This window comes from Aquila chrysaetos, chromosome 9 (genome assembly GCF_900496995.4).
Source record: "Aquila chrysaetos chrysaetos chromosome 9, bAquChr1.4, whole genome shotgun sequence".
NCBI classification, from domain to species: domain Eukaryota; kingdom Metazoa; phylum Chordata; class Aves; order Accipitriformes; family Accipitridae; genus Aquila; species Aquila chrysaetos.
In genome coordinates, this window is record NC_044012.1 from 8,278,167 (window position 1) to 8,566,524 (window position 288,358).

Below are 288,358 nucleotides of genomic sequence, written 5' to 3' on the forward strand. Positions count from 1 at the left end.
CAATGTATATAGTATGACATAAGTCCTATCCTGTAATGATCATCTGAGTGCTAAGCAGTATAAAATGTTAACATAGTCTACTTAGAAATAATGTATTTTGTATTGTGCATGTCTCTTTAAAATTCCTTTTTTTTTCTTCTTTAAAAATATATATCTAGTTCATTCTGATATTTTGGTTCCTAAAAACTTCTAAATATAATTTTTCCTTTAAAAATAGACACAACAGAAAAAACTGTTTAAATGGGGATAAATATAAAATAGGATAGAACACATTTTGATTGAACAATATGACATACAATGCAATTATTATGTAATTTATTAAGGTATTCTGGGAGGAGGGGAAAGGTTTTTCTGCTCAAAACATTTCCCTTTCGTACTTCCCTAAACTGTGTTTTGATTTTTCTCTTGAATGTTTTTGTGGTTAAGATACCAAACCAAGCTATTCATTATTCATCCACATCTAGATCTGGATGCTCTGGATGCAAGCTGGGACCCCCAGTTTAAACAGATCTTAATTGTTCTATACTTTCCATTATTGATCAGTTGCATTTGTTACGTTTTGAAGAGTCACTGTTAACTTTTACATGCCCCACGTCTCATTTTGTGTAGTTAAACATGGGCTCTAAATGAGCGCTTCCATTTGTGGCATCTGTTGTTTCCCTCTCCAGCCACCCTGTATGTCCCTCCTGCTGGGAGAACCTGAGCTGACACAGTTGCTGCTGGCAGTGTCACTGTCTGCTTTTCATCCAGAAAAATGAGTTCTGTGTCTTAAACACCCTAAAGGAGGCTGAATTGGATGCTTTATGTCATTCTGCATTTTACTCAAGCAGCAAAGGTTACTCCTTCTCTATTCCCTTTCATACTAGCGAGCGTATTACTCAATAGCAGTATTTCAGAAAGGCTCTTATGGGAAATGGGGTGAATGAGATCAATGCAAAATTGCAAAACCGTGTGATGCAGCATTCCAGAAGCATTGATTTTACTAGGAAAACTGTATGCTGAGTTACGTGTCATTTTCAGCATCAAGGACCCTCTTTCCTGTTGTAAAATTTCTCATTTTCAAGGATGTAATATAAAAAGGGCTTCTGGATGCATTTCATTCGGGTATATAAGAAAACAAGGCATATTTAAGCATAGATCTCAGCAAAACAATGATTACCTGTATTTCTTGGAGACAAGCAAACCTTTATTGTGGTCAGACACTACTGACAAAAACCAGAGTATCGGAGATTTTTTGGTTGTGCTCCTTCACGCACAGTGTGAATCTGAGGATCCATGGATCCACTTGAATTTTAAAAGCATCTTTGCTTTACGTAAGAAATCAGTGAGCTGTCTGACCATGATTTGTTCAACAGTATGTGCTCTCATTGGGTATACTTCCCACCTCCTTGGAGTCTGTGAAAGAATAGCAGTGATCACTGTATTAAGCACTTAGTAATAGAAGCTTAATAAATTACTTCCTATCAGGTGAGCTGCCATAATAGAACAGTTCATGTGTGTACTCTAGCCTGCTCCCCTCCCCAGGTAAAATGCAATAGTCTGTTACTCTGAGCTTTTCCCTAAGTTGTATAGCTCAGAAGCAGGGAAGGCTATTAGTGAGCACACGAGCCATTACTAACAGCTATGAGATTCAGTTGGTGCACAGTAACTTCTTAGACCAGTGTAGTTCAGTTAAATGTGTGAGCCCCATGTCTAGTTTTGGAAATCTCTGTCTTATTTTGGAAACCTACTTCCCCCTCAATAAAAAAAACTCCAAACAACCCAAAACAGATTAAAGAAACTTTCAAGTTTCTCAAACCTATTAAATGCTGTTGTTCTCAATTTATTCAAATTAATGTGAGGCAGCTTGGCACATTTAAAGGGCATAAAATGAGGTTGGAGGTTTGAGCTCTGATACACTTGACATACTTTGTTATGATAGGGAGGTTTTGCTTCATAGAAGTTTAATTGCCCCTCATGCAACAGTGAGGATAGACTTTCTAGGTCAAGGTCAAGATTCATAGGTACCAAATCAAAGAGCCTTTCTCTGAATTAGTTCTTGCCCTAAAGACAATAAAATACATTTCTGGACCCCACATGGGAATGCTACTTGCAAAGACCAGATTCTATTTTCTCCATTACTACTAAAGAACAAAACTGTTCCAGCACAAAATGCTCATTTTTAATTTCATGACAAGTTTAAATTGTGGTATGAAAGAATACAAGATTGATAATCAGTGGTAACTCTTTATATCCAGTTCTCAGAACACAGTGGAGTGCAGGAGGTCTGTTTTGAATTACTTCCCATATTTTAGGGAATCTGAATCTACATTTTTCCTCCCTCCCAGGAAAGTGTCCTAACCATAGGATTAGATTGTAAAGGAGTGCATCTGCTCCCTAATTAGTATGTTATGCAAAATAAACTGCTTCCCTAAAAAAACCTGAGAAAAACATTCTCTCACAGGGTGCAACATACAGTGGTGATGAAGCACCCTCCAGAAAGACAGATAAGGATTTGAATTTGAATTTCAATTCCCTGGATAGAAGAAGCTGTGAACTGAAGTACCCTACCTCTTCAGTGAGTAGTTTAGCTACTGAGATAAATGAGGGTAGAAGAGGAAACATCTACTTTTTAGCTATCTGTCTAAAAGAAGGAAATTGTCCTTATTTTTTCAAAAGAAACCCTGAATGAAGGTTAGCATTTCCCCCTACCTTAAGTCTACAGAAGGAAGTGTTATTTAAGACATACGTGATCCTTCAGGTTTCCAAATGGGTACTTTAAATGGCCCTCTATCCATGCTTGCTTTTGGACTCCAGTTCTTTATTCCTACCATAAAAGCAAGACTGAAAAGCAAAAAGCAAAAGAAAAATATTATAAGATTTCTTTGTTCATAATTCTTCATGAAAAAAGTTTGCATTTGACCAATACTAATATGGAATATGGTTAGCTGTCTGAAAAGAAGGCAGCTCAAAGTCCTTTGAACATTACGTACTAGCTACTGCCATTGAAAGTACAGACATGCTGGCTGATTCAGGAAGAAAGTTCATTTTCCATGTTAGTGTCTAAATTCTAAAATTGTATAAATTTTGATGTTGCCCTGCCCCTGCACAGAGTCCCAGTTCCAGGGTCACTACGCATTTGGGATTACCCATATAAGACTACGTAGTGTATTTATTCATCGTGTTTTCTCTTGCACAGCAAATTTGTATGACACTTAAGACCAAACAAGATTTTTTTCTTCTCTCAATACAATTCCTTAAAATATCAGCATTCACAATATTCATTATTTATTATATTTGTGTAAAATATTGTATCATTATTGTCACAGAACAAAAATATCAACTAAAGTAATTGCATAACCTTTGAATAAACACAAGGCTTGCTGTTTTCTCATATCATTTAATATTACTAACTGTTCATTCTCCTTAGCTAGAAGCAGAAGGTAAATGCTTCTAAAGTCCTAATACAATCTTACTGAAAAAAAGCACTTCCTCTCAGGTTGATGATACCGTGTTAATTTTCCCTAAAAAAGACATGTAAGTATATAAAAAGAAACTTGTATTTTGGCTGGATTTGCCAAAAGAGTTTTCCTGAAAAAATCTAAGAGACTGTCTCCTTTCTAAGTACCCTTAGTGCTCATGAAAAGGTAGTGGGGTGTACAGAGCTGGAGCTGGAAGTCATCCATCATGTCTGGAAGGTCACTGCATTCCTACTGACCTCAGCACTTGTGACTCAGTTCCACACTGAAACGTAAAGGATAAGAGACAAATGCATTCCCTCACTGGTGGCTGAACTAGTTACTTGCTGGAAAAACCACCCCCACCCCCAAACAAATCACACTACTTCGTTTTTTTTTTCAAAGCACCATGTAAATACCACTTAGAAATATTACTAACACTAACCTTATTCCTTTGTTACAGATGGAGAATCTTAGGCATTTTATGGAAATAGCACAGCTGTGACTTGCCATCAGTTCAGCCAGCAGTCAAGCAAAGAATGGAGCTCAGTTCTTCAAAGTTTGTCCAGTCATGTATCTGCTAGATTGCTTTACCTCTGAGCGAGAAGCCTGTCTTGATTTTCTTACTAATATATGGCCTGAGACCAACTAGCAACTGCAACAGTTTCCAGCAGGTAATTTTCTGAGCAGATTAGAGTCAATGACTTACAAATGAGAACTTTTTTATTCCATAGTAGAGCAAAAGGCATTATTTCCTGGGAACTGCAATCTGCCCATTTATCTATTTAGTGTGTTTACTTGGATTTTGTATTTAGATAGAAAAGGCATTTCAATTTTATGGCGTATCTGTGGCATGTTATGTTGAACTCTCAAAAAGTATTTAATCATTTACTAGTCATGCTTTGTGTCTGGTTAAAGATGACAAGTTGTAATAGGTTAAAATTAAAGGACAGAAGTTAATATTGGTAAGTTTCTTGGCACCATAAGGTCTCTACCTATTGAAGAAACATTCTGAATATTCAGTGGAATCTCAATAACTTGCCCTGATGGTTGGAAGATTCACAGAAAATTTGAGTTCGAAATATTACTGAGAAAAAGTGTCTACCTGGGAAGAAATTTTTGAAGGTACAAACTGGGAGACTGGTATCTCTTTTCTTCTTCTTTTTCCCATTGTCTTCATGGACAGATAATCTCAAATGGACTTTGTATGACAGCGTTTCACCTATAATGATTATTACTTGACATATGCCATGAAACTAACTAAGTCTGTACTAGGCTTTTTTATTTTGCTGAGAGGTGGGTAAGCACAGACTTTCTGTGTGCATGTTCACAGGGATTAAGCAAAAATAATAATAGCAGGCTTCGTTTCAGTGTTTTAGTAAATGCTGTACAGCAGCTACTGGAATACTCAAATTAGACCAGATGTCATAATGCCAAACTCTCATCCCAGCAGAGTACCACATTAAAAAAATTGTTACTTTTGTTTTTAATTTACTACTCTATGGATGAGAGAAGTCCCATCTGCTTACTTTATTTTTAAATGAAAACATAAATGTTGTCCTGTGGTGACATTAGGCTAGATATTACATAGAGCCAGAGACCCCAAGCAGCTAAAATTTACATCTAACAAATATGTTTTCTTACATACAACCATCTGCATGATAAAAGCAATGAATAAGTTTGGGAAGCTAGTGTAAACAGGATTCAAAGTGTGACCCATTTTTGTGCCACTGTGGGAATAAGAGTTACAGAATTTCAGGAAAGTCGGAACCATAATTTCTCCTATGGGGGAAGTCTGGTCACACGGGATAAAGGGAAAATCAACTGCTGGAAAGATTAGATCTGAAGACAGTAGCAATTCAGCACAGCTAAAAGCATACAGCTTTTGAAGGATTTCTCAGGACTTCAGAACCACCTCTAAAATCTTAAGCCTGTCTCTGATTCTATGTCAGTGGGAGTTCTGGTTTCACAACCCACTTGTAAAAGAGTAGCTGAACACAACAGAGAAGTGAAGAAATGTAGTCTTTTCAGTTTGAAAGGAAAGGGGAAAAGATGATGGGGATATTAGAATGTCTTTCCCTCACAAGCACAGTTCTTTGATTGCCTGTTGAAGAAAATAAAAACAAGCATGTCAGAATGTTTTTCTGGGATTACTATTAATGAAAGTATCAATTTTTTTTCCGTGGGGAGGTAGTCCAGCACGGACAGTTTTGATAACTTGCAAATCACTTGTTTAACTTTTCAGAAGAATTTGTTCATGACTCAAAGAGTAAAATTTCAGACAATTTGCTTTTTGCCTTTTTTTCCCACTGGAGCTACCTTTCTAACAATGCACTTTACGGTTTCAAGCCTACAACTTCCTTCAAATCAAGCCTGATGAGATCTGGTGTAAGAACTGGCATTAGTGGCAAATTCTGCCTGAGTAGGAGCTCCAGGAGTTGAATTGCGCTGTCTCCCCTTACAGTTTCAGTGTTTTATTTGCCAGTGATAATTGATACATTTGCTAGGATAAACAGTGGCTGTTTTGTGGTCTAAGATTCTTGGATGCTGGTGTTTTCTTCTATTTAGATTAACTGTCAGACTCAACTGAAGGTGTTCAATAATATTCTTTCTTTTCCAACCTATAATTAAATTAAAATCAGCTCGCACTTTCTAGGTGTGTTGTGTCATAGAATCATGGAATCATTTAGGTTGGAAAAGACCTCTAAGATCATTGAGTCCAAACACCTAACACTGCCAAGTCCACCACTAAACCATGTCCCTGAGCACCACATCTACATGTCTTTAAATACCTCCAGGGTGGTTTCAGGTCTGTAGAGACCCTGCATGTCAAATGCTTCTGGTTTTCCATCCATATACAAACTTCACCATGCATATATGTCAAAAGCCTCATTTTATAGTCCTCATTGGTTCCAAATTTTCCATCCCAACTGGTGGGAGCTGTCTGCATTCCAAGCGTTCGGCTCTGGGTAGGTGCCGTCAGAGATTGTGTGCAAGGCCTGAGATACGGGGGCTGCAGCAGTTGCCTGAACCGGGCTCTGGCAGAAGCCATCCCACTGTTGTCCCACAAGCGGGTTCAGTACCCGGTGTGCAATAAGCCAATCTTACGAACAGAGCCGAGATAATTTGTTTATTTCATGTCTGTGCAGAGATGGGTGCCAGGAGGTAACTCCACAAAGCCAGCACACCACACCAAAGAAAAACAATGTATTTTATCTGTTACATGATTAGTAAAAACCCACCTAAATTCATATTCATTGGTTAGTAGTCATCATCTCATGTACTATTGGCCAGTTATATTTAAATTAGCCTCGCTTGCTATGTAAACTAGCGTGGGGGGGCAAGTTCTTCCAGCCTGGAATTGAGTCGGAGGTCACGATCTCCCCCTGCCACCTTTACCTTTCCCTTAGTTCGTGCTTCTTTGGCAATCATCCGGCCTTCCGCACCTTCTGGGGCAGGATGTTTCCTTTTATCAGTCTTTAGTTCCCTCTTCAAGGGCATAGGGGTTAGCAAAGCATGCATAGTTTATACAAAGTAATCAGGCTTGCATAGTGAAGCTATCCAGTAATGGTCCTCCTTGAAGGACAATGTATCATGTTTAACCTTAAATTGAGCAGTATCACCAGGGCTAGGCCATAACTCAAACATATGACTACACTGCCTCTGTCAGCCTGCTGTACAGCTGCCCACCCAGGGAGACTGATGAAGAGCAGAGTAAGATTCATCACCTACTGAGCTGATGGTTGGCTATCATGGAAATGTTTAAAAGCAGAAAAAAGACGACTGTAGTATAAACTATTGGATTAAGCAAGGCATGGGAGTCTAGTTAAGTGGATTCTGACACATTTCATTCAGGAGTGCAGACAAGAATTTAGGTATAAATCCCTCTTTTAATTTGCCTTTGGAACTGAGTATTTAATGAATGACTTGAGAAGGGACTGACTGCTGCCACATTTGAAGATATCACACATTTGGGCTGAAAACTAATAACATCTGATAGACTGAACTATTTTGTAAAATCTTGTATTTAGTATGTAAAATGGAAAACAAGGGCAAGATCAACAATCAAATCCCAGCAAGAGGAAGGACCTGTTGAAAAAGGAGGATGATATCCTGAAAGTAGAGCTCTCTAATTATGTTCTACTGCTCAGGCATTGTGGCCAGGCTAGAACAAGCCATATAGGAAGACTTGGGAGTTCAGGAGACATAGCACAGTTCCAAAGCGTTCAAATGATAACTAACTAAGGAATAAATTAACAAGTAATTTCTTCAACCTCCATCAGTACTTTTACAACATTCCCTCTATGTATGAAACAGCAATTTACATAAAGAAGCACAGAAAAGCAAAAAACATAGCTAATGAACTTACTACTTCTACAGTTTGGGGGGAAGAAAAAGAGAATTATCATCTTTCTTCACATAGTTAAGTAAAAGGAAGGGGCTGATGCCTTTGCAAGATAAAGATAAATATTTAAAATAGAAAATGCTTGATGGGTCCTAGGTTTCAGCTCTTGATGGGTGACTGTACTCTCTAAAGCACTTCTGAAATGCAGGTTTCTCATTTGAAAGGGTTCTTCAAGGTTCCTACTGTAGAGAAAAATAAGAAAAGATAATTATTTACTTCCACTCTGAATTATTTTTAAAGCATTCTGACTTTTCAGAGTGTGAGAGCGCAACTGCCAGTCACACTATTTTTATCAGACCCGATATGAATGGAAGCCTTTTTGTCTTCAGTGAGCTTTTAGCAAATGCCCAGAGATTAGGAATCAGGAATTTGCAACATATAATCTGGCTGTGACTAGTTCCGGCTGTGGCTTTAGCAGGTCTTCTCGACCTTCTGATTCAGTAAAATTAATAGGGATTCTGCTATTTACCTTCTGGGCATATTGTAAAAATTAACTCTTTGATGCCCCTTGTAGATGGACAGAACTGTAACTGCTGATTATTAATATCCTTAGATTCAGCAAATATTCCAAGACTCCTTTTCATGGAGCTATTGATATCAAGGCCAGGAGGGCCTTGATCTTGTCTTTGATTAGTTCAATTAGTCTGTTTCCTCTTATATCATTTTTAGACCTTTTAATTGCAGTTATAAATTTTTGTGAAACACAACAGTTAGAGATGCTTACTGAAACATTATAAAATAATGTTAATTAGGATACATGCATACGTTTACATATATATGTATGTACATATGGGTAAATGAGTGAAATCACTAGTTTAGTGATTTAGCAATAAATTAGTGAAAACACTAGTATTTTTTTGTGATTGGTAGTCTGCATTGCAAAAAAAAGGTTAAAGGACTTGGCAGAAGTCTTTCCATTTCCTTTGTCCTTGGAGATTGTCATAATGCAGCTCTGTGCATTTTCAGCTAGACTTTGCCAGATGTCTACTTCTTGCATATATTTGGAAGAAGTTAAGCTTAATTTAATTGTGCCCCAATTCAAGAGAGTATCCCTATGCTGGCACGTTGATTAAGCATGGTGGTAGTTTTAATTATCTTCTTATCTCTCACTGGAGTGCAGTTAGTGGAGCTGATGAAATTAACCCCATAGATAAATACCCTTTTTAAACTGGGGCCTCAGACAAGGATAAAGCTTTCTTTTCAACATCAAAAATTAGCCTTCACCTGTCTGAAGCCATTTCTTCTCCACTTCTCTATCCATCTGCGGATCACTTCCTCAAGAGAGCCTGACATTACAGTTGAATCACCTTTATTACTGGCTTTTTTTTTCCCCTGATAGTTTTGCACTTGCCTGTGATTCATTGCTGTCTTTTACCTCTGACAATGCTAAGTTGGCTGCTCATGCCTTTTTTTTTTTTTCTTTTTTTTTTTTGCCAGCTGTTCCCCTCTCCACATGACTAATTCTATTGTGTGGGTTAAACAGAAATGGCACAAGACCAGCATTTAAAGGATGCAAGTTAGTGCACTGAAGATTTGAGGAGATACAGTGTCAGTTTTACATGTCACATTCCTGGTAAAATCATAGCGATGCAGAGCGCTAACATTTCATTTAAGAATCAAACACATTAAGATACCATTTTCAAGTGTTGCGTTTAAGTGCCTTGTAACACATTTAATTTTCTTTCTGAAAATACCCTGTCAGAAGCCTGTAGGAGAAACAGCAGCATAATTTAAATGTCACTTTGCTTCCCAATAATGAATTTCATATTCAGTCACTCTACTCCAGTGACAAAGCTCGTATCTCTGCTAGCACGTTTCTGGTCATTTGACACTGTTTTCAGTTGGGTGTGCACAGGAGCTTGAGTGCACTTTTGTATACTTAATCGTCCGGGTTTTACTTAGCACAAAAGAACCGTAACTTGGACAGAAGAGCAAAGAGGGACTCCATAAATGAGAAGGTCATTCACAAAACAAAGGCAAAAGGTACTTACTGTAACGGAGTTGTAACATCCCACTATGCAGCATCTGAACTTTTCTTAAGTTTTATGAGTATCAAGCCATTTGCAGACTTTCTGTGCATCTCAGATTATTAATAAATACAACAGAATTCCTGCTTGCCTTCTTATAAATACACACACTCAGCATTCAGCTGCAGAGATGTTCAACTTGCCCTGGATCGCCAACCTGGCAAAACATCTGAGAACAGTTCAATTTAAGGTGGTACAAAAAATAGCCCCTGATATATATGTGTGTGTGTGTATATATATATATATATGCATATATTTACACAGTTCCATATGCCCTGCGAGACAGAAAGCTGGCTGTGGTGGTCCAGCAGCATAATCCTGACTCATTTTCTTACAAAGCTATCAAATGGACACAAGAAAGCTCAGCTTGTTCACATCCAAGAACAGTGTGGGGGAGAGCAAGATACTCTGTGTACATTTGTAGGACTTGAAACTGCTCATTTCACTGCAAAACACTATAAAAATTATTCACTTTAATCCAAACTATAATTCAGGCATACCTAGGCTGACACACAGCCCCTGCTTAAACAGTAAAAGGAAACAATGTCTACCAGCTAAGAGGGGTGAGTAAAGGAGAGTATTTCCTCCAGTGGCAATTTAGGCAGGCAGAGTATCACTACTGACAGCACAATCTCACCTCTGGGATCAAACTTACAGTCCTGCCCAGCACTGAAACTGCCACATGAATTTCCTGAGTTCCTCCATTTTGCATCTCATTTGCAGAAAACTACCTCCAGTTATACAAAGATACAAACATACTCTGAGAGGCTGCATCAGCCCTATGAGAGATTTGTTATAGTTATTGATTCCTTGTTACAATTTCTGCAGCCCCTGAGATATCCTTTGAGAGCTAACATTAGAGTACTGGCCAGGCCAAATCTTGCTTCACTTATAGGAGCTGATGCGTTTACATCTTAAGGGAATATTGATCTACTGCAAATAATCTTTTTTTGTTTCAAGCAAGCTGAAACTCCAGAGGAGAGAGACAGGACAGCAAAGCCCTTTGGCAGTGCTTATGAAAAGCATCAGAATAAAATAATATTGCTTTGAAAACTTGCAAAGTGAATCCAAAACTTCATGGCAAATGTGATATGGATGGGAAGCTCACACATGAAGAACGCAACTTACATATGGCACCTCTTCTTAAGTGAGCTTCAGCAGTGTCTGGCACAACTAACCCTTTAAAATATCGTTGCTGTTTATTTGTTTACAAAGGACTTAAGAGGCTGGAAAAGAAAGGGAAGATGCTAAAGGATAAATCCACTAAAAAGCATCTTCCCTTCTTGCTGGTAAAGAATTCAGAACAGGTGTTGTCAGCCTGTTACTGTTGCTGTCAGCCAATATCAAAAGCAGTTGGCAATGCTCTCATCATGCAAAAATTCCAATCAGATTTCTCAGTATATTCTAATTACTGTAGTGACACTTATTGTGAGCCTGACTACCTTATCACAGCAGACAAGTCTGCCGTCTATTTAGGGTTTATTGGCTCTTAAATTTCTGCTTCCTCTAATTGCACATCTATCTTACCAAACAAATTTAGAAGTCCACATTTATTCTTCACCACCTCATGCTTTAATCCTCTGCACATTAAAGGTTATGCTGTCATCTCTCACCTACATTGTGATTATGTCCACCCAGCTTCACGCAAAACTTGCTTTTTCTTTCTGCACACATTATCACTTTCCCATGGGATTCATCCAAATAATGGCTTGCTCTGCTGATGGTACCCATATACAGGTAGTTATCGGGAACTCTAGCACAGAAATGTCACTTCTAAATCCCTGTTTCTTTGCTATTGTGCCCCATATGAAAAAGAAGGTTTTTCATATAAAACAGCTAAGGATTGTACATGCTTTTCCACCCTGAAGGTCTTAATTTCATTCATGTCTATCAAAAGCAACTGGCAATAGCTTTGCAAAGATGCCGCCAAGAGCTAACTGTGGCACAGTTAATTGACGCATGTTACTTCCCTCAGAAACACTGAACTTATCACTTATTTTCCTGATCTGGACCTGTTTCAAATAAGCTGGAGAGCAATACAAACTTCTCTTTTGATTTCAGCAGATATTGGATCATATTCCTAAAATGCATTTTAGTACTACTGAGAAACAAGCATTTATATACAGCAAGGTATGCATAAAAGCAAATTACATTTTGCTTTCACAAGCACAGTGGTCAAGATGAGTAAATGAATAAATTTAGGAAACTATAAAAAGAGGGAGTGTATTGCTGTAATTTCCATTCCTCATTTTGCTGTGCCCCAGTTGAATTTTACTCCAAATATTTTTGACTTTTGCTGATCAGGCCATGGATTACCTTTCCTGTGAACCTCTGTGCTCACGTGGTCCAATCGATGCAGAACTGCTCTCTGCAACAGTACCTAACTTAACACAAACATCCTTTTCACACTATGAACCTGAAATCTGGAAGTTTTTCCCATTGTATGGTCATGATAGAAATCTGACACTCTGGTAGACATTGTATCTCACGCTTTAGCTAATCTCAGTTTCATGAAGTTAACCATGTATACTGATTTTGGTAAGTACAGACGCAGTTAAATTCTCTTAGTGTTAAACTGTGTGCTGGTTTTGGCTGGGACAGAGTTAATTTTCTTCACAGTAGCTGGTATGGGGCTATGTTTTGGATTTGTGCTGAAAACAGTGTTGATAGTTCAGAGATGTTTTCGTTACTGCTGAGCAGTGCTCGCCCAGAGCCAGGGCCTTTGCTGCTTCTCAGCCCACCCCACCAGCGAGGAGGCTGGGGGGGCACAAGGAGTTGGGGGGGGACACAGCCGGGACAGCTGACCCCAACTGACCCAAGGGATATCCCAGACCGTATGACGTCACGCTCAGCACATAAAGCTGGGGGAAGCAGAAGGAAGGGGGGACGTTGGGAGTGATGGCGTTTGTCTTCCCAAGTCACCGTTAGGCGTGATGGAGCCCTGCTGTCCTGGAGATGGCTGAACACCCGCCTGCCTGTGGGAAGTGGGGAATGAATTCCTTGTTTTGCTTTGCTTGCGTGTGGGGCTTTTGCTTCACCTATTACCACAAGTTTTCTCACTTTTACTCTTCTGATTCTCTCCCCCCTCCCATCGGTGGGGGGAATGAGCAAGCGGTTGTGTGCTGCTTGGTTGCTGGCTGGGGTTAAACCACAACAAACGGAGTTTCAGAATGCCTTGAAAGTTACCATAAAGACACTATGAAATTATGGGAGTTCCAGAACTGCAGTTGTGCATCAAGAAAACACACCCCAAAAAACCCAGCTTTTGAAAATATCTGAGAGCAACAGGATCATTGATTTTTGTCCTCCATAAGTAGAGCACTCTTCCAGAGTATGAAACCTCTAGTTGCAAATTCCAGTAACTTAAACATGAGATTCACTATAAGCAAACAAAGGTTGAATCATTGTCATCATCCAAGCTAAGAAAACTGCAAAAACTGAGAAAACAAACAGTATGAGGGGTTTATAAATTTATCTTCACAAATATAATTTACATTATTATTATGCTTATAGGGAAAAAAATTTTGCTCCCACTCTGATTTTAAAGTTTAGCTTACTCCTTCAGTCAATTTTCTGTTATATAATTAAACATTTATACTTTTTTTAAAAAGAAACTGGTAAGTTGCACATCCTTCCTTTTTCCTAGAGATAAAAGTAAATCCACAGTCATAATGTATGATCACTTTTGAAGGAGAAGAACTTATGTTTTGGACCACAGATGGAGAAAGTATTAATTGCTTAAAGATAATTTACACAGTTAGAACATTGTATCCCTTTTCTCACTCTTTATTCTCAAATTAAACTGTTCTGTCACAACATTTATTTAAAATATCTTCCGCTTATGATATCTGTTTGTGCCATTGAGTGAAGTCTCTTTGTATGAATGTTTTTCTATATGCTCAGCTACTCTCTTTCATCTTATGCTGACTTAATGACAGCCCCAACACTAATATTACAGTTGAGGTCACTGGCCAATGATTTTACTACGTATTATGATAGAGGCTGAAACAAGTAGACAGTGCAGGCCACATCCCATGTACCACCAGATCTGCACAATAAATTGATATAGAAATATATGAGACATCATGTAGTTTCTGTGCTCTGGGATCATGTAACCATGAGTTCAAAAGGGAGTAGTAATTCATCTAATTATTACTACTATTTGAGATAGGGAAGCAGAGGGAAAGAAACTGCAAATTCTTTAAAACACATATTGTAAGTTGCAGTTGAATCACTAAATTTAGGCTTGAGACTTCTTGGTTGGTAATAATATCAGTGCTGATCATCACTCAAGTTGCTATTTTATTTTTGATTTTTACGATTTTTCTCCCATGTCAATTTTTAATTTATTTGTCGTGATGGCCAAACAACTACAGTTCTAGCTGTGGAAAGTGCCATGCATCCACTTAAACTGGGGGACCTAAGACTGCTTTCCAGAACAAAGTTAACCAGGCCTGGCTGCATCCTGACTGTGTTGAAATCAGACCCAGGCACATCACTCTGGCCTAGCTGCCACTGGCAAGAAAGCCTCAGGCAGATGAGGAGGAGCTCCAGCAGATCTCTTGTTTTGGATGACTGGTAGCCACAACTGTAACATGCATTTTGGAGCACACTGTCCTGCAATTTAGGCACAAATACTAAGTGCCAAATAGAATTTTGAATCAATCCTCTGCCAATTAAGAGTAAGATTAAGTTCAAAAATGAGTGCTATCAAACATATTACACTTTGGAAGAAAGACAATTTTCCATAGTGGAAGTAAGACTACACTGCTGTCTATTACCAACTTTATTTTTAGATGTCCAGACTGAATTTAATTGAAGCTATCTAAGCTCTCAAAGCAAAGAAATCAGAGGAGGTTTTTTTATAGATTCATACACAAAAGTACAATTGCTCCCCTGGAGCAGTTTTTTTTTTAATTTTTTTCATCTTTAGGCTTACCCAGCTCTTTAAATCATTCCAGGCTGGTTTCTCTTCAATTGTTACTCATTTTGATGTTGCCTCTGAACTGAACACTGGATTCTGGTGATCATCAGCATGGAGTGCTATTGTTATACACTTGGACAGAGACTGGACTTCCTGCTGGAAGAATGGCCATGACAGTTACGCATGCTGATCCAAAACATATTCACAGGTACATACGACACACAATAGCTCAAGAAAAAAAAAAAAAAGACCTCTTTAGGTACATAAAGAAGTGATGTCTAAACAATTAGCATGTCACAAAAGAGGCCAGCTATTTAAATGATTACATTATACAGGGAACAAATAGGAGTATCTCTTCTGCATACAAGGACTTTTCATTTACAGCTTTAGCATTACTTTTTTTTATGCTGCTTTGGCCACTTAAACAGCTGCTTTTTTTCCTTTTTTTTTTTTTTTTTTTTAAAGTTGACTACATTTTATACTCTCCACAGCTTTTATATGGTTGTATAATGCTTTTTCTTTTTAATTTATTTTGTTACCTATGTGGGTAAAATTAATAGTGAATGCTGACTTATTTCATAAACTTTATTAAGCCTTTGGGGAAACTTCAGTGTGCTCATATGGAGAGGCAATATAGAGTGTATCCACTGTATCATGACACAGAAATTACAATTCTAAGCTAGAAATAAATGACATTCCAGAAAAAGCAGAAGGAACAACATTTAAGGAGTTAATAATGAACCACTTGTCTTCATTTTCAGATCCTTTAATCCTGCTATTGTGCAGTTTTCACACAGTGCTAAATTGAATTACTGCATCATTTTTTACAATTTCTTCATACAGTTGACCCAGTTTATAGCAGGTTTGAAAGCATTATCATTGCTTAAGGTTGAAAGATGCTGCAGTGTATTGCATTAAAAGTCAATCAGCGCAGAAGTATTTTGATGTAATTTTGCTTTTGGATATAGAAGAACAGATACCCAAATGAAGGATGGTATTTCATTTTGTCATAACACTGTCACATAATACAGCATGCCTTTTTTATACAATATGTATAGTCTCATTTTATTATATTTCTTTCTCTATGTTTCTGGTTCTAATAAAGTGAATCCTCAGTTTATGCCTTCCAATGTTTTTATTAACTTGTGCAAGAAGAAAATTGAAAAAAGTTCTAATGTATAGCTTTTTACTATTGTGTAGCAGATATATTTAGTTGGATACCACTAAAAAAAAAAAAAAAAAAAGAATGCAGTGTTTCTAAACATTATGCCACTTCTAAAATGCTCCACGTGAGAAATTCTCTATCAGAAATCTTCCTATTCTGAAGGGCAGTGCTTTCTACAGCTTTTTTAGCACATAAACATGGTGCTGAGTTTAAAAGACATTTTAAGCAATGTGGTTTAGGTAAAGCATTTCATTCTCTCAAGGTCATTCTTTATGCTTCAGGTGTTAATTTGTGTTGTTCTTGAAGTATTCGTATTATTGATAGTAGAGTCCTTAGTATATGTTATATTGAAATATTGCTAATGTATGAACTGTAACATTACATTTTTAATCTAATCAATCAAATGGCATGCATATGCAGTAGATGCTTGGCTTTTACTAAGATTAATTACCATGTGCTGTGAAAACGAACTCTGTAAGGTGAAATATTGCATGCGCACAGACACACACAATGAGAAGAAAAGAAAAGAAAGCAAATTGTGCAAAGGGATGAGCACTGTAATAAGTTAATGACTACTTCTGTCATTCAAAACATATGCATAGCCTTTAAGACAACACAAAACAAAGATTAAACGCATGTTAAATCAACTATCTATTAAAGCATTTAGAGCTTTTCTCCAGATTCTACACGAAAATTATGCAATCTGTTGCAAAACTAAACACTTGTCTCCCAGATGGTGCTCAGAGTCTGTCTGAGCAAACACCCCTTCCATGCTCTGTGTAACAAATTGTGCATATTTTTTGTTTGCTGTGCTTCTTTTTATGCATTTGAGGACATTTACACTGTACATGGTACGTAAAGATGACTACATTTGCATTGTAAAACCCAGTGATGTTGTATTTATATACCTGATTGCAGCCATGAAGTGGAAGATACTTCATCATGGAAAATGGCAATATCTCCCTTTTCACTGGCTAGAAGTTACAAACTTATTATGCTTACTGCTGGTACTGATCTGGGTTGTAATTCTCACAGGTCATTGACAGTGGCCCATTAAATAATAAGTAGCTAATTGCTTTTTTTGAACTGTGCTGCAAAGTTAAGCTTCTATGACAGTGTTTTGAGGGAGTGTTTTACCATGCCAAATAATAGTTATGATTGAAATGGGAATAAGATTAAAGCTGCACTAATACTTTTATAATGTTATTAAAAGGTACATTATTCATGCACTAGAAACATAGGGATTACCCTCCTGGCTGAGACTATGGTCTAGCTAAAAACCTATGAGAAGATACTAAAGCATGAGAAAGTCATCTGCAATTGATGAGGCTGCTATTCAGGTTTTTTTGTTCTTGCCACATGTTTTTTAGTATTTCCTCTGCCTTGGTTTCAACTTGTAAAATGGAGATAATAGTAGTTCCCTATTTGACAAGAGTGAAGTGAAAATTAGTACACTGCTGTTAGTGAACTACTCAAATATGTGGTAGGGGACTAAGTATGTACCTGAGATTAGCAGATATTCCTTTAGTGGAGAAGCCCAGTCTGATTATCATTTCTAAACAGTTTCTCCAACCTTACCCTGCAGACACAGCAAAGTATTTCTTTTGAGATTTAGTCAGCTATCTGGTTTACAAAAACCCAAAACTATAGGAAGAATATTCATTTAGTCTTAGTATCACTAGACGTCATGTGTAAGACTCCATGTTTGAAAAGGCAAAGGTACTCACATGCATAAACTGAATGTAAAGCTTAAGCAATGAGGGAACTCGAAATACATTTCTCTGATGAAGTACTCTGCAATATGTCTTCCTTTTTTACGTTGTTCATTGTTTCAGCTTCTGTCACAGAAGAAGCATGTGTATTAAGTGAAAGGAGAACTAAAAAATTAAAGTAAAATAATATCTTTTTAGTTCATTTCTGTAACTTTTTAATAGAGACGTAATTGTCTCCATTAATCAGCATAACTTTTGTTAAATCCATGGGGCTTTAGAGACACTTTAAAATAACTTCATATTTTGGAAGGATGAAAATAATAAAGTTCAAAAGTTGGATGCATGGAAATTAGATACATAATACAGCAAAACTGCAGGGGAAGAATTTAGCTGGCAAGTCCTCCAAAGCATAATTTTTCGTGTCTTCAAAATGCCAAGGGAGACAACCAGCACGCCAGATAGTAAGACTCCATATGATGCATCAGAGCAGGGTCAACCTGAATTTTAGATTAGGGCTTTGTCTATTCAGATCTCAGTATCATCAAGGATAGTCATTCCACAATCTCTCTGGACAATCTGGTCTAATGTGTTAATCAGCTGCACTGTGGGGAAACTTTCCTTTTATGTATGGAATTTCTCTTGCTACATCTGGTATCTGTTGCTTCTTGCCCTTTTGCTGTACATTTTGAGAAGAATATGGATCCATCTTCTCGATAGCTCCCCTCTAGGTAGTTGAATACAGCAGTTAGATCCACCCTTAGCCATCTCTTCTCCACAACGCACAAACTGCTTCCCTTCAGCCTGTCCTTAAATGTCAGGTGCCCCAGCTCCCAAACCATGTTGTAGCTTTCTCCTAGACTTGCTGCAGTGTTCTCTCTCTTGTCCATGGGGTGCAAGAGTGGACATAGTTCTCCCAATAATGCTTCATCAGTACTGCATAGAGAAGCGCAACCACTTCCCTGGCTATGTTCTTAGCAGCAGCGCTGTGCTCCTAATTGCAGCCCATACGCAGTCAGGTGTTGCTGCCACAACGATGCAGTGCTGAGTCACGATGGCCCTTTTGTCCACCAGGACCTCAATTCCTTTTCTGCAAGCTGCTTTCTAGCTAGTCAGCCCCTTTCCTCTATCATTGATTTTCTGTCCCAAGCTCAGAACTACGCTTTTGCTCACTTGGTTTTTTGTCAGCTCTCCAGCCTGGTAACACCTCTCCGAATAGCAGCTTTGCTCCCCGGGGTAGCGTGTAAACTGGTCCATGCAATTTGGTGTTACCCATGAACTTGCTGAGCGTGTAGTCCATGCCATTGCCCAGGTTGCTCATAAAAATAGTAAAAAAGTATCAGCCCCAGTATCAACCTCCAGCATACATCTCTTACAGCTGGTTGGTATTTGGACTTTGAACCACTGACACACCACCTTGGAACCACTGTCTCTTTGAATCCAGCAGTGCAGTCAGCTTTCACCCTTGCAGCTGTCCTATCCAGTTCGTACCTTCCCAGTTTGGCTACAAAGATATTAAAGGACACTTCTGACAACCTGGCTGAAGTCTAGGTTAAGAGACATCCACTGCTCTGCCCTAAGCCACAAAGCCAGTCATTTCATTATGGGAAGCAATCAGGTTGGTCGTGCACGGTTTGGCCCTGCTAAGTCCCCACCGGCTGATACCAATCACCTGGTCCTTCAGGTGCCTGGAAATGCTTTCCAGGAGGCCTTGCTTGGGACTGAATTGAGTCTTTATGGCCAGCAGTTCCTAAGACCCTCCTCATCTTTTTTGAAGATGCTTTCTCTAGTCCCTGATTGTCACGACTTTTCAAAGATGACAGCAGCCTTCCAATCACATCAGCATCTTTGGATGCATCTTGTCCAGCACCATGGACTGGGAGGCTTTCAAACGAGACTGGACAAGGCCCTGAGCAACCCACTCTTGTTGACTCTGCTTTGAGGGGGGGAGGCCAGACTAGAGGCTCCCTTCATACTCAACTGTTCTATGATTCTGTGTTTATGTCCATCTTATTTAAGTAGTCCCTAACTTTCTATTAAATCCACACTGTGCTTGTGTAAGTACATTTTGCATTGCAAAGCAGATTGTCCAGTTCCCGAATAGAGCAGTCTAACACTTCATAATCTGTGCAATACGATATGCCTGTTTTAAATTTATGAAGCTGTAAACCAATTTCCTGTACACCTCTTTTTTCATTCCTATTTATCCTCCTTTTAAAATGACTGCACTGCCTTGCTCTCTTTCTCTTGTCCTTGTCTTGTAAGATGGAAAAAGAGATTGGCGGGGTGGGGGGGGAAGGAGAGGAGGAAAAAAAAAAAACACAACAAAAAACCAGCAGCTCATAGAAAAAAATGATACTTGGGGAGAATCCAAGATCAACAGACCAGCAAGCCCACTCATTGTTCTTTATCGTTTTGGCTCTCTTCCAGCCCCTCTAGGTTTCTCTCTCTTTCCAAACTGCTTTCTGCATTCTCACATATGTTATAGAAAGTACGATGATTTCAGAGAACTGCTTTAATTTTATAACAGCTTGATCTGCAAAAGAAGTTGTCCAGCTTTTAAAGGAGGAGATGAGGGGAGCTTGTTGCTCTGGCTCTCCTTAACGTATGTGTGTAAACTTGATTATTCTTAGCAGAAGATCCATATGTATATAGTATCACTGAAGGAGAATGGATGCCTTTTGCATATAATTAGTGGGCATAATTATCTGTAAAACTGTTTGGTTTTGGATTGCTCTGGCAGTACAATAAATATTTCAAATCCAGCACACATCAGACCTGCCAACATCTTTACAGTGAGAAGCACAACAGTTCAGCTTTGCATTTTGTCACAAAAATGATCCATTTTTCTAATGCAGCAGAAAGACAGGAGGGTGATGGTATTAGAAGGCATTGATGAGAATGATTCTTAGCTGTATTTTGAATAGATTCTTTCCAAATGTAATAAATTTTGAAAATTACTGATAGGATCTGCAGAGTTACTAGAATACTTCAACCCTTCTGATCTATGGGGCTATAGGTTGGAAACAAGTTCATAACTTAAGAGCTTAAGCCATAAAAGCTTAATTGATGTAATCGTTATTGGAATATTCTCCAAGTTTAAAACAAAAAGGCCAAACTCTATCTTTGACACTACAGCTATCCAAGCATCTACCATCACCCCCTTGCGCAGCACTACTTGCTGTGTATCCGGTAGAAACAAGAAGCTACATAGTTTGGCACAGACCGTGCTCTGCCAGGGCTTCCTTTCACGCCTCTGGATGTGGAATGAATGTACAAGGACATGTTCAAGGGGAAGCTGCAGTCAGTCTGCAACTACTCAGGTCCACTAGTCAAGCTGGAGTGATAGGGACATCACAGGAAACATTAGCACAGTTGTGAGAACAGCATGAGAGCATCCTCATCCCATTTAGAGGGAGCCTGAAAAGGACTGGCTCTTGCTCCTGCTGCTTTACCTGCTCCTGAGCGATTCCTACAGAATTTCCAGAATTACAGTCTGGTTTCACAGAAATCACATTTCGGAGCTGGAAAAAGGCCTGGGCATCACAGGCTTACACCTGAGTGTCTCTCATTATCAAAGAACTGTAAGCAACCAATGAATGCAGGTCAGGACCTCCGGGTGAACTGGGTACCATTTCATACATGTTTTTTTTTTCCTTACAAAATGTGAGAGTGACGGCAAATTCGGTGGTGATGGGATGGGGGTGGGGGGAGCAGCCTTACAGTAATGTTGCCTGGGATCAGGCTCTGAGAGAATGCAAACATATACTATGGCGTGAATATATAGAATAATGGATTTTTCAAGACTAACTGTTCTTTTCCTTTCTGCTTTCATAGTTAAGCTGAGGGAAACTGGTGATTCAAACAAAAACTGCATAATCCAAGAGATTACTTAAGTGTTTAAAGATAGATGGAAATGTGTACATTCAAAAATATTTGAAAAATCTGAATGTTCAAACTTTTCTGGATATTGTACTTCAAATTATTAAACATTTTTTTTTCTTCTTATTGGTAACATTTTTCACACATGTAAATGTGAGAGATAAGCCCTGGTTGTTCTTAATGTGTTGCAAGTGAAGAGGGAAGGTTGTTAGCAAACCCTGATTGTGGTCTACAAATCCAGCACTGTATTCCAGGGACTATGAACAGGGGAAAAAAAAAAAATCATACTGAGACTGAGACAGGCTGATTTAGACCAGCTCCAAGCAGAGACAAACCAACTCAGCTGAGTGTATCACTACACCAGCTAAATAAATAGGTAATGTTTAAAGCTCCTGTACATCCCAGCTAACCCCATGCTTACTCTTTTAGGAGTTTTCCATCTGTAGATGCAAGAAGCTTTCATAGAGACATGTATTTAAATTCTCAGTTTGACTCCTACTTTTCATTGCTTTTACTGCATTCCTAATAACAACAACAATCAGATAAAGTTGCTCATTTGACTTTCAGAGTCAGTGCTCAGTAGGGCTGGAAATGTGCAGGTTTTGGATGCAGTCTGCCTTTCAATGCCAGAAAGTGCCTGTCACCCTTATCAATTAAGTATGACATTTACTCACTTCATTGGTTCTAACCATGCCCACCATGATCTCTGTGGCGTATAAATATTGCCATTTACAGATGGGTGAAGAACAGATTTACAGTTTTAAGACTTATATCAGTTGCAGTTGCTCAGCAAAAATTCTGGCTTTGGGGGTGTGTGTATTTTGGGGTTGCTTATTTGTTCTGTGAAAAAAAAAGAAAATCTGTCTGCTGACCAGTTCTGGTACACAGTTACAGAGCTGTGCAAGTAAGTCTAGCAAAAATGAGAATCAATTGACCTGACACATTCTACAAGCTCTGGTCAGGTGTTTCTGTGGCAGGTGACTAAAGAAAGTTTCCCCTATTGTGCGTCTTTGTTTCTTACTAATGCTGTGATAATTTGGTTACACAAATGTATAAATTTATATACATACATATATCAAATCCAGTGGAAGGAAGAGGTATTTGTAAAAGTAAACTAACAATATGTTGTCTTGCTCGTTAGCCAAGTGGATCATAATTTGCCATGCCTTTGAATGGTGTGAATTACAAAGAGGCCACCATGTGCTTGGAATTCTGCTGGCAGATCGGTAGCTAAAGTAAAAGAGAAAATAAAATGTGAAACAAGTAGCTCGAGGGACTTTCAAAAGGGAGGGATTTGTAAAGCCTGATTGCTAGTACAGATAGCTACATGTGATAAGCCTAGTTTTATGTCTCTATTTACATATTAATTGTAATTCATCTATGGCATAATTAAAGAGGCTCAATATAGGGTTTTATCCAAACATCAGTTGCATCAACAATAAGCTGGAGACTTTTGAGGATTGGCACTGGGTTCACTTAAAATGCTGTGATGGCACTGATTGCTTGGGTTTTGTGACAGGTAACTTTCTTGTTTAAGGACTTTTGCTACACCTTTTCAGAGATTCATTTACAGAGATTTATTAAATGGAAATGCCAATTTAAATGAGCACAAAATGAACAACCTAGAATACCACATTATTATTACTATTTGTACTACTTCTGCAATTACTATCAAGCAAACGTAACGCCACAAATATGTCTCCTGAAGAGCTAGATGTGTAAAAGAAGACAAGCATATAATGGAAGGAAAGGGTGGCAAAGAGAGACAGACCATAACTCATAAAAGCTGTTAGGTATATGTTTTATTTCAGGCATGTAAGTAATTTCATTGGCTTCAGTCAGATTTCTGGAGTAGATCCACAGAGCAAAACTATATAAATACTGTTTCTTACCCAGTCATTAATAGTCACGGAAGAAATGACTAAGATTTGAAGGAGAACAAAAGGAAACTATGTAAGCAGGACACCAGAGAAGGCAAAAAAGGCATTTAAGGGAAAGGCGAATGGCATGGTCAGTGGGGCAGACAATGTGATATGAGTCAGGCAGAAAGGGCATGCTGAGACACCAAAGAGGACAAAAAAGGATTGACCTCTACTTTAGCAACATCATGCAAATTACAAATGATAGCAATTGTGTCCATGATACAAGGAACCTGTCAGAACCTGACGGTTCTGATCCCACACACGTTTGCACATGCCCATGCCCTTTTACATTTCATATGGAATTTATTCTGGCTATTTCTAATTTCTTAAAAAAATCATGGGTCTGTTCTTAGCCAAATCTCAAACCTCTTTCTGTAGTCCATCTGCTTCAGACATTTATGAATAGAACAGAATAGACTAGAACAGAACAGAACAGAATAGAAGAATGATCAGTCTGTGATCTATGATGTTTATCTTAGCAATAGATGAAGACATCTTTTCTTTCGATGGATTTAAGAGGCTACTATGGTTTATGATAGTCAGTATGAATTCCCTTAATTAGTATTCCAAAAAGACATTTAGAATCAGTTCCACACACAAAATCAAACCTGAATGCTCTGGGGAGGGGTAAGCTTAGCAGAAGTAGAGTATCCATGAGTTACTATGGCCTTTTCCCATTCTCAACTCACTCCATGTTTCAGGAATATAATCTGGGATACTACACTTCAGACTTTTTTTTTCCTCCTGCTCTCATGTCATTATCTTTCTCTAGATGTACACAGTTGGATGTCTTTCTTGGTCCTTTAGTCAATGAGACATTAAGTGTTTCTAAACATTAGTCTCTTTCTCACACTCACACACTGTTGCACACTAATCATCCAAATTTTGTTGTCAGTTCCTGGTTCAGCAGTAATAAATATATAAATTAGAAATTCTGTTATTATTTACAAAATCAGCAATATGTATACAAGAGTCTGTGTGTATGAACAGATGGACGCATGTTATATCCAGAGGTGGTATAAATTCAAAGCTTCCATATCTGTGGTTTTTGGTTTTGGGGGTTTTTTTTTTAGCAAAAAAATTGAGCTATGTATTATAAAATACTGGTACAGTAACAAAGGTTCAATAATTAATATAAAAAAATCTATTCAGAAGCATACAGTGATTTACATTCAAACCCTGATTATTTAAAAATTAATAGAAAATATTAACATGTTAATAATTGAAATCACAGGAATGTATAATGAGATTGCATAGTACAGTATATTAACCATTATCTGCAGCTTGATAGGAAAATGTTTAACCTCAGAATAAATAGGATGTGCATTCTGTAAGCCCCTAAGGCTTTGTGACTATTAAGCCAATGTGATCCTTGAAAACACATACATGTGTACATCTTGTGGAATCAGAAGTACAACATGTACTCTCACGGCATTTTTCTTTGTCTGAGAATAGTCCTTTTATTGGTAAATCTGGAAGGGAAAAATGAAAGCACTGAAGAGTGACTTCACTACAAAAGAATGCAATAAAATTAGCACTACACGAATGTCATTTTTCTGAATTTTTCATTGCTTCATGTACTGTTTCCTTTATCTTTCAAGAAATTTTGGTGTATCAGCTCAGCAAGCTGGCAGCAGAAACAACATAATGACTTTTTTTGGTCAAGTGGTTTATGACTTCACACCTATACTGAGAGTTTTAACCTCCATCCCTATTTATATTTGTCCTCTATTTCTTCAATTCAAATGTCCTTTCAGAGAAGATTGGTTTCATGCAGAGGGAAGACAAAAATCAGAACCCTTACCTCACATGCAATAAATTCATCATATTTATTCGTGTCCAATACTGGTGAGTTAGAGAAAAAAATCTCAGATTCTAGTACCTAACATTTAATTCATATTCTTCTTAGAGCTAAAACTATAAAAAGGAGCTGAGGGGAAGAAGGGGATGCTTTTTTTTTTTTTTTTTTCCCTTCCAGTCTGTATGTTATTCAGAGCTACAAACATTGAAATATTCATATTAGAAAGGTTACTAAATTGCTGTGGCCCAGAATCATGAGAAAATGTCTGACAGCATGATGATAAAGGATCTGTTGCGACGGTGCAGCAGACAATTGGTGCTACTAGTGTTTAAACAGGGAATCTAGTAAAAAAAAAAAGTAACCCACTTTCTTAGGTATAGACACTGTCCAGTCATGGACACGATGGGTTTGGAGCTTCCGTTTATTGCTGCAAACTGAAATGAGGGGAGGTGGATTGCAGCAAAGCCTTCTGAACAATTGGTAAAGATGCATAAATTACTGTGAAATGCAAGTCAAAAGAAATTGGCATTCAGGAAGGCCAGACAGCACAGACAGTGCATTATCCCTTTAACCACATAACTGACTCAGACACAACTGCTTGATCAATCTGGAGGCAGATGCTATAGCTAGAAAACTATTTTAACAGCTTGGCATCTGGGTGCTGTGATTTCTCAAAGAAAGAGGACTGGTGCAATCCGATGAGGTGAACTGCAGCCTGCTGTGGACTTCAGGTTATAATTAGATATACTATATTCATAGGAAAAAGCAGGTAAAGGAACAAATGTGATTAGAAAATGCAACTTACGTTTTTCAATTGCAAATAAGTTGCGCGGCATAGAAAGTTAATAGTGTAGTGAGTTTTGCCCATTAACCCCCTAGTAGAAGTTTTAATAGAAAGCCCTGACTCACCCAAGAATTTCTCAAGCATGTGAGCTCAAAGAAGTCCTACAGCCAAAGGCAGCACTCCTGTGCCTTGTTGAAACAGAGACTGTAACTGTACCTCACATTAAGAATATTAAGTAATAATAATAATGCCATGTTATCTGGCTTATTTTAATAACGTGATCTCATCTTTCCCATGCATAGCAATGTCTGCACATGCTTTTCAAGTTCTGAGCAAGCTACATAGGGGAAAATACAGGGCAAAGTTGGTGTATAGACCACAAGTGATATAAATCCTTTATGGGTTCAGTACGGATTTATTCTTGTTGAAGGTCTGACCCTGTTATGAAAGATTTACATGGAGAAGTAAGTCAAGTATAATCATTTTCAATGATTTGAAATTCCACAGCCTACGTAAAATACTTGTTTATTGCTTTGTGGATGTTTATGTGAGAAAATAATAGATTTTTTCCTGAAATATTAATGTGGAACAATAGAAAGGGGTGAAAATATACCTGTTTCATGCTGTTATATGTTAAAATTAAATGCTGCATAAAATGCCAGAGTCTTTTGTCAGTGCTGGAAACAAAATACCTCTGCCCTTTATTCCCCCCAGCTCCCATCTCAACAGCACAGTGGGTTTTGGAGTAATATAAGGCCACTGTTGTATGCAGCTCAGTATCTTGCCTTCTGAAAGGACCAAGGAATTCTTGGTGTTGCAGAGAATCTGATTCCTCCTACATGTGAATCCCTCTTAATTTCTGATAAACATTGCTAAAATTACCATACTCTTCTAAATTATGTTGACTGCTGTATTTCTCTGTTGTGCCAAACTCATTTTTCTGCTTTTAGATGAAAGCAGACTAGATTTTGCTGTCATTAGACATCAGTGGCATTACTTAAGACTTAGAGACTTTTCTTTCATCCTGTTACACCTAATGTGTTTCAGTGTGTATGTGACCAGAGGAAAAACACCACAAGCTGAAGCTGTTTAAAGAACCTGCCAGTGTAAGAAAAAAGTAACTGATGTTCTTCAGTCCCTGCACTTCAGTAAAAGTGGAATGCTGTTAAATCATAAAATGGCTGAGCTGGGCCATTTAGTTTACTAAAGGTGCATATTCTCCTTTCCCTTTCCTCTGTCAATTGACTAAAGCTACCTACTAGTTGTAAGTACTTTTTCCTGTTAGTGGCCTCTGGACTTTCTCTTTTCAATGTTTTTTATTTGTTGAGGCGGTTTTCCTGAAAGTCAGGGAGCGTAAGGAGGCATGCTCTCCTCTCATTTGCATCCTCACTGTCTGAGGATATATACTTCCTAGAACCCCTATTCCATCAAAAAAAGGAATCATTAGCCTAAAAGGGTTTCAAATAAACCCTTAAAGTAACAGGGTAAAAATAAGCCAGTTAGAGGTCGCAATGTAAGGAAAAAAACATTTTAGTATAAAGGAAAAGTACAATAGCCCCTGCACCTACATGAAGGATCAAGCAGTCATATGAGATGGCTGGAAACCCCCAGAAGGATGTGGGGGAAGAGGGAGAGAGATGTGTACCCCTCCCTACTTAGGGTAGTTGAATGTGGAAACAAGATGCTGCATGGGTAACTGAAGGCAGGTACTAAAGGTTCTCTGTACTTAGCTATATGCTAACCAAAGTGAGGACTGAAGATAACTGGATGTGTGTGACTGTAGTTAATCTGATACAATCAGATCAGAGATATAGCTGAAGTATTTCCAAATGGCACAGCACAAGCACAAGGACATTGGAGTCTTAAAAAGCCAGACATTCCAGGAATTCAAACTTAAAGACAATTGACTGGAATCAGCTATTATGCAGGAAGACTATGGTGGAGAAGTAAATGATATTTAAAGGGCAGGTGGTAAAGAAGTATCACTAAAGTGGAATCTGAATTCCAGTAATAAACCTGAAACTAGTGTGATTATTAATAATCAGAAAAATAAGAAAGAACAGGTATACAAACAACTGGAAAGATAGATTGATGGCTATGTGATTTTTTGTAAGTTAAATCATGTAGAAAAAATTATTAGGGAGAATAGCATCACATAGCCAAGCTGCATCATACATCCATAGCAAGACTAAAAGAGTTGTATAAAACATTTGCACACAGTAGGACAACACGATGGGAAAAAAGGTCAAGGAAAATTAGTCATGATTCTATAATACAAAGGGCTAAGTTTTATTGTAAGAGATGGTCTTGAAATTGAAACCTAGATTACATCGCTACCTGAACTTTAAAGCAAAGATTGTTGTTCAGGTTTTTAGGACAGGGACTGTCATTACAAACACGCACAGGCATGACAATGATGCCTTTTTTTTTTTTTTTTCTTTACTGAATACAGAAGGCTAAATAAATTAAATGCCAACTCAGATCTAATTCTGAATTTTGCAAGAAAGCAAAAATAGGGGATGTAATGATCCAAATGGTGGTGGTCAAAACTGGGGTCCAAATGCTGCTGCATTTATTTACTGGTAAGTTAATAACAGAATAGGGGTTGGTGTACACCAGTCAATTTATATATACTTGTATTTTCAAAAACCACAAAACTGGCCTACCCATTTAATTGCACTGTTTTAATTAAAACCAGCATATAAACATGTACTCCTTTGCAAATCCCTATAAAAACACCCTCAGATTTAATTGCTTATCTTATATCAGATTATTGCCAGGTTTTGATAAGTTGGTATAGATGGATCTAGTAGCATTTACAGAGAGATTATAGTGATTCAGTTAATGCAGCAAAGCCAGTGTATGCTTAAACACTTATATGTGTATTCATCAATGTATGTGTGTATATATCAATGTGTAGTGACCTTACTGTATGAGACACTTCATAGTGTTAGTTATGATTTTACTATGAAATACTCCCTGTCATAATTTTTCAGTGTTTAGAAATCTTTTGTTTGATAAAAACAGCCAAAAAAGAGACAAATATTTTTTGTCAAAAATTCACTGTGGTCTTCTATTAGCTATCAAATAATTTTGATTGTCAACCATTTCACCATGTTTCTAAATTAGAAAAAGAAACATTAAAATATTCTTTAGCATTTTCCTTGTTTTTTTTTCTTTCAAGCAGAACTTAACACCAGGTTTTCAAGGCAAAGATGGCTCACATTTGAAAGAATTGCTATTCCAAATGTTTCAGATAGGAACATGACCACCTTTCAGTCTTGTGATTCAGAATCTTTGATTTTTTTCCCATCTCATTGTTTCAATTATATTGAATTATGGACGTAATGTCCTTAATGCAGATATGCTCCAAGTATCTTGATCCTCCACCCCTTCTCATCTGGAAAATGACTAGTAATTATAAGAAGCTGTGGGCTTAGTTTTAGTCCCTTACCTTGATCCATGAAGACCTGAATTATGGAAAATTCCAAACCTTGGTGCTCCAAAAATTAACTTTTTCTCAAGTGCCTACATCAAAATTACAGAAACTGAAGGATCCATGGGAATTAGTTACTTCTGAAATGGCAGCCTTCCTCTTGTGTCTGAAAAACTGTATTTCTACTGATAATCACAGACATTAGCCAACCAGCACATATGCCAGCAATAACAGTTCAGTATTAATGAAGTGTCTTTTTTTCTGCTGGTAATGAAAATCATTCTTGGCATTAAAACTCTGCCTTACATTGTGAAAGTAAATAGAAGACGAACAGAAATGGCATTTATTCATTAAAATTGCAAAATAGCAATTAAATCTTCTCCTCCTCTCTTTCTGAATAATCCATTCCAAAGTATCTAAGTAACAGGTAGTGGGAAACAGTTATGGGTAAGGCTGATCAGATGATAACAACTCCATTTTGTGTCAGCCTCTGAGTTTTTGAAACTTGCTTATATTTGAGCGTGGTCATTTTCAAAAACCAAACCCCTTCAAACAACTCCATACTGAAGAAAAATCTGGAGAAGGCAGGAAGTCACACCACGGATGGATTGAAGGCTCTGCATCTTGGCAGCCAAATTGGGACCCCACAGCATTCGACCCAAGTTTAAATGGTTATTCTGTCAGAGAGGAAGGGGCTTTTCATCTCAGGCATTACAAATCAAGACAAATACTGAGCTAGTGATCTGCCCACCTAGACAACGGATCTCTGTTCCAAACCCAAACTATTCCTCAACAGAAATTTTAAAGAAACCGGGAGGTCTCCAGGAAACATTTCAACCAGTCAGAAGTCAGCATGCGCTCTGAGCAACCGGGGGCTGATAAAGTAGAATAGTTTGCCAACAGTCCTCATCCACCTAATGTTTAATGTTACTGTAACACTTCAGCTAGAAGTGCTTGTCAATGGGAGTTAAGTATCATCATCCTCATAACACAATACAGAACATAAGTGCAAAAAAGTAAAGGCATTTTTGAGATCACTCAGCTCCTATAAAGCTCTGCCAGGACACAGACTCGTTGGAGTGAATGTTTCATTAGCAACATCTGTTCTTTTTGACATGCTATTTTCTACAGTTCCTTCCACTTTTCTCATAGTGACATGGATCTGGCACAGCCACTTTGGTCTGCACTTTAAACCTTCCCTGTACTAAGGAATGTCTTTTTTATTCCCTAATAGATGTTCAGATGGTAAAAGGTGCATACAGGACAACAGCAACAAATTGGTTCCCGTAAGAAACTGCCGGTATCCTGCAGTGATTCTGTCTGAGCTGGATGAATTAAAAAGCCCAATGTGATATTCCTCTGTCTCTTCCCCCACCATCATTTGCTATCATTCCATATGTTCCATTCTCTTCAGAAAAGGTAAATGTCAGCCTAAAATGATTAAGAATTTATCTCCTTTCTGGGAAAGACAGGCGCACCTGAAGAAGTTGAGGAGCTCACAATGTGGCAAGGATTATTTATCTCATTATTCATGTATCAAATATACAACAGGTTAAAGCAAAGGCTTGAATGACAGATCACAGGTGAAGAGTTAAGTGGGATACTAACAGAATTAAATGTATTACCTATTTATACAAAGTCAGCTTCCAGTGCAGTTGCATGGGCAACAACATTAAAAAACACCCAAGCAAACAGCAGAACTGAAGGATATTACTGTTGCCCAGTAAATCATTATAAGCTACACTAGTCATAACATCCCGAAGTCTTTCTGCCATGTGATATTTTACCTGAATAATAACTCCGAGATTGGTTTAATAGTTTATTTCTGAAACACTAATTTAATTAAAATTCTAGGAGCTCTACTGCAGTAATGCAGTGTGGATTTATACCTACATTCTGCCTGGGGTCTCAGTGAAATTGCATCAGACTTACCATGTGTGGCAATCTAAATCTACAAATTTAAATGCTGGATAAGGAATACTGAAGCTACTTGCCTCACCAATTTTTCATCACATCAATCCAAATATTGCATGATAGCATCAGCCTTTTGAAATGGGAGATCTGAAAACTTCAATTTTGTCTTTTAAACAAGAAATTTGTTAAGAGCCACTGCTCCTCAGATAATGCTTTGATTTTGATTTCTTCCTTTCGTTTCTTTTTCTAGTTAAATAAATTTTACTGAGAAATTCCCAGTCAGGGATAGACCAATGACTGCTGCCTCTAATGTCCATTTTCTCAGTGTTGAAGCATACCGAATAGCACTGCAGATGTGTATTGAAGGTATATGAAGTCAGGGAATTAGCAGTTTCAATGAAGAGCACTGCAACAACAGAGAAAGCCATTATAATGCTTAAATGGGAGCCGGGGCACTGTTTTTCTAAAGACACAGATGCATGCTGAACATAGAATTCAGAAGACATGCCTATGAGCAGCTACCTGAAAACCCTGACTTTGTGTCGTATTTATTAGTGGGTGTTAAATGATGGTAAGGCAAGGAAGAGCTATCTTTGCCTTTCTTGGCACCCATAAAGGCTCAGCAGCAGCACTCATCTGTATTAATGGCCAATACAAAACCTACTGAATTACCCAGAGCCTTGGGATCAGGCCCTGGTATTAAAAGTGCTTTATATTTTTGAAATCACTAGTTAATAAATAAGGGGCCAGCAGATGCTACAAGAAAACAAAGCAGTATAGTTCCTGGGATTTATTGACCAATAAAACTTGTTGTTATTGTGAACTGCAAATGGTTTCCTCTGTGCAGCTCTTTACATCAGTTTTTAACAGCTCCTATAGAGAAGAAATCCTTTTTCATTACATTATTAGTGTACCTGGGCCCAGATAAATGGACAGAGAAATGTGGTACAATCAGGGAACATTTAAAACAATAAGCCCCAGAGAGCAAAAGAAAGAGTGCACAAGGAAGTGCAAACAAACAAAAGACAGTCAACAGTCTGATCAGAAGAGAAAATTTGGCACTTGTTACAGAAACAAACCTCAAAAGCTTTTTCAGCCTTATATTTGGCTGCTAGTGAATAAGATAAACAGGCTGGTGGGAGGTGAGCTGAGGGAATACAATGTGAATCAAAGCAGGCGGTGTTACTGCTTTGCGAGGCAATGGTTAGACTTCAGGTAGAGTAGTACATCTAGCATTTGTCATTCTTTCTTAGATAAGATATAATTCCTCTTGAAGGAATGTAGAACTGAGTAACTTAAATGATGCCAAACTTCAAAGATTTAAAATGTGAAGTAGGATTGAGAAAAGTTAATGCATAGCCAGCCTGATAAAAATAAAGATGATAAATTTCTCTTCAGATTGCAAGAGATTTAAGAATTAGAATTGCGTCTCAGTCATTTTTCCTACTTTGTTTTTCTCATTGTTCTTATTGTCACATTAAATAATGCCACTCTGGGCAAATGGCACAGTGGCAAAAGTTCTGGAGGTGTGATCTTGCATAGTAAAAATGTATACAAAACAGTCATCACACATTCACCAGCACTTCCGATATGTGTAAAATATTCTTACCCAAAATTGGGATTAAAAGGCAAAATTCGGTTCCCAATCTGAAAAAAAGCCAGAAGAGGAGAACTGAAACATTGTTTCAATTATTTCAAGAATGTATTGGGTTGTTTTGTCTTTTAAATATTTCACCTGTATGTTATTTATATTTCAAAACAAAGCGCATTTTGTTTTCATTAGAAAATGTTGACACATCAGCAGCTTGAAACCATTTTTTTCAGTATTTTACCTGAAGCAAGAAAGTTCACAAATGCTGTTTTTTCCTAAGCGTTAACATTTTCCAAGGGAGAAAAAAATTCTCAAAAGGTCTATTTCAGAGCCATCCTATGCAGCCTGACACAGCTTGATCCAAAGGCCACTGAAGTTAATGAAATGACTTTTGTTGTTTTCAGTAGGCTTTGGGTCAAGCCATTTAATGACCAGAAAGGGACTGAAAGTCCTAATGTAGTACCGTACGCTGAAAACTGACTACTAGCAAAAAAGGAGTAGAGATGCTCCGTAACTTGGAACATCACTGATCTGTTAGCACAGTGCAAAAGCAGGTTTGCAAAATTAAAGCATGGATGATAAGAGTTCAGCAATTGCTTCTGAGCTACATGTTCCAATCTAACAAAACCCGTATAAGAAGAGAATCGTTGCAATTCTGCTGATGCGCCCGGGCAGAGCTTCACAGCCTCTAGGCAGAATATTACTGTGCTGCTGAATGGTACCCAAGCAGAAAAAGGTGGTGGGGGGAGGGAAGGGAGAGGGGGAGAGAGGGCCTACAGGATGAGGGTTATGATTAGAATATATGTGAATGAGAAGACTTAGAAATCTTGACTAATTAAGCACTTGGCATCTCTTGTGTGACACTTTTAAATTATAGCATGGAAATGTTTTGAGACAATTTGTCTCCTCATACCTTAAAACATGGGGAACGCTCAAAGGAAGTAGCAGCTAAACATCTGGTTTCACATCCCTGCATGTCCTGAGACAAAAATCACACTGAATAGGTTCAGCAAATACCCAATTCCTAGTCAATTAGCCTAGAACTACGGCTGTGTGAAAATTCACTAGTGAAAATTCAGTAACTGGTGAAAACTGCCTGGTTTCTAATTTTGTCACAGGTCTGACACTTAGGCCAGACCTGTCAGTGAAGCTTAGATCAATTTTCAGCTATGCATGGAAACCAAATAAAATCAGGAAACATTGTTGTGGTGATTTTCAGAGCTTTGTGCTTTGTAATTCCATGTATTAGATTGTCAGCTGGTAGAAAACTGTATAGCTTCACTGAGCTTGGTGAAATGATTCTAATTTACACCAGGTGAAAGCCAGGCCTGGAATGTATAAGCCTACATGAGCAAAACCAAAAGGGTTTTATAACCCAGATTTTGCAAAACGAACAGAAGACCTCCTGCCCTGCACAAAGAACTTTAGATTTGAATGATCACATGCAAAGTAAATATAGCTGGCTGCACAACAACTGAAGCCTGTAATTTTGGCTTGCCAAACTCGGAAGGCTTAAAGACCTGTGAAAGGAATCACTCCTAATAATTCCTACAATAGGTCCAACTCATATTTAGAATAAAATTAGCACTGGGAGAAAGGCAAGCAAAAACCGGCTGTGGCTCATTCGTTACTTGTATTCATAGAATTATTAAAGCATAAAAAAGGGAAAAAAACATTCAGCTATCAACAGACCAATGGGGAATTCTTATCATCTTACTAGAGGCCAATACCTCAAGAATAGCAGGATTTAGGGAATAATGAGGGCTTTTTAAAATTGAAAATTGCATGTCTGGTAAGCAGACGGTTTTCAAGACAATGAATAAAGGCAGCTGGAGGATGTTACAAGACTGTACGATCTATGCTACAGTGCACAGATTGAACAAAGCAAAAAATAATAAAATGAAAGACGATAGCCAAATTAGCATATGTGAGGGCCAGCTACATCTAGCTGGTGCGTATACACAGGGTCAGAAAAAGGCACAAAGGTGCTTCATCCTTTTTGTTCCCTGCATCTTCCAAACACAATTGATTTCAGAATGCTTTACTGCCAATTTTGTTTGGCGTGCCATTTTCCAAAGAGAAAGGGAAGGATCTTTCCAGTCACGAAAAACAAGAGCCCAGCTATGTCATCCTCAGTGGGAAATTGTAATGCCCACTTTCTCCCCACATGCTCAGTAAGAGACCTCCTGCCTCTCTCTGAGCATCCCTCTGGCTGCTACCGCTCCACATTGTCACTTCTCACGTCACAGTATGACTTCAACTGAGAATTTCAGAATGTATGATGGAAATTGACTCTGCTGACTTTTAAGTTTCCATGTTAGCAAAATTCATGCACAAAACTGTTTTGTGTTAGACCCGCAGTCACAGACTGCATGAGGCGATTTTCATGCATGCGCCTGCATGGGAAAATGCTTGTATTATGAAAATCAAAGCCCCAGGTGGCAGATTCTCAAAAGCCTATGCAATGAGTGAAATGCATAAAAGAATACATGTAATAGGGACTATGTATATCGGAGTGATATGCCAAATATATAGGCCTTTTGAAAACCTGGTTTCATGTGTCAAAATTCAATCTCTTTTAATCTACCTTTAAAAAATGGTTGGATTCCTAAAATTAGACTTAGAAGCCTGTGATTTCTGGCTGGAGAGGCAGCAGCATTCTACCAGCAATTGAGTCAATTCTAGTTAAGAGTCATGACTGTTTGCATAAACAGAAATGACAGTTTATAGGTAAATCCTACCCAGTGTGGAGTCCATTCATTTTAAATGTTATGCTCAAAAGGCCACAGCAGCACAATAATGTGAAGGCAGGCATGAAGCCTCCAATAAAACTGCACCCACTGGGTCAGTGCCATTGCATAGCATGCTCTGGATATTTACAGAATGATTATACACTGGGTGGTCAATCAAAGCTCAGTCTGTCTGTCATAAATATTAGACCTAAAGGCCACAGGTGTGGATTTTACAGAACTGTTTCTTGTCTCCACTCTCATAGGACAGAATACCTATGTACCTTCATAAAGAATTTGCTCTCGTTCATTCAAGCCTTTCTTAAAGTGACTCTTCTGCACACTGCATCTAGTATGTTAGTTTATTAAGGATACTCCCCTGATGCTCATACCTCCTGGCAGAACCGTACAGTCATTTTTTTCATCTCTCCTGTGGTCATGCAGACAACGAACTAGGAAGTCTGTTGCTTACAATTTTCCACTTACATCGTCTTATCAGTTGATGGCAGATGGTTTGGGGGAATCTTGGGGAGAAAAGAGGCACTGCTAATGTCACCGCCATATCTTGAACTTTAGTCTTTCCCACTGCATGTTATTTGTTAGCAAAACATGGACAACAGAGCAACAGAGCAGCCTCTCTGAACAGTGAGAGCAGCTTTTGTCACCAAGAGAGACAAACCACAAATAACTCTGTTCCGTGTATCAGATGGGAAAAAAACCAACAGCCACTCAGCAACCCAGAAACACTCCATTAGAGCAGTTCTGCAGATGTCAGGTGTTAAATGCTTTGTGGTACACAAAACGCAATTACAGAATTTCAGTGTAAAATAACGGTTTTACAGAAAGGGGTCGAAAAAACAAAAAGGAAGAAGAGCAGAAAAGTTGTGGGATAAGGAAACACAGGGAGCAGAGCATGCACAGGATCTCCACGCAACAGGCAGCACTCCTACAGGTAAAACAACAGTAAGAGGCATAACTATAACACAGCATGGCTGCAAAGATAGCCAGCGCAGAGAATCATAGGCAAGCATCAACCTGTGCTGGTCCATCTACTGTTTTGCCTCTGCGGTAGAATAGTGCACTGAGTCTATCTTCAGCCTTGGAAACCACTCAGCTGTGTTAGTGCAGAGCTCTCCCAGATCGCTGAAGAATTAAGCATCAGATACATCGAGCAACATAGATACGGTATCAGATGGATGCTGCTGTAGTCTTCCAGGGTTTGAGCAGTACCACATACATACGATGAAGCCCACTGCCATACAGGTATACCAGTTCAGCTCTAAGCAGGGGATTATGGTAATAAAGTTTTGCAGATTATGGCCAAATCTAGTTTTTTTCTTTGTGAGTAGCTTTTTTTGTTGTCGTTGGTTGGATTTTTGACACACAACAACAACTTAAGCAAAGCACATTAATGGCAAGGAACTGCCTCAAACAATATATCTTATCTGTGCTACAAAAAATTCTGAACTTAATTGCAATATTTTTGTGTTCCCCTGTGATTTAAATTCCATCCTAATAGTTTAAGAATGATGCGAAAGGCTTCACAAACCTAGGGGTTTTGCATAATTCTTGAGCATATTTAGACCACATCTCTAAAGCAAGCAAAGTCATACTTAAGTATGTAGGAGTACAACTGAATTGCACTGGCCTCCCAGCAGAGAACTTGAAAGAGACACAAGTGGCATTATCATTAAGATACAGAACTCTGCTATGCATTCAATCCAATTTTATAAACTCAGACTGCTCCTCTCAGAATTATTTTAGCCCAGGCAAAATCAACACTATTCACAATAACAACTCATGGTTTCACATGTGCACAGGACAGGCTACTTTTGCTTTACTCTATATTACATAGGGCTTTGAATTCTTTCCTGTGGATCTTGGGGGAATTTGTCCTGACTGGAGTTAAATGAACTGCATTAGCCTCTATCCTAAGCGGAAAGTGGTTGTGCAGGAAAATAATGAATTTTAGTTTGTAAATTCTCCTGGCCCAGCCCCTGCCAAAACCCTGTAGTTTGTGTTTTAGGCAAGACTGGATTTAGCAAGGTTTGGACTCACTGAACAGCCTGCCCAAAAAACATGTCCAGGCAATCCAAACCATTTTCTAAGTATCACTGGAGGGCTGCAGGGATTCTTTGCAGTGTTGTGGCACGACACCAGCACCAATCCTACATGCTCATTTTCCTATTTGAGGACTGCAGCTGAGTTTTCCCTGTGACATTCAGGAAACAAATCATAGCCTGTGAGGTTTTGTACTGGAACAAAAGACTATTTTCGCATAGAATTAGCCAATTGTCAAATTTTACCTAGAGGCTCAGAGGAGATTTTTTACATGACCAGGAGGAGATTATTATTGCAGTCAATTTTTTCATGAAATTGTGAAACACGCATCATCAATATTTAATGTGAATAAAAATATAGCTGTTTTATACTAAAATTCACATATACAAATTAGCACTAAAGGAGACTCTTCTGCCTCCTGAAGGATTTTAAAAACACAGTATCAGAGTACTAGTCACTTCTGCTAAGGGTTTTAAAATTGGAAGTAAATATTTATTGCAGAATACTAATAATCTGTTTACACATAGTAAATGTTTCAAAGAACTGTCAGATGCTTCTCTTTCTCTCCAGAAAAGAAGGCATTTTCTGTCCATAAATAAAGATGCAAAAGGTATTGCCAAAAATTGGGAGTGCATTGCTACAACGATTAGGCCTATTACTGTTAAAAATGGGACAAATCTTGCATTCCTTACAAAAAAAAAAAACCAACCAAAAAAACCTCACAGAAGTGAATGCATGCCCATTTACCAGATCTTAAGTATTATCCAGGACACGAGAGGCACTGGAAACAGTACCGGAGACAGCATAAGCTTACACTACTCACTGACAATCAGCTGGGCAGGACAGTCTGACACCTGCATGAAAGACTGCTAAAGCCAGAGATGATACGAGATTAATTCAGTGTGTTTGGGATATTCTAGATTCAGAAAATTCACTGTTAGTCAAAACCACAAGGGGTCAACTATTTTATTTCAGAGCAGGAAAGAAAGAATAGTGTTCTGAAGTTGTTGCTTCTGTGACAGGATCAATGTATGCTCTTCGCTTCCTTCTCCTGCTTTTCCATTAGTTCAGGAGATAGTGAGGAAGATAAAATAAGGCTGGAGCAAAAATTATTTTAATTTTTCTGGTGCAGCCAAGACAACATGGTACAAAGCCCTACTTCAACTGTCAAAGAGAGTGTGTAGGATGCTACCACTGTTATTAGATCTTTTGCCTCAGCAGCAAGGAAAAGTTCTTTATCCAGCTACTACCTGACTTCACCTGACAGCATGGATTACAGATTTTTGATAGAAATGGAAAGATCCTATCATGGCCATTCTCCTAGGGAATCTGCCCTAAGAAGTTCCCAAATCTCTTGTTTTTACTATAAATTTGTGTGCATTATCATTTATATCACAGTGAAATAAAGCACATATGCAAAACCTACTTTCTCCTTTTTCATGATATATATTGTAGCCTCTTTCAGTTACTCCCCAAATTAAAAGAATAGTCCCAAAATTAAAAGAATAGTCCACCTTGTCCTATTGATACTCAGCATCTATTGATATATTTGCGAAGGAAAAATTTTACCAGAAAATGCTACTCTCTTACCTGGCTGACACTGATGATGAAACTTAGAGCTCAGAAAAGGTTTTTGTCAATGTATTTATGAACACAAAGATAGGCAGAGGATGTCTCTAATGCTTTACGATGCATTCACTTAATGGCAATTTTAGCTTTTATTGGTTAACTTTTAATAGAGTTATTCTCACAACCTATACACAGGAGCAAGGTAAGAATCAGATCCTAACCATTAAACAAATACATTTAAAAACAGGACTCAGTCTTGGCTGAAGACAAGGCTCATAACTGAAGTTTTGCTGGTTAGTATTTGCCATAGTTTGGTGATGATGAATTACAGGTCGAGGAAGGCGATTATTCTCCTCTCTTCAGCACTAGTGAGACCACATCTGGAGAGTTCTGTCCAGTGCTGGGCTCCCTAGTAAAAGAAAGACAGGGACATACCGGAGCGAGTCCAGCAAAGGTCCACAAAGATGATAAGGGCTTGGAGCATCTGACATACAAGGAGAGGCTGGCAGGGCTGGGATTGCTTAGCCTGGAGAAGAGACAGTTCAGGGCGATCTTATCAACGCATATCGATTTCTGATGGGAGGGAGTAAGGAAGATAGAACCAGACTCTTCCCAGCAGTGCGCAGTGACAGGACAAGAGGCAACGGGCACAAGCTGACACACGGGAAATGCCATTTCAATGTATGAAAAAACTTTCCTGTCAGGATGGTCAAACACTGGACCAGGTTGCCCAGGGAGACTGTAGTGTCTTGGAGCTGTTCAGAATCCGACTGGACATGGCCTGAGCAACTTGCTTTGAGCAGAGTTGGGCAAATGATCTCCAGAGCTCCCTTCCAACTTCAACTATTCTGTGATTTTGTGAATATGAGGAAAAGAGACTCTTTTCTATACCATCAGGAAATGCAAGATATTAATACTACTCCACATGCTCATAATGTTTGGGTTTTTTTCATCATCTCAAATCAGAATATAAACAAAGTTATGAAATATTTCATTTCAATCATCAAAATGTTTCAGACTAACAAAATATGCCGCATTGTACTCTTACAGAACATGATATATTGATCTTACTAAATATTTCAATACATTCTCACTGAAAACTCTGATGAAAGTAGCATGTGCCATGCAACATTTTTATTTATTATCTGCCTATATAAACCTTTCCATTGGAAATTGTTCAGCTTGTTCTTAAAGCCTGGTTCAGGCCGCTCATTTTCAAACCCTAGAGTCATGGCATGTCACTGATATTCCTGCATATTTTTGCCCATAAATACCTTATAACTAATCACACTTATCACTAACATACGAAATACATACAATATACACAAAAGGCCCGATCTGGAGCATAGGAAGATTGCTATACACAGCAATGCATTCAAGCTTTAAAACACTTCCCAGTTTGCAAGTAGTTTTATTTGTTTTCTCTTTTTGCCATTGTTTTCATTTTTTGTGGTTTTTTTTTTTTTTTCCATTATTTTATCTTGGAGATACATACTTCCTCTTTCAAAAAAGAAAGAATAAAAGAGAGGAGAAATTGCTAGCAGAAGCAAAATAAAATGGGTAGCACAGCACGTAGCATAGGTCTCTTAGGTAAGTATGCTTTCTTAACTAAATCTTTTTTCTCTGCAGCTTCCAGTACCAAGGGAAAGAACCCTGGACCAGTTTTGCAACAGCATTTCTGAGTATTGTCCAACTGCAGCATTATGCTGGAAAGGTTTGTTGCAAGCTGCCAAATTAGGCACCATGCTAATTACCTGAACCAAAGACTCTGAAGAATAGCTTCTGGGTAATGGAATTTGATAATACATGCTGTTCCTTTCATGCCGTGTGATACAGTATTATCCTAGAACTGTTGGAACACTGGTAACAACTCCATGAAGCCTTCCTTCCATGTGCAGATCAGCCATGTCAACATGCAGAGCAATGCCCATTCAGTGCATACTTTCCTTTCCTTTCCTCTTATAGAATTTCTTGCTTCAAATAGCCTGCAGTAAAGCTTGGTTTTATTTGTCTTTCTCAATTATCATAGAACACTGCATGCAATAATCCTTTTACACATTCTTTTAATTAGGTTGTAAAATGTGACCGGTTCCTTTCGGAAATGTATATTTATCCAATTAAGAAATATATAACTAGTAGTATTTATCATTAATTATTATTTCACAGATACAAGGTAGGCATTTGCATTTTATTACATGCCATCAATGTCAAGAAAATGCGGAGTCAAGTTCATCTCCCTGCAATTACTAAAGTTGCACCTAGCCTAAAATTTGACTCACACCAGGCACCCACAATTAAATAAATGTATGTTAAATGGTACTAGGTGAGTGCGTGACAAATTCTTCAGCACATGTTTAGACTGCGACACTGTTACAGGAAAATATCATCAAATGCATCATAAATAATGTTATTGTGACTCTGGTGACTATGTACAGCAGTGCTCATTTCCCACTTCATTCTACATCTAATGTGCAATCTTATATTTCTAAGATCATAGTTAGACTAAAGCTGGACATACAAGTTTTCCGTTGAACAATATCAGCTAGGAGTATTTTTGTAGCAGCAAACGCCCTGGGGTTGACACAGGCGCACTGAGAAAAAACATAGCTTATTTCATTCAGGGAAGTGGCATAAGCAATTCTGACAAAAGCACTCTTTTACTGTTATAAGTTGCACCCAGACCAGGAGGATTTTCAGGTAGAGTAGCCTGTCTTTTTGGTGAATGTCTGAATGACTGGGATTCAGTGAATTCCATCTGCTGGTTTAATCATCAATTTTCCCAGTAAAGACCAGGTACTGACAGGGGACATGATAAGAACACTGATTTATTGCTCCCCTCTGCAGCTCTACCAATATATATAGCAGCAAACCTTTGCTATAAGGACTAGCTGAAAGGACTGAATAAACCCAGTCTTACTAAATTAAGGCCTTGTCTACACAAAACAGTTCAATTTCTTTAATTATATCTTAAACTGTATTGATAAAAATGTTCCTTTGCTGTTATAATATACTCTCAAGTATTTAATATGCTGAGCTGGTCTGAGACACCTTCACGGTGGTATAACTAGAAACATACTAAAGGAAAAATTATATGATTACATTATATAAGTAAGTGGACTACACTAAATTAAGGTCTTGCAGTGGAAGTTTATCAGTTAAACAGTGAAGAGAAAATATCTGCAGAAGATAATGCAAATAGACAAAAATTAATTTCTGATATCCAAGAGGGAGAGACAGGTAGGAGACCAGGTACTACAACACATAGAAGCTAACATAGTTTTTACTTCCTAAACAATGGAGCACCATGTGCAAAGCATTCTCTGGTTTGGAAGACAGACAAACCCACAAAAGCACTGGAAGATTTGCATCTTGGTCCTTGGAAAGCAAAGAAACCATCCAACAGTATGCTTTTTAGGCTCAGATCCTAGGCAGTGACAGTCAGAGCAGTCTTAAACTCAGCTTCTTAACAGAGATAGACAAGAAGAGAAAAAGAAGATTGGCAGGGTAAACTATGGCTGCTGTAGGTTGCAAGATAATATAGTGAAAGATGGAATATGTAACATAACTCTGTTCTCTCACTGTAATTTACCAAAACAGGCTATGCAGCTTGCTCAAGAACTCAGTCAGGTGCCAGATGATAATAATAAATTTGTAACAGACATGCAAAATCTTTTTTCTCTTTTCACATGGTTAATTAGAAGTACTTCATTTTAAGAATGTGGTTTATCAACCTCTTTCAGAAAAAATACAGTCAAAACTACAGGGCAAAAAGACTGTCATGAGACGTGAGGTTTTGTATGCCAGTCTGGACACAGTCCTATTGGTAACTCAAAGAATCATGATTTCCCTCCAAGACTCGGTATTTGAGATTCATGGATTCAGGGGAAACAGAAATGGGACCAAACGCTGACCCTTCCTCCCTAATTATGACATTTTTACTCTATCATAAATCAAAATGAAATTAATAGAAACAATTTTTGATATCATGGCTATTTACCATAAACATTAATCACAGACAACAGGGGCTCTAAAGAGAAGGAATTTAGTTGACGTAAGTGTCCCGATTTATACTAAGTAAGAGTCTACACTTATCCGATACTTGCTCTTACAGTGGTATTAACAGTACTCTTGCAAAATAAAGCAATACACGAGTTAGACTGTATTTGAAAATGTGCTCCTAGAGAATATAACGTGATAAAATTCTTGGATAGCTCCTCAGCTGGCAGAACCCCATTGGAGTCCTGCCATTTACACCAACTGAGGATATGGCTGATTACCAAATTTTTGCCCTAGGCAATGAAAAGTGTGTTTTGCAATGTGTCAACTACACTCCACATGCAAGCAGAGATCCATAATCATTAATGAATCCTGTACACACTGGCAGAAATGATTAGTGGCTAAACTACTGAATGGAGCTCTACACCAGAACTCAGACAAGGGTGGTAGGATCTCATCTTGTTAGTCGACTTCAGTGAACTTCTGACTTCGGTGGCAGTTTAGCAATGTTCATGTTAGTAACAACCTCCTGAGTCACCACAGGATCCCTTTGCACTAGTGAACAATATTCATAGATTATTCAGTATCATGATACTTTCAAATAAATTATTGGACACTTCATTTTTACTATTTACCCAGTGCTAATAACATAGCCATGACTTGGCATTAGATCTAATGTTTAACAACAGGGATTCAATAAAAGAATTGTATCCAATTTGGACTCCGAAGTTGAAAAGTTAAATCAATGTAGTTCTAAGAAAATATGTCCCGATGACAATGCAATAAACATAACAAAAAAACCTTGGGAAGGGAAATGAATCTTAAAAGGCTACTGAACTAACAGAAGTGAATGGCAGGATTTGGTTAGAGATGGGAAATAGCACAAATATTTGAAAAAATGCCCTAACTAAAACCACATGTATTGTCTTAAAACTTTGGAAAATGTGGTTTAGCTGCTGCTGCTGATAAATGCAGAATAGAAGGGTAAAAAGGAGACATTTCCTGTGCTGGCTTATAAGAACAGTAATATCAGTACTTGTAGTTTACATCTAAAAGGCATTTTCCAGCCACTTTCCACTTAAGCCAGAGCTTCTCCTTGCCTGCAACCTAGACCAAGTTTTAGCCTCTTTGCAAAAATTCTCATTCTCTACTTTGGGTTCATTTCTATTAAAAGAAACCCAAACCCACACAACTCTTTCTGAGGCTATATTTGGGGAAAATAGATATTGCCATGACCACACCTCCATACACCTCCCCACCTCCAATAAATCTTGAAAACAAAATACATGTCTCAGGAAAGCAAAGGGGATTGATCCCTTCCCCTTTCTTCCCTGAACAGTAAGGAAGTGACTCTCTCCTGAGAGACAGCATCAGGCTTGAGGTGCCGTGTTTGAGATTCAGACTCCTACCTTGGCTCCTACGATGGGAGATAAGCAGAATTTAGGCACCTATGTTAAAAAAGAATCAGCAGGATTAGCAACAGCCACCTAAACCTAGAGGGTATCTAAAACACAGGAGATGATAGTTCTCTGGCCCAAAACCTTCGAGCTCGAACATGTACAGACCAAAATGTCCTGATATGGGAAAGAGAGTGCCTAACTCAGCCTAAGCAACTTTGTGAATTAGACATTCATTTCTGCCTGTGTTTTTGGAAAACCCAATTAATTAAGCATAGTATATGTACACTTAACATGCAGAGACTGTGATTCCTGAAAAAGGGAGCCACCAAGCAGCCAGAACTGAAAAAACACAAGGGCTCATTAAAAGCATTACTATACTGTTTATTGGCCCAGGTATTGAAAAAAGTTGGTATCCTGTTTTTCAGACTGTTTTATTCATTATAATAGATTCAAATACTCCATAGTACTGACTAGCCTAATATCCTTTGACTTTCTGGCTGCACAGTGGTCCAGTTTCAAAAAGAATATTTTAGATTCTGGTAGTTAGTGTCTCCTAGGTATCTATTACTTCCTTTATTCTTTCACTCCCTCCTTCCCCCATCTCCCTACTGCAACCTTTCCCCAATGCTCCTAAGTGCACAACTGAGTCTCAGGACCTTAGAGCTAGATCTTCAAAGAGTAGGAGCAAGGGTTAGAAAGAGTGCACAAGACAAGCAGCATGAGAGTAATATCCCTCTCCTCAGCTGTTTCAGCTAATTTGCAGAGCTTTCCCTTGTCTCAGTGTGCAGCATGTCTGAAATGCATTCCCAGGCATCAAAGCTTTATCTCCTGATACGGAATTTAATCCCCTGAATTTATCTATGAATTCTACTCCTAAATTATAGGTGATCTAGCCTGTGCATCACAGTGAAGTCTCTTTTTTTTGGTCAGACCATTGGGGCCTAAAATATAAGCCTTACAGTGCGTAAGTTGGGGGGTCTATCTTTCACCAGATTCATGCCGTCCTCAGGTGGTTTGGCATATGGTTGATAATGTTCCTAATGCCAACAAAATAAAAAAAAATAAGTAGCAATAAAGGTCTCTAAAGATTTGGACTTTGGACTAGTCAATGGTGAATGGAGCCTCTCAAAACCCATTAACTTAAGTAATGTGAGTCTCCGTGCCACATTCCACCACATGTAACGCTACCTACCTCACCAGCTATCAGACATGTGCAAAAGGAAATGGTGAAAGACTGTAAAGTGCTTGGGTACATCTCAAAGCAAACTGGAAGTGTATATGCTGTGGAGATATTTATTTTCTCTTTCTCCACTATTTTAAGAAAAAGAATACAGCTATTAAAACTTCTCTCTCTTCTGTATCTGAGGTAAAAAGTTATCAGTGGCTTTCTACCTTTCATTAAATTTTCAATATTATTTTTTAACTACTATAGCTGTAGCTAGTGACAAAGTTTCCATGAAGAAATGATGGTGCAGACTGAGATGCTGGCACAACTCTGATGAGACTGGGGATGCCAAACTTACTCTATAAGCAAAATACTTGCAGGGTTTTCTATTCTCAAGTTTATCCCACAACCACTGCAGTGTATTTCACCATTCACACTGAATTTAATTCTATCCTACTTTGAGCTAAGACTTTTCTTTAAGTTTTAATGCCCCATCAATATTTATTATCAATGAAGAAAAAACCTTCAAGAAGAATGGGCACCACAATAAGAATTACACAGAGGAAAGCATGCTAAAACTTATCAAGAGTATTACTGCATACAATCATCAAAGAACTGAGGACCATGACCCTACTTGTCAAATAAGCAACAGCTTAGGTCTGTTTGTACTTGAATGAGAAATCTCTGCTATCTCTGATAACACAGTCTGAGGTTCTGAAAAGCATAGCGTTGCTGGTACACAAAATAGTGCTCTTCCTTTTCATTCATATCTAAATCAGTGTTACATGGGTCTTAACACAGGTATCAGAAGCAAAGTGGTTTAGTGAAGTGATCCTTTTGCTGACAGCTGAAAACTTCTAAGTGCTATTCTTAGAAATGCGTTATATCAATGTGTGCTTTTAGGCAAATCACCAATCCAAACCACATCACTCTCCTTATTTGCAAAGCTGAGAAATAAAGATACTTTCATATTTTTGCAGTGTTCTTTGAAATCTATGCCTTGAAAGGTTCATAAGAACATTTGATATTAATGATTGCTATTGTTACTTAAGTCATAGGAAAACTGAGAACAGCTACTAGTTAATATTTAAAAGGTAGTATGAATTGTGTTTATCTCCAGGGCATGAGTTAAAGGGTGTCTTTGACCTCCTCTCATCACTTGTTATGGAGCAGAATATTTCAAATAAAATGTGGCAGATAGTAGTTGTGTCTTGGGCATTTTCCAGTATAAATACTTGCATTTTGCCTACTTAAAATTCAGTGAATTGTGTGTTATTCTTCAGTACGTGGTCCATATTATTGTGGGATGTTATTGAAAAATGCCTACAATTGCTATTCTTAATATCTGTTATTTAAATTTGATGGTGGTGTATTGTCGAATTCTACTGTCAGTACCCATGCACACCCAGGAACGTCATGCAAGCGCAAGAAAATCAGTGGAGTCTCCTGGTTGTAATCAAAGTCACAATTTGTTAAATTGAAATTGAACTCTATGATCTTCCCAGATGAAAAAAAGCTATAAAAGGGGGAAGGCAGCACAGTCAGTAATAACATGTGCTGAAGGCTAAGCTGTTACCATGAGGCCCCTTGGACATGCACCTAGTGCAACACTGCAAAACTGAGACGTTTCTGAAAACCTCAGCCGGGCCTTTTTCACAAGCCAATACTGGACTTAGCTATGGACAGACAGAGCTTAAAGCAGAAATTCGTCAAGGGACCATACAGTAGCCTTCGGTTTATGACAACAGTCATACATTTAGCATACAACTTCCTATGAGTTCACCACATAGGTGCTGGGTGCTAGTTATGGAGCTGCCACAGAGATATGCTTTTTGTTCTGGCTCATTGTGACTGGCTTACAGACATTTGTAGTTAAAAGTACTGGACCAGTCTTACTACAGCCTAAGAGCCAGCTTTAATAAACTAGCATTCAACATGCTGACAGTTTAGCTTACATTGGCTTGGACAATAGGCAGCACTTGTGTGGATATCATTATATAATGACTCTTCTTAAAAAAATAAGTATTGTCTGATCATCTTTGAGAACTATGATTTTAGTAATAACATCATATACTGCCTTTAAAAGGGAATGTTCAGAGATAAGCAGGATTTACCCACTTATTTTGCCTTTGCAGTGCGGAGGATGCAATGGAAGCAATATAAGCTGCAGAGAGATGTGTTTTATCACACGGGAAGCCATCAAGAAACTCTTCTAGAAGAAGAGACCATATGCGGACGACGACAGCTTGATGTATGAGTCACAGTGCTGAAATCAACTCTTGGATTCAACAGTGCCATTTGAAGGGACAAAACCATTATTTTCTTTAGCCATTCAAGCAAGGGAAACATACTAACTCAATTGCCAGCACAGCTACCAGAAGGAAATTGTATATTCCTTTTAGTATTCAAGACATTGCTCTATTGCCTTATTCATATGAAATTCAGCATCTCTTTTGAAAACAGCAAAACAATGACTTTGTCTCCATTTTAATTTGGAAGGAGTCCAAATTAAGCTATTATAGGAGATAAATGATATCATGAGAGCTGCATGTAATTTACTGTAAAAAATGAACAAGCAAAATGACCTCTCAAACGTTTGCATTTTTCTTTTTTGAACTTACTGAAATTTTAATGTTCTAGGTAGTGAAGTCAAGTTTCATATTCAGCTTTCCTGTTAATGTCAACATGCACATGACAGGTTCCAACTAAGCAGAAAAATAGGACATTAGGATGCCAACCTAGCGTTCCATTATTATCAAGAATAAATGAACTCAACTTTCACAGAGGTTCTATATTAACTGTTTCCAGAATACACTCCTATGTACAATACTGTCTCAGAGGAGTTTGTCTGACTGGCAAATATTAGATGTTCTAGCAGCGAAAAGAAACTCTGAGAGCCTTTATTATTCTGAGGCTATAATTGTGAACAAAAATATACTGGAAGCACTGGTGAAAACACGAGCTCCTGGACCCTGTGATCACAAACCTTTTGAGCAGTAAAGTCTGCCGGCTCATAGCAAAGGTCATCTTCAGTTTTGCAGCTTCAGGCTTTTAATCCTAAGTAAGCCAATCAGATCCATATTAAGTGGTGAACATATTATGTTAATGAGCATAATTATGCTAATGAACATTCCTTCAAGGAATCTTCATTCTTGATTCATTAGTTAGATATTATCATCTGAAACCGATGGAAGATGTTTTGAAAAACTCAATTAACCCCTTTGGGGCAATCACAGACCTCAACAGATTGCCTTTCAACACTAACTCTCCTATTTATTCCCAGACTTGCACCTGTCTATGGTCATCATTTCACTGGGAGTTCTCTGCCTTTTTCAAATTCTTAATTTTCTTTCTGACAGGGACTTCAACCCTGCCTGGAAAAAAACCCCAGAGCCAACCACCCACAGAAAAACCCTATAATCATGTTTTATTTCTGAAGCCCTCTGTATTTCTTTGCAAGACCTAATATCTTGATTCTGTGGCTGGTGTTGGTTCTGCAGACTGTCCCAGCAGTATCATCTCCTGAACAAGAATGGGAAAACACTAAAACAGCAGAAAAGTTGTCAGAGTCTGCCTGCACAGGACTGAAGTAATGTGACTAGCCAAGGACTAGCCTAGGACTGGCACTGTCCTAGCCAGTATATATTCTGTAGTAAAAGGAGTACTTGCTACATATGGTACTCACTGTTTTCTATCATATAGCTCCTGTTTTGCGTCCCTGATCTGACATGATTACATGCATTTCTAACGTTACGCTTTTCTCCAATGTGTTAAGGCACACCCAGTATCATGCACAAAACACAAGTTTTTAAAGGCCAGCAAGCTATTTGGCCAGATGCATTTGAGGCATTTAAATATTATTCCATCCATGTGCTGGTATTAATAGCGCCTACATGTCTAAAATTTGTATCACTGGATATAAAACATCATCACTCCAGTAAATTCAAGGCCGTATCGTTTCAGCTCAGCAGCTGGGAATACAGGATTTAAAAAGATACACTTAAGATACACTTTTCTAATGATGAAATACAGGAATATATCTGTTGATGGTTGTATGTTCTCCACAATAAGCCTCTCTGTGCTGTAAGGTTAGTCTAGTTTACATTCCATAATCAGCAGTGCCCCACCAGTGGGTTTTTAATATGCTTTATTAGCTTAATAAGCCTGAACATTGCACTTGCATGTAGAAAGGCCAGGGGATTGTCAGCCCTGGATCCAGCTGCAGTGAGAACAGAGCTTTGCAGCCCTGAAGCGCTGACTGTAGGAGGGAGTGCACACCTTGAATCTGATGGGGCTAATGGGCCTGAGAAGCTACAGGTCTTGTAACTCTCCTCTCACCATTGTGTCATTACTTCACTCCCTCAAAACTGAAAAATAAAACATGTGAAGCACTCTGCAGTGACCTGCGTAATCCCACAGAGGTCACAGCAGAGACTGATTTATGATGATTGACAACTGCCGATGATTATGAAAATTGGTAGCCAGTATAGCATATATTACTCATGCCTGCAGGACAGGGCACAGAGAAATCATTTTCCCTTTTAGTATTCCTAAAGGTTTACTGTTCTTAGCTTTATTCAAAGAAACTTGAGGCCCTGGGAAAACGATGCAGCATATATAAACAGGGCAAACATTATGTCAAGCTATTTTAAAAATGTCAGTCTGTTAGTTGATGTAAGGTTCTGACTTAATATGTAAGAGAAAACGAATGAGTCTGAAGATCTCTCTTTAGTAGTTTAGAAAATGGGATAGGAGATTGCTTTAAACAAGGTCATAAAGACCTCTCAACCTTTCCTTTTTTTTTTTTTGCAAATACATTGACTGGCTTGATGGTGCACCACAGACAAATATCTACATGCTTCACATAATGAAACAGTGTCATTATGTTATCTGGACAAACTCCCAGTGTAATTGCAACCAAAGTAAAACACCTCTGAGACTGCGAAGAAGTGTCAAAACAAGAAATAGAATAGCATAGACCTGAGATGTTTTCCATTTGCAGACCTTCATATAGGTGTCTTTTTTCATACTTTTAGCCATATATTGGAAAGCATAATTTGATGATAGACGTGAAACTGTGTATTAGTTTTTATTTTGACAAATTCATTAAACATCACATAGCTTGAAAAATGAAGCAGGAGGCACTAAGCCAGCCTGGGAAGATTGTACTTCATAAACTGAATTGCTCACATGGGCAACATTTTGGTGGAAGTTATAGATTTTCTAGCATATCCCTGATAGATAGCACTAATATAACTTCAATAAAAACTCCGGATATGTCAATATAAAATTTTTTCTAGCATCGAAAGATGTAAGATACTTCAGCTAATAAATTGGAAGACTCCCTATTCCTTACGGTACGCTAACTTAGACTTCGGATTATAGCAAGTATTGAAACCATCTAAGGTACAGCAGGCAGCCGTAGGTATGCTGCTTATAAAAGTTGCACTAAATTAAGTTATCAATGTACTACAGGCAATAATTGGAATTTAAGATCAAGAACAAGCATTACTGTAAAATGTTAGCATTCTTCTATTTTTAACTGTTAGATAACATATGATTTTTCAAAATTGACAGATGAATGAAAAAGATAAACAGTATTTGCTCCATACAATTGATATTCTTTCTCTTTGTTCCTATCATATGACCTTTCACTCGCCTCCCTAAGATTTACTGACTTTTTTTAAATTGCTACCACTTCCAAATTGATTTGGTATGAGGAGTGCAAACAGGTATCTTATTCTGAAAGAAGAACAGATAAAGGACTTAGAAGACTGCCAGTGCATGAGGACAAGATAGTGTGTATATATACACACACATATATATACACATATATGTGCACATGTGTATGCACACAAACATAAACATACAGCATTAGATTTTGTCAAAGTTTAAAGTATACACCTGTTTCTGTGTCTTACAAACAATGACCTACCACAAGAGGATGCACACTCACATAGTGTGACTGGAAATAGCTGCCTGGTTGTGTTTGTACATTCAATTACCAGTGACTGTAAACAGAAAGATGACAGGGAAATTCACAAACGTTTGAATAACGACAGTTTTTAAAACTGAAAGAAGATATTGTGGAAGAAGGTTACCAAGTTTGAAGTAGGATGCTGGCGGGAATTTGAGACACTACTTGGGCTTAGCTAAGAAAATTCTTCAATTTTTGGTACAAAAATTTATTGTGGACAGGATGAAATTGGCAGCATGTACCATACTTAGATGGCCATAGGCGGCTTCCTCAGGCATACTAACCATTCGATACTTTTGCAAGGCTCAACAGAGCCAACGTTATAAATAGATTGTGCGGACTTTGTGATTATACAGTACTTTCAAAATAATTACTGCATTATAAACCAAAAACTATGTTACAATGTGTCTAAATAAGTTACGTTAATGCACTTTTAGTACTACAGAGGTAAGAATTCAAAAGTCGGTGCCTCTGAACAAGGCATGAGCAATGTGATGCAGTTCCTTAATTGTATGATCTCAGGTTAATAAAAAGCACTTTACAGGCCCAAACCACTGCAGTGCATCTGACTGAGAGAAAACAGTGTTCATTGCTAGCTTTCATATTCTTGAGTCATAGATTCCTATATTTAAATATTAGCACCAACACAATGCAGGGTGGTGGTTTTTTTTTTTCTATCACAGGCACTTTTTTGTACTTCTTCTACCTGGTGTTTGCCTCTACTCCAGCACAGTAACATGATAATATATCAGGAAAGATTTTTTCATTTGAGTTAAGAACAGAGGAAAATACATTAAATCTCTTCAACTGGTGAAATCACCAAATTTTCGGTGATCTGCAGGCAGCTGTTCTGCCTTCAGTGAAGGTAGATGCTCCATTTTCGTATGAGAAGTGTTTCTCAGAATACCATTTATCCTTACTCAGGAGCCTTAATATTCAGGTTTCTGAATACTAACAGGTAACATTAAACTGGTCGATAGGATCTGAAGATGTATCAACACCTAGTATGGATATACATCCATATACAACTTGCATGCAACTTCTGGCATCAGAGTCTGTTCTCTAAGAAAGATGTACTACTGGCAGCGTTCAGCTTCGGCTAAGTACTTCCAAGTACAGAGTACTCGGAAGAAAGAGATGCAGCTTCAGAGCGGTCTGACTGCTGGGGAAAGCAAGACACGTCTTCAGTACCAGTTCTTTAAAAGAATGCACTGTGACTCCCTGTGCACTCACACCGCAGCACAAAGGGTTGAGGCTTTCTTTACCTATGTCTTTGGGCCCCTGGCAAAGAAATTGCTTTCCTTCTTCCTTAATTTATGCAGGCTGTGCTGTTTCCAGAGTAACAAAGAAATCCATTACATAATCCACAGTAGTCTTCCCTAATATCTAATTCCTGTCTAACTAGTAAAAATAAAAAATCAAGACAATAAATTTACATGCTTGTTAAGTTATTATTATATTGACATGACTCAAAATTCAATTTCTTGACTCTCCAAACCTAGATTGAATAATCTGGAAAAACTATTTATTCTTTCAGTTAAGACAATGGATGATTTTATTCTTCCTAAAAAAATACCCACAAACTGCCCCTCTTTTTGCTGTCTGAGCCAAAGAAATGAACAGATGTAGAAAACCTTTTGGGTTTGGGTCAAGTACAACAGAAGGGGAAGAGGGTGTTATATCCACAACATGGTTGAATACAGTACTGGTAAATACTCGAGTAAGATTTTCTCTTCTGTGAACAAATGCAATAATCTCCAGAATTTACTCATTAAATGTAGAAATGTACAGAGCATACATTCCTTTGTGTTTTTTCTCTTAATGAATACATAGGTGATTAATCTAATATACATACTGCATATTCTTCCAGAATGATTGTTTCACTTCTGAAAAGGGATGAACTCAGAAGACAAAAATCAGCAGATGATAACTATCACTACACTGGTTTCCAGAGAAATATCTGTGGTTAGAGCAGAATTCCCGCACTGTGGATCAAAAGCACAATTTAAACTGAATTACTGAAGTACCTATAGAAATTTTCTCTGTAAGAAGGTTAGATTGGAGGAAATGCCATCCTGTACAGAAATACTGACTTGCACACTAAGTTATTGCTACAGAGTTCTCACCAGAAGTTGGAAAATCAAACCCATTTTAGCTCTGAAATCTTTAGTCCATAAAACATGTTTTTACATGCTCTGTATGTTTTTTGTTTGTTTTCAAGAAAGGACATCCTTTTGAAGCTAAAAGTTTTTTTGAAAGTGAAGTATTTGTCAAAATCAGGGGGCTACAGTCAGGAATGTTTGGAAGGAAATTCTGGTAGCAAAGTTGCTAAGGTCACACAGCAGTTTGCCTTGGTTTGTCCTCCTGACCAGAGAAGAAAGCCAGATCCCTCTTTTCTTCCGTCAGTCCTGTTTCTAATAGCAAGGCCACTTACTGATGGTCCGCCCACATTGCTTGCAAGCCATAATGCAATGGAATACTAAATCAGATAATAGTAGAGGTTAATAAAATTTCAAATGCTTAGAGATTTGACTAGACAGAGGAAAGCTCTTCAACTTCATGAATCTCCTTACATTACTGTTACATTCCGGCAGAGCATTCCCCCCACCCCAACCTGTTAAGAGGAAGTAATTATGGTAGGCGAACAGACTGCATGGATGACCTGAACCTTGCTCACGACAGATGAGAAAATATGACATATTGTTGAAATGTCTGAAAGATTTTTAAAGCTGTCGGAGAGGAAATATCAATGAAAGTGGGGAGATTGAAGGCTGGGCTGGGCGTAGGGCTATAAGACCATAAAAGCACTAAGAGTAGGATTTACTGTACAGACATACTTGAAATGGCATTCCATAAGAACAGCAACTTAAAATGAGAGAGATGTTTTATAGTAAACTTATGTGCGTGTATATCTATAATACACATATGTATCTCATATTACCAGCGATGACAGAAAGAGTAGGTACTCATGTATGTGAGCGTATGCACGCTGGCAAAGCTGTATCTGACAAAACAGGCACAAGTTTTCTGGGGTACCTTTTAGTAGGCTAAAACTTAGCCTCTTGTAATGTGAAGGCAGTTGGCACCAATTTAAAATTTAATTTCAAATTGATTCAAAAATGTCCAATTCAGACTTTAAGGGCAGCACTCAGAAATTAAATTTATTGGACTGACTGGCAAAGGCATATTATGATTGAACATATTTCCTAGCTTTAAAACTTATACAAATTATTTTGGACACTGCAACTGTTAAAAATTTATGCAGACATAGAAAAGGGATAATGTTGCTGAATGTTTAATGCTATTCATTTCCCAGCACTGCCTAGGAGTAAACAGGAATGACGCGTTCCTTTCTGATTATGGGCTGTGAGTAAAATCAGCCGGCTTCTTCATGCTGATTTCTCTGTTCTGTGTGCTTCTCTCATAAACCTTCGCATCTGCCTTAGTCTTGCTGCCCGCTAGCATATGGTGCACTTGTATGTGAATGTACTTGCGCAAAACAAGAATAAAGCGGGGGTTTTATTTGATACATTTCCTTTACCAGAAGTGGAAGCTATTCCTTTCATATTGTACGAGACAGATAATGATCTCTAAACACACTAATTGCCTTAAAGTTGACTTTAGCTGTGCTCTGATTTCTTTCTTATCATATCTCCTCTTCTCATCACAATAAAAATATCTAAGAACAACACATGAAAAAGGGAGGTTTCAGTTTTCATCTATACAGAAATGTATTTTTTGGGCAGTGTGAATCAGCCTTGTGAATATCATCCTTGGGTTGCTTTACCAGTGTGTCTTTACTTACACAGTTATGTTATTGTTATTCGATTTTCAAATCCAATGCAAAATAGATCTAGATCCTAAAGTTAATCATATTATTATCTATTTTAGATTTATAGAAAAACAAGGCTGAATATATGAATAGGGCCTTACTGATGTGTTTTAAAGCTCATTCGGGCATTCTTCAAAATGATGGTCAACATGTTGATTCTGACTAAATGAAGCTAAAAATCAGATTTTCTCAATATATCACATCAGCATACACATCTGCTGATCAGTGTTAATTAGTCCTGTATTTTCCAATTTGTAATCTGTGTATGTTTTATGGGGATGTAAGTAGTAACACATTAGCATATATAATCTCTCTTTGGAATGCTTCTGCTGAGCAAGTGACCAATAAATTGCTGTTAATGTAAACATTAATCAAATTGAATGCCAGTATGGAAAAAATCCCAAGTTTAGAGGGAAAATCACCTTTCTATCATGTATCTTACTGTTGAACTGTAAGACCATGATCTTTTCTGAATATTCAATGACAAATAAATATATTTGGTTTAGCATCTTTTATGCCACCTTGAAAAGCTAATCACTTCGCCATTAGCGTGAATGCATGCCAGTCAGTCTACAATGGTGAATTAAATTTCCATCCATTGGATGAAGGAATAAAAAAAAAGAGAGGGAGGAAAAATTTGCATAAATTAGAATGAAATTATTTAATCTGAGAAAGAAGAGGTCAGCATATAATGCCACAAAGTGATGAATACTTCACAGAAACGTAATGACATATATTTGGCCTAAACAAGCTATTGTATGACCATAAATGTACCATTACTGTGAACAAATGAAGGATTGCAGTTATAGTATGTAAACAGTAATAAATATATAAAATACAATCTGTTGTCATGAACACAGAGAGCATTTAAATTATAGTGCTGCTGTGCACTGTAATAACATTCTTTATGTTATTCACTCTTCAAAATTTCTCTTGTTCTTACAGGACTGGTCTTTCCTCAAAAAAACCCAACCACTGAAAGAAGTGAAGCTAAACCAGAGTCTTTTTATGAATTTCCCAAGGTATGACTATGCACATACACAAACTAGACTGAACATTGCTACAGAAGGAATATTTATCTTTAACTTTGGCCAAGAAAAAGAAGAATTTGTGAATAGTTCAGAGACGCCAATTGGAATACTGCAATTTCTCAGATTCAGTGCAAATACAGATAAAATAGGTTACCTAAAATAAGAAAAAGCATTAGGTCAAAGAAGGCCGAAGAAGTGAGATGACTTAAAACTTAGTTATCTATGAATCTTACATATATTCCTTTTTTTAACTGTGATGAGGTGCATACAGAAATCTACTCATTCAAAAGCATTCTCCTCCTAAAGCTAACTGAAATAGAAATACCTTCAGTCGCATGCTTCTACATAATAATGAGAGGGACACAGGCCACAAAATAGAAGTGATCATCCCGAGAAAACCCAGGGGACCGTGACAATGTGCCAAAGGAGATAGGAAACTAATTGATGAAATGAAGAAAGGCAGGAGGGATTTCTAGACAAGACATGGTAGGGAGTGCATTAGCTGTTGAGGGGACAAACCCTGGCACTCTGCCGCTAAGTGCTGACAACCATCAAGACTCACTCATGTCAACAGAAACTGAAAAGGCACAATGTTTCATAGCAACGTGACTTCAGAGAACAAGTCTGAGAAGGTAAAGAAGGATGGAAATAGTGTGTGAATTTATGCAAACTTCAAGCTGAAAGCAAAGCAGCAGAGCTGAGGTCTTAAAAAAAAAAAGGTAGATTATTTGCCAGACCCTGGAAGTCTCGGTCTACCAGGCCTAAAGAGTCAACAAGAGGAATGTAAAATGGGAGGTCTGGGGTTTGATTTTCTTTCTTTTCCTTTCTTGTTTCCTTTCTAGATACTGAAAGCTGGGAAGCCTGGATAGTGAGAATTATTTTGCAGTGTTACATTTATTTTCTTTATTAGAAAGTACCATTGTCCAAGCAGATCCTACACTACAAAAAATGTGCGAAGTTTTTGCAAGAACACACAAAGGTACGTGCACTTTTTCTTACTGCTAAGGAGTGAAGGAAATACTTTCTGAGGGAGATGAATGCTAATAAAGGATTGCTGCCTTTTGTAAGAAAAGACTTGTTTCATTTCTTGACTGGGTTTCTAAGTAGGTTGGTCTCCTGATCAGAATAGCCATTTGGTTTTTATACTATTTCTTACTGTTTCCTTTTAACCTTTTTATAAAGTTTATTTTGACTGATATTGCTTTAATTGCAGTAATAACCACCCCAAGAAAACTAAAATACAATGATCTTTCAAATTAGCATTATTTACTGAAAAGAAAGTGGAAACATTATTCCTCTCCGCAGTAAAAACAGTAAGAGCTCAGGAGGTTTTGGTACTGTTTTTAGTACAATTGCAAAGATTTCATGGGAAGGTAACTATAATTACCATCAAGTACAGCTTTGACCTTAACACATACCTCAAAGGACAATTAGGTTCAGCTCTGAGGAATTTTAACTTTAAGCCCCTTGCTGAATAAAACCACTTTCTTTCTATAGTCCAGACCTCATTACATGGCATAGTATTTGTGGCTGTGATGGAGCACCACATATTTAATGTTCTGGCTGTTATAGCATACGCATAATAATCTACAGATCATGCAACCTTCATAAGTTTTCCTCTGCTGACTCTCTTCTAATATACCTTTAAAGACATTTGTGGTATCATTCTTTATTTCTTCAATAGTGTTTGCACCTGTTCTGGACGAATACATCTTTTGGAGGTTATCAGAACAGTTATCTGTATGGAGATTTGGTTAGCTTTCAATAATATACGTGCTGCCAAACATTAAAGTCGTGGAGCTCTGGTGAGGTAAAATTAGGCCTGAGCAGCAAATGACTTTTTTTAAAGAAACTATTTGATCAAGCTGTGAATTTACATGCAACTTCTGGGAGAAAAAAAAAAAAAAATTAAGGAAAAAATTTTCAAGCTGCAAAGACCATGCTCTCAAAAGGAGAAAAGGATGAAATGAAAATTTCCCTGTATTCCCTGTTAACAAATTGCTCTCTAGCATATCTTAAGTAAACTAGCCTGAGGTATGGTCTGTGGGCACAGCATCGAATACATGCACACTGCATGTGTTTGTGAAGAGTAAGCGGCTATGGAGTTGTGTGGTTAGTAAAGAGGAATCAAATTGCCTCACAGAAGTAGGCCTGAAAAAATGAAGAGGTCACTGCAATGTGTCCAAGGACCTGTGATCCCAAGCCAGACAACAAGGACATGGTACCGATGGGGTAGATGAGGTGTGTTTGTACAAGGCTTAAGAGTGCTTTTTTGCTTTTTACAGCTAAAATTATAAACCTATTAAGAAAAAGGGTTTTCAGTAGAAGTCAGAAAACACGATATTCATTCTGTTCCTCTCACAGGAAAAGGAGAATTGTAAGAGTCAGAAGAATAACCAGAGCTATGGCAAAGCACTAGATCCTAATGGGGAAACTCCATGCTTCCAGTGCCTGTATTTGACATCTGAAAAGGCACTGAGCTTCTAAGAATCAAGCTTTTTTGTTTCCTCTATGCCTAACGTTCTTCATTTGTTCACAGGGGCTAATATAACCTTTGTACATTCTGAGAATAAAAACATTAAAAACTGAATCAGTATTATTGTAATGGATAACCTTTTGTAAACAAGACAGAGGAATCACTTCTCTAGGCTTGTTACAGCAGGGATGAGATAGGCCTAGTTCAAAAATAAGAAAAATTTTCCCAAACAGATTATTGTTCTGGGACTTCTTTGGTGTTGCATCCCTGTTACCCCCCAGCCTGCCAAAAAAAATTTCCCAGTACTTTTTTCTCTCAAAACTTCCCTTCCATCAATGAATAACGCATATTTCTTTTGAAGGATTTCTTTTCATTCTTTCCATATTTTCTATGACCATTATTGTCTAGAAAAGACAGTTAGAAGATGGTTATTTTCTCCAAAAAAAAAAAAAAAGAAAGAAAGAAGTTTTGCTTGTTGCACTGTGAATTAAGTACTTGACCCACATAACTTTCTTCATGTCTATGAAAAGCTCCAACTCTCCTTATGCACAAAATGCATTGGTTTCCTTTTGATGTCTTTTGAATCTGCCACAATGCAAGTCTTCATTATTACTTGTGTTCTCACCCGTGATCCATTTGGAAGTTTATAGGTACAGAAATTTGAGATCTGCCAAAAAATGAAAAGCAAGAACCTGAAATGCTGATAGAAAGACTTTTCTCAATGGATTTTTTGAAAAATTTGTTGTTTCAGTATAGTAAAGCAGTATTTTATTAACCAAAAGTCAAGGCATATAGATATCTAATTCTCTTCTGAAATAATGAGATATTTCTGCAAACCTAGGCCTTAGACAAAGATGAATGATCACATAATGTGAATTGAGGTGTATTTTTTTTCCTTATAATTTAATTTTTCCCTCGTTATTCCTTATCCTCTCCTTCCCCCATTCCCTCCACTGTTTTTACAATTCCTTTGCTAGTAAACAAACAGTTCAGTCTTCTAATTCCTTGACTTCAGTGCTACAACTCAGCCTAAGGACTATAAAGTTTTACAAATGTAAGAGAGAAAGAATAGCAGAATAGGGGGCATAAACAAGACGAAGCACACATCTCCGGACTAGTTCCTGGGCTCAGGAAGGTAAGTGCCACTGTCTGCATGAATCAACTCAAAAGACACGCAGGCACAAAGCAGAGAGTAGTGTGACACACTGTTGCTACATCTACATTAGGAGACACTAAAGGATGGGGCGACAGAACCAGCTGTTACTGAGGACTTGATGCCAATGCCACACACGTTGAGGAGGATTTATTCTGGACCAACTTTAGACAGGTTCATTAGGGTTTGGAAGGGATCTGCTGGTTTAAGTTAAACTGAATGGAATCCAGTTCACCTGCTCTGAAATTATACATGATGTGAAACAAAGCACAGCAACTGAAAATGATCGGATGACCTTTAAAGTGCCCTCCTGCTTCAAACCTGAACACTGATGTAAGTGCATCCTATGTAATTTTAAATTCTCTTGATTTCGCAAGGATCGTATGAAATTTTGGGGAAATGGACCTAAATGGAAATTGACTTTTAAATAGGAGGTCATATTGGCCTGTTCAGAGAGAACATGAATTTGCATTGTAAGAGGAAGTTTCTGTGTCTTGTTCCAGACTGTCTGGATGGACAGGAAGAATACATACAAAACAGATGTTACAGTCTAGGATATCTATAAATGTAAAGGTTAAAAAAGTCTACAGAAATACCTCTTGAAATTTAAAAAATTGTTTATGAAAGGCATGTTTTTAAACCTTTTAGAGCAACCACTAGTGACATTTTATCCTTTAAGGATGAGAAAAATAGTCTGAAACATAAAAATAATGAGATATTTTTTTTCCCTCCAAATGTGGAGCACGCTCAGGTGAAGCTGAAACTGAATTCCCAGCTAGAACTCTGCTGCAGCTTGCAAAGCTACCTAAATCAAAGTGACAGTCCAACCAGGAACTGAGAAATATGTCACAAAAAATTCCTTTAAAATTTAAAATAATTTCACATGCTCTCCAGACCATTACCATTTTGTAATTGTAAAGAGAGATGAAGATTGCACAAGGATATTTCAGGTGTTCTTTACTCTTATCCATATCCCCATTTTTAGTGATTGCAACTCTTTCATTCTATTGCTATGTTTATTATGAAGGTGGTTTATGTAGAACATCTTCTAGGCCTATAGTCTTAAGGATATCTTTCTTTACATTGTGTCATTTGCATTTTTTCATTATCTTTTACTATGAGTAACCTGTGTAATTCATTCCATGAAAAGATTTTTTTCTTTAAAGAAATTAGACCTACTTTTTGGATCATTAAGCAGTGCATAATCTTCAAATGGGACATTTAAAACCGTAATCAGTGACATCACCATGACAACCGATTAAGAAATGTCTAAAGAAGCTTCTGAAAATGTAATTTTTTAATATAATACATTTAAATGAGTTCATCAGAACAAAGCACCCTAAGTAGATTTATTGTGAATGGAATATCTAGAAATAATTTGGCTATATAACTAACACTAAAAATCTCTTCAATGTGACTTCGGTAGATTGGGGGGGCATCAAAATTCTCCCTGTCTCCAGAAATCGACAGATTTAGTTGGGGGGAAGCATCAAAAGAAAAATTTGGTTTTCTTGCCCTAACAGACAAACCTTCACTTCAGTACATGAGTTACGGAAGTACGGGTACTTGATCCTGCCACCACTTGGCACAACAGCACTGCTTTTATTCAGGTGGCAGCTCGAGCAGAGAAAGGTGCTGTCTCTGAGCACAGAAGGCAGATCTGATCTGTATGACAAATGTCACCAAAGACATTACCTGATTCCTGTTTTAAGTATGTAAAGGTCCAAAAGCTAATTCTTCAGAATCCCTGCACAGAAGCTACCTGACTTTAAAAAGCTCTGAAGTTCCTCAGTACATATGTTTGTATCCTTAAGGATGACTGTACTTCAGTCGGAGGCATTAAACAAATTAGCTCCTTAAACACCAATGGGATTTACAGACCAAGCCTCAGCCCATCTTTTCTAAGTCTTTTGGTCTTGCTGCATCACACACTGCATTTCATTAATTGTTTTTTGGGGCATACTTCTTCCTATATCATTTACAAAGTCTACTGACTTGTAGCTACATATTACACCAGTTGAAGGCCTCTAAGAATTAGGCATTGCTGAAATCCCTATTGTGCTTTAGCCCCTAGTTATTACAAGATGCTTTGCCCATTGTCCTGCCTGCTCTAATGAGGGAAATTGGAAGCAGCAGAAACATTGTTATGGCACACAACAACAGGAAAATATAAACAGAACGTGCCATAAAATGCCCACCTGCAATATATTGCGTTACAAGGTTATATAAATTATATGTTCAGTAGTTAAGGAAAAGGCACTCGTGAGAGTAAAAACCAACAAAATAATATATTTAAATGTTTCACAAAAGCTTAAAAAGAGAAAAACCCCCTACTTTTACAGATAATCTGTTTGAAGAGATTAGTTATACTTCACAAGAGTAAACTACCCATCACACTTGCTGTAAAACTCCTGGCTCATCCTCAAAATAGCTAAAATATCAGAATTTCTTCCTCGCATCTTCCATTTTCCAATCTGTCCTTCAAGTTACGGCTTGTTCTTGTTTTTTTATGGTTACGTCTCCTGCTTCTGCCAGCTGTGTTTGTTATGCCCTTCTCCAGATTAGATCTTGTGTTAGTTACATCCGTTGCAAACAGAATGCATGTTTAAAATAAAGCATTTCCAAAACACTATATTGTAGTAAGTGTTGTGATTGCATGATTCGGGCGGGGGGGGGATGTGTGTGTTAGCTTTCCACATAACATACAGCTTTCCCTTAGAATGATATATCCTTTTCCTACTGCAAGGAGTTCATGGTGGGGGCAGTATCTCAACTACTGCAAACTGCTCTGTCTACATTGTCTGGGTCTGTGATATTTTATATGAGCTGCAAATCTGCCTCTTAAACCATGCTGCTGCCTCCTAAAATATTGTGAATCTAGGCATTTTTTAGTCAAGAATTTTGTCTAAGACTAATAAAACAGTCTACCGATTTTGGGATGCTCACTCTCAAAACGCTTTAAAGCATGAAAAGGTTTAAACGCCTTCGGAAATTTGGGTGGTTTGAATTGGTATCAAAACTAGAGGCATTCCCAAATCACCAATCCCTTTTGAAAACCCAGGCCATTATACTTACAAAACACTGACTCTCTATTAAACTCCTTGTTATTCTTTTACTAATGAGACACTTTACCAGCCTGTCATCACCCGCTGTGATTAATTCTCTACTTGTAAAATTTTAGCTCTCTCTCTGCTGCTGCTGTTAATGTGCTTTGTACCAAATAAAAATGAAGTTGATGTTTACAAATCCTGTCTGGAGGTTGCTTTAAAAAAGCTCTGCTTTGGCTTACATTAATGAGGCCAAGTATACTGATTTTTGTTCAAAATTGTTCTGGATAATTAAACACTGTAACAGACTATCATGGAAGGTGTGAAACTCGCCATTGCTTAAAGAGATTTATAATATAGTATCTTTAAAAATATATGCTTTGTTATTACCTGCTTATGGTTCACATACACTGGAATTTAGTTTTGAAGATCGTATGCATTCTTTTAATCTTAGTAACATTTGTGAATCTAGGAATAAGCATGAGAAAACATTTCTAAAACCAGGATCTATGTCGTCATGTAGTCATCTTGAATAAAAACTGATATGAAAAAACTACAGCACAGAATCTTGCAGTGTGGAGTGCAAGTCGCATTACTAAGAACAGTATGAAATTTTTCTCAAGCAGATCAGGAAACAAGAACCACAAGCAACAGAAACCTGCAGTTCTGAGCTGTGTCACCCCTTCTTTTTGAGCTGCACAGTTCTCCAGGAAAGGACTTTCCCTAGGGTGTTTTCTAAAGATATAAGCCAATGCAGTTGTTGACTTCTGTAATGATGAGTATACCCTCTCTCCCAACTCGGCATATTCTGAACCCAGTCCAACTCACAAGCCAAGATTGTATAATACTTTCCATAATGCATAGGAAATAAAGGAGATGTTACTACTATTAAGTAGATCTTTGTTGCAGATTTTTTTTTTTATTTTATTGCTAAGTAGATCTTAGGGATGGTCTAGGACTTTAATAGACAACATGAGTGAAAAATAGTTTTGAATTACACTTTCACTGTTACATAGTAATGTACTTTCAATTCAAGACTGGATGCCTGAGCATCCTCCTGTATTAAAAGAACTTCAGAAGCTATTCTGCCTCACAATTTATAAGGAATGAAGGAAGACAATGTCTAATTCATCTAAAAAGTGCAGTAGCAGTGTTCAGATTGCAGGTCTTTCAGGAACTAATGTATTTAAAGAGCTTTTATGCTGGAGACAGTTAGCTTTCTCCCTTTTTCATACTAAATAAATTTCATTAAAGTAAATAGGATGAAACCATCTGCTTTCTTTAAGTCTTCTAATCTTAAAATCTTCTAATGCCTTACAAATCTCAAATGTCCAAACTTCAGACAGTAGATGGGTCTTGCAAGAATGCAGATTTCTAATCATATTCATTCTTCAGTTTACTCAGATACACGCATTTACCAAAAAAAAAATACACACAATTTTGTATTTTAGTGCTGTGATTTTACATGTTTGTGTCTACTGTTTTCCCAGAGCTGGAGGAGCATTCCTACTGCCATCCAGGAAAAATGTTTCACTTTCAGAAATTTAAAACACAGTAAAAAGGAACAGATAGATGAAACTTCATATTTATTGTAAAACTAGAGAAAATGCAGCAGAAAAACTCTCACATGCAATAAACAGGTGTGTATAAATTACCATCACTTTGCTGAAAGAGAGACAGTGGAAGCCAGATTATAATGAAATCTGAACACACAAAAAAGGGAAGCCACGATAAGAGAAAAACTGACTATTGAATCTCAAGGCCTGCATTTTTCTTCCCTAAAATATGGAATGAAAGCCAGCAAAATCTCAAACCATCTCCTTCCACTTAAAATCTTAAGCAATCCTCAAAAACAGAGAACTGCAAAACAGTGTTTTAAGCTATGTTGTTAGAACATCTATTAATCAGAATCATAATGAGAATTAATGGAAAGACATGTACATTTCTTTGTCTTTAACATAGGAGAACGATCTCTTCTGAAAACATTATGGCAACCACAACTTTAAATTTTTTTCAGGACAGTTTTTTTTATATAGCCTGAAATGCCAGATGAGATTTATATACGGCAATGAGATACATTAGAAAAAGGGTTGTGTATCATATTTGCACCATTTTACTGCTGTGTCAGTCTGGGTGTAAGATGTGACAGTTCTGGCACTGGTGGACACCTATCCATGGGAAATTAAACTCAGCTCAGCAGAGTATTTCACAGGAATCCATGAACGGTGAGATCCTTCCTCTATTTCTTTCCTAAGATCTAAGCTGAAAATCTAGGGTATGTCTACATGGATGGGTACAGACAAACACGAGTTCTCTCTGCCAGCTCCCAGCTGTATGAATTCAAATCATTTCCACTCAAAACGTCATGTAGGTTTGTTAGTCCTCAGTCACGCTGGTAACAGCCTACCATGTAGCACAGTACAGATAAACCTTTATAAGTGCAAACTCCCGAGTCCCACTGTGCCACCCTGCCACTCATAGTTTAAAAGTACCATTTTAGGATTGCATCATTTGGAGACATATATGGAAAGCACTTAAAAGTGTATCTTTATACCTGTTACAAACTACAGCCCAGATCTGAAATGAGTACAGAGAAGTATCATCATGCATCATCACTGAATCCAGTACTGCAAGCCTAGAATACTACTCAATACCAGTCATAGTGCTACCTAAGTTATTTTCAATTGTACTGAGTACATCAGTAGAAAGCAGTTATTGGACTGACCATTTTCCATGTGAAGTCAGTTTAAAAGTGCCCATTAACTACCATGAGAAAAGCCATGAAAATACCAATTGTTCAATTCTGTTTGCTTATTTTTCTGTCACTGCATTTTCATTAAAATTAGTTATCTTTCCTTGCTAGGAACCTGCCACATTGATACTAATGAATTATCAATGTGAATACTCTACCAGTGGCTTTTTAACATGTATTTAAAAAAGGAAGCCAAATGCTTCTGCGTTATTTTGATACTTATCAAACCCAAGATTATTATTTAATACAAGGGCATAACTTAAATAATTTGGTGTACTCAAACTGTTACAAACCTACCACAAATAAGCAAATACTCTGAGAAAGCTTTGAACTCTGAGATTTAACTCCTTTTAATGCATTTAGAGCCATGCATTTTGTCACAAAAAGAAAAAAAAAAAAGAGAAAGCATGGCAATCAGGTTCATGAAACAGAATTATCTGTTCAGTTGTGTTCACTGTGAAATGCTAAAAGTTAAGCTTTGTATTTGAGTCACTATTGGATTAGTTTCACTACACCTTTTTAGTTCTCTACGGGTCAATCTCCAGCAGTGCAATCAGCCCCTGAGTGTCTTTCTCATCTGTGCACTCCCACTGAACTTGGTGGGAGTCCGTATGGGTGCAGGGAGTCCTTCCTACTGACTGCACTGCAGGATTAGGTCAGAGCCACTTAGCATTTTTTAAGTCTCTTTCTCTATTACACTAGTCCAGACAGTGATGCAGTAAACAGCATTAATGTTTTAAAAAGGTAAATAGAAAATATCAGTATCACTATAAACTAAGATGACAATTTTGGACAAATGGATAACGAGTCTAGGCATTGCTTTCTTAAGTTAAATTATTGCAAGTAGCTCCACTGTATAACATATGAGAGATACATGTATAAATAATATTAAAATACGTTACTACAGGATGCTATCCATTATTTCGTAGCACTTACACATTATAATGTGCATTAGTTCTTACTGTCCTACTGAACGCTGCCTGAAATAACTAAGGGGGGAAATGTGTATTAATCATTTACTGATTACTAATATATTATTTATAAGTGGCCATAAATTAAAAGTGCAATTTTTACAATAAAAATATGTTCCTTAAGGCACAGACACAACGAACTTAATGTGAATTCTATATATTTATATGTTTAACAAAATTTATACATAGTTTAAGGTTAGGAATGTGGGAGAATCTTCTAAGAGCAAAAATGATACATACTAACAAAGTGCTACTGCCCTAAAAAGAACTATACAGCATATTGTAGTATGCAATACTAGAGGTCAAGTTTTATTTCCCCCCATAGTTTACTCATCTCCAAACTGCAGATCCCATTAAAGTCAATGGAAAAAAGTTTCAAATTACTGAAGCCACAGTTGATTGGGCCATTTGATACATCTGACACTATATTCAGTGTTGAAATGTCTTCTCCCTTCTTGCGGAAGATATACACAGGAATAAAATATGTTAGCAAAGATACAAATGCCAGGAATGTCTATAGGATTTAGAAATAGATCATCTATGCTGCAATTTTCAAGATACCCAGAATGGTTTTGGACCATCTTTAATGACAGGCAAAATGCAGAGCTTCTCTGAGGAATGACAGGGACATTGGCTCACCTGTGATTTACCTGCATTCTATAAGATGAAGGCTGTATTTCCGCTACTGCAGAATCAAATCAGAAACCTGGTTAAGAGTTGCCCCATAGTCTTTCTATACTCCTGGTATGGAAGAAATAATCTAAGCGCTTTAATTGGGGCACTCTGCCGATTCTAACTTTTCTTGCCAACTCACGCACACTGAGGGGCACAGTGTGCCAGAGACTCATCCGCTGCGTGGTTACCTGGACAGGGAGGGAAGCACTCAGGTCTATCCTATCACCTTCCCCAGTAAGTCCAACAGTCAGCACACGGGAAATGGAAATCTTGCCTTCTGGCTGGGAAACAGATTGTCCATGTGTGATAGGATGCTGACATAAAGTAGGTTTGAGTTACATAGACTTGTAGTTTTTGAAAAAACTTTTGTGTTTACTATGGCAATTTGGAGAAAGATGATGCAACCAGCACCAAAATACCGTCAGCAGTATTTTTATCAACTGCAGAACCAGATATTAAGTCCTCCCCATGCCCCCTGCAAGCCACTTGATACTATGGATGGCCTGTCTGACATGCATGCAGAGCTACCTTCTAAAGTAAATGAAGCTCCAAAGTATTTATTCTACAGCCATTTTAGTCATGCGAGTTTGGGGTGTTGACTGAGAACTTTCTCATTCTATTGATCACACAAAGCGTTTCGAGTGAAAAGACTGTGTATACCATTAACACTACTCTTAGACATGGAACTCCTGGGATGCTAGGAACAATTTTTTTCTTTTTTTAGGCCAAATATGGGTTTCTTTTTCACAAGTAAGTTTTCTACAATTTTTTCTTCACTTTCTTTTTCTTTATGCTCAAAATGATTTTTAGACAAAAGCTCCCTTCGGTGAGCAGCATTTGTTCAGCCTACTAGTTCAGTTAAATATTGCCTGATAACTAATGATAGCTTATATGTTTTCTACAGGTTTTTCTTGAAGCAAACTTTTCTGTTACTTGTATTTGAATTTTCTAAGAGTATTTCTCTTCCAGGAAAGCATTTTCAAACAAAAAAAAGAAGACAGCAATTATCTACACTGCATCTCAGTGGCCTGAAAATCTTATTACAACCAAAAATCTAAAAGATATCCCTTTCATTTTCAATCTACTAATGGATAGCTTAATTAGGTGGCAATAATACTTAGCATTTTACATGCCAGATAAAATACTCAAATATAAACTAATCAGTTTTTAAAACCATATCTCACTGAGCATTGCTATCCCCAGTTTCTAGTTAGGGAAACTGAGGCAGGAAGCAAAATGACTTTGCTGAGAGCTACCCAATTACACTTTGCTCTCCTTACAGTCCCTTATGCCTTTGCAACCCCTGTTGGTGACGTAAGCAGGGTCAGAACTCAGATTAAAGATAGGTACCTGCAGCTCGTTTAACAGCATAAAACAAATACATGCAGTAGTACCAGATGGTATGCAGTTTTTTACATTCAAGAAAATCTTTAAGTATTCTTATTCACATGCCCCACAGATCCTAGAAACTATTTTCTACTGATAGAAGCCTACTGAAAACAATAAAGACCTCATACATGAAAAGGAACCCGTTAAAAAACATGAACAAGTTTCTCAAGTAAGTGAAGGGACTGTGTGGCTCAGGGGAAGGTTATTGAATTTCAGAAAGCTTTAAATCTAAGACACCTTTTGAATCCATCCCAGATTCACTGTGAATGAAAACCATTACCATCGTATATGTGCTGAGGTATGTGAGATGAATTTGGTGTCTCAATCTAGTGTCTTTTGAGCAGTCATTCGGATCACAAAGTCACTATGACATCTTTCAGTAACTGGCATTCTTATTGATGGAATCAACAGGATTTAATGGCCATGGAGACTGAACTACCTTCGCTCACACTTCAGGCATATTGATGAGGCAGAGGGGATGTTTGTGCTGTCATTGACTATACTATTGCAGCCTGAAGATAAACAGAGGGATTTCAGTTTTGAAGGCTGTCAATCTGGCATTTTCCACAAGAAGGAAACACACTAAAAACAAAGAGGGGAGCAGTCCGGCTCCAAATGACACTAATGATGATGAATGGCTTGGAAGACCATACTAACGTCATTTATGTTTGTTTAAAAGAAAAGGCACATGCCAAGTCTCAGTCCTTTTTAAAGGAATCAGCTGTATGCGGAGAGAGAAGGAAAAGACAGTGCAAGTGTATGCTGTAGCACTGCATTGAAATGATACCGTACTGAAATGATAGAAACTCTTGGCATATAGCAGTTGGAAAACCAAATGTAACATATTTCTGTATTTTAAGCAGCTCAGGCACAACAAGCGTCTAACCAGAATGCATGAGGAGTAAAAGTACTTCCATAAAGTGATAGCTTCAGTAAATTTAGTCATTATGGATAGGAAACACTTTTTTTTTTTTTCTTGACAATGAGATTCCTAACTGCCAAGAAGTTAATCAGAAAACTTGGTGAGATTCATTATTTATATTTCATAGTAGCTCCATTTTATAGGAAAAATTCAAACAGCTGCCAACATTTTGTGGGGGAAAAAAAGGTACTTTTATAGTAACAACTACTGGGTGAATCTCAAAATTTGGAGACTTGTGTTTTTCTATTGAGTAAGCATCAGAAAGTGATACTTTGAAAGGATAAGAACTTAGGCAGACAGCTTTAATAATTGAAATGGAAATGGAAGATCATTCTTTAAGTGCTTGTTTTTCAGCAAGAAAATACAATTTTTCTCTTGAAACAAAGAGGAGATTAACCACTGAAAAAAGTTTTTTTTTAAATCTTGCAAGAAAATTTGCACAGCCCCAGCTATTGAGTGGAGATACATGCCAGGAATTTCATAGGAAGTTACAAGATTGAAGGGGAAAGAACTACCAGCCACTTCATTTCCTTCACAGCTCACTGGGACAGGCAGTCTCAAAAATAGTTTTCTTTGCAATGCTGGTACAACCATTGAAAACAACCATGCAGAAGTTTTCTAAGGGAATCTTTTCTTCCTATTATTACTGGCTTACTTAGAAAACAACATACCAGAAATATCAAAGGAGAGCATTTTTCAAGATTAGTACTACAACCCTATTTTTCAAGCCCGGGAAGTTTATCTCATTCGTATGAGTTTCAAGTAGGCTTAACTGAATGAATTGCTGAACTTTTTGGTATGTTCCCAACATTTCAAACAAAGTCTTACTTCATTCAGTCATTTCATCTCTGGGCTCGCAACACTACAGATAACTATATGTCACCTGTACCTGACAAATCCATAGCCTGAAGTAAGTAAGAAGACAGACGGTTTCTATCACAACTAATATGTATTCTAGCAGTCAATCAATGTGTTACATATCAGTAAAGATACATAGGATAGTTTGTCAGTAAGATGACCTTTCTGTCACCTACTCATTGAGCTTCTGAATTTACCAGCCTGGAGGCTACGAACAGGAGACTGCAACAATTCTTTCATTGCATGAAGGTAGCCTAAGAGAAGAAGTTGCTTTTCATAAGCGAGGTGATAAAACACCATTGTAATAGAAGCATATGTGAACACATTTGCTTGCCGGTCTCATCTTTTCAATGCTCAGCCTTTGGTTCTTTTTTGCTTTTCCTTGAGTTTATTTTTTTGTGTTTTTTTAATCTGCAACACTAATTTTAGACAGTAGTTGTAGCTCATCTGTAGGAAGCACTAATTAATTATAAAACTGAATCTTCTTAAATTTATCACATTTTAATCAAAGAGTCGACACAATTAACAAAATCTACTCCCCTTCTTCATTTTCACTGGTTCCACAATAACCAGCATAATTTCTCAATAAGGAAAGATTTAAATTTTGCCCTTATTAAGCAGAAATTATTAGCACACCTGTGTGAGTTACAGGATTAAATTCCACAGAGTTTTCATGGTGCTCTAAAGGATAAAAAGACATTAGTAGAAATCAATGGATACTACAGCGCCAGATGATGCACTTTTTAAAAGGTCATTTTATGGTAGGGAGTAAAACCTGGATTTCATCACTTAGTTATCCTCTGATATATGTCCTCCTTCTGGAGGAGCTAAGATACACAGGCCTCTTTATCAGAGGAAAACAAACAGAAACAAGCTCATAGCTCAGAGCTGTCACTGACAGTAAGAAACAGCACAGTCAAATGTTCAGATTTTGGTTCAAGTTCACTCCCTAAAGTCAAACAAAGTCAAAATGTCCACTGTAACTATGGCCTTGAGTTTTGATCCACAGTAGTAAGGAAACTTTCCCCTTTGCTGGAAGCTACTTTATAAGGCATTATGTTTACCTGTAGCAAATGTATATGTTAGGAATATATAAATACCTATATATGTATATATATTTCTCAGTGCTCCCTTGCTGCTCACTGGTCATTGCTATAGGACAGCCTTCATCAGAAATCTGCATTTTTAAATATTGCATTATACCAATTTACCTTCTCTCTAATAAACGCCATCTCTCAAATGTTCCCTGAATCCAGTATACAGTTCAAAACTGGACTGACCAGTGCATGTTTGATAATGTACAACTGAAATACCAACAAAGAGGCTTACAAGTAATCCTTTTTTGGTTTTCAGTGACAAAATAGTCATATCTGAAACAACACCACCTGTATTTCAGTTGGCTGCCTTCAGAAACTGCTATAGTAATTGCACGTAAGTAAATTAAGGCTTCTAATGTAAACATTAATAAAGTCTATACCGTATTGGTGCTGACAAATTGGAGTAACAGAGCACAATATCTACCTTTCCAGATTGCCAGTATTAAACAACTGATAACAATATGTTTCCCCGGTTGGTTGTTCTCTAGAGATAAAGTCAAGAAATTATTCTTGTAACACTGCAGAGGGTAGAAAATATTTCTGTTTAATGATAAATATCTATACATTCTTGTCTGAATAAAGTAAAACAACCCAAACCAGTGTACATACATGTATGACATCCATGGAAATGAAGGATAGTTGTGTACTTAAACAGAAGGACCACTGTCTAGATCACGGCGAGTTGCTGAGGATGTCAATAAAATTTCAGAGGCACTGCTAGGCTTTAAATGGGTGCGTAATTAGGAATCACATTATTTAATGGAGGGCTGTCAACACGGACATGTGTAGCAAGGTCCAGAGTCTTTGGCCTCTACTCTAAAGTGATGAAACACAACACAAAGCAGCCTTGTGTCAAATAACTAAGCCCAAATATGCACTAGGTAGCTGAAAAGCAAGGCATAGTCGTCAGGCAGAACACTGCATAAACCCAGATACAAAGTCTATTTCTTACAGCTATCTTACATACACTACATTGGAAAAAGGGCAAGGCAGTAGACTCTTTTGCACCCAGTTTTATGACTACCAGGACTGTAAACTACTATAACACAGTAACTGAGCACAACATTCTCATACAAAACATTGCACTCCCATAGAAAACTCTTCAAAAGGATGGTATTGAGAAAAAGAATGGGGCAAAAGTAAAAGAAAAGCAGGCTGGCTTAACTGTTCAATGAAATTTAGCAGGGCTAAAAACCCCACAACCCACATCCTTTAGTTTACTATACCCTATTTGCTTAACTCTAGTTCTTACTTCATACTTACTGTATGAGTAAGTGCACAAGTTTGTGCTAAATCAAGAAAAACCGTGCATATAACAATCCAGAAACATTTGCTGTGCCTTGCTAATCTCTGTTCCATGTTTCCTATTAAAGGGTCATGGGATTTCTTCTCAACTTTACTGGCTCTTTATTTTAGCATTTTGCCTTACTAGATTATAATAGTATAACATTTCTACTTAGTCACTATGAGGCTATTAGATATGTGATGGCAAGAAACGGGAGTCATTCACCAACATTAAGAAATGCCACATCATTTGGATTTCCTTTTTGCCTAATTTTAGAACACATTATGTGTTAAATCTATGCTTACTATACAGAATGTATTTCTTCAGTATTTATCTGCCACTGCACTGCGTAAACCAGTTTTCATCCCCAGAACAATAAATAGCTCTTAATCCTGTCTTTTGTCTCTGCCGTGGGGAAGCCACACCTTTGCCTGAGCTTTCACGATACTTCAACAATATTCGAGCACAGTGAAAAAAAAAAAAAAAAAAAAAAAAAAAAAAAAAATCAGTCTCTACCATATAGTCTCACTGATATTCTTTTCTTCAGTATTTACTCTGTATTTTTCTGTCAGGGCATTTGTTCACATATATTCTCTGTCTGTAGGTCTACATGCTCACTTGTAAACTGCACAGCTAAAACCAGTGTTGCACAAGGTCTGGGAGTGTTCTCTATTTTAGTGCATCTTATTAGTGCATTTTGTAGTAGCTAGGAAACCTTAGGCAATGAATTGTACCCATGCTGGATTCAATGCTGAATTCTGAATTTAAATGACCCAAACACTATAGGGTGTAGTTTCATATCTATGCATCCTATGTGGGAATCAGAAAGAACATTCTATCTATAAATATCCAACAGAGAATTTTATTGAAATGAATATGATCCTTATTGGTACAAGCATTCCAGCCTTGTACTTCCTTGCCTTCATACTTCAGATCATGGATGCGATCAATTCAGCACACAACATGGCAGAACACCATCCTAATGTAGTTATTCTTTTTTATATAGAGTCCACTAAATGCACACACCCTGGTGAAATCAGAGCTGACTGATATTAAATGAGTTTCTCGGGCAGTCTGGGATTACAGATCAGGAACCAGGACCTTCACTAAACTACCTGATTTGTCATAGACAGTATTGGATCTGTGAGAAAAATCCATTGCAAAGTATTCGATGAAAGCAAACTTAACCCAAGGAGTAAAAGGATGACACTGTAGCTGGTTCATTACTATCATGACCGTTGCTTCAGATGTCTTCATTTACACACCGACCTTTACCTTAAAATCAAATCAATTTCCTGAGTACTTAAAGGAACTTCATTAGTCCACTGTCTGCAGTACTATCCAATAATAATCTTTACATCTTCCCCACAAAAAAAATTAAATATCACTTACTTATATAACCTGGTTTAAGCTTCCACTTATCCCACATGCTTTTGACCTGACCACTCCCATTTGTGCACAGGACAGTTACACAGGAGTAATTGTTTCTTTCTCCCTATATATAATTTTACATATACTTGTATATGTATACACACACACACAATACATACATACAGAGCATATTGGAGAAAGCTTAGTGGTATGCTGCAAGTTTGAGGTTCATCATCTATGGAACAATGAAGAATAACAGGTAGGGAATAAAAACTTACAGTTTTGGAAGGGAAAATAATTGCCCAATGATCCTATTGTGTACAAGACTAGACACCTTTTTTTTTCAATTGCATATTTCTGTTGCACCAAGTAAGAATGTGAGTGATATCAATCAGCAAGATAATGGAGAAACTTTGAAGGTACTAACATGTTTCGCTCACCAAAGAAGAGGCATAGCATATATAGGTAATGAGATACACGGTGGAATTGTTATTTGGCTTGCTGAACGCAGTGGCACCATCACTCTGATGGATTCTGTAGCTCCCACTTAGCCACTACTTCTCAAGGTTCTCAAATCAGAAATCAGCCTGGCAGAAGGTCTAAATCAACACAACAAAACCATCCTAAATAGATGTGAAATAATATATAACACCTGAGATCCAACACTGAATCTGGACTGAATTTAACCACTTGGGAGGACTTACTGATGGCAGTGTCATGCAAAGCCAAGCCCAATGATATTTCGCAAGATTGTACCTGTTGCCCTGAGTTTGGTGTTAAACACACATCTCAGGAAATGCATCCATTGTTTGCTTGTTTTAATGCAATAAAGCACTGAAAATTGCAATCTTGGTCAAAAGAAAAAAAAATTCAAGCCTTCCATTTATATAAATTGGAAAATGATCTGAATTAAACAGACATGGTTTTCCTTTGTAGTTGCTAACATTCTACATGTCTGAAAACTTTGTGCTTGAAGTGGTTTATCACAAACAGACATTTCTGAAGGTCCCTCAAGGCAGACAAGTGCACTTCTAGAGAATTAGACATAGCTTTGTTTGAAAGCGCCCTAAATTTCTTTAATTTCAATGAGAGGAAAATTGTCAAGTAATATGTAACAGCAATTTTGCACTGATCATCTGTGATGGAGTCTGTCAGTAATATCCATTCTTAATTCAAAGTAAACTAATTATATTTCCCTTTTTCTAAAACAGAATATGTGTCTCAATTTGACTGCTGACAGAGATTATAAAGTAACTAGCAAAGAAAACAGGTAGATTCTGTTTATCCATAGGCAATAACATAGCCTTGCAAAATCATTTTGGTAAGTGTCTCCGTAAACAGCTGTCTCCAATATGAACACAAATTACAATCTCTAAGGTTACAGGTTAGAAGATTTCTTCACCTACAAATCCATCTCCTCTGACCTGGTTCTTCACTTTTTCTGGCAGAGTGCAAGTGCTACTTTTAAATCCTTTGTTTAATTACTTAATTACCATTGCAAAGAAACAGATTTAAAGTTTTTAAACCTTTTACATAGATACTTGGAGGCAGCTCCCGGTGAAATTTCTGCTCTCACACCAGTATATAATGGAGTAGCTGTACTGACATCAGTGAAGATACTCTAGAAATTCATCATTGTAACATAGGTCAGATGGTGGTCCCTGGGCTCTGTAAGATGTTGACCTATTCAGAGAAAGGTCAGTTTGCTGCAGAAGACAGTTTGTAAGCAGGAAAGAACCTAACATACACTGATGCTAAATGCTTTTGATCCAACCAGGAATATTTTGCACACACATGAACTAACAGAAACACAGGTATCCCGAAGTACATGAAAGCTGATCTTGTGTGAGATTTTGCAGCTTCAGACACATGTCATTAAAAGAATTTAATCAAGTCTCCTCTTCATGACACTTGAGCAAAAACTTTATCAGTCTTTTAAAGCAGAAATTTCCCCTCCCTAACATGTGTATGTTATTACATACTTACCTCAGTCAGTGGTTTACAGCGTTTCAGTGAATTTTGCAAGCATGTAAATGGGCTCTTAAGATACAGACCTTGATTCTAAAAAAACCCCTGCAACACCCAAATGGAAAAGAACTGTGATGAGAAACAAGGAAACCTATAATGCTTATTCACGTCTCTACACAAACCCTATCCACAAAGAATTGTCCAAGGTCCTGAGCCCCGTTGTTCTCCTCAGCCTTTCATCAATTTCATATGCAAAATGAGTCTCTGCGATTCCTTCTGCTTCAGATAAACCATTGTGAAATTTGGATATTTATGTCATATTTTTGTGAAGCTGAAATGAACAAGCTGACAGCATAACTCACACTATATTGATTCAATGCCAGTGCTAGTTAATGGAGAAGCCGATTCTCACTGAATGTATGACCCACTGATATCCCAAGGCAGTTTTTGTTTCAAATAACTCCAAACACACTGAATTATTTAGAGCACAAAAATGTTACAGATGCTTGGTACATCTGCAATACCTATATATATAGGTATAAATATCTATCAACACCTTTGTAAACATACATATGCACTGAAATTTGGCTGAATGCACCACCACCACCACATTGCTTTGATAAATTTATAAATTGAAGCTAGAAATAACTATGTACGAATGCAGAAATATTGAGATACTGTAGGTATTTAGCAATGTGCAATCTTGCACATTAATTTAAGGAAGATACAGATCTGTAAGCACATCATAAATTTCTGCTGTGCAAGGTCCATTTGATTTCACACAATATAGATTAGAACTCAGAAACTTGTCACAGAACGTCACTGTTACACAGTAACCATATGTCCTTCAGTCTCTCAGAAAACTTTACTTGCAGATTCATTGGGCCAAATCATTTCAACTGTAATTTGATTAACTATAATGGAGTTACACTAGTGACAAATTTGGTCATTGTTAGTCTATTGCCCTAAGGCTGCAATTTACTGACCCTTTTTATGTCATTAACGACTACTTTCGAAGGAGTATACTGTGGTATAGACTATTTGTCTGCGGATAAGGGGTCTAATTTTTTTCTGTAAAGTATGAAATCTAAGTCTTCCTTAGATATTCAAATGAAGTTTTAAAAGCATTGGCCATGACATTTTCTATAAATATTTTCCAACTGCCCCATGGATATTGGCACGTATGTGTTCCAACATTAAGAAATGATAAGAGACTTAAGAACAGATATACCGCGAGAAGATACCTTCTTAAATTCTTTATTCAATCAGGTGTGAAACAGTATAATATCTTAAAAGGACACATTTGGTAGCATGAAAGACAAGTGCAGTGAGGCTTGAGCTTGCTAAATTCATTGCATTCTTCAACCTTAGAGCTGCAAATAGATTATTTTTTAACCTATTAAGAGGATGGCAGGTATTCTGCAAGCAACCGGCATTACGAAGCAATTTAAATCGTCTCTATTTGTTAGCTAGTTTAGTGACTGCTAAACTGTATGGGTTAACTTTCTTACAGGCTTTTTGCTTTTTTTATTTCACTCAGTAACTTCTAGGATAATAGCTTGCGTTTCCAAGCCTGACACAGACAATGCATCCACTGCTCTAAATGGATTTGAAGGCACAGCTTTAGGAAAGCTGGAAGCTTGACTTTTGAAGCAGAGTTTGCAGGGTAGGTTAAAATGTGTCTATGGTAAAATACAGACATAGCTGTTGCTTTGTGAACTGCAGACCTGCCAAACTACTCCTAAATTATTTGCTTAGTCTCTGGGAAATTACTGCAGTTATCTAACCAAGTCTATCCTAGACTATTATGACAACAAAATATCTTTTGCCTATCTCTTGTGTTTTCCTGATCTCTTGAAACAAGGAGGGCTAGAAGCGTTATTCAGCCTCACAGGTTTTTATTAATTACTTTTATGAAGTGGATTTAATTTATTTTGAAAACTGTATAAACTTGTTCATCATTTCAATCTGGCAACACCTTACTATTAAAAAGTTACTGAAATTTGCTGAAGTCCTAAACTTTGCCTGCATTTTTAATTGATGTATATCACTTATCTTCCTTTGAAACTTACACTTAGTACACAGACAGATGGATGCACTGAAGCATGATATTAATCAAAAAGAAATTTAAAAATATGCCGTAGCATACGGGCATCTTAGGCCGTCCACATACTTGAGTGCGCATTTCCAATCTGGGCAGAGAGTTAGGAATCCCCTTGGTTTTGCATAGAAAACTACACACATTTTCATGCAGATAGAACACTTTATATGCTAGTTATCAACAAGGAAGCATCCTTCATCTAGTCTACTAATGTGGCTTGTTCTGATGCTGCAGCTTCTGATGCCCAAAAGGCTGTTGCCTCCATATGCTCACTTGCAACTGCCATGACAAAATCCCTGCTATGAAGAGATAGAAAGGGAGCACAATCTCAAGCTTCACACGTGAAGAGGAACAAAGTTGTCACTGCATAAAGGATGGAAACACTGGTTCAGAAGGTCACTATTTGACACTGGCAGCCATCTTTGGCTCTGGTAAATACAATGGAAATTTTAAAAATGCAAATAATACATATACTGGGACATGTTCAGTGACATGCTATTCTATACATAACATTTTCCAAGAATACTAGGAAATCCTTTGCATTGCTTAGAGTGTAATTCTCCTTGCAGTTTCTTTCTTCATTATATCAGAAAGAAAATACAAAGCATGTACTGAATGTATATGTATGTGCTTTAGGATTCACACATCTTTTATAACAATTTAATTGCACAGATTTCTATACATACACATTTTTCTATACTTACAGTTAATACCAATGCAATCTACCTGAGCCAATCAATACGGTGTAAAAATACAATTATTAACATAGCCTAGTTGTGAGCACAGTGCATTTTAAATGCTGCTGCCTCCTGCGTGGTTCTGTGACCCGACTCATGCCTGACTATACCTTCGAGTGCTCCTTGGTTTGACAGTAGATGTAACCGATAACTTCGTGGTTGCTAGCACTAAAGGGATTTGTTATTGTGTGTGATTTTCACCTCACAGACCAGGTAAATAATTTAATTATGATCCCTCTGACTTTTTATGATATGAGACATTCAAGCAAGCTGTATTTTTAACAGGAATATTTTACTACAAAGGAAGTAAGGGACAGGTGGGTATGACACTGTCCTAACAGTGAGACTAGCAGAATCAAGAGACATGCAGGTTAACAGGAGGGTAAGACCACTTCTTTCCTTGTGCAATGTCTTCAAGAGCTCCACCCCATCAGAAACAGATGAAAAAGAAATTATATTCCCTGTGAAATCAGGTGTTCCTGATCAGTCAGATTTTTCTAGGTAAGCAGCAAAAAGTTCAGTTCTTTGCTTTACTGAGACCCATCTTATACAACTGCTCACTATGTCTGCTTTTGGTTTGAACCCATCTTTTCAAAGCATTTCTAAAGCTGTCGTCCTTTTCCCACAGATGTTTCAGGAAGCCCTTTTTCTGACAACCAAGAGGGTACGCACAGGCAAACAGCTGCGTTTGGATGTATCTGTTTAAAACCATCTCTCTCTACCCTGGAACTGGTTAGCCCACCTCCCTGTGCATACTGAGAGAAGAGGTTCTGTGTCTTGAATGTTTGTGTAAGGAACAGGTTATGAAACTGAACTTACTCCAAAGTCTGTTCAAAACCACAGGATCATCTCCATTCACTCTACTGGGCTTTGGAACCAGGTCAGGGAACAAAATGTCTGCAGCGTGGTCAGGGACTGACAGGAGGACAGAACAGTGCCAAACATAATCATAAACCCAAACTGTTATGCATCACCTTTACGCCATGGCAAGGGCCCACATCCGCATTTTTGTAACCAGATAGTTACCCAGAAGCGCATCACAGAAAGCTAAATCCTTTCTTATTATTGTTTGCTACACAGAGACAGAATAAAGATAATGGACCTGGTAGTGCCACACTGAAAGCATCAGTATGAGTTCCTTCACACATTGTACTTTTAGGACTGTTTTCAAGTTCTTCTCAGACAAAAGTGTTCTTAAAGTTTTATGTTTGAGCACGCTATTTGTGTTTCAGTCTATTATTATACATGGCCAAGGATTTTTAAATGTGTATTTCCCTGACAGTATGAATTGCAATAGATTTTAGCATTCACATCTTACAGTCTAGCTTCAAGCTTTTTTCACACTTGATTTGTATCATCTCGTGTCTTAGTGGATAACAAAAAAGTGCTCGTATATGAGCTATGAATTTTATGCAGATTCTTTTTACACTGAACCCCATATTCAAAATCAAAATTACATATAAACAGTATTTACCGAGCAGTCAAATCAATGTCCAAATAATAACTAAAAAAATTTATATTTTCAAGAATATAAGACAAATTAATATAAAGAGCATTATGAATCCTTTGAAGCACAACAAAAGGAGCCATGGTTAAAATTTTAACAAGATAGAATCATTAGCTAAACAAATTCTGACAGCCTAGCTTTGCACTTCCAGTCACACATGCTCAGAACAAAGGCTTGATATGTGAGGCAACTTTAATAGGTCCCTCTGCATATGACTAATTTTTCCTCAAACAGTCATTTTTTATTTCATATTTTACTCTGGATCCTGAAATGACACATTTTATTAATCTGTGTCACTCATACGGATTGTTAGAAGAACAGAGTAGCATTGAAGGAAGTGCATCTCATCATTACCATACGTATGTGGGATGACAAAGGAACGTGTTAAAATTTAGAAGAGTAACAATTATTAAAAGTAGAACAGGCAAGAATAGAATATAACCTGTTTTCCTCTAAACTACATTCCAAACTGCACACAGTCAGACAAATGGCAGTGGCAAGAATTTGTCCAGAAAAGTCCTATTTTGCATTTGCACACTCAGTAAACAATAAAATGGGGACACACGCACTAACAGTTGCACCAGATATTGTATAGCTAAGTTGATCTCACTGAAAAACCAAAGACGATAAAACTGGGCATTTGCCTTTATTCCTTTTAGATATCCCTCCCTGTTTGTGTGAAAAAGTACCATCATGTTGAAAACATTTTCATGTATTCAGTAGAATTAGGCAAAAGCAGAAACAATACATTTTGAATAAACTGACTCTCCCCTTGGAGAATACTGAGGTAACCTGTAAGACTCAAAATACCAATGCAGGTTTCAACGTAAATGCACTGTATCTTAATGAAAGTATAGTATGCACCTGGGACAAAAAGGGGGTTGAGAACGGTGCTAAGGCTTATCTGAGCACAAAAGTCTGTTTTAAAGTTAATACACAGAATAAAATTCTTGTAATGGTGCATTTTAATGGCATATCCTTTCTCTTAATAACAAAGCATTATTATAAATAATTTCTATTAACAAACAAGGAAGGAGTGGAAAGAAGAAGCAGTAGAAAAGATATAGAAATGTGAAGAATAAAATATACAAAATCTTAATATAAAGTTGTCTAGAAGATAATATTTCCAATACTGAAACATTTGCCTGCGCAACAGGCAGCGCAAACTCAGTTACATAGACTATCCCAAGGAGGAAATAAAACCAAACAAACTACTGAAGTAATTATCGCAGCTCAGTTGTTTACCAACCTGCTACAATCAAAACAAAATATCATCACAAAAACAAAATAGCCACACTGCACTGGCAAAACCAACTGGGGGGGGGGGGGGGGGGAGGTTATCCGAGGTAACAGAAAGATACTTAAATGTCTACATCCGCTAGATGTAAATATATATAGGTTTTCATTTGATACTGCAAAAGAGCTTATTAGGTAATGATCTCAGCTAACAACCCACATTTATACTGCAGCTTTCCTGTCTGTGCTTTGCAGAATTACTTGTTCCTAATTCCCAGCTTTACTTCCTGAATTTAAACTTAAATCTGAGGAGTAGCTGGATTGAATAAGACAGAAATCCTCTTCGTCTCACCTAGTGCAAAGTTGCAGATTAGCACTGAAAATGCAACTGACAACTTTCCTTTTAATTGATTTAAATTAGGAGTCTCTCCAACTTTCAAATGGTTTCCTAATGAAGTAGCATACAAATGATGGCCCTGAATGTAAATGTTTGAAAGCTGAATGTTTCAAAACAGCAATGTAGCAGAAAATTACATAATTTTAAGATACTGAAATAATGATGGGATGAAAATCCATACAGGTTAAAGACATACTTGTAATGAAAACTAAGCCTAACTTGTGCTGCATGATAACATATGGTTGTCTTTTACATTGCTGTCACTTCCTATGATGCTTTCATTAAGCTCATGTTTTAAGTGTCCACAGTCAAGATAAGCTGTAGGACTTTGAGTTTCCCCAGATACTCTATTATCCAGACACCCCATAATATTGCAGTATCCTTATTCCCTACTCTTCTTCCTCTGCCACTCCTACAAACCCCACTTACTCTGCCCAATCTGTGGTCAAGAAAGGTCTACACAGTTACCCATGGACTACCATAGAACCAGTCAAAACTTGGACCACCTGTTCTTTTTTTCTTCCATCTAGAGAAGCAGATCTAAAAGCCACTGAAAGAATCCAGTGGAGGCCATCCTACCTTTAAGAAAGGTGACATCGGGCAGTCTAGCTTTTGTGCCTAACACACAACCACAAATCTTATTAGAATTATTCACACCTGCATCTTTATAATATATAGACTTGTACTGTTGGATAGCAAAGACTTTGCTACATATTGCAACACAGTTGGCATATAACATAAAATGGCATTTGACCCTAACTCTGTTATATCTGCTCCCCAGACTACTTGTTTGGGCATCTGCCTAAGGAGAAAACACAACAGATGGATATAGACAGAGATGGAGATCTACAAAAAAATAAGCAGACAATGTTTGTCCTGGTATCACTACACCATGATTAAACAATGAGGCTTAAAAGATGAAAACATAATTTCAATAGCATGCGTATTTTGCTGGCCATCACATCAGACAAAGAAGTGCTATATAAATGTCAGTGTAATATATTAGGATCTGAAAACATGTTCTCACCTTTCTCTGAAGAAGACAGAGAGGAAAAAACACAGGAGACTTTTAAGTCAACCTAACACTTTTTTTTTTTTTTTTTCTGCCAAAAAACCTAATTGCAGAAGTTGAAATGCATTCAATACAAAGTAATTGTATCCAACTAGGTTTGGTGGGATGGAGGAAGAGAGCAGAGTCTGAAGTTAAATTAAAGGTTATGCAAAACAAGCAAAATTACAATTCCTAGCCTTGGCTGAATATGTGCAGAGCAATTTGGCAATTATTCAGCTACATCTGCATTCGTGTCACACCCCAGAATACCCTAGTGTTTACCTGCAAAAGGTTCTGATTAGTGACGTATTGTTTCAAACCTCCTTGTAAGGAGTCTTCTGAGGAAAGCTGTGTTTTTCCCCCAGAGACAGATGGTTAGATAGACAGGAATTTAAAAAAAATGTCTTTCTTATCTTTCTCTGGTTCTCCACATGGCAAGCAAGACTTCCTAGAGAGGAGGAGCAAAGAAAATCATTAAACACTCCCAAATGAATGCAGTGATTTCTGTCCCCACAGACTGGATGATAAAAGCAAAGAGGAAAAGTTGTCCCTAAATTTTAAAACAATTTTACTGACAAAATTTGAACAAATCAAACAGTGCAATTATACTTAAGTGACCCTTAAAAATGGTCCATTACCCCGTCAACCTGATCTGGGCAGAATGATTTCCCAGACCCAAATCTGGCAAACAATATAATCCTGAGATTGTGAGTAGAACATACAAACTGGGCCTCTCAGAAATGGGATACTATGACAAGTATAAAGGCTATTAAGTCGATCAACAGCAAATCCCTTGAAGCCTATGATTTCTAAATGAGAATTGGAAATGAAAAAATATTCTAAGTTGAAGCTGTATTTGGATCTGGCAGACATTTAGTTCTGGCCTACTTCATGTTTATTCCTTTGGAAGGCCTGAAGATGGGAGAATTACTTTTGAACCAGACTCTATTGCTTGCATAGCAATCTTCCATTTATTAAGAAATATAGATTTTTTTAAATTACATTTTCCTCAAAATGTTAGACTTTAAATTAAAGTTCAGTCTTCCTGCCCTCACCTTGGAGGCTCTACATAACTCTGCTCCTCCCTTCTGATTTGATTTACTCTCTTCTCTCATCACTCCAAAAGCAATTTAACATAATTGAGTGTCCATCTCTCCCAAAGCCACTTCCACATTTTTGCCTTCCCTTTCTTCAAAAGAATACATTTCCTGAGCTAGTTTACTAGCACTATTGTCCCTTCCACATTCAACCTGAAGGCTCTGTATTTTGCATTCACTCTTCACAGTTACTGTACAATTTGTTTGGAATCCTCCGTTTCATCTATTTATCTAATTTCTTTTAAATTTCATTAAGGTAGGTATTGTTTTCACTCATGGACAGTCAAGTTGCTTTGAATGCAGTAAAATTTCCTCAGGGAAGCAACTCCTATTTTCATTTAATTTTATATCTTATCTTTAAAAACAACAAGAATATAGATTGGGGCTTAAGATAAATGATCGAGTCGCTCATATCTTATAAAAGCTAGTTTACCTAATACTAATAGTGAAGAGGTGTTGACAATTTAGGCAACAATTTATAAGAGTAAGATAGGAATGAAATCACTAAGATTTATTCTAGTGCTGTTCTGTATCTGTATTTCTGGAAATTACAGGTAAGAAGTCTGTATTAGAGAAAAGGAAAATACAACCTCAATGTGTTAGCATTTCCAGGACTAAAATATTGTTTGCAGATCTACTGTTATGTGGAAATAATAGTGTACTACTGTGATTGAAAGAGAGTCCCACAGATACTGCTAAACATATGTTGGCGTAACTTCCCTACCCAGGACCCAGTGAGTAACCCCAATCTGAAATACTTCGTCTTCACAGGAGTACTCAAAACATCTCTACTTGGAGGTTCTTTAAGGAACTCCATAGTATAGATTCTGGATGTTTTAATCAAAACCTAATGTTCACTATTTTACTCTGAATGAACCCCTGATTCTCCGCTGTTTGATGAAAAACCTTTTCAAGTTGTTGTACCAAATAACTGACAGTAATTACATTTACACCATTTTCTTTATCACATTTTCTCACTGTAGGCATCTGTGTGCCATGCAGCTTCACAAGGCGAACAGAAAAAATGCTCTGTAACCTCTTTGACAAAGAATATTTTTGGCAAACACACTGCACTAACATGAAGTGTTGGGATATCAAAGGCTCCCTGAGGAGTTCAGCAAACATATCTAAAGAAATCCAAAGGAGTGATTATGAGGCCTTTTTTCAAGACTGCTAGACCCTTCTTTAAAAAACTGCAGTCTGAATAAAGAGTCAATTGCTTATCCTGAATGACTTTCCTGATACAGTAGAAAAAAAAGGGAATGAGGAATAAAACATGATGAAGTTAAAAATAATTCTGTCCTATCCATGATAATATTTCCATGTGTAATTAGTATTTAAATATATAGTAGTTTGTTAAGATACTTAACTATTTCATATATACATTTAAGAAATATAAATGCTCCTTCATCACCCAGGCATATGTGTATGGAATGTGTACATATGAAATGTAAATTAAATGAGTACCTTGGTATTAAGGTTTCTCTACCAAGACAAAGCTGAATGTTTTTAAATTCATATAATTATATGGAATTCCTAAACCATCGCTACTCTGAGTATCTCTAAGAGATATAGACGGCCTATTCAAAAATTGTCTGATTCTCCCTTATGTTAAGTAGCACCTGAATTGGTTTTGCTTAAATAGTATTAATTAGCACACCATGGAGATACACCAAAAACATTTTCATATTTATACTGAGTGCTATCACCTGATACTTTTTTGACGCTTTCTACTCTAAAACTGAAATTGAGTTACCACTACACATCAACAGGCTTTGTGCTGCGAATCCTGGCTACGTGCTAAATGGCAACTGCTCTATTCCACTGGGCAGTTACTACACAAGAAAGCAAACAAAAGGCTACCGATCTTGGCCAGTATCCTGACTTCTCCTTCTACATTCAGCACATCCTCCTTTCTGCAAACATTTTCTTCTCAGAAACCCCTCCTCATTGCCAAAATCTAATAGTTTGCAAGTTTTGGTGGCCCCATTTTTACCTTCCATTCCCTATGATGGTTACTTCCCAGCTAATATGAGACTCTTCCCAAGATGCTTAACATCTTTTAAGATCTTAAAAAAAGTTTGGTGGATTGTTTCCAATTTATCTGAAGAATGCCAATTTTTAGAAAGGCTAATTTTAGGAAAGAGAGTCAATGAAAATTCACTCCCTAGAGAACTGAGAGTGTGTATCTACAATGAACACAACTTCAGGAAGCAAAATGGTATCATTCACTCTACTCTGATACAGTTGTTAGAACTTTTCCTGGAATTTCACTAGCGTTCTTGAACCTTCAGCCCATTGCATGACTGGACAGGGCAAGCCAGTCATAGATACGTTTTAACCTTATGAGGACTGACTCTTTTTTCATATGAGCTGAGAAAGTGATTTTCTTCAGCTTTTCAGTAACCAAAACTGTATTAAAATAACTACAATATATAAAGTAAGCCTACCCACTTAGCAGGGACTGGAACAGTACAAAAGATTCAGAAGAAGAAAATTATTAAACTAAGGAAAAAACCTCCCTTCAATTTGACCAATTACCTGTTGGTGATAGGAAAAAAACCTCCCAGTACTTTAACTGTTAAAGAGTGAGCCAACTAAATATACACAAAAAAGAGCTCATCACTATATTCAGGGAGGAAAAGAATTGCTACCATCTCATTTAGCAAGCACAAGGGCACATCCTCAGCTTTTTATAATTACACGTCACTCAGTGAGACTGTGCACATCCCAGCTTGTTCTTCTGTGACAGCAGTAAACACGGTTTGATGAAAACTGCTAATTTAGAAATTAGGCACCAAAAATAGAATCTTAATCTGCCACTCCAGCAAGTATGACAACATAAGGGATAGATTAATCTGAACTTTCCTACAGCAGACAATCTGGTCTCAACAAGGGGTGTGCGACAGGCAGGTTATGGATGATGATCTTAATGAACCACTACTTCACCATGTAGTTCTAGGAATATCCTTCACTTTATTCTGTTTCAGCTAATTTAAGTAAAAGTAACAAAAAATTCCATTCAATCTGATGCACTTAACCTGAATATTTCTTCTCTCCTAGTGCAAGTCTGTTTGCTGTCTGTCTTGTAAGTCAGTGGTAGATACTTCCATCATTAGCGATAGAAATGCAACTTTGTATGGCACTTTGTACAAAAAGAAAAAAAAAAATAAACACTGTCCCTTCATCACTGAATATTTAATACTGAAAGAGATCTGTAATTTTGGATTTCTGCATTGCAATAATTTTGACAAGAGTGGGCTCCAACCCATGGACAGGGCTGTGCAAAGTCTTGCATTTCTGCTGCAGCAGAACCTTGTTGCAGTAATTCCAGACAATAAATTGAGGGAATACTGAGCATCCCTAAAGCGTATGCATACTTTTACTTAAACATATACTTGTTTGGTGAGGTGATGCTGTATTTTGGTGTCGATGAATGCTTACTCCAAGAAAAAAATAAGCACACATCCTCTTTTGGGAAAACTGAGAACACCCTCCTATAGTAAGCAATCACTAATGTATAAACTATATTAATTTGATTATTAAATTAATATTAAACTAATTAATGTTGAAGGCACTGGTCAATAAAAGTAAGCGGTTCCTTTGCTGTTCTTAGCATAACAGTGTATATAGTCTATATATAAAAAAACATGTGTGTGTATATGTGTGTGTATAAATGTTATATATAAAAATGTTTTTTAGATATATATATGTTAAATATATATATATAAAACAGTGAAGGGTATTTCAAAGTGATGACTGTATTATATTGCTTCCTGGATTTCTGAGGAAGCATGAAGAAGCAGTCTTCTTCCTCACCTGGGGATGAATAATTCTCCTCTTATTCATCTGCGGTTTCATATTGTTTCTCCTCTATAGCACGAAAAACTTGCACAGAAATCATTCTTTGTGATAACTGAGAGATACAGATTCCTGAGACACATGGAAAATTGATTCACAAGAAGATACATTCATACAACACAAGCGACAATATCTCGTTTCTGTACACCGTGAGCCACAAACCATGACTACCACAGACATCCGAAACAGGGATGGAACCCCATCCACTTCTATCCCTCTAGCGTAGCCACACAGGCTTATAAATGTTAGAACAGAGTTAATTGCAACCCAACACTATACATAGTGTTTTTCTTCCAATCTCTCTGCAAGTTTAGCTTAAATTCAATATGTTTCTACTGTAGGCTATGTTTACTGAAATAAAGCTACATTCAACTATGGGCAACCTGTCTTTGAACATATGCTGTAGGCAGCAATCTAGCAGAGAAATGGGCAACAAGCTGTGAGACTAAACTTTTATCATCGTCTCTATAAATCAAGATGAAAGCTATAGACTTCCTCCTGTGGACCTCATACAGCCTTGAGAAAAAAGTGAAAATATTTAGATTGAAAGAACAAAATAATACAAAGAGAAAAAGAAGAACGCAAAATGAAAATCAGTTGAAGTATTTGTCCAGTACTAAGTGCAGGTCCAGTTCCCAAGAATGCATATTTTTATTTATTTTTTAAAGATATACTTGACATCAATGACTAATTAGTAAGATTAATGATGGCTATCCCATCCAGAAGTGTTCTTTCTTCAGCTCCATTCATGTCGCTAGCCCAGACTACAACTAAGAATGAATTCCCACTAAACCAACTGTACGGCAAGTTGTAACAGCACAGCTTTAGTGCAGCAAGTAAGAGAGACCACTTGGTAATTCTCATCTGTCAGCTAATTAAGCAATTTATAGCATGTCATATAGGCAGGTAATAACACCTGAAGTCCCTGAAATATGAAATCCATACAGATTCCATTAAGTTTCCAACCTATATAAAATTACTGTAGAGAGCGAGTTTTGCACTGATGTTTTTATAATAGTAATGAATTACAAAAACACTGTTCTTTATGCTTTCTTTGGAGGATCTCAAAATTCGTTAATATATGGTTAAAACAGACTTTGCAATTCTATCGTGATCGTGCTGGTATTCTGTAGTGGAAGTATTAAGGTACAAAGATGTTTAGCAACTCACCCAAAGTCAGAATTATCCTGAACTAGAAGCCACACCTAGTGAACTGTATCTGTATGAAACACTTCACCCCTTGCTTTCCACAGAGAAAGAAAACTGAATTAACAGCTACTACCCTTCAGCTGCCACCTGCCTTTGTGCCATAGGTTGTCACCCCTGCAACACAGTCAACAGAAAACAGCATTGCCTTTGACTTAACTTAGTTTACAATCAAACAGATTAGTTTAACCACCCAATAAAAAGGAACTGGAGTAATGGGGGTCTGCCCTCTTCTGCTGACCCTTTCATATAGATAGGAATCTCTTGCAGAAATATAATGAGAGATAGCCAGAGGCTGTTAACAACTTAAACACCTGTTTCCTTAGTGAATGCAAGTTAAACTGTACTATAGGCTGCAGAATGTCAAGAATATACTCCCTTCTTTTATATTTACACTATTGTGATACAAAAACACCGAAGAATCATCTCAGTCATGTAAGAATTTAGTGTACTTTTCTGCACTTATTCTTTTCCTCCCTCATTCTAGAAACTACTCATTTTTGCATCTACATTAAAGGATAGCCACCCCTTTTCCAGGTTATTATATTTATCCGGAATACAGTGCATTGTAGCTAAATGTGGTGATTGTGTCTGATTCAGGAGAAAGAACGTGGCACAAATAAGGTTGTGCAATTATCTTTTAGGAACCGCTTTCTGAGATCGCTCTTGCATTGCTTCTCTGCAGTTCATTTGGCTGGAATCGAGCTCTGCACATAGGCACTGACAGTTCACTTCTGCCTTCCTACACTTGATACATACTTAGCTGTGCCAGTCAGACACACAGATAGGAGGCAGAGACGCAAAGATTTTGACAAACCTGGGACTCTTCCTTTATTCACCTTAGCATTCTCTAAACACATCAGTGCCCATGTCGCTACACAACAGACTGTGTCTGGATACATTCACCAATTTGTATAAATATTTGGCCTACTGTTTAAGCTATACCTTCCTGTGTTAGCATCACTTTTTTGTTATCAGAGGGATAAAAGAAATAACCTTACACTGAGCACTAGCATCAAATGTAGAAGCTGCATGTAAAGATATGGGCTACACTTTTCCAAAAAAACAAAAGAAAAAAAAGAATCATACTTAGGACAAAGACATCCTCTGAAATCTAAAGAGCAAAGCTCACTTCTAATACACTGTTCTTACCCTGTATGCAAAAGTCCCATTGATCTTACTGGGTGATCCACTAAAAGTGAGAGCTGCCTATTAGAGTTGAGCTTCGATGTTCAGGTCTAAGAAGGAAATTTTGTCCTTCAGACAGAACTATGATCAAGACATAAATTTAGGCAAAAAGGAAATAGGAACATGTGGACAAATACTGTATTAGCAGAAGCAAAGTGGGTAGCAAGATAGCCAATGTGAGTGCCTTGAAATGACCTTTCCATCGCTGCATAGGCAAAACTGTAGAAATGTAATGCAAGGGAAAAGGTATTCCTTTTGTACAAAAGGCATATACCAAATTATGAAGTTCATTACAACAAGCAGTAGAAAGAGAAATTACTTAAAGAGTTTTACCCTTATTTTTTATCTACTAATTGTCACATCCTCTTTTACCATCTCTCTAGTATTCTACATGTTCCAGCCTTTTGTTTAATCCTCTGTCTTGGAAATAATGAACCACAAAAAATCAACAGTAACCTTCATACTTATTGCATTGTCTTGTAATGGAATCAAATAAAAAAGAGTTGTAGTATCTTTCCGACTTAGATTCCTGTTAACAGGGCTCTGATAGAACATACATTTCATAGACCTCCTATATATTTCTTTGTTCTTTGAGTTTGAGCTTCTCTATTCAAAGCTTTTTATCATAACGATTTCAGACCAATAGCAATATGCTGAAGCTAATTACAAAGTATCTTAATTTTAATCTTTCTGCCTTTTAGGAGCATTGTGCAAGATTTTTTATCTCCTGATTTGACATGGGAAATGACCAGTACATGCCAAAAATATTCCTTTTATACAAAAAGGCAAATTTTCTTTATTTCATTTCAGAACAAGACATTTTCAAATGAAAATTAATATGCATGCATATTATAGCTTCTCTTAATCAAATCTGTGCAAGATGCTATTTAGGATGTGCCTTTTTCATAACCACAAATTCTCTAACATCAGATAAAAGAGGTTCATTGTCATATTCCCATTTTATCTTTTAACTTTTGCCTAGTGGGAAAGCATAAAAGAGACAGGTGACCCCTTGTTTGGGGATTTGGATCAATGCTTGCTAGTTCCCTGAGACAAAGCCTACTGAAGAAGTACCATTCTTGTTTCTGTTTCTGTTAGACTTAAATATTTGACATCACGTTTAGAACTACAGAAGGTCAACTTACCTATCAAAAATTCTAGAAAAAAGGAAGCATTTCCAAAATGCACTCTATATATTTTAATTAAAAAAAATCTGTATTGAAATAAAATACTTAATGTCTTGCTAATTCTAATGTGTCAGTGCACAGTATGTTGCTGAGGCCAAGAGTGCAGAGATTCCAGGTGATAGGCATTTGTGGGAACAAGAATATCTGGAACCAGAATATTTAACACTAAAAAAGCATTAACAGACACAGAATGTCAAACTTACATCTTCAAATAATCAGACTCTAAATATTGGAAATTCAGTGACAGGATGCTCTATTCGATGGCCCCTGTGTTATCCCACACCATGATGTTTCTGTTACGTGGTGACCATGACCATCGTAACAATTTAACAGGTTTTGAGATCAAGTGCCAGCGCCTGGGAGTGTTCCACAACAATCTTCGATTTATTGCTACAGATACAGTCTCTACCTTACATCAGAGAAGGACTTTTGAGAAAACTTCATGGGAAATCAAAGGACATCAAGGATAAGTGCAGCAGTGAGGTCACAAAGCTCTGGAGGAGGTTCTGCTGTTCTTCCTTTCATCACCATAAAACTAATATCCTTGGTAAGTACAGCTCTATCTTATCTTTGCCAGGTGATGTTTGAAAAAAAAAAAAAAAAAAAAAGATAGACCTTAGCTCCTACTGATGTTTCCCAGCTGTCATGCAGCTGGAAAAATCCTGCCTTCTCAAAATAAATTCAGTAAAGCACTGGTTTTTGTGGCCTTGATAAAATGCATGTGCTAGCTCTGCTTCTGTTTAGGCCACTGCCACTGGGAGATGGAAATGCAGGACTCTCTGATAGCCTTGTGGTTACAGAATGGCTTGAGATCTACTACTTCAGTGGAGAAAAGAATCTGAGGAAAGGAACAAATTGTGACCATGGACTAAATGGATGATACTGTTTCAGGAGCGGGGCGGGTGAGGGGGTGTAACTGCAGAAAGTGCAAGAATAGTGAAGATACATAGTGAAGTCTGAAGTTGTTTATTTACTTTGAATCACCCAGACTGAAGCAGTCCAAATCCTACAACAGATTTGAGAATCTCTGATTTTCAAAGCAAATCTCAGTAAATCTCTGATATATCACCGTACATACAAACAGCAAATCTCTGTTATAGCTACATAGTAAAATGTAAATAGTAAATGACGTAGTAAAATGTCATCATGAATAATTTTTGTGAATAGAAGTATATTTAGCCTGTAGTTTTGGAAATTATAAAACTTCAGCCCTTTGTGTTCTAAGGAACAGAAATAAAACCAGATTTAACTGCAGAAAAAGCAAAGATAACATCTGCTGTTAGATCCCCAACTTCTTGAGAGAAAGATGATACCTACATTAGAGGCAAAGAAACATTGACTATGCAGGTCTTGTAACTGCTACAAATGCACAAGAATCACATAGCACAATTACAGCAGCCAGATTAAAAAACACCTGTTCTTTTATTTAATAAAGAATGTATTATTTATTAAAATAAATATTTTTTATTATTTTAATATATAACACATTATTTGTTATTTTCTTTCTTTCAAATTATTTTCTTCCTAGACTTACAGTTTTACATTTCTCTAACATTTTGAAATGAATGATTCATGAAACAAGGAGTCCCAGATGGAGGAAAAGAAAGTAAAAGAATAGAAAACAGTTTCAGACAGAACAAGAGATACAAAACCTGAACACAGTAGTGTTATTCATCTGAACCAAGCTCTTGTATCCACCACTCTGGTTTATGAATCTGGATACTAGATTGAACTCCTGGACTCCACATTCATCTGCTTTGGCCCTTACCAGGATATGTTAATATTTTGCTTGTGTTTATATTAAAAGTGGAAGTTTGAATATTTTCCAGCTTGGACAAGAAACACTCTTAAAGTTACATAGTGCATTTAACAAATCATATTACTTTGTTGAAAATATGTTACTCTGGTGGATAGTGATGAAAGTATGGTCCATAGTGAGGTAGTTTCATCAACACCATAAACCATCTTTTTTTCTTTACCTTTTATCTTTATCATGAGCAGTTATGCACATGTGCACCATCCACTGATAAGTTATTGTCCCTACTCTAGTCCTGACTGTCTCACCCCACCTGAAATGCACCTCATCACACATACATTCTTTCACAAGAACTTCTACTATAAAAGACAGGGTTTTGGTTGCCACCAAATTATAGTATAGCTATATATATACTATATAGATACATAAAAGCTACTAGATACCATATTGTGCTTGGTCTGACTTTTTGTTCTGGCTTCTAGCCCAGCTTTTTTGAATTGCAGTCCACGTGGCAGAAGAAGGGTATGGCTTATTCATGCCACAACAACTTCACCAGAGACCTGCATCACCTGGGCCTGTGAGGAGGATGGTGTAGTGGAAGTAGGTATTAAAATCTGCTTCCAACAACTCTTCCTACTCACCACTGCCATTGCACTCTCTTTTCTCATGGACTAAGTCCCTGGCAGGCTATATGTTAGCATTGTGCTGCTGGGGAGATGTCAACCATGCTTTCCAGTACCTCTGGTGTGATCTGTCCCCTCCTGAGAACGCCTGAGTTCAATTCCCTTGCTGTGTTGATGGCATTTGAAACTTTACTGTGGCAGCCATTAAATAAGTAAGAAGCAGTTAGTATGTTTATAAAATATATCCCTGGTATACACAAAATCACCAAGACAAAGGCAGCCTCTCCTCCTGAACAAGGTACTGCAAGAGACAAATCTCTTTAAAAATTAACCTCTTCTCTCCACACAAACCACACAGAAAACCCAGATCAACAAGAAATACTTTAAAATCAAATGTAGAGCCAACATGAATAATCCACTACGCACTGCAAAAATGAATGCAGGATAGCAAATAACAATAATCCTTTCAACTACCACAAAGAGGAAAAGCTTTTTTTTAATAATAGAAAAATACATATGTTAACCACACTCCCTAGGCATGGTAAAGAAAACACTAGCAATGCAGAAAGGCTCCTCCTATTAGTAATATGATTAAAGAAGTATAGGTATAAAACATCTTGAGGAGTAGATATATGACAAGGAGGCTACTAGAAAATAGGAGAGAATAGCATGATAAATAATACCCACAGTATATGTGACAATTTAAAGACAGCGGGCACTGTTGCTCTTCACAGCCAACTTCTTGCAGCACAGAGATCAGCACAGAATATATTATGCTGCTGAAAGCCAGACATGTGCCTGCACTGTGAGTATACCCTGGGTTAATTCTTCTTTCAGACTATTGGTGAAGAATAAGGACCAAATTAATGGACACAGCTATCATCCACCCTACTGGGTATCATACCAGGTTGCCGTTCTCTTCTTCCTCTTCTGCCCTGTATTTCAGGGGAATAAAGCAATACACTTAAGCATGCAAGCAATTTCGTTCACTCTGAGTAGACTGCTAAAATGTGCAAAAGAGCTTTCCAAGACAAACACATTCTTTCCCACAAACTACCAAATCATGGGCTGTGGAGAATAGTTTTGACTGAATTCTATATTGCTCTTCTCTTCATGCACAAATAACTTCCCATGAAAACACACTATAGTTATTATATCTTATTTCAAAAAAAAGCCAACTTATCTACAGGCGATCCTATGTGGGTTATTTTATTATATTCATATTTATGCACTTTAAAAATACATGCAGTGCTGTGCTGGTTTTGGCTGGGATTGAGTTAATTTTCTCCACAGTAGCTGGTATGGGGCTATGTTTTGGATTTGTGCTGAAAACAGTGTTGATAGTTCAGAGATGTTTTCGTTACTGCTGAGCAGTGCTCACCCAGAGCCAAGGCCTTGGCTGCTTCTCAGCCCACCCCACCAGCGAGGAGGCTGGGGGGGCACAAGGTGTTGGGGGGGGGGACACAGCCGGGACAGCTGACCCCAACTGACCCAAGGGGTATCCCAGACCGTATGACGTCACGCTCAGCACATAAAGCTGGGGGAAGCAGAAGGAAGGGGGGACGCTGGGAGTGATGGCGTTTGTCTTCCCAAGTCACCGTTAGGCGTGATGGAGCCCTGCTGTCCTGGAGATGGCTGAACACCCGCCTGCCTGTGGGAAGTGGGGAATGAATTCCTTGTTTTGCTTTGCTTGCGTGTGGGGCTTTTGCTTCACCTATTACCACAAGTTTTCTCACTTTTACTCTTGTGATTCTCTCCCCCCTCCCATCGGTGGGGGGAGTGAGCGAGCGGCTGTGTGCTGCTTGGTTGCTGGCTGGGGTTAAACCACAAGTGCATAGGTCAGGCTCAGTGATGTCTTGGCTGCAGAGTAACAACAGCAGGACCCTCACTGGGACTCTAATTGCTAGCAGAACTCCTCAGCTCTCTTTCATATGTGTACTTTTTGTATATTTTCTTGGTTAAATGCTGTCTTGCCTTTTGATCCTGTTCCTGCTGATGTTGCTGAGTGATAATGATTTGCCCATCTGGCCTATTGACATATATATATATAAATTAACAGTACAGTTAAAGCTAGTTGGGAACTGTTGTTTATTCTGACCTAAATTAATAGAACAACGGAAATTTCAATGCGACTAAAAGGCAAGAAATTTAAAGGCAGTTTTAAAAATTATCTACAATTAAGTTTTCAAGCTTTGAAATCTACTGAAACAGACTGATAAGATTTAAAATAACAGCAGGCAGACAGCTCACCTCCCATAAGAGCTTTTCCAGTTATACCCATTATGGTACTACTACAAACTTTTTATGTTGCAGCATGACTGTCTCTCCCCTTGTATAATGCAAATACTTGTATTTTGTGGAATTCGCCTTAGACCACTAATAAAACCAACAAAGAAAAACTACTGCACGGGCCATTATTCTTCTGCAATTAATTCTTTCTATTACCTCCTGTTCAGACCTTTACTAAATGCTGAATAGCTAAGTGGAAGTTAAATAAAACACTGGATTTGGGCCACTGTAAAAAATATAACAAGAGACAGTCTCTGAGACACACAAGTTAGACATAAGGATAAGAAAAGATGAGTCAGGGAAAAGTAGCAGAAAGGTCACTTTCACATTTGATTATATATTTTATTATATTCTATATGTGTCTAGAAAGTTTCACCATCAAGATTCAATTCTGCCACTCCCAGCCGTACCCTCACACCAGTGCCCCAAGATAAATAGAGGCTTAGGAAGGACTGACATTATATTAGAGGACATATTAAATCATCATATGACTTTTTATCTGCAAATCAACTACAATAAACTCAATAAATATAATTACAGGAAGTCCTGCAAATATCTAACTCTTCACAGCACAGTATTATTTTGCAATCAAAAAAGTCCTGATAAAATTGGGTTTGTGCAAGTATAATCTATACTGACAAAATTGTACAAATTGTACAAACATAAAATCATTGCAAGAAATTAATGCTAACCTGGAGAATTTAATGTTGACAAAAGGAAGGAAGTTCTCATATAAGAAGAATTTTATGAACCCCAAGTAAGCAAGTAACAGATAACAATCTAGTTACTTCAGTTTCATGCTTTCAAAACTACTGGAAACTAGAAAGACTATGATTTTATTCCAAGACGTCTTGATTTAAGCACAGATCAATGAAAACAGAGAAATTATTTAAAATGCACATAATCACTTTATTAAGTGAAATATTCCATTGGTTTAAAGTTTGATGGTATTACCTACCAAGATTGATATTATTACAACAGATTTTCCTTTCCAGTGAGACTGCAGACAGAAGAGTGATGCTGTAGAAGTATAGTATCACATTTAATCAAAGTTCTTAGAAATAAAAGTTCCATTATATTAGTGCTTGAACAGCTTTTCAATGAACCAATGGGCAGTGTGTCTTCATCTTTTATTTCTAATCAGCTAATAAATCTACAAGTTGCCAAAACCATGCCAACATGTTGGCATGCATTCTCATTCATCATAATTTGACTTCAGTAATGTGCAGTCCACTTTATGACTTCTGCACACAATGTCTAGAGGAAATAAAAGCACATTTTTACAATTACCTTTCTGTAATTGGCCCATCAAGCTGCCACCCTAGTATTTTGTTTATTGACTGAACACTGTAGTTTAGAGCCTTTTACAGAATAAATCACAGTGGGTGAGTAAGAAATGAAAGCACAGCAGCATGTTGGGACTTCCTAGGGGCAGAAATGGGGGGAGGAGGGAGGGGAGGGGCATACCTCCTGAAGTCTAGAACAAAAAATACAGGAAAGAATGCAAGCCGTTTAAATCTTAAAAAAAAAAAAAAAAAAAAAAAAGTGTTACTAGGCAAAGTAAAGAAAAGGTCAAGTTTAAGACTAATTGTTTGCCAGTACTTTAGAGACAAATAAAGTTAAAATCATGCCAGAAATAGAGAATGGGGAATAATAAATTGATGCACTGGGGAAAAAAAAAAAAAAAAAAGTTCTTAGGAACCTAGGAAAAGTTTATCAGTTCAAACCAAAGATTCCTTCAGCCTGATTCCTCCAACTGTTTTTGAGAGCAAGCACTATCTAGAAGAATATAACAGAAAGACAAGGATATAATGATACCCCCTCAGAATTCTCCCCCCTCCCCTAGTGATCTATAGCTCTAGTACTCTACAAGCCTGAGAGATTCCTCTGTATTTCAAAACCTTTCATCACAAGTGCTGTTCCCCAGGGCTCATTATTGGGCCCAGTTCTTTTAATATCTTTATCAATGATCTGGACAAGGCGATCGACCCTCAGTAAGTTTGCAGATGACACCAAGTTGGGCGGGAGTGTTGATCTGCTTGAGGGTAGGAAGGGTCTACAGAGGGATCTGGACAGGCTGGATTGATGGGCCGAGGCCAACTGTATGAGGTTCAAATACTCTAAATTCCCACAACAATCTGTTGAACATTTATTCTGGCAGAGTTATGCAGGGGCTTAATTACATGGTTTTGAAGATAGGGGTTTGTTTGTTTGTTTGGTGGGTTTGAGGTTCTTTTTGTTGTTGAGAGGTTTTTTGTAGTTTTTTGTTTGTTTGTTTGGTGGGGTTTTTTTGTTTGTTTTGTGGGGGATTTGGGAGCTTTTTTGGGTTTTTGTTTGTTTGTTTGTTTTTGTTGTTGTTGTTGTTTGTTTTGGGGGTTTTTTTGTTTGTTTTTTTCCCCACCTACTGGTTTAATTTAGCTCTCTACCGGAAAAGACAGAAAATAAACATTCCAAATTCACCTTCTACATGCCACTCACAATTAAACAGATCTCTACCATATCCCCCTAAAGTAATCTCTTTTCCAGGCTGAAAAGCCCTACTCGATTTAATGTTCCACTTACAGAATCTGTCCCATATTTGATTATCCCTGGTGTGCTTCTTGGAAAAACATAAATGCTTTTAACACACAGACATGTTACTGCATAAAATCCTTCAGATAGTACTATATCTGTCAACTGAATGTATCTTAAAATTAGACCTGAGGTATTTTAAGCCAAACGACTTGGATGTGGATAGCAGTGTAGTCACAACAGCCTAGATAGAACAAATGGAAATGCGGTCAGAGTAGCCTAGCTTGACTTCCTTCAAGTTTTTCAGAACACAATGCAGGCTCTCTAGTCCACCCTGAATGCCAAGCCACTGCTATTACAAACTGTGTAGTAGATAAATCCTACTAGCTAAGCACAGAAAAAATGACATATCAGAACTGTTAAGCTCCACAGCTGCAAGAATGGTGCTTTAAAAATGAAGTACATAAACTATACTGGAGAGGTGCTTGATAATGATCCCACGGTTATAGTCCAAAAGGCTGCCTGCTCAACAGAACCTTTCAGGGACTTGTATAATGCTTTCTCTAGCTTTAGGGTCCCAGTTAGGCACAGGATTATAGCTGTTCAGGCCAAGACAATTCTGGCTATGTGGAGAAAGCAGAATGGCAGACACTTAAAAAACTTTTATGTTAAAATAAAGACTGTCAGCAATAAACAACTTTTAAAGTAAAAACTAACCTTTAAATTGCTGTTTCAGATTTAAGCATCTGAACCGTGCTTGTGCCTTGTGAAAAGCCATATGCTCTGGGTTGTAATCATTGTTCAGCACTGCTCTATTGGTCTGACCTGATGGTTCAAACCATGTGAAGAAGATTAATCTGTTTGGAAGGATGATTGATATCAGTCTTTTAAATAGACCCGTCATCTGCATAGGAATTGAAATAAAAACAAATAAAAGCTTGATGGTGAGCTGCACATTCAGCTACCCATACTTATTTTTCCTGAAAGGCCAGATAATTGAAAAGTGCAATTTACTTTGCTGGGAAAAAACAGAAGAAAGCAGAAGCTGTGATACAGACTACCTAATAGCATAGTCAAGACACGTAGTTTATACTTTGCTTACCTCATCTGCATTGTTTTCATTTACTTAATTTCAATTAGATTGCAAATTATACAGGGATTAAGGTGTTTCTACTGTGTGACCTATTCAATTTTGCAGTCAATTGATTTCTACTTATTTAGTAAGTGTTTGGACATTAGCTGCCTTAGCAGCTAGATTTACACTTGAAGTCAACTCTCCAACATGGCAAAATGCTCACAACTTGAAGTCCTCATGAACACGATAGAGGAAATAGTAAGTTGCAGGAAAGGAACTGGATGAAGATCACCTATAACAGGATTTAAGTCACCAATGGCATAATTAGAAAAAAGCAAACACTATAGTAGGACGTGCTAGCAGAAGCAGCTTGTAAAACACTTGCCATCCTCCTTCCATGCCACCAAGGTCTTCAGCTGAAGATGTGGCTTCAGTTTCAGCACTTTTCTTCAAGAAATACTGATGGGAAAATACTAATGAGTTAGAGTTTCAAAGAGAATAATGGAAATTGTTAGCTACCCAAACAAAGAAAGGGAGGACAGAGGGAGAAGGCTGAATCAGAGTTGTTCAAGCTAGAGAAGGAAATGCTAGGGAGAGTGCAGATGGGATGGACATAGAATCATAAAATCATAGAATCTTTTAGGTTGGAAAAGACCTTCAAGATCATCAAGTCCAACCATCAACCATGCCCTTGACATAACAACAGTCTTCAAAATATAGTATGCTGCTGCATACAAGAACAGTGATTATTTATGTTTCTGGTCGATACGACAGCAAGAGGATTAAGTTGCAGCAAGGAAGATCTGGGTTAGACATGAAGAAAAATGTTCAAACTACTGAAGTACTGAAGAAGTTAACTGAAGTTGTTTAGTCTCTGTCAGCACAGATCTTTAGAAGTTAGACATGTAACTGTCAGAAGTGACAGAGTTCATCTGGGCATTTTCACAAGGGACAGAAATTATGGCCTTTTGAGGTTCTTCCTGATCATATGAGAATCTACACAATATTAATCTTCTCTGTCATAATAACAAAATCCTGAAAACACTTAGGGCAATTTCTTAGGTGAAGGGATTTTAAGAAAGGGATCTAGAAAGATTCTAACATTTTAAAAACTATATTTAGTGAAAACAGACTCCCTGCTGGCAAGCCAGCCACCTTAATGTATTATCAGCACAGATGTTAATAGGATGATACTGAGACAGATGCAGTCATTAAGTCCTCACCTTCTCTTTGCATGTTATCACATTGGCAGGCCAAGTTTCTTCTGACTTTTCACTACATCAAATATTAGAAGCTGATAATGGTATTAGGATAACTAATAAGGCAGTTAAGAGGGATTCTAGATATTCTGATGAAATCTTTAGCACTTTCAGTGGAACACTGGCGTTTAGTAAGTAACATGTATTTACATGTGTGTAAAGGGAGAAGGTGTTTCAAGTTCTGCTGTCAGGCTTAGTGCTGTGCTGAAGGAGTATAACTAAAGGAAGTACAGCTATACTGTTACTCAAGAGCAATTATACCCGAGTCTCACACAGAAAGCAAGATCAGCTTTTACTTCAACTGCTTGCATGTTGTTTATAAGAATGACTGTGCTTGACCTCTAACATTCAAAGGGAAAGAAAACCTGACAGCCCATTCCCTCTTGTGCCTCTGCAATTGTAGTTTTCAATGTATTTCCTCCAGGAAGTTTGGTAACAGCAACTGCATTCCTTGTGTCCTCCCCTCAGGGCAGAGTGACCACACAGAATGAGCATTTAGTACGGGACACACTGTCTACAGTTAAGTCCAGTAGAAGGAAGCACAGGGGAATACTACTGACACTAACGCAACCATTAAAATGCAATATAGGTAGAACTTGCCAGGTCTTCCCGAAAAGTGTATTATAGAGTTAAATTTTTCTTTTGTCCAAGTAGAATTTTTTTCTATTTTGAATGGAATTCAAACCTTCTTTTACCAAGTCCAACTGTCCAGCTCAGAACTACTGTGTTACCCTTTGGTAAAAAAGCCTATCAGGAAGACACTTGCTGGCAACTGCGAGAGCCATTTTTTAAGTTAACATTTCTGCTTGCTGATCATGTTTTATGTTAGCTCAATTTGCATTGCTCTTGTTTAGCCTTGCTGTTTAGGGGGTTGTTCTAACCTGCTTTGTGGATTCAGTGGATGCGTTTGCCACAAAGTATTCCAAGAAGAATTGCTCCAGATTAGTATTCTGGGCCACAGCTTCAGTTGTATTTATTTTTTCGTTACTGGGTCTACAAAGCATAGAAATAGCAATCCTCCACCATTTCCATCATGTTTATTTTCTTGTCACTTGTGTTTGCTCTGGTTTAGTTTTTTTCTTTAGAAGCTTGTTTTATTTTTAAGAGCCAGAGCACAGTTACTTAAGAGAAAAGCAATCAAACAGGGGCACAGATACAGCTCTGTAGATTAACAGATAATGAATAGTATGTTTGTATAAAAGACATGTATCTATGTGCCTCATCCTAAAACCCACTGATGTCAATAAGAATATATTCAGCTTGTAGATGGGAATTGGTACTCAACAAGAAAGGGATCTGAAAGAGAACAGATGATTCTCCTATATTTGTTAAGTGTCTTAAAAGTGATCTAAAGGAATTATGAGACATTTACTCATGAAATACCAGAATGTAGTAATACTACTGCTAAGTGAGTATTTATGAAGAAAAAAAAGCAGAATGATTTAACAGAAAGGTCTTTGAGAAGAGCATTGAAGGAAAAAGCATAATTAAATCAACTAGCTACCATATAACAAGCAGCAGAGAAGAAAGAATGGAAGGCAGTGAAGAACCTAAAGTAAAAATATTCAAGAAATGGTTGATACCCTTTTCTCCCTCAAGCCTTGTTCTATGATGTATATCCCCACCATCCTGCCAACTAGGACATCACTCTCTAGATGCAAACCAGGAAGTGCAATGAGTCAAACAGAAACGGTCAGGAAGGAGAAAAAACACTGAAAAATGCAGTGGCTTTGCATAATGCATATACACAGTCAGTAATGAGCTCTACCATTACCACATTGATTTCTAAACTAAAAGGTAAATATAAATCAATAAAAATCTAAAATATTTCCTTACTCAAAGACAAGTTATACATAAAAAGAATAAATATACTATTACTACTATTCTGACTTTGAGTAACCAGAAATAATAAAGGAACTTCAATGATTTTTTCCCCGTTATAAACAGAACATGAAACATAGCAATAGATCCACAAAACAATAGATCTACTGGGCCTCTGCCCAGTAATGCCAGCAATACTTATTACTGCACAGTGATCTAGGCTCTTTGGGTGGTAAGTGAGGCATATTATCCAGGCTGGATTCCCAAGCACTTCCCACATCCCTGTTGCCTCTCCACACAACATACTCCTTCGCACCTATACAGGAGAAGAGGCACAGGGGTCATATGCCAAGACAAAACACACTTTTAGGCGTTTATCTTTTAGCAGGCTATGCTCTTTAATTCTAAAGCCCTGAGATGGAAGCAAGTGCTTCAACCTATGAAAGCAAATGTAAAGATTCTCACAGTCATTGAAAGGCAAGCATCTTGCTTAAATACTTTGCTCACCTACAGTCAGAAAATTCCGTGCAAGAAACCAACTGCAGTTTTGTGCCTTCTAATGTGCACTGGCTTTGTGCATTGAACAGACACTGTTCTTGTAGGAAGACTGATTGCCTCTCCAGTGCAACTGGAGGCTTAGCTGCAGCATGAGAACACATGTTCAAGTCACCTCCAATCCTGTAAACTTAGATACGAGTAGCTAAGAATAGAACAGCGAAAGACTTCAGCAGAAGTATACAAGTTCCTGGCAGTGATTCATGCAGCTTGTGTCAATATGCAGGTGTGGCACAGCACCCATGCATAGGTCATCCGTTTGGAAATCAGAGGTATGACTGGAACAGGGACAGGCATATTAAATCTAGCTTTCATCTAGTGAGTGTATGTAGCAGCACCAGTGCCACTGGAGACACAGGCTTCACTAGAGCAGCTGTCTTTAGAAACCTACGTGGCTCTGGACTTCGCTTGTATTAGTGGCTCAGACCATCTATATCAAAGCCGACACACATATGCCTGTACCTGCTGTGATCACGCTAGCAGTGCAATGGAGACATTATTGCTTCACCTGCTGTTTGAAGACTGTTTTCCAGTGTGCACAGAACAGACAGACTGTTGCTAGCAGGCTCTTATTTCTTTGTTATCTAACATTTCAATAAAAATAAGTTTACTCGTTAAACACAAGTTTTCTGCACCCTAATAAAAACAGTGCAGCTTGCAAGGCAGGCAGGGTAATTCCTTACCATATGGCCCCACAACTGGAAGAAACACACCCCAATGAAAGCAAACAGTTAAATGGTGCATGAAGAATTCTAAGCACTTCAAAAGACATGAACATTGGCATCTGCATCAGATAGTCACTGTATGCCATTCAGTCCTAAGCTTATCCTAGCAAGATAGTCCCAGAAAGTAGTCAATATGTATCTCTTGGTTCAAATGACACATGAATTTTACACAACATGAATTCTAAGAATGTCACACAATTTCCCAGTAGTTTTATCAGCTTTGTTCATGCTGTTATATATGTGTGCTTTTACTATTAATAATATCCTGCTTGTCATTATGTGTGATTTTGTTTGCAACACGTTTTCTTATAATCCAAGTAAAAAAATTGCAGTAAAAACTGACCTCTTTTCACATTCTACTCTCATTTCATAATTTATATTAATGAAACTGTACAAATATAACTCATCTCACATAGCACCAATACTACTGGTAGCTAGCCTTCCATCAGAAAAAAAAAAATTCAAAATCAGAGGAATGTTTCAAAGAATAAAGGAGACTCTGGCTAATTAAAAAAACAAAACATTAATTATATGCAAAACAGATAACAAATAAGATGCTTAGAGCTGAAGATATATATCTAATATAAAACAACATATCTAATGCATGAAAAAAATCAACACATCATCCTCTTTTGCCCATAAGAATGTTTCATAAATAAAGCTGGTTTGATAAATATTAATATTTAATTTCCTTTCACTTACTGAAATTTCAAAAACCCACAAGATAACAATTTTGTGTAAAGTGCATTTACTCCACAAGAAGATAATATTCCCTCATACAGAGAAATCTGAAAATTATATTGCATAATGCTTCTTTAAACAAAAACATAAATTTTAAGTAAAGTAACTACTGATTTATTTCTGATTTCTATAGGGAAAGGATTAATAAATCTTCCAAAAACTTAAGACATGTAAGCATGATTTCAGGTTAAAAAACAAATAAATAGTTTTAATAATGAATTTATATTTCTATGCCATGGGTAAGCAAAAGACTTTTCTTTCCATGTAGTAGCTCTATCACTTTTACCTGGAAAATCCCTTGTTGAAAGGATAATTTTCTATCTGTGGATTCTGCCTCTCATTTTTTTTGAAAAATCAGCTGAAAGGAACTCAGACCGATAGGTTTTAAGTGAAGCCACAGCAATTTGACTTGCATCACCGGATCATTGTTTTTCACGTGCCTAGTCCTTACACACTGCTGTTGAAAGGAAGCAGCAAAAAGCTGCTAATACTATTTTTCAAAGTAAAGATCTGTGTAAATGCCAATTGTTGACCCTTATGGCCTCCTACCCACCAACACATGTTTTTTCTCACAGCCATTATTTGATTTGTTGATGTCAACATGAGCCTCTCTGACAAGCCTACAAGTCAGCTTGCAGTTTTGAGCCACGTAAAGCTATCGTGTGCTTTAGGAGAGACTGCAGAATGCACAGATGGGCTTAAACTCTACAGCCAGGTAAATGATCTAGCACTTAACAGTTTTATTTTTCTTGTCTAACAAAAACAATCCCTCACTAGTGTAGCATGAATAACCTTCCTTGGGATACTTTAAAAACATACTGTAATAAAGTATGCATCCTACTGCAATGATTACAATGTCATCTATTCAATTTCTGCATGAACAGCCTAAACTGTAAGTTATTACAGTATTGCTTGCAATTTACTATTTTTTTAAACTATGAAAACTCATATGCTCCTGGGGTAGACACTGTAAAAGACTGCAGTGTAGAGGTCAACTAGGATAAAACCCTGCTGCAACTGCATTTTTAGCATTTCAGCATTTCAGCATGTCCATCTTTGTGTACGGTCTAGTTCTTCAGAAGGCTTGAAGACACCTTTCAATCGATGAACTTTTTTTTTAAATATTCTAGCTCATTTACATTTTAAAGTTTAAATGTATGCTTAATGTGTAATATTATACATTCACTATAAAAAGTGATCTTGAATGAAAAATACAGTGCTTCATTCAAACTCTTTCAAAATGGGGTGCTATAAAGTACTGGAATAGTTTTCTTCCTTTCTTCTGGAAGACATTCTTTCAAAAATTCTTGATCAGCACCCATTGTAATGTTCTCATTGTCATCTCCAGAAGGGAACTGAGAAGCCAAAGAGTTTGCAGAACTCCAAACAGAATTCTATGAGAAAACAGGGAATTGAGCCAACTGCTCTCAGCACAGTCTAATATATATTCACATAGATTTGTCCTTCTCTTGCTTCATTCTGCCTGCATCCTCTGTCAGTCCTATTCACTGAAAGTCCAAGAATTACATGGTTTCCTGCTGTGCAACCTTTTAAAGGTTCAATGCCTAATAGCAGTGGATTTTTTTCACTGTTTATGTTCACAGTATTCCGTGATGTGCAAACATTCGTGGAAGTGGGAAGAAGTGCTTGATGAATGCAATCTCTTACAGAATGTACAGACTGATGAAAATCAATCTCCAAATCATAATTTAACGATAACTAAAAATGTTCAAAATTAGAGAATATCAAACTACAGAGAATAATGTTCCCTATCGTTTTAGAATAAATATCTCCCTACTCCAGTTCTCTTTGGATATTCAATGCCCAATTTTAGAACAGGCCAGCAAAACTCCCTTTGCATGCAGGACTTCATCACCATGTGCACATAACTCAACGTTTAGGCTCATAAACATTTGGACATCTACATCTGGATAGATGGACAGTAGTATTAGGCAATTCTATTGATCTGGCACACATATTACATGTGTTTAAACTGCATGTTTATTATGAAATGCACAATTTCATGTATCCCAAAGTATGTTTACATTATTTAACATTTGGTAACTTCTCATTCTCAAATTAAACTCTCAGGACACTGCCTCTGAAGACTGCACCTTCCATAATAAGGTCATGACAACACTCACAGTTCAGTGTCAATGCATTAAATAATGAAACTTCTTCTGACAAGAATATTTTGGGGAATGATCACATTATTTTTTCTATACTAGGATCTTCACAACTGGCAGGAGATCCACATATTCCCTCAAAGCCCTTACTGCATGTTGAGCACAAAGTAAGCATTAAAATTGTATTTCTAAGATAACTGGAATACAGCATTCAGATGCAGACTATTATTCTTTGCTGTTCTAAGCCAATTTCTTTCTGAAGAACTCCAGGGTGAAAGGACCACTATGGCATAATGGCATTCATTTTATAGTGCTTTAAACAATTCGGCATGGACAATTTCTATGTTGTTGCATTTTTCAGCGATGATAAGAAACATTAATACAAAATTATTAAAGTCTAGATAAGTGTTTACTTCTTGGAAAGAGTGAATAATTTAAAGATATTACAACATTTAAAATAAATACAGCATTTGCTCTATTTAAATTTGGTTTTGAGGCTCAGTCACATTATCATGAAAGAGGTGAAACAGTCCTGAATTGACCAAGGGTCATTTGTAAATGGCTTCTCACAGATGATACAGTGAGATGACCACCAGCTGTGGCAGAGCTATATCTCTATTAAATGTGGGTGTGTGACCCATGTGTAAGTCAGCCTTAGCTTTGCAGTGGTTTTCCCTAAGTTTTTCAGTAGCTCCATGGAAATTACCTGGTGAGAGGCCATGTTATTAACACTCAGGCAAGCATAAAGGATCAATAAGGCTTGAGAAAAAAAAACCCAGAGAGTGCCAAGGTGACGATATAGAAACTGTGAGACAAAACTCTAATTAGAAAGGTCTCTTTACAAGGAAACATTTTAGCTATTTTCTCAAGCTAAATCACAAAGTTTGTCTGAATAAGGACCATATATTAAGAAGAAAATGTTAAATCCAGAAGGCAAAATATGAATACAATTGCCTAAACAGGAACATGAAGTTTAGCTAGTCCAGAATTCATGTGAGAACTGATTTTTAGTTTCCCTTTAGTATGAAAAGTGCTAAATTAGCCAAGAAGAAATAGTATGAAACACAAGAATGCAGTGGTCCAGTGCCAGGTGATCTAATTCTAGACAGCTTCAAGCTCAACCCCCAAAATCTCTTAAATGTTTATTCTTCATGGGGGCATAGTGGGAATCTTTCTAAACTATTTCAGAGAGTGTGCCCTGCCCCCAGCCAGTATACGCTCATGAAAAGGAGAGACAAAGCAAAAGTAATTTTTGAAAAGTGTGCCCTGACTGAAAAGTGTGTGCTGGTGAAATGATGAATTTCAAGACTACCTCAACCTTACTAAAGCAGCAGTTACTGTCAAGAAACAGTATGGACTCAGAACACTGCAAATGACTTCTATAGTGGGGACTGCGCCACGGACATCAGCAAGTACTTAATGTAGAGTAGTTAAAGAAGGTATTATAGAGAAAGAGAGAAAACACTATTTCAGGATTCTATTTCTGTCTCAAGTCCAACCTGACTCATGGTCCTTAGCAGAAGTAATTTGCACACTAATTTTGTAACCTTTGGGACAAAAGTAATTTCTTCATGTAGAGTTTCTAAAAACCTGTAAATGAACTATACACTTACCTGAGAGCTAATATCCGTCTATTATTTCAAATGAGAAGCCTTATCTAGACAAGCTCTTTCTTAAACATTCGCTAATCTTAAGACTAAAGACTTCAGAACTAAAAGAACAACAAAGAAATAATTGTGTAAATGAAAGCAGCACAGGAGCTAGTCCAGCATGCCAACAAAGGAGAGGAGAAAGCAGAGATTTCTGAGCTGTTAAGTGTAGAAAATATCATGTTGCTGAAACTGCTGGTAACTCTCACATAAGGGTGTGCTTACGATGTGCTTGCCCAGGCATATACCCTCTTGTCTAAATCTTCACAAACATTGAAGTAGCAAGCCAGGCACTAAGCGCCACTCAAGAGGCAGGAAATCCAGAATCTACAGGAAGGTTTTGCTTGGCAGTGAGATTCGATTGTATGTTATGTCCAAGACACTGGGAAGCATACAGACAAAGCAAAGATTAAAAAGCTTAAGAAGATGAAGTGTCACTTTGGTTTGAAAATGAAACAGTTGTTCTGTAAGAAAGAGACTAGACCCTTATCATGTTAAACTCAATCTTGTGAGTCTAGGCAGGCGGATGAATGGGAGAGGTGAATGAAGAGCTGCAGAAACACTGATGACAAAAGAAAATAAGATTTGGTTATACAAAGGAGAATTGATGAAGATATTCTTTAGAGAATTAAAAATCAAAAGGAAACTTACAATGGCAATAAAAAGGCATACGACTGAGAATGTATATAAAGGAATAGTGCAAGCAAATTTCGGTGCAATACTATGTACAACTAACAAAAAATAGGGAAGCCAAAAAGGAGAACAAATATTGTACAGACTCACTTCCCATCCAAAAAGTAAAATGGAGAGAATTATAATTATTAGGCAGCCCAACTTCAATTGCTCGACAGAGTCTGGAGAAAAATGACTAAACAATCAATTAATAACCACCTACAGGATAATAGAGTGATGGAAATAGCCAACACAGATTTGTCAAGAGCAACCTGTGCCAAACCAATTAAATTTCCTTCCTTTACAGGTAACTGGTTTAATTGATAAAGTAGAAGCAGTAGATGTAATACAGCCTCAGTTTAATAAAGCTTTAAAGAGTGCTAGACATGGAACCTCCATAGGCAAGCTAGGGAAATATAACCTGGATGAAAAAAATCTTGAGGTAAATCCTTAATTAAAAGGTATGTTCAATGAACAATTATCAGCATTCTGATCTTGAACTGAAAAAAGGCATTAAGATAGAAATTCACAGGGGTCCACTCAAGCAATATCTAAATTATCTTCCAGTGAAGAGCATCAGGGGGAAAAGTGCAGGTGAAAGAAGGCAGGAGGACATGCAAGCACTCTGGATCTTTGTGATCCAAAATGATCTTTACAAACTGGAAACAAAGTCAATAAACACCACCAGGATGACATTTGGTAAAGGCAGATTCAAAACATTGCATGTGGGAATAAGCCAGACAGCAAAACTGAAGAATGGAATAGAGGTCTTAGAACATAAACAGTATTAAAAAGAAAAAGACAAACTCACTCTTGGGGTACTAACAGGACTGCAAAATACAGAAAGACAATTATTCTTGACACTGATAGTATGAGCCAGGTTCTGAGACCCCAGAATAGATGCTGTCAAATTGCAGACTCTACATGAGGAAAACAATAAAGACAATAGATTTTAGAACATGACATATAAAGAAGAACTGAAGGAACTTGATGTATTTGATTTACAAAAGAAAACATTAAAGCGAGATTCATGAGAGACTTACAATGCAAAAATCTGCAAAATGACAGTCATCCTATGCAGGGCAGGAAAAAAACACGACAAGCATTATAATTTGGTTGAAAGATTTACTTTAGATATTAGGAAAAGTTTTCTGACTAAAAGAGGTACTAAGCCTTCAGAGATTTCTAGAAAGGCTGTAGAAACCCTTTTGATTTGTTGTTGCTATAAACATATTAGAAAAGCAGCTATTTTGGTGCAAAGGGATGGATAAGATGATTTCTTACAAACCTCCTAGCCTTAAATTCCTATAGTTAATGGATTATCTTGTTACAGCCGAGCAACTCTTGACCAACAAAAGTCTAAGCAAATTTAAGAAATTATTTCTAATTGCTTAAGGAAAATTAATCTTAGCAATTTTTAGTGAAAGTCACTAAAATACATACAATAAAACAGATACTAAATTCTAAATGTGATTGAAACTCATTAGAGGTGGCAAATGCTAATATGTTGTATATTTTTATTGATTTTGCTTTATTTAGAGAAAACTTTTTTCCTAATAATAATTTATTACTACAGGTCAGGTTACTTAATGGCAAGGACAGCTGAGCTTACATTGTTCATCGGGGTTCAAGCCTTGCATTCGAAGACTAATTGCAATTAAGAGAAATGTGAGAAATTAGTACTTTTGGCAAAATACTTCTAAAAACAGCTCCTTCAGGTGGAAAAGATGAACCCCTTCGACATTGAGGACAAGAACTTAATGAACTGTAAACCATCACATATGGTGACAGCATCCCTGCTGTAGGAAGAGAGGGACAGAAAAATGAATGGAAGAAAACCACCTATTTTCAGTCACTTTATCAAATGACTGTAATTAAAAAGCTGAATACAATCAAAGTGCCAGCCTCAGAAATAAAAATTTTCACCTTATGAATACAGTTGATCATTCATACCTGTTTTGATCAACAAAGAAAGATATCTAGTGATTGTTTTGTACAAATGATTTACCACCCAATCTAAATCCTGTCTTTTCCTAAACACTAACAAGTTGGATTAGGCATGGCCTCAGGAGTGACATTTTCAGCCCTATGGAGAGCATGCTTAGAACATATCTCATATAGTAAACCCATCTGTTTCCCTAACACAACTCCACTGGCTGATTTATTAGAGGTTGCCAAGAAATCACACTGCTCGTTTATTTTCAATGTTTGGGGTTTTTACCTGTTGGGTTTTAATATAGGTGTTTAATACATACCTTTTGTTTATTAAGAGAGCTAGTGCTTTTGTAAATAGGAACAAACCACCAAGTAGTCAATGTGAAGTTCAAGTAGGATGAAAGGTGGAATATTGGCATGAGAATAGAAATAACCTAAAGACGTGTATAATGGAGAACTGACTATCTATTTAAAACTGGCACTTATTGTTTTCTCTTTTGCAGCCTATCAACAGAAATTCCTAGGCTTTAGGAAATGTTTTCAAACAGACAACCAGTCAAACTTGGATTTTGCAGTCAAAAATTGCTCCAGTGTTGTTATTACCTGACAATATGCTGACCAATTTTTGTGCTGCTGTGATATCCTGTTGATAAAGCTGAATGCATTCATACAAAAACAGAAACAAAACAAATTCTATTGCTTTTCTGGCTAATAGACTAGCAGGCACATAACAAATAAGTAATGTAATGAACATACTATGTGGTAGTCCTATTTATTGATAATTATCTTTTACATATCTGAGTAAGCTTATGTTCCTGAAGGTGTAGGGATGTCCTAGAGGAATAAAAGCAAGAATTAACACTCTAGTGCACATGCTAATTAGGATTTAATTAGGGAATTTAAAAAATGCAGAGTGCATGTTTTCAGCAAGTGCATAATTACCAACTTACTGCTTGTAGGGTTTTTTTCCCTCTGTATTTTTTCATTATCAATATTATAATTGTAATTGTAGGTAAAATTCAAGAAATTCAAATTCTATTTTGGTTTTCAGGAAGAAATATTTTTCCTCTGGCACATTTTCATCCATTATAATTCTTTAACATTCCATCCTGATATATAGTATTTTTCTACATTACTAATTCAGCATGAAAGATATTAAATTGCTTTTCTTTATGCTTTTACAATATACATAGGATGTTCCCTACAAATTACACCATAACATTTTCTTTCAGCCTCTGCTGTTAATCTGAATAACAGTTAAGACCTATGGGTCATATGACTATGACCTAACTAGTTCCTCCAAACAAGGTGCAGGCCTTTCTAGAATTTTTTTTTTTTTTTTTCCCCAAGAAAGAGAACATCATGAAAATGCTAAGCTCTATTTCAACATAACAGTACTTCCCCCCACTTGCCTTCTGCTCCAACTTTTCTCTACCAGCTAGATGCTCCTCTTCATTCAGAGGCTGATGAGATCCTGACATCAATAGTCTGTGAATTTTGAACCTGATCTAAAACTGCACAACGCTAATGGGAATTCTTCCAAGCATTTCTGAGCATTTGGGAATTCTCTAAGTCTGCTCAGTGGAAAATCCACACAAGAGCGAAATAAACGTGCAACAAAGGCAAAATATAAAGATCTCTCTAGCTGGGCTTTGAAAGGAACTTTTGACTAGGGACTTTCTAATGAAAGGGAATTAACAAGATGATGAAAGCTTTAAGGAATTTTGAGTTGCATCAGTATTTTAATTCTTTCAAAACAGATTCTTTAAACATAAGGTAATCTTGTCAAATACCTTTCCTCCTTAATTATTAATGTTAATTGCTGTTCTTCACTGTTTTCTTCTCAAAATCAAAACTTTTTCAATGGGCTTCCTTTGCTATTTCTTCATTTCCATTTTTACAGCCACAGTGCTCAATAAACCCTTAGACTATGCACAGTGTATAATTTGCTTCACTGGAACACAATCACAGTAACAGCTCCCTGACACTGCCCACTTCTCCACTTTAATGCTTGGACATCTTTAGAACCTACTAATCAGACTCTGGCATGGTATCCTGGTTTCAGCTGGGATAGAGTTAATTGTCTTCCTAGTAGCTGGTACAGTGCTATGTTTTGAGTTCAGTATGCGAAGAATGTTGATAACACACTGATGTTTTCAGTTGTTGCTAAGTAGTGTTTAGTCTAAAGTCAAGGATTTTTCAGCTTCTCATGCCCAGCCAGCGAGAGAGCTGGAGGGGCACAAGAAGTTGGCACAGGACACAGCCAGGGCACCTGACCCAAACTGGCCAACGGGCTATTCCAGACCATGTGACGTCCCATCTAGTATAGGAACTGGGGGGACTGGGGGCGGGGGATCGCTGCTCGGGGACTAGCTGGGTGTCGATCGGCGGGGGGTGAGCAAGTGCACTGCGCATCATTTGTACATTCCAATCCTTTTATTATTACTGTCGTCATTTTATTAGTGTTACCATTATCATTATTAGTTTCTTCTTTTCTGTTCTATTAAACCATTCTTATCTCAACCCATGAGTTTTACTTCTTTTCCTGATTTTTCTCCCCCATCCCACTGGGTGGGGGGGGAGTGAGTGAGCGGCTGCGTGGTGCTTAGTTGCTGGCTGGGGTTAAACCACGACACATGGTTAACATCCTTGCAAGTGACTATACCCTTTCACTCACTCAGAATATGACTGTATAGAGAGAAAGGATGTAAAATGGTTGACTTTATAAGAATTTCTTGGATAGAATACCAGTGATAGCATTGATAACATAGCCTGTCAGACCCTTCAGAAAGCCATGGCAGGATTTTATATGGCACAGAAAACACATATGAACCAACAGTAGAACACTTATTTGGGTTAGCAGTCACTACTGCTAACACTGTGGAGTAGTGGTAAATCGACTTGTGAGTTTAGGGATTTCAATGTCCGCATTTACTTTCTCTGTTTTCATATGCTGTGTTTTTATTAATTTGCTGAAGCAAGGTATGAAAGAATGAAAATGAAATTAAAACCATGAACAAAAAAACCAAACACCAAACAAACAAGTGAAAGATCCTCTAATAAGATGAAGTCCTGATACTATGCTCAGCTGCATGAGTGATTTTTCCTGCTGTTATTTAAGCAGGCAATTTGGGTTCTGCTTCACTGAAGCCACCAAGGTATTACTAGCAGGCGGGGAGAGAGAGCAACCCTTTGAACACAGAAGCACTCAACACAACTGGATTAGCCAGAAAGAAAACAATACCTAGGATGTTAAGTGAGAAATGTTGGTGATATGCATTTATGTTAAAAATTAATTCATCTAACTTTACAGACAAATACTTTATCTTAAAAAGAAAATAAAAATCTGAATTCCTCCATTGTAAAAATTGTTGAATCACTTTAAAATGATCTAGAGCTGTACTTCATTTCCTTTAATGCTAGTACTGAAGCTTATTAGGAGCAATCAAAATATTCCAGAAAACAAATGAGGAGGAAAAATTTCTGACATGTAGTAGGCACCGGTTCCAAGTTAAGAACAAAATTCATTGTTCCCAAAGATCATGCCCCATCTAACAAATGAGTGAAGTATATTCTTAAACACATGTGCACTTGCTTGTCTCAGTGAAGTTACATTTAAAAAAAAATAATAAAAGCTTAAGCAACTCCACTGCAGTATGTTTATATTGTTAGACTACAGATCAGCAGAAAGCCGAGACTTCAGACTTTATTTAGTCTTCCCATTGCTTTCATTCAGCATACATGTTCACCCGTCCTCAAACAGACTAGATTATAGCATAATACTAGGCAATAGCTAGTAAATTTGTGCTCTCAGTACATCACTCAACTGCCTTTGATATCACAATATTTAAATGATCTATCACAGCATGAAACATTTCAGCTAAGTCTTTGTAACGATTACAAATTAAATCCTTTAAAAACATTTTTATAACCCATTTTGTTAGAAACAGTTTTTCTTTCCAGTAGCTGTGCTGAATTTCAAGACATCTTATCGGATTATGTTAAAAACAGCGCAAAAAGGCAAAGCTTTTATTGAAACATAGTTGCATGAAGGATTTCAGACTGGATAAAATTTAGCAGATGTTTTGCAGATAATTACTAGGTCATTTAAAGAAATATTTACTTTTTGACTACTTACCATTTGTACAATAAAACAGGTGTTTTCCTAGTAGCACTGTTTAAAGCAAGATCCTGGACAGATTTTGTCTTGTAGAAATGAAGTTCATCCTACTGAAATAGCAAATATTTTCAACTGAAATGCTTCATAAATTTTTCCAAGATGTAACTTTTTACAGAAATACTGAAAACTTTTGAAGACATCAGACCAAGAAATTAAACAGTTGATAACCCATTCTGCTCTTTTTTCTCCACACCTACTAGATGTACACTGTAGAGCTGAATGTATTCATGTTACACAGTTTCAGTCATCTCTGTACTTCTGCAACAAAACAAATGGAGACAAACCATTTCAGAAGACAATTATGCTCTCAGTCGCTTTGTGGAGAAACACATCTCTCCTTAGTAACTCCTGCAGGAAGCCTGACAAGACTAGGTTTATGTTTAATTTGTAGGCTGTGGGAGAAAGATGGCATTTCTTGTCACGACCAGAGGCACTTTCCACATCCAAGAAAGAAAGGCCAAGTATTCAGTCAGGGGAGAACTCAAGTGCATTCCAGCCAGAGCTCCAGCCTGCATGACCAAAAGACCATCAGTAAAACTTGTTTTATTTACAGATCACTAACTAGCACTGGAATGGAAGTTGTTGAATAACATGCCACTTGTTATTACAGCCCAACACAGAAATCACAGCCCAACATGAGCAATTCTGTCTCAAGAGACCATTCTTACCAAAGAGAGAGAATCCAGAGAAATCTCTTATACTATGCACAGCTTGACATGCACAAAATCTGCATTTACAGAGTCTAGTACAGCCAAATACAGGGCATCTACCTAAAACCAGACACTCACCAATACTTTAGAAAAGTTAACATAAATAACAGCATCACAATTTAAGTATTTTTGTGCAAAGTTATACCTTGGAGCATTTCTGCAGAATTTCAGCTGCTTAAGGCAAGTCTGCAGACTAAAGTATGACAGAGATACCCAAGTTGTTTTACATACAATGGAATTTTAGGTACTGGATTTTTTATAACTGCAGCTACAACAACATATTTTCTGTTGTGGAGGTTAATAAAAGAAGATATATATGGCTTAACAAGGCTGCTTCCATGATCCAAGTCATCTCCCCTAGGTGTCTCTATGTCACATTATATCTAGAGTCTGCCTCAAACAGCACCAAGTAGTAGGAATATCTGCTAGGGACACCACCAGCTCCCGCATTTTGTGTTTGCATTTTTCTTTGTCACAAAACTTTATCCCACAGCATATTTAACACAAGTTAACCCCTAAACTAATCATTTCAGTCTACTGTATTATCTGAAGTTCAAGTAGTTGCAATGACTGATTTCACAGCATTTCAACAAGGGGTTCAATGAAATTCAAGGTTTTATAAATCTTAAATTATAATTTGGTTCTGCAAAACTAACTTTATGGTTTTTAAACAACGTAAAGCTGTGGGGGATTTTCCACAAAGGATATTTTGTTGGTATGAACAATGTGAAAATGTAGAATCTAAATCCAGAAGACATAAAGTTCCTGATTCAGATTCCATTAAAAACAGTAAGCACTGTTCCACTGACTTAAGGTAGAATGGGTGGCCTGTTCCAAGACTGTACAGGAGTGGTAGAAATAAGTACTGGAAAAGATGAGATAGGAGCTTCTGGGCTAGCAGGAAGAGAGAGACCACAGTGAAACTAAATTTTATTTCTGCAGAGGAAGTAGAAACAGCTCAGATCAGAATTTAAGAGATTTTTATTTCTCTGTACTACAGAAGACTACAGATAATGCTATATATAAAAAGTAATTCATTGTTAGCAATAACACTTCTCTCAGTCTTATCTTTACTTTCCTCGTCTCATTTTCTTGAAATAAGCTAAATAAACATCAGGTTGTACTCCTGTCACATTTTTAAACAAGGAATTTCACTTTAACCAGACTGCGAACATTCAGATGCTTTTCTTAAACCAAGTACGTGAAACTTCTAACTAAAAAAAAAATCTAAATAATTCTAGCTCCTTCCAGACAATAGATCCATTCTAGTTAATGTTATTAAAAGAACAAAATATAAGATACAGCATTTAAAATTGGAGTTTGTAAAGCCAGGAAGATGTAGTATTTATGCTGTTTCTCATACCTAATTGGCTACCTTATCATTCTAACAGTACACATACTGATGAAAGAATGATGAAGGAAACTCTCTAAGAACTGAGATATTTTTTCTTTTTATTCCACCTCTCAGCTGTCTCTACTGTTTTACTGTTTTCCAACACTACTTGCTACTTTACTTTCTCAAGACCAACTATTTACTGTGTCGGATCTGTAGATCCGCAGTTAGTTGGAAAAAAATCTCACAAAGATACTCGCTCATGCACATCCACAGCTCTGCGCTTCCAGACTTTGCTTGCATCACAAGATGCTCCATGGAACCCAACTTTACACTGTGCTTCTAGCTCAGGAGTGCTGGACCAAGAAGGCAAAAGGAGTTTGCATACTGACACAGGTCCAGCGGTACTTCTTTGAAGAAAATGAAAGATTGTTCACATCTCACTGTAAAAGTTCCCAGACCCTTTTGGGGATGCATGTTTCTAAGGCAGTTTGCTGCAAACAAAATTCTGTTGTATTCTATTCCACTGGCACAGGAGCTAATTAGAACACATTAGGGAACCATCTCTGAGACGTCAGTATTCACCTGAATAGCTTTTGCTTCCAGTTCTGCCCCAGTTAGAGGGAAGAGGACAGATGATCTGTCATGACTAAGAAATATTTCTGCTTAGGTAATGGAAGAGCTGAGATGCTATTCACAAACAGAAACTAGTGAATGGCTTCTGCTCCAGTTCACCTATTCCAGTTTTAGTACAGAGGGGGAAATGAGAACAGTTACTATTTTAGTCATGTGCTTCATACTTAAATAGCAAAGATGTGAGTCCCAGTGAAGATAAGGCAAACTCCTTATTCACAGTGCATCCTAATGAGAACTTACATCAATTTCCAATAATTTATGCAGTAGGCCTTTTAAATCAATCCGTTTCCTCATCACTGCCTCCTCCATCTCTTCTTTCTTCCTTCCTGACTCTGCAATTAAGTCATAATGCTGAATTTGGGATATCAACATGCTGGCTTTCCAAAACATAAAGCCTGCGGAATGGATCAGTTCCCCACTTAAGAAGCCTCAATGTATAATGTGGCTTTGGCCAAAGGTGGAGAGAGCAGCACGTGCTTCCCTTCGTGGCTTTTGATGCATTATTATAACGCAGTCAGTGAGCACACTGATGGACAGCTAACAACTAACCTTATAAACAGGACTTCAGTTTGCCTGCAGATTCGAAAAGAAGAGCCTGTCAATGTTGTTGGGAGCTCACAGATGAACAAACCAGAGCTCTACCACTAGATACGTAGCAGAGGTGTGTATGAAATATATTCCAATTCTTATTTGGTTGAAAGCCTTATGCATTTGCTGATGATATGTCTACAGTGTTGCACACAAGACAAACAACATGCCTTACAGCTGCAACGTGGCCTTATTTAGTATGCATTAAGCACATATACCCTATTAACATAACACAACTCTCCTGGTATTGATTAAACATACAAATATACATTGTGACAACCAATCTGCCATAAAATATCATACCTTTGTACTTCAGGTAACAATACCTTTTGGCTTTAACTTCCTTCTAGTTACATCTACTCTATGCTAACATCACCATCATAAGCTCAAGGCTTACTCTCATTAGAATAATTCAATTATTATTATTTTTAAAAACAGCAGCAATAGCAAAAAAATTGAACCTGAATTCCTCATATCTCTGTAAGTGACATGTAGCTTAACTTTGCACCCACTATTCCATACTTGTAACTTTTCAAATAAACTTAGGAAAAAATAGTGTTCCTTCCTGTGATTACTTTTTTCTTTTTCTTTTGTCCTTTTTTATTTTATTTTAAGTTAACTTAGAAAAACGGAGACAGTTTCATTTGATTGCATATCAGGTGGTCATGTACATGAGTGGCTGACTGCACAACACCAATACTGACTGATGAATAACAAAATTGAACCATACAGGGTAAAAGCTTTCAGGATCTGCAAGTCAAATGTGTAACACTTGTAATATTTAATATTAGTACTAATAATAATGAACAACAGAAACAAAAAATAGAAGTTGTCTGTTTGTGCAAAAACCCCCAAGTCTGTTTCCTAAACAAGGCATCATTATTTTAAAGAGCTATATACGCAAGAAATTTTATACCTGTAACAGGTTAAGTGTGATGACACTACAGCTGCAGAGGATCTAGGTCTTTAATTCTTTATTCTTTAATTCTACCTGGTTTAGGTTATTTTTTTAGTTTCTTAAAACATACCAGTTCTTTCTAAGAAGCTGTAACTTTTTAGAGGCCTTAAAGGGTAACATATTTACAATATACTACTTAACCACTAGGATGGGATAGCACATGGGTTATTAATGCTTAAGAGTAGTGCTGCTTTTCACAGTTGCTTCCTCACTTCTGACTAGCCACCACTGTAAACTCATGTGAGAAAAGCTTGATACTGTGCCTAACCACCAGGTACACTTTCTATGTAATTAGAATCAAAACAATAATGCTTTTAACTGCTTTGATAGTCTCTCCAGAGATCTGAAATAACCTAAAACTGAAAACATGAAATCTGCCAAGATGCTGCAAATTTTATTCTGTGCAGACATTTCTCAAAGGACTCATGCTGCTCACAGCTGTGCCAGAGGTATAGTGGCATGTGGGGAGATTCAGGGAAGGGCAACAAGTCTGAAAACACTACAAGGCCTCATAATTTGAGAAAGCATTTGAGCCTTCACTGCAAGAACAGAAGATTAGGAAGGGCACTCGCTGGAATCTTTTCGTACATACACTTGCATACAGTGAGGCAATTACCTTCGGAGCTCATTCTGACCAGAGATTTCATGCATTTGCCAGTACAAATGATGATGTGCATAATAGAGTTTCTGGTGAGGATTAGCCACTGCACAGCTGATTTGTACTGAAGAGAATCTGTTTAAGATGACAGGTAATTATCTTTGATTCAAGCTTGACTGCAGTTTACTTGAAGACAAGATATTGTATGAGCTTTTCCAGTATGGAACATCTCAAGGTCCTCACAACACGTATCAAGCTGGGATGGTATTGACTCACCTTTGACAGAGGGATGAATCTCTTGCTCCCAAGGTATTTTATCTTCAGTTTTTATTCACTGTAAATGTGGCACTTGGGACTTTAGACCTTTACTACAGTTCAAATTCATATTCTTCTTACCTAGTTTAAATACCATAACATACATCTTTCAAACATATTCATAATTTATACATCATTGAAATATCATTTTGTCTGCAGTTTAGACATGCTTTTGAGCTCTCTTGCTCATGATCACACATTACAAACATTCTTTACTCCATCACTGTTTTCAGCTTTTTGAGGTTTCCTACAGCCTTCCCACATGCAGTCATGCTGCCAGTACTCTGAGCTGGTTAAAAGCAAGGCAGATACTTCAGCATATACCTGAACCTGCCTTAGAAGCAGCTGACAGCCTTCCTAAATAGCTATGGCTGGAGTATGTCTTATACACAGACCTGATGAAGAGTTTTGAATGAAGACAGGCATTTTCTGGGAATAGTATGTCTCTCAATAGTTCTGCAATGACAAGAATTAAGTAATATATTCCTGAAGGTCTTTTACTCCTGCCTATCTCTCTCTGTTTCACAAGCATCTGCTATCACTCATGAAACATTCCCTCACATTTTTTGAGTCTATTTATATTAAGCCCAAATGTGGAAGAACCCTTTCCTCGGGTCCATGCACATAGAATAACATACAAACACACAAAATTCTCCTTTCTGTTGTAACATATCTCTGTGCAAAAGTATGTTTTTTTGCTTATTGCCCATCTTCATCCCCTTTGAAGACATCTAGTGAGCAACCAAGCTGAATGTGTTTTCGCACTGGCATAATAACATGGCTTTATATAAGTGGAGGCAGATTTCTTGCAGTTCAAACAGGTTTTTATCCCCATGAACTTACTTATTCTTTCAAAATGAATGATATTAAAGATTCTATAAAAGAAAAAGAAGGTGAGGTGCAGCTGACAAGCTATTAGGTCAAGAGAAAGGTGAAAGATTTGAAAGACTCATAAAAAAAAAAGGCTTTGCATGCTTCTAATGGCTTTTCTTCTAGTACACTGGGGAGGAAAAATCTGCGACTGCAAGGTGATGTAAAGGGTGAGATGGGGAGAATTTCTATTGTAGGAGGAAGGAAAAAAGGAAGTTAAATCCTGCAAGGGCATCTCAGAAACCCACAGTGCTGCCATACAGGGACAAAACAGAAGACTGAGAAGAATTTTTTGTGAATGTTGGAGAAGTTTAAGAATGGATCAGGGCATGTAGAATTCTGCTAATAAAGAAGATTATGGAAATCAAACTAAAATGCAGCTTCTTACTCTATTCAAAATTGAAATTTACAGACTGGGTGATTCTTGATCTAAAAGGTTATGGTCCAGGGGTTGGATCTGGCTATCCAGCATCCTTTCATCTTAGCTTCTGCCCTTTCTTGGAGAAGCTGAGAAATGCAGAAGTCTGGACAGTGAATACCTACCCCAGTGCCCATAATTTTTTTTGGCATTATGTTGGCCATGGAAAACTGCTGTTGCTCTACCACTTAAGACAAGCAGGTAAGCCTGTAGGTATAGATTTACCTGCACAGTGTGGTTCACCATAGAATCAGCAGTAGGTATTACTGCAACTGCAATTCAGATCTTGGGTTCAAACCTCCACAGCTCCTGAAATGGTATCGTTGCCCAAAAGAAGTCATACTATTTCCTCCAGACATACTTCTTGACCACAGTTCCATGACCAGCTACTGCTGTGCTGATTTGGCAAGTGGCAGCATGCATACCAACATAATACAGGGAGCACAGACTAATTAAAATGGCTTTGTATTGTCTGAAGTATTTGTTGAATCAGGTGTGTATGTGGGACAGGAATAAACGGCTGGCTATCAGAGAAAAAAGCTCAGGCTATGTAAGAACAAAGTAATATTACATCATCCCTTTACTTTGCATCATATTCTTCCTTTGGCTTGCTATTTTCTGCTGTAGCAAGACTCTGTCCTCTGCCAGTGAATTGTATTAATTGTCAGGCCAACAAAGAACTTCAACAAAGCTTCTCAGCCAAAGGTCTCCAAAGTCAATGGTGGCAATCAAATTTGGCTCCGGAAAATTCAGGCAAATTCCAGTAAAAATTAATTTTTTTCATTAAAATTTATTCACTGGGCTTAAGTTATATTCAATGCTACCAGCCAGAAGTGCCATACACAAACCCGTTCATCTATTCCTTCCAGATTCTTTAGCAGTTTTCAGAATCTGTTAGATTACACAGAGATTTAAAAGGGATAAGTCGTTTCAGTTAGTAGTATCTCAAATTTGTTTCTGTTTTTAGTTGCATGCATATTTAACTGAGTTGTACTTGTAAGATGTAGCTCCATTTCTTATGAAATAATATGCGAGTCTCAACATGGATCTACTGCAGATTAAGGCCTACTCAATCTGCAAACTAAGAATTAACACAGTTTTCTTTAACACTGTAAAATTTTGAAAACAAACAGATCATGGGAAGTACCAACTCATCTCATTTTAACTGACACATTCACACCTTTGCTGATAGCATCTTTTGGCTAGAGAGAGCTTTCTGCAAGGTTGGGTTAACCCTCACAAGGTTTATGTTTACATAGTGATAGCTGTATCCTGGAAACTGAAAAAGACAGTTTCTTGAGGAATTTCAGAATATAATGTAGCATTGTATACTCTAGCTTCTTTTTCAGCTTTCCTCCCTTCCTGGGGGGGGGGGGGGGGGGGGCTTTTTTTTTTTTTTTTTTAATGCCTAATGTTGCTTCTGATACTAAAACAATGATCATTGGAAAAGGTTCTGGAAATTCCGTGAATTAACTGTGGCATAAGCCAAGCAGAAGTGGTCCGACAAAAGTTCTACCTAGGGAGGCAGTGGAAAAAGTTACAGAAGTTCTACTGGTTTCCTTAGTAAACAAGATCAGGCTTATCCTGCAATAGTCTAAATTTTATTCAAATCCATTTCAAATTCAGGGACAATCTTTCTGTTGGACATTTGAGCATTCCCACAAATAAAAACCACACTTAGAGCTTCTAAGAATGACCACTATAATCATAAATACATATATGCTAGAACAAAGAGAACAGTTATTACATACTGGGGTTTTTCATTAAGTTTTACTATAAGGTCATTAGTATCCTCAAAAGCAAACAGAAAAAATTAATTATGTACTTTTCTTCAAATTTGATGAGAGACACTTTAGCACAAGTACCCACATACACATTTTTGTATTTTCAAGTACAGAAATTATTCCCCCCTGCCCCACAATTTCAATTTGAGGCTACCTATAAGCCATAGCAACAAATATTTCCTACTTAGCCTCTTCAGACAAAGTCTGGTTATTTTCAGCAAGGCTGGAGATCTTTGGTTCATACTCTCACAACCCAAAGGGCAGCATTTTTTTCCCAGTAAATATTACAGAAAAAAAGCTTAAATTATCAGCATCTTGCCAATTCCTATATGGTGAAGTTGCACAAACTCATATTAGAAAGAGCAAAACCAGTGTCCCCATCTTGGGTCATACAAATAGCTTCACAAAAGGATCTACTTGCAGAAAAGCAATGTCTTGGCTTGTTTTGGTTGATTTCATTTGTTTTCCTTTTTTTTTTTTTTTTTTTTTTTTTTTTGTTTGACCTTCAAGTGCCATCACAGGGAACAAGTGCAAAACATAGAACACTAGGACACTCCAACCTCTCTTAATAACTCTTAATGAGCAGTCTTCTTGTACTGTATGAATCAGCACCACGGTATGAAAAAAAATCCTTCCATTTTCAGGCAATATTCCATCACATTATGCACATTTCTCACAATGCCCTTGCCAACAAAAAACTTACTATCACCTCTGATGAAACTCAACACACTCTTAGCGTTACTTTTAGTTACTTAAAATAAGATTAATGAGGTCCTCACTTTAGTTTATTTTTTACTCATTAACAGTTTATTCAACTTTAATGTAGCCTAAATCAACAATTATGGGATCTCTGTTGTTGTTTGCTTTTAATGCTTTAGGCACTATCAGGATTTACTGTTCACATTTGAAAAAACCGCAAAGGTGCTCTGGATAATTTTTCCTCTGGAAATGTACATTTACAATTAAAATTAATTGCAATGATTAAACACCAACACTTTGCCTCAATTATCTGAGCACTCACATTAGAAAGGAGAAACAGTAAAATTTTTATTTGCAAGAATTTAAGAACATTACTTTTGGCCTTAGTGAAGTCTAAAATGCTCATTAAAGGTCTGAGTGAGCTTTGGAATACTCAATTTCCCATTAAAGCTAAAATATTGACCACAGCACACACATTTCTTCTTCTGAGCTCACCTACAAGTCTGAATCAATTCCTCAATTGTCTGATACTTTGAAGCAAGTGGCTTTTTGAAAATATCAGAATACAAAGAAACTATGAGCATCAATCCCTTGAATGAAAGTATTTCCCTCTTTTGCCCTTTCTTGATTCATAACTTTTTTTAAAAGAGGAAAAGAGCAGAAAAAAATCCCCAAAACATCCTTACCAATTAAAGTTCTATGCAGAACACATAGGTTTAACACCTCACTGCTTTGTAAAAGTTATTTTTGATATGAGGGTCTAATGCTGTGAAATTCAGTGACATTTCTCAAGTACTTGCATAAGTATTCTGCATGACATACGTGGAACACATTAAAATGCAACTTCAACACATTCATACACACTGTTCATTAGCAAATCCATAAATTGGTTCCAATTCTGTATTTTGACATGTCCTGGCTAAAGGTCTTGAAATATTGATGACAGCTTGCCAAAACTGGCCATCCCAATTTTCAACAGGATCAGTGGCAGCTACTTGAACTGTACAAAGTGAATGTGCTAGAACTAAACAGAAAACTCAGAAGTATTTAATAGCATGGTTTTGGGTTCATGCGTGTCATGGGACCTCTCTAGATGGTCCATTCTTGCTTTTCAGAGACACAGTAAGGTTCCAAGATCTTCTAGGGCATAAATAGTAAGTTCAAAATTGCATCACAAGTTTAGATCTTTTGCAGTTTAAAATTTGCAGAGCCAAATAAGGCATTGAAATTTCCCTGGCTGTCCTACCTCCAAAGTTGAATCAAGTCTGGCTGATACTAACACCTTTTTTTCTTTGGGTTATATTAATATCCCAATGTTCATATTAATTCTATTTTCACTTGTATCAGTGATAAAAATACACTACTCCAAAGAAGTAAACATAAATAAATAAAGTAACTTTCTAGCCTAAGACAATTTCTTAATTTTGTCTGTGTCCACTTCTGCTGTCTCAGATGGGATATAGAATACAATTAATCTATGGAGTTTTCAAGAAGCAAATTAAAGCAAGAAATATCTCTATTTTGTAATCCTGGTAATATTTTATTTAATTGTAATGAGACTGAATCAATGTAGACTTTTCCCAACAAAACATTATGTTGTGTTGACCAAACACAAGCAACCAAGCTAAATATGTAGGTCTACCGATTTCACATCTCCTGATCAATGCGACTTATTTTCTATACTGCATTGATGCCAAATAAGCAAACATCTTTTTGCACTGTAATAATTAGATCTATACAGCACTGCTATACAACAAACAGTACCACCACTATTACTTTGAGGTTTCAAAGTAGTTAAAATAGGTCATTAAAAAAGGCTGGTATAGAATTAATTGAAAAAATGTTACAACTCACCTCAAAATTACTTGGTCATGATGAGAGAACAGGCTAAATAGTATGTAAAATCATATACTTAAATAAGCATGAATCAACCTAGCAGTTAGGCTGTTAACAGTTTCATCCTCTTGGTTGACAGACTTGGGAAACATTATGTATTATTAATATGGCTGGCTAATTTCTAATTAGAAACCCATTAGCAGTTCTAACAACCATAGATTTTGATGGATTTGCAGTCAACCTGGCCAACAAAAAAAAAAAAAAACAAAAAAACTAGGTGACCTCTTGCATGGGATTCTTCCATCTGTCCATTATCATTTAATGCCAATCAAACCTGAATTAAAAATGGAAAAAATGGGGTTTGTTCTGACCTAATTTCTTATGTGCACAATGACCTCTTACCTTCTTCTGTGGACTTCCCATCAGAAGATCATATTAGTTTCTCTTCATTCAAACTGTTTTTTCTTAATTAAGAAGAAAAAAGCAAGGTATTTCCTGGCTTACTAGAGTTCACTCATACATCTATGTTTGAATGTGTACCCTAAGAGAAAAGCATATATTAAATCATATGCATATGGTCTATTTGTAAAATGGAAGAATAATAATTTACATTAGTGGGATCTGAGTTCAGATGAGAAGACAAGACAGTTTCATTGAATATGCAACGAAACTCACAGAAAACATGCATTTACCATAAGGTGATGTGAGGATACAAGAAAGCAGACAAAATGACATGAAATATGAAGAAGCTGCTCAAGGCCTTGTTCACTGAGGTATACAATAATAGCATCACTCTTCAAGAGAGATGGAATATTGAGTTAAATAGTATTTAGGTTTTTTCTTTTTGTTACTTCAGCTCATAAAAGCCAAATGAGTCTGGCAGAGTCTTGAATTAGTCTTACTGGATTTGTTCATATCACCAAGTCAGCATACAAATTCAACACGGGTGGTAGTTTGTTTTCTGAAAAAGGTATAACATAAGAGTAACAGTGCAACATTTGCAAAAGAAAGATTGCAAACATTTATAAATTTCAGTTTGCCCTGTGCTGAAGGGACAGCAGAACTTTAAGTAAAAGATGTAGCAACTTAAAAATTAACACGGAAATGCATTTTGTGTAATAAATGGAAAGTCTAAACGGAATTTCTCCAGAATCAATAAGACTGAAGAGATGCTTTGACATATCCATGTACTGGTAAAGAAGACAGTCTCAAGTATCCAGGTGCAAATTTCTAAAGAAGATTTGAAGGCTTTTAAAAATTTCACTGCTCATCAATGAATTGCTTCTTTGTAAGTCTTACTTCAGATAATATAGCTCCTAAGTACACTGAGGTGCAATTTCCATCATTTTACTGTTGTCACTTTTGTGGGTTGGTATGAAATTCTGTTTTGTAGTAGAATTAAGTAAGTAAGGAAGAAGTTCCAAATTTTCATAGAACAGGAAGCAACAGATTGATCATTATCTTGTGTCCCAAAATGAATAAAGCATACATCAAATACACAAACAAGATATACTGGGAAGAATAATGCCAACCTGGCAAAGAATAACTACCTACAAAAATTGATCTAGTGCTTTTTGTCTCAAGCCTGTGGATATTCACTGGAATAAAATGGGCTGAGTGGCAGCACAGCTTTCAGCTACATCAAAGATGGCTTTTTGTAGATAATAACTGGATGCCAAGTCACTGAAAAAAAGGCATATTTTAATCAAAGAAGAAAATTCCTCATAAGATTTCACTTCTGAAATTAAGAAAGGAGCTCATGTATTCTCCTGTGTTTGCCAGTTGTACTCTGTGAACCTGTAATCTGACTCAGAGTACCAAAGGAAAGGTCTCTCATTGCTTTCCTTTTTTTTCCCTTTTTTTTTTCCCCTCTGAGGTGGAAAATCCCCTTTTCTTCCCCTCCTCTTCTGAAATACCAAAACCGGGGGTGGTGGTGGTGGTTTGTTTGTTGGTTTGTTTTTTTTGGTTTTTTTTTGTTTTTTTTTTTGAGAGTGATGAAACCTGAACCAGGTTTTAAAAAAACAAAACCAAAAAAGCTCCCCACAAACCCAACACCAAAAAACACCCCACCCCCCCCAAGAACTAGTATTAATTTATGTAGTAATTATTGGAAAAGCTTATTGCACTAATATTAACTAATCAGAGAATCTGACTTTATTCTGTATTTCCTTAATAGAAAGAATTAGTTTGGGTTTTATCCACTACCCTATAATGAAGCTTTCAAGTAAAGTATACATTATAAGCACTGAAGATGGCTACACTGTTTTAGCCAGCAAGTGAGCTAAGATTCTCTTCCACTAAAACAAAAGTGAGACTGTAGATAGCCCTGCTTCTAGAACATACTATAACATACTATATTTTATCACTGATTCCTTTAAAGATCTCAGACTCACAATGAAAAGCACAAAAGTAGTCATTTAGGATTAAGTTAAAAAACCCTATAAAAATATACATTATATGCAAATTTATAACTCATGTATCCATTTGGATCTTCTTTGGAAAAGATGAGAAAATGTTAAATGTTTGTAAAAAAGAGGCACAACTGAAAATTAAGAGCCAAAGCAGGAATGTTAATCAAATTTCTCAGTGTTTCACTGTCTGGCTGTCTTGAGACATTTCCATGTCATTTAACAACTTGACTTCTATGTTAGTACTGCAGTTTAATTTTTACAGCAGGACTGTCTGGATTTCATGAACAATCACAGTGTTTGGTATCCACTGGCATTTGAAAATTTGGTCAGTAGCTTGTTCAAACACAAGAGAATTACAATTAAATTACTAAGTGCCCTTCTACCAGTTTTACTATCTTTTCTATAAAATGAATATAATAAGTAATATAATAAATTATTATTAATGCCTAATTGATAGACATCAATTGCCATGGATAGCAGATTTATATACAGCTGCCGCTTGTAATGCAAGTGAAAGACTCTCCTTCCTTTTCTTATGAAATAAGACTTTCTTCTGCTGCAACTTCAATCAGAATTTGATTTTAAATATACCCTTTCATATTTAGTTTGATATGTTTATTTTTAATTCCAAGCACTGCTTCCCATAGATGATTAATTATTGCTCAGTGCAGTTGTAATATAATTTTTACTTTTTTTTTTTTAAAACATATGAATAATGTCAGTTTCCTATCTGATTCTGAGGCCACACTTTTCTCTAATGACTTGGGCATTTGATTTCTCTTCCCAGACCTCCCTTTCATCTCTTGCATGAACATAGGCAACATCTCCATACCTTTGTTTTTCTAGCTCAGATGATAAGCTGATACACTTTGGTCTCAGGGAATGGTTCCATATTGAGGAAATAGTAATAAATTGCCCTTTCCATTCTATAAGGAGACTGAGTCCTATGGTAATCACTACTTTAGTCAAAGTATGCAAACACAGGAGTGGTATGAGATCATATGTGAAAACTTCTTTTTCCACTACCTTTGCTGAATCATTGTCAGGAAGAACAACATGCTTTTAAACACTACTGAAGAATATACACTTCAGAAGAAGAAATAACAAAAAGCCAGCCACTGTTAACTTTCTGTCTTAAGAAACCATTGTGGAGGCGCCTAGGTAAAAACAGTAATAGAAGAAAAAAAGACTTTGAAGTTCACAAGCTGAGTAGTATGAAGTTTGTTCCTGTAGAAAAATCAATTGCTAGAAAGCCAAGAAAGCTGAAAAGATAGCAGACTGATGAGAGAAAGGAAAATTAGGATCTCATTGCTAGGCAATAGTGTTCTCACTGACAGCTCTTTTCTGAAGATGATAAAGATGGGGTGGATAATATATATTTTGAAAATACGTTTTCCCCTTTTACCTCAGATTGCCTGAATTCAAATAATTCACTCTGATTTACAAATCTATATTTTACTTCAAGTTGAAGGATGAAGGAGCTACCATCTAGAAATCCACTACTGCCACTTACAAACTAACTCCTCTCCCTCTCAAACTGAAGTTACAATATTAAGTTGCAAATCCCATAAGCGTTCAAGAGATGTTTTAGATATATTCAGTATGGAGACTAGTGGCTTTGCAGAATCTCAAACATCCTAAATGCCACTATAAAAGCTAAGTGCATCAGTAAGATACATATATATACATTCATATGCAGGTATGCATATTTTTTCAAAAGCAAGACATACAAAATTAGTAATATATCATAATTTGAAATTTGACAGAGCTTCAAGATTAGAAGAAAAAGGAGGGTTGTTATTGTACTGGTCACCAAACAAGTATGACAACAGCACCCTAAATATTTGCCTAATTTTATTTCACCTTAAAAGAACTAACAAAGGACACACTGCAAAGGAATACCAGATACTGTTGCAACTCCCATATACAAATATTGGCCTTTGCCTCAGATTAATGAGAGAATGTCACCTTGCCTCTCAAATCATCATTACAGCTTTAAGGAAGGTTTCCACATGTTCTAGGCCTCAACACTAAACAATCTTCTGCTTTCTTTGATGGGTGTTAGCAACAAAATGCATTTATGCTTCCAAGGTCACACACACATGAAGGAGGAAAGAAATTGAAGAAAACTACCTCCATTTTGCCCAAATTATAGTTTGTTTACAAAAGTGGTTTGTGGAAAGTCAGGCTCAAGTGTTAATTTTATTTCACTTATTATATGCTGCAGGATTTACCATATATAGGGAGAAATCAAGTTTAATCCTTCCTTACACTATGGGGAGCAAACACCTAGAGGTAGACATGAATAATATGATCTTAACCTTCAGTTTCCCACTTAGGCTTCTCTCTGGTTCTCGCTTGCCCCTTTGCATTTTTATACACACACACATATATGTCTAAACTAAATACATATATACATACATAGTTTTTATATGTTTATAAAATATTATATATGAATATGATAGCTTCATATGAATGAGATGGAAAGATTGCTGCTAACGCTATTATTAACCAGTACTATGATAAAGTTAAAAAGCTAGAAGAAATTGTCCTGGTTTCAGCTGGGATAGAGTTAATTGTTCTCCTAGTAGCTGGTATAGTGCTCTGAGTTTGATATGAGAAGAATGTTGATAACACTGGTATTTTCAGGTGTTGCTAAGTACTGTTTAGTCTAAAGTAAAGGGTTTTTCATCTTCTCATGCCCAGCCAGCAAGAAGGCTGGAGAGGACACAGCCAGGGCAGCTGACCCAAACTGGCCAACAACATATTCCAGACCATGTGACGTCACATCTAGTATATAAACTGGGGGGACTGGGGGGAAACACCGCTCGGGGACTAACTGGGCATCGGTCAGCGGGTGGAGAGCAATTGCATTGTGCATCACTTGTATATTCCAATCCTTTTATTATTATTATTATTGTAATTTTATTATTGTTATCTTTATTAGTTTGTTCTTTTCTGTTCTATTAAACTGTTATTATCTCAACCCATGAGTTGTTTTTTTTTTTTGTTTTTCCGATTCTCTCCCCCATCACACTGCAGGGGGGGGGTGTGTGTGAGTGAGCAGCTGCGTGGTGCTTAGATGCTGGCTGGGGTTAAACCACAACAGCAGTGAAGGTGAACTGGTGGATTACCCTGCCCCTGTTTCTAGAAAGGCTATTTAGAGTTATGGCTGAAAACAAAGATCAAGAAGAAGAGTAGCTCATCACTTTCTAGGGTTTGGTTTCACTGCCCTGCTGTCCCTCCCTGTAGTAGAGCTTTTATTCTCAGCATGTCAGTCATGGTTCACAACAAAATGACACAAATCACCACCTGGAATAGGAAACATTTTAGAGACCCTGCCACAAGATCCCCTCTGGGTCACATACGGCATCTTTGTGGCTTTATTCAGTGCAACGAATCTGAAATAATGTGAACAGATATATTACAGCCCACAAGAATGGTATTGTTACCAAGGTAAGGCGAGGGAAGTGTTGCATGCATCCACCCATGGCTATCTGGGAGTGCACAGCCTGATGGGACAGTGTTAGAGGACCGCTTATGGAGGAAGAGGCCAAACCTGAGAGGACTCTCTTTATACAGCCTTTGTGGAGCATCCCAGGAGTAAACTATTCCTAAGCTGAAGCTTTTAACTGAAAAGACAGACATAGCAGTCCAAAAAAGACCTAACAGTCAAACAGTGCCAGGCTTACTTCCTGGCTGTCTTTCTTTTGATGGTTATAGATGGGGACTGTGTCTCTTGCTGTGAGGTAGGCTGCACATGAAGTCCAACAGCCACTGGTCTTAGAACAGATACCTAGAGGGCTACTGTATTTCATCACAAGCCCCTAAAGAGCTAATCACCCTGACAGTCTGTAAGAGGAGGAAATGAGAAATTACTTTCAGACGAGATTATTTACTTTTCTTTCTTACGTTTGTAGATTTGGATAAATATCAGAAAGGATCACTTGGGGCGGGGGCCAGAAACTTGTTTCTTTTCGTTCACAGGGTTCTTCTCAGTCTTTCATCTCCAAGAAAACAGAGATATGATAGACGTCTAGAGTGCTGGTGAGTCTATATAACTTGGGAAAAATCTTTTCTACAACTCAAGATTGTGTTTATTCCTTTAATGATACACTTAGTCACAAGGGCTTTTCAAACATATGAAACCCAATCCAATAATAAGTATCTAAAAAGATGTCCTAGTTTTAAAGGCTGAGCACACACAGCTCTCGAGCTAAATATTCAATCACTTGTTTGGGGTATAAGGACTTTCAAATAACCTGAATTTTGCTGGGTTTTTGTTCTCATTAACACTGAGGAATATCAGCTCCATAGCACAAGAGGGAACTAGTGAAAAAAGATAAAGATAGCTTTAGAGAGGAAAAGTAAAACTGATACAGGGGCTGGTATTGCACATACAAATATGAGTTATGCACATCAAATGCCATAAATTTTGTGGTGAGGTTCTTGAATAGAGTAACAGAATTATGCCTGTTATCAGTGGTTTGATTTTTTCTTTAGAGCTTTCCACTTTCTCCTGTGCTTGATTTTTCTGCACTAACTATATTGGCTTAACAGATCCTAGACCAAAAGCACATTTAGTTAACTGAATGTAAAATACCTTCCTATGTATCAGTGTTTCACTATCACCTTACACCTAAAAACCCCTAGAAAATCCTGAGCATTCTGGAGAAGAACAGGATGACTCTTAAACAGATGAAGCAGACTAATGCAGGGGTCCAACTAAAACAAACAAATCCCCTCCAGGTCCTCTGGAATTTTGTTTGCAAACAAGATCAGCAGAGAATATGAAAAAGTATAGTCTCTGTTGATCTCTCCTCGCTGATCTCTCCTCTGTCCCACTCATATATAAACTTTTTTTTACTATTTCATTCTTTTCTCTCTCTCTCTCTCTCTCTCTTTTTTTTTTTTTTTCCCCACAGTGTATCAGATGCTCAGGTCATGTGGTCCAAGTTTACAACAATTGTATATCTGATTCACAGAGCTGACATCATCAATAAAGTCTGTTCAGGTTGCTATAATTTGCATCACTTGTCAGGAGATTATATTCTAAAATCATTGCTATAAAAAGTTGAAAAAAGATACAAGAAAACTGTTCCCATGCTCATCTCATATTAGTCTAGAACAAAGACATAGTCTAGAACAAAGTCTGTTTGAATTACTGTCTTCACTTATGAGCAAAACTGAGTTTCTATTAAAAAACTCTAAAAAGTATGGTTTCAAAGCTAAGCCCACGCCATACATTTTTGTGTCTTTTGGGAAAGGACCCTCTTTTGATGCAGAATTTTTAACCCACTATAGTCCTAGTGGCTGCTCTATTGATAGGACCTTCACAGAGGTCAGTTATCTTATCAATCTAGCGGAATCATCTAATCAATTCCCTAGGAGTTATTAGTTAAAAAAAAATAAAAGTATCATTCAATCTCTTCTCCAGTTTTTTTTTACTTCTAGACCACAAAGAACACAGTTTTCTGATTTAAAAAAACTGCACCTTTGAGAAAGAAAATGTTTATGAAAATATTTCTCACTTATTTTTAAAAATCATTATAAATGAGGAACAGATGTGGGACAGACTGGTAGGGGAAGAAGAAAGCAGAACGGACTTTTATATACTTGTCACTCTAAATTACAGCCTTATGACACAAGCTCTCAAGCACTAAGTTACAGTGGTCATATTTTAATGGAAAAGCATATAACTTGATTTTTTGTGTGTGTGTGCATGCATGCTCTGCACACAAAAGGTACTTTTTAACAGGAACATTCCCACAGGAACTACTTCCCTCTGATGAAGATGGGTTATTGAAGAGAGTAGTGCTTTTTCTCCCCAACACAGAGAGAAGGATGGTTTAATATTAGTCCATGTACATGACTGTGTGCACAAACACACACAATACATAAATCTACTACATGTACTAAATGACTTTGTGGCTAAAGTCCCTTTGTCGACTTACTTCACGCTGTTACTGCTGAAGCAAAAAGTGTGACCAAATGCAGCCAGACTACATCCTGTGTTCTTAACTGGTTATCTTAAGTAAAATGTGACACAACCTTTTAATCTTTGATCTGTTTTGGACACAAAGTCCATGTTGTTGCAGGATAAGATTCACAATATATAACATGTAGTATTAGGAGATTTAAAATTAATTCAGATACATAAAATGAGGGTTTACATGAACAAAGTGTTAACATCTAATGTGTCTCAAGCTTTTAGTACAAAATAAGATTAAACTGGTACATTACTACAATACAAAGCTGAGCCTCATCTATGAGAAGCCAAAATTCTAGTGAAGCTCATGGGCACGTAAACTACTGTTTTGTCTGCTATATATAATAAGCTTCTTTAAGAGTGAAGGCAATTGAAGTAATTAGTTACTGCTAAAACACTAGGGTGGCCAACAGTAATTGCAAAGTGTTCCCAAAAATTCAAAAGGAAGAACCAGGTTGGGAACAGATATACAATCTCAAGGTACTTAGATGACTTTGGCCTCAGCAGCCCATTATTCCCAACTAAATTCATAAGCCATGAATTTAGACTGTCTGCAATCTTTGTGCCAGTGCAGCACAATGGCTCAGGGACAACACACTGATCATTTACACAATATTATTAGACAATATCTGGGCTAAACAAGCCAGTACTGAATGTGAGTTTTTCCATCCCTACTAAGTCTGAGTGGTATGCTAATGAAAGAACATGCATGGATATAATTTGCAGCAGGAGCAAGAAGCAAGCTTTCCAGAGGAAAGAAAGGATACCTGGTTGTCACAAAGTCTCATTCAGGAAGAGATGTATTATAATTGCTTATGATCCATAAGAAGAATTGTCTACCTAGAAGTTACAGAAGCTGTTACTACGTTTTACGTTCAAGCCCCACGTGTAAGCTTCTTCAGGCAGAGTGTGTCTTCCAACAATGGAAACTGCAGCAACAGCCTTGGGATTTCCATGTTTATTATCCCTTTTCTCCTGCACATCATGGGTCTGCTGAGACCTATAGCAGCCATAGTACTAGCGGTTTCCCTATTTCTGGATGGCCCCAAAACCTGCATTCATTAACACAGTTTGAGTACTCTAAAGCCTTTTAATTTTCTGGGAAGCTGGGAAACATGATTCTCACAATTTTTCCAAACTGCTTCCCTCCTTTTCTCTGCATAAAGCAGAAAAAATCCTTTGCTATGCCAAAGGAAAGAAGAGGAGCAACCCACCAACAGGGAACATCAGTCCTCCCTCCCTCCATCTTTCTTGCTGTTCTGTGGCTATTGCTCAGATCTGGGATCAGTATAATGACAGCAGTTTCACACTTGCAATTTTGTCTAATAATGATGAAGATGACATCAATGCTATAGAACTACTGCTATCATGCTAGACTGACCTCTGTACCTCTCTTGAGGAAGGAACTTTAATATACTTCTTCCTCTTAAGCCACAGCTCATCTTTGAACTTCTTACACTGCATTAGTTTACAGCACATTGTGCACATTCCAACCAATATTCAATGCCACTTCTTGATGAGGATTAGTATTTACACATGACTTAGCAATTAGATTCAGTTGCAAACAGAACTGAGATAGAGAAGTACTTTGCTCAGACAGTAAATACATAAAATTCAGTCACCGTGTATCAACATATGCTAGCACGTAGCATGCAACCAGAGCCAACAAATCACCTTAAATCCCATGCACTGTTTAAAGATTTATGATAAAGCAATCCACACTGGCTGCCTCGTACTGAATGTCATCAAGTAGAATGCAGTCTCCACTATGTAGCATAAAATTTACAAAGATAATTGAATTACACTAAGTCCAACATAAAGAGCCATCAACTATGACAAAGTACAAGTCTTTAAAGTAGGCTGAGCTTATTTTTCAATTTTTGTTTCTTAAAAAGCTACAACTGTCCTATTACCAAAACAAAATTCCTACCAGATTCTGAAAAACTGAGCAGAATTTTAAGGAAAATAAAACCTCTTTATTGAACACTAGTGTTTAGGTGCTTTGAACATCAAACATGCATTACTTTCTCAACAGTTCAAATGTGAACATTTGTAGTTTTATATACTTTCAGGCTACATGGATCTTCCTTGTTTAACTGCTATAGAACACACAAAGATGATTGAGTGAGAAAGATAAGCCTTTCCTTTTTGAGGAAAGATTTGTTCTAAATGCTATTGAACAGGTGTCATGGTTTAGCCCCAGCCAGCAACCAAGCAGCGCACAGCCACTCGCTCACTCCCCCCACCGACGGGAGAGGGGAGAGAATCACAAGAGTAAAAGTGAGAAAACTCATGGGCTGAGATAAAGACAGTTTAATAGGTAAAGCAAAAGCCGCGCATACAAGCAAAGCAAAAGAAGGAATTCATTCCCCACTTCCCACGGGCAGGCGGGTGTTCAGCCATCTCCAGGACAGCAGGGCTCCATCACGCCTAACGGTGACTTGGGAAGACAAACGCCATCACTCCCAATGTCCCCCCTTCCTTCTTCTTCCCCCAGCTTTCTATACTGAGCGTGACGTCATACGGTCTGGGATATCCCTCGGGTCAGTTGGGGTCAGCTGTCCCGGCTGTGTCCCCTCCCAACTCCTTGTGCCCCCCCAGCCTCCTCGCTGGTGGGGTGGGCTGAGAAGCAGAAAAGGCCTTGGCTCTGGGTAAGCACTGCCCAGCAGTAATGACATCTCTGAACTATCAACACTCTTTTCAGCACGAATCCAAAACATAGCCCCATACCAGCTACTGTGAAGAAAATTAACTCTGTCCCAGCCAAATCCAGCACAACAGAAAACTAAACCAATATGAAATGTTTCTTTTCACATCCTGCTCAAGGTATGAACAACACTGAGCAAACAGATTGTGTTTTATCATCTGTTTTATTGTCTCTTTATGTACAAGCACCATCTTTATCAACTGGGCACATTCCTCAAGTCTCTGCAACATCACAGCCCCACAGCCATTTGATCTACAGGTATGAGAAAATATGAGAAGATTGATATATTTGTCAGGCAGAGAGTGAATGTGAAAAAAACCAACTGGAAAATGGTAAAATATTACTGAGTGTCTTCTATATTTATCTTTATGCTTTAATCCTACCAAGTAAATAACTTTATTATATTCCATTTACTGAAAGTAGAATTGCAATTTGTACACATGCATAGCAACCTCTACTATAAAATAGGATTTTATTATCACTTGAAATTGAGATAGAGATATTTTGTATTTAACTCTAAACAAGCCCCACTAGATACATTTAATGTATCTCAGCTGAATAATATTAATTGCTATAAATACTAAAAAATATTCTTTCCAGTCTGAAAAATGTCAGGTAAATGATTTGCTAAACAAACCAAAAGGTTAAGAAAGTCTGTCTTACACCTGTGTGACAAAAGCAAGAGACATTTCTTCATGCATTTTCCCAACTAATACATGCCCAAACACAATAACTTAAAGGTGGAAAATTTTCAAGAGACTTTTTTTTAAGAGGTTACATCTATAATCCACTAAACAGAATGATAATTTCTTCACTAAGATCAGAGGACTCTAAATCTAGCACAATACATTTAAAAACCCTAATGTATTTAACTTCTGCCCTCTTCAAGAAGTGTACAGAAAAACCTCTTTCAATTATTAGAAGCAAATATGTCTACCTCCTGTTATTACCATGCCAAAAAATATGGTCTTTTATTTTGGACAGGCTGGACTTCAACAAGATTGAGCCAGAAAGCAGTGTAGTCACTTTTCTAAATTACTACACAAGTGTACAGAATATCAGCTATAGCAAATATTTTGTAACTATCACATGTGCTTGTATTAATGACAAAGATGAAAATGCATCAATCAAAAAAAGCTTATGCTAGCACTAAAAAAAAAATTGCAAAAGGAATCTGCAACAAAATAAAGCATTTTTATTTGTTCCAGTGTTGTTCTCCCTTCTTAGTAATAATAATGAATCCCAATATAGAGGGTTTTTTGAAAAGTGCACGTGTCCCTTCTATCTTCCATTGCTGTGAGCTTTGTTGCATATGGCCATGATGCCTTTAACTCTTAAGAGAAGTTCTTCCTGAATTAAATGAATGAGAATGGGATCCTCTGCACAGAAACTACTTTACATGAAAGTGCAAGATTACACTTCTACTGACAGTTGTTTCATTGTGATATCAGGTTTGTGTTTATTGCTTGTCTTAAAGAACAGGGCCATATACTTTTTATAGTTTACTTTTAAACTTTGTATTGATGTACAAAAAGTATCAAATATAGTTGATTCCACTCATCGGCAATTCTCTTAACAGCTGGTTTGGCATTTTTTATACTGTGATGTTTAGTAAAGAGAAGCTTTAGGGTCCACATTAGTCTAAGTGGAATTGATCTGTAGGCAACAGCAAATGTAAAGGCATGGGAAGCACTTTTGCCATTCATTCTTTAAAGATAAAATATTTGCCCAGGCAGAATCTTGTAACAAACTTAATTCTGAGCACATGCACTGAATAAAAAATGAATAAATAAAGTTGGTAGAAAGCAGGTCGCTTCAAACATCTGATGTTCTATTTTTAAAGTTCTATGATATTGAGTTCTAGCTGTCATGAAGAGGAAGATAAATTAAGTTAAGAAAGAGTTATGAAAAGTGCAGCCAGTTTAGGGGAGGAGAGAGGAAAGCCTAGTAATAACATTTACTTCATGGAACCTCCACCTTCTAAAAACACCTATCACTACCACCCAATTAGACTAACCAACACATTCATAATCATTGTATTACACACATGTGCACAAACTCACATACATATATGTGTGTGTATATATATATAGCATATTTATGTACAAAAGAAGCTTAATACTCTTAGATTGTGTACTATGTATTTTTTTGCAGTATTTATCATTAAGATAAAAAGAGTTTGTGCTTGCTGAAACAATAACACTGTCCTCTTTTTTTTACATATTGTTTACACTGGGGAAATGATTATTTTTTTTTAAATCCCAAATGATGCATATAACACCCGAAAGGCACACGTTATGGGACTGCATCTAGCTTTGCAAGACATTCAGGTTTCATTCCTCATGCAAATTTTTCCGTAGTGTAGAACGGCAAGAATAAGAATGGCTTCCCTTGGAAGGCACTTCCAATTTTCTAGCTTGTTTCAGTGTAAGGAATATTGAATATAAAAAGAGTTCACTTTCCCCAAAGGCACAAAGTACTGTGGTTATAATTGTTACATAATTTCACCATTCTCTGACCTCTTCTCAAACTAATAAATGGAGATGAGGAGTAGCCCATAGAGCATCAGTTCTTCAGTTTCCATTTTGTTTCAAAAGGACAAAGACGTTCCTAGATTTTCAGCTGCCTATCACAGTCACGTTAATCACTCAAGAGTAAAGAGTTACCTCCTTGTGACCAGACAATCGGAGTCCAAATATGAATCACAAGAATGCTCTTGACGCCTTGAACCTGAAATTCTATAGTGTACTGTTTGTCTTGAGAACAAGAATCATAAAATGACTGACTGGATAATTATGGCTTGAGAAAAATGTGTTAAAAGGACAAGCTGTTTAAAGAAAAAAACCCTACTTGAATTCACAAATAACTTATTTACTGTAAATGTTTCTGCTCTAATCTGTAGGCATATTAGAAATCAATGTTGGAACATCAAAAATATTTTACCCAAGAGATGGAAATTTCCTGGGACAGCTCAAGACTGCAGAATAAATTTTCTAACTAAGAACCATCATAAATCTTCCCACATTTCACTTGTTCAAGTAACATCTGTTGATACTGCCACAAGCAGCAAGTATGGGACTGTGTAAACATATGTGCTTCTTGCAAACCCTCTTGCAAAGCAGAACTGTGTCTATGGAGTTATGCTCATTATTGTTTTACCAGTAAGTTTATGTATATTTGTTTTTCCACAAACACATCCAATATGAAACAACAATTCAAAACAAAGTAATTTGCCTTAACACACTCCCGCCCTAAAGAACAAACTCCGTGGCATTTGTTAACTGTGTTGCTTAACATACCTGTAAAACAAAAGACAGGGAGATACTACACTAAGAACCTGAAAACTGACAGTGACCTGATCACAATCCTTTCAAAACAAAACAGGAGCTTACTTCAAACTGCCTCAGTGGGGTTAAGTGCTACATTACTGGTAACTGTAATATAACGAATCTTGTCTAAATAGAATATATTAGGCAACAGAGCTGAAGATGCAGCATTTTTCTTAAGCACCAATTTTACTGTGCTGTTTGGAATATACAGTTTAGCAAATACACAGAAATTACAATGAGGGAAGAAAAAATATTGTATAGGTAGGATTCTAACAGTTTTATACACTGCTTTTAACATGTTAAGTAATGCATAATGCACTTATATTCATTTTAGGATATTCAAATACAGAACGCTAAAACTTGTCAGTCAGAGAATACGTGTTTTTTCATCATTACATGGAATTTTTCATGAGAAACTTTCACTGCATTTTTAGGGACATTCTTCAAGACCAAACTATTACTTTCTCTAAAATTCATATATTCTTGTTGTGGATTTGTAAAACCCAAAGTCTTTCTTTCAGTATGAGACCTTAAAAAAAAAAAAAAAATCAGTTAAAAAGTTTCATGAAAATTAAGTGTATCTATGGAAAAACAATTGTATTTCTAAAGAACACTGCCAACACTCCCTCTGCACCTCCCCTCCACTTAGAATGCATTCAGGAATAAACCAGTTCAGCTTTTGCTTTCATGAATAGCAACTGAAATTTTAAGTAAATTCATTGAAGTATCTCCATTATAAAACAGATACCTGAATTGATGGAAAAGGTTCAGTACTTTTACTCAAAAATATGAATGCTTTTGCATTTCTTTGCTACATTTTATGTGTTACATCCTGCAGCTCAGAATGCATGCATTAGTAAGATCAATAATTAAATGTTGCCTTCTTTAGAACAGTCTTAACTGTGGATATAGCTTTCAGTACAGCTAAACGAGGTTTTCCTTTCTGAACAAATGTATTACTTCAACCTATCACAGATACAAAATGAACTGAACAGTAAAACTTAATCTACTTTACCAACACTCAGCTAAGTTTAGAAGCTTAATAGAAATTTTCATTAAACTTTTACTCATTTAGTAAATTTAGTGGGAGTATTCAAAACAGATTCACACATGTTTTTGAAAATATGAGAGTGACAGATCATAAAAAGGAACAAAAAAATCGATTTTACTCATTGGGTTAAACATTGCTTGTATGTCTACACCCTCTGCTGCACAATGCATTATGAGATCTTTTGGATAAGCATCTACATATTTTGTAAGCACTACAAATTTACTGCATAGAGTAATAAAATATGTACCTGGGGAGGCACCTAGCAGGACTCAATTTTCCAGAGCTGTCCTGAAATGAAACTTTTAGCCTTTACATCAGTAACGGTACATCAGTATTGAACTAGATTCCCACGCAATAATTAGATTTAAAAAAGGACTAATGTTTCTAAATGTCTGCTAGCTTGGATGATGTGAAATCCTGGGTAATATTATTTAGAATACATACATACCACATACACAGCTTCCCCCCCTCCCCTCCAGTGACTGAAGTCCATGAAACTGCTATTGTCAAAATGATTGCTGGTAACTCCCTCCTCAATTAGTATAATGGGTTTTTCAGCTATTTTTGGAGTAGCCAGGATTCTGGCAGTGAATGATGACTAGTACAGATGTTTTATGCATCTGTCTTAATGAACAGCCAAGACAGGGAGATTACAACTTTTAAGAAGGATGCCAAATAGCAATTTGTTTATACACTTCCTACATGCTTCTAGCGCTTTTACTTATGATCAGGCAGCTTTTCCATTTTTTGTGCAGAAACAAACATTGGAGGTGGATTGAAAGATGTAGAGCAATACCAAAGAGATAAAGTGAAATAAGACAACAGCTTTAACACTTCCAGAGAACAAAGAGCTGAGGTATTGACTAGATAGGTTACAGAGAGATGTCACCGTCCAAGTTAATTACATTTTGCACATCAGCTTTGCAGCTGGATAACAAAGTCCTGGTTATGCTTATGTGTCATGACTCTCAGATTTGAAACAAGTAAAAGGATGAAGGAAATCACCAGTGCTGTCATTTTTTTTTTCCCTGCCACTAAGGCAAGAGAAAAAGAGACGATATTTATATGGTGTGACTGACATAAGCTTTAAGGGAGCATAACCATTTATCGTTGTTTACAGCAAAAGAGAAGGATAAGGAACTGTTTTGTGATAGCAGAGGCAGAGCTTTCATTACCAAACACAGTTTTCCCAGAAACTGAAGGATGTGTATTTTAGGGAAAAAACAAACAAACAAACAAACAAAACATAAAAAAAAAAAAAAAAAATTGGTAAGATACTTCAAGATACTAAGACAGCAGATACAAAATTACTTAGATCCAAAGGTGCTAAAATGTAACAGTAACCCTAGTTATACCACACACATATGGAGGACACAAGGTTATTTAAGAAGCAGTATTTGAATCAGTGGTTGCACCCTTTTTATTCTGAATAGATCCTGAGAAAAAGATAAGGTAATCTGCTTCCTGACGCTTCTGTGAAAGTCAAGAAACCGACTCTTTATGATAAGTAAAGGTCCCATTACAATTCACCAATCCAAATTCAATTTCAGGCAGTCATGACAATTTGTCTTCCCAGAAAGACCTCAGTTTGCATTTCCATTTTTGTCCTAAGCCTTTATTGTAGCAGGTTTGCTTTCTAACAGCTGCTGAATTTCACTGCAGAAGTGCCTTTATTAATTAGGACATGAGCACAAATGAATTAAGAATAGAAGAGTTGATTTAAAGTGGGAGGCTGTAACTTTATTAACTTCTATCACAAGCAGAGATACTACACTGAAATGTTTTTACTTGGTTCAATATGTTGCTAACAGTGTTCCAAGCCAAATAAACATTATACAGCCTAGGCATTCTGATAGTTAGGTCTTTTACTAAAAAAGGAGGAAGGCAAGTACAGAAAAGCTATCTTAATCAGAGAGGATTTAAAATATCTTTTTTATTATTTTAATAAACTGATATTGCTCATTATCTCCTTAATATCCTGTATTACACTGGAAGTAATCTACCTGTGTTAGCTGAAAACTGTGACAAAAATACAAATCCAATGTAAATACAAAATTTACAATTTCCTACTCCCCAGTAGGCTGCCTCTAAACATCCAGGCTGCTATGAAGAAGATACCTTGGCAATTTAGGTTCACTAGAAAAATATATTCCTGATTCTGTACCTTAGCAGTTGGACAGATGTACAATATCTTGGGAATATGATACCTGCACGTCAATGCAGGACGGGTGAGGTGGTCTTAGTCAGAATGGCTTGACTGTCCTGTTTCCACACATACACAAAGAGACTACAGAGATGAGCGGCTTTCCTCTCCTGTACTGGTGTCTGGCCAGCAGTGGGCAGGTACATGTGGTCAAGGTGAAATAAAGCGGGAAAGGACCTCAACCATGACTCTAGGGTTCACTTTGGAGGGTCAGCCTTCTCCCCCTGTCTATGTGATCACAGGTGCTCTCTGACTGGACAGGCAGGAAGATTAAAACTGCGGCAGAACCCACATACTTGCACTGAGAAGGGTCCAAACTTTGCCACACACTGTTCAAATACACAAAGAAAGGCAGCTTCAAAGATTCCAAGAATACATAGCATGAGTTTTTAAATATTACAGAATTTATAACAATATTACTAGTTGTTCTCTGGTGCTTGAACGTGTAATTTAAAAATAAATATATTACTTCATCCTCTATGCTTCAAATACAACCAGTGAACTGTGTTTCTACCAGAAAGCAGACTTTTCTACAGCAAGACACCACTGCTGTGGTATCAGTTATTTATATTTGCATGACAAACAGTTACTGGCTCTTTGCCTAACGCGTCGGTGTTGGAACATTTGGTCCAAACAGTGCGTCTGCCAGCTAAGAACTGCGCTGAACCTGTCAGAAGGCGTTAGATAAATGTGTCACCCTTGACAGCCTGCATGTGTATAATTTGAACTACAATAAGTGCAAGTTATTGACCACAATGCAGTCTGTACTAGGATTGCACACACTTCCCACGCAGACATAAATAGTGATTGCAGCTATAGCCCATTTCTATTTTCTGACTGAGGGTGTTGTACTGTTGCCCACCACTTCAAATACTATTTCAATTTCATGCAAGCAACAGAAGTGGGCTAAACCAGCCTCTACAGTCAAAAAAAATCACAAACAAAATAAACAGGGAAAAAAACCCAAACCCCACACTCCTATCCCTGGGATTCAAAATCTGTTGCATACATTAAGATATTAAAAACCATAAGTGAGTTCTCAAATCACCTTCATCTTAGATTCTACCATGTTCACAAGTGTACCTACAGAATACCTATTCCCCTAGTCAATATATGTAAAGTGAGTGGCTTGGGCAATCAAATCCTACTCCACAAAATAAGCCACCAGAACTCTCACCAGTCACTCTTTTATGTATCTTTTGCTATATGATGCCAGATGTACTCAAATCCACTTGTTTGGCCTGTGCTGAGATTGCAGTATGTTATGGTTTAACCCCAGCTGGCAACCAAGCAGCACAGCCACTCGCTCACTCCCCCCACCGACAGGATGGGGGAGAGAATCACAAGAGTAAAAGTGAGAAAACTCCTGGGTTGAGACAAAGACAGTTTAATAGGTAAAGCAAAAGCCGCACACACAAGCAAAGCAAAACAAGGAATTCATTCCCCACTTCCCACAGGCAGGCAGTGTTCAGCCATCTCCAGGACAGCAGGGCTCCATCACGCCTAACGGTGACTTGGGAAGACAAACGCCATCACTCCCAGCGTCCCCCCTTCCTTCTGCTTCCCCCAGCTTTCTATGCTGAGCCTGATGTCATATGGTCTGGGATATCCCTTGGGTCAGTTGGGGTCAGCTGTCCCGGCTGTGTCCCCCCCCCCCCCAACTCCTTGTGCCCCCCCAGCCTCCTCGCTGGTGGGGTGGGCTGAGAAGCAGCAAAGGCCCTGGCTCTGGGTGAGCACTGCTCAGCAGGAACGAAAACATCTCTGAACTATCAACACTGTTTTCAGCACAAATCCAAAACATAGCTCCATACTAGCTACTGTGGAGAAAATTAACTCTATCCCAGCCAAAACCAGCACACAGTACTAAGAGGCAGAGCTTGGCATAACAGTAGAGGCTGTTCTGTGAAGGCTATTCTCTGTTTCACTGAGGCTCTGACCCTGCTCGCTTTGAACTCAGTAGGGGCTGGCTTTCAAAGAAAAGAGGAGTAAGCCCAAAGGTACTCGCAGTACAGGCACTATTAAATACTCTTCCAGTGGGATTCCACTGATTCTAAGGAAAACTTATTTTTGGTGTCTCGCTTAAACGCAGAAAAACATTCTTTACAAAGCAAATAGAATGAATTGTAATAATTGAAAACAGCATGAGCCCTCACTGTTAATTTGGGGAAAGGGAACTTGAAAACTGAACAGTTACCATCTGAAGCAATGATAAAGAACTTACCAGCAATTTATATAAATACCAACCAAATGAAATAGGAATTTAACTGAACAGCAGACGGAAAGGAAAAAAGTTGTCTATGCTGTTGCAGAACTGCTTACCGTAAATGAAACCAGCAGGGTATCTACTGAGTGACATCAAACTTAGATAATAAATAGATCTTCTGTGGCAAAATTATGACCCAAAAATGTAACACACTTTTTGAAAGCTTAAAAAATTATATACAGTATACATTTTTTATTTGTCCTGTTCTCTGGAATACTAAGAAGTGACTGACAAAATCCTATCTTTGTATCTTTATACTACATTATGGACACTCATTCTGTCAATTTTTAACACTTTGTTCCTCAACTTTAAACAAGAATTAACTATATTGTTCTCTTTTGTTGTTATTTTGTTTCCTTTTGGGATGCTGAGCATTTAAGTCAATAAAAACAAGTGATTGTCCTTATCAAAACAGAAGACTTAACCTTGCTTGGAGGCTTCTGAAGCATGATTTCTACTTTCAATATGCTCACGATTACTGCAGTCATCAATATACCTCACCTCACTGCAGTCAATTACAGCAAAACTATTTGTCTGCATGTATTATATCCTAATCTTCAACATAAATGTGCTTAAATATGGGAATTAACCTACTGAACCCTACTTCATTATATCCATTGGAATAAAAGGACAGTTCAGAGACTGTCCTCAGAATCAGATTCACATCTCATGCAAACAGCAGTCCTGCAGGACAACTCTGGTGTGGCCTGAGCAAATTCTAGATAGATTAGTACAACCACACAACCAAGTGACTGCTGCTGCAGGAGGAAGGCAAAGACAGCGCTCCCCAGGTCGTCAGCCACAACAGACACTGTTCTGTCAAACAGATGAGGACACAAGTTTTCTTCCAGACCCAGATGTGCCAGAGAAAAAGGTGTTGCCAGGTTTCTTGTGACTGTTTCTACTTTCTCCTCCCAAAGCTGCTTTTGTGAATGCCATTCTCACTTGCTTTCAGTCAGAACGAGCAGGATGGCTTTAGCCAATTTCTAGAGCAAGTCTCTCTGAATCCAGCTTTCTGACTGAAACGGGTCAGGGAGCTTTCAAAAGAGCAATTGTGCTGGTAGGGGAGAAGACCCTACAGGGGAGAACAGCAGGGAGGAGGGCATCAGCAGGGAGGAGGGCATCACTTACAGATGATAATTGCTTCCATAGGCAAAACTAGATGCAGAACAGGACATCTGTTGCTAGCCTGTGACTGCTTATGAGCTCCTAGTTAAGCACATGCACAGCTGACTGAAGACTGCAATTACCACAGTCCCTCAATGTACCTCTAACAGCTACACAGGAGTGAGACGCACATGTCCTTTCCTCTCCCACACCAACCTAAACCTCAATTTATTTTTCACTGAGTCTGTCCGTGTGGAAAACATACTGCAATAAACCCAAGTCAAAGAATTGTTAAATATTTTACTGATCTTTTCACCCGTATTTTAATGATTTTACTTTCCATACAATTTTAAAGTACTTTTCTGAGAATCCTTTGAATTATTTATCTATCGTACAGTAAGGCTAACCTAGAACACCAATACCTGTTATGTAGATACTAAACGTGAAGGTGCTTTGTCTATTTGCCATTGTGTTATTTATACAGAATTCTTGAATAACAAGAAAATATGACTACCAGCAATAAAACTCATCTTTTTTTGGTATTTGAGGGTTCACAGACTGTTTGAAAATGCACCATGCTCAGTATTATGCTAGAAAAATTACACTTTGCCTCTCAAACTAACAAGCATTTCCATTAAGCATAGCATTCTCAGCAAGATGTTTTCTCAATAGTGAATACTTTGATTGACAAAGGATTAAATTACTGCTGAGCCATTTGTTATTTATGGCTCTTAACACCTGTTAGGTGTTAAATTTACTTTTTCACATCTCTACTGTGCAAGGTATCTGCTCCCACTTCATTAACATCCTGTGTTTTACATCAGTGATGACATTTCAACATACAATGGAATAAAACTGATGCCTTTTTTAATATAATATTAAGGGTTTTTTTTCAAATTTATATTTAATGATTTCACAGGCTATTTTTTTTTTCTCCCAGAATGGATTCAAAGGAAGAATTTTAGAAGAAAAGCAATGCAGAATTTGGTGTTTTTCTTGTTGCCCCCTGCAATTTAACATGATAAAGATTTTTTTGTACTGTCTAACAAAGTGTCTATAGACACTGCTGTTTCTTTGAATAGCAATGGCAAACAGTAATGGACATAACACATAAATGCCTTGAGACTGTCAAGAAAGGATTCCCTTAAGCACTATGAATAATAAACTAAAAGAAGCTCAGTATATCTGTGCAATCAAATATAGCATATAATTAAACAGAAAAGGTATAATCATCACCTGAGTTTTCTCTTATACTAAAGAAAATCATTATACTGTTGCAGCAGTACAGTTAAAAACCATTGAGACTATCAGAGCATCACAGTGTATTTGTACAGGCAAGAAGTGTTCAAATGTTTTAATAAGGTGCTGAACAGTAATAACTTCAGTGTGTTCCCAAATCACAGAATTAATTTACAGTCCTTTTATAAAACTAAACAGATTTAATAAAGTCTGATCATAAATTAACACTAACAATTGATGTAAATTGCAATGTTAGTGAGATTCACTTCAGTTATGTTACTGTTTACGGTATTATAAACCAGACGTTTAACATATTACAGGCTGAAGGGCAAGCTGTTTGATATGGGAAACAGATTTGAAGTCAGGGAGATGACCTGTTTGCAGAATTCTCCTAAATCCCACAACAATTATTAAAGAAGCACATATATATATATAATCTTGACAAAAGCAGTGCAATGTGACACTGTAGCAATGTGCTTTCTTGAGAGATCTTTTAATTAAACAAATGCAAAGGAAAAGGTTAAGTGAAAAATAAACAGTTCCTAAACAGACATGATGATCAGACCTTAACCCACAGAAAAGTGGCAGAAGATGCTTGCAGTATTAAATAAGACCTCAGGATTTAGGCTTGCCAGAAGCCTCAGAGTCTTTTATGAAGCACACATCCGTATGACACAATCTATTCATGTTCACATTGAGTATATTCAGAGCCTCAATAAAATATGTATGCAAGTATTCAACTCCATATTAAACCACAGCAAATTTCTTTGCTTTTTCCTCCTTTTGAAAAATGTTTCCATCAGAACACTTTTAAGCCAACTGCAACCCACTGCTTCAGGATTCAGGACTACCACTCTCGTAACTGGAAGAACTGTGTAAAACCTACAGGAAGCCCAGACAAAACTTGGATTAGTCGGTTCATTTTTGCGCATGAATTTTCTGTTCTCTTTTGATGATATTTCCTTCAATGAGTTAGTTGAAGTGGGATCTATTTTTCAGACATTAAACAAAGAGATGGGCAACGGATCAAACCCATATGATCAACTTGCCTAAATAGCACCTAATTTTGTTTGCTTTTGAGGAGGAGGAGCTCTCCACCAGCTACAAGTGAAGCTGGCGTGCATACTTCCCCAGGGTGAAAACTGGTCCTTCACTAAGGCCTTTGGAAAATTACTCAAAAGATAATAGGAGACTCTATTCTTCCAAATGTAATTATAAGAGAACACACAAAACTACTAAAATGTAGTGAAGAACAAGAATCCTTGGGAAGACAATTTCTCAGAAAATTGAGAGACTCATGTTCATGTTTGAGTCAGGTGACTTCGAGGAGTTCAGAGAGGACGTGCAGTTGCAGTCAGTATTTCCTGCTATTTCAACTAGTTCTAAGTGGCTTGTCCATCATTATGTACAATTTAGGACCTCATCTTCCTAAGATCCATACCACCGCTTCGTTAAATCCTACTGGGAACTCACTCCGAATTTTCAAATGTGCAAAACCGTAACCGGAAACACCAAATGTGCCTTTCTAAATCTCATCCCAGGAAGGAAGAGACCATGCAGATTCAAAATTAGATATATGCACCAGAAGTAAGATTTAACTGGCATTTACATGTCTTAATACAAAAGAGCAACGCTCAAAATTCTCATCTACTCCCTACAAGCACATACATTTTCACCAGCAATATTCCAGGTGTTACAGACATGCTTTTCTGCACATGCCCAGAAGGATCACAGTCTTATCAGAGCTGAGCAGGTTCGTATCATCTCAGACAGACTCCCTGTAGAATCTTCAGCATAGATGCTCTCCTGCTATGTTCCCCAAAGGGAACATTTGGGAAGGTATGACAGCATAAAACACAGCACCAGCTGCTACTTTCTTTCAAAAACACAGCTTGGAGTAGAAAGAGGCAGTGTTCCATGTTTATCCATGAACTGGTGAGACCAGACCTAAGCTAGAATAAGCATGCCCTTCTGTTTGATCTTTACCTCAGCAGCATTTGTCTTCACCACTCAACTAGAGAAAGGGGGCTCCCTCTCTCCTTCTGGCCCAGTCAGTTTGATCATATTCTTCTTCAGGTCCAATTATATGGGACCCAAGTACATTAACAGTTTACATGCTGCTGTGGAGCTCATCTTCTGCTCCCTCTTCTATCTACCAAATCCTTTTTTCCCCATTCAGCCTTGCTCCTGGCCACAATCTTCACATGGACAGGCTGCAGCTTGTCTGATCCCTTGATGAGGTAACTCAAAATGCTAACCCAGAATAACCTTTTTTTTTCTGGAGAAGATGGGGTTTGGGCTTGTTTCTTCTGGATCAGCTAGTTGAACCAGCTCAATAATTGGTCAGCAAAGCACCAGACTCCAGACTGGCACAAGTGACCATGCAGCTGGAAGCAGAACTGCTCCATGAAAGTGGGAGTTACACCACTATCTTTTATTTTGGAAGATGCAGTGTTACAGAAAAGAGAGGGCACAGCTGTTTTTAAAGAAAGTGTTTGGGACCTATCACAAACAGGGTTTCTGGTATGTGAATATCAGTATGAAGACAGGTGCTTTCTGCCCCAAAGGCAAGCAATAAACCCCTCAGAGAGCTATGACATAACCCGAAGATGAGTATTTTGATACTTCTGTTAATGATGATATCAAATATGCAATATTAAGTTCTTTTCTATCCATTCCTTAAGCTTTTGATACCAGCTTTCCAGGTTTCTTCTTTATCTGAGTACTCTCTGGATATTCTAGCTCCAAACCTAACTAATCAATTCAGCATTTAGAACAATGCTGACTATATTTACAATGTATGGACTCTTCAATAAGAAATCAGATAAAAGATATAAAAAGGAACAATAATTGGTTTTGTTAACTGTTTTTCTGTGAGGAAAGAATTTATCAAGCTCAGATGAAAAACAGTCCTCTTTTAAAAATCTAAATATTATTCTCTAAAAAAGTATTGGGTTGGCATATTTTCAAACAGGATGAAAATAGGAAATAATATTGTTAATGAAAATATCTAAACAGCCTAAGGTATTTGACCTTTCACAAAGCTCACTATAAATAGCTTCCAATACTGTGACTTACACTCTGCAACTGCAACAGATTGATAAGGAACAATGGCAATGTTAAGGGAGGAAAACAGATTATGAAACACTATCCACTATTTCAGATACTATGCTGTAAAACATTCCTGTTAATACACTGTGAATACCAAGGTTATGTGGTTGAATTCAGTCACGTGATGAACTACTGAAAGGGATATCAGAAATGCACCAGGATAAACAAGGAGGAGAAATGACTCATTTCTGTAACAGCGAGTTCCATTTGTTTTGAAATAACCTGTTTCTTTTAATAATTCCCTAAATAACCTGTGACTCTGCGTTATGTGATTTTAGGCAGTATCTTAAGTAATACAACTCTCAGCCTAACCAGAGACAAAGACATTTGGCTAGGAAAAATACAATAAAAAAAGAAGATAGGTTGGAATGATGTTTTAAGAAGAGTTGCACTCTCAAAACACACTATTCCATATTGCTATGGAGTAATTTTTTCCATAGTAAATCCATCTTCAGAATGGATTTATTTCCACTGCTTGGAACCCCCCCCCCCCCCCTAATTCATAATTCCACATTAATTCTAGTATAGGGACAGGTTTTATTTGTTAAAGCCAACTATTTTCTCTCTGCTGGGTGTAAAAATAATGCAAAAAGCATGCTACAGACACAGGTAAACAGTACTGTTAGCTACGTTAAGCTCTTCCACAGCACTTTAGTATTCATAATAGCGTCCCAAAAATTAACACGTCAAAATTAAACAAGTAGGATCTTTTTTAATATTTACCTAGTCAGCAATGTTTTCCTTTTCCAGAATTCATTAGACACTGACAAGACTCATTGAGTAACCAAACTACCAGATCTATCCAGTATCCTATAAACATTCACCACAAGCCTTGGGGCACACAATTTTTAGCCCCATAATTCCATCACAAAATGTTTCCTGTGCAGTTGCAATTTCTTTGCATATGAAGATCAGCATCTTAAACACACAGTAGTATCTGAATACTAATTTCTAGGGAGAGTCACCACTAGTATAAGAATCACTAGTCCCTACTAAAGTGTTAAGTGTGTTAAAGCCAGAATTATTCCTTTATACATTTATAAATGCCGATAAACTACCTTAGTCCCCACAGGTCTGTCATAATTCATGCATGAGATTATCCCATTTTTCTACTCTGGAGTACATTCTGAATACAATTCTTGTAACATTTCTTTGGGGAAAAGGGAGAGGTTACTACTTCAAACAGCTTCATCTGAAATATTTCATAATTAACTTAATGTTAATTCTGTCCTACAACACAAACATAATCATGTTATTAAATTAATATTTAATTATAAAATAATCACTGTGCAATATAAAGGGTAAAAACAAATTACAGAATTATTATAGGATAATTAAATATTTATCATTGAAACATATGAGTGACAATTTGTGACCATAATGTGCTGAGAATTTTGTCCATAGCAAACTGCTGTGAACCACAGTCAATCTGTTTCCTTATCTTTTACACTCAGATTAATATGTCAGGCTTTACCACCTTTTTGTAAGAGTAACCACGGGTTTTTATGAATTATCTTACGTCAGTAAAAACACAATTATTTGTACAAAATGATATTATTCACTCAATAGGAGTAATTTAGTTACTTTTCATAACTGATCATTAAGAATGCTATAATTTACAAATGTTTTCTTTTCCTCATGTAGATTTGTAAAAATAGAGGAAAACTAGAGGTGTGAAAATTTCTGAGGCATTTAAGGAAGTGTGACAAGAACCCCTCCATGGTCAGGTAACACCTCACCTAAAAACCCTTGGGTTCAGCCTAACCCACTTTTTATATATTCGAAATTTACAGTGAAAAACAGCACCACAGAAATACTCGTAGATACACTGACAGACTAATTCTCTCCCTTAGCCACAGATATCAACTTCAGGTGCAAACATTTCTATGTGCAGAATATTTCTTTTGACCTAAAAATCTGGGCTCAATAATTAGGAGTGTTGAAACACTCTGCACCACGTGATGGGAATGAACATTAAAGTTTTCACAAGGAATTTTTCTCCCAGAAGCTACTTCTTTTGGAAACGGAGACAAAAGCAGACAGTGAGAAAGCAAGTATGTTACTTCACTGATAAAAACAGCTTCCCTTGAAACTTTCACTGTATGATCATCTAAAGGAAAGTGATGATCCTTAGAGTATGACAACCAAATGTTAACCACAAGCAGTATACTCACTCTATGTATGGTAGGAAAATAAAAATGGTCCAGAAAAAAAGACGCTAAATTTACCATAGGTCTAATACATGATCCAAGGCATAAAGCTAAAAGCATATACTGCCACTGTTATACATCTAGCAGCTTATTCAGTGTCTGAAGATGATTGTTTTTTTCTGGAAGGACAGATAGCACTGGTGGTGGCACAGAGGAGAAGAGATGTCACTAGTCTATCCTCTGCATACACTGAAACCTAGTGACAAAGATAGATATTCCCAATGTGTTTCTGCTTTGAAGCTTGCCATTAGAAACAGAAGGCCCATGCAAACCTTTGCTTTGCCTATTCTCCCCTTCCTTTTATCAGCACCAAATCTAATTTACTTGGGAAACTGTAGAAAATTATCAAAATAGCTCTGATTTCATCTCTACAGAATGGCAAAAAAGCTAATTCTCTTAGAGCATTTAAGTTTCCAAGTTGAGAATCTTTGCATTCCTATAAGATATTTTACTGTGAGGAGTGTAAATGAGCACAAGAAAGCTCAGGAGAAAGAAAAGTCACACTTGGGAAAGGTAAACTTCTTCAAAGAATTCTCCACAGCAGGTTATTATCAACGGGATGTAATGCAACTTCCTAGGAAGATCAGTTGCTAAGTGAATTGCTGAAGGAACTAATTACTGAACAGTAAAAATACAGCACATAGTGCTGAAGAGGTCTGAAGTTCTCAATACAGTTGGCCTGCTTGTTACTTAAATGAACAAACTAGATAGGAAACTTCAAGCCAATAAGGAGGACAAAGTGGTGGAAAAGTATTTTCTTGAAATGAAATGGAACACATCAATGTAAATCAGGAAATGAAAATCTAGTCTGGACTAGATTCATAGACACTGTTAAAGGGATCAATTGATTTGACTGTGTTAGAAGGGTTCCTCCACATATGGATACTGACAAATTTCACGTGAATGAAATTCTGAACGGAAATAATTGAACTACACAAAACTTTTCTGTGAAGATTCTTAGAAAGAAATAAAAATCCCTAGCTTAGTTAAATTTAAACATTGCTAGACAGCTGTCATGGTTTAACCCCAAACAGCAACTAAGCACCATGCAGCCACTCGCTCACTTCCCCCCAACCCAGTGGGATAGGGGAAAGAATCAGGGAAAAAAAGTTAAACTTGTGGGTTAAGATAAAGACAGTTTAATAGAACAGAAAGGAAGAAACTAATAATGATAATAATAACAATAATAAAATGACAATAATAATTATAAAGGAATTGGAATATACAAAACAAGTGATGCACAATGCAATTGCTCACCACTCGCCGACTGATGCCCAGTTAGTTCCTGAGCAGCGATCTGCACCCCCCAGGCCAACTCCCCCCAGTTTATTTACTGGACATGATATCACATGGTCTGGAATACCCCTTTGGCCAGTTTGGGTCAGCTGCCCTGGCTGTGTCCCCTCCCAACTTCTTGTGCCCCTCCAGCCTTCTTGCTGGCTGGGCATGAGAAGCTGGAAAGCCCTTGACTTGGTATAAACACTGCTTAGCAACAACTGAAAACATCAGTGTGTTATCAACATTCTTCTCATACTGAACCCAAAACATAGCACTATACCAGCTACCAGAAAGAAAATTAACTCTATCCCAGCTGAAACCAGGACAACAGCAATAAGCTTATGACAGCTAATGCCTCCATTATAAATTCATACCTTATCATCAATACCATTAGTAAGACTGACAAAACAAATAAATCAAGTAACAGGTTGCAAATACACATTTGAAATAACTTCAATATCAAAAGTAACTAAAACTTTCCTGGCACAATCTCTGCTTAGTCATTTAAAAAAATTAGTTGAGCTAAGGAAGAAATACCTGATGCAGAGTAAGGAAACTTTAAAAACTTTGCAATCTGAAAAATAACAGATGGACAAAGATAAAAACCAGGCCCCCATTTGGTAAGCTAACCATGTATAACATTTTATTAAAAGTGTGTACTTCTCAACTAGAAATCTTAATTTTTTTTCCTAAGAGTTTTAATACTATTGTGGTATCTGTAGGGAAACGTCAGGAAACAGAAAAAAGAAAATAAGGTCTGTTCACATTTATTACTATCCCTGGTGGCACAAAATCGATCACAAAATCCAATACCTATAGTCTTTTTACTGTTCATTATATATACTCACCTGTATGATGGTCCCAAATTATCAGTAAACTGTTTTGGGGGGGTTTATTGGCGGGGGGAGGAGTTGGGGGGATTGTTTTTAATGTATTAACCTGAATCTTATTCTCACAAATGCACTACATGCCCAGAGAGAAGGTAAACACAGGGCCTGATGACGAAGAAGTGCAAAAAGCTTCTTGCTATTTCCATTATTAACAAGATCACTTTCACTGATGCCGCAAAGAAAATAGTGTATAATGTGTCTGAAGGCTTGTACAGAGAGGTTGCATATTTGATTTGACAGAAATAGACAGAAAAAGTGGACAAGTTATCAGTTGCCAAAAGTCCTTCTTCGGGTCTGAAATAGAACTTTCCTCCACCTGCCATTTTTAACAGCTTTAAAACCTTCTCTATAAAATATGTATTTTGGGGGAAGTCATTCCACAAACAGTTTGAATTTGAAAGACTCCATTTAAAAGATTTTGCTATTGAGAAGTAAAAATTTAAGGACAATGCCATACCAACGTAAGTTGAATGATAAATGATCTCATTCCTAATGGATTTATTGAGAGAGTTCGGCGGGGCGGGGGGAGGAAGTAACAAAGCTATTACATGAAAGCTGTTTGTAGCTTATATGAAGATAGTGAAATAGGCATATGAAAAAAAGCAGCACCACTGTGGTAATTAAAACAGCCCAAACTCGAAGACACGTTTAACAAGCATTTTTTTGTTTGTTTGTTATGGTGATTGTGTTTAATTAGGGAAAAGTGGAAGGATGTATCTTTGTATGATACGGGATTACAGAAGACAGTACAATCTCATTGACTATACACTGTCATGGCCTCACTCTGCCCACACAGAAGCCCTTACAGACTTGTATTGAAATACATGATTAACTATAAACTCATATGTTGCTTGGTTGACTTGAAGAGGATTAGTCATTTATTCAGATACATTGGCATGCTGAAGCGCCAATAGGGCACTAAACATCTTTTACTTATGCCAGCACAAACTTTTACAGAAATCTTGCTTTGCGTCAGCATGAGGCAGGAATGCAGAATTTAACACCAATTACAAACTGGCTCTTCCTTTAGCTGTTGCCAAATAACAAGGTATTATTTGTTGCTTCCTAGGTATCTTGGTGATTAATGAAGTTTAAGAAGGGCACCTTCACTAATAATATGTGCCGCACATTGATCATGTTTCCAGCAATCATTAGTATTCATTAGCAGCAGTCAACTTCTTAATTCCTTTTTGCTTAAGTCCAAATTATTGTAAGTTATTTACAACACCCTGTAGGAAAGAACAAAGCTCTCACAAAATCTTAATGGCTTATTCCCAGATCTTCATATACCAGCACTTCTGGGAAATACATGCACACTGCAAAAATATCCTAGCTGCTAGTCCACAGAATTAACTGCACATAAAACTCTCCGTACAGAGTAAGCAGAAGATAAGCTTACAGCAGGCACATGGCAGAAATATAAGATACAGGAAGGCAAAATACCTTCCTCTTTCACACCTCACCCTCTCCTGTAAATTCAGTTTTGTAGCCTTCTCCTTCTCCAGGCTGTCTGATGCAGTCTCTTTGGACTGTAGGTATCTTCTTACAAGATCATTTTATCATACGATCTGTCAATATAATTTCATCGGTAACTTCCCAAGCCAGTCTCATACTAGGAGCTTGTTCAACGTGCCTATCAATTTAAAATACAGAAAATCACCTTTTCTTTTTTTTTCTGCTCCCCTAATCGCTCCTATCTATGCTGACTTTCCTTCTACCCCTGTGTCGGTTTTACGTGGCTAGGTGCTGGCGGCAGGGAAAGCTGCAGGTGGCCTCTCCGAGGAGAGACGGGGCTGCCCTGTGCCGGACACAGCCGGTTCCAGCCGGTTCCAGCCGGTTCCAGCTGGTTGCAGCCAGCTCAGCAACAGCCACACCGCAGGGCACAGCTGAGCCCCTCAGAGATGCTGGTGGAGCCTCTGTGAGAGCGTATTTAAGAAACAGCAGAGCAGGAAGAAGAAAAAAAGTACTGAAAACCAGCAGTGTGAAAATCAGGGTGAGAGAAGGAGGAGGGCGAGGAGGTCCTCCAGGCACTGGAGGAGAGATTTTCCTGCAGCCTGGGGAGAGACCACAGGGGACCAGGGGAAAAGTGAGCGACGCAAGGAGAGCCGGAGAGAAACCGCTGTGTACTGGCTGTATTTGCCATCCCCAGAGCCACTTGGGAAGGGGAGAGGAGTCTGGAGGGAAGGAGTGAGGTTAAGCAAGGGAAAAGGGGGAGGAAATAGGAAATATGTTGTTTTAATTTTTGTCTTTTTGTTTCTTACTACGTGCATCTATTTTAATTGGGAATAAAAATAATTTCTCCCCAAGTTGAGTCTCTCTTGCCTGTGACAGTAATTGGTAAGAAATTTCCCTCTCTTTTTCTCAACCCAAAAGCTTTCTCATCCTGTTCTCTCCCCCTGCCCTGCTGAGGAGGGGGAGCGGGCGAGCAGGTGAGCGGGCATTTGGCTGTTAGGCAAGGTGAAGCCACTACAACCACAGAAATGGGGCAAAGGATATACCACAGTACCTGCCTATACGTCTACACAAACACATACAAAAAGTAGTGAAATTATTTCCCCACGTTTCACCTGGTTACATTAACACACTTCTACTGAAAACAATGGGAAAAAAGCCTTACGAGCTTAGTTGCAACAGTTGAGGATGAGATGTAGCTCACATTCTACAAGCTCAGATCACAAGTCTTGTGTCTGTATCCACACATGCACACTTAATAGTACTTTTAAGAAAATTTTGAACAAATACATTTCACCTTACATAAGCACTAACACCATAACATACTACATGCAGGAATGCTAAGTCCTCACACTATTGTAGTTTACACTGAAGACCAACCATCGCTAGATTGCTACAAAAAGAGTATATCCTCAACTTGTAACTTTTCCCCACTAACCTTTAACTAGCTCTTTATTTAAGTGAGAAAGGCTATGCAGGTGGATTTCAAAAACTTCTTATTCACAGTGATATTATCCTATTATTTCAAAACCTACTTTGGGATATTGCTAGGTGTTTCCAATCAGGTTCTCCACTTTACACTCTGTGTATAAAAAGTATTCCAAATAATATCCATACATCCTCCTTATCACTCCTCTCTTTTGATTAAAATATTCAAATGCTACAATACAAAGCATCAGAGTTCTAATATTTATGAATACATAACCCATCTGGCATTGGTTGCCACAGTCTGCAGTTCCTAACTGCAAGTAGATGAGTAAATCTGAAATTATAATTCCCTCAAAGACCATCCAGGATGACATAAATTTGCTAAAATTTGTAACACTATATGAAATACACTAGAAACATTGCATGCCTCAAGATGCAGTGTATATATACTCCATAACAGGAGTTCAAATATAGGAAAACAAGTTAAGTCTATGATAATTTTTGCACTGAGGGATATAAATAAAAAAAAAAAAATACCATAAACACAGAGACTGTCTTTTGGAGAGTTAGTTTCTAATCCCAATATTGAATTTAAATGAAACTGAAATGTAGTGGTTCACAACTGTAGAACACAAATATACAGGAAAAACACAGACCTCAGGTCAGGAGAAGTCTGTTGAACAAGAAATAGTTCACAGCATTTGCAATTATCAGAGATTTCTGCAGGCACTGCATTCAGAAGACACTGCTGCTTTGTTCCTAAGGTGAACTAACCGTGTAACAGGAGAACTAAAACAAAACCACTGTCAAAGTTTTACTAACCCAGCGTGCCAACACTCATATTCTCTTGCTATTTATAGTCTTGCACTTCTTGTGCCTAATGGAGCTTTCTAGAGCCATCTCATTTATATTTGAACCTGCCCAGCTAGCCCTAGGCCCACCCGCATAAATGGAAGTCCATAATGTACTCCTCTAGCCAAGGAGTTTATTGTCTCTTCCACTCCAGGCTCACTCCTTGCTCTTTTCACATCAGTGGAAGAATAGCAAGGGAATGGGGAGAGCAAGAAGGCAAGATCTGAATGTAGATTTCAACATGCAAGGCTGAAAACTTCCACATTGTGGTCTGTGGAGCTCAACCCTGCCAATCACCGTTCCAAGGACTTTCTGCACCCGGCCAGTAACTGCCAAAGCTGATTACTATCTATGAGCCAAGCAATGTACTGTGGTGCAATATGATATGCTTTCTGATGTAGAAAGTTGATTTGATGAACACTTCTGTGTCACAAAAAGAAATAACTAACATATCTTCCTTTTCTTAAGAGCCATTTTGAAAGCCTGACAGCTAATAACATATGCACAGTTGTACATATGCACCTTTGAGCAGCAGCTATTATGGAACTATCCTGGCTACTTGGGTTTTCCTGTCAACTTTTCAGGCCTGAGAAAAGAGTAGGCAACCTCAGACTTGTCCATATGAATGATCATGGAGGTATTTCTTATTCACAGGCCCAGTTTGATCCATGGGTTAACTATGGATTCACCTGTGTGGATTGGCATATGGCATACAGCCAAAAACCAAAGCCACACTTCAGCCTTCAGTTATACAGAAGACAGTGAGACAAAGTAAATAACCTGACCTAGCCAAACGGTTAAGCAGCTAAGACATTCATTTTCCACTGGATTTCTTTGTAGCAAAGAAACAGCTAAATAAATAATAAAGCAGATTTTAGAGAAAGGCTTGAAAAATTAATGGAAATCTGAGTGATCAAGCCTGGAAAAGCCTGATGTGAAGCTCGCTGCATAGCTCTGATCAAATCAGAATAGTCAGGGAACTGTTTCACATCAATGCAGACATCTCTGGGAATACTTTTATAGTGACACCACTTCAGCACACTTTATTAGACTTGTTAAGATACATTATAATCATATCAGACAAATGAGTAAGTTTGGATCTATTCCAAAATGAATCTACATATCACAATAGTTAATTTACATGCTGGCTTAAAAATACGAAATTATGCAGTAGACATAATTGTCTCCTGAAAGGTAAAGCATAAAAGCAAAATAAACCAACCAATAAAATAATTTGCTTTTCAGATGATATAACTCTTAAACTTCCTCTGAACCCTAGCAATAGAAAACAGCTCATGATGAAGGAAAAGAATTGAGCAATTCCTCTTCGCTTGTCCTATTCCTGGGTTTCAAAACCTGGAGCAAATTAAGGGATGTGAACTTATAGCAGAAAGCTTTATTCTCTCTACTACTTAAATATACAAAATAAAAGCCAGGATTATTTGGCACTGGTATTGAAAGAACTCCAGGTAGCTCTGAATACTAACACCGCGTTACTGTTCTTTCTTCAACATCCTGCTTTTTTCTGGCTCAAACTTCAGCCAATTGTGTTGGCATTTCCTATACTGAGTCTCTCTCTCTCTCTCTCTGGTTGAGCTTTGCTTTTTCATTTTTGATACTTTCTTCCTGATCAGCTCAGCCATTTCTGACACTGGCAGTGGGAGAGATGAATTTTGCACATGTAAAATAGTTTCCAGACTTTTTTGTTTTGAAGCCTGCTAGCATTTCCACACTTCCCACACATGTAAGCAGGCACTCAAAGATTAACAAGCAAAAGAATCTGTTCTCAGTGACTGAACTAGAGACTCTCACAGCTCAAACTGTTGGATTTTGCTGACCAAACTTTACAAGCATTGTATCTCTGTAGGAAATTGGGTATTAAATTCTGTTTGTAACTATACAGTGCATGTTCCAATACCATAGACTAAGTAAGCACGTCCTGTTCTTTGGTAGTAAGGGCAGAGACGGGTTTTAATTGCTACAAGATGCAATAAGGTATTGGTATTAAAAGCAGAGATCTTTTGTCTCCTTGCACTCTGCTGGCATTCTAGCACCACTGAATCACAAGCTAAAGAAAGAAGGGGAGCAGTCTGAAACTACAGAGAAAGTGCCAAAAAGCTGACTTGTCAAAAGAAGAGGAAGCTGATGGTCAGGAAGGAAACAGGATTAGTTAGTACTTATGAAGGCTAAAGAGATGATGCTTGGGAGGGCAGAACCAATGAGGAGCTGATTAAGGAAGCTTAGATTTTATAGTCAGTATATTCTTGCTGGGGAACAGCACATAATCATAACGTATGTGCAAGAAAGGGCTAAATGCCTGGTATTTCTTAACTTTTAAAGATATGTATAATTTTGTTTTGCTTTTATTTTTTGTATGTTTGGTGGAACATATACATGCTGAGAGCAGGTGCAGAAATGAAATTTCAGTTTTTGTGAAATTTTTATTTTCAAGAAAAATAAGACTGAATCAGGACAATAAGCCAAAACTTCAAAGTGTGTACTTATTGCAAAACTATGGCATTTCTAGAATGAAATATCCACTCCAAGGTACCAATCTACCTGCTAAACTGATCAGTGGTCACACTAGAGCAGGACATCCAAGCATCTTTGGCAGCTCTGGATGAATATGGATAAAATATCTGTCAGTTCCATGTCTATTCACCTCTGACTAACACAATAGATTTTTATTCTGACTATGGATCTTAATTTCAGTCTGCACCTGCCACAACTTCTATCACAGCTCATTAGGGATCTCCCACAGTCAGGAAATCTGGAGACCAGATGCCAAGCAAGTTGGCCAGCCTAGAGATCTAGTCTAGAAGCCATGGCTTATGAAAGTGCATGGCAAGTGATCCCAAATACATGACCCCAAGAAGCGTTGGGGGCTTGGCAACCCGTCTGCATTCTTCTAGAGCCAGATGAGCAATTTAAGAGAAAATGAAGTTTCATTATGAGCTCATAAAAAATGAAACCACTTATGTGAAATACTTCCAATCAGACAATCTGGCAAATTCAACAACTGAATATGTCCCAAAATACAAGACCTATGGCTAGTACAGCCATCTGGTAAATAAATGCAAGAAAAATTCTCATTTTCATGTTGCTCTCCTCCTTCGCTAGGTCATATCCTCATAAATTCCTGAAAACTCTATCAAAAGAATATAAACATCAGTTCCCTCCTATGGGAAAACACTCTATATCATAAAGGCAGCATTTACTACAATTTATAGTTTGCTGCCATGCTATACAATGCACATACAGCATGTTATTGTAATGTATGTAGCATCAGTGTTACAGGTTTTTTAAAATCATACAAAAAGTGGATGTTTATCGAGAAGAAAATCTGAACGTCTAACAATGCACAGTTGTTGGGGATGACAGAGAAAAATCATATAATATGTTTCACTCTGGGACTTAGGAGTAAATGCTTCAAATAGAACGTACTTTCTGGATGATGAAGAACACACAGAGCAAAGCCACACAGAGAACTAATGACACCAGAATACAATTACAATTACAACTGATCCAAAGACTGCTCTCCAAAAGCAAACATTTTTTAGAACTGCTTTGGGATCTATGTGACAATTTAAGGTGGCTTCTTTAATGATGGAACTCTTACAACAATGGGAAAAGCTCTGTGCCATAAACTTGAAAAATGCTTACTTCTCCTTTCCCATATAACACACAAGCATTTTGATTACCACTCTACACTAAAAGGATGTTTCAATTTAAAGCTCTTCAATAGGCTGCCAGGAATGCTCTGCTCAATGATAAGTCTATTGTACAAGACAAGCGAGTAGAACATTACCTTTCTAAGTGGCCAGGAAAGTATGTTATTTACAGCCAAGTGACAAAACAAAAGGAAATGTGGAAAACGTCAAAGAGAATCCAAGACCACAAGCATTAACAAATAGTTCGAAAAGACACACAATTTTTTTCTCTCTCCCCCTCCCCCCTCCCCATTTGTCTTTATATACTCTGAAGTTTAAAAGTGATACAAAATCTTCTAATGGAAGACTCAAAACAAAAATGTCTCAAGATGGTGTCTAGTCAAACAGTGATAATCATCAAATTCAGAAGAATGCAGAGGAGGATGGTTAAAGTTTACCTACAACAAATTTGACACCTATCAGTGATAGCTGTGTGTAGGAACATTGACTAAGGTTGCTTCGTGATGTGTTACATCTATCAATATGTAAACGGGCTCTGATGGAATGCTATGAGGAATATGGGCTCTGACGAATGACAGAAGGGGAGGGTAAGGAAGAGGGCCAAAGAGCAGCTTAGACACATGCAGCTTTGCTGCTGAACTGGTGACAAGCTAGTTTAGAGCTTATGGGTAAGGACCAGAGAACAATCATGGATGACATCATGGTGGGTGTTTGGTACAGATTACCTGATTAAGAAGACAAGGTAGATTAACCCTCAAAGAATTGGAGGCTGCCTCATGATCACAGGCCCTGCTTCTCACTGGGAACATTAATAATGATTGACAATTTGCTGGAAGGGCAACATGGCAGGACACAACAAATCCAGGAGATTTCTGTAGAGAGTTAATGAGAATTTTTTGACACAGGTGATCAGCAAGTTAACCAGGAGGCGCTCACTGTTGGACCTGCTACCTCATAAATAAGAAAAACTGTTTGAGGATGTGGAGGTCAATGACAGCCTTGGCTGCAAATACCACATGATGGAGTTTAAGATCCTGAAAGAAGTGAACAAAACAAACAGCAGAATTACAGCACCGGACTTCAGGAAAGCAGATTTCAGCTTGTTCAGGGATCTGCTCAGCAGATCTCAATGGTAGACTGCCTTAAAGTGCTTAGGGGTCTGGGAGAGCTGGCTCATCTAGAAGCAGGGTCTGGGAGAGCGAAGCATTTCAATAGAGGAAGGTTCAACTACAGACTGCTTCAGCAAATGGACACATAGAAGTCCATATGACTTGAGGGTGCCAAGGGAGCTTGTCAGTGGCATTGAGAGGCCATTCCCTATCATCCCTGAAATGCTATAGGAGCCAGAGGAACTGCCCAATGGACAGACCGTGAGCAATTTGCTTGAAGTCTTTACCACTTCAACAGAGAGGGACTAGATCTCATGAATTCCAGAAGGGCCTTCCAAACTAAGTCATTCTATGTTTTTACAATTAAACTGAAGATATCTTGGCAAAATACAGGGTTATTTAGAATATGAAGGCCAATTTTTAAAACAAAAATAAGAATGCCTGTGCATGAATGAGTATTGCTTTAATCTTGCTTCCTAATGCTGTATGTAAACAAAAAATACAGATATACTGCATTTGAGAGTGAGAGACAAAGACTATAAACAAACATAATACATCTGTTAATAAAAACACATTTCTTGGTACAAAAATTTAAATGAAAACACACTGTATTAAAACCTATTTTCTTTCCTTTGTTAAATATCTTGTGCAATGCTTGCTATTGCATTTATAACAATCTACCACTGGCAACAGATTACAGGTCTAATACTCACTGTATAGAAAAACCCTCTTTCACAAATACTTTGTGAAATACTAGTCTCCTATTTTTCATTATGGTTCTCTCATGCAAAAATCTAAGCACTAGCTGAAGGTCTGCAAAATGCATCTAGATTATTCCAATGTCTTCACTGTAAATTGGATCAGACTGAAAGATCAGGAATGGTAACAGAGGATTGACTAATCCCTCAATGCAAGTAATGAAAAAAAATCCCTATAAATTAGTCATTGTAAGAATGCCTTAGCTCATTTTCTCCAGGCTTTGTGTGGCTAAACTCCCTGAAAGACTGAGGAGAGGTAGAAGTTTATACATGATCTGAAAAAAAAAAAAAAAAAATTATCAGAGTTGTTCGGTGAATATTTATGAGTAGTTTACCCATAGGAAATCTGTCCATCAGGAACCTATCTAAGTTTTTTAGAGTTTGTCTTTACTATATGTTTTGCTTACACCTGAGCATAGAGCTATGGCTTAGTGAGCCATCTGACCCACTGTCACTTAATAAATACCATTAACTCTCACAAGGCAGACAGCAAATAACAAACACTGCTTCTCAGGTGGCCCTGACTTTGGAAGGAAGATATACAACTGACAACTGCCAATTATTTCATTTTTTGTGCACATTTCCCTCTGAGACACAAACAGTATCCACTGCAGAACATTAGTAAGCTCAAAATGTCTTCATTCTTTTGATGCATATGCTGCCCAAGGAATTCAATTACAGGATGGGGTTTTTTGGAATGATTTACATTTGTAAGCATCAAGTAGACAAGAGAGATGAGAAAGAAAAGAAAAAAATGTTAATGTTGGTAACAAGAAAGTAGACATGATACATAACCTTTATAATAACAACTAAATATTACTCATTTTGTTTAAATATTGCAATACTTCATCATGGCAAATAATCATCTGTCTTTCTAAAGTGACTAGAATAATAGCTCGGGAGTATTCTGGGAGTCTACTATAGTCTCAGTCAAACATGGCATGTAAGCATGAGTTCAATTTTAAGAACTTGTGCAACCCTTGTGACTACAAAAAGATATAAAAATGGACAAAGTGCATGTTTTAGCTGACCACAGTGACATAATTCACTTGTTTAGAAACTTTTTTGGATATAGATATGTCTAAGCAAAGTACGCTTCTCAGACCCACTGTAAGGAAGACTGTTTTGAAGTACAAATTTGTATTTTGGAAAGCCCAGTAATTACATCACTGTTATTCAAAATCTGTTTGTTTATTTTATCATGCTAGCTTGACAGTAATATCAGTCAAGGAAAAAAAAGGGAGGGAGTTACGGATGAGTCCAATCAAAATTATCACAAACTATTTTAAATCATAGCACACTTCTTTTGTTTTCCCAGCAGTTGCCATAGCTCACAAGACAGGGGTGGGGGGGCACTCAGTGCAGATTTCTAATGACAACTTCCATTTTACCAGTCAGGAAACAGTTCATAAACTAGTATCAAAGAAACAAAGTTATAGCTGGATTTTAAAGCAAAAGCCCTTTAGCTCAAGTTTGGTATTTACTATTGCATTCAACTACAAGTGCCAACATACTTCATTTGCTACACAACTACGCCTTCTCTTCAGGAAAAAACAAATGCTAAATAAGCACCTCCAGGTATTTTACACTTCTTCACAAGACTTATCTATTGAATTAAGAAGTTTCAAAAATGTCGAGTAAAGATCGAGAGAAACAAGCGACACAAAATTGAACTCTATTAGATTAACCATTAACAAAATGTTTAAGTTTTGGTAGTCTAGTATCACAAGGATAGTTTCAGGCACTTGCTTAGAGTAAGTATACACTTATCTGCTCCTGAGAACAAAGGCCTATACTGGTTTTGTTCGGATAGTGCCCAATTTAAATAAACACAGCAGTAAAAGGGTCTCCCCCTAAATCCATCAAACAATTGCTCTTCTACAGCTTTTTGCAACAGTCTTGCATGTGAATTGCAATATGTACAGTATTGTTGATGATGTGTTGGCACAGCAGGAACTCCATAATAAGCCACAGAGACAGTAAGCTATTGCAGCAATTCACCACAGAGACAAAGAATTCTAGCCATGAAGTCATCTGTCTACACAAATCTAGGAAAAGCAGAGAAAATGACATCTTCACTGAGGCAAATAATGTTCCAAACATAGCAAACCATGTAAATCATTCCAGGAGAGCACATGTTCATCTTCATGAACAGACTACGCACTGACAGGTAGATCATTCACAGCACTGGCAGGCATGTTAAAAGTTCTCTTCTCTTCTCTTTTACTTGAGTTTCCAACACTATGCTTACTTCATACGGATGAGTTTGAGAGTAAAATAATCCAGCAACAGTAACTGCTGCTACAGAGATTCTTCTCATGTTACATACTCAACATATATTTTTTTTTCATATTAACTAGACTAAGACTTGCAGAAAGAGCTTTTGTTACTAATCAACTAGGGCATAAAGTCCCATGTCAGTTAAGTCCAAAGCAATTCACACTAAAGAAAGAGTTAAACCATACGTTCAGAGATGATCACTGAACCAAACTAGCGTTGTTCAGAAAAGAGATCTTTAAGTCACTGTGGCCAGCTCTCTGAAAAAAATATAACCCATGTAAATATTATATTATACCCCAGAATTCTCCTGGATTTAAATCCATGGAAGAATGGTATCTCATACTGCATGTGGTCACTCATCTCAAAAAACAAATGAGAGAATTAGAAAAAGCACAGAGAAGGGAAATAAAATTAGGGAAGAGAACACCATAAAAGGACTGACTAGGACTCTTCAGTGTGAAAGAGAGGCATTAGAATACTACAAAGATGTATAAAATCACGAACAATAGTGAGGAAAATAAATGTGGAATGAATGCTCACTGTTTCTCGCAGTACAGGAACTGAGAAACCTTCAATGCAGTTATTAGGTAGCGTATTAAAAGTCACAAAAGACAGTAATGCTTAAAGTAATTTTTAACACAATACAGAATTAAATTGTGAAACTCATTGCCACAAGACATGGTGGAACATAAGAATATTTCAGAAAAGTATGAGCTATAATTCCTAGAAGATTCTCCACCAGTCACAATCAAATGCAATGAATGCTTTTAGATGCAATTTCCAACTCAATAAATCCCTGCCATTGTCTGCCAGAAGCTCGAAGAATAAACAGGGGAAGGATCACTCTGCACCTCCACCATTTCTAATACTTTTTTCCACAAACATGTAGTGAAAAATCTGCAGCTCCATGTGTTAGAAACAAGATATAGTGTATGACAACTCTCAAATTCATATGATCTCCTTAAGAATCATGAAGGAAATCACAATCAGAGTGCACTATATTAAGGGGGGTTTCTTTACATAGGTGAATTAATTAACTAATCAATTCAAGCTTAAAAGCAGAAGTGCTGAAGACTGAAATATTAACAGAATCTACCCCTTTCAATGATTGCTGTGTATTCAGCATTACAAATAACAATATTAGTTTCTAACAAGGGCAGACAAATATGAATAATTGATAAGATGCAGACATTTTTATGAAGTCATTTCTCAAAACAGCACTGAAGTCTCCAACTCACTAAGCTCGCTGATGAACTAAACTTCTCAAGATCCTGCTTAAACAATGCGCTACCTATTTTGTATCCTGGACAATAAAGGATCATGCCATACATTTCTAACCTTTTAATACTGCAATAAATGACAACCAAGACATATGAAACCATAAAAAACCCCAAACCCCAAAAGTACCAAATTATAGCACATTGAGATTTTGTTTTCTAGCTTCACTGACCCACTGGTAAGCTTGGTGAGTACCCTTCTGATTACTGTTAACAGGAACTGATATATTAAGTCTTTTCTTTTTTCTGAGGAACTATAGGAACTGAACCAAAAAGACAGAGCTTCACTTCCATTTAACATCATGCTACAGCTATTGTAAAGAAAGCCTGTGTAATTCCTTAAAAAAAAAAACACAAAAAAAATCCATGGAAAAATTACATGCTCTCTGCATGCTACATTCAAGCTAAAAGGAGATAGAGCAGAACTAGCTAGAAACATCATGGTTTTACACAGTATCTTCCAAATATTCAGAAAATGCTGTGCTAATTCACTATGTATACAGTCATCTTATGAGCAATGACCACACTGGAATAATACAGAGGAGAATACTATCCTGCCACTATATTGACCTTGAAAGTGAATGAATGCAAAGACAGTTACAGTTACTGGTGTTACAATCTTATCAGTTAAACTTTTATGAAAACTGAAAGGTTGGCATTAATTAAGATACTCGTAAGAGTTCAATGTTCAAAACGCATTTGGCTGTGGAAATCTGAACATAGAAGATCTCTGCCATGAGATTTATTTCTCATTTACATCATTTAAAATAAAATATAATCATTTGAGCTATGTTTAAATTGCAAGAGTGCCAAAAAAAGGAGTCCCGAATGCCAAAAGAACTGAAGCACTGATGTAGACCTTTTGATCCTAGGAACACAAGCTCCCTGAAAACAATTTCAGATACTTTATAATTAAGTATAAGGCACATGCCTCTGTAACTGAAATGTTGCTTTAAAGGAAACAGACAACCACAAACTAATTCAATCTGCAACAACAGCAGCTTTTAGCTAACATGGTCATAACTGTCATTTCCATGTGAAGTTCTGGTCTGTAGCAGTCTAACGCTGCTCCAGAATAAGTATGTGTCATAACAGAAAAAAAGTTCGTTGGTCTGATATACTCCGTTGTGCAGAGAATGACCATAGGTCTTTCCACCCACCCTTACAATGCAAATGATAGTGCAATGGACTTAGTACACATCAAAAATTCATCTACTGGATTAAAAACATTTAAGTTATTGGACAAGCCTTCAGTAAATACAACAAGTTTTAAGATCTTAATGTGATCTTAGAAGCCTAGATTATTATCTTATTAAAAAGCTTAATGAGATCTCAATTTGGGGTTGGACACAACTGAATTAAACACCATCTGGGAAGTTAACCAGGTGGGTCTTCATGAACCTGTTCAACAACTTGTTTTCTCTCAATTCATGTTATACGCTACTTTTTTCTGTCTAGGAGGTACCATTGACATCAAAAATCTCCCTGTTGCTAAAAATACTTTGGAAAAATACTTTTTCTGATTGCTGTTGTAATTTCTAATTGATATCACTAGTATTCCATGTTTTGGATCTATTCTTACATTTTTGACAACCTATTTTAGCTACTAATTTAAAACGAGAAATGTGTTCCTCTTTTTTACATGTCTGAGAAAAATGCGGCCTTGATACTAACTAATGCTATGTTCATGATGGTTAGATATACCAAAAATCATAAGTAGATAATTTGAGTTAAAACTATTATTAATTACTACTAATGCAACATGTCCTGAGTATTTCCTAATCTAAACAGCTATTATGTATTAAATTGATACTTTAAAGATTAGAACTGTATTTTCTATAAATTGCTATCAACTCTTGCAGCAGAGCTCCCCACTAGTGCTTTAATTTACACTCGTTTTAAAAACAAAGTCTCTTCAGGCTGCAAATATTTACTCATTAATTGTCAATCTTTTCAGTTTCCCTGTTGCTTTCTCACAAGCCACTTTCCTTGGGAATCCCTAAGGAATCCCGCTTTACTCTAAGGAATAACTCCTTCCTATCAGTAGATCTAACTGGGGAACATTCTTCTCTCCTAAAAAAACCCAACAAAACCCCAGACAAACAACAAACAAAACACAGCAAAACTAAACAAACAAACAAACCATTAACACCCACCCCCTGCAACATCTTTCAGGTAATTATAATAAAATGCTTCAGATAATTAGTACTTCTAAGGCATGTCCACAGTTACTAAGCAGACCAGACATGAGACATACAACAAAATTCTCTAAAACACGCAAGAACATCAAGTTCTTTAATTTCAAGTAGGAAACTGGATGCTCCTTTGGAACGCTTTGAAAAAAAAAACCAAAAAAAAGCAAAGATCTTACTCTATTCTGTATGAAGAAACCACCATTAAATTTTTCAGGACTGTAGTGAAGAACACAGTGAAGAACACGCGTATCCTGTAAACACCTAGGAGACTAAAATGTGCTGACAAAAAAAAAATCCATATGTGGTATAGTTCAGTCACCACAAAATTTGTGAATGAACTTTTATATTGATTGACAACAAAAAACTGCAGTCCTCTGCATAAGAGTGGTACACTTTACAAGGAAATGTAACAAGCCAACTCCCCACAAGGGACAGAAAATATTAAATTAAAAATTACGTACATCATTTTACTTTCTAATTAAATGCTTTCTACATTCTGGATTTGATAAGGCGCAGCCACTCACAAATGATACTGGTAATGTACGTTACTTGTCAATGTCTGGTCATTTTTTTCTCCAAAACCAAATGTTTAAGTAGTTGAAAAGGTTGTGAAGGAAAAAAAATCAACAAAAAATTAAAAATATCATTAAGAAGCTCATTCACTCTTCTCTAAGATTTGAAGTGAGAAATGAAGAATCATTAAGTATATTCTGTGCTTGGCTGGTATGCAAAACTTCACGTCAGTGGACGTCCAGTCAGCAAATGAGTATAAATTCATAAAAAAGATCTTCAGTGTAGATAAGAGAGCTGCAGTGAGGACCAGAGGAGAGAATTTTGCCTCAAGGATAGCATAGAAAAGTAAATATACGTCAAGTTCAGAACAGATGTTAGAAAGCTTATCAGGAGATGAGGCTGGTGAAATGGCCTGAAACACAATACATTCCTACATCTTGTAAGATGCTTAGCAAGATGCATCAACTCCAACCATGTACGTGCAAGGAGAAAGGGGAAATTTTCTTTTGTTGTTTCCATTTCCTACATATTCCTTAACCTATCCGGAATCTGTCCTGCTGCTTCTTAATAAAGAAACTACCTCTCAAAGCATATCAGCCAGCTCTCTATCTCCCTCCCCTGTGTAATTCTGTCTTCCTCCTAGGGACTGCACTGCTATAACACTAGCTATAGATTTCCCTCTCCTCAGTGATGAATGATTCTAGTCTGGACTATTATTTTCTTTTCTGCAAGAATTCCACAAAATATTGGAAGGTACAGGCTAACTGTGCAACATCAGACTGAAGAGAGCAAGAGCATGAGAGCTCGCAAGACAGCATGAGCCCATGAGAAGAGTTTGCAGCTCCTTCTCTAACAGCCTATTGCTGGAAGCTCCAAAAAGCACGTGGTAGGACAATGAATTTCCTTCTTTCCCCTGTTTTCTACACTGAATGTAGAATTTGGGCTTTCACATCAACACTGGACTTTCAGGCACCATGTTAACAGTGTAATACAGAAAAATACCTCTCTTTACTTACATAACTCTAAAACTAATTGTCATTCTTACTTTATTAAACTTTCATCAACCAATTTAATTTTTCTTCCTTGGTAACCTAAGAAAAGCTAGTATTGATTACACCAGATTATTTCAAGTAGTGGATAGGTGTGCTTAATGTACTGCTTTTCAAAATATACAGATTAAAAATTATCTTTAAAAAAAATTAATTCTCCATAGCTAATTTCAATTTAAAGTTTTTGCATTGCATTTTCAACTTTTGTTTCTGCCTTTTTCACACTTAACCCATCACTTTCATGCTTGCTCAAGTAAATATAATTGAAATTTTAAGTTTTTGAGAGCAGAAACTCTAATTAAGTCTGAATAAACTAGACAAAATAGTGTGGATACAATCTTTTTTCAAGACTGAGAATCACAATAGGCATAAATGAATGTATAAAGTAAAAGTAATTAATACACAATTCTGTGCTTTTTATAGTTTAATATTAAAAGCTACTGTTGTAATATTGTAGACCTGCTACTTCAAGAGGTTAGTGAATTGGCCAATAAGAAATCCCATCCAATAACTCAGCTTCTTTTTCATCAAATGATACTAAAATAAATTTTCATATGGTACCCTGAAATTCTTGTGCATCAGCAGTTGTATTATTCTCCTTAACCTACAAGCAAAGTAACAGAGAAACTGTTTTGTCAACCGACAAAGCAACACAATCCTTTTATTTTGCTAAAGTTTCTTTTTTTATCATTGAGATTATTTGCATTGTTTTCCTGCTTTTTGAAGGTTGGATGGTCAAGTCAGTTCAGAATCACTGTTAGCTTCTTGGCTGATGCTAAGTTCACAAACACCTTAGCTATGAGCAATTCCACCTTGGCTGAGATTTACTCATGATTTCATCACTTCCCGGCTGAACTACATAATGTGGTATACTGGACCATGATGAAGCAAATCTTTCTTGGTCAGGGAACATATCTAACACTTAACAGTGTAGCGTTGTTCTGTAAGCATACCAGATGTGTCCAGATATCAGCTTTAAAAAAATAAAAACACCACAAACCCCAGAGGCTTCCTAATTACCATATTCAAATTTTTTTTGTCTTCTCTGTTTAAACTCTGTGATCTAGTCCAAGTGCATCTAAAAGACTCCCTGATGTCCAGGATAAAGACCATGGTCAACAACTTCTGGCACAGCTAAGATCTCTGTAACAAGTTCAACTACATGTGGGACAAAACTTTCAAGGTAACTGTCCCAGGAAATAGGCACAATCCCAAATCTCACTACATTGTGCTCCAAATGCAAAGAATATATCTTTGCCAGACCAAAACACTCTAACTTCAGTAAGAGACAAATTAAAAAACAATAAAAACAAGAACAAAATATCTCATGCCAAACAAAACGAGTTATTTCACTATACACATTTCTCTTTCAACAGTCAGTATAAAAGATCAACCAACCTATGACAGACTACTCATTGTTTAATGTATCTGCTGGCACTTCAATACATCACTAATTACTGTAATACAAAGAATCTGTCCAGACCTAGAGTAGACGTTTAGAATCACAGAATAACCAACGTTGAATGTAACCCTCTGGATGTCATCTGGTCCATCCTCCTACCCAAAGGCATTTTAGCAATCTTAAGATTTTTCTGTGGTCTTCATTTCTCTAAAACTGAATTAACAGAATTTTGTCAATAGGAACTCATGAAGGAAAAGATGAGAATATCCATGGAAGGGCATGCCGTGGTGCACGGCCACCAAAACCAAGCTGTCCTCCTCTACAGAATGGAATGAACAAAGCATTTACAGATCAAATTGGCTCTTCCCTGTAATCTCTAATAAACTACCTTCTACTGTTTTGCTACTGTTTGTCCCAAATGTCAATACTAATGGCAAAAGGGAAAAAGCAAGGTTTATTCATTTATTTCATTACTCTTCCTTAACACATTTGTCCCTAGACTTGCAACCATGCAGAGCACACCAGAAAGAAATAGCGAGACAGGCCGGAGCAGCACTTGAAGCAGCCCAAGCACTGACATACACTTTGTCTGGATTCTAACTGGCACAATCAGATGATTGGCCATTAGCCCCAAATTTTCCTTCCATTGCCTTCACAAGCCCTTGGCTTTTATCCTGCTCTTCCACTCTTGCCCTCTCTTATCTGCTTCATTCTATTCTCTTATTTCCCACATGTTAAACCATTATCCTTCACACAGCAATCTCTGCTCCTCTTCCCTGAAAAACAAAGTAGTTCTAGAAAAATAGACAGTAGCTTACCATCACATTATTTGCTCCTAGATACATTATTTCTTTCACTGTATTATCAATTTTCATTGCAAACTCTTTGATAAAAGGATTACTTGTTGATCCCTGTACCATGTCTTCTGTAATGGGTATCCGCTAATAGCTGTTTCCTTGGCATTAACATAATACATAACTTGCAGGCAACAATAATAAGTTCCACAGGATTTCAGTCTGACCCACATCTCCAGAATTAGATCCTTACTTGTGATTCACTCTACTAGACATGACTGTTCCCCCCATCAACCACAAATGTAGTTTATTTTTAAAAGCTTGTCAGTAACACACAACTATTCTGTCTTATCTACCTTATTTAAATGGACATTGTTTGTAAAAACACATTACACTCATGCACCTCACAAAAAGCAAAATTTATACCTTTACTCATACACCTAAAGAAGAAAATTTAGCTTAGAATGTTTAACTGCCTTCATGGAATCTTACAACAATTCTATTGCAAAATAAAACAGTTCCTACATAAGCCAGAAGGGCACTCTACATTCTAAGATTTGAGCTCTGCTTAATAATTGACACTTTCTATTCAGTTGTTCATTGAAAACTCAAGATTTGGATACCAAAGAACTCACTTTTGAATTAAAACAGGATCCCTGGGGAATTTAATAGCATACTTCCCATAGTTTAGAGTTTTTGAACAAGCCAGCTTTTATCAGGAATAACTCAAGTTGCCAAATTCAAGAACAGAAGTGATGTGGCTACACACTGTGAAACTATTTAGTGACAGCACAGATACGGCACACTGTAATTAGTTAGCTAACTGTTAAAAAAAAAAATTGTGCAGTGTACTGCCACCTCTACATAAATTCCAAAGAAGTGCTTATGTTGTACATTATTTCTAGAGTCATCAAAATTAAGTGCTTCGGTTTGCCCATTTGTACTTGTAATTAATTTATTCATAACTTTATGTAACTGAACAAAGATATCTGAAATGTATTGAAGTAAAACACTGTTATTGAAAGATCATTATTCAAAAACTACAACAGTACCATCATTTGAAATTTCAGATTTTCAGTTACTTTGACTTGTGGAAAAACACTCTGAAGGACTATCTAAAGAATTCTTTAAAAGTAATTTTAGTTCTCATCAAGTACATGATGTTGCTTGCCTTAAGCTATTTTAGAGCCATTCTCATTTAGTGAACATTTTTTACTTCAAAAACTGAGATTTACAAGAGGTCTCCCCCTCGGTACAACTTCACAGCTGCAAAGGTGGAGAAAAATGAGCGACTACCAAAGAGAAGAAAAATAAAACGTGTTTTCATAGAAAACTCTCAAAAAAGACGGCTCTGAATATACTTTTTTGACTTTTGACTTACATTTTGTATACACTACTTGACTTAAACTTCAGTCTAGCCTTTCTCCTGCCCATGAAAATCAAAATATGCACAGAGGACACATGCGTACACACACAAAACAAGCAAGAAATAAACACCTTCTTTGCTGCTTCAGAAATTTACCCATGATCACAAAGCAGTTTATTGCTTTACATGTAGCAGGTTTGCTCAAAACTTTAACCTTTACCAGTCAAAACTAGAAGACATAAGGAACATTATATTATACTAGCAACTTTCATCAGTCCAAATTCTTCAAATGCAGCAAAGCAGTGTATATCAAGGAAACTAACGAGGGAAAAAGAAGTGATGGGGAGCTTCTTCCCATGATTTTTAATGTATAAAGATGAAGTTCCATATTTATGCAAGTTATTTAATACTTGAATTGGTTTATCTTACAAATTTAGATGTCCTAATTTACAAGGTAAGTTAACTAGTTTATAGTACATGAATTCAGAGCAACTTATTTATTATCTTTGCCCAGTCCTTTCCATCTCTCACTTGCACAGGTATCAAATTATGACTCAGTCTCTTAGCCAGTTTGAAGACTGCCAGTTGTTCCTCTTAGAAGGACAATTTGAAGGAGTTTGTTACTTCTTCGACACACTCACTTTAACTTTTAAAACTAGATTCCCCTCATAGAGCAGGAAAGAAATGTTGAGACACAGCACCTTTGTTCATCTCTCCATCCCTCTCCTCCATCAGCTCCTGATGCTAAAACTCTCCTTCTAAGCTTTACTTTGGACCACACTTCATGAGATTGTTGAGGTTGGGGCTGAGGTTTCATACCAGCCTCTTTCACTAAGGATTCCTTGTCTCTTGTACCCTGCTTTCTCAAGCATGAAAATCTTCACAAGATACAGACAATTTCTAAAGGTGCTGACATTCTTGTGCCTTTTCTTGACCTAAAGACTTGCTGCAGATTCAGCTCTCTGCTTCTGTGATGCATCTGAAATACTCTTCAGATTCTGAAGTGAATGGCAGTGATTAAACTCAATCCACAACAGAACTACTGGATATAAGTTTAGGCACATGCACTGTACAGCTTGCAGCTATCAAAATTGACTTCAGGGATGCCTCAAGACTTACTGTGTATGTGTAGACTCTGTATGCAACAGCTATTTATCCCAGGTTCCTGGACATCAGGAAACTGAGCAGAGCTCCAAAACAGCTGTCTGGCATACAGAATTACTGAACGAAAGACCAAATACTGCATATAAAGAAGGATACAAAGAAAAGAAGCATTTAACAAGTAAATTCATACTTGAAAGGGATTGAGAAGTATTCATCTGTGTGTTCCCCTATTGCAATTAAGCCTGGATATTAGTAGAGCTTCTATTAACACCTTTTATCAGCGCAAATTAATATTTAAAAAGTAATCTTACAGACTGAAGAATTTTGGAGGCAAGGAGTATTAATGCCAACAAGATTTGATATGGCTTCAGGTAATATAGAAATCTACACTTAAAAAAAATTGGCCAGTCTAGAACACTTCTGTGTAGTTTCATATGCTTGATCATTGCATTTGTTCACTGCAATCATTACACAAACACAAAGCAAGTCCAATCTATTTGGAAGAAACTTTCATAAAATTTCAGAATGGCACTGCATATAAGCACCATATATACTCATATTTCTGGAGAGAGGTTGGCATGGAATTGAAATGCAGTAAATACACAATACAGCTTGGAAAAATGACTGCAGGACAAGCCCTATGTACACTTGCTTTTATTTAATTATCCCAATTAGGGGCAAAGAATTCAACTATTAGAAACCTCTCCTATAAAAAACAATGGTAGAAAATGCAGACTTGATGCAGAAATGTAAAATAATTCATACCGATTAATTATGACCACAGTTAAAAAGCTTTGCTGTCAAAGTAAAGAAAAATTTTCCCTTCATTTTCAATCATTTCCAGCTCCAAAGACCAAACACTTTTTAAAAAGATAAAAAAAACTTAAGCCATTTCTCGACCATTCAACAGAGTACATGTAAAATAACATTGTTCAGAAATCTCCATTGAAAATGTAATTTGAAATGGACAGATCATCAAGAAGTCTCTTCTTTGTACAATTTTTGTAGCCTGAGATGATTTGTTTAAAAAAAAAAAAAAAAAAAGGGCAGAAATTATTTATACTTACACAGTATTCATTTGTACTTAAGAGTAACCAAGTGAAACTCTTCACACATTTGTGGGGCATTTCTCATACGCATATATATATATATATGGTTTTCCACATAAATAATCTGAAATAGTTCTTATAAATTCAGTCAGAGAATGGCATTATAGTGTACTAACTAAAATGTAGCTAGTTAACTATACATGATTGCCTGTATTTATTACTGTGGTTTAGCTCATAGAGGAACAGATGGTTTCCATGTGCTCCCAATCAAATATTCTCAACTGCTTATTTGATCATCTGCACTAGGTTTTTTGATTTAAATAATTAAGCTTTAGCATTCTGTACTTCTTAAATTTGACCTGCTTCTTGCAGCTCTTTTGACTTGTGGCAATTGCTGTTGGCTGATGGCCAGCAGCCTTTTCCTCAGACTTTGAGTATGGTTAATTCAGCAGTGAATTAAAAGCAGACACTCTGTATTCCTTAGGATAACATAGTGTAAATTCTGTTCTCCAAATAATCCCTATAGATGCATGCAAGCACAATTAATAATTCAACTATTAACCAAAATGAAAGACTTGTTTAATCTCATTTAACACTCTACAGTCTTGTGACACATAAATGAGTGGCTTCAACCTACTGTTCATGTAATTCTTTAAAGAGCAAAGTCATTTAAAATGCAAATACATAATTTACACAGAGACAAATAACATTTAAAATCTACCTCCTATTTCTCTTGTCCATTTGTTTTAGAGCCAAGACTTGTTGTAAAATCATTCTATTATGCTCTGCATCTTAGGTTATTTAATTGAAGAAAAAAATATGTACATTATTGAGTTCTTTAACTATTATTCATTGCAAAGAAGCAGCACATGGTTTTATTTTGGGTTTAGTTTGCTACTACCACTGAAGTTGAATGTCATAACAAGATAATATAAATTCTTTTGCGTAGCAAGTGCAATGAAATAAGCATGCTAGTATTGTCCGATTACTGAATGATGGAAATGTATGTTGTTAATCACCTGAAACACAATTTGGCATATGCTCTCTTTTGGGAGAGTTTTCCTTTCAATAAAAAGGTTAAACATCAGGGTAGTCTTTAGCATAAAGCAGAGTTAACTTAAACATTATCGTCAATCTGAAAAAAAAAAAGAGCGAGAGTACAAGAAAGAGCATGTGAGAGAAAGCGCAAGCACAAAAAAGAAAATGTATTAACATAAATCTTAGTGCCTTATAAATATGTATTGAAGGGTCTTCTGCAAATGAAAATACATATAACTGCACCAATGCATGCTTGCCTAATAGTGGAATCTTCTATGTAATTTGGAACATTAAATTAAAAGACTACGTTTGAGTTCTTTTTTTAGTTTTCTAATTTGGTCTGTAAAGCTGAGGCCTAAAGAAATTTGTATTACGTTAGATCGCTCACTCGCTATATAATATTCTAACATCTAAAACCTCTGATAGCTAAGTCAGGTCAACTGATTTCTTAGAACAGAATGAAAGCTACTGGGTTGTTTTTCTTCCTTTTTTTTTTTTTTTTTGTGTGTGTGTGTGTGTTTGTGTGCAGTGAAACAAAAAAAAATAGAGGTAAGGATAGGAAGGACCATTGAGTTAGTTCATTGCTCCCATCCTCGCAGAGTTACAATAGTCAAGAATTTGCCTATGTGCCAGCAAAACATCTTCAGAGCCAAGCAAGGAAAGTAAAAAAATTAAGAGTTTTTAAGTGCTCCTAAATGTAAAAATGATGCCTGACTGACACACTGGAAAATGGGGGAGTGTGGCAGGGGAGGAGAGAGAAAGAAATACAGTGAGAAGCAATGGGTCCAGACAAAAGATAATGCACTCTAACCCCACATTGTTCTGGATTCTAGGTGGTCAAAGAGCAGAAGGTTATAGTACATAAAACAGGAGTTTCTGCACTGGGAAGAGGAATAATAGTAAAAAGGGCAGTACTACCAGTGCTGCCAAAAGCAACAGCACAATCAAGGAGGAGGAGGAGGATTCCATATGCCAGAAGGATGTAGAGCCAGATTTTCAAAGATACTTCAGTACTTAACAAATGTTACTGAGCACTTAGCTGCAAGACTTCTTACCAGTTGATTACTCTCATTGATTAAAGAGCTATACAGTAGTTAAGTCTCTAAATTCCTCAGGGACCTAATAGGATATTTTCAGTTGTGCACATTTTTCATCTGTTTTCCACCTAACCGTACCTAGTATCTAGAAGTTTTGGCTATATTCATCTAGTCCTGACCAGACCCTCAATTTTTTCTAAATGTTGCAATATTTAGGTTTAGGAATACCTACTCAGAAGGTATCTTAACAGTTTGTAAAATATTAAAAACCTCAGATAGCATTGTTTGAAAAATTCTTGCAGTCCAGTTTCATCTGCCCAAAGTCTCTACATTTGAGTTTATTATTTGTTTTTATTTTATGTTAATTAAAAGAAGAAAATGAGAGGAATAATTACTTAAAACAATTGGGGTAAAACACTTACGTGAGTTGGGGTAGGATGGGAAAGCAAGTACCTGCTCCAACTTATTTAGAGCAGGAGGTTGGATGTATGATCCCAAGCCCTAATTCCCAGGCTATGGAACATTGTTAGGGCTGCTCTCCTCAGTTTTCCTATTTCAGTTATTTCATACTGTAAAGTAATAAACTAGTTGTTAAGCAAAAAACCCAGAAGAGACATCCTATAGTGGTGAGGTACTCTGCAATGGTCAAATGGAAAGAACACCTGTCTGCAGCATGCAAAACAAGAGTGAAATCAGTACTGTATGTAAATGTACTTGATTTCCACCACGCTTGACAAGTTGGCACCAGCACCAATAGAAATTTAAGTATGAAGAACTTAGGAGACCTTAAGTTGTGAGAGTTTGGAGATACATCCTTCGACTCAAGCACTGTGTCTTCCAATCTTTTGCATTCCTCCAAAGTAGGCCACCAATTTCACTCAGCCCTCAAGACATTAGGAGCTGAAAGTACCATAGACACGTATCTACTTTTCTGTCTCCAGAGAGTGATAGGAGACAGGACTTCAGTCTGCTCCTAGATGCTTGGAAAGAGCATGGACCTTAAAATTTTGGCCTGAGGCCAGGCAGATCTACTAAACTGGCAAACTCTTCACTGCTTTTGAAGGTCAGGAAATAAAGATCAGATAGAATATCGGTAAACACCTTAAAATAAATGGTTTCAATTCAACAAAGACCAAAAAGGCTGAAAAGCACAAGAGTGAAGTTCAAGGGAAGGTAAATTACACAAAGAACATTGAATAAAAATAGAGGATAAAGAGTACAGCTGCTTACTGGAGAAACAAATGGGGCTTGGAGGTCTTTTGCAGTTTATTTTTCAAGGTAATTAAAATAATTGGCTATATAAGAAGTTCCTACTAACTTCAAAAATATGCATATGCTCAAAGTGCTCTGCAAAACCAAAGCCTAACAATATGGAGGAAATAAACACCTTGATCATTACCAGAAGGAATTTGTGTATTCGGTGTTACTTAATTTCACAAATACTTAATCATAATTAAAGTCACTGGATGGCTTTTTAAAAGCAGTTAGGTGTTAAGATGATTGGCAGTTTTCCTTGCTGTTGATAACACCTAATGATACATTGCAGGATGGAAAGCTACATTAAGAAATCCAAAACCACCTTCTCTGTACTTACCACATTAGATAATTCTAAGTTTTTCTTTCCACAGATATTTTATTGGTACTTACCACTTAAAGAAGCCTGATAGATGTCAAAGGCTCTCTAAGGATGCTTTTCAGATAATTTATTCAAAGATTTCTTCAAAAGATTTTTAGGTGTTAGTTGCTGGTTTTTCCCCCTGTCCTGGGTTCAGCTGGGATAGAGTTAATTTTTACAGGAACCTGGGAGGTGGGGGGGCATAGCCGGGGCAGCTGACCTGAACTAGCCCAGGAGCTATTCCATACCATGTGACATCATGCTCAGTATATACATGGGGAGTGGGCCGGGGGGAGGGCTCTCCTGCTCTCGACTTTCGGTGGGGGAAGTGGCGGAGCGTCGGGTCCCGGGTGGTGAGCAGTTGCACTGTGCATCACTCTTTTCTGTATACTCTTTCATTAGTACCGTCGTTGTTGTTGTAACTTTTTTTGCGTTGTCCCAGTAAACTGCCCTTATCCCAACCCTCGAGGTTCCAGTTTTTTTTTCTTTTCTCTCCTCCGTCTCCCCCCTATCCCACCGGAGGGGGCGGGAGGAGTGAGCGAGCGGCTGCGTGGTCCTTTGTTACCGGCTGGGCTGAAACCACGACAGTCCTTTTTGGCGCCCAACGTGGGGCACGAAGGGTTGAGATAATGACAGATCTGGCCAGAGCGTGTTGAAACAAATTTGTCATACGCATTCCTTATATTAGATAAATAGATGTTAGTCACAATGTTGATTAATTTGTTTACATGGTGGCGTTTTGTAGGTCCTTATATGCTCTATGTATTGCCTGTAGTTACGTTTCTCACCTCTGGGAGAGTGATTGGGATTATCATTTTGCTGTACTGGGCAATGTCGACTTGTGAAATGATTACATCACTGGTCATGAGGTTAAGCTGGTATCTGTATGAGGCAGTGATATCATTTCCATACTTTGGGCACCTTCTATCGGATTTTATTGGTAATTACAGCCAATCCATGGGGGAGTTAGGGGGGGATACTTCCCCCCGTCCGTTCGCCTCCCTTTTCTCCTTCCGACTAATTACAACAGCTTTTGAGAACTTTGAATATCCTTGGGATGCACAAGCCACTGTGCTGTTAGTGCTATGCCTCCTGAATATGTTTCAGGTCTTGTTTAGGGCTACAAAAAGGCTCTTTAAGAGTACCACCCAGAGATCTGCCCCAAAGCTGGATATTCATGGGTGGCACGGCATGTGGGAGGATATGGGCAGGTATCTAGAGAACTTCTCACCCCCAGTGGCTTGGAAGTTCACTCCCGAACAACTACAGAACCCTCATGAAGTGGTAGAATATTTGAAAGAAAAATGCTGTGGCTATTCCAAAGACGTACAACTTGCTGCACTGTGCTGGGCCCTGGCCAGTATCTACCAAACACTGCTTGATATTATGCAGCACCCTCAGGGAGAAAAGGGGGAAAAGATGGAAAACAGGGCAGCAGGCACCGTGGCTACCCCTACCCCGGCAACAGGCACCGTGGCTAGCCCTACCCCGGCAACAGGCACCGTGGCTACCCCTGCCCCGGCAGCAGGCACCGTGGCTACCCCTACCCCGGCAACAGGCACCGTGGCTACCCCTACCCCGGCAACAGGCAGCGCGGCTACCCCAACCGCAGTGACGGATACTGCAGCTAAACCAGAGAACCAACCTGTGCCAGTATCAGTCGCCCCTGTACAGAAAAAGAAACACACAAAGAAATCAGTTCGCTCAGTGAGAGATGAAGATGAACCAGGGTCATCACGAGAACAGGAGGAAGAGGCAGAACCTGAAATAATCACCCGATCTCTATCCCTGAGTGAGTTGCGTGACATGCGAAAAGATTTTAGCCGCCACCCAGGTGAGCACATTGTTACCTGGCTGCTCCGATGCTGGGATAATGGGGCTAGTAGTGTGGAATTAGAGGGTAAGGAAGCCAAGCAGTTGGGATCTCTGTCTAGGGAAGGGGGCATCGACAAGGCGATTGGGAGAAAAACACAAGTCCTCAGCCTCTGGAGGCGACTTCTGTTAGGTGTAAAGGAAAGATACCCCTTCAAGGATGAAGTTACATGTCACCAAGGCAAGTGGACCACCATGGAGAGAGGTATCCAGTACCTGAGGGAATTAGCCGTGCTGGAGGTGATTTATAATGATCCAGAAAATGCGCAGTCACCCATAGACCCAGATGATGTCCAATGCACACAACCCATGTGGCGGAAGTTTCTACGAAGTGCACCACCAACCTATGCCAACTCATTGGCAGTAATGTCCTGGAAAGAAGGCCATGGACAAACGGTGGATGAATTGGCTGTCCAACTCCGGCAATACGAAGGAAGTCTCTCTTCCTCCCTACGGGCCTGTGTCTCGGCTGTAGAGGAATTGTCCCGAGAGTTCCAGCAATTCAAAGTGGATATGTCTTCCTCCCCACCTGTACAGGCCTGCATCGCAGCTATTGGGAGTAAGCATTCCTCTGCCCAAGAGAGAGGAGAGAGAAAGTACACACGACGGGCTAACCTGTGGTTTTACCTGCGTGACCATGGAGAGGACATGAGGAAGTGGGATGGAAAACCTACCTCAGTCCTGGATGCACGGGTACGGGAGTTGCGAGAAAAAGCAACCAGGAAAGAGGATTCTTCTTGGAAAACTGCTGCTCCAGTTTCCTGTGAGGAGTCCCCCAGATGCAGTAGATGGGCTGATCACATTTCTGATCCTCTTGAAGGGACTTCTGATTCACGGGTGCGAAAAGTGAGTAACGAATATTCTAACCAGGATTAGAGGGGCCCTGCCTCCAGCCAGGTGGAGGAGAGGGACAACCGAGTCTACTGGACAGTGTGGATTCGATGGCCTGGCACATCAGACCCACAGGAATATAAGGCTCTAGTAGACACTGGTGCACAATGCACCCTAATGCCATCAAGTTATAAAGGGGCAGAACCCATCTGTATCTCTGGTGTGACAGGGGGATCCCAAGAGCTAACCGTATTAGAAGCTGAAATGAGTCTAACCGGGAATGACTGGCATAAACACCCCATTGCAACTGGCCCAGAGGCCCCATGCATCCTTGGTATAGATTATCTCAGGAGGGGATATTTCAAGGACCCAAAAGGGTACCGTTGGGCTTTTGGTATAGCTGCATTGGAGACGGAGGAGATTGAACAGCTGTCTACCCTGCCTGGTCTCTCTCAAGACCCTTCGGTTGTGGGGTTGCTGAAGGTTGAAGAACAACAGGTGCCAATTGCTGCCACGACGGTGCACCGGCGGCAATATCGCACCAACCGAGATTCCCTGATCCCCATCCATAAGCTGATTTGCCAATTGGAGAGTCAAGGAGTGATCAGCAAGACTCACTCACCCTTTAATAGTCCCATATGGCCCGTGCGGAAATCTAATGGGGAATGGAGACTAACAGTAGACTATCGTGGGCTGAATGAAGTCACGCCACCGCTGAGCGCTGCTGTGCCAGATATGTTAGAGCTTCAATATGAACTGGAATCAAAGGCAGCTAAGTGGTATGCCACAATTGACATTGCTAATGCATTTTTTTCCATCCCTTTGGCAGCGGAGTGCACGCCACAGTTTGCCTTTACTTGGAGGGGTGTCCAGTACACCTGGAATCGACTGCCCCAGGGGTGGAAACACAGCCCCACTATTTGCCATGGACTGATCCAGGCTGCACTGGAAAAAGGTGAAGCTCCAGAGCACCTGCAATACATTGATGACATCATCGTATGGGGCAACACGGCAGAAGAAGTTTTTGAGAAAGGGAAGAAAATAATCCAAATCCTTTTGATGGCTGGTTTTGCCATAAAAGAAAGTAAGGTCAAGGGACCTGCACAGGAGATCCAGTTCTTAGGAGTAAAATGGCAAGACGGGCGTCGTCAGATCCCTATGGATGTAATCAACAAAATAGCAGCTATGTCCCCACCAACTAATAAAAAGGAAACACAAGCTTTCTTAGGTGTTGTGGGCTTTTGGAGAATGCATATTCCAAATTACAGTCAAATTGTAAGTCCTCTCTACCAAGTTACCCGGAAGAAGAATGATTTTAAATGGGGGCCTGAGCAACGACAAGCTTTTGAACAAATTAAGAGGGAGATTGTTCATGCAGTAGCTCTTGGGCCAGTCCGGGCAGGACAAGATGTTATAAATGTGCTCTACACTGCAGCTGGGGAGAATGGCCCCACCTGGAGCCTCTGGCAGAAAGCACCTGGGGAGACCCGAGGTCGACCCCTGGGGTTTTGGAGTCGGGGATACAGAGGATCCGAGGCTCGCTATACTCCAACTGAAAAAGAGATATTGGCAGCATATGAAGGAGTTCGAGCCGCCTCAGAAGTGGTTGGTACTGAAACACAGCTCCTCTTAGCACCCCTACTGCCAGTGCTGGGCTGGATGTTCAAAGGGAAGGTCTCCTCTACACATCATGCAACTGATGCCACGTGGAGTAAGTGGGCCGCACTGATCACACAACGGGCTCGCATAGGAAACCCCAGTCGCCCAGGAATTGTGGAAGTGATCATGGACTGGCCAGAAGGCAAAAATTTTGGAATGTCGCCAGAGGAGGAGGTGACACGGGCTGAAGAGGCCCCGCTGTATAATAAACTGCCAGAAAATGAGAGGCAATATGCTCTGTTCACTGATGGGTCCTGTCGCATTGTGGGAAAACATCGGAGGTGGAAGGCTGCTGTATGGAGTCCTACACGACTAGTCGCAGAAACTGCTGAAGGAGAAGGTGAATTGAGTCAGTTTGCAGAGGTGAAAGCCATCCAGCTAGCGTTAGACATTGCTGAAAGAGAAAAGTGGCCAGTGCTCTATCTCTATACCGACTCATGGATGGTGGCAAATGCCCTATGGGGGTGGCTACAGCAATGGAAGAAGAGCAATTGGCAGCGCAGAGGTAAACTCATCTGGGCTGCCGCACTGTGGCAAGATATTGCTGTTCGGATAGAGAAGCTAGTGGTAAAAGTACGCCACGTAGATGCTCATGTACCCAAGAGTCGGGCCACTGAAGAACATCAAAACAACCAGCAGGCAGATCAGGCCGCCAAGATTGAAGTGTCTCAGGTGGACCTGGACTGGCAACGTAGGGGTAAGCTATTTATGGCTCAGTGGGCCCATGATACCTCGGGCCATCAGGGAAGAGATGCAACATATAGATGGGCTCGCGATCGAGGGGTGGACTTAACCATGGACACTATCGCACAGGTTATCCATGAATGTGAAACATGTGCTGCAATTAAGCAAGCCAAGCGACTGAAACCCCTGTCGTATGGAGGGCGATGGCTGAAATATAAACAGTGGGAGGCCTGGCAGATTGACTATATCACACTCCCACGAACCCGCCAAGGCAAGTGCCATGTGCTTACAATGGTGGAAGCAACCACTGGATGGCTGGAAACATATCCTGTGTCCCACGCCACTGCCCAGAACACTATCCTGGGCCTTGAAGAGAAAGTCTTATGGCAACACGGTACCCCAGAAAGAATCGAGTCAGACAACGGGACTCACTTCCGAAACAACCTCATAGACACCTGGGCCAAAGAACATGGCATTGAGTGGGTATATCACATCCCTTATCACGCACCAGCCTCCGGAAAAATCGAACGATACAATGGACTGCTGAAAACTACATTGAGAGCAATGGGGGGTGGAACTTTCAAACATTGGGATACACATTTAACAAAAGCCACCTGGTTAGTTAATACTAGAGGATCCACCAATCGGGCGGGCCCCGCCCAACCAAGACTTCCACATACTGTAGAAGGGGATAAAGTTCCTGTAGTGCACATGAGGAGTATGTTAGGAAAGACAGTCTGGGTTAGTCCTCCCTCACGCAGAGACAAACCCATCCAAGGGGTGGTTTTTGCTCAGGGACCTGGGTACACCTGGTGGGTGATGCAGAAGGATGGGGAAGTTCGATGTGTACCTCAGGGAGATTTGATTTTGGGAGAGAATAGCCAGTGAACTAGGCTGTATGATATTTAACTGCTAAATAACCTGCCAATGTATGTCATTGTATCTATAGTGTCTATATGCCATATCAAGGGTATTACTGTAAGAATTACCCAAATGACTGAAGAATGGACTTTGAAACTGAGCCAAGAACAACAGTGATAGAACTTGAACTGGCGCCCAGCAACTTCCTCAAGATCAACCTCTTCGACCTGCAGACCAAGGGTGTGGGTTGCATCAAATGTACCAGCCAGAAGTTCCAGAGACAGCATACAACAACCCAACACCTCACACCATCTCTCTTATCCTGAAGAAGTGTTACAACAGATGGACCCTCAAAGTCATGGACTAAATAAAATTGATGGACACATTGGAGGGATAACCCATTGACTAAGGGAATACTATTTGTATGTGTGTGTGTGTGTGGGGGGGGTGTCCATATACATATATATCTATATATAAGACAAGGAAAGTGGTAGCGGTTGATTGGAAAATGTAAGATCTGGGCATGATGTAAATGGTATAGAATAAGGGGTGGATAATGTCCTGGGTTCAGCTGGGATAGAGTTAATTTTTACAGGAACCTGGGAGGTGGGGGGGCATAGCCGGGGCAGCTGACCTGAACTAGCCCAGGAGCTATTCCATACCATGTGACATCATGCTCAGTATATACATGGGGAGTGGGCCGGGGGGAGGGCTCTCCTGCTCTCGACTTTCGGTGGGGGAAGTGGCGGAGCGTCGGGTCCCGGGTGGTGAGCAGTTGCACTGTGCATCACTCTTTTCTGTATACTCTTTCATTAGTACCGTCGTTGTTGTTGTAACTTTTTTTGCGTTGTCCCAGTAAACTGCCCTTATCCCAACCCTCGAGGTTCCAGTTTTTTTTTCTTTTCTCTCCTCCGTCTCCCCCCTATCCCACCGGAGGGGGCGGGAGGAGTGAGCGAGCGGCTGCGTGGTCCTTTGTTACCGGCTGGGCTGAAACCACGACACCCCCAAATCTATAGACTCAACAAACACAATCAGCAAGCTTCAAGATGCCAGCCAAATTACTTCAGAATTTCATTAATTTCTATCTGTCTCTAAATAAGAAACAGAATTACTACATACAGCATTTAAACTCAAATCTTGTATTATGATAAACTGCTGGTACATGAAAAAGTATCTTCACTTGTTTGGGCTACAGAAAAAACATCTACAGAGATACTGAAGAGACCAAAAGTGGAAGAGAAAAGTGGGGTCAGCCTCATGCAAAAGAATTCAGTATACAAACATTAGATTCAAAATCTGAATCACATAGTCACCGCTCACACCTCTAATAGCCACACTGCAGACTTGCAGCCAGCCCAAAGTAAGGATACAGAGCCCAGCTTCCAAACCTTATCTTTTTTGCTTCTCTTACCAGTGTTTATGCCTTGCTCCTACAAAATTGAGCATATATACTTAACTTTAAGCAATCAAGAAAAGTTCCTTACTGATGTGCTCTATGTATCTATTTTTTATTAATTTTAAATAGAGGCCTTTGTTGCATTTAATTATTCCTATTTCATGTGACAGAGTAATCACAAACATAGTAATTAATTCTTAATAGAAGAAAAAGTGAATATAATATTTTGTCTAGGTTTCTACTTTTTTTTTTCCTTCTGGTCTGCAGCATCACTGATCAGTTTCCCCTCCTTATGAAGGAAAGGAAAAAATAAAAAGTGCAAAGCTGACTATTGACGTTCGTTATTTCTCTTGGAAGGCTCTCATTATTCCAATGAGAACTTTGCTTTAAGTTATACATAATTTAGTATTTTTAGTCTGTACAAATACAGCATAGCAATAGAACAAAACAGTTACTGGCTAAAAGTTTTAAGCCTTACTTTTTCCTGGATTTGTAAAGTAATGCTCAATTTCTGTCTAAGTTGATTTTCCATTTGTTCATAGCATGTTCAGTAAACACTGATAGGGCTAAGCACTTAAAATTCAGGCTACTTTTAGTTCTCAAACCCCCGTATGTAGAAGCCAGACTTTGAACACTTTTTTCTGTAGAGAAAGTTCCTCCAGAAGTGCATCTTTAAATTTACACATTAAAAATACAGTAAGAAGAATAAACATGAGAGTTCTTCATGAAGGGCACTTCAGGTACTGTGCCGTGGATGGCTACAATAAGCAGACTGAGTGGCCTGCAGTTCCCTGGGTCCTCCTTCCTGTCCTTTTTGAACAGAGAAATGATATTTGCTTTCCTGCAGTCCTCAGGCACCTCTCCCAAATTCCATAATCGCTCCAAGGTTATTGAGAACAGCCTCACAAAGACATCTGTCAGCAGCCTCCCTCAGCACTTGTGCATGCACCCCATCAGGCCCCACAGACTTTTGTATGTTCAGTTGCCTAAGCGTTCCCTAACCTGATCCCCTTCCACCACAGGAAAGACTTCCCTGCTCCAGACTTTCCCCCTGGTCTCCAGGGACTTGGATTTCTGAAGGCCAGTCTTGCTAGTAAAGACTGAGATGAAGGCGGCATTCAGTACCTCAGCCTTTTCCACATCCTGTGCCACCAGGACCCCTGCCTCAATTCAGCAGCAGGCCCACATTTTCCCTAGTCTTCCTTTTGCTGCTTAGGTATTTATAGAAGTCCTTCTTGTTGCCTTTGACAACCTTCACCAGATTTGACTTCAGGTGGGCTTTGGCTTTCCTAACCCCATCTCTGCATGCTCAGACAGCTTCTCTATATTCCTCACAGGAATACCTGTCTTTTTGCTTCTACTGTCTGTATATTCCCTTTTCATGTTTGAGCTTTGCCAGAAACAACTTGTTCATCCATGCAGGCCTCCTGGCTAGACTTCCTGTTCATTGGGGTAGACTGCTTTTTAGCTTGGAGGATGTGATCTTGAATATCACCCAGCTTTCCTGCAACCCTCTTGCCACTAGGGCCCTATCCCTTTCTGCTATGGCCCTATCCAAGCTCCCTGGGAGCAGATTCCTGAAAAGGCCAAAGTCTGGTCTCCCAAACAGGGCTTGGGGGGTTTCTTATCTTCAGCAAGGAGATGATTCTGTAAGTGTGGGATTCCCCACCACATTCTCCGCACCCCCCCCCCCCCCCGCCCTATGCTTAACATCCAAGGACTATATGTGTAGCAATAATGCTTCAAAATAAGATTTGAACCACCTAAAATATAATTACTTTCTCACTGAAGCCAGTCTTACCATAAACATTGACAAGACCAATGTTGCACCCCTGTTCCATGGAAGTCTCTTGATACCTACACAAGTAACTGAGACTTTTCTTGGACATTAGAATGAAAGCAATAACCATCTTTGTACTAAGGGCTAAAATTAGCATACCAACTACATCAGTGGTTGTCCTTTCAGTCACTTCTGAAGAGGCAGACTTCATGCCTACCTTTACTTGTAAATATTTAAGACATAAAAGAACTAATATGGAATCTACGTGCAGGTAGTCCATTAGCTGCTACTACACATGATTGAAGTGCAATTTCTGTCTCAGAAATACAAAATATTGGTGACTAACACAATCTGGGAGGCCATATAAGGTGAAGGAATGTAGCTGAATGAAGGAATAGTAGTTAACTTGGTAGTGTTATGTTAACAGTTGGCCTCAATGATCTTAAGGGTCTTTTCCAACATAAATGATTCTATGATGCTATGATTATACAGAACCCCTACTAGCTATATGCTTCCCTAAGCACCTTATATTGCCTACTGTTAAAGACAGAATTATCAGAACAGACTGATGTTTGCCCTCACTGTGTAAGAAAGCCTTCAGTTCAGACAATGAAAGAAAGCGACTTAAGCTATGTTGACATCATTGCTAAAACCTAGCCAGAATGCTAAGATATGTCTCCCTAAGTGGATGGACTGCATCCTGTCTCTCTTCTCCCCCACCCCAAGCCCAGTCTGGTTCCTTAACACCAGGAAGAGTATTCTTCCATAGCTAGCCTTAGTTCTATTAGCCCCCACAGAGGGCAGCAGAACTATAACCCATCCTTGCAGCTCTCAAGACTAGACATACATCTACAAAGCCTGTGATGCTGCAGAGTACGAATGCTTTTCTTAGCACTAAACAAGCTAACTAAGTCTGCCTGAGTAGAACAGAGCTGAGAAGCCTAAAAAGTTTCTGTGGCTGAACAGACTCCCACGCAGGATCTCAGGCATACAAACCTAGTGAAGCCTGCAGTCAGAAAACACCCCATGGCTTAACCAATGCCATCCTCTGTAATGTATAAAAAATCTAACATATGTACAAAATAGCAGGGTACTTGATGCCACTGAGCTTAACTCATGGTATGTAGTATTAAAAATACCCCACCTGATCTATAATATGACATCAGTTTTCCTACTGCAATTTTTTTAACGATGCTGAAAGAGGAGTCGCACCTTGTTCTTAAAATAAATGAAGTATTTTGCTTTTTCTGTAACCTCTGACAGCACAAAGTAAAATGATTCATTAAATGACTACTTTATGGTTATTTATGAGATGCTAACTAGGTGTATGATGTGCTAATTATTAAGAAAGCACACATTTGGAACATCTCCAGGTGTCTTTCCAAATCTTTTTCCCCAGGTGCAGTTGTTTTTCAATTTCTTTCTGTTTGAATGAACATTACAGCATACACAATTTCTTCACTTAGTTTCATTGTTTCATAGACTTTAACATCGGAGCAAATTCAGAGCACCTGATCGCCAGTCATTCTACTTCATCTGGACACTTTCATTACCGAATCCACAAAATTATTTAAGGAAAAACCCCCGTGTTTTTGAAATTAAAACAGACAAGATACAAAACTAAGAGGTTGCTAATATCTGAAACCTCTGCAAGGGCAGTGAAGCAAATACTTTAAAGGCTTCCAGGAGCAAAAGGTTAAAAAATCTCCCCAAATTCATCCCAGTCTAACTTAGGAAAACATACCTTTCCAATCATAGAAGTCAGTATAAGCTATGCAAGCACATAGAAAAATGACTGTCAGAACACTGATCCACTCTGTGCTAGCTGCTGTTTCCTGGGCTGACTGAACTGTCAGGCTCTAAAGGAACCTAAACAGCGAAACAGGGTGTGTGAATTCTTGGAGAAGGAAAAGACTGAGCTGTGTTGAGTTTCAGAGGCATAGCAGGCACTATGGCAAGCAAGAGGAGCCCAAAGGAGTGAATCTGATGCTGAAGTTAAATGACTTGGCAAGTCTTACTACACTGGAACGCACAATTTGAGGAGATCAATACACACACACACCACTTCACGGACTATTTAATAATCTGATAGTATGACTGTATCAAGGCTAAATGAAAATATATTTTAAAAGGATTCATTTACGTAGACATCACTGTCACTGATTACGCTGATGTGGACATGCCTGAAAAGATGTTTAAGTAGCAGTAAAATTCAGAATTAATCAATTTTGACATGTGTTCAAGTGCAAAATACATGGATCCATAGCACAGTACTGAGAAAACAAATAGAAGAGAAAGTACCACCAGGCAGTGATATTATTTAACCCAGTATACCACCTTTGCTATCTTACCCCTAGCATTTTCCATAGTATTTTATTAAGATTATTTTCACATTAAATTGGATGTTTACACACAGCATGATCATATCTTTCTGTCAAACAAGCACTAACTAAAAACTGAGTTCCGGGTTACAGCAAACTGAAGGATGGAAAAGGAAGATATTTTTCTGACAACAAATCTGAAATTAAGACAACAGTAAATAACAGCAGGTAGCACATTTGTGCCAAGCCATGGTATTATGGATAAGGCACAAAGCATTCTGTGCACACCAAATAATTGCTTTAAGTTGAATATTAACTTTTCCTAATATAAAAAATATTTTAAAATTTGAGATTGTAAATAAAAAGTTCATTCACCTTGCAGTAATGGAAAAAATAAAAGATTTTACTTATTTTTTTGCTAAGTCTAAATCCCTGATCATGCCACAGAACAGTATTTTTCATTTATTTTTCAATTCTTAAGGATGCCTGCATAATTCTGGGAGGTTACAAGTTTTTAGAGCTTTGCTTACAGCCTGCATTTTTATTGTTTTATTAACTAATTTAAGTTCTGCTCCACATTCTAAGGAAATTATTTACATGCAATGAAGTACCTAGACTGTGTTACAAGTGGCATATAGTGAGATAAAAAAAAATAATTTCATTGTACCCTTTAAATTAAGCAAAGGTTGGGGTAAAAAATGGTTACAGTTCACACTGAAGGTAGGAGTTTTGTGAAAACTCAAGCTTGTGAATTTTAGAAATAAAAAATATTTCTGAAGCATTTTACAAAACTTAGAACACATTTTCCCTCTCCTAAGCAGAATATGTTTTTTTCTTGGTTTACAAAAAACAGTAAAGCAATGTTGAAGGCAACAAAGAAGAAATACCCTAATCCAGAATATAAAAGAACATCAGCTTGTTGCTGATACAGATAATTGTAGGCTCAAGTTCCAGGTTTATTCAAATGGACATTATTTCCCCCCCTCTCTCCTGTCCTACCCTGAAGATGTTAATGCAGATCTCAGTGACCATGGCGCTCCCATTTAAAAAAAAAAAAATCTGGTCAGCGGCTGCTTGATAAATACATACTTAATCTAGAATTACCTATGCAGTCTGGAAAACAAAACCAGGATAGACTTTGCAGAAGGGCTGTGAGAAAGTTCTGGATATTTTTTCCTAGAAAATCAGTATGTTTTGATTTATTTTCATCCATACTTTGTTAAACATAAATAATTTTCATGAAAGATCCATTTTTTTTTCACTTCAGGTCATCCATTCAAAATTCAAGATCAAGCTAAACATGAAACTAGCTTTGAGGCTTTGTAATCTCATTATTATTTTGAAAATTACAAAGAAAGTAGCAAATGAATCTGTAGTATAGGCTTAGGATGCTGTCCTGGCCCAAAACCGCAAAGTATTCCTTTACCTTCATACCTGATCCTGCAAATAATGATTCATGAAAGTAATTTAATACTAATGAGAAAAGCCCTAAGGTTTCAATAAGTAAGAATAAGGATCAGACCCCTTGTTTAAATGCTCAGAGAGTATCAAAGAACAATTAGCAGTCAAGATGAGTGACAGAGTAAGTAAAAAATAAAAGTCAATATGCTAAACTCCTTTCTTTGGAGAGTCTGAGTCCCTGGGATGAAGACCTTAGGTTGGGTTGGACTTGTTCCGCCTTTCACTAGAAATGCTTCTGCTCTGTTTATTCCCATCAGACACAACACATACAGCTCCAAATCAATCACCCAGAACCTGCTCCGCATGCACAGCATTGCCAACTGCAAAGTCTCAGATCACATGCATTTTCTCAACATCATACAGAACCCATGGTGGGAGTCCTTTGTTCAGCACATTGCAACACACAAAGAGATTCATTAATACCAGGAAACACTGAAGTACTCTAGGAGTGTTTCTGTAAGTTTGCTCACCACTCAGGAGGGAAAGCAGGCAGAGTCTTCCAATATCTCTTGCTTGCTGAGGCTCCCCCACTGATCTTGCCAACTTTCAACCCACCTAATCTTTCCATAAATGTTGTAGGAAACTCCTCACCTAACTTCACGGAATGCAGCAACCACTGAAATTACATGATCAAGATAAGAGGACTGAGCCTAGCCAAATATCTGACTACTCAGAGCTCACTCTTCATTGACGCTTCCAGCTCACATAAAGAAACTCAGAGGTTTCTCTCCATAATAATTTTATCTAGAATTAGACACCTGAACCACAGTAGTCCTTCTTCAAACAGAACATAGACAAGAAAGTCTTGCTAGATTTTTTTAACCAGAATAACAATGGCTACAGCACTTGGTTTGCTGATACAAATCCCAAGTTCCAGTCTCTCCAAAGCCTGACAGTTGCATTACAAAATCCATTGCAACTTCCATGACTAGTACTACACAGACTTGAAAAGGATTCTTTTAAATCTTGTAAAAGCAGTAAGTTACAATGACGTAGGCATTTTGCTAGTGAAAGTAACAAAAAAAATCTTAATAAAACAATGCACAGTTTTTTAAAAATCTAAGTATTTTATAGCCGATGCAATTTTAAGTATTTCAACAAAGAAATTGATTTGGGTCTGTTGGTTTTGGTTTTGGTTTTTTTTTTGTTTGTTTGTTTGTTTGTTTGTTTTTTAATCAAAATGTTTGCTTTGTTTCAGGTTTTTTTAGTGCTGTTGGAAAAATAACAAATTTCAGCTGAAATAAAAATTTCTAATGAGCATTAAATGTTTGCTGAAAGGTAAGTCATTAAAACTAAATTCAAATAGAAGCTGATCTTAAGCTAGCAAGGATTTAAACGCTTGCTTAATATAAAATATAGATATGTTTTAAATTAGGATACTACATTACTCGTGTGAAATCATTCTGGATAGAGACTGTAGTGAATTCCTAAACAAAGTAACAAGATCAGAAAAAAAGAACTTTACAATTGTAAAGAAAGTATCTGAATTTTACAAAATAAGTTGGGAATTGAGTTAGTTAAGCTAAAGCAAAAGCTCTAAAACTCTTAATTATTTTAGCAAGGTAGCATTCAAAAGTGGCCAAGGTGGGCAAGACTACCCATCTACGATCAACCAGAATCCAGATATTCTATCATTTCAGTGCAATACAACAGAAAAGGCTTATAGGTTACATTAAATCTTATTGCAATTTTCCTCATTCTACTGGTAATTTTCATTAATATGAAAAATAAAAAGGCACATTACTATGACAGTGACATGATGTGAGCAATTTTACTGAAGTAGAAAGCTAAGAATGATAATATGCAATAATTATTTTATTGATGCACAGGAAATGAATTATTCATAGTCACAAAGTATCTGTGGATAATTCTAATTACCTGCTTTTAAAGTATATGAGATCCACAGAAAATACATTAACAACTTTGATTGAACACCTGCTATCCTGTGGAAGATAACAAGCACCAAATTCCAAACTTTTCTGACATTGAAGTCAATGGCATTAGGTCTTCCAAGTGTGTGTGACTAAAAAATCATGGAGAATTTTTCTCTATTCTGTGTTTCAGTGACCTGTGATAACTGTTGATATAACCAGGAAAACAGTAATAGCTTAAGTTCATATTGTGATTCATATTTTTAGTTCATGGTTTGTTTTATATCTTTTTTTTTTAGCTGATACAAAATTATTAATGAAACCAAAGTTTGTATCTATGAAGAATGTCCTCTGTGATAAACTTACTGTCTAAATTTTCTAATCTACATAATTCTTAATGCTAGCATGTAGTGATATATATTGTGACTCTAAATTAACTTGCTAATTATTTGATGCATCTGGTCTCTGGCAGTGGTTTGTGGCTAGGCAAACTTAAAAATTTTGAATTCATGAAGTCCAAATTCTGTCACTTGACTCTGAATATTACCTTTAGACTAACAAAAATCCAGTGTTTCTACTATCAGTTGCTCAACTAGAAGCTAAGTGTAACAGGGAAGAGAGTAAACTTGAGTATAAACTTGAGTAACATAAAGCATTTAATGGTAAGGTGGAATTCTTCACATCACTTGCCATAAAGTCCTTTTCAAAAGTGTTCTGCACCATCAATCCTGTTGTTACTTATTTCGCTTTTAAAACTGACAGAAAGCTCACATGCTATTTCACCAGCCTTTACAAAAAAATGAAATCTAGAGCATCAGGTGCAGGACAACAAATTTTAACTGAATCACTACTTCTTCAAAGCAGCAGCAGTATTTCTTTAACAAAAAGACCCCTTCTGTCCTGTTTTGCAGGACAAAATATGGACTGTGCAACGTATTTCTGAAAAATGCCTAAGAATGCTTTATTAGTTATCTGGACATAGACTGATCTGACTTAAGGAGTAGGTAATTACCTGTTGCCTTGGAGTTAATCAAGTTAATTACGAAAGCATGAAACATACCTCTATATGATACTTAAATTTTTAAACATTCCTTCTCTATGCATTCTGCTGAACTACAACACATATTCCAGAAGACACCATATAATTTTCCCCCCACCATCCTCCTATAAACCCATTTATTTCCTGGGCATTCTATACATTTCACTACAGGACTCCACACTAAATAAAGTATCTATTCATAAGTTTTCATAAAAGACAAAATACACTGGGCATATGTGGTAAGTTAAACTATGCAATACTTAACTGTTCATACAATGTGTTTGGTCTCTTCTAACCCAAATAATTCGTGTTTTAAAAGCAATCATTCCACTGTTAGCTTTATTTTGTCTGACTAAATGTTGACTTTGCTTGTGAAACTACTTATAAATGTGTTTGCTAGGGCAGAGGTAATAGCTCAAAATAAAGGCAACGTCAAGAGAAACTTAAGTGTTGGAACTGAAGGTCAGCTGATTTTTCCTGTGTACATTTGTTAGGCTCAATAATTATTTATCCTTTTTCATTTACTGAAATGTTTAATCAAGCAGGTGTAACAGAATTATGAAACAAGAGTAAATACATCACAATCATTTTGCTACAGACTTAAAATCGGAATGGCAGGTTTTGTTGGTTTGAATTATTTCAAATCAATCTGGTGTTTGTAACTGCCAATGTCATTCTTAAAAAATTTGTGTAGGTCTTCTGCTACTTAGCAGTAGTTCAAGCATCCTTTAGCTATGATGATGCAAGGCACACAAAAGCAGCTTAAGAGGTAGAAAGATGGTTCCACTTTCATACCTAGTTACGTTTTCCAGCTGCCACATAAGGGTGTGCTTTAGCGTGAAGTGTGATGGAAGGGATTTTTGTACAGTAATTACTTATCTATAGGAAACAGAGTAAGAACATTACATGTCCTTAAGACCATCAAACAGCCATCCAGATATGATTTTATCACTGCGCATCACACTGTTGGATTTCAGCTGATGTCCCATAGTTAAAAGATCACGCATTATCAACCTATGAACGTGCTGTCTCCTACTACTTTCTGACAACACGTTTTTTTAAGAGGTTATTGATAAAAACACTACGGAAAAGTTACTTCATGTTTTACTAAATGTAAAGGTTAAAAGGGATTCCCAATTTTACCCAATACTGACAGTTACATACTCCTCTTCTCCATAACAACACCTGTACCAAAAAGCCCGTGCCGCTCTTCATGGAATTTGTAAAATATCAAACATATTTGTGCTGAGAGGGGGACAGACAGTAGAGAAAGAGTGACATTAAAAAATGTTAACAAACCCTCCTGACAGTAAATAATGATGGAGCATTAAAGCACGTAAGAATTAAAAATCTTTACTGGATCTGTGCAAGCCATAAGTTCTGTTACTACAGAGGCTGCTGCAAGACAGGGAGTTAATTTGTTCGTTCAGCATGCTAGTGTTTAGAGGTTAAAAAAAAACAAGCAGCAATATGTTTATTACTGGTAACTGACAACACATCCGGAGAAGATCATTGATTGTTTTGATGAACTAAAAGATGAAGAGAAAGCATACCTTCGCACACCAGAGCTGAAACATCCTAACAGTTAACTCAGCTGCTTCAGATAACGTTCTGCATTTTGGAATATGAGAGGATTCACTACCTCACACGGGTGAAATTCCTAGCAAAGACATGCAAAAACAAACTTACACATACAAAGAGCAAAGTATTTAAAGAGAGAAAGAGATAAAGTGCACTGCTAAAAGAATGACAACTTTCTTTTGATCATAATCTAAAACATATACATAACAAAGTGAGATGGATACAGGGAACTGCAGGCTGTACTAATAAAAAGCCTTGTGATTATTGCTTTACTTTATATAAACAAAAGGAAATTAAATTACAGAAAGTATAGAGCTTAGATATGACAATTAATATCTATCAGTTATTTGCTTAGGATAACCCATACCTTGGTGTAACTCACTGAAAATTATATTTTAATAGCATAAAATGTGAGAGAAATATACTATAGCCACCTACTCCAAAACTTTTTTTTTAGTTGGCTGTTGGCTCTAAATTATATTTCTAAATCCACTTCTATAAAATTCTCATGGTTTGGTTAATCTAAAAATATAAATATTTATTCATTTATGAGCTTCAGAATCAAACGAGTTTCCCAATGTAATATATGAACATTACAGAGGAAGCAGCACGTCTAGAAATGACTGATCAAAGCAACAGTAATAGAGCACAGCCTGCCCTTGAATTCACATTCAAATGCTTTGCTTGCCTTTAAAAAAGATACACATGTAAGATGTAAGGTACAGTGAATATAGTTTTTGCAGTTTCCGTCTAACTCATCCACATTTTGATTTGCACAAATCTGCTTATTTATTATTAAAAATGGTGACTTATTTTCAAAGCTTTTACAGCTAAAATGAGAACAGAAATGTTATAATCAGCAGAAACTAAGGTATAGCTTTGCTGGGAAATTAAGACCTATATCACTTTCTGTCTGTGAATGAAAAATAAAGTCACAGCTAAGCTGTACTTGTTCAGAAAATATGCAGCAATTTCATATGGCAAAGTTCAAAGGAAGCAGTTATGTACTTGTGAAATGGCAAAGATATCCTTAGGTAAATGTAAATGAATGTATTTCTTTAGAAAAATTAACGTTCTATATGAATGGACCTCCTAGTCGGAGGCATAATGAATAGATATTATTATAAGACATGCTAACTATTAGCAGATTGACCATCCAAGGTTTAATTTTTAGTATTACACCAGCACATACTCTAACAACAGTGAAGCAGTTCGGCCTTTCCTGGAACATTCTAAAAATGACAAGATAATCTCTTAGGGGAAAAAATTATCTGTTGGAATTGCAAAACAATTCCACCTCAGCTTAAATCCTGGAAAAACACAAATGAAACCAGAAGTACAACATTTACTGTTCAACAAAGTTGAATTAAGAACTATACTGTTATTGTGTTCCTTTTAAAAATATTTTAGGCTTTAAATAAGAGTTCAAAGATAGTAAAATTGAATAATGCCAACAGACACTCTTCTGACAATAGGTTGATATGAAACTTGCCATCATGTGATGACCACACGAACACACACACACACACAAAAAAAAAAAAAAAAAAGAGAAAAAAAAAGGCTAGAGTGAACTATTGTACTGCCATTTTTGAAGACTCCAGTGTTTAATATAAGCTTTGTCATACCATGACACAAATATTGCTTTATTGTTAGCTAACGGATATTGTCTTTTGGCTTATACTGGACAGAACTTCCCATATTATTGGAGTAGAAATTTAATTCTCCTAGAAAAATGCAGTTATTGTAATTAAAAAAAAACATTCTGGCCATTAGGACAACATGAAAAATCTGATCTTCAGAAGATAAATGTATGCATCTAACACATTATTTATTTTTTACCAAATTCACTCTTACTACTTATTTGTACAAGACTGAGTATTATATATGACCTTGAGCCTTTCAATGCAGTGTGTTCAATTAGTATGAACTGGTAAAAGTAATTCTTTGCATGAAATCCATGTAAACTCCTTCATACATATCTCATAGTAGCCTAGTGTTCTTGAACATGCAACACAATTTTTTAATTTACGTAAGTACCAAACAGGAAAGTTTTGATCAACAAGTCATCTTGGTGCAAACGACATATAAAAACATCTTTATACATGATAGATTCACTTCAGAGGGTATTAATAAAGAGTCATGGTAGGATTCAGATTAATTTCTTTTTTAAAAAAGGTCATTTTTAGGCTAGAGAAAATTAGCTGCACATTGTTTTCTGAAGGTTTATGTCTCTGTTAAAGGTAGCAAAGAGAGAAGCTGATAAAGGAAACAGCAAGGAAGCATCTAATATGGTCTGAACAACCACTGAGAAGGAGCAAGGTCTATAGAGATCTTTTAAGTTAGTTAATCAAAATAGAATTTGAACTACGGGCAAGAACTGCTGCTTTCAGGGAACCAGAGTTTCATATATGTCCTAGAAACAAAAAATAGTGCAACAAAGTGAGAAAACCCTATGCCTCACAGGAGAAGTAAGATGCAGAACCCTGAATTTGGCATTCTACCCCAGTGACCAAATGTGACAAAGCATTTTGCACGTAACTAGACCAAAAAAATCCAGAACCATAGCATCTTTTATAATTAGACTCCTTAATAATTACCTTAACTATTCATATTAAAATCTTCTACGAAAAAAGGTATCTTATCACCCACTACTGACTGAAACTGTGAGCCAATAGCTTCTACAGAATGTTTCTGATTAATTGACTGACATCAGATAAGCTTTTCTAGGTAAGATTAATGGTCCTTTCACAATGTCTTACCTCTAGGTAAATAAAACTAGCCAGTGAATCAACATACCAGCTAGACTGGAAAAACCTGTCTACAAAAGAAATTACTACCTTTTTGATGAACGCTAGATTTAGAAAAGATTTTCAAATTCACAGATTTATATATAACAACAGGAAAAACCCCAATATTTTTAACATGTTTTCCTTATTATGTTAAAGCATGTGAATTACATACATGGTAACACTTCCCTTTCCCCACATGCTCTTCTTTTATGTATACTCTCCAAGGTACAAGTTGAAATAAAAATCTTACTTAAATAATGCAATCCTTAACAAGCTCCAGCTTTTATTTATGTTACATATATTTTACATACACACCTATATGTATTATACATATATATATAAAAAGATCTGAAAGGGCAAGAGAAGTGTATTTTTAAAAATTGGAACTGTATTTCATTTTGAAGAATGCACGGTTACCTTAATTTTGAGAATTAACTTAGGAAAATCCAATTTATATAAGCAGCTTTAGAATCCTTTTATGCAATTGCCTCCCCTGAAGGTTTTTTTGATGTCTGTCTCTTTTGCTAGAAGCGTTACCAATTACTGTTTTCTGAAAATATTTGAAAGGGGTAATATTATCAAACGCATAGGAGGTAAAAACATATTATTTTAAATGAAATGAAATTTATTTACACAAAATGAAGAGATAGTGAAACTTTTGAATGAAGAAGTACTCCATGGCTCTAGTTGCTGCTTTTCAAAAGATGGGTTTCTATGAAACCAGAAATAGACAATCTAACTCTAAATACCTGTACACTTTTCCTTCATAATACGTGCCTGAGGTTGAGCTTCCAGTTTCAGATATTAATTTTTTACATATATATTAAATCATTCCAGAGACTACCACCTCTTACACAAGGACTAGAGAAAACAAATATGTTAAATCAGAAAATTGCAAGAATTTATCTGAATAAGTGGTGTAACTGATACATGCTGTCATCAGCTCTCCAGTGTCAGTGTAACACTTTTCATATCAGCACCTCTCCCTTTTGGCTCCCACACTACACATACGTAAACAGCATGGATAAAGCTCATACAGTAGACATCTGAAAATTCATATACAATAGTAAGGCTATCCACTCCACACAAAACACTCCAGCAACATGTGAGGATAACTGGGACAGCTTGCTGGCCAAAAGAAGCTTTAAGTCATGCACTGGTAGATCATAATGGTGAAAAGAAGAGTAGTAGTAGGGAGGAAATCCCATTTCTCCCTATGCAGTTTATGTCATTGTGACCCAAATCACTGGTGTCAGGGGTATATAAGACTTTCAAAAGTTACTGCCACTCAGTTCCTATGACTTTTCAAGCCAGTTTCCAGACAAATATTAATAATACCAATTAACCTCATGCTCATAGCCCTACTCTTGCTTTCACAAATCCTCTCTATGTTTGGTATGGGTTCCTACAAAGAAGGTAGTAATAAGCTCTCTTCCCCTTTCAGAACCCCAGTTATCAAGTAAAAAGACCCCATATTTTCCACAATCTTTATATTTGTATTTTAAAATAACCAAAACTACTTATATGTATTCCTATTTGCCATATAAAACTAGGGTCACTCTGAAAGAAGAATTTATAGGCTTTGCAAGCAATACCACTAGAAAATGTCATATCATAATCATGACAGATTATTTTGTTTAACAGATGATACTGCCAATTATTACTAGTCCAGTAGTTCTATATCTAGCAATACTTCATTTCTTTCAGTATCAATTATAACAGAAATTGAAAAAGCACGGCGCATTTCTTTATTCTCTGTGTACAGCTCACGAATCTATATTTATTGAGGTTGTATTTTGTATTCAGATAGTTTGAATATTTTTATAGTATTTGTGACACCATTACAAAATCAATATTCCCATTAAGAAAATAAAGAAATGAATGGTCATATGCATATAGCTTTGTTATATATTTTCCTAGATAACAGCTTTTCATTAAAGAAAATCATTAATATCAATCTTAAAAATCAGTAGACAGCTTATCAATTTTCTCACTGAATTTCATTCAATTTTAGTAATTCTCAACTGAATCTCAATTAAACCCACTTTCTTCCCATTAATTTAATTACTTCTGATCTCTATCAAAAGCCTTTGTTAATTTCAATTACTTTCAATAAATCTTCAATGAAATCCTTTTACCTCTAATTAATTTTCCATAAATTTGCTTCCTTTTAACTCATTTGATAGCTTTAAAACCAATGCTACAGATACAATGTCTGACAGATTTTTCACTTGAAACGTCGTATATTTAAACTCATAGAAAAAGTAATACAAAGTATATATATTTTGGTAGAAATTAATGAAATAGAAGGTTTATATAAATCTGACAATTTTCCAATTGCCTATGGAATTTAATTGTGGATACTCTGATAAAATAGCGAAAACTCTCTACCTTTTCCATGTATTTATAGACATGTAGGCATCAATGCTTTTTCAGAGAGACGCTGTGATGTACTGTCTTTCCCAGGCTATCCTCTTCTGATACGAAACCTTTTTAAAGATGCAAGTTGACCAATTACAGCCTGCTTTCTCTTAACGCCAGAACCTGCACAAATCTTTAGCTGCTCAACCTAAGACCATCATCGTACACCCATTAGACAACAGTTTGCCATCTAGCTAAGCACCCACTTCACAAAGGTGAAGCATATGCCACAGTGGAGGCATTTCCTTCCCACTAGATCAGCCAGGTTGTAATTCAAGTGAGAACATCAATATTCCCATCTCCTGCAGTTTACATTCCCTGGTTTCACCAGGCAGTGAATCTTACTACTGAATCTTACAGAATCCCATGAAAACAACCCTACTGTGTCAGAAAAGATACTGTTTCTTACTAAATGTTGCAGAAAGTCCTCGTAAAGGTGGTTTATCCCTTTTGAGTCATTGAGGAAAATATGTACATACATTTCTAGAAAACAGAGTAAGTCAACATCCACAAAAGTATTTTTCTTTAAGGAAATACACTTTGAGTACCTATTTTCCTGTGTCTGTGTCAGTGCCCCTCCCTATCTAAGTATTTCTTTTAAATGTCTGAAAAAGCCTTTCAGGCTTTTTATAGAAATGTATCAAATGCTGATAAAAAGTTACATTCCTATTATAGAGTAATAACAGAAAAATAAATCCACTGAACTTCTAGAAAAAGGTCTTCATTTTCAAAGAAAATGTGTATGTTTTAAGGCCATTCCTGTAATAATCCTCCTGATTTCCCCTCATTAAAGAGCATTCAGTAAGCACTCTCAGTGCTTACAGTTGCTGATAATTAGACCGTGAGGGATTCTTTCCACAGTGGTTTGGATCAGGACCTGAGTGCCCTAAGGCCAAACTCCATCTTGTTGAATGGAGGAAAGTAAAACAAAGCTTGTCTGGTTTTGTTTCTTTAAACAATTTTTAAGGCTTCCTTTGTTCAACATGAGATTTGGTTTTGGTTTCTTTCAAGCTCGCAGGGGTTTAATATAGAATGATGACCTGACTCAAAGCATACTGAACCAGAAAAAAATAGAAAAAAAAAAGAAAAAAGAAATGTAATCTATAGAGTACTTTACTTTCTTTGCTCTACAGATTTTCCTCAGTTAAACTAAAAAGGAAAAAAAAAAAAAAAACCCACAACAGAAAACCAAACCAACAAAACAAAAAAAAAAAGGACAGAAAACATCTCAGACTTAGAGAATATTTTTATATAGTATTCAGCTTGTTTCTCCACTATAAGCTTAAAGAGGACTTTCCCCAGGCAGTTATTTGGAGTTTAGTTTATGAAACTCTTATAAACTAGCTAGAAGTTTATAAAAAAAAAAAAAAATTCCTAGTTCTGAAACCTAAATTGAAAATAACATTTTGCCGGTTACCCCCCTCTGCTGCATGATGATCTTCTGAAGTAGGCACAAGTAAATTTTCATCTTCAGTAACCTATAGCTGATAAACTATAATTTCACAAACATACTTTTATATTTTAAACTTCTACTGAGAAGTAGAGAAATGATATATAAACTAGAGTTTTGGAAATCCCACATAATAATCACTAATTTGCAGAAGAGACTTCTTGAATACTGAGGTATAGTTACAAAATATAAAAAATAGTTTAAAAAAAAATCAAGTGATAATGGGTTAAACTCACTACAATTTAAGATCTAAAATTCCCTTAAAAGCCCACCTGAAGTTGTCAACACATGCCAGACAATAAATAAATAAATAAATAAATAAATAAATAAATAAATAATTTACCACCTTCACTACCAGATACAGGCTTGAAATAGAGTTCAGGTTTAAATGAGATGCAACTTCAGAATGGAACATTTTTTTATAAAATTAGCATCTCTCACAAGCTATTTGGCACAGAAATCACATATGCCAGGGATATTAAAAAAGTACAAAGAATCCATCCCATACGTACTGACATATAAAACAGCCATTATGGTTGATCTCTCCTGAGCACTACTGTCTTTAGGCCAATGCTTTTCAACAGCTCATGATGAAAAGATTTTTTTTTAAAAAGCCTATTGCTTTACAAGGAACTTTATTAGAAATTATCTGTTTGGCTTTAAAAGTTAAAATGCAGTTTTACGCTTACACTGCCTGTAACAGCCATACAGTGTTTTCTTCATCTACAAGGCACTGAGCTTAATAGAGGACTTCAAATTGTAGCCTCTATTCTTTGTTTCCCTTTTCCTCATTGTCCAAACCTCATAATGATAACACCGCAATTACTTGTTCTATCCCCGCTGCAATGTACTTCAGATTTTTGTCAGCATTTCCACTTAAATGTTGTATTATTCTTTCATGCCCTACTTTGAGGTTTCTAAGTAGCTTGACAGTGTCTTCCCAATAGAAATGTCTTTGCGTAAATATGTCTATGATGAAGAAGATAATATTGTAGGCAACTAGCAGAGAACATACCTTATAATTAAAAACAACTTTTTAGGGCTTATGCATGTTACTTCCAAACTGAATATCTTAGCACTTTTGTATCCTCTTCATCTATTAAAACATAACTTTATTCTGTGACCATCATAGTATTTATCTGTTTTACAGTCTGTGTGTGTAAGTATTTTGAACTTCATATACGGGTTTTTAAACTACTTTCATTTTTCAAATATAGTTAGCTCTAAAATAAATACTAAACAAACCACAGCAGAATTTTAGCAGATATGTTGAGGATAGGGTCTACTTAAGGAAAATTGTTTTTCTGCTAATCATGTATCATTCTACCTTCTCAACAGTGTAAGTAACTCTGGTCTCTTCAGAATACTTGTCAAGGCATACAAAAAGCTGTAGGTTTACACATGCCTGGAATTGTCAGGGCAGTGGGTAGAAACACAAGCATGATAGCCCCAGAAGTCATCTTTGTGCCTGATAACTGAACAGTTCAAATATTTTCCATTACCAGAAAAAATGAATTTATATTGATCTTCATTCTCTCTAGAGCATCCTTTGGAAAAATGATATATATGTATAGATGAGGCACTGTTCACTTCAGTACCATAACGATTGGTTTCAAGTGAAAAATGAGGACAGCAACTCATTATACAGTACACATGGGGCAATGTCTTTGTTTCCTTTTTGTTTCTTTTTTTGCCGGAGTAAATGTTCTTATTTAAAACTTCATCACCAAAAATGCCTGTATCTAAATTATAGCATAAGGAGGCTTCACTCTGTTCAGACACACTTTCCTTAAAAAAAACAAACAGGGAGAGAGAAAAGGAGGGTAGAGAGACAGTGCACATTCAATACTACTGCTATTGTACATGGTATAAATGACTAGCCATGTTTATGGAACATAATGTATTATAATTTCTTATTTCTCTATAATCATTGTTATCATGTGCTCCATAAACATTGATGAAAGAAGCTAAATTATCACAATAAGGTAATCAGATAGGCTTTTGCAGTTAAAAACAACCAAAAGAAAAAAAACCAACCACATAAAAAACCAACCCTCCCCCCAACACAACTCCACAAGTTCAGAGAAAAAAAGCCCAGAATTTCTGTCAAGCTCTTCCTTATTCGTACTCCAAATTAAGTGTATAAATTATGAAATGCCCACTAAAATTCCCAGAGTAGCTTTGGGTTCAGCAGTAATACAACCCAGAAAACACACCTGTAAGCACTGGGATTTCTCCTGTGCTCTCTCAGTGTATGTCTGCATTGAAAACCACAGCAGATGCAGAAGTACTTGAAAAAGTTCTAGCAACTAGCTCAGGTACTGGCAGTCTAGACAGTCGCTTAGGTTTACGTAACTACTAATTTAACTTGCTTTAGAGCTTTGTGTTACCATCCCTAAACTAGTAATATGACTACACAAAGTTGAAACTAGCATATCTGTTCCAAGCATTCTTTTGCAGATTAGAAATATCCATTATTGCCTTGAAAATAGCTTTACTACTGCTGGAAATTATTTTTACATTATACCGCCTGTTAATTTCTACATCAAAAATCATCAGATTCTCAAATATTCCCATTCAGCTCAAAAAAAAAAAAAAAAAAAAAAACCTGAAATAATGGGAGAAAGACTTAAAAAGCAAAACAAAAGCAAAAAAACCAGTTTCCAGCTACTGATCAAGGTATGAAAAAAATAACACACAAACCAGTTTTGAAAACAGTTTTCAGCTAGTGAAGTTTGCACTCAGAAACCAATTACAGACATCCATTTACCTATAAAAGCCATTCTGCAAAAGGAAGGAGTCCTTATTTTAGAACATGACTGTTACAAAACAAACAAGAAATTCCAAAACAGACTGGTGAACTCTTAGGTATCCAGTTATTTATAAGGGAGAATCTCAATGCAAGTCACATGGGAAAGATACTCATTTGCCAGTAAATGCCCGTCTCACAGGTCTTCATTTGAAAAGTCTTAGTTCTTTGATCTTGCATAACAGAACTGAAGTATTAGCAGCATTTTTTCCCGGGATATTTACAGCGGCACAAAAGTACTCAACAAAGAGACAGTATGCGGCATAACTCGTTAGTTAATGTGGGGCTTTAAAGAAACCAAGATCCTGAAATAAACCAGGATTTCTAAGTTAGCCAGCTCTGTCTAGCCATCAAACGCTCCATCAGGCCGATGTAGCTATGTTAACATTCCCCAATATCAGGTCTCTTCGTGCATCAAGGAGAGCAAAGCAGCCAGGCAAATGCTGATTGCAACCTCTAAAAAACAAACAAGTGAGGGAGAGGGGCAAAAGCACTCATATCAGTTTCTGTATGTATGCTATTTAAGAGTTAATACTGAAATGTGGGATATTCTCTCCATAGCAGAAAATTCAGAGATGGAGGACAATTTCTTAATCTCAATTAAATGTGGAAGGTCTTACCACCTGAAAGTTTAAAGCCCAGTAATTAATGATCTTTATGAGAGGAAGAAAACTTGTGGAGAAATTCAAGAGAAACAAAACAGTAGGAAAATCAACACCAAAAAAAAATTTTTTAATGACTCACAAACCCCCTTTTTCTTTCTGCAGATTCTCTGCATCCAAATGGAGACAGTATCACAAACCATCTCTTAAGGAAAGGGTTATATTTTTACATTCCAGCCCTAAAAACTGCAACAGAGAAGCAACAACAGCAGGCGTTAATTTTGCCTATTAAAATCCTGTATAGTGACTGTTCTCCAAAGAATCTCCATAAAGCAGATTCACTGAGAAAATATGGAGCAGTGAAAAATATAAACAATTCTAACCAATTAGCCATACACCAAGGTATCCTTTGAAGTTTTCTGTGCTTGCCTCACTTCCATAACTAAGGACAGGACTTTTGATTGGCCTGAAAAAAGGAGGAAATAAAAGTATCCCATCAATATTTTTCCCTTCTGGGCTCTTTCTAGGAACAAAGACGACATACTATTCTACAGCTGAACTCCTTAAAGGACTGTTCTGTTTTGCATACAGTAAAATTTTCTCTACTCTAGGTAAGCAAAGGAAGCTGCATCAAATAAAAGGATTTCTGTTTACTTTATGTATGAAGATATTTCTCAGGTTTATAGATAACCAGAAAATTTCTCAAAGATCCATCACTAATTTCTGAAGCAGCTAAACACTAAAAGATCACTGTGAGTTGCAATATTGTTAAGATGTTTGATACCTTCACCTTTGAGAAAACCTAATAAACCCATTTGTATTTAATCCAACCAGTAGCAGAGACCCACTAATAATGGCAAGATAGAGTCACATCCAAACAGGCACCACTGTACTTTAAATATGCAGTAACTACAGTAGACTTACAAAATGAAGTAGAATAATTTATGAGGAGCATATAAGGGGTTAAGAAGGTGAAAGAAATTCTGTGCAGAATGGTCCTGGAATAAAAGCTACAAAATGTAGCTGTGTAATCAGTAAAACGTTTTATTTGCATTGCAGTGTTTGGGTTTCTTTTCAATCACAAGCACCAAAGTCAAAGTGGGACTCTGATCATTTCACTGCAGTTTACCAATCAGGATTATATGCCAATGTGTGATGAAGTGGAACTACATGATGTGACAAAATATGATGTGACAAGTAAATTTTAAAGGAGAACCCACTAATTTGGAACCAGTAATTGCTACAATTCAAACAGCCCCATTACTTACGTACTGAATTTTCAAAGCTGGATTTGTGGCATATTTTTAACTGGATTAAGTGTCAACTTTAACGGAGCAATTAGCATTTTAAAAAAATATTTCTCATCAACAGAGTACTATTTATCACCTGGCAGGTAATAATTTCCTATTCCTACCTTTAGTACCGCTGAATATTTTCTCTCAAATAATATATTCAATCAAAAGAACACAACATTTTATGCTAATGTAATCTTTGTACAGCTTTAGCTAAAATCTCAAGTGCTGATAATTACAAAAAAGTCTGTGATGGGATTCCAGAAAACTGGTATTTTATTTATTTATTTTTATGGGGACAAAATTTCAGCAAATTCTTGAACAATGTTCAATAGCACAAACTGCAAGTATGATCTCTACATGTGTTGTATTACTAGCCTAAGTATTGAGAATACCTCTGGAAAAGAGCAGACAACACACCACAAAGCTTCTGGAGAACTCTGCCATCTACAAACAACACACACTACTTTGGAAAGGTGAAACTTCAAAATTTCAATCTGTCAGTTTCTTAATAAAAAAAAAGTCCAGGTTCTATACAGAGTAGCACTCTGGTACAGAGTAACAGTATTTTAGGATCACAAATGTTACTCTGTGAAAGTTAATATAAAGTATTAAATAGTCCACTGCGCACCACCACAATGCTTCCGTAGGTGGAGATTTTGAATTATGTGGAAGCACTTATAAAAAATAACAGGTAGCATAAAACATGAGAGTAATTTTAAATACAAGATCATAAAACAAGGACTGGCAGGGAAGACTACAAATGTATACATCATGAGTCTCTTCATCTTTCTAGTTAAGACCTTAACATTTCTGAGCTAGTGTTCTTCAGTATGCAGTAAACAGTTAGTCAACCTTCACATACAAACCACAATCTCCCAAATCTTTGTACATATCTCCCAAAATAATGTCAGACCACACCTGATATCACTAACAACGAACACATAATTTTTCTATCCTAGTAACAAAATGACATAAATATTCCATCTGTTTAGGAACAGAAAGCACTGCCTATTTCTTAAACAAAAGATGTACCCAGTTCACAAGTTGTAACAAAAACTATGGCTTCCTCTTGAAAATACTTTTGGAAAGGAGCAATGGCAATGTTGATTTCACTATTAGTTTTTAAAAACTGAGGTTTGGAAGGGGATTTTCCTTGACAAAAACTCTCCATTTTTGATTAGTATTGTTTTTGCTTATAGCTCAAGGCATTTCACATCTGTTACAAAGTCAAACCTGCATATTGAATAAAACAGATTCTTAATTGGTTAGAATTCTATTTAAAGCCTTGGTTTAAAACCTTCTAACTGGGAAAAAAAACCCCTAGTTTTTCTCATAAATATGTCCTTCTGTAAAAATTCATAACGTATTGATAGCAATTAATACACATGTAGACAACTAACATAGCTTGCAGTAGGTATTCCAGAAGTACTAGAGTAGACTGGTGACTGAGATGACACAGATCTTTACCAAAAAGTTGCAAGTGGCTCATCTTGGGCACTTCTCAACAGGTATACCAAACATGATGGTATGCACAAGTGGCAATCTGAAAAGCTATTAAAAAAAAAGAAAAGAAAAGAAAAGAAAATGCTTTCTCTCCTATGTACTACAGATATTGATTAATTGATTATATAGTCAATTGACAACTCAAGAAAATATTTAGAAACAGCCTCACAAAAACGATCATTAACAGACACATTTTATACCTCTCTGTCAAGTTGTTATAGCAGTTTAAATTGGAAAGAAGATTGCTGCAAGCCAGTTGAAAGCAGCTTGCATTTAAGTCATCTCCCTCCCAATTAAAATTGTAAATGGCGCCTACTTCAATGGCAGTGTGTGTTATACACTCTGATAAAACAGGTATTTTTCTTTTACAAATAAACACTGGTAATATACTATCCTGACCAATTCCATTACCAAATTTTAACAAATGTGGACCTCAGTAAACACATTTCTAATTTTTTTTAACCAATACTTTGGAAGACTCATCAATTATGGAGAGCCTGTCCCTGGATGTCAAAAAGTCATTTTAGGAATAATGTCCAAGATAAAGCATCAAAACCAAGTGTAAATTAGTTTACACCTTGACTACTACTGAGTTATTAAGCCGCTTCAAGGAATATACAGCAGCTTTAACGTGAAACCTCCTCTTCTTGTCTCTCTGAAGCTCTCTTTACTACTGCTTAATTTTCTGCTTTTACTAACCTTGTGTTACTAACTTAAAATAGGCGATGGAGGGAAAGAGATGGTCAACGTCATTTCAACTCCTAACATAGGTTTACTTATCAAAATCATCCACTGACAGAAGATGTTTTTGGAAAGAAAACTACCAAAAGAACTGATGTGCACGCTTTCATCCTATGTAAAGCCCTGTTGTGTAAGAGTACATTTAATTAATGTCAGTAAACATTCCCACACTTGTGTTTTGTGGTCACTAATACATAATTGTGATTGTGCATGTGTGTATGGAAGAGCACATTTACATTTCAATACATGGGACTTAAGCACAAAGTCTTGCTAAAGGTTTCCAGGTATCAGCCTATATGCACAGTAAACTGCCCCTTTCTGGTTGTTTATTTACTGCTTCAGATGTTTTTCTTACACCTAAATGGTTTTCTCTCTAGAGATTTCACAAAGGATTCAGCCACAGTTCAAGCTTCTGCACAACTTAAGTACCTTCAATGCCAATACCAACTGACTCTGAACAGTAAACAGACTGAAATTTTAATTTTTGCACGTGTAACTGGCTTGGAACATTTTTAAAGCTAACAAAATACTAGAAATCCTCAACAGTCACTTCAACACTACTGCCCATTATCAGCTCTATTTTGCAGAAAACTATACAATACCTTTCAATTCTTTGGGTGATGTACTAATGTTATCATATATTAAACAGTTCCATGAAGTACATAATAATTTCTAATCTCACACATCTTTAGGTTTGTCATAGTCAATACCTATGATGTTTGTTTCAATATTAATTGCACAAATTTCAGGCAGGATTAAGCAGCACATAAAGCAGTAAATAAATAAGTAAATAAAAAAAATCACAGAAACCAGAAGGAAGAGGTTTCTTAAGCTTTTTTAGCAGCTTAGGAGTAAATCATAAAATGTCAAGCTACAAAAATTGGCTCAGATAAATATGATTTTTCCTGAATTAGTTCACTAAGCTGTTATCCTTCCTAAACACTTTCAAGTCAATCCTAAATGCTGTGCTTACCTTAATATCGAACAGTTATGCTACAACACATACAAAAGACTGAATATACGAGTTATTCTCAAAGTGAGAGAGTTTGTCTGTCTTTGTTTAAATGAGGAAAACAAGGAATTCATTTGGCATTGGAAGGAGAAGTGAAGTTATTAAGATAATTTTTAGGTATTTTTCTTCCATTTAGCTAAGGGCTTCCACTGGATACTGTCTTCTGTTGTACCCATTATACACTTCAAAACTTTGTATGTTAAATCTTGCAGCTATTTAGTTTCATATATTCACATTTTAACAATAATATAGTTATGCCTGTAATTACACTGTCACAATTATACCATCATATTTTCAAGTGTTTAAGGCTTTAAAAATTTCAACAAGCTGTCATTTCATTTTCCACAGGGCTTTTATTCCTTTTCCATGACCTATGATAAATCCTGTTAACACTAAGTCATACACTATATATGGGTGCATATGGACACATATAGAGCATACAATTTAGATAATGTCCTCTCAATTTTGGGTACAATGCCCAGAATGCATAAGAGGAAGTGTTATAAAGGAAATATTTAAAAACAACAATGATGTAAAATTGAAATTCTAAGCCTGAAAATAAAACTTTATGAAATTTTTTCGGCATGCAAATTTCAAAAAATATATATTTTTTAAATGGCTACAATATTCATGACATAATTAAGACACAAATTCCAATGGACTTCTGTATTCAGCTAGAGTTTTGGCTACACACCTCAAGTTTAAAGGTTCCATTTATTTCCCCTCCAGACAAATTCCAATATATTAGAAATGTCTCCAATAACTGAGATTAACTTTGCTGTTGTTCCTAAACCTGCAAGATTTTCCACAGAGGTAGATTACTCAGGCCATGAAGAATGTTGTCAGAGAGCCCTTGATTGTGGCCTTAGTAGATAAGACATGATTCTATCAGCACTGACAGATGTTCTTTCCTCTCAGGAAATGGCCACCAAGGATAAAAGTTGCTATCCGCATATAAAGAAGATTAATTTGCATTTGAAGCCCTATATCCATTCCCCAGAATCTCCATCACTGAGAAAAATCAGGCCTGCACTTCATTTACACTATCAGCAGCCCAACATGAAGGCAGTTTTTCAGTTATATTTACCTGCCTCCAAGGACTATCACTGGGTATGTAGTATTAAGGTCACTACCACACATACTGTGTTCTAAACACTTGGCTCACCTCCTCCTGCTGTGAAGCGAAGTCTGAGAGAAAATTTTTGTCAGGCTAATATATTTGTGCATCAGTATATTTGAGAGGAAATACATGTAAAAAGACCGACTTTGGTGTGTGCCTGGAAGCTTATACAAAAGTCATTATTACGTATATATCTATCTTATCTATGAAACTACCTAGAAACTACCTGCAAAGAACTACTTTCATCAACAGTGTATTAAGAAAAAAGACTAATATTAAGACTAATAAAAGCATTAACATTAAAATCCTCTCTCATACATATATAAATATATTTGTTGTGTGAGTCAAATACACATGTAACTTAGCATAAGTTATAATTCATCTAACCTTAAATGCACCTGCAGTTCAGACAAATAATGTATATTTCCTTTGAGGTTAAAGACATCCTAGGGCAAAATAACATGGCAGATTCACAATACAAAACAAGGGGGAGTAAAACTCGTACTACACAAAGTAGAGTATTTTAAATCCATCTCATATTCCTGAACCTGCTGAGAGATGGTGGTCAGATGCAGTGCAACAGGCTTTCTTGGATCTAAAACAAGGTATATTAAATTTCAGCACACAAGAATGGTCAAACTCCTCTTCCACAGGGCAAATTCAAGGCTTGCAAACAAACACAAATATACTTTAAAAGTTTGTATTTAAAATACTGCACTTAATTTATAATTGAGCAAAATCCATGAATACAAAAAGCAATTAAATGTAAAGAAAATACAAGATTGCTGTAGTCCTTTTCTCTTCAATGATGTATGATTTTTTGTATGATTTTGTGAGTTAGTTGTAACTGGATCCCCTTCATGATTCTTAGACATTTTAATATGCTGTCCTGGTTTTGAAAACATTTGGTAAGTGTGCCAACATGCAAATTAAATACACTACAGACTATGGCTATAACATATTAATTCACCTTTTTCAACAATAATTTTCATCTTAAAAATAAATCATTCCTACAAAAATATATTAACGTAAATAATACATAAAGGAATAGAGCCTGTTGAGTGTCATCTTTGTGAACAAGCAATCAAAAGGTGCTTATATAATGTCAATGGAGGTCAAGGAGTTTTTCAGTACCTCAGTAATTTTAAACCAGTCTCAAGGGAAAAATGCATCAAACAAGCAGGTCCCTTTAATTAAACAAAATATTTTGCCTTCTAACTATAAAAGATTAAATCAAAAGCAAGAAAAATTTAAATCTTGGATTAGAGAGCAATTAATTTTTTAAAGTGCTGAAAATAATCCCTGTAGCTGTTCTTTAACAGCAAAATAAGCATCACCAGTAATTCTTTTGGAAACATATAAACAATGTGAAACATATTTGGGATAAAAAGTTACTCCAGTGTTCATTTTTAATACCATAAACTTATATAATTATCTTTTTAGAAAACATCTTTTCTATCAACTATAAGATATTTAAAGACTCAGTCTACTCCAGCTACTGTTTAAAGTGTAACTCCAAACTCTCTGTAATCATTTCCTGAAAAAGTACAATTTTATGATGTAAACATCCCAAAGTTCTTCATGAAAAAAAAAAACAAACCAACCCGCACTTGAAAACTAACAGGAGTTTTCTGCTTTTAGTGCACCTGAATAACCTCCCAATGGAATAGCTGGGTAAGTGAAGAGAACAGTCATGTAACCTTTACACAGCTACCACTGAATTAGCCTATTCAGTGATCAAACAACAGAATAAAAGAAGTTCTTCGTTACATAGTGCAGAAACGTAAAAACTTGTAAACAATGAAGAAACCATATTTTCCAGATACCAACATTTAAAGAACATCTGCCTCCTACACACCTTGATATGGGGGGGGGGAGGGGAGGATTGTTTTCTTTCATACTACAACACAATCAGATAGCTTGCGGGTAATGAGGCAGAAATATCCACTTCATGAGGACAACCATGAACATGCCTGTAACAATCAGAGGTTGAGGAAGACCAAGAATAAAAGATAAAGTTGCAGTTTTTTTTTAAAAAAAAAAAAAAAAAAAAAAAAAGACTATTCCATAAAACAATGAGGATTACAAAAGTCTGTTTAGAAATACAGAAATACAAACTTATTTGGCACAGACGCATTAAAGACTTGACTTTCACTAGCACCACACTAACAGTAGCACTGCAATCCCACTAGCAATCTCACCAGAGTCAGCAGACTTAGTAAGAAATGTAGTCTTTTAAGGAATAAATTGCTCCAGTTTCTCCAAGTCATTTACAAAGGCTTCTTTCCCATACAAGTGCAAAAGTAAGAAAGAAATCTGAATACCATCTACTAGAAAATATGAACAATATAGTGACCATCTCTAAACATAATAGATTCAGTGACAGTTCTACTACTATATATTCTTGTCCAGTTGCCAAAAAGCAGTTTCTCAACCCCACAATAGAGAATCATGATTTTTTTTTATTAACATGAAATGCAGACCTTTAAATTTTTAATAGAATTATTAGGAGAGGACTAATTATGTATACAAAATAATTTTGATATTAAAACTGTTCTACATTCTTAATCTTGAAGATAAAGAATAGAATAAAAACTTAATTAGCTGTGTGAATTTAAACTGTGAATAAAATGATGTATCTCCTTAATATATAAGGAAATACAAACAATATAATTTGAAATTCTGAGATTACTAATGAAAATTTAACTGAAAATTTATATATAAATACATATCATTAAATAAGCCTTCCAATATTTCTATGACTTCAGTAAATTGTATTATTGCCATTTTTAACCAGAAAATAATTGATATATCTGTATATTTAATCCAAATTTTTAAAAAATCTGTGACAGAGTAGGGAATGTAAAGAGAAATACTAACTCTTGGGGTTTTTTTCTAATTACTTACTGAAATCACTCACCACATTTCAGGCACAGGAGTGCTATAAACAACCACTGTGCTCTGATCCAATTCCTGTTCAAGTCAATGGAAATCTTTTACAGACATTAGGCTAGATCACTGTATGAATCAAAAAACCTCTACATTTATTGCTATTCCTCTTCCGCTTTTCACCTACTCCTTTCCTTCAGAGTCCCCCAAAATGCGGGGAATCTATTTAAATTCTTTTTTTTTTTTCCTTCAGAAAGTCACTTAGGAAGGACACTACATTTTGGTATTCCTGAATTCTCAATGTCTAATAGAAAGAATTTGAAAATATCACTGAAAAGATTCCAAGAATGTATCTGTACATATTTTCATTTTGCTTATCAATCCATAATGTCCTTCTAAATATCATCCAAATCTCCCCCCCCCCCCGCCTTTTTTTCAGAGTATAGAAATAAAACAGAAGCTTTGCTTTTCAAGCACTACCAAGCCAATTAAGGGATCCAAATTACTGGATAATTGATCACATTTTGACCTTTGAGAACTAATCTAGGGAATAAAATGGCAAATCATTAACAGCTCAAGAAAAACAATTCCTCTCTACAAGTTACATTAATCCTTCATACAAAATAAGTATAAAAAGTCAATGTAGTTTACTTATCAGCATTTTTGTGCACTTTTCATCTCTTTTACATTAAAGATGCTAAAATCTAATATTTTTAATTTAAGTATATTTTAATCTTAATTTTATTCTCTATGGTGTTCAGGTGTACTCACCATAACAAGGACAATTTAATAATATAAATTAAAGGTGGAAGACACTATTTGTTTATCATTACTATGATTTTGATTACAGATGAGGACTGGGACCAGAGCACACAAATGTCCTACAGTTAATATCAAATTTTGCGGAAAGCCTTAGAGTATGTTAATGACCAAATCTAGAGTTGAAATCTGGAGCACCCTGTATTTCTACAGAGATATTCAGCATGATCTGCATAATGCTACTTGGAAGATTCCTGCCTTCAGAGTAAATGCCCTGTACTTGTTTCTGAGTTAGGTAGGAGTCTCCGGGTGAGGCTGGGGCTAGTATCAGATTTCAAGCTGGAGTTCGATACTTTAAAAAGTACAAACAGTTCATTGTATTACTGCATCTTAGATGACCAGAGCCTGAAAAAAAAACACTTCTACAAGATAAAACAGCTTTACTTTTTTTGTTTTGTAGAACATTAAAACTAACCTTAACTATAGTCCTAACCTTATCCACAAGCAGTGAAGTAAATTAAAATCTACTTCTACTAGACCTCATTCTAGCTCATGGGTCATGCATGGCAAATGGTCACCCATGGCAAATCCCCTCAGTGCACAGGTCTAGAAGATGCTATCCAATGCATAATAATTACTTTTAACTTTTGCATTTGCAGACTAAAATAGCAAACAACTTAAGAAAAAGCCAAATGATATGGAATTAATGCAGTCTGTGAACCTAAGTATTGTAATTCAGGCCTTGAAAATTTTTACAAGATTGAGACATTTCAGAATTGCTGCAGTGCTTTCTGTCACACAGACTCAAACTGTAAATTGTTCCAGGAGTTTTAAAGTATTCACCTCACAGATGCAGAGTGAAATAAAACCAGTAAATTCCAAAAAGCTTAATGTCTGTCTAGGTGGAAGGGCAGGAGATGGAAATGAAATCTCTCAGTAAAAGGTAGCCCTAAAATAATAGATTTTCTTTTCTATATTTTTAACATTTAGATATTTATTCCATGCTAGCAAAACATACAGCACATGACTAAATACAGATATACCCAGGAAACTCAGTTGTGCCAAAAAAAAAAAAAAAAAAAAAAAAAAAAAAAAAAAAAAAGAGAGAGAGAAGTGAGTGTGATAATGAGAGAAGGCTACAATAAATTCACAGTACACTTGATTTTAAGCAGGTTGGGCCACTTATGAACACAATGGGGAAGAGTATTATCAGGCTCTCCTGTGAACTTGAGGACACTGCAAGATCTACAAAGGCAACCGATTAATGCTTTTGCAACCAGAGATGGACACAACTTATGAAGAAAGAAATTTTAAATTCTGTGGATTTCTAGGCAGGGTGCCTGAGGTGTCAGTTTGCTCAGCTCAAAGACAGAAATCTACTATTTACACTTCCAGCATCACCAAGTAGCTAGCCAGCTAGAATTTTCTAAACGTCTGTGCCTCAAAGGGAGATTCACAGGTGCAGTGGCTTCTTTAAGCTCCTTCTTGATTGAAGCAAAAGAACAAGAAAAAAATATTGTAAAGTTCACATGACAAACACAGCCAGCCAAACAGCTTACATTATATAATAAATAAATAAATAACACTTGAAGTAAATGCCATATGGGTATTTCAGAGATTAGTTGCAAAAAGTAAAATAATTTAAAAAAAAATTAGAGAAAACTTAAATCAGAAGACTTTGTTAAGCAGATGCACAACCACTTACCCAACTTTTACAAGTGTATGTCAGATACAGTGAAGATCTGAAGAGACATACCATGCACAATGAAAGATAAACCTGCCGTATCTGATGAGAATAGAGTACTTTTAAACAGAGTTGGAAGACTTCCAAATGGCTATTAATGCAGGCTTAATTCAAACGCCTATATTACCCTCCTTCAAGATCATCTCTATCTCAAGCTGAAGTAGGTAGGGAAGCAATTAAGCTGAAACTTCTTGGTTGCTGAATGCTGACTACCTGCATTTTTACCATCAATTCTATATTTCTCTGGACTGTCACAAATTCAGCCTTGAGCCAGCCCTCAGTGCAGAGATCTTTAACTAAATGCTAGTGAAGCTGAAACCCAACATGTTCCTAAAATAGAATAAAATGCTTTGGAAACATTATCTTTGACTGTACGATAGTATCCAAAATATAGAGTTAATAAAATGAAATACAGTTATACTTCCTAAGAAGATTATAATCAAATAACTAGGATTAATCCACTGTAGTACTGTGTAATCCTAAGGCTAGCCATATTCAGAGAGAACATCTATCAAACCAATTCAACAGTCATCATATGTGACTAAAATTATGTCAACACCCAGAGAAACAAAACCAAAAACCAACCTACAAAGGCCTAACCAAATCATTACTTAATAGTAGAGATCAACACTCCTTTGGAAGAGTCTCCTGTAGGAATTGCTAAGCATCCTAAAGTCATTGCAGAAGAACAGTTTGGCTAATTCCTATACGAGGGTTGGTTGTTTTTGCAGGATGGACTCAAACGTATGTAAACAAATGCAGCACAGACAAAAAGTCCTTTAAATCTCTGCTTTTAAAAATTTGCAACCTATAAGCTGAAAATTTGCCTTAATACCAAACTAAGAATTGCCACAACTCAATAAAACTGCATACACTCAACTCCTCTCACTGTAATATCTAGAACACAGTATTATCAACATTCTCTTATTCATCCCTTCTTACATTATAAAAATGTGAGCAAGAATTCAATCCTTTTTAAATTGATGCAGGTCTCAGTTAATATTAACAGACTAACATCAGCATAAAAGTTTCAAATGAGCAAAGAAATATCTTCTTTGGAGATTTACAATTTGTGAAATCATTTTCAGGACAAAGTCTGTTTTAATATTTCTCCTAAATTAAACAATTATGAAAGGAAAAAGTTGAAGTTATTTAAAAGACCCACTCTGATATTGTTCAAATGCATTTTTTTAAGTTGAATCATAGTTACTTCTGCATTCAAATTAGGAATGAATATATACTCAAAACTTCAACAGAAAGAAGTCAACTTCCAAAACAGACACTTGAAAAATAGCTAAATGAAGTACTTCAAGTGACCCACAAGGCCTATTTCAATAGTTTTACTTATTTCATTTAGGATTTGTTTGTTTGTTTGTTTGTTTGTTTTGGTACCAACTGAGAAAGGTATTCAATTTCCAACTGAAAGCTATTTTTTCAGACTCACAAAACTTTCTTAGAGAACAGGAAACCAGGTTTACATCAGTTACTGTTTGTAGGCACTATGAACACATTATTACACACAAGTGTTGGACCCACCAAAATTTAAGAGAAAATTATTATTTCTTTGCTTGCAACTCTGCAGATGCATGTTAAGAAAACCTTAACACCATAATATGCATAGAGGAACTATTATAAGTGTGTACATAAAGAAGACAAATGTGTCACCTACTCAAATGTAAACCTAGTAGTTGCATAAAATGAAGATGTACAGTAGCTGCTGGCAAACCTGTAATATTGGGGTTTTATTAAGAATTATGCCCATCTCCACTAACTCACTTGTGCAATAGAGCAATACCAGGTTAATAGCAACTTCATCTCAGCGTGTGTTTGTTAAATACAGCAATTCACACAAGATGTTAATCAAACAGCTAGTTCTACCAGTTACAACAAGGCCATAAGTTGTATGCTGCAATAATTAATACACCCACACATTCACTTACCTTATCCCATGAGTAAAAATTAGGTTAACACTGTTTTAGAAGTTGGGTTTTTTTTCCTTATAATTCTAAAATCACAAAATCTCTTTTGCTTACATTTTGAGAATGAGATCAAATTTTTTGCAGTCTCACCTATGGGTTACAGACTCCCAACAACTGACAACATGATGCAAACTAAATCAAGCCTAACTGTTGTAGAGAGAACTAGAAAAGTACTACAGCCAGTCATTAACAAAGTTGCCCAGTAATAAGTATGAAGATTTTTTTTTTCTTAGAAAAATGAAAGAGGAAAAAAAAATTAAAATTATGCCTATACTTGCCAAGAGTATATTTGTTTACAGATCTTGAAGACTGTCTTTACAGTGCAAGACGGCAGTTCATAAACAAAAAGGGAGAAACCAAAGCAGACGATAGAGGTAACTGGACATCTAGCATAAAATATGAATTGTGAATTTTAACTCCCTCAAGACAACAGTAAGTGTTACAAGCTCCAGTCAAGAACTTATTTCCAGTGCACATTAACAAGAAGTTTATTGATCTTGCAAAACTCACAAAAAGGTCAGCACATTTCTTGGCATCTGCTGCTGGCACTTTTTCTATTAACTATTTGCATATAAACATATGTAAAGACCTTTTTCTTTCATGTCATGAAGCACTGATGAAAAGCAACAGCTATTATATCAGTGGAAAAATGACAAGCCAATACATATTCAAAAAGTAACAGATTTTAAAACCAGTAAGAGGCAATTATCAGCTAGTCTGACCTCTAGCAGAATAATGGTAAAATATCTCACTCAGCATTTTTACATCACACCAATACATTCCTAGCTAATTTCTTGCAGTAAAGATTTAAAATTAAGAAGGAAGCTATTACTTCTCTCAATAAGTAAATATTAAAAATAGGTATATACTTCAAATATCCATTGGACCTTATATGGCTTTCTGCTAAATTAATCTACTATCAGCAATTTCTCCCCCCTCTAAATCATAAAAACAAGTATTCAAAATTGATTAAATATAATAATTTTAAAAATCATTTCATGGCTGTTAGCTGAAGACAAAACAATAATCCATGCAGTAATAAATAATGCTCTTTAGAGTTCACCCACTTCTAGTTGAACATTCTGTTTTTCTGGATGAGAACTTAAGACAGGTTTCTTCCCACTTTACTGTGATGGCTAGGTAAATGTCTCAGATCATCTACTATAGTGGATGTTGTCATTTTGTTCATTTTTGAAGTTTTTTTCCCCACATGTCTGAAGAAGACAATATACATCACAACACTCTGCACAATCAAAAAATACACTACAGCCAAAGGAAATTATGAGCTGATCATACATCTAGACTAACAGTTGCTAATGAGATGAAGCCAACTTTTTCTGTATCAGTCTTGCTCCAAAGGATTCTCCCCCAAAAGGACACCTCAATTACAAAAATCTGGTACCACAATATAGTTCTAAAAAAGTCTTTATTTGCTCCTCTGTCCCAAACTATTCCTCATAAAATACAACATGCTAGTCTTTATTGGCTGAAGTTCACATGGTTGTAACTGGCCCATTCATTTGCTTTCCTAGCAATAGAAAATTAGAGTTTTATTTTCTTGTGCTTTTCCTTCATCATTTTAAAGATCCAGAGATAACAGGTAGGACAGATATGAACAGTGTTCTAATCTCATGTGGTACATTCTATATTCCTAATGGCAGATAGCTGATAACTAGATTCTGAAGTGCTGAAGTCATTTATGACTCAATCCTTTGAATAAGTTACACGTGCCTCTTTTCATATGGCAAGCACCAGTTCCAGCCCTGGTATTTTCAGATTGCTATATGAATAATCTGTGTAACGTTAGTACACAGTCTCAGAATTACTGTGGTCACTTTGCAACATGGAATTCATTCAGTTCAATTCTCTGAAACCTTGGGCTAATTTCCACAGCACCTAGTGCCACTGCAATGCAACTACAGCAAACCAAATTACTGGCTTCTCTTTAGGATTTTACTATTTTTTCTGAGGGGAATTTCGTGGCAGCAAGATGACAGGGTATCTTTTCAGCTGTGAGGAAAACAATGTTTTCTCTCTCATATACGCTGGGCTCAGAAGGGTACAAGAGCACCAGAAACTAATTGCTGTGGTTGTACATGCAGAATACAGTGAGTCCCCCTTTTTTTTTTATCTTGAAGGTAGCTTAATAGTTTGAGAACAGAGTCTTATTAATGTAAATGAAGCTCTAATAGCATATTGCATGAAATTCTTTTTATTAAGCATTTCTTTGGAAAACAGCCTACAAACTGGATTAAACCACTGCACTGTATTTTCTGTGAGCACCTAACCAAAGTGACTTTTAAAACATATTGCTGAGTAAACTTTAAAGTAGCCAATAAAGATACTTCTGCTGTAAAAAAAGTATTTCATATGTAGTTAATTTCACACTTATTTGCACTGGAAAATTAAATTTTTACTTATCAACATACCACAGAAATACTGGGGAAAACTCTGCTCTGATATTCTACACAGTATTTTTTGCTTTAGGCAAACTATAATAAAATTAATTGATAATTAGGAAACTGACATTATAATCCTGGTAATATTGTCTAATTCTCCAATGGCACTGTCCACACTGCCTGTCCCTTTCATCAAAAAGAACAAAACCATTTTTTGTAACACCTGAGAATGCACCTAAATTCCTAAATTATTTTTAAAAATCGAGTCAAGGAACATTAATCATTTATGTGATTTTGAAAATAATACCTTAGGCCTGTCATTCTTGAGCCCTCAAAATTCTCTTTAACTATAATGAGAATGAAAGTAGGATTGACTCTCTGTGACTGTCAGTAACATCTTACATTGATTCATTATCTACTTAAAATGACATGAAAAAGTGCAAATATTTTGTGGGCAAAACCAAAGAAAAATTAATTATCTGGCATTTAAAATGAAATGCTCTGGACTATTTCTAGACAAAGTTTAAGAGGCTACCCTCTACAGAGTGAAAATCTGCTTTACTTTCACATAGTTTTGAAATCAAGAAGCATTCTTAATTTGTTTTTAAATTTCAAATGTGTTTTGAGTTGTAAGTATTACTGACAGAGATGTTTTTCTGCTTCTTGTTCTCAGGCTTTTCTCATAAAACAAGTGTAATATCTAATACATTATAAATGAACTCTCCTTGACAGAACCTGAGGTTTATCCTGTAGATCAATTAAGACTTAAGCATAGCTGAAAATGATGCAAATTTGATTACTTTTTAACAGTCCATCAATAATTTCTTATACATTTTCCTTCTTAACTATTGAATCAAACATCAACACTAAATCCTGTTATAATTTTGCATCAGTGGCTTAAAGATTGCATCCATCTGAGTCCATAAAACAGTATAGTTACTTTAAATTCCCCCCAAATTGTGTACCAGTAACTACAGAAAAATTCTGTCCTAGAAAGCTGTATATAGCTACTGGTTGAATTTATTTAAACTCACAAGATCAGGAATGCAGAGCTAATCTGCCACACAGCAGAGAAACAGTCTCAGATTTCCAGCAATGGCTTCTTACCCTCACTCCTAAAATTCTCGTACCTCTGTGAGCACCTTTAAATTCTATTATAAATCTTCATGCTCTGTAGTGTAAGAAAACAATAAACACCTACTTTTTTTTTTCCCCCACTTGGTAGTTTGTGTCCGTAACATGAACTTGGAAAAAACATACCTTTATCTAGGAAGGTAGCTAAAGATAGGTTCTTTATTGCAAAGCTGAAAGTAACACCAACTAAATAAATCATTTAGCCATCTACTACTGCCTAACACAATGGTTGAAGTTTCAGACCCATTTAAACTTGCATAAGCCAATCTCACTGGTAAAGAAGTCCATTCTCCTCCCTGCTCTCTTGGATCCCTTCACCCCAGCTATTTGTTGAGAGTTTCTACTGTTACATGGTTAGCAGCCTTGAAAAGGACTTGCAGCTTCAGGTTCCAAGATGACATGGTCAGACTTTGCCTTTCCTGTAATGATCCATTTTTTACAGCATTTGCAACAGGTGGTCCCCAAGTACCCTTGGGTGTAGGATACAGTGTCTGTCTTCTTGGAAAAGATCCCTGCATGCGCTTAATCCTAAAACACTTATGAGGACATATTTCCCTGTTTCTGACAATTTACCGGGCTAAGTCCGGTGGCCCTTTAAGTTTCAGGAAAGCAGAATTTTTTCCCACATTATCTGCTTTTAATAATTAAATATTAAAAAGTAAGAGTCAAAAGATTTATCAAAAGGTCCACAGCAACTTATAAACAGTATGCAGTACTCCATATAAACACAGAGTATAAATACTGGCTAAGTCATTCTCCCTACTGCTTATCTTGAAGTTAAATGCTTACTTCATATATAAGTAAACCTTCTCTTATTGGCTTTCATTGATGCCGAATGATAGACTAGAAAACCAGCCTGAAGGACCCCTCACAATTTGAAAAGGCTTAGAAGGTCTGAACAATCCAGATGCAAGATGCTAAAGGCACATGGTTGAGGCAAACCAGTTTGTTCCTTCATTGAATAACACTTAGAAATGTATCTAATGGATTGCTTGAGGGATAAACTTCTATGTATTACTAAAGGCCTTATTACTCACAAGTAGTAACTATGGAACAGTTACGAAAGGTAATCAATCACAAGTAACTAACATGTACAAGGTAAACACTTAGTTGCTCAATCCTGCAGTAGTAGTTACCTTATTTAAATAATTACATCGGGGTGGTATTTTTCCACCAGAGGTGCTAGGTATATTAGATCTTTTTACTTTGCTTGATTTTTAGTGTTTTACATCAAAGATTTATATTGAAACAAGTCAGGAAATTTTCTTAAAAGAAAGAATCATCAATGTTGAACTTCAAGTATAAGTAAATCAGGAATGGCTGGTGATTCAAGTTTAAGCAACTGTGCTGCAACTGAGGCCTAATAATTTATGACTGCAAATAGTGAGAGATCTGTAGGTGGAAGACAGTTTAAATACAAATAATTACTAATATTAACCATGCAAATCAACAGCGTCATGATTGTCATATTTACAAGCATGCTTACAGATTTGGCTGTCATGAATGTAAACATCCATGTCTTACAAGACTTAATTTCTCTTCTCAAAGTGTCAGATGCTACTTTTCTTTTGATAATTTTCTTTTTCTTTGAGAGAGCTTCTGCTTTAATTCTTTTCCTCGGGAAAATTATTCTTACATGTAATTTCATTAGAATTCCAGTGGAGCCAGAGGTGAATTTATTTATCTGTGTCTGTTCAATCTAACAATTTTTATGGTCATTTCAGCATTATTAACCTTTATTTAATTTGTATAAACTTAATTTTGCATTTTCCCCAATCCTACTTGTTTTTCCTCTTTCCCTGTTTCTCTCTTTCTCGGTAGGGATAAATCATCAATACTATATAATAAAACCAGCCTTGTTAATGGTGAACACTGCATATATTGTCTCATACTCTTCAAGCACAAGTACTCTTACCTTGCTTCTCTGTTGGAAGGTATCATTTATAAACTTGGTTCTAAAAGCAAAGTCTTTACTGACACTGTCAGAATGCTCTAGCCACATGACAGGCCCCCCGACTGCCATTCCCTTGTCTATCAAGCAATCCTCTGACTCCAAATGCTTCCCAGAAGAACTCTGCTTCCACTCCAGTTTTCCAAGATTTTATTATCATTCATTTTTCAAGATTCTCTTACAATCAATTCAGTTGGAAATTCACCAGTGTAGCAGAAGAGAATGGCATAGACTACCTGCCTTCAGAAAGAACTTCAGCATGCAGTTAAAGAAAAATTTCTATTCCCTCTCTCTTCTTCCCCTCTTCTGTCTCCCCTCAGTAGACATGGGCAATGAAGATAAGTGAAGGCAGGAGGGGGAGGGGGAAGAAAATGACAAAGGTTACGAGTAAGGAATATTTGTGGACATCTCTCTTTTTCTCCTTCCCTGTTCTACTATCCTAAGCTGACCTGGGACAAGAAAACAGACAAAGGACATAAGTGACCATAATGCAAATATGTCAAAGTGTCACATATTATTCTAACAAAGACATCCGACTCGGGAGCAGACAATGTTTTCAAGGTTTTAGGGCAAGTCAGCTCAAAAATAGCATAAAGATAATTGTTTAGAAGTTTCACTTTTACTGGAAATCATCTTTGCCCTCTGAGACGGAACAAGAGACATGGAATTTTGCTCAATGATGAAAATCCCCATTTGCTTACAAGGAGTGGGTGGCATTCATATAGGCTTCTACTGTCCCAGTAAGTCATATCAATGGATGCACAGGTGAACTACCAGTCAGCACCTCAGGAATTTTTTTTTCTTTTAACCAATTCAGAGTTGTATCTGTAGCCCACCAGTGTGTTGTCTTTCACTGCTCTCATAGAGTGCCCATTCCTTCCTTTAAATTGTTAAGGGTTTAACATATTCTTCCCCAATGAAAACTAGTAGCTCATCTAGCTAAAGGCTAATAGGAGCACAATAGAAATAGGGTGCCAAATAATACTTTGTTTGAACATACTCATATGGTCCAACAGTCTTTTTCAACATACTTTCTCTCCAAAAGATAGACTAAAGAAAACCTCTGCTTTATATCTCTGTGCGTGTGTATACATTGCCTGCCTAGACAGACAGGAAAATTGAACAAAATACCAGTTCAGCTCTAACACAAATGACAATGTCAAATAACGATATTCAAAAGGTCTTTCACTGTATTAGAGTTTGAGATTTCATAAAAGGATCCAAAGACCACAGAAGTCTGCTGCTTTTTCTCTGCAAGACCTTCATCCTTTTTTAAAATTCTTCTTCTATCCATGTTTCACATTTTATAAATTATGTGCATTATGACAGTATCTGCAGGTCCTGCTTGTGATCAGCTCTTCATGCTACTAGACATTGAACTTCAGTCACAGTTCTGAACTTCTAGGTCCCCGAGTACTTTTAAAATAATTCATGTTGTCCCACTTAGACTAAAATCAATTATTGGATAACTGATAGCAATAAAAGAAAATTCTAAAAAAACTAGAATCCCTGCCATTTTACCAATTCCTAATCTCAGCTAAAATATTTTTTTTAAATTACCATCATTTATTTTATGAAAATAATAGCAAATTCCATAGTGGCTAAATAGACATATACATGGGAAGATATCTGCCTGCAATTTAATTAAGGATGCAAAGCCGTACTAAACTCTGGTGCAGTGTCCATTAAGAGCGGAGGCTAACCTCGTTAGAATCTCAGTTGAACAATGCTTATGAGATAACACTAAGTACTTAAAGGAGCATAACCATTGTTCACAGAGTAGACCAGACCAACAGGGATTTGAACATGTAATTTCAGTGTGGTTAGATATTGCATCTGAGGTTCAAATACCCACGTAATGACTTCCATTTGTTTGCACTAAGAATATCCTTCTGTGGCTCAAAACCATCTTGCCCATAATTATATCTAAAAATCAAAGAAGCTTCACATAATTTCCACCAATAAAACAAAACCACAAGTGTGTACTGTATATAAACTATAGTAATAGTAACAAAGACAATTTGGAAACTAGGACTATAGTGTCATGGAAATGAAATGACTGCTTAGGTTCAGGGAAGTATTGTCTGTGAAAAAGTAGAAATCCTTTGCGTAGATTTCATATTAGTCTAACAAATGCAACTCTGATAATAAGAAAACTAAAGACTTGGTATGGCCCATGCTGACCAGGGGACAAATGCCAAATCTACAATTTTTCTTTGATTGCATTTTAAAGCAATTTATTCTTATTACTTAATTTACTCCCATTACAGTAACAGCTAAAACCCCTGATTAAGGATGTCCTGGTTTTGGCTGGGATAATTTTCTTTCTGGTAGCTGGTATAGTGTTATGTTTTGGGTTCAGTATGAGAAGAATGTTGATAACACACTGATGTTTTCAGTTGTTGCTAAGTAGTGTTTATACTAAGTCAAGGATTTTCCAGCTTCTCATGCCCAGCCAGCAAGAAGGCTGGAGGGGCACAAGAAGTTGGGAGGGAACACAGCCAGGGCAGCTGACCCAAACTGGCCAAAAGGGTATTCCATACTATGTGATGTCATGTCTAGTATATAAACTGGGGGAAGTGGGGCTAGGGGGGTTTCACTGCTCAGGGACTAACTGCGTGTCGGTCGGCGGATGGTGAGCAATTGCATTGTGCATCACTTCTTTTGTATATTCCAATTCTTTTATAATTATTATTGTCTTTTTATTATCATTATTATTATTATTTTTTTCTTCCTTTCTGTCCCATTAAACTGTTCTTATTTCAACCCACAAGCTTTACTTTTTTTTTCCCCAATTCTCTCCCCCACCAACTTTCAGCCCTAACAAGAAATTCAGGAGGCATTTCAATGCAGTTTCTTCACAGAAGCTAGAAATATGCCGAATAAATGAAGAGCCCAAACATTCTCCATTACCTTTTATTTACCAACTGTTTGTACCACTCAAAGTTTGTCTTTTGGAGACAGCTGCCCTAAATAATAACAAAGTACCAGCTCTTCTACACGTATAACTGAGCATGGTTTTCTGCTTTAAAGTCAACTACTAGCAAAGTCTCATATTTTTTAAGGGACAAAGATACTTGCTTAGGCATTGCACAAATTAATCCCTAGTTTTTGGCTCCCAGGGGATATGGAGGATAAATCCTGATCTGCTCATGTCTGTCAAAGTTGAGATGTTCCAAAATATAATATGCCTAAAGAGCTTTAGTGTAAAAAGACATACACAGTACTACCATTGCAATGCCTCCAGGATTAGACGATATCTTTACAACAGTTTAGGATTCCAACTTTTATAGCCTAAATTCAATGAAGTACCACTTTGGAGGAATAAACCCTTTCCTTGACAGACAATGATTTTGTATTCTTAAAATTCAAAAGGGGACGCTATGCTATAAACTCTTTCACAAGATTCTGAAGAATTTTGAAGACTTTGCCTTGTGATATATGTGGTAATAAACTTCATAGGTTATCTAGGGTGTATCCCCATCCTAGTGCAATGGCTTCTCACATAAATTCATCTTTAGGATGACTTTCTGTAGCATAAACATGATAAAGTTACCAATAACTACTTTGTTCACTATCTTCCTTTTTTTTTAGGACATCATATCTGGTTGTTCCCTCATTGTTCTTCAGTACAACTATACCATTCTTTACTGTACTAAACTATGTGAATATAACGATAAAAAAGGGAAGAAAAAGGAGAAAACAAAATCACAACATATTAAAAAACAGGAAAGTAAGCAATGTGTGCACTAAAGTCAGAGACCTCTCTGTACTACAATAAAAGCAACTTTAAAGTTTCTACCCATATTGTTTCTACCGTGAGGTGTATTATTTTCATAAAGTCATTCCTGCACCTTGTGTTGTTTCAGCTCTGCAAAGCACATGTACATGCTACAGAGTCACATTTCATAAGGGTTTCCATAGTGCAAAATTCAAGGTTACACCTTATACCATATCTGCAAACAAGACTTGAAAGAGTGGACAACTGGAGGTATGACTGAAATACTTTCTAAATATTCACAGAGACTTTAATGATGCTGACTGCTAATGCTCATTCATACTACCAGAAAATAAAGTTGTTACAATGGAAGTTTTGATGAGCCTAATGAATGCCTCAAACAATTCTGACTTACCTATTCAATGCAGTGTAAAATAAAAACAACCAAACAAAAACACCCCACCACACCAAAAGAAGAGAGAAGGCAACTCACACTGGGATAAAAGAATCCCAATGACAAATTTTACCTATATGCACTAATGGACTCATGACCTGATTTATAGGAGCAAGATATAGAGTAGGTAAGCCTATGGAAATGTCAGTTAATGTTCAGTAGCAGTCGAAACAACACATCAAATATTTGAAATTACTGGAGAAAAGGAATAGAATAGAATAAACACAAAACCTTATGTCAGTATAAACCCATGGTGCACTCATGTTCTAGGTGTAGTTCTGGTCCCACCCTCAAAAAGGTAACACAGGAATTGAAAAGTCACTATGAAGAACAATCAGCAGCAGACAAACTGGTTTTGTACAGAAATTATTCAACTGTACTTTTCAGCCTGAAAAAAAGATGAGAGAACAGTACAATAGATAGAAAATCCTAGGCAGAACAGAGAAGCTGATTAGGGACCAATCAGCCATTATCTTTTCCATTAACAGAAATATATAGATTTTATACACCAATGTTTACATTTAGTCAAGAAAAACTAAGTTGACAACGATGCTAAGTTACAATAAGAAAAGAGAAAAGACAGCAAAGATTATTTCAGATCTTTTATTACCCAGTGCTTGGGTCTCAGTCTGAAATCAGGACAAGCAGCTGTAGGTATTCTCCATCCCTTGAAGCTGCATCCCTTGAAGGAATTAAAATATTTTATTTTCTAAAGTATTCACAAAGGGATCAACTCAAATTATTAGTTGTTATTACACTGTAACTCAATCTATTTCAGATAAAAGATGACACATTAGCAGAAAGTCATGCAGTTAGACTGGTACTGCTTTATGAAGTTTAAATAGATGATCATACTCATAGTCCTTTCCAGACCTGGAACAGCACCCTAATCACTGTATGTAGTGCACATTCATTACACAAGAAGTAAGATAATGACTTTTCAGGTTAGCCCAAATTCTATGACTAGAGCCTGGCAATAGGAACATTTTTGTAAATAAGATTTCTATTTAACATTTTTATTGTAAAAAGAATATTACAGCTTCAATAGTACTACGTAATCTTTGATCTTGGACCAGAACATCAGAACTCTTAGGTTTACCTGAAAGATGTATTTTATGCTGGTTCTGTATACTAGGACAAGCTTCAAAGATGAAAGTTTATTTCTAGCACATCATTAGTCACTGCAAGTACAAGATGTTTGTACCTATAGACATAAAAGTTTGCAACCAAACTCAACAACTGTGCTAATAAAACTATTAAAATCTATTAGAAACTTATGTCTAAATAAAAATAAATCTATCCTGTAGAAAGCTAAGAAAGTCACCAACCTGTATGTCTCTCCCACTTGCCCCTTAAGGCAGTAGAATACACACATGTATTTAGGCCTTGCTGAACAAATGCAAGGAGGATACTACTGTAATTTGAGTTTTTAAAATATCACAAGTTCTAATACTGAACCAGACTGTCACATTTTGAGATAAAACAAACATTTTTCCAGTAGGAAAAAAAAAAAAAAAAAATCACAATGCGATTTATAGAAAGTCAATTAAATGTCTATTAATTATAGTGATATTTTCAAGGAAACAATAATCCTAACAAAGGATATGAGGGAAAAAAATTAAAAATCAAACTCCTATGGAGAATGAAAGCTGAAATAAACTACAGTTAACATGAAAGACAAATTTTACATGAATTAATAAAGGAAAAAATGCCTCTCAACAAAGAAGTTGTGCCTTCATAAACTTCTACGTATCAGGACACTTAAATTTTATTTTATCCCTAAATCTACGTACTTCCAGAAATGTTTTTTGTAGTTCAGTTATACTGCAAAGTAAGATTATATTGCTACTGAGTTCATTTTCTCAGTATATAATACCAAACTGAGTTGCAGTATATGACAGATTTATGTCTACATGTTTTGAAAAAACAGGAAATAGCAGGCATTTTATGGCAAGACCACAAAAATAGTTTAAGAAACTCAACGTATTACAATGGAGAAGAAGGTTCAACTTCTTTTAAGCCTTGTCTAACCACCATATGCATTTTTCCAGCAACGTGTTTTAAGATACAGTGCACAGTCCACTGCAGTTTCTTCTGAAAAGCAAATACCTCCTATGCAAGGCCTAACTGTAGCTCATAGGCAAATTAAAGCAAAACAGGCAGATGTACTGTGAAGACACTTGTGACAACAGAAATTGATAGTTTGTTACTATGAAAAAGCTGACATTTACAAAGGAATTACCACATGGGATCTCAGTGTTTTCCAGCCTATGGTTACCACGCAGGATGGCAAATTATAAACAAAGACATTAAAAAGAAAAAAAAAAGAAGTAGTGTATTGTTATGTAATGTAGAGTATGGGCATGCAGCTGAACATGTAAAAATCAATGACACACATAATGGTTGTTTGGTGATCTCCATGATATAAATTGGCAGCCTCTGTTCAGCTCATAAACAGGAAGATATCTGCATCACAGAAGCCGTCATCATGACTAGCACTAAAAGACAACCTTGCTGGTAATCTAAGCAGAAAACCTAAAGGCTGAATAGAAGAAGATATATGAAGTATTCTCTCAAGGAGATTTTCTACTGATCAGAGTTTGAGGAAGCACCGCTGTTTTGTAGCATCTGTTGGCAGCACTGAGAGCAATACATTTGCATCATTGGAAGTATTCAAGTTCAGGTTGGACGGGGCTTTGAGCAACCTGGTCTGGTGAAAGATGTCCCTGTCCATGGCAGGGAGGTTGGACTAGATAATCTTTAAAGGTCCCTTCCAACCCAAACCATTCTGATTCTATGATTAAAAAAAGCAATCCAATCTTCACATCCAGATTGTGTTCAGTCAAATATTTGAGACAGAAAATTCCAGACTTAAGCTTGTCCTTGTTGCTTCATTCTAACATCAGTTTTAAAACACGTAAATTATTTCTTTACTCTTTTCTTTTTATTTTTTATTCCACCAAAAGTTTCTGTGCTTCAATTATTTCACAGAGTGTTACTGTGATCATGTAGGAAATATGTAGGAACCACTACATGCTTGAAACAGGTACATGCACATCATTGGCATCTACCAGGATGGTTATTTCTGAGCAAAAGCCTGTTCAGCTTCTGCAGGCCTGAACAGTAAGGTGGTATTATGCTCCAGGCATGGGGCATGTTCAAGGTAAAGAATCTCCTGAAAATCTGGTTGCCAAGTGAGATGGCTGTATAAAAGTAATTTTTATGTTCAATCATTTTGAAAGGTGAAGGGGGCTAGTTCAGATTTTTAAAAATGACTTCTAATTAATAAGGGAAGTGCTTTCTCAGTAACAAATGCCACAAATGAGGAAAATTAATGGACAATATTGGACAAGAAACACTAAACTAAAGATTTTTCAAGTCACACAGATTAAGACTCAAGAAATTGCCAAGATTTGTTTAGGCAAAACAGTACTACAATGCATAGTGTGGTAGTTCTTTAAACTGCAGACCATCTCATCACAAAAATCACCATCACTGTCTGCAATCAGCAATCATATGATCAAAGCCAACACCAAAATAAAGGGCTGATTCGGCAGGGAAATCACCTCAACATAAAGCTTAAAGCTAGGATTAATGACACAACAGAGAAACTCATTTTACTGTATGGACAGCAGTGTCATGCAGAGAAATGAAAGACCAGACTTTTCTTCTCCAGGGTTCTCTCAGACATTACATTAGAATTCAAAAGTAATAAATATAACTATAGATTTCTGAATATATACATTAAAAAAAAAAACACAACAAAACCCCCTTGAAATCCTAACACCTAAAGACTAGTTAACCTCTAGTATTATGTGTATAGCAGTATCTGAAGTATGTTGTGGTTAGTCATTACAGTCTTATGAAATGAGTACTTATGTTTCCCCTACATTCTTCAAACAAAAAGCTTGTAAATGGTTTACAGTCAACACTACCAAAGGTCAAACAGTTCTATTTTGTACAGTAAAAGTACAGTTAGACTGAAGTGATATCTGGATTAAGAAAATCCATCACTTTTTCAAAAAACTATATGTAACAGCATCAAGTCAAGTGCCATTCTTCAAGATGATGTGCTTCACCTGTGCATCTTCAATCCTGAACTGCATCTTCTGAGTCCATTACCAGTATGCTCTATTTCCATATACTGTCATCAAAGTACCCAAAAAGGATCTATATTTTGAACAATCCTACTATAAAATAGTATTTCTTATCACGTTCACACAGTTCATTTCTTCCTTAGTGCCTTGCTTTTCTTCTCATTTCTCCTGTGGTGTTTTTTTTTTTTTTCCCTCCTCCTTTTAACATTTTGAAATAAATGAAAAGAAAATAACAATCCCAAAAAGCTCACGCCAGTTGGCAGGGAAATTAAAAATCACAGATTCAAAAGTACTTTCCTAGTTCATGAAAACATCTCTAATGAGACAGATGAAAATATGAATTGCTCCTAATGAGCTCAAAATTGCACATATTTCCCTTAGTTTAATTTTGTAAGCCTTCACAGATATTTTGTGTTATGCTTTGTTATAAAACAAGAAGTGGCCACAAGGCTGTGATAACCAATTTGTGAGATTAAAGTACTCAACTTGAATGGTTTCATTAACTTCTAAGTCATGAGTCAAAGTTAGCATAAAATACAACTCTTGCTATTCATAGAGGGTCTTACTCTCCAGTGACTTCCAATATTTTGGAGTCATTTGCACCTGGAAGAATAACACTGTTATTCTTGACTTGTCAGCACTGTACTCACTTGCACAGCTATAAAATGATAATGTACAGTAAAACCGTGAAGAGTAAGGCCCTAACAACTATTGGATCTGCACCATGGATTTCAGCTATGACACAGCAGAACCAATAACAGTTTCTGTACTGTACAGCACTCACGTCAATCTAAGCTGCAGTTTCCATTAATACATTCTAACCAGATTTGGAACAGGATGAAACAAAGACAGTGCAAACACTTTAGCCAGCATTTATGAAGAGATTTTAGGATGGCCAGGAATGCACTAGGTCACATCAGAAGTACGTGCCATTACACTGCAGACAGAAAATGGAAAGAAATCATGACAGGATTTGTAAAAATTCCATGCCAGTTCCAGCTTATATTCAGTTGTAACTAACTCTCATGGATCAGTGCATAATGCAGGTAACATGGGGGAGGACAGAGCGATAACAAAGGAGGGGAAGAAAAGCAAAGACCCCATGCAGACAATGGCCAGCCATGTGTGCTCATGAGACCCAGGAACATGTTCAAATCTGGAACTCAAACAATTCTGAGCTTGCAGTATAAATGTTAGGATAAGCCTGTGAACTTTATATGAATTTTTGCTGCAGAAGTGGACAAAATATGATCCATCACCTGCCCCACACTACAGAATAGTTTTGGTGTGCTCAAGAAAATAGATAAACTGCACAAGCTATGTGTTGCTTGTAATGAAGTCCAAACATGACCAGAGGTATCCAGAACAAGAACACTAAGAGTGCCAGCAACAGCCACAGCAATTCAGAAAATGACACCACAGTTTGAACAGACTAATGACCAATGAGGTATTCCCTACCCAATTCTATAAACTAGGGACACTTAAAGCAGCAAGAATAGTAAAATGATGTGGAGGGTGGGGTGGGGGGAGGAGGGAGGTGTCGTCCACAACCCATGATCCTGCACCATGACTACGCATCACATGGGTGGAACTACTACTAGGAGCTAGGACCATCTCTTCAATACCCCGGATACCTGAACAACTCTGGTGGGGGAACCCCATGACCCTGCACCAGGATCTGGGACCATCTCTTCAACATTTTGGGTACACTGGAAGTAGAGAACTACCCAGAGGAGCCCATGACGGAACCAGGACTACACATCACACAGGTGGATCCACCACACTAAACCACCCAACTTCTCTCCTGGACTGTATCATCTCTCCCACAGAACAGGGAAATCACATAAGGCACCACTGTGCTAACCTGCCCAACTTCTAGGTGGACTATGCTATCTCTTCTATGGGAAAGTGAAGTCATGTCATTAGTAAAATTGCACATATCTGTGATTAAAATGTTTTGGTATCCAAATCCATTCAGTCTCCACACTGTCATTTGGTTTTAAACCACAGCATTGAAAGGATCACTGCTTTACCACCTTTAAAACTCAGCATTTTGTTATAGTGAAGAACTTCATTTTCTCACAAGTTCTACTTAATACGTACAGTTTGAGCCTCTAACTGTATTACACCAAAAAGCACTATCACAACACGCTGATCACAGAAGAGTAGTATCTATATAGCAATAGCATAGTGCAGTACAGAATCATATTCAGCATGACAATGTAACAGAAGAAAGGATCACTACTGAGTATCAGAATGTACTTGGGTTCATCTTGCAAGCACCTAAGGACACTGTGTACAGTTTTGTAAGAGGAGAAGAAGGAAAAGGAAGAACTACATTTGCAATAAATTTCCTAAAAATTTGATGAAGAATTCTGTGTATTTGTTAAAGATATTTTAGTAAACCAACAAACTCTAGACAATTGTAATTTACATTTAATTTATGAAAATTTGAAAAAAACAAACTAAAAGCTAACATATTCAACAGCAAAAAGCAATTACTACTCATATTACTCCACTGGTCATTCAATCCACCTTGCTCGTTTTGATGAATTTCTCTCCTCTTTCACAAGTCTCTTTGGTTGCATTCCACCTGGCAAGCAACATGTTGTTGCCCAGCTCATTTTTGCACTTTTCTCCAAACTGTTCTTGAATTTCTGCCTGTGATGTACTCATCTTTCTCACACACTACATTTGCTGTTCAGCTTGCTGTATTTCTCTTCTGAGCTGGGTGCACACTGATGCAGAGCAAGGAGCTTTAACACAATGCACAGCAGCATGACAGAGATTTCACTATGAAACATACCTTAATGAAAAGCGTTCACAATTCAGACTGTGTTGCTAAACAAATATTAATCCACTTCACAGATGCCCTTAGGAAGAATGGCAGCTGGGCCCAACATTCATATATATATATACAGCAAAAGATAAATGAGTAACATGCAGTAGGAGAAAAGAACATTCATAGCTTCCTCTAACCACTGCTGTATGCTCCCACTCCCTCCCTCCATGCTGGGAACTGACTTAAGCTTCTCTATAACCATGAAATCTCAGAGGACAGTTTACTCAGAGGATCAGGATCTTCCTTTTCTGTTTTATAGTACCGACCATTGCTACAGCACCCAGGCACAGGTAGTTTCTGTTTCTGTCTATTCCCTACACCTGCAAGATGCATCCATATTTGACGCTCGGTCTGACCTCAAGGTTTATGACTTAAGTAGAATGGGAAGTAAAGTACCCTAGAGGCAATTATTACCAGTTCAAGAACAAGCATAATTTTAGCATGCAGTTCAGATAAACTCAACTAAAGCATCACTGCACAGTCTTAGTCATAGTGTCCAGCTGGTCAACTTTTTATCCACTTCTTGCAAATGTATGGAAGCATAAGTATAAAATCTACTCTCACAAGTTGAGAAGACTGTCCTCTGTCCTTTCGTTTCTGACTCCAGATTTGTCCTTTGCATTAATAGTTTTCCTATGAAAATACCACTGCTGTATTACAGTTCTGCTTAGCATTAACAAAGGGAATATACTGTTGACATTCAATAAATGAAAATATATCTATAAATAATTTAGTGGTAATCCAATTGCTTTTTGCTGCAGGAATGGACTCACTAAGGTGCTCCTTTTCTAGTCCCAGTTTTTATGTTAGTATTTTTATGAGTATATCCTTAATATGCTATTTGAAAGTTCCGTTTATGTCCTTCAGAACAACAACAAAAAAGCACATATAGAAAATCTCAACTGAAAATTGTGGTCTTGATGGCCATTTGTGGATTTCCACAAAACTCTTGACTGAACATCAGCCAAACAGGTACCACACTTTATCTCCAAGGACATGTAATCATATCCTGCGTGTTTGCAGCCAGAAAAACCTTCATGGATATACTCTGTTTCTGAAAGCTTGAAGGTACTTCAAAATCTACATCTTTGGTTTTTTAAAATATATTTTATAAAATCCAATTGTAGATGTCTAATAAACAGTCTAAGTAAAAAACAAAAATGAAGAAATAAATCACTTACTTAGGATTCCTTATTTTTCATACATTCCTTCAGTGAGAGGAAAAGGTGGGGAGGGGAAGAAAAAAAGGAAATCACAGTTTCTGTGGTTTCTTCTGCTACATAAAACTATCAATTTAGGTAAAAAAACTATAAGCTTAAATAGATTACAAACCTTCACAACTTCATTAAAATGGCTTTTAAATAAATCTGCTTACAGTGAAAGAAGCAGCCTAGGACAATATGCATATGGCTTCTTTTTTAAGACCAGTTATGTTTCTTAATTGGTTTCAGAAAACGTCCGACTGTTGAACGCTATAGAATGTGCGTGTGGCCTTTAAAAATCCTTGTAAATGAGAACTGCTGGCAGAACAATTAGCATTTAAAAGCTAGAATGACCTTAAATCTGTGCATCATTGTGATTAGTTTGGACTTTACTATCAAGTACAGAACCAAAAAATACCTTAGTTGCCAAGATAAAGAGCTCCCAGCACCAACAAAAGGACATTGGGTAATAGGCTGAAGCATGTGCAGTGAAACATAAAGGACAAACTTGTATGATTATGTTTGATTTGTGTTGACTTAGCAACCAAGCAGAAGGGCCTTCCTGGGCAGTGAGCATGGAAAAGTAAGAGAACAAATCATCTGTTTCTGATATAACGTGGATGCATTACATGGGAGAACTGGCCTAAATTATTTATCCCTATAATGAATTTCAAGTTGCAGAAGATAATAAACTGTGCATAAATTTTGTTTCCAAGGAATCACTGGATAACTTTAATTGCCTAAGGGTAATGTGAATCAGACATCATCTAAATGAAATAGATGGAATAATTCACCTTATATATATATCTCTTTCTTACATATAAATATATATATCATGATTATATGTATATGAGGTGTCATTTTATTTTAAAAATAATTTACATATATTGCATGCAATTATACTAATTCATGTAATATCCCCCCATTCTGAAAATGAGATGACTTCTTATATCTCTAGAAATGACAGCACTGGCTTGGGGTTGGGAGTGGTGGTGTGCTACAGCTGCTGATCTTACTAAAAAGAATGATTCTTAAGTCAAAAGCTAAACATGTATATTGGCTGAGTATGCAATTAAAAGAGAATAATAAACTACATGTGTCCCGTATTTGCAGGTGATTTTTTTTTTCTTTAAACTTAAAGCATTTGGTTCAATTTTTGTTCTAGCCCTCATTCTCATATTCCAAACTACTAAAAAATAAATATTCATAAAATATTATTTTATTTCTATATAGGAAATATTGCTGTAATTTTCCTACATTGTAATAAATAAAATTGAGTTAGATTTTTTAAATTGTACTGAATATAGATGGTATTCTAAATATCATCAATTATTTATGTGAATAATTAGTAAAGAGTCAATTTTCTCAGAGACAGTGCTACTTAACCAAGTAGTCAATACATTAGTTACTACTGATATTAGTAACACAGCAGTAGTAGCACCTGGAAAATCTACTGATGGTCAAAAAAATCTCACAGTACACTGGTCATTGTACAAATAAGATACTACAGTGAATGCTATCGCTTGAGACTAGTGAGATTTGGTCATCTATTGCCCTTTCAAGAAACAGGCATATCAACATTTCAGAGTGTTTTACACAGATTGCCTAGCACAGTTTTGGTAAACTTATGGCAAGTGCATTATCTTGTCAGTTTTGCACTTTCTATGTGGATTAAGTTTGTGACGTGCAGATTGCTAGAGGAGACTATTTAAAGTCAGATGTTAAGTTACATTAAGCAATTTATGCACTCATGCCAGGTGCTCCATATAGGTATTTCAGATAGCAATTTTCTTAATATAGCTTATGTAAATACTTAAAATTTAAAGAACAGTAGATACATAAATAACAGTTTATCAGTCAGGAAATGACAGTTCCATATAGATACAGATTACCAAAGTTTGTATGTGATTGTAAACAGATTCAGAATATCAAGGTATTTAGTAATTCACAGGGATGTCAAGGGTCAAACTAGACACCAGTTTGGTCACAGACAAAAAAATACTGAATGTAAAGGCTTGACAGATCACTGTGTTACGTTGCTCTGTCACACGTGCACTAAACCTGGGCCTCCTACCAAATTCTTTCTGACTGTGTTCTGACTACTTTTACCAGCTTCTGTCTAATAATGTTCTATATCAATATCCTTTAAACATCACAATATGCAATGTTTCATATAGGAACTTTCTACTACAGAAACTCTTCATGCTGGGTTCTCACAATGTGTCTGTCCTATAAGGCTTGCTCAATTTTGGGTGCTCAACTTCCAAAGAAAATCCCAAACTGTAGGAATATTCAGCAAGTTCATACCCAAGTTTTGTGACTCGCCAATGTTAGAGCATGTGGCCTGGCAAAATTTCAGTGTAGATAATCACATCCTACCTGCCTCAGTCTCTCCTGTAGTTTGAATTCAGTAAGTTATTTAGAATTTCCTACCAAGATTGTACTGTAGATTTTACAATTAACTTCCTATGTCAGAACACAGAGTACTTATTCTTATATAAAAAGGGTAAGTTCAACTCACCGAAGTCAAACAGTAGCATGGTAATGTCATGTTTAATTCATGTGTAGTATAGTTTGTTTTATTAAATTATGATCATTATTTTCTGCCTCAATTTTGTTTTACATATAATTATAACAACATTTAAAAACTAAGGAATATTCCTGCTCTGTTTATCATCTTAAGAGGCTAGCAATGAAGGTGAAAAGGAGGGGAAAGCTATCGGCTCGGCCTACTGTAAACATAATCAAGACTTCCAAACAGAACTGAAAGTTTAATATCCATATGGTTCCTAAAACCAGCAAAATAGTTCTGAAAGAGCCCAGGAAGCCAAGCAGATTGAAACTGGTAGTATGGACTGTAAGAGTTCAATAAGCAGAGGGAAAGAAAAATACAACAAATTAGAGATGCAGAAAAGAAAGAAGGTAACACATGTATTGGTGGTATCGGGAGCAGTGAAACACAGTTTCGTCAAGATATGTAGCTACAGTACTGGTAACATCTGAACAGAGTGCATTCAGTCAACAGCAAGACAATGAGGCCTGGACAATACCATATATGGGAAGAGAACTGGGAAAACACTCTTCAAAGAGATGGAAGGTACTCAACTGTACAACCTAGTATATTAGGATAACTATGTGCATAGATACATACATATAAAAGAAAAATGACAACAAAGCAAACTAGGACAGGATTTGGGAGGGGAGATGAAACCACCCAGAGAATGCACAAGCTATAAAGAACACTGACAGTTATATTTGCCCTGAAAGCAGAAAAAAGAACGGGATGCAGCTACCTATAAGAAAGCTTCTCACTCCTAGGAGTTCTTTAAACTTCTTCATTGCAAACTGGTAAGACTCCCTGAAGTACGGCTGGTCAAGCATGGGCAGAAAGGATTGTCTAAAATTATTTTCCCCATACTTAGGACAAGAGTGATTTTTCTCTTATTGCATTTCAAAGGTTTTCTCACCTTCATAATAGTTATCTAACCAATACTGTGAGTAATAGGGCACAAACTGCAACTGGTTACATACTAGAACTGAATGTCAGTGCTGCTGATGTAATTTTGAAAAGGTTTGCATGCTATGAAATTGCATGGGAAGATGACAACTGAATGGTGGTATTAGAGTACTTATTTATTTCCATTAATCTTACCAAACTGCATTCAGAACAAGGAATACCTGAGGAAACTTCACACATAAGATTTGTGAGAGATAGAACAATACAATTAAGTGTGAAATAGCTTTGGACTACCCATTTTTCAAAGTGCATTTCTACTTTATTAAGTAATTTGAACTTGAATGCCCCAAATTAAGGTTTTATTCTGAGCTTGAATGTTCTGATTTCAGTGGAAAGAAAAATTCTCATTTTTAATGTTGCATTCACTTAGCTTTCAAGATCTGATCCATATTATGCTCTGTGTGTGCTAACATGAGTAGTGTGGTAATCAATTCCATTTAGCACACTGAATTGATAGAAGTAATTTCATTACTTATGATATTGAAAAAGTGCTGGGATGAAATTTACCTTACAAAAGCCTTTTAGCAAGACCTACTTTTATTAGCAGTTAATATACTATGTGGGTACCATTAAGATTTGCTCTTCAAAATCCTAATCCAAATCCTTCTCTAGTTATATGTGAATACCACTATTAACAATAGTTATGTTATTTCAAGTTTCCAGTGGAATAACTGAACCAAATTAGGTATTGGAAAATAATGGTGGAAAATGAGAGGGTGCACTCAATCATGGTACAGATTCATTTCTTACTGATTTTTTGTTGTTGTTTACTTAGTAACACCATTTGCATGGTCACTCCGGTATCCCATAATTTCTAGAAGCTTTGATCCTGAAAACCTTTCTCATTGGTTTTATATGGGTTTGCAGAATTTAACATGACTATGAATAACACGGCACACATTTTAGCACATCTTATATTTACCACACTGTAGGAGAGACGAAACTGAAGGTCAGACACACAGTCATTTGGCCTTACAAAAAAGAAGGCCATCAAGCATGCCTTCTCTCACGCAGTAGCCACAATCAGAAAAGGTGATGTTACGCCTTTTTGCAATGGATGGCATACCATGGGAGATTTCCATATCACTTGGGTGCTACTGATCAAAAACACCCAAACCAACAAAATGCTGGTGGAGACAAACTGATGACCAGTGTAGTGGGCTATTCACTTTTACACCAGCCGGGTAAGACCACTCTTTTCCAATGCTGTTTTCACTCCCAAAGCTGTTAAAACAATAAACACTGGGATCAAATAAAGATAGTACTGGACTGATTTTCCCTTGTAGTTCTTCCCACATCCTTAAAACCCCAGCATAATCTTGCGCCTTCTTCACACTCCTGTAGGTCTCATTCCAGCACATATTAATTCCTGATTTTTCAAAGGAATAAATATTTGCCTTTCCAGTATCTTCCAGGCTTACTTGATGCGACTGAAAACATAAAGTTAGAATGAGCACATGGATGTCTTTGAAAAAGAGTAATTCATAGGTCTTGGAAAGCCATTAAACTGTTGGCCTAGAAAAAACTCTAATCAAAAGAACCTGCCTGCAAAGATAGAGCACTCAGCCCACCGTGCACATAATATAAGGATTTAATAAACACTGTGTAAAGGAGTCTTTATACTTCTTGTCCTCTTGTTCTCTCCACTTTCTGATCCGTGTCATTTTCTAAGAGCCCACATAGATTTGTATGTAAAATTTAATGTATTGTAAATATCACAAATTTCACCAGAAAAGTGAAACATGATATTTCTAATTCACCTTTAAAGGCTTAGTTTTATAAACTTTTGTCACCTTTGTACTCCTCTTTCTCATATCCAAAACCAGAGCCAAATAAATGTGTAGAAATCTACTTACTATTTCATACTGAATGAAAGATTATTTTGGTTTGAAAGTTTCCAGTCTCTAGACTTACTTGCATATCTCTACATTCTCTCTATCCAGAAAACGTTAATATGTATCACATCAAGGATTTGTGATATGACTCTTTCCATTGAGGCAGTGAACTTAACTGAGTTACTCAACCTTTTTAAATGCTTAAGCAATTCCTTTGTCCTTTCTTTTTAATAAGGCATCATAAACTTTCATACTACAAAATTAATGACATTTCATTTCTTGTGTTTAAAACTTCTCACTTAATGTTTTAAAATAAAACATTTTATTTTAAAACACAGCAGTCAAAATGGGAGGAACAGTATGTAGTTGCATTTTTTCCTCAGAAATTTGAAAAAAGCATGTTCAGGATGTTTCTTTTGCTCTTGAATATAATTGATATCTCAATTCATTGTAACCTTCCTGTAACGCATAAACATTAAAATATCAGAATTGTGCCTCAACCGACTATGATTAGCTGTCTTTGTCTATTAAATGATATGAATCCTTAACCTAGTGTGCTAAAAATCTAGTACCTTACCTCAGTATCAAAAAAACTCATAACCCATGAATGTAAAGCTGTTCATATATTCTATGGTTTGATCGAAAACCAAACTGTTTTTTTTCCATTTTTACATTAGGCTAGAATCACATCCCTTCTCTTAACTTCATAGATCTATCACTGCAGAACAGGCACAAGAAGTTCCTTATATTTTTCTCCATAAAAGTCTCATATTAAAGTTTGAAAATGAGTCCATTGAATCTCATTCACTATGCAGGCTCTTTGGATAGAAAAGAAATTCCACAAAAAAGGGGACTGAGGGAATGGATGTAACTGAGGATCTAGCTTCTGTAAAACAGTATTTATAGCTTCAGGTCTCAAGTTTCAAGTTCAAGTGAGAGATACAAACTATAATCCTTATTGTGGTTTGTTCAGATTATGATTCTGAAGGCCAGACATTGAAAATAACACATTGATTTCATGGGATTAGTCTACTTATTTTGAATTCATAGAAAATTCAAGAGTTACAGTTCATCTTAAAAACACACCCCAACTACAGTAATTTTAAACAGCCGGTGTCTTCCTTCAAACTTAGTATTTAATTATGATTTCTCAGTGTAGAGCAATGTAATGTGGCCTGAAACAAATAATCAGATTTAGGCCTTTTCAAAACAAGGCAAATGAAACTTGGAAACATTCTATAGAGGCAGAGGTCCAGCACCTACTGCTGCATACATCAGTAAGACACCTCATGGTCTCAACTATTCACCAAATAAAGAAGAGTGAAAGAGATCCTCTTTCTTTATGGAAAGTTCTTTTAAGTTTAGAGCTTTGAAATGTGAATAACAACATCTTAAAACTTCACCCAAGAATTCATATGCAGCCAATGCAAGCTTATGGAGATGATTTAGAGTACCGAATTTAATTCAAGTTTATCTATTTTTCTTTTTAAAGATAACCTTTATTAAGTATTACCATTGCAAGTGCATTTCCTTGCTTTCTTTTTGGACTCATTTATCTACAAGCCCTGTTCCTTTCTTAACTTCATCCTACAAGAAAAGCATCTGTTCCTGTCTCAATTCTCTCCTTTGTAGAGTTTGCCACTAACATCAAACCCAGGCCTAAACTCTTTATTAAAATAATGAGACTTTATTTAAAAAAAAAAAAAAAGATAAGAGGTATGTTGTATAATTGTGGATGCTTCATAAAAAAATTATATAGCTGTGACTATATCGTAAATTATGTGATAACATCATTTTTCATTTTCTCAGTCGCTTGGTTGTTCTTTGAGAAGTCTTGGCAGCTACTTCATTAAGAATTCCTCTCGCTATGTACAATTTTACTACACAAAGTCACATTGAAGTGAAAGATACATGCACCATTGAGTTTAATACGACTTTGCATAATAAGAATAATATGCAGTTATAGTATATTGCAATGAACTATATTGTAAGGCAGGAAAAACAGCTTAAATATACAATGTTTATGTGGTAAAAAGGCTGACATTCAAAGACCAAAGGCCTAAAGGCTATACTTCTTAAAATATAAACCTATAATAATTTATTAAATTTTGGAAAACAGATTATTTTCCCCACTCTCCCCTAGCCCTGGCACTTTTTAATTAAACATCTCTACTTCCTCATAGCTCACAGCAAGGCCCCATTCCTGGTTTGACAATCCAAATGCAGGATGGATTCCCCTATTCACATGTAGCACTGTGCCGTGGTTTAACCCCAGCCAGCAGCTAGGTACCATGCAGCCGCTTGCTCACTCCCCGCCACACCCAGTGGGATGGGGGAGAGAATTGGGGAAAAAAAGTAAAACTCACGGGTTGAGATAAAGACAGTTTAACAGGAAAGAAAGGAATAATAATGACAATAATGACAATAATAATTATACAAGAATTGGAATATACAAAACAAGTGATGCACAATGCAATTGCTCACCACTCACTGACCGATGCCCAGTTAGCTCCTGAGCAGTGATCTGCACCGCCCCCCCCAGCCAACTCCCCCAGTTTATATACTGGGCATGACACCACATGGTATGGAATACCCCTTTGGCCAGTTTGGGTCAGCTGCCCTGGCTGTGTTCCCTCCCAACTTCTTGTGCCCCTCCAGCCTTCTTGCTGGCTGGGCATGAGAAGCTGAAAAGCCCTTGACTTAGTATAAACACTACTTAGCAACACCTGAAAACATCAGTGTGTTATCAACATTCTTCTCATACTGAACCCAAAACATAACACTATACCAGCTACTAGAAAGAAAATGAACTCTATCCCAGCCAAAACCAGGACACACCGCAAAATAGAAACTGAGCTCTGCCTGGCTAGATATCAGCTCCGCCACAGAGTTGCAGGTTCATTGTTTTTTAAAAACAGCGGAAGAAGTGAAACTTATTTTTTCTGACCAAAGTTTCAGATAATGTTTTACAAATGAGTGATGAGATAACATCCAACACTTTCACTCATAGGTAAAATATCATTCCTTAGTAAAGAAGGGTATTAAGAGAAAACATGCGGGCTAAACTCTTCCCCCCCAATCTTAGGTATGTCTTCACGTGCATCATTTCTCACTACATAATGTACATATTTCTCGAAGAAAAAAAATAGTAGTATGTGTGATGTGTTTATGAATCTGCTAGTTATTTGGACTTTGCTGCACTTTCTCAGATGACTAATTACCACTATAGTACCTCCCAGGGAGTTTAGCTAACTGTTGTAAATTAAACTGTAAGGCCTTATTATATTAATTGAAGCAGAAATGAAAAAAAAAAAAAAAAAAAAAAAAGACCTTAAAGTTGTTCTTGTTGAAAGAAACCACATGGCTCTAGAAATTCCTATAATTTATTATAATTTTCTTAACTGCTTATTCCCCTCCCCCCCTTTTTTTTGGTCTTTCCCCTCTTCCACAGCATTATTCTCCATTCTGATGTCTACCAAATGTATGCTGATAAAAACTTTTAAAGATTCAAAATAATTAAATGTTTTGGTTAGTATACATATATAGCTAATGAGGACAATCCTATTTTCCCAACAGATAAGCTATCAGAAACTTCCAGATGCTCAGTTTCCAAAGAAACTCTTTGCAAGTACAATACTTCTCAGCCTGGTCACATAAAATGACCTTTGATAAACAGTCAGGTTCTTTGGAGACTTCCAAGGAAAAGGTTCTTCTGCCTGAAAAATAATGTCTGAAGGACAATCAGACACAAAATCTTGGGCTTTTAGAATGACAGACTTCTTCTCTGTAAGATTGAAATCTAGCAAAAGAAGCTTTATTTCAAAGTTAATAAGATTCCTTTAGAAATCTAGTATTAATTTTGTAGCACTCATCCCAGGATTATTGGGTGATTTAGCTTCTTCATTACTGCTTTTTCATATTTTGAATCATCTATGAAGACTTGCTAGACATCAGCACTTTTAGAACTTCCCATTTATCAGTCTGTGTTTGTTGCTGAAATGCTATACGTGATGGGGGCAGGGGTGGGGGTGAGGAACAACACATACACTGGATACAGTTATGTTTGGTGCTTTTTCTCTAGACTGATGTAAAAGTCTATCTAAACAAAGCAACTCTCTGCTATCAGAGGCAGAAATTTCAAATCTTTGCTTTGGAAAAAAAGTCTGTTAAATGTTTTATAAACTGCATGAACACAGTACTTTTATAACAACTGATGTGATTCTGCATCATTTCCTCAAATCAAGAAATAGCACATTTCTGCAGTGAAATGTGAAACACTGAGCCAGCAGACTCTCCCCATAACTAGCAATACACAATGCATCTGAGTAACTTCCTTGATTTTAAAACCTTTCCAAAGATTTATATCCAGGAGTGAATTTTTAGTCTGTAAATGTCCCCACTATTTTTTTTTTTTTTTTTTTTTTTAATTTAAGTTAGGTCTGGTTGTATAACTACACAATCAAATCTCCTGGAAAAGAAATCCTACCACACCTTATGAGCTTATTACATGCATAAATCTCCCAAATTCAGACATTTTAAGATCCACATCACCATATGAAGTCAATGAAAGTCACAGATCCTCAGAAACTCTTAGAAATTGTGAGTGAATTAAAGCCTGAAGATCCAGTCCTCAAGATAAAAAAATCACAGACATTTTTTGAAAGGTGGGTCTTCATTTAGTCATTGGTTTGAATGATTTTCCTTCTTCCTCCCATTAATTCTCTGAATTTCTCCAAAGCCAGTGACAATGTTCCTCATGAGCAGACAGGTGTAACTATCAATATATTATCTACATTCATCATTAAACTCTTATAAAATGATAAACTCTCTCAAGAAAGATACCTGTTGGGGTTTTTTTTTTCCCCAGGCATGGAGAAGGGAAAACTGGCTGGATTTTGTCTGATTTAAACACCATTTAAACATTTTTCATTTTGTTTATCAAGATCCAACTCACCTTTTGAAGCAAGTTTGTTATTCATTACAGAGCAGAATTACTAAGAAGATGTCAAGCTATAGATTTTCCATCTCACATCAGGACTGCTTGGTGTGGGTTCTGTACCTGATGACATGAGGAAACAATTCAGTCTTTGATAGCCCATTCATCATACTCTCATAACCCCCATGACGTAGGCACCACATCACTTTTTGAAGCTTTAAATAAGGTAATTCTTCATTGTTACTTCTTATTTATTTTAGTGCTTAAGCATAGATCTCTTTTTACATCTTGTGAGAGTGCACACAGAAAATAAGCAGTTACATTAGCCACTTCAGTATTGACAAAATTAACTGGACTACAGTCAGCAAATCTACAATCTTTAATCCTGAAATAACTGAAAATTTTCAGGGAGAAGATCAGCACTGAGCATGTATATTTAAACAGCTTCATACTTATATAATGATCCATATTGCAAAGCTAGAAGTATATACTGAAGTTTAGGTACTGTCAGGATAAAATTAAACAAAACAAAACAACCCCCAAACACACCCACCACACCCACATCCTCTACTAACTTTAAGGGTTTTTCATAAAGATATCTGAGAGACAGCAAGAGATCCAAGTACTGAAAATGCAGAATAAAATTTTATGTGCATCTATTAGTAGAAGGTTACTGTGGGACATTTAAGTAGAAAGCCACATTAATAATATGACTAGAGCGGAAGCAGTTTAGTTGTGGGTTGCAATGGTGATGAATAGAGGTTGCCATGAACTTGAAAATACAATCTGAAATTGCAATGCTGTATCAAAGGTCAATGCTATGACCTTTGTTCATTTAGTAAAAAGCTAATCATATTTACATCATAAACCACTGGAGTCATCAAGCAATCAAAAAAAAAATGTTTTTAGAAGTGAATAAACAAATTGATTGATCAGTTGTCAATTCTATAGAGTTAGTTGATTTAGAAACCTAACCCTCAGAATACACGACTGAAGAAAAACTGCTTGCAGAACCTCTTGCCTCTTTGCTGCATCAAGAGTGCTTTAAGAGTGTTCTAGAATTCAGATCAAAAGCTACAAGTCGAGGTTACCAAATAGTCTACTCAAGATGAGGAAAAGCTACTTGCCATTGCTACCAAATTTGCAATCACACTATATCAACTGGGCCACTTGCTAACATTTACTCTATAACCTACACTTCAATGAATTACAGAGAACAGGCAGACAAACATAGCTCATAGCTTTGCTAGGTACTAGACAATTGTTTTCAGCAATGGGAAGTTTGCACAACTTTTATGCATTTAAACAGCCATTCTGAAAGTTTTCCAGAATTGCAGATCTCAACATTACAATATATATTATGTTAAAAGAATTAAGCTTGTGTAAATGCCAAAGTTGCGTTTTTTTAAAGACACAATAAATTTGTTTTGGGGAGATGAGATAATGACAAACCAAATACAGAGCTTTAAAACAAAGAAACAAACAAAGGAACAAAAAATAACACCCACCCCCCAAAAAACCCACGCAACAACCACCACCCTGCACAGTAAGTATTTCCTAGAAGACCCAAACCCACATGAATAACACAGTAACTCTTTGCCTCGTGCAGGAAATGAGATCATATAGTTACCACCATGAGGTTTTCATACATGCTGACAACAATTGCACTGATTACTATCAGAAACAAAAATCTCTATTATACCCTTTCAAACAGAGGAAAGGCTGAGAAGACAAATAAAGCTGTCATGAAAGACAGCCCTGTAGCCAGTAATCTTTTTTCATTATTTCCAATTTCCCCTTGGTCTTTTCTTTTTCATCACTGCTGTCTGAATACGTAATTCTGACACTGTTAATATTACAGCGAATAGTATCTTTACCACAGTGACAATTAAATAAGAAAAATGCATATTCAGGATGCCCAAAACCAGTGTGAATGAACTGGTTGCAATGTTCTTTAAACTTCACTTTTAGTGCTTTCAGGGTATTATGTTGTTTAAGTAGCTGATCGAGTTTTTCTGCATTCTTATTCGAATTGGACTGTTAATATCTTTCAAAAGACATCTCAGCCAGAAAGGAAGGAGGAGAAACTTTTCTAAACGTGAGCATCTACATTCACACAGTATATGGTAGTAACACAGGAGAATAATGTTTCTGTTATTCTGACTTTCTGACTTGACTTGAAAGTTGCATGTCTTACATATTGCATTATTTTACACTTAGCTAAAAATACTCAGACATCATGAGAAAAATCAGAGTTTTTAATGTTATTTGGAATGAAAAATGTCATATTAAGTCTTAACCATCCTCTGAAAAGAAAGCATCAGCTGGAGGGAGGTTAGCAATGACAAAGATTATTCTTGGAAACAATCTTTTTAGTATTTTCTTTGTATTACCCTGGCACAAGAAACAGACAAGCACTGCTAAAAAAAAAGTTAGGACCACTGTCAATAAGGAGTAGAAAGGAGATATCATACCAAATGAACTGGATTATCTCAATGACTGGAGTTACAGAAAGGGAATGAATGCTGTAAGTATAAAAGTCAAGATGATTCAGCTAGTAACAAAAAGAAAAACCCAGTGCTACACCAAAGATCTCATCAATCAGAAATGGCTGCGGAGAATAGGGACACGGATGCATTAGAAGCCACCACTGCAATACACCCTTATTGCTACAGACTATTTGCAGAAGTCAAACACAATGTCATAATGCAAAAAGCAATGTATATTCACTAGAGGTATTAGTATTAATCCTATGTAAAACTGTACAGGAAAAACATCATTTCAAATAGAATGTGGCAAATAGAATATGACCTTGATTTGTTTCTGCATCAACGCAGATGTTAAATGGAAGTTAATGACTGATATGTATATACACATTGTGTCAGCATTATGCCATTCAAAGGAGACTATGTTCTGTAAATATTATGTCTTTGGTAGCCCCCGTTGTTGTGATTGTTGTTGCCAGGACAGCTAATAAAGCCGGCTAGAAGGCAGAGCTCAGCTTATTTGAGCTATTGCCTGTTAAAGCCCTCACATCTCCTGTTCTTGTCTCTTGCCTTGGGCCAGCCCTGACAACTAGCTCAAAGAGATCCTGCCTGACTAGAATACCAGGTAAAGATGTCTAGTCCCCAAGGCTCTGTGGGTGGATCTGCAGAGAATGCTGTTAAAGCTCTGGCATGGAACGGATACAAGCATAACCCTGACGTGTTGTAGAGGAGAGAGAGAAAGAAAGGGAAGGAGCAAATGAAAAGATTAAAATAGCTGTTTCCCTTAAAAACCAATGCACGTTAGGGTTCACAGACACTTCACAGATTTAAGTTGGAAATTAGCGGAGTTTTCTGCCGTTAGAGCTATCAAAGTCTGCAACACCTTTTGGAACAGAGTTTCAGATGAGAAATAGTAGGGACAAAATAATCTAACTTTTTAAAATGCATCTTTGTAAATTTAAGAAAGGAATATTTCATGTGGTAAGTGATTGATGGGACTAGACCCAATGATCTTTTCAGATGATTGCTTCAAGTCCGATAATCCCACCTCTCAACTCCAATAACTCTTTGCTTACATACATCAGTACAGAACTTCAACACGTTGTTCTTCATTCTCATAACTAAAAAAACCTATTCAGGAAGCACACTGGAAAATCATAGTGTCAAACTTTTACCAAAATTTGTATTCTAATGTGAAAGAAGAGCAAAGCATCAAACATACAACCATTATATTTCCTGTAGAAGGTGGGTCGAAATTATCTGCAGCCCACAGCTAGTCAATTATAAAAGGTAATTTATATCTAAATGATCTTGCATGCATAGCTAGACATCATAGATTTATTAGCAGTTGATATGTACTTTACAGAATTAAAAAGAGATAAACAGGTCCTACCTTTATACTTAGGAAAACTATTAGGAAGTTGTTACAACAGCTGTTGCAAATTAATCCACCATAATCCTTCTACATTCTGCCATTAGTTAGACAATAAAATCAGAGCCTCTTGAAAACCAAAAATAAAGATGCGTGAAATTGTTCTAATTACATACTTAACTTATGAAAAATGAGACTATTTCATTCATCCCAATTCAAATCTCCTAGAAAATGAAAAGATAAATTAAAGCATCTTACTTTGAACCTGTTTACATTTCACTACAAGATTTCCACCCAGTGAGACCTTACCTTAACTTAAGATACTTTGCCTTAATATTCTTATGACCAGGGAATTTATTTTCTTCACCTAATACACTAAGAATTTATCCTCAAATGAAAAGAAAAAAACCATAATAAACTACAGAAAAGTAGTAGATTACATGCAAAAAATCACAGTAAAGTCACAGTAAAGTATTCAAGCACTTTATTTCATTTTATACTCAAACTTCAGGAGCTTTTTAATACACCTTTCCATTACCACATTCTTTATGAAACCTGACGGGGAAGACAGAAGCGTGAAAGGAATCAGAGAGGATTTAGGAATACTGAAAAATAAGAAAAGTTACAAAGAAAAAGAAAACCTGCTTGGAACATTGGAAAATTACCTGTCACCAATGACATTCAGCTGTGAAATGATGGCATCTTAATATCTTCATCTAAAGAACCTTGATTTGAAATATTTATAAAATACATTAAATGGGACCCCTGGTAACAATGAGAACTGTCAAGTACTGAAAATAGTGAGTATTGCAATGCAATTTTTTTCCATCAAGATTAAATCCTGTATTTCAGAAATGGGGAAGAAGTATCACCTATAATGCAGAGTTGTTGTTTTTTTTTCCCCCTCGAAAGAATGACTTACAAAGTTATTATTTCTAGTCATATAGTATGTCAAGTCACATCACTAGCTATGTTCCTCTCCATCAATTAGCAGTCATAGTAAACAACCTCTAGAAATTCTAATACTAAAAGGGAAAAAAAAAAAAAAAAAAAAAAGCAAGCATACAAAAAGCTGCACTTGTTTCTACACCACCACAGTGGGGGCATTTCTTCTCTAAGAAAGCTTAGTCTGCACTGTCACTTTAGAGAGGGAGTTCAGTGGTACAAAAGACACTCAAACTATCAAATATGCATTGTCGTGGTTTAACCCCAGCCAGCAACTAAGCACCATGCAGCCACTCACTCACTTTCTGCCCCCTGCCCCCCCCCCACCAGTGGGATTGGGGAGAAAATCGGGAAAAGAAGTAAAACTCGTGGGTTGAGATAAGAACGGTTTAATAGAACAGAAAAGAAGAAACTAGTAACGATAGAGATAACAAAAATAAAATGACAACAGTAACAATAAAAGGATTGGAATATACAAATGATGCACAGTGCAATTGCTCACCACTTGTTGATCGACGCCCAGTTAGTCTCCGAGTGGCGACCCCCCCCCCCCCACTCCCCCCAGTTTCTACACTAGATGTGGCGTCACATGGTCTGGAATACCCCTTTGGCCAGTTTGGGTCAGCTGTCCTGGCTGTCTCCCCTCCCAACTTCTTGTGCCCCTCCAGCCTTCTTGCTGGCTGGGCATGAGAAGCTGAAAAATCCTTGACTTTAAACTAAACATTACTTAGCAACAACTGAAAACATCAGTGTTACCAACATTCTTCTCATACCTAACTCAAAAACATGGCACTATACCAGCTACTAGGAAGACAATTAACTCTATCACAGCTGAAACCAGGACAGTACCCACCCCTTATTCTATACCATTGACGTCATGCTCAGTTCCCATACCTTCAGTTACATCCTGGTCAATCATCATCACCTTTTCCGTCCTTTTGAGATATATAGACAATGAAACCAGGACATGCATGCTAATCCTTTTTAGCCCACTCTGCTTACAAGACTCCATCCTTATATACTTAGTGTAGCTCTCTTGGCTCTTTATTACAAAAAGGTGTTGTAACATTTTAACATAACCATGAAAGTAAAATTCAGATAAACAGTATCATATGAATAAAGACCAAGCAAAATCTATGCCATCCAGTTTCTTCCCTTTTCTCATTAATAGACACCATCAAAGAGCTCACTCCCAGTATTTCTTTTCACCTATCACAGACTGAAGAGTGCCAAGAGATACATGGGAACTTAGCCCAAAGCATCCTCCTCAAAAGATGCAACTGAAAAGACAGAAGACTTCAGCAATAATTTCTATGTTGCCAGAAGACCAGTGTTTCACCTCATTAAAATGTCTTTTCTTCAACAACTATCAAAAGAGAAAATGGAAATTTTGAAAAGAGTTCACAGTGTGGACTCTATTAATTTCAACCAGACATTTGCAGTCTCCAATCATTCCCCTAGTCTATGGCAATGACAAATATAATTGGACAATGATGTCACAAGATTTCTGTAAAGTGAGTTTCTCAAGTGTCTTAAATTATCGTGAGCTGATTATTTTCACAGACTTGGCAGGAAGTAAACTTCAGGTCACACCCCTGACCAAGAAATTAATTTAATGAACTCCATAGAGTTCCAACATCTTTCTAATTTGTTGAGGAAATTCTTTGATATATAGCTGTTATTAATACCCATTTAGGTAAAGATGGTAAAAAATAAGGGTGAATGTCTGAGAAGTTATCTTGCCTGTCCTGCTGGGTTAAGACAAAAGTCCTCACGCATGCTTTAGTCTTTAAAACCTCTAGTGATAGAGAAATTATTCTGATAATCTCCCCAGCAATGAGAAAAGGGTTAAAGAAAAAAATTTTACATGCCCTTTGTTTCAAATTAAACAGTTTTCCCTTCCTACTGTGATTTGTTAGTTCTATTTATTCTATGAAATGCTTCAAAATGCTACTATAACGTTTCTCTGTAAATATGAATCTAAAATAATGCCCAGCCCCCCAATCTTACAAAAACATTAAATCACACTTGCAAAACAAGCATCAGAAGAGTCAAGATTAATATTAAGTATACTAAAACACTATTTTAGTTCTATGCAATAATATCACTGGCTTTCTCTACAACTTTGCTTATGTTTGGCCTCTCCAGTATTTGTGTATCTGATCTTCAGCAGCCATTGAATCCAGTTCTTAGAGAAGTAAACAAGTTCACTGATGTTACAGGCATTCCACTGACATGTTTTAATCATGAAACCTCAAAATATAAGCCCTCATATTAACATACTATTAATACATTATTTAAAATTTATCTGGTTTTATTGCTAGTGGAATACTATTCAAAATAGTCTATAAAAATGGGAATCCATTAAATGATAAACTTCTCATAAGCGGCTGAATGATTACATGCATGTTTGTTTGTATACATTCAGGTATGAATCTGCATTTCCTGAATTCAGAATTAAGTGTATGAAAAGCCAAGAAGCTGAATCCTCAGAACCTAAGTGCTATCAGGCTCCCTGCAAAAATGTCCTAATAAATGAAATTTTCATTTTATTCACACCATACTACAATGCACTTCAGCCCAAACTTTGAGAGAGATCTGGGACAGGTTAAGACAGTCACTTTTTTCATTTTGTCAGAGCAAGAGCTCATTGACTTCAGCTTCTTATTTTATATTAAATCAGAGGGAGTTCATGGAAAAGATCAATGCTCTTCCAGTAATCAGAAAGGATTAAGTTTAAAGGTTCATATTTTTTGCTAAGCATTTGACATTAATCTTTTCAGTTGTGGGTGTCAGTGTTTGTTTGTTTGTTTTTTCCCCGTTCATACAGAAAAAGAGAGAATTTCCAACATTCTTTTTAAATTTTAAAAATATCCTAAATTAGAGTAACTGATCTTTCAGCCCTAGGAGCGGACTTTAAATTTCATCTTTGTTAAGATTAACCAAAACTCACCAAATGCACTGGTCCTCTCACAACTATCACATACATACATACACATATATATGTGTGTGTATATATATATATGGTTTAGTGGCAAAGACTACATAGCAAAAGGGAAATAAAGTTGTATACATTTGTGAGAAGACAATATCACTTTATACAGTTAACATGCCAATTTACTGGTGGACACATAGCTGAAGATTAAGATATCAAAAGCTTTAACAATTGCTGTCAATAAATGGTAGCAATAGCATCATATTTTGTATGATTAATGCATATTTAATGTTCATTACCTCAGTACCAGAACAAAACAAAAAAATATCTCCATACAACTAACCCAAATGTGAGAGTATATTCAGGTAAAACTGAAAAATATATTACTTGCATTTAGTTCCACACTACTTTTAATCATCTCTTCTTATTTAATCATTAATGAGAGCAAATGCTTAAGTAATGATTAGTATTGAGGAGCCATCAAAATCAGTTGTTGCAGAATTCAGGTATTCCAAGTCAGTAATCGCCATCTCACGCAATTTCACACTGGCCAACAAAAAAAATGCCTCTTAAATACATAAATCAGACAGAAAAGTCAGAATAAAACAAATACTGGAACCCAAAAATACAGTTACCAGTTTTTCAGTCCTTTTTGAGAAGTTCTTTTAATTAACGTTGTATTCTGTCTATTGAAGCCCAGTGCATATGCTTACCATCACAGAGCACATTAACAAGTACATTCAGATAAAAGTAAAAGTACATACACTTTTTTAATTTAGAAAGGAATAAAAAAACCTCTAAACTCACCCACATTTCCCAAATGCTTCTCTTGTTACTTAATACATCATTTAAATAAGCTCATGTCCCTTGATAGTGGGCACAGAATAAGGACTAGAAGTCTGGCCTGACTTTTCAAGAGTGGCGTACAAAAGTTTGAAGTAAAACCAAGAATCACCAACACGCTCAACTCTTTCTGGGATGGAAATCAAAGAAGAAAGCAATCTTGAATACTAAACTACTTTTAGGTGAGCTGTAGCTCCTTTTAGTAGATCCTATCATGGTTATTAACAACTTCTGTGTTGAACTGGCATATAAAACACTTCAGCTGCTAGTAAACATTATTGGAAAAAATCTTCACCATTTCACAGACGAATAAAGCTAGACAAGTATATAGATATCTATATAACAATGTTTCATAAAACCTATTTATTTGTTCAATTAATAACTACTCTGTTACTTTTATCCAAGAAGGATAAAAATATTTAATGATATTGACTCTCACCGTTCTATGCCATGTTAATAAAAACAAATCAGTAGAGGGATGCTTCACTAAACAGAATTAATTATATCTATTATATATTTACAGTGAAATAACCATCTAGTAACTCTGATAAGCTTGCCCAGCAGCACCAGCTGTATGTAACTCCGGGTAATTCAACTACAGTATGTTGTTAGGAAGCCACAAAGTCAAATATAATTCAAACTTATTTAAAGCAGCATAAGAGATTGCAAACCCACTTTTAAAAACATTCAGTCTACAGAAATGTTGTAAAACCTTTTATTTTACCTGCCCTAGGAGATAAGGCTACATAGAATGCCCAAGTGAAAATGCTTGAGCTGACATCTGGTGCTATTTGAGAAATGTTCAAGACTGCTAATAACAACTGTAGAGTAAATTATGAAAACAGAAAACAAATAAGATGCACAGAAAAAACCCTATCATATTTAGTATCAAGAGACAGACTTGAGACACCAAGCACACACAAATTGGGTTCCTTCCAAGCAGTGCCTAAGAACGCTATCGTCAAAAAAACCCCGAACACCCCACCAACTAACGACCAAAATCCACACTTTCAAGATGCCAAGGTTGACCAAACCAAGAAATAAAGAATCATTCCTTCTCATACATGTATCCTGCAGTTCACAAGGACAGTAAGTAAAGTAAATGTTTAAAACAGTGTTTGATCATTTTCAGTAACACAGAAGTTGCAAGGGTCCATCCATTTGCTTAGGAAAAAGGTTAAAGCTAGTTACGTAAAAAGCTTAGGATTGGTTATAAGAGAACACCTAAAGGTCCACTTTGGTCAATGGTAAATGTGGACCAATAAAGAAAAAAATATTAGAATGTCATAGTCACCGAATAAAAGTAAAAATCCATCTTGCCCTGTAAGAGCTGAACAATAATAAAAGTTTTACATTTTATTCATCAGTCTTGGGTATTTTGTTGCAGTTCACGTGATCACTTGTGTCAACCCTAGACAAAATATTAATTCCTGCAGATATATCTAATTTAAACAAGTTCACATCTTAAGAATTTTATGATTGCAAGAGGAATGGCAAAATAAGATCTGCTTCCTTTAAAATGCATTTTATACTGAGCTTAATCTTCCTGCACTGTCTTTTTCTTTTCCAATTTAATTTCAACATTGAGACATACAATGATTCAGTAACAAACATGACTGGTTGCCTTTATGATATTATATGAATTGTCATAAAGAATGCTTTCTAGTTGAATTAATGTGACAGGTATGTAACAGATTCTGTAAAAATAAAGTCACAATATGCCATAATATTTCATAATGCTCTAAAACTGACAAGCGGTACTCTAATTACTGCTTACACTGAAATCCTAAACACCATTTTCATATATTTACTTTGCTAAGCAATCTATTATTTCAGTGCATCCTATGCTGAAAATGCAATTGCAGGTAGAAAGCAAAAATGTGATAGATTTATCTTTCATACTTATCAGAAAAACGTCAAGATCTAACATGATAAATTAAACAGCTGGCAACTCTTGGAAAACTCTGGATCTATAAACAGCACTAAGTATACAAAGAAGTATTTGGTTTTATTTCTGTATCTTATTCTTATTGGCTAAAAATATTTACCTGCAGTGCTGCTTCAATTTCTAGAACTTATTTAGTCTTGTTGCTTATGCAAATCAAGTCTCAATGCACTGCGAAGTGAAAGGGAGTCCTTCATAGAAAGCCCTTTTTGAGGACCAAGCACCCCTTAAGTCCTCCCAAAGTGCTGTTTTCATGAGAAGGGGAGAAAGTCCCCTCTTCAGGGAAATCTTCAAGGAGATTCAAGTGATGTAGAGGTCTCCTACCTAGTGCATGTACTTAAGGTACCAGCAGAATTTTGGCAACAGAATTATTCTTCAGAAAATGTCAATTTATAAAAATTAGAACAGTTACCATGATTTATTTCTACTGCTAAAATATCTCCTACTGAATGTGAAATTTCTGATAAAAAACAGACAGTAAGAAGGACTGCAAAACAACCTACAGGCCAACAGTTTAGCACTGCGGGGGTGGTGGGGTGTGTGTGTGTGAAGTGGAGCAGGGATTCTAACCTCTCATATTTTGCTAAACTCCTTGAGAAATGAAAACCAGTAGGACCCTTGTTCAAGGCCTGCCTCCCCTGTTAGCTACAGGCCTTTATTAGTATACTTCCAGGGACCCTGACCCATGGCAGGCACATCCAAGAACACACTGGTAAACCCTCGTCTTCCAGGAATACAGTGTATTACACTACTCTTGGACCCACTAGTTAATTGTAGTCTATCATGTGTTTTTAAGCTAAACAAGCATACAGAGAGGTAGCAACAGTAGCTTATGTTCAGCATGTGACTTTAAATGTTGTGTTTAAACATTTCTTAATCTGCATGTTCTGCCATATCTCTTGAAGTGGCTATTGTAGACCTTATTAGTCTTTGATACATTATAGACATCTTGCTCTTAAGTTTGCCATCTAACATTTTGTCAATCATTTTATCCGGCTTCCTTTATTGCATTTATCATCGTTAGAGTCATTCTTTCAGGTTTTCACAGCTTTGCTTCGGTTTATAATTCTAGTTAAGGACTGTGTTCACCATAAATTCAAATTCCAGTTCTCTACACAAACACCAAAGCATATTATCACTTAAAAATTAAGAGAAGTACAAGAAATAGATAAATCACACACTAGTGATGCACAAATACTACATAATCTTTCAGTGATCTTCTAGGATCGTAACTTTATGAATAAGCAGTTATTTTCAGTAACCGCATCACATGTTTCTTTCTGTCCCTTACACCAAATGAACATTAGTATGCTTTTCTCCTCTTTAAGAATATGGACTTCCTCATTGTTTTCATAAAAAAACCCCAACATTCCAACTGCAAGTTGTTCACAGTGCAGACTATCACCTAGTGTGCATACAGTTGAGCCTCTAGGCATATCTGTGAAATGCCTCTCAAATAATCAATTTTTAAAAGTTTTAAGACAAGAAGGTTTTTTGAAATAGTTCTTCAGAAAATTTTAGATAGAGATGAAAACAGCATACAATGCTAGTATAGTAAAAAACTTATTTTGCTGAAATGAAACTCCATGGGGTAAAAAAAAAAAAAAAAAAAAAAAAGAAAAACATGTAAGAAAACAGATGACACCTGTTTTCTTTAAATGCAAAAATCAACTTCAATTTAAAAAAAAAAAAAAATCACAACATTTACTTGACTTTTACATTTCTTAAAAACTTAGCAATCTTTACCCTAAAATATAAAGAATGCCCACTGAATAGGTCTCCTTTATAAAACTTTACAATTTAGAGCTAAGCATTTACTGTAGCAGTCATAGCTTTCTCTTTAAATAGAATAGTTACTGGTGAAGTTGGTAATAATGTTAGCACTTCAAAACACAGAACTGACTTCATTCTTTGTTTAATTAAAGCAGTTACTTTTAGTACCCTCAAGAACAGACACCAAACTCTCAAATGTTTTATTCTATGAAGCAAATAATAGCTAAATAAGCCTAACCACAGATTTAATTAAGATGGTGAAGTGGCTCCAAAGGAAGCCCTGTGGTCTACTGTGACAACCCACAGCCCAAGAAAATCCACAGGAGAGTTTAACCCAGTGCAAATTAACCATCTAAAAAGAGTTAACCTAAGGATAACTTCATGGAATGCACAGCTAAAGAAAGCTTTTTTTTTTTTTTTAAATCATCAAATGAATATGAGTATGTTTAGCTGCTGCATAAAAACATGAGATGCAGCTGCAAATTTTATCCTTTCCTAAGTAGGATGTTACAGATACAGAATCCTATGAAAATGGTTATTTTCCCTCACACGTACAGAAAGAACTTCTGCTGTTTTGCTTCTCTAGTGCTTGGTGGTTTTTGGTTTTTTTCCTTACCCCTCTTTTTTAAATAGGGAGAGATCAAATTTAACCAGACATTTTATTGAATATAAACTCACAGGGCTTGGCTTGAACATGAACCATTCACTTGTTACTTCAATGCCTCATTATGCCCTCAGTCTGATTCTATCCAGATCCCTAGAAGTTAATATTCCACTTTGCAGTTTATCCCATTATTGGAGCTCTAGTACCTCATTATGGCTTCCAGTGTGTCTTTATATGTAAGTCCCAGTGCACAATGCAGCACCTCCTCTCTAACTACATCTACATTTGCCTTTAATTCTCAATACATAGCAACCACAACCCACCTTTCTAATCACTGAAAATAGTTTTCAACTTAAAGTTGTTTTTCTTTTTCCTGTACATGCTTTAGAACTTTTTTTTTTCTTTTTTTCCCCACTCATATGAGGCATCTCATCTTTGGGATGGGTGGGTCTCACCTGAACTTTTTAGTACATGGTAAAACTCTCTCAGCCTTTTACCTTCCTGTCCTAAGCATAGAAAGTACACATGCAAGCACCAAGCATGGCAGCAAAATGTTAGAATAGAAAGTACATTGCAGCTGTGCAGTAGTCATCATTGGGATTTTCCTTGGCTACTGTCAGCTCATGGAGGTAAGCACGCAAAAATTCAGGCTGGACACAAAAAGCAGAACATAAGAATGAATGTTAGAATGTCTGGGATGTTGAGACCTGTAATTCCATTCACAAGGGAGCACAAGGATTTATTGTATACCTGTGTGCTTCAACTCTCCTTTTTATGATGAAGCAAGCAACATAAAATTTTATGTTAAAAAACAAATCCAATAAAAGAATCAGATCTGTCATGCTCAAGAAGGGAATTTTACTGACTACCCCCATGCTTGCAGAGACAGGCATCTGTCAACTCAAGCTGAATGCAAAAGAAGTTACACAGGAAATAGCTACAAGATCCTTCACAAGGTAGTTGTCCATGTTCTGTGTTTTACTGACATGTAGCTAAATAATTTCATTTTACCAGCATTATTTTAATAATCTATGCTGCTGTTGTTTTGTACAATGTTTTTCTTATATCTCCACTGCATTATATGCATGCATGTGAACACACACACAATGCTCCTACAAAACCTTTGCTGAGATCTCTACCAACTACAAAGCATTAGTGCTGCCACTCTTATGTTGAAAGTATAAATTTGTTTCTTTGAAAGAGCCGTTTATTTGGAACACCATTTCTAACCACACCATATGCCACCAAAGCTCAGGATAATATAGGCATAAGGGTTAAAACTCTTTCAACAAAAGGAAAAGCTAGGCCACCTGTCAGGAAACTCTGCTTTATGGCACTGCATCACTTTTTCTCCATCAAGCCTGCAAAATGCTGTTCTTTATACTTCAGCTTGCCCCAGAATATGAATCTGGAGTGGTGGGATCTAATATGTTTTTTTATTTGTTTGTTATACATTAGTTATCAATAACCTATATTCTCAATATATTTTAAGAAATTCTGGATTAGGGGGTAGATGTTTTCATATAACATGTAGGATTCCTATATGTAAATCACAACACCTTTACACTGATGCCTATGTACATCTAACTTATGTTTTAGATGTCCAGTCTTGGCTGAAAGTTTCATGTTTTTTTAGTTAGAAATCCCTCTTAACATTGCTCAAATTATTCCACTGATGCTTTTCTACAAAAATATCTGAGTGACAACATCATATTCATACTGTGTGCTCAGGAGGCAGATTGGACATATTTTGAAAAGGCAAACAACAATGAACAATGGGGGTAGGGCAGATTTCTGTATGCCACAGCTCAGAAAATATAAAGACTTTTTCAAAGTTACTGTAATTAAAACAAACAAACAGACAAAAAAACCCCCAACAACTGAGCACGCAAGCAGATTTACAACATTCCACATTTTCTGAATTTATATTAGGATAATCTAGACGACAGATTACTGTCCTGATAAAGAGGAGATCTGTAACCTGATTTGGATGCTGAAAAATCTTTGGCAAACAACTTCATCACCTATTTTCTCTCCTGTAAAATAGCAATATACATTGAGAATCACTAATGAAAAATGTTCAACAAAAAGAAAAGACTGCTCCATGGAGAGGTGTTCTTATAGTGAATACTGTAAGTGATTATGCATCAAAGGTGTGTTCAGCGCTCCTTGCATACAGTAATTCATTCAGTGAATTCTGTTAGTTCTGTAGACACCCACTCAGAAATAACCATTCAAGATGTGTGAAAACAGTATCTTATTTACAAATCAGCAAAGCCCATCTGAATTATTCAAATGAAACTAGACCTGTTGATATCTAACCTGTGCAAGAAACTGAACTTTCCAGTACGAGCTATGCTCTTGCTGATACAATGAACCCACCAACAGTAAATTAAAAAAACCAAACCAGCTTATAACCAGTACTTGCTATTTTTTCCTACAGGTTTCTGGTTGTTCCACATTCTTTTTTTTTTTTAAGCACTAGTATCTTCTAGATATAAAAACCACCTACATAAATAATTTAGTATTTGTGAAAAAGTAGAAATTTTCTGTCTACATCAGAGTCAAAGTTCCTTCAATAAATGGTAGTGTAAAAGTTATTGCTTACAAGATTTCTATGATGATAAAATAACACTTTCTTTGAGGCATATATACTCTACAGTAAAAATTCATGCTCATTAAAAGTACTGATCATCCATAATTAATATACTGCAAAATAAAACAGTATGTGGTGAAGACAGTGCATATAGGCAAGCTGTAATACAGCTATTCTTAACTTCCAAGCCTCAGATCCATCAAAGTGATGGAAAGAATTTTCATGTTCTTCATATGACATTGACCATTATTAATTATCTCAGGGGCATCCTCCAGATGCTAGTATGATGATGGGGTGAATTTACAGGTGGTTTATGGTACCTGAACCTATTCTGATTTGCTACAGGTAGAGAACAATGCTTCACATAATCATGATTAAGTTCCTTAACAAGACAAAAATGATGCCTAGTGCCAATTTTGTGTTGCGGCTTCTCCAGCAGGAGAAAAGAAACAAAACTAAAAAATGGCAGGAGCTTTATTACTGATAGTGGTTTTGTTTAGTACAACTCTCCTGCATGAGAATTTAAAATTGTTGTAATTTGAAAGGTTGAATGACCAACACATAAAATACAATACTTAACATAGTGGCATTCTGGAGGGCTGTAGATCCCTGCCCATACTGAAATTTTCCTTGAACATTCAGCAGCCTTTTTTCTAATATGTTGGGAATTTAAAACTAGAGGCACTTGATTACTAGAGACGTGAGGCATCTTCCTCACCGTTTGAGAGACAGGTGACACAAAACAAAGTAAAATGCAACTGTTGCTTGTCTTTAGCAAAACTTTAACATGCTATGAATTTTTCTGCTCCTTCTTTGACACAGGCCTAAGCTATGTACAATTAGTCTGGTATTATGTAGAGCACTGGCAGGTTATTTGTATTAGTTTTTGAGTCACCAGTATCAGCAGAATCCAGGAGGTCCCTTGTACTTCTGAAATAAAAGCCATGAACCCAGGTAACACTGATCACTATTATTTCCTAAGCATTATCCATAAACACTCCAGAATTTTGTCCAGATATGTCTAAGCAAGCCCAGGTCACATATAAGACAAGACCAAATAAGAAATAACAAAGATCATCTGACTGATACTCAAATGTCAATTGTTTTGTAATTAAGGGGTCAAATATTCGGAATATTGCTCAAAATGCTCAAAATATTGAGCAATTAGGATGATCAAGTTTAGATACTGCTGATATAATCAGTTTCTTTGTCCATTATTCGTATACAGTTCTAATAACATATTCATAAGATTTCCATGAATAGTACAAAGAAGTATGTATGTGAACCAAGGGGAGAAAGATTCCCAGTAAGTACAAATTTCTCTTACACAAAGGAAAGAGACAAAGTGAGAATATGCCCTGTAACACTGATATCCAACAGCAACTTTCTCTTTTTTTCTCTCACTTCTTCTACTGTACAGATGTTAAATACACTTAGTATTTGAAATTATTGTTTATTAATGATGAAATTATGTCCTTTGCATTTTACCATAATACACTATTTACATTACAAAATCTGAGGTGTTATGTAGTCTACTCAAACGGCCTGTCAGGTCATACACTATCAAATATTTTTGTGTCCGATTTTGAATTAAAAAAATAATAGCATGTGATCTATAATTTAATCTCAAATTCTTTGTAGCAAATCAGTTGTCAAATTCTCTGTCACACTGGTATAACAAATTTCGAAGGTTTGTGTGCTTGAAATCAGATAAAAAAGCTACAAGGAAACCATAAATATCTTGATGGAATACAAGTCAATAAATTTTAAAGTCATTAAAATCTTCAATGGAAGTTTCAATATGAAGCCTCAATTATACAGGACAATATACAATGTGTCCTTTAAAAGTGAATATATTGTAGTACAAAAAAAAAAAATACTATACTGTAAAGTATTTTTAGCTTTTGGGAGCTGTATATGGAGTTATACCAGTTTTCCACAACTGCCATATTTATAAATACAAAAATTTCATTAAATGCTTCTGTTCAGTGTGGTATTATCATTCTGGTTTTCTGACCTTTGTCCTTAGGAGAACTTGGTAAAACTAATTCATTTCCTAGCCATCTTCCTAAACAAACAAACAAGCCAGCCACTTAAGAATATCCTGTAATCTTACAAGATGAGAAGCAAACTGAAAAACCCAAACCCAACCAAACAAGTTATATGCAAGAGTTAAACATTCAGAGAAATCTGAATTCAGACTACCCATACTGCATAAAGTTAAACTAAAGTTTTGTCAGTTTGAGAACTAATGAACATGTTTGCTGCAAAAGGTATTCCCTCTTTAGAGTCTTAGCAGCAGCACGTATTCATGTGAAAATACAACTCCATACATAGAACTTTGATATAGTTCTGGAACTTCAGAGAAATGTAACACTCCTGGTTTCACTGGTAAAAAGAGAACGCATGGAACATTTGAATCGATATCCTTTTACAAGCAAATCATCTTTTTATAATCTGTTAGAAGTAGAATTAGTAGCTGAGGTTGTACTGAATTTAATGCATGCTGCCATGTTTATATAATCACGCTCTCCTATTTTTAAAGCCCACCTTACAAACTTTGTTAAGAAATTATGAAATCTTGCATGCCTATATTGAAATACATTAACAAATACAATGAAGACACACAGTACTATGTCTCTGTTCACTGCCAATCGTACCATCAAATCATATTCATTCCATGAATGGATAAGCTTAACTATAAAATCAAATTTTATAGCCTAAAATTCACATTTCTCTATGCAAAACAAACTAATATTTATTTGCTGATAATAATTTTAAATTTTCTTTGTCCTTATATTATTTTTTAAGTAAGTCAATCAACAGCATCTGAGGAATGAAAGACAAAATGTATGTGGATCACAAGCAAAACAATTCAGCTAATTCAAGCGAGTGCAATTCAAGAGAGATTCAGCAGTGCCGAGATATGAATTTGAAAGAGAAGTTTTTTTCTTTTTAAAAGTGTGACTTGGACTAAAAATCACTAAACTAAGTAAAGCTTAGACAGTTTTCCTATCTCCACTTGGTTCCGTATCAAGCCCGCCTAGGGACAAGTTTACTTTGAAAGTAGACTACCCTGTTAGTAATGCACACAGAGTAAACACAGTAGTGTTTGCCTTATACACTTAATGATTCCTAGATGTTATTTTCTTGTTCTGAATAGCCAGTCAATCCACAACTGGCTTCCATGAATGTAGTGCTGCTATTTGAGAAACGCAGTGCTACTTGCTGAAAGTATGTGCACATAAAATTTTGAAATTTTTACTGCATTCCTGATAAAATATCTATCTTTTTTTTTCTCCAAATAGTAATCCAAGTGTTTGCAAAAAAAGCAGCATTTTGGCTAAGAGGGTAGACACATTTTAACGTGCCATCTAAAATGTACATACCTGATGGGTTCTCTACGTGAGTGATGATTTCGAGTAATATTGCTACAAATGTGATTTATTAATCAACCAATAGGCTTGTGTTTAACATTACATTTCTGTTGAAGTATGTTATAATTTAGATAATATTTCTTACATAATACAGCACGTGTTATCTCAAAATTAGCACTCTTAATCGACAAAATCCAATGGCTAACAAATGCAGGAGGTCCCAAACCTAACAATTCATACTGTAATAGAAACTTGCAGAAGAAATACTCATTACTTAGACATATGTATTTAATTTTTAATTTTTTTTTTAAATTCAGGTTGAAATTCTGGAACAGTACACATAACAAAATGGGAAGTACATCTCAGGGAGTAAATATGCAGTAAGGATGTGGCATTTTCCTATAAGACAAGTATGTGTGGGGGCTGGTTTGTGTCAAGTCAATATACCTTTGAAAAGGTATATATGGGAAAGGGTGCCATAGTTGTAGATTTGTATTTCAAAGAATATTGCCAACAATTATTTCCGATACACTAACATGTGAAAATAAATTTACTAAGCTGACTAAGCAGACCAGTTGAAAAGGTCAAGATTTATCTTCTATCAACAGCCTAAGAATGAAGACACTACTTATGATGGGATGAGTTACTCCACAAAGAAAAAAGCAGAATTTCTGCCTGTAGTTTTGAAATAAATGTGGACTGCCTTCCCAATATGAATAGTAATCTATTATTCTAACTTCAGTATCCAATGGGGTATGTTCTGTCACATTTCTCTGCCTCATGTTCAAAGCTTCATGTGACAAGTCTAAAACCACAATACATAAATGTATCCACTTCTTACCAACAGGTCGTTTAGAACATGTGCAGAAACAGAGCATAACCAAATTGTTAAAAAGAACATTAAGAAAAACTGCTGACATCTAAACTACCCTACATATGCTATGAGACATTAATCGGGCTTTAGATAATGCTGCAGCACTAATAAACCATAGTTATCCTAACTGCAACAGAATACTGTGTGGATATCAACTGCAATAACAGAATCGCAAAAACTGCATGGGAAAGTATTTCAAGAAGCCATCTTTTTTCATTTCCTGTGCTTTAGAAGTATCAACATAGATCTCAGACCTGCTTTGTAATTGCTTCAGATACGTACAGGGAAAAAAGGTAATAGGTGCTTCTATGGAACAGTGCTAATGAGTTGACTATTCTACCCTTTCACCATCTAGTAAATAAAACTGTTGTTTTGCCTATTCCATATATAGCACTGTACCTCCCTTGCAGGTAATCAAATAGATTCAAATGTGCAGCCACGTCCCACACACTTTCCAGTCTGAATACAGCCTTAAGTTCACTTTTAAGTCCTGCGTGGTTGCGCAGTATGTCATGGGCTACACTGTCCTACCCAATTTAGCTCAGTGAAACTGACTGGTTCTGACTGGATCTCTGCATGAACCGCAGACAACAGGAGTCCTTTGAGTAGTTAGTTAAGCAAGTTGTCTCTCTCTGACCAGATAGTTGTGATTTTAGTCCTCAAATTCTTTCTTTGGTCCCTGGTTTGTTGGTCAAAAAAATGATCATTACATACTATTGAAGGGCGCTCCCCCTTTGCATCTTCAGATGCAAAGGAAGACTTCAAATAGTGCAAACATGTCTATTAAACATGAACAAAGCTAGCAAGACTCTGGAAGGTGAGAGAAGTTGGTGTTTCAATAAAATTAGGTAAATGAAAAAAAGTGTTTCCTACTGACTGCTGTCATAATTATAGCAATTCCACATGGGAAATTAACTTCATAAAGCCTTTTCAACCTCTTATTTTTTATTTTTAAATCAAGCAAAGGCATTTTGAAGTGAAAGATTAAAAACCTCATGTTTGGTGTATTTATGACATCGATTACCACATACAGACACATAAACAATGAACTGAATCACTGGGTTGTATTTGGTCTGTTTTTTTCAAATACAATATGTGCAAGACTCATTGCTATTTTTGCCTGCTTATTCTTTATGGCTGTTGGGCAACAGATGCAACAGAATATGAATGGCAGAACCAGCAGCTGTGATTCTACCACATGCTGCAAGAAAAAAAAGAAAAAACCATACATCTCTAGATGTGTTCTTAAAGTTATAATTTCTTCTAAATTAATCACAGGCCACACATTTCTTTGAATTAGTCGGGTGAGAGCCAGGGCTCTCAGAAAACTTGATGCAGCTCTTACCAACAACTTGTAAGAATTAGGGAGTTGACAAAAAAATATCATTAGAGGTTTAGTGATTATTTTCCTTCAATAAGTCACTCCAAATTAGAATCTAATGCTTGCTTTCTTTGATGGTTTTTAGTTATCTGCAGGTGAAAGAATACAAGCCACAAAAGAAATCTGACTTTGTTTGTCATTAATTTTTAATTTGTTTTGAAACATTTTCCAAATATCTTCATAAGATTCATAATTAATTTTAGAGACTGTATAGCACTTATCTGTGAGTAGCACAGTGATGGAAAAGTTATTCTAAATGTCAAATCCTAAAAGTTAGCTTGTATAGGTAGTATTGCTTTCAGTACAGTGGCAATGAAGCAAGTTTCTGAAGTTCACCGTGAAGAAACCCCTCTGGCCCTTCAGGAATAATATATAAAAGAAACAGCTTATTTCTAAAAGTAGTTAAAGATTTAGTTTTCTACTTGTAAACCACACAGCATCCCCGACTCCCCACTCCTCCCCCCCCCCCCCCCCCCCCCCCCCCCAAAAAAAAAAATCATTTACTACCGGTTTGGCATTACCTATCTGTGGATATGTCAGAAACTAAATTTAGAACTAAAATATCAGAGAGCAATATCTAATTATGAGTACACTTCCTTTATGTCTATCATTCGTATATAGTAAATATTTAAACTTATTATATTGAAGAACTGCTACATTTTATTACAATTAATCCTTTGTCAACACCTGCCTCCATTGAGAACACACTGATACTTCCTCCAGGAGGATCTGATGCCCACTGCAGCCACAAAACATCCCAGGGGTGTAAAGTCAGCAGCACCATTTTTTACAGGAAACTAGAAGGGTTACTGTTTTGCATATCTATCATGCTTTCCATATCAAGATCCCAAATGGTCATACTTGTCCCTAGTTTCTGCCTGGCTAAATTCAGGAGAGAATGGAAGGAGATTCTGCTCTACAGCTCCATGTACCAGGAAAAAAGTAAAGTATCCGCACATCTTGGATCACATGTGTGAAGTCTATGACTACACATGGGTGAGGAAACACACAGTGCGTGTTCCTTTGTGCATCTAAATCTAGAGATACAACTGATTCCTAATGAAAAGCATTCTTAATTGCGTCTCCCTGTGCAGGCACCTGTGATACTGCTGAAAAAGGCTGAATTTGTGACACACAATAGTTTACGATGCATTTAACAATTTTTTTTTTTTTTTGCAATCCAGTAATTTCCTAGTGCCCCCAGTAAATTCATAATAAAATCATAAGTTTTGAGGACTGTACGATTACTTTCACATTAAGAAGACCCTGTCTTCCTGCTTCTTCTGTTAAGGTTATTTTCATATATTGTGTTCTCAACGAATACTGATCATGACAGATTGGAGAATACTCTATTTCCAGAAAGCACTCTGCAAAGTATATAAGGATAGCAAGCTCTTGGTTTCCCTGGTTACCTTCAATTTACATGCCACTGAATTAACAACAAAAAAGAACTGATTTTTAGTCAGAATGCTTATCGGTTCCATCTAGAAAGTTGATGTTAACCTCTGCATTTTTAAGGCTCACTAAAACAAACAAAGAAGAAATGAATTGTCAATGATATCTAGAAACTGAAATAAGAAAAAAGAATCAGCTATGCTCAGGAAAACTCTGGAGTTGATGTTAGGATCACATATCCAAGGTATGAATGCATATATTATGTGCATGGCATTAGACTTACCGATGATCCTGACTCCTGTGTGCTTTAGAGGCAAAATCCCCAGAAGACTGCCAAATTCCTTTCAGAGCTGAGTAATATTCCTACATAATCACAGCCCAATATGCAGAACTAATTATAAAGTACAGTACTTTTACATATGGACAAAAGCTTGCTATTTTTGGAGTGCAGGATTAGGTTACAGCCTTATATGTAAGAATTGACAAATACATATATATAAAGGTATACTCTGATTTTTACCACAAAGAGCATCAAGTTTTTGTCTATTATTTACAACGAGCACCACCTCCTTCTGCTCTACAGATTTCACAAGAACTGTTTACAATACCACCTACTAGAGCCAGTAAAAGCAGTACAACATAGCCTTAACACAACTAGTTAAAAGTCTTCTCTGATTGAGAGTAAGCCTTTACACCAGTACTTATTTTACCATTAAAAATAAGTGACATCACACCAATTCAAACAGGAACTATTCTCCATTTTTGCAACTTTCATTGTTGCAATTTCATCAGGCCTTATCTGGGAAACACTAAATATTACTAATGTTTTTTATTCCATCATGACCTCTATATTGCTTCAGACCACTATGTAACAGTGTATTTAAGAGTTTATGTGATACTAAGAAAACAGAAACATCACAGTAGTTTGGAAGGTAGACAAAGAGAAATACAGCTAACAGAAAAGATGAAGAATGGAAAGCTAGGCTGAAAATAGGGCAAAAGAAAACTGGGAAAGGCACAACATGAGAAATAGGAGGAGAAAGGGTAAAAAAATGGCAACCTTTGAGAAATGGAAAAAGTGAGGTGAAAGAAAATTATGACAGAAAAACTGTATTCTCAGTGGTTTAAAATATGCATGGGTGAGAACGTAAATTAGCTCTCTACTGAAGCCTATAGAACACAGTAGTGATTTTTGCTACTGAGAGTTTAGTTTCCATGTAAAAATCCTCAGTGTACTCCTAATTCACAAAAAAAGTTCCTCTTTCTTTGCACTCTATGTAGTTAAGCATAAATTCATTTTATTATAAATAAGATTGTATTTCTTCCTTTCTACTACTACTGCATCTGACAACTCCAAAGAGACAACAGGAATGGAAAGAAAAAAAAAATATTACTACAATGGGCTATTTTCAAAACAATTGTCAAAGAATTTCAATGATGCTTTTGATCCATTCTAATTTTTTTCACAAATTTTTTTTTTCTTTTTTTAATGAAGCATCCTTTCATGATTTGTCAGAGGTTTGCTTTCTGTCCTGTCAGCCTTTTTTTGGTTGAGGAAATATGAAGGGGCAAGGAAAAAAAAAAAAAAGGTACCAAGAAAACAATGTAAGATTAAACTATTTCAGGTGATATGATCTAATTTCTACAGCCCAGTTGACCCAAAGGCATTGTCTTTGTATAGTGAGTACACAGTATTGCCATTTTAAAACACCCCCCCCAAAATGAGAACAGCAATTTTGCAACAACCCAGGATCCGGCAAATAAAGGAATGAAGCACTGGTATTTAATTATAACACACTCTCAGTCTTTTCTTTGAAGTTAAGAAGATTTTCATTTTCAGGACCTATTTCTTTAAAATGAGGAAAGCAAAACAAAAGTTATTGTACACACACAAAAAAGCTCTTAATAATAAGGTGTCAATGCACTGATTTCTTCTACCACCAGAAATAAAATTACACATAGTCCAACAAGCCACTAGCAATGCAAAACTGTCTGCTTCTCACTCCAACAATATGTATCTTAAGGAGGAGGGGGGAGTCCATTCATTGGGTACACCGAAGGATAAACCAACAACCATATATACAGGGTAAAAAATAAAGCACGGAACAAATATGTAACATTACAATTGAAGTGTTATTGTGACACAGGGGCCCGGCATATACTACTGTGCAACGAGAAGTTTCTTTGAATACCAGTAACGGGAAAGAAACTGCTCTAGGATGCCAGCTCCCTCTTCCCACTTCTCTCTATTAAGAGAGCTTTTCCAGTATGTGGCATGCAAACCATTAGAGAAATAAATGTATAACTGCAATTCTACTTACTGCCTGAGGCAGTAAATAAGAATAGCACTGATAAAGGCCTTTCACATATCAACATCTTTCTCTATTCAAAGGAATTTCTTCTCAGATTTTAGGAGTGTTTCATTACCAGTCTCATTTTAAAAAAGTCTGCAAAAACCGAAGCCAAAACAGAAAGCTGTCCAACACATTAGAAAAACAAGGAATTTCTTGTGACATTATGCCTTGATTCTCTGCTAACATTGAATTGCAACTAGATAAACTCCAGGTATGAAAAGAAGAAAATAGTTCTGGAACAGAATCCTGCTCTGTAAGGCAGTGATGGAGTTCTGACCAGGATCTCTAGTGACCTGTAGAACAGAAGTATCTCAGAAAAACCTGTAAGCAACAACTCTAACACAGGACTAATGACAGATACTCTACATCTGCACTCTGGTGCTCCGCTGGTTGTTTTGTGCAATTTTCTAATTAAAAATTAATTTTGCCTCAGTTAAAATAACATTACTGTTTTCACTTTAAACTTGTCCAGCATTTACTCAGGCAGCTGACAATAAGCTAAAAATCTTCACAGAGGCAACTCAAACTGGAATCATGCACTCTATTTTTGAGATAACTGCAAACAAAAAGATTTGTAGATCTCAAGACCAGGAAGTTAATACCCATGAAGCTGCAAAAGCATGTAAAGGAGGTGCTATCGTCAACTATCAAGTAAAAAATTGGGAAAGGGCAAAGAGGGAAAACACAATCCAATGTTTTAAAAAACCCTTATTATAAAAAGAAACTGGCCTTTAAACCCAATCATGCACAGTCTGCCAGATCTTTTTCATTTATTCTTATGTTCCCTTTTCAAAACGCTCTCTTTACTGCTTTAATGAACTTTATTGTTCTGACACTACTGCAGAATGGCAAAACAGAGATGTTTCAATTAGCTAAATAATTGAACTTCTTGACTTCTGCAGAAGTCAATATAGGATCTATAAATTGAATATCTTGCTGGGTAGGATATAATGAATGTCATGGGATATAATGCTTGCAACAAGTTATGAGGAAAGATGAGTGGTTTTAGTTCAGCTTTGAACCAAAACATTTCAATTTTAAGCCTTCTCCCTGCCAAATTCAGAGCTAAGTCTTCAACTTAGGTTTCCAAGTCTTGGGCAAGGTGCCAGTTAGGCCGTATTACATTCTGGCATCCATTGATCTCTGTTGCTCAAGCAATTCCACTTAGAATAAAACTGATGGAACAGTCATGAAAACAGTCTAAGATCCATTCACCTCACTTTCCAGGTGAGCCTAAAGCATGGTGATTTGACATGTGAAATCTTTCTTTCATCTTCCCCCAGAGGACCAACACAGAACAGATCATGTAGTTCCAGCATCTGTGTGACAAGGTTATTTTACAAACCTCACCAGGCTACAACACTCATCTTTTCCTGACGAAACTTTCTGGTGAAGGTACAAAGCATTTCAGGCCAATAGAAACTACCTTTTCCCAGGAGACAGGGCACACAGCTAATCTCCTTCTGATAGAAATAATCTAACCTTGGTTTTTGATCTGCAAATATTTATGAACAACTTACTTTGTCTCTCCTAGGACAATAAAATGATCCAGAGATATACCCCTTCTCTTTTATTGTAAAAACCATGGTTCAACCTTCTCCTCCTCCTTCCCCTTTAGCCCACATCAGTTTCAGTTTTGTGTTACATGCTCTACAAAATACTTCAATTACTTCTCTATTGACAAACATTCTTGATGTACTCCCCATTTCAGTACATAAACAGATTTCATTTTAGAGATGGTAAACTGGCATCATTAGACGTTTCCTGCAGTCAGCAATGACCATGCCATAATAGGCATGATGAACTGATTCATTTTGCCAAATCCAAACTCTCCAACCCAGAAGCACCTTCATATTTGGAATGCTCTGCTCTTGCAGATCTTATTCAATCACAGTGGCAAAAATGGTAACTCTCTTACGTCTTTGATAGCTTTGGATGCGTGACATTCATGAAAGTCTCCTTCAAAATGAAAAAAAAAAAAAAAAAAAATCCCATGTTTCTTGGTTCCTAAGAGCATGCTTTAACTGTCAAGATACAGGTTACTCTAGACTACAATGAGAAGAAAAGTACACCACCTCTCACTATATAGGCTTTTCCACTTTTTTTATTGGGTCATTTAAAAATTCATTACTTCAAAGAAAAGGGTAGGGGAAGGTCAATTGGGCCTCTTCAAGGTTTGTTCTACAGTAAATCCACCACTGGTGTGAGAACTTAAATGGACCACAGAGCGACAGTATACATAACCAGTTTAATATCCCACTAGCAAAATGTCACAATCATTACAACATTCATGATTACACTGTCACAAAAATGTACTAATAGCTACTGAGCAAAATAAAGTATGACTTTTATTCATGGTCCAGTATGAAAGATGAAGAATCTTGGTTCCAATCCCAAGTCTGTATTTTAGTTTATACTATTATCTCTAATCCCTAACTTGAACAAAAGTTTGTGTCTTCTTACCTTTCCCATTCCTATCTCTCAAATTCAAGTCACCTCATTATAATCAAATGTTGAAAATCTGCTATACAGATAAGTTATCTTGTATTTGCTATGGAGAAACAATAAATACCTGAACAGTTACTACAGGTCAGCAGGCAGACAGTTATTCATTATCTAACGGTAACTTGCTCATACAACTATGCCTTATAACTTATTCTGCTCAGGGCCTACACCATTTAACCTATTTAAACCTGTACTTTAAAATGCATTCAATATTTTTTCAAGACCATTTGGTTTATTTTTAGGTTATTTTATTAACTGTAAAGTGTTCAAACCACCATTTAATCTCATACCCACATGTATTAATCATTCACTGCACTTTAACGAACATGGCTCTTAATGCTGTCATTCTATTTGGTTACATTTACTGGATTTATTTTTATCTTTTTTTTTTTTTCCCCTAAAAAGAGCAAGTCCAACTATGATTTCTTTATTATCATTGAAGCGTTCTCTTTCTCAATACCAGTTACTTCAGATGGTCACAGGCTATTGAACCGATGCAGAGAAATATAACTCACAATACTTCTGAGCAATAACATCCAGGATCGTAACAAGTAGCAAAAAATATTATAAATATCACAGCTTAAATATGGGACAAAATTATTACACACAGATAATAAATATTGAGGAGACATTTGCCACAACTACCTCCAAATTAAGCTGTTAAAAGTACAGACTGAACATTTAAATAAAAAATAATTCAGGTATTACAGTATTAAGTAGTAAATTCATATATTGAAATGCCACTGAAAGTCTCAGAACACAATGATTGTCTGAATTATAGCAAACATTCCTTGAAGTTGCTCCTTTATTTACATTTAGGAATTGTAATTTAAAGTCCTCCCCAAATAGATCTACCTCTAAAATCCTTGATATTAAATTTTTCTCAAGGGGAATTCTTTATGAGCCAAAACACTGCTACCAAAAACATTTTCTAAAGAACCAGAAGTACAATGACTTTGTGGGACAAAGGACAGTTCAAAACTGTATCAAGTTGTTTACAGTACCAATTTAAAAGGTTTCTGAAAGCAATGCATCTCATGTTTAGGTAACAAAGTAATAGCTGCTTTAAAAAAAAAAAAAAAGCAAGGAAATTATTTCCAGTTCTGAAAGCATATTGAACAACTTACCTACTCCTAACCTATCACATTTTTCCTTCTAATTCACATGGCAAAGCATATCAAATACCTCATATGAACTTGTCCCACTGAAGAAACACTTGGACTTTTACAGATGATAACGTGTAGTGAAGACTGTAGAGATGAATTTTGCCTGGAGATGAGAAAAGTGAAGTTTTGAAACATTTAAGAAGATAGCACCATCTCAAAGACATTCTCCTCATGTGCAAAATTCTTAGGGAGTATCTTTGAAAAATCTGAAAGTTCAAGGTACCTAATGTTAAATTAACAACAAAATCTTGTGATTCCACTGCTAGGGGGTTACAGAGTTTGTAGCAGTAGACTTCTAGATATGCACTGGTAGGAACTGCTGAACAAAATGCTATTTCAGACTGGTTTTACTCAACAAGTAGGCACTCAATTTTCAGAAAACTTTCAAAGTGCATAAAACAAATTTTCAGACCTCTGATCATCTAAATTTTAATAGCAAATAGAATTCTTTCATTGCATTTAAATTATTTAGAAGTATCTCACATTACATAACACTAAACCTGCACAACACTTGAACTTAAAACTGATACAAAGTGTTTAGTTATGCAATCCTTATTTAACAAATAATTAGTAGCAAATTAATGAGATGCATGTTTAATATCTCATTTTTTTTAGTTATGTGGTTAAATGTTAATTAAATTATTAAACTTTCCTCAGAAGTCTAATATAACAATAGAAATATGGCCACATACCTACTGGCTCTGCTAATTTATATTAATTACATGGCAAGTAGATTTATCTTTATATACTCTACCTCAATAAGTGCACTTTCCACCAACAATCAAATGGAATGTCTTTATAATTACTCTTAATTAAATATATTTAGTAACAGTAGAACTACATGCTTGCAGGTTCTTTAGTCAGTGTCTTACTTTTGCTTCTGACATTTTAATCTAGTTTTTACATAGAGAAGGGGTTCAGATTAGCAATAAAATATTACTCAAAAGATTTAACTTCCATATACAAAAAATACTGATGCTTAAGCATATATTTCAGAAAATCCACTAACCAGGGGAACCCAGTGCCCCACCCTCTTTTAGCAACCCCGTTTCAGCTGAACCCCATCCACCTATCAGCCTTCTTAAATTGCAATTCATTTCATGGGGAAGACAAATGGCAACAGCTCATCTCACTTTTGCCTGTCACCAAACTTGGGACAAACATCACTGATTCTCCACACATTTTTAAACTTCTCTTTGCAGCCACAAGGTTTAGAACTCAGACTTAGTATGACTGAATAGTCTGATCTTATCCCAGAACTTCAGGATCTGTAACTCTTGACATAGGTCCATAGCTGCTATGTCTAAATACATCTATGTACCTTTCCTAGTAATTATACAGGGCTGATCTCTCACTTTGTGTCCTCACAGGATAACCAGTATCACTAAATATAGACTGTTGACATTTTGAATGTTTGTCCCCTTTCTTATAATATTTTAAAATAATTTTTCATTTGGCTTTGAATAATGTCTTTTGTTCCTTTTTTTTTTTTTTTTTTTAATTTGCTTCCAGAAAATGTAAAGAATCAAGTATTCACACCTACATGCCCTTCTAATAGCAATGTTTATGGTTGGATCTTGCATGTCTTACCTGCAGGCCCAAGCAAGTGCCTTTCACTGATCAGAAAAAAAGACTAAAGGGACAAAACACATTAACATCAACATCACTTTCCCACATCCCCTTGGCTGATAAGTTCACCAGTAAATTCATTGTCAGTTTTGTCATGACAGTCAAAAAAATGGAAGATGAGTATAGCAGAGGAAAAACACAGAAACATTCAGTGGCAGGCTAAACAAGTATTTTAAAACTTACAAAATTAACCTGTGCGCACATTACCACCTGCAACCGGAAGCAAGTATGCCAGCTTATCTGGAGGACTCAAAAATTATTTTACATTATTAAGAATTACAATAAAAATTTTCCAAAAAAAACCCCTTATGAATTGAACATGCTTTCTCTCTCTTTTTACTATAACAGAGAAAATCTGCTTCTGGGAGAGTCACTATTTGCCCTCCAGAATCAGAGTGCTGTGCAGGTACTTGCTAGCAGTATCACAATTCAATTACATGGAGGAAGAAGAATTAAAATACTTAAGTCTGTTGACAGTGATAGGTTTCATAATAAGCATAATCTGTATCTTCTTGCAATTAACAGCAGTTTCACCATTAAATTTAATAAAAAGCAATATTTGAGCATCTCCATATCCAGCTGGAAAAAAGAGGACTTTCCTCAAACACAAAGTCCAGACTTAAAGGAATGATCTTCCAGCGACTTAAATCCTGAATTGAACAGGATTACAGAATCAGAGACCTTTTAGACCTTCAAGGGCAAGTACAGGATAAAAGAAGCATCAAATTTAAACTGACACTACTTTTTATATAGGCCAAAAAAATATGAACTCTCTCTGCAGTTCAAAGTCAGAGCTAGACCCACTGGTCTCTAAACATATACTCTCTTCGATTTCTTGCTGCTGGATCATATCTTTTATCTTATTAGGAAAATTAGCTACCAGACAGCAGCAGAGTCCTACATGTTGGTCACAAGATTTTACAGTTTTCCTTGTTAGAATATATGCAAGGCTCAGGAATGTTAATGTGCTTTTGATTTAGAATGTGATCTTTATTTTTTTTTCCCCATTTGAAACAGAGGCTGTATCTAAAAATCTTAGCCAAGAATTCTGAAGAAAAGAGAGCTTTCTATCAAAGAAAATTTACAGGCTTCTTTAAGCCCCAGGCATAGGTTAAGGACTTCTCCCCCCTGCTCATAAATGGATGATACATGTTGTCATATAACTTTCTCTAGAACTTAGTCTAGAAGGACCTTTATTAGGAGTTGAGGCCTTATGCAAATGCCTACAGACCAAAAAGTCACTAGATCCAGCATGATCATAAATGCTAATTATGCTTTTTTTGCTATAACAGTTACCTGCAACTGTATCATCACCAAATTCAGAAACTATATATTCCAATGGGAGGCTTTCCCAGAGGTATAATTTCTCAAAGGTTAACATGCAATTAAAGCAGAAAATTTATTATGCTGGATGGAATTTTTAAAAAGCAAACACACAATCTGTGTTCAAATTACTTTGGAATAGATATTTCTATTAAATCTCCAGTAAAGTATGTTCAATAAATCACAGCATTTGTAATTAGTTATTTCAATGAAGCATGCTCAGCATATCAAATATTCATGAACTGATGATACAAGGCAGAAATCTATGAAATATAGGAGATAATTGAGTTCCTATGTGATTAATCCATCATCATCTTAGCAATAATAGCATTCTACATATTCTGTTCAACTTGTAAGTAATGTGTATGTTTTAATAGGCACACAAGTTTTAAGCAGCTGGACATCAATTCAATGCATTGTGTTTGATTGCTCAGGGAAGATACAGTCTACTTAAATGTGCTTTCACTAACATGGTTATCTGTGTATTGTAAGACTGTTTCTCTTGCAACCACTTGTCAATTTTTTAAATATATTTCTGTAAATTAGCATCTAGCTGGTGGTTGGGGACACACACGTGTGTTTCTAAATAACTTCTGCTTCTCTGCATCACAACTTGCACAGTAAAAAAAGTGAATATATATTCTACATCACAAAGCCGGTTAAAATGTATTTGGATATCAGTAAGATATTTTCATGGAGTAGTGTGATCTGAAGGGTCACAACAATCAGATCAAGAAGTCCCTTAAATCTCCTTATGCCTCTAGAGTCTCTCTCGAAACTCTTAACAAAAAAAGCAAGGCAGACTATCAACGCATTGTTTTCCTGTAAAGGTGACTAAAAAGTATAGAAGCCTCTATAATATCTAAAATCATTACCTAAATATTGCCATGTCCAGCCTACTTTTAGATACAGCTAAACGCTGAACAAAATGAATCAGTACTAAAATTAACACAATACTTCCAACTCTGAACTCCCTGCATTTGCTAAGTCAATCTATAGCTAAAATATTTTAAAATGAACAGGTTGTGGTGCATTGACCTTGGCTGGACACCGGGTGCCCACCAAAGCTGCTCTATCACTCCCCTCCTCAGCTGGACACAGCAGAGGAAATATAACGAAAAGTTCATGGGTCAAGATAAGGACAGGGAGAGATCATTCACCAGTTACTGCCTCAAGCAAAACAGACTCGACTTGGAGAAAGTTAATTTAATTTAATTTATTACCAAACAAATCAGAGTAGGATGATGAGAATAAAACCAAATCTTAAGAAACCACCTTCCCTCCACCCCTGCCTTCTTCCTGGGCTTAACTTTACTCCTAATTTTCTCTACCTCCTCCCCCCAAGTGCAGGGGGACAGGGAATGCGGGTTGCGGTCAGCTCGTCACACGTTGTCTCTGCTGCTCCTTTCTTCTCAGAGGGAGGACTCCTCACTCTTCCCCTGCTCCAGCATGGGGTCCCTCCCACGGGAGACAGTTCTCCATGAACTTCTCCAATGTGGGTCCTTCCCACAGGCTGCAGTTCTTAACGAACTGCTCCAGCATGGGTCCCTCCCACGGGCTGCAGTCCTTCAGGAGCACACTGCTACAGTGTGGGTCCCCCACGGGGTCACAAGTCCTGCCAGAAAACCTGCTCCAGCGAGGGCTCCTCTCTCTCTCCATGGGGCCACAGGTCCTGCCAGGAGCCTGCCCCAGCACGGGCTTCCCACAGGGTCACAGCCTCCTTTGGCCATCCCCCTGCCCACAGTCCATGCAGGTAGCTGTCCTCCATGGGCTGCAGGGGGACAGCCTGCCTCACCATGGTCTTCCCCATGGACTGCAGGGGAATCTCTACTATGGTGCCTGGAGCATCTCCTCCCCTCCTTCCTCACTGACCTGAGGGTCTGCAGGGTTGTTTCTCTCACATATTCTCACTCCTCTTTCTGGCTGCAGTTTCTGTTGCACAGCAACTTTTTCCCCTTCTTAAATCTTATCCCAGAGGCACTACCACCGTCACTGATGGGCTCGGCCTTGGCCAGCAGCGGGTCCATCTTGGAGCCGGCTGACATTGACTCTGTCAGACACAGGGGAAGCTTCTGGCAGCTTCTCACAGAAGCCACCTCTGTAGCTCCCCCATTACGAAAACCTTGCCAATACAAACCCAATACACAGGTGAAGGAAATAATCGTAAGAGAATGAAAACATGAAAATATCTACAGCTTTCTGGGCATGTTCCTCAGCCGGCCACTATAGAAGTAATAGACAGAAGCAGCCTCCTGGCTGTCAGTTTTGGATTTCATCCTTCAGAAAGGCTTTCCAAGACTTTAAAAAACTCAAAGCTATATTTTCTAGCATTGTAAGAGTCTGTTTTTAACCCTCTCAAGTGACAAATCTTGTACTATTTCCTTTGGAAGGCTATCCTGCAGTCTAAAAACAGAACAGGCGAAATGAGCAGTTAATAGGTAGCACTTACAGAACCTTTTATATGCTTAAGGAGCGCTACAAGTATGACATAGTTTTGAACTACCTCTGTCAGCTGTAGCCATATTTAAACTGAATACATTTCCTTATATGCCCTTGTCCCATCTATTCAATGAAATATTAAAAATATCTTTGGCATCAGGCACTCTCAGTGTTGTGATCCAGGTAAGCCTTGCCTCTAGCTTCATCATGGACACTGATGCAAGACAGGCAAAGTGAATGAGTAGAGCTATCCATTCAGACCAATGTAAGATAATATAAGCTGATCATTTTAACATCAGACCTGATAACAGCAGAAATTTCACTCAAACACCATCAAGATGAAGACAATATAAGCCAGCACCTGCCTTGTCCAGAAAATACCTTTTACAAGCCCAATGGAAGGCTTCTTTCTTCCTCTCTTCCCCTCCCCCCAATACTAAAAAGTGTCCCCAGGGGTTTTTTTGAGATTAATGTTCTCTGATCTTAATCTCTTCTTTCATTGTATAATTATTTGATATCAATAAGAGGAAAAGAACTTCAGCACTTTGCAATGACAATTAGCACTCAGGCACAGAGTGAATATTTACATGAGTATTTCCTTTGCTGTTCTAACCTTTCACTTTGTACTCTCTGAACAGTGAGCTTTATTACCATCTTACTATATTTACTATTTACCATATTACCATTATCATGGTTTTGTTACCATTGGCTGCTGGAAATTTTCAAAAGTATGTGAATTTGTTGGGTTTGTAGGATCTGTAAATTTTTTATGAGAAGATGAGTTTCCATCTGTATAAACAAAATGATTTTGCACGTGCAAACTACTCATCATCACAAATGAGTTGCTTCACGTGAGTGTGAACAAAGATTCTCTGCTAACAGTTGCCTGGTCTCTTAGTTTAGAATAACCCAGCTGAATGACATTTTACTTGGAGAAACTGTTGTAATATTTTACAGGAACAGTTTCACAAAGATTTTCTGGGACGTATTTGAGGGAATTCCCATTAAAAAACCTCAAGAAGCTAGGACTCGCTGCTGAGAAGTACTAGCACTACTATATTTTTAAGTAGGCAACCTCTTCAACAGAATAATGATCACTTATTTTTAAAAGTGGAGTGACACCTCTGGTCTAAATTGGGCCCTTCCTGGTTTTTTCACATGCTTCCCTCTCACCAAACAGAATAAAGTAAAATTTGGAAGACCAAGGCATTTAGTTCATCCTTATGTAACTATTCTGCTCCAGATGTGTTTGCTTTGATAAGCAATCCAAATAACCATGGTATATGGTTTTAAGCACTAACTATGTAAGAAAATAGGGCCAATGCACAATCTGCCAGTTTGAGTGGAACCAATTGGAGTCTCTGCACACAAAATATTTCAAGATGCATAAACTAGTTTTATTTTTCATAATTAGTGGCTAGGGTCAGTTTTCCATTACAGATTGTAGAGGGGGTTCCAGTTTGAACACTTTCTTCATCTTAGACAAGAAAAAAAGTACAACTATGAGGAGAGTAACGCTCCTCACCCATTCTGATACAGTAATTTATTTTCCATAGTGAATCAGCAATAATAGTGATAGAATCAGCAATGATTGTTATAATATTAACCTGCTACCTAAATATTGCTATTTGTACTTATTAAAAGCAGTATCACCATCCCTTGAGCTCAGTAATTTATGTAACTACAGCAACTAAACCAAACCCCCACATCTAAAAACAGCAACAGTAATATTAGGAAACTAAAAATTATCAAAGCTTTGAAATGCTCTGAAGTTAAGTAAACTCCACATCACTTTCACCTGCTTATAAAGAGGCCCTTAGCTCTGTTCCCAAGTAGCCGATCCCCAGTTCTAAACACTGATCACAAGCCTGTAAATGCCATAGTTTTCCAACAAAATAACGGTTTGTGTACACCTTGTGAAGAGAATCACCACAGTGCATACACAAGGCTTAAAGAAAACCTTCCATTCTATAATTTTATACCTAATATTTGCATTGATTACAAATGAAATCATAAATCAACCCCTAAGCATCCACCAGAATGAAAAATGACAGGCAAATACCATAGGTCAACACTATCCGCAGTGAATATTTAGTTACAGTGAGGTACTCACAGGCACCTGAGGTATGCTTGAATTATTGTAAAAGTTGTTGAGATTCTTTTCAGAAGTCAGACGTGCAACCATAATGGGGAAGGGGGATCCCTCCCCCCACAACATTAATTAATAACTTCTCAGATTGTAATTACAATTAAAATTTATGTGGATTCTCCCAGTTTTCTAATTCATACAACAGAACATTCTAGTGACAACTGGAAAATACATAGGTATTTATTAACCAACTTAAGTCATACTTCATGGCTTTATGCTGTGCCTAATACTCTTAATATCCTTATAAACTCTTTCACACCCTACCACTCCAAATTTCCCCAATTCCTTCCTGATAAAGACATTTTTTCCCTGCTGCTAGCAATTCCCAGTAAAAGTCTTTAAGTCTTGGTCCCTCTTATCCCTTCATCTTTTTCAGATCAACAAAGAGGTCGAGTGGCCTCCCAGGAGATACTTAGCTGGTCTACCAACCTAAGTATATGCTCTGTACAATAAGATCGTTGAATTTCACAGCTTTTACTGCACATTGTCTTTATAGGATTTCCCAGGTTTTTTAATTACATTTTTTGCCTGAATTTTTCACTTGTAGTACTCCCCAAACCATCTCAGCATTTGAAAAAAACTGAGTTGTCTCTTTCCTGTAGCAAGACTACGTAGCTCTCCTAATTATCTTCTACACTGCATCACTCTTCTTTACTATTCATTGAAGCCCTCTGAACAGAAAATCAGCTCTGTAGTTTTGCCTTAGTATCTTCACAATTTCTGAAGCTGTCATTGGTAGTTAGTGTCAACATAAATAATGCAGTTTAGTGTTTGAGAGCATGTCTTTTTAACAGCTGGCTGTAACCCAGTGTTACCATTTACTGTTGGTCACAAAGCTTTCCTCATTTGGAGAGTCTTGCTGTTTGCCTTTCCCTGCCCAGTCTTATGACAATACTGTTTGACAACATGAGAAACACTATGCTACTTTGTATGGATTTATAAAGTCACTTTCTGCCTATGGAGACTAACTTGTTTTTTATTATAG

The 288,358-nt window shown here is 36.8% G+C and overlaps 2 long non-coding RNA genes across 3 annotated transcripts in view; one reads left to right on the forward strand and one right to left on the reverse strand.

The window, feature by feature from the left end:
- LOC115346367 overlaps positions 1-3,987 on the reverse strand; it is a 10,393-nt gene extending 6,406 nt beyond the window's left edge. The window contains exons 1-2 of one of the 2 annotated variants that reach the window (XR_003925120.2): positions 3,883-3,987; positions 2,692-2,823 (exon numbers count right to left, since the gene is read on the reverse strand). This is a non-coding gene — a long non-coding RNA (uncharacterized LOC115346367). The remainder of the gene's footprint in view (positions 1-2,691; positions 2,824-3,882) is intronic. The other variant, XR_003925119.2, reaches the window with a different exon arrangement.
- Positions 3,988-12,041: 8,054 nt separating this feature from the next.
- On the forward strand, positions 12,042-15,913 carry LOC115346368. The gene is made up of 2 exons (XR_003925121.1): positions 12,042-12,407; positions 14,246-15,913. It is a non-coding gene; the product is annotated as an uncharacterized LOC115346368 (long non-coding RNA).
- The last annotated feature ends 272,445 nt before the right edge of the window (positions 15,914-288,358 follow it).